Raw genomic sequence first — 288358 nt, forward strand, 5'->3', positions numbered from 1 at the left:
GGTCAAAATGTTTTGCAGTGCTGGTTTTCTGGCTGCAAATTCTTTTAGCTTTTGTTTATCGTGAAATATTTTAATTTCATTGTCAAATCTGAAGCTTAGTTTTGCTGGATACAGTATTCTTGGTTGGAATCCATTATTTTTCAGTGTTTGAAATACGTTGTTCCAGGATCTTCTCGCTTTCAAAGTCTGTGATGAAAAATCAGTCGTTAACCTAATTAGTTCACCCCTAAATGTAATCTGCTTCTTTTCTCTCGTAGCTTTTAGTATTCTCTCCTTGTCCTGTATGTTAGCTATCTTCATGATTATGTGTCTTGGGGTTGGTCTATTATGGTTTTGGATGTTTGGGGTCCTGTAAGCTTCCAGGATTTGGCAATCCATTCCATCTTTCATCTCTGGGAAGTTTTCTAGTATTATCTCCTTTAGTAAGCCATCCATTCCTTTGGACTGATTCTCTGTGCCTTCTTCTATCCCAATGACTCTCAAATTTGGTTTTTTGATAAGATCCCATATCTCTTGGATAGATTGCTCGTGAGATTTCAGCATCTTTTCTGTGTTAACTATATTCTTTTCAAGTTGATAAACTTTGTCTTCATTATCTGATGTTCTGATTTCTACTTGATCTAGTCTGTTTGTAATATTCTCATTAGCGCTTTTAATCTGATTTATGGATTCTTGCATTTCTATGATTAAAACTTGATTTTTTTTTAACACCTCTATCTCCTGATAAAGCTCATTCTTTACTGATTGAATTTGTGTGGTTAGTTCCTCTTCAAAATATACTTTCAATGCTTGGATTTGCTGTCTCATGTCTTCTCTAATATTCCGTTCCATCTGAATTAGGTATGCCTTGATTTCTTTCCCTGTCCATGTTTCTGTTTCTGCTATGTCCTCTTGTACATTTAGATTGTCCTGCATTGTTTGTAACCCTTTTTTCCCTTGTTTTTTCATATTGTTCACGTTGCTATCCAGCTCTGTTTGACTGCTTTGTAACTGCTTTCTCCTATACATTTGTTTTGGCTTTGTATATCTCTGTTGTCTCTCTTTTGTGTTGGGAGATTATGCCTAGAAATGTTGGGCTTTGTTGTGCTTTAAAGCAGATTCATTCAATTCATATAAGGCTTCTAGGTTCTGTATGCATATAATGTTTTGCTGTTTGTTCTTAGGTCTATACGTTTAGGTTAGGTGCTCTGGTGGTACGATGGTTAGTATGTCTTGGCTACTTTAGAAGATTGCTCCACTGAAGGTGGATACTACCGGGCAATTGGATCAGGGTGTTGTTAGTAGCCAGGTATTTGGGAGTCTTATAGACAGCCTCAAGATATTCACCTATTTGCATTTAGACAATTACACGCAATGGAAGATGTAATGCTTGGGATGAGAGTTGGGGGGTAAGGGGATGAAGGTGCTGTTAAAAAGATAAAAGGATGGAGGGAGAGATAGATTAGAGGGGAATGAAAAGAACAATAAAACTTGAAATGGGATAGAAAGAGAGAAAGAGTAGGGGGGAAAGGATCAGGGAGAGAATAAGGAGAGAGAAAAAAAATATATCGGCAGCATCAACCACAACAACAACAACAAAAAAATAAAAATAAAAATAATAAAAATATAAATAAAAAATAAAAAATAAAAAATAAATTAAAGTCTTGGAGATCCTCCTTCTTCTCTTCCAGTAGGTGGAGCTGTGCCTCCAAGCGGAGCGTCTGCTCTGTACCTGCCGAGAGCTATCTCTGTAGGGCGTCTCCTGGGAATCTCTCAGACTTGTCAGTCCCGAGCCATTTCACTTCTCCAGCTCTTAACCCCCTTCCTCCTGTCAGCCTGCCAGCCAGGTCCTGTTCCCCATAAGTGATTCTCCAGAGGTCTAGTTACACTTGCAGCCCCACCGTGTGTCCCTTTTAAGCCCCAGTGCTGTGGTAAACTGGCGGCTAAGACCCTGGCGGTCACCGCTGGTGATATGGGGGCCTTGGGGTCTGGGATCCCCTCTGCTTCCCTACGGACACGACCCCTGAGAAGTCAATGATGTTTCCTGGCTGCCTGTATCAGTATGGGAAGTCACGCACCTGCTAAAGTGGATTCTGCTGGGAAGGAATTCCGCCAGCCGAACTCTGATGACGTCACCTCTCAGCTATGGCGGGCCCCAGGCTCCTTGCTGTAGTGTCCGAGGGGAGGGGTGAAACTGGTCCGGCCCGGTTCGCCTCAGCTCCTGCGTCGTGGGGGCTTGGCTAAAGACTTCTTCCTGCCAAGCTGTGTCTCGGCATCTAGCAGGACCCAGTCACTTTTGCTGCGGGCGGGTGGACAGATCTGCAGCTGTGCCCGCGGTGCGCGGACTGTGGAAGGTGAATCTGGTACTCCGTGTCTAGCGGCAGGGTCCCGCTCGTCCGGGTCACATAGACGTTTTAAAAAAATCCTAGTAGCTCCCGGGCGGTCTCTCTTCAATGGAATTTTGCTAGGAGAATCTCCATTGGAAGGATCCAAGAGTTATCCTTGCAACTTTATGCCCCCATCACTGGGAGTACAGTGAAAGTGCAGCCTCTCTGCCCGCCGCCATGTTGGATCTCTCTGGTTTCTCTTCTTTGTCCCATTTTAAGGGCTGAGAGAGCCCATGGAAAATCTGCCTTTCATTCCTTTGAAGATAGGCATTTCCAAAGCCTTGGCTTGTAGAAGCATTGTCAGGATTTGTGGAACTTTTGGATCTAGTTGTGTTTGGATTTCTCACAAAGCACGTCTAGGTCTAGGTCGTAGGAAGTAGATGGTGAACATCATGGGGTTTGTGCATTTGAGCCATCTTTCTTGTAGGTTAGTAGTACTCATCACCCACCCTCAGGACTGAAAGGTCATCAGTAGTCTTTCTGACCCAGACATGCAGCTTGCTGTGAGGGCTTTGAAAACAAAAGAAGTGAACATGGCACGTCTGTCTTACAATTTTCACACATGAGGGTTCTATTATTTTATTCCCCAGAACTACAAAGATGTTTCTGTTCAAATTATCCATCTTAGGAGTACATAATCAAAGGGTTCTTTTCACTTTTTCCCCATTCTGCAAACTGCCCCAGACTATGAATAGCTAGTGACAGGCCTGGCTTTGGAGAAGTCTGTTTTTGCCTTTCAAAGATCTAGAATATTATCCCACTATTTTTGGAGAAATGAGTAAAGATGACTCCACAGGGACAGTAGAGAAGTGGAACAAGGGGGCACCTTCTAGGGAAAAGGACAGAATACAGAAGCCATTGACACTGACCTTCAGAAAAAAAGCATCATGACAGGTATAATGGCATTTGCCCCCAAACTCTGGGTTTAGTGAAATGGTAGCATTGTGTATGAGATTCTCAAAGGGATATAGAACTCTATAGAACTCTCTGTGTTACCTCTCCACATGCTGTGTTCAGCAAGAGATATCTCCTCATTATGCCCATATTTTCCTAGACATATCTTTAACACTGTGTGTGTGTGTGTGTGTGTGTGTATGTGTGTGTGTATTGCTTTCCCTTCAAGTTTGCTAGTCTATTTTGAAGATGAAGGCAGGAATAACAACAGGTTCACATATAAATCCAGCCCCCGCCCAAAACCCAGAACCTGATAGATTCTCCACATAGCCAACTAAAAGAATGAAATAATATATGAATGAATGAATTTATAGATGATTTAATGCATAAAAATGTGAAATTCATGCATAGACAAAATATATAATTTCCAGTAGCTTCAAGGACAACATTCCTGTAAAATCTTTCATGCCTTTTGCAAAGGAGTATTGGTTAGGAGCAATAGAGATAATATGCAATTTAGCATACTGAGTTGGGATCAGATCTTGGCTTCACTAACAAAATGAATTTAGGCAAATTATTAGCCCTTTATCCCTCAGTTTTATCCTCTGAAAATAGAGATACTATAATGACCTACTTATGCACTTATAGTCGTAATCAGAGATAAAGTATACTCTATGTCTGGTACATAGTAGGTACTCAGTAAGATTGTAGCTAATATCAGTATTTTCCAAATTATGCTACTGAATAACCTAACTCAAGATGAGGCACCCATTTGCAACGCCAGGAGAAATTAATCCTGTAAGTTATGTTACCTCTTTTTCAAATAAACTCTGCTTTATATACTTGCCTCGGCATGCTTCTCTAATGTTCAACATGGGAGGGAGCCAAACTTGTTGCTGATAACCAGTGGTATCAATATTAGGTATTACATATCATCTAGAGATGAATGAAACTATAAAATAAGCTACTTAGGTAATATGTAAATATTCTGCTATTTTATAAAAAAAACCTTAATCTTTGGTTTTTTTTGATGTTCTCCTAAGCCTTTATTTTAACATTTTATAGTTCTTTTTTAATTTTTTTTATTAGTTGTTGAAAACATTACAAAGTTCTTGACATATCATATTTCATACATTTGATTCAAGCAGATTATGAACTTCCCTTTTTACCCTATATACATAACACAGATTCACATCGGTTACACATCCACTTTTTTACCTACTGCCACACTAGTATATGTTGTATTCTGCTGCCTTTCCTAACCTCTACTATCCCCCCTCCCCTCCCCTTCCCTCCCCTCTGCTTCCCTCCCTCCCATCCCCTCCCTTCCCATCTTCTGTCCCTACCCCATCTACTGTAATTCATTTCTCTCTCTTGTTTTTTTCCCCCTTTCCCCTCACTTCCTCTTATATGTAATTTTGTGTAACAATGAGGGTCTCCTTCCTTTACTATGCAATTTCCCTTCTCTCTTTCCCTCCCCCCTCTCATCCATGTTTAGTTGTGATCTTCTCATGCTCTTCCTCTCTATTCTGTTCTTAGTTGCTCTCCTTATATCAAAGAAGACATTTGGCATTTATTTTTTAGGGATTGGCTAGCTTCACTTAGCATAATCTGCTCTAGTGCCATCCATTTCCCTGCAAATTCCATGATTTTGTCATTTTTTAGTGCAGAGTAACACTCCATTGTGTATAAATGCCACATTTTTTTTTTATCCATACATCTATTGAAGGGCATCTAGGTTGGTTCCACAGTCTAGCTATTGTGAATTGTGTTGCTATGAACATTGTTGTAGTTGTGTCCCTATAGCATGCTCTTTTAAGGTCTTTAGGGAATAGCCCAAGAAGGGGAATAGCTGGGTCAAATGGTGGTTCCATTCCCAGCTTTCCAACGAATCTCCATACTGCTTTCCAAATTGGCCGCACCGATTTGCAGTCCCACCAACAATGTACAAGTGTACCCTTTTCCCCACATTCTCACCAGCACTTGTTGTTTGACTTCATAATGGCTGTCAATCTTACTGGAGTGAGATGGTATCTTAGGGTGGTTTTGATTTGCATTTCTCTGACTGCTAGAAATGGTGAGCATTTTTTCATGTACTTGTTGATTAATTGTATGTCCTCCTCTGAGAAGTGTCTGTTCAGGTCCTTGGCCCATTTGTTGATTGGGTTATTTGTTATCTTATTGTTTAATTTTTTGAGTTCTTTGTATACTTTGGATATTAGGGCTCTATCTGAAGTGTGAGGAGTAAAAATTTGTTCCCATGATGTAGGCTCCCTATTTACCTCTCTTATTGTTTCTCTTGCTGAGAAAAACTTTTTAGTTTAAGTGAGTCCCATTTGTTGATTCTTGTTATTAACTCTTGTGCTATGGGTTTCCTATTAAGAAATTTGGAGCCCGACTCCACAGTCTGTAGGTCGGAGCCAACTTTTTCTCCTATCAGACACAGAGTCTCTGATTTGATATCAAGCTTCTTGATCCATTTTGAGTTAACTCTTGTGCATGGTGAGAGAAACCGATTCAGTTTTATTTTGTTGCATAAGGATTTCCAGTTTTCCCAGTACCATTTGTTGAAGATGCTTTTATTCCTCCATTGCATGCTTTTAGCCCCTTTATCAAATATAAGATAGTTGTAACTTTGTGGATTAGTCTCTGTGTCCTCTATTCTGTACCATTGGTCCACTCGCCTGTTTTGGTACCAATACCATGCTGTTTTTGTTAGTATTGCTCTGTAGTATAATTTGAAATCTGGTATCGCTATACCGCCTGATTCACATTTCCTGCTTAGAGTTGCTTTTGCTATTCTGGGTCTTTTATTTTTCCATATGAATTTCATGATTGCTTTATCTATTTCTACAAGAAATGTCATTGGGATTTTGATTGGCATTGCATTGAACCTACAGAGAACGTTTGGTAATATCGCCATTTTGATGATGTTAGTTCTGCCTATCCATGAACAGGGTATATTTTTCCATCTTCTAAGATCTTCTTCTATTTCTGTCTTTAGGGTTTTGTAGTTTTCATTGTATAAGTCTTTCACCTCTTTTGTTAGGTTGATTCCCGTGTATTTTATTTTTTTTTTTGAGGATATTGTGAATGGGGTGTTTTTCCTCATTTACATTTCAGAAGTTTTGTCGCTGATATACAAGAATGCCTTTGATTTATGCTTGTTGATTTTATATCCTGCCACTTTGCTGAAGTCATTTATTAATTCTAGTAGTTTCTTTGTAGGTCCTTTTGGGGTCTTCTAGGTATAGAATCATGTCATCTGCAAATAGTGATAATTTAAGTTCTTCTTTTCCTATTTTTATACCTTTAATTTCTTTCGTCTGTCTAATTGCTCTAACCAGTGTTTTGAGGACTATATTGAATAGAAGTGGTGATAGAGGGCATCCCTGTCTTGTTCCAGATTTTAGAGGGAATGCCTTCAATTTTTCTCCATTCAGAATGATGCTAGCCTGAGGCTTCGCGTAGATAGCTTTTACAATGTTGAGGTAAGTTCCTGTTATCACTAGTTTTTCTAGTGTTTTGAACATAAAGGGATGCTGTACTTTGTCAAATGCTTTTTCTGTGTCTATCAGGATGATCATATGGTTCTTATCTTTGAGTCTATTGATGTGGTGAATAATAGATTTTCAAATTTGTGGTGATTTTCAATATATGAAAATCAATAAATGAACCAATCTTGCATCCCAGGGATGAATCCTACTTGATCATGGTGCACAATTTTTTTGATGTGTTTTTGTATCCGATTTGCCAGAATTTTATTGAGGATTTTTGCATGTAGGTTCATTAGAGATATTGGTCTCTAGTTTTCCTTCTTTGAGGTGTCTTTGTCTGGTTTTGGAATCAGGGTGATGTTGGCCTCATGGAATGAATTTGGAAGGGCTCCCTCTTTTTCTCTTTCCTGAAATAACTTGAAAAGTATTGGTTTAAATTCTTCTTTAAAGGTTTTGTAAAACTCCACTGTATACCCATCCGGTTCTGGGATTTTCTTGGTTGGTAGTCCTTTGATTGCTTCTTCTATTTCATCCATTGATATTGGTCTGTTCAAATTGTGTGTATCCTCCTAATTCATTCTGGGCAAATCATATGACTTAAGAAATTTATCGATGTCTTCACTATCTTCTATTTTATTGGAATATAGGGTTTCAAAATAATTTCTAATTGTATTTCTGTAGCATCTGTTTTAATATTTCCTTTTTCATCTCGTATGTTAGTAATTTGAGTTCTCTCTCTTCTTCTCTTTGTTAGCATGGCTAAGGGTCTGTCGATCTTATTTATTTTTTTCAAAGAACCAACTTTTAGTTTTGTCAATTTTTTCAATAGTTTCTTTTGTTTCAATTTCGTTGATTTCTGCTCTAATTTTAATTATTTCTTGCCTTCTGCTATATTTGCTGTTGTTTTGTTCTTCCTTTTCTAGGGCTTTGAGATGAAGTGTGAGCTCACTTATTTGTTGGTTTTTTCTTTTTTTGAGGAATGACCTCCAGGCAATGAATTTCCCTCTTAAATCTGCTTTCATTGTGTCCCATAGATTACGATATGTTGTGTCTGTATTTTCATTTGTCTCTAAGAATTTTTTGATTTCCTCCTTTATGTCTTCTGTAACCCATTGATCATTCAGTAACATACTGTTCATTTCCCATGAGATGTATGATTTTTCCTTCCTTCTTTTATCATTGACTTCAAGTTTCATTACATTATAATCAGATCAAATGCATGGTATTATCTCCACCCCTTTATATTTACTGAGGGTTGCCTTATGGCATAATATATGGTCTATTTTTGAGAAGGATCCATGTGCTACTGAGAAAAAAGTGTATCCACTTGATGATGGTTGATATATTCTATATATGTCAGTTGAGTCTAGGTTATTGATTGTGATATCGAGTTCTATTGTTTCTTTATTCAACTTTTGTTTGGAGGATCTATCCAATGGTGAGAGAGAGGAGTGTTGAAGTCACCCATAATTATTGTGTTATGGTCTATTTGATTCTTGAACTTGAGGAGAGTTTGTTTTATGAATGTCGCAGCACCATTATTTGGTGCATAAATATTGATAATTGTTATGTCTTGTTGGTGAATGGTTCCTTTTAACAGTATATAATGTCCTTCCTTATCCCTTTTGATTAACTTAATCTTGAAGTCGATTTTATTCCATATGAGGATGGCCACCCCTGCTTGCTTACGAGGATCATGTGCATGGTATGTTTTTTAACAACCTTTCACCTTCAGCCTGTGTATGTCTTTTTCAATCAAATGTGTCTCTTGGACGCAGCATATTGTTGGATTTGTTTTTTTTTATCCATGTTATCAGCCTATGTTGCTTTATTGGTGAGTTTAAGCCATTTAGGTTTAGAGTTACTATTGATATATGATTTGTATTTCCAGCCATGTTTGATTATTTATCTTTTTTTTTTAATTTGGTTTGTTTCTCCATGATTAGCTTTTCCCCTGCTCTCTGTCTTACTGAGGTACTTCCCACTGTTGGTTTTGGTTACTGTTTTTCAATTCTTCCTCGTGTTGTGTTTTGCTCAAGATGCTTTGCAATGCTGGTTTTCTGGCTACAAATTCTTTTAACTTTTGTTTATCATGAAAGATTTTTATTTCGTTGTCGTACCTGAAGCTTAATTTTGCTGGGTACAAAATTCTTGGTTGGCATCCATTGTCTTTCAGAGTTTGAAATATGTTGTTCCAGGATCTTCTCGCTTTCATTGTCTGTGATGAAAAATCCATTGTCAACCTTATTGGTTTATGGCTGAATGTAATCTGCCTCCTTTCTCTTAAAGCTTTTAATATTTTCTCTTTGTTCTGTATATTGGATATCTTTATAACAATGTGTCTTGACGTTGGTCTAATGTGATTTTGTATGCTCGGTGTCCTGTATGCATCTACAATTTGTACATCCATATCCTATTTTATGTCTGGAAATTTTCTATAATTATTACATTTAACGGGTTGTCCATTCCCTTGGTTTGAACCTCTATGCCTTCCTCTATCCTGATGACTCTTAAGTTTGTTTTTTTTTATATTATCCCATATCTCTTGGATCTTTTTCTCGTGATTTTTTACCAGGCTTCCTGAGTTGGCTAGACTCTTTTCAAGATGATATATTTTGTCTTCATTATCTGATGTTCTGGCTTCTACGTGCTTCACTCTGTTGGTGATACTCTCAATTGAGTTTTTAATTTGGGTTATAGTTTCCTTCATTTCTAAAATTATTGTTTGATTTTTTTATAATCTCTATCTCCTGATAAAGATGCTTATTTGCTTCTTTTATTTGCTTGTGTATTTCATTTTCAATGAGTTTTTTAATTGTTTGAATTTGCTGTCTCATATCCTCTCTAAGATTCCATTCCATCTGTCTAAGGTATTCTTTGAGTTCTTTATTTGGTCATTTTTCTGATGCCTCTAGGTCCTCCTGTATATTTAGGCCGTCTTGCATTGTTTGTACTCCTTTTCTTCCTTGATTTTTCATGCTGCTTATGTTACTTCTTGCTCTGTTTGACTGCTAAGTTACTGTTTACTCCTATAAATTTATTTGGTTTTGTGTGTCTCTGGGGTCTCTCTTTTGTGATGGGAGAGTATGACTAGAGATGATGAGTTTTGTTGCACTTTAATGTAGATTCATTCGTTTCCTAAACTGTGTACAGATTCTGATGGCATATAGCGGTCTGCAGTTTGGTCTTGGGACTTATATTTAGATCGAATGATGTGATGGTATTGAGGTTAGTATCTCTTGGCAACCTTGGAAGGTTGCTCTACTGATGAGGGATATTAACAGGAGAATGGTCTGGAGTATTTGGGGGAAGTTAAGGTCTTGGTGGCACTATGTAATGCCTTGGAATATTGACCTATATATATTTAGTAAATTACACATAAACAGCGTCGTATTGCTTGGGAGGAAAGGTATTAGAAGGGAAGGGAAGAAGTCACTAAAGAGAATGAGAGTAAACAGATGGAATTCAAGGAAAGGGGAATAAGGAAATTGAAAAGTAATGAAAAGACAAAAGAAAAAAATAGAAAATAAAAAAAGAAGACATTTAAAAAAATTTTTTAAAAAGTGATAGTAAAAAATAAATAAATAATACGAAAATATTTTTAAAAATTAAAAAGAAAAAAAATTAAAATTAAGAATTAAAAAAAAAATAAAAAATGCAGTCTTAGAGTTTGATTACCTTCTCTTCCAGTAGGTGGAGCTGTGCCCACCGGCCAAGCTTCTTCTCTCAGTGCGTGGGAACCAATCACTGTGAAGCAGCTCCTCCTGCCCCACTGGGTGGGTCTCCACTCCTGAGTGTCTCGGGCCATTTCTTGTGTCTAGCCACTAGCCACTGGCCTCATTCACAGGTGACGCTCACCACAGTACTGGCTACATGCCTGGTCTGCTGCTCACGGGAGCCCTATCTTCTTGAACAACTGGGCACCCTATCCCTGCTTGCCAATCCCTCAGCCCCTAAGGTTGTGGAGAATGGGACTGAGAGCCCTTGGCGTATTTTGCTTGCCCTCAGGTAGCCATGCCCCCAGGAGCTGGTGCAAGAGACCTCAGTTGTCTGTGTTGGTGGGAGTGGTAGCCCCGGGGGTCCCATGCCATGGGTTCTGCACCACTCCTGAATTCGTCAGTCTGACTATCGCGCTCACAGGAGAGCTGGGAGGGGCTCTTGAGGTTTCCCCGCTGTGTGGAGGCGGGGGCTAGGGGATTACACACCTGTCGCCACTGGTATCAATGAGGTTATCTCCTCTGCCGCTTTCTGATGACGTCAGATCTCTGCCATGTTGGTATCCCATGCGTATGGCAGCATTTCGTTCCCATTGCCAGGTGACCAAAGCAACAAGTGGGTCCTGACCGGCCCTCTCAAGCCCCATCTCAATCCTGTTGCCACTGCCTATGAAGGCTCGGTTAGTATTTACCTCCACAGTATTCAGCAGGACCTGGACCGAGAAGCAGTTTCCGTGGGTTCTTTAGCCCTGAGCCAGAGCGGTTTTTCTGCGAGATGCAGGCGAACGGGAGCTGGATTTCGGCCGTTCCGGGCTCCGTGTATGTTCTGATAGGAGCAGGCTCCCAGAAGCAGTTTCCGTGGGTTCTTTAGCCCTGAGCCTGAGCAGTATGTCTGCGAGACGCAGGCGAACGGCAGCTTGAAATTACCTGTTCTATAGCTGAATGAGCTGGGATCAGTTGAAAACAGGCAATGGTGACGTCAGCTCTTCAAGATGGTGGCCGCTGGCTTCCTCGGTGGTCTGACTGGTGTGGAGAACTGATCTGGACCGCTTTCTTCCCCCGACTCAAACCCAGAATTCAGCACTGAGAACAGTGAGGGCACAGCCGGCAGGAGCCCGCAGAATCCACAGTGCCCTATCTTTGCGTTGCTAGCTCATCATTTCCCAGTGTGCGCCACAGTCTCTAGTGCCGCGTCCGGCTACGGGAGCCACGTCCAGCTATGGGAGCCGAGTCCCGGCGAGGGATGGCGAGGTTAAGAAATACACAGGACACCAAGGTTCTTCATCCAGGAGGAAGCATGCACTTTTTTTTATTGCCAAATTTGTTCCCCTTATATATCTTTTGAAACAGCTGGGGAAATGACTCAAAAGCGAGGAGGGAAGAGTAATAACTGCGTCCTTGGGTTACCATCATCGTCCCCTATCAGGAGGCTCTGAACAGGTCAAGATGTTCCCAAAGAGGCACATATGTCTGGGGCAGATAAACGGGAAACCGCAAACCTGCATCACGACCCTATGAGCTGGCCACTTTGACATGCAGAACAAGGAACTGGGGGCTGGCCCCGGGGGCCAGGGCGGGCCTGCTACCAGCAAGTCCCCCTTTATTGTTTTCTGCATGTCAAAGGGAATCAAGTAGCCCCTGTCTTAGGTCATCCACCACCCCTGCACTGCTTACCCATCTCTGGGGAGGCCCCATTCCCCTGGCTTAGGTTGCAGTGCAAGCGTGGAAGTTGCTTGCACTGCAACCTAAGCCAGGGTACTACAAGATCAGCTCTTGTCCTACGTAAACGGACACTTTTCAGTTAGGGTGTCATGGCCAGCAGGACACAACTGCGGATCCCAGTCATCATCTTTGCCAGTGGGATAGCTATGACCAGGGAACTTTCTGAACGTAAGGGTCTGGGATGATGGCACCAAGTCGGCAGGGTAATTAGGGACCCGGGCAAAAGCAGGCATACATAGGAGGGCTCAGGTATTGGCTCCTGTCCAGTTACATCTCATCTCCGGATGGGTCGTAAGTACACCTCGTGGGCGGAGTCGTCCATCTCCAGGCATTGGTAGTGAACCTGTATTGGCTTGGAGGTTAAAATGTTAATCTGGTCCTTAATGAATTGAGTTATCCTATTTGCAATACAAGGTCCCAAGGTTGCAATCAAAAGAAGACCCAGTAAGGGCCCCAGGAGGGGAAGAAGGTAGGGCAGGAACCCATTCATCCCAGTCCAAAGAGGGTTCTCGAATAACTCTTTTCTCCTTTTCTCTAGGTCTTCTTGAAGCTCCTTGATTTTAGTGCAAACTATGCCCGATTTATTGGCATAGAAGCAGCACCTTTCTCCTAAGGCTAAGCAGATTCCCCCCTGATTGGCAGTCAGTAAGTCTAGGCCTCGCCTATTTTGGAGGTCCACTTCTGCCAAAGAGTCAATTTGGTCTTGTAAGTCCCTAATAGTGCCAGATAGGGTCTGCACATCATCTATAAGCTGCTGAGATAGACGGCGATAAGAATGTATCGCTGTACCCAGTCCAGCTGTGCCTGTGCCCACAGCAGCCGTTATCCCCAGTGTGGCGAGTAACGGTAGAGCCTGTATAGCTCACCTGTGTCTTCTCAGTAGAGTGTCTAGGCTGGGGATGGGCAGGGGCTCATCCCCAGGGACAATGGTTATGTCAGAGAGGAGCAAGGCGAGAACACAGCCACCTGTCCAGTTGGCAGGGAGTCGGGGGAAGGCAGAGTTCCCACCACACATAAAAACAGTGCCATTAGGGGGACAGAGGGCTGGAGTGGGTGAGGAATATTTCTTGGCTGTTGAGATTGAACAGTTTCCAAAGGAAGTTAGTCCAACATCAACATTATAGGCGTTGTTTTGCATCATACCCAGGAGACATTCTGTAAAGTGCCCATAGGTTGGACCTTGAAAGGCAGTCCAGGCTGGCAGGTCTCATCATCAGATATGGTGACATTGATAGGAACCGCCACGGGCATGACCACCCCTGTTGTTATGCAGAGCCAGCAGTCACTAGCAAGCGTGGGATCAGAGTTGTTAAGTAAGATAAAGGTGGTTTTTAAGATATCCCACGTATTGGCATCCAGATCTGAGAGCTGAGACTTAGGCAGCACCAAGGGGTGGTAAATGAGGTCAGGGACCTGTGGTTTCAAAAGCCTGATGATTTGAAGATGTTTAACAGAATCAGTAGGTCCCCCCCCCCCACCCGTCAGATATTCCTGTAGGGGCTACAGTGGGCCAACAGGAGGACTTACCAACCTCACCCTGGCACCCAGCCAACTGGAGTTTAGATTCAACTCCCCCTTGGCCAAAAAGAGATGGAGTGAAGTGATAAGTTACTCCCACCCCCTCCCCCGACCGGGTCTCGGTCAATCTGGCCTCAAAATACTGTTGTCCCTTGTGTACACAAATCGAGGCCATCTCATAGCAGGAGACATGAAATGCTGAAGTATAAGTACAAGTTGTGGAACAGTTACTGAGGGTTTTTTCGGGACCAGGGGGTTAATCTTTGGTTTGTTCACTCATACCCACTCAGGGTGGTGAAATCCCCCAATTTGTTGATGAACTTCAGCCCGGAGGTAGGCTACCTTAGTAACACAATCGGCCATCTGAGTCCAACTACTGGGGGCCTGATTCCAAATCCTTCCCCTGCACTTGCAGGGGGTCCCAAAAAGATGCTGGTAGATATTACCTGGTGGGGGACCCATTCCTGCATCCACAGGCCTGCATACCAGGACTGTTATAAGGAAGATCCAACCCGCAAAACTCATTCTGTCACTCCTTTGGAGAAGCGAAAATGGCCGAACCTGAAGTCCCAGGGTCGTCGCTCCTTCCCGAGTCTGCGTCCACTGGTCTTGTGCAACGTTCTGAGACCCAAATGGGTTTTTCCGTCCCTGGAGGGAAGATTGTCAAGCTGCCCCATGAAACAGCTCCTCTCACTCTAGCCAAGAGTGGAGCAGGGGGTTTCCCCTTCTCTGTAGCCAGATCCTTCCATCTAATCTGTGCTTTTTGCATGGTGGGAGAGGAGAAGTGACCCTGTGCCGCTGTACGGCCTTCGGCGTCAGTGAGCAAAAAATTTAAAGTGAATAGAGTTATATTTAATAGTGCATGTGGTCCCTGACAACTCTGGTATATCTCCCCCTCTTTTGTTTTTTGCAAATAGGTTTTAAGATTTTGATGGGCCCGTTCAACAATGGCCTGTCCTTGGGGGTTATATGGGATTCCTGTTTTGTGTATAATATCCCACTGTGAGCAAAATTTTTGGAAGGTTTGACTAATATAAGCTGGGCCATTATCTGTTTTTATACACTGAGGGGTTCCCATAAAGGAAAAGGTTTTTACATAATGCTGTATCACATCCTTAGCCTTCTCTCCTGAATGTAAAGTAGCGGAGATAAAACCAGAGAACGTGTCTATACTGACATGTACAAAGGACAACTTCCCAAAACTAGGAATATGAGTTTCATCAGTTTGCCAGATGTCGTTTGGCTGAAGGCCCCTTGGGTTGACTCCCAGAGAAGGGGAATGGATAAAAGGTGCACAAGTAGGGCATAGGGAGACAATTTTTAAAGCTTGATCCCGGGAACATCCTGAGCGAAAGCGTAAGGATTGTGCGTTTAGGTGGAATTTATTATGAAGTTGTAGGGCCTTATCATACTCAGTTATTGTATATACAAGGTTAGTGGCATGTGTGGCAGCATCTGCCATGGCGTTGCCCACCGCCAGAGGACCTGGAAGCCCGGAATGACTTCTAATGTGACCTATGAAGAGGGGGTCTGCCCTGGCCCATATAAGAAGCTGTACTGTCTGTAGCTGGTCCATAATAGTGGATTGTTTTCCAATATAAGGTGCCGTCTCAATCGTGGAGGCAAGCCTGGCAATATAGAGACTGTCTGTGAAAACGTTAAGGGGCACCGAGCTATAGGTCTGTAAGGCCAATATCAAAGCTGCAACTTCCGCCTTTTGGGCGGAGCAATCAGCCACTCTGTTGCGGATGACTTGGGTCCCATCTGAAATGACAGCAAACCCATTTTTGGCCCCGTCAGTGAAGACGGTTTGTGCCCCTGGAATAGGGTCCTGTTTTAGGATCTTTGGGAAAATTATTGGACATGTCTTTAGATTTTCAAGGAACCTGCTTTTAGGGTAGTGATTGTCAAGCTGCCCCATGAAACTACAGAAGAAGAGACACCAGAGATTATGTTCCTGCCTTAATTTAGAAAGAATGTCTTGATTATATGGTAATATGAAAACATCAAAGGTTTTTTCAAACAAGACATCTCCTAGATATTTTGCTTTCCAAACTAATTGTATTACCAGATCATGGAAAGGTATCAAGACCCGAGAGGGAGATGCAGGTAAGTGAACCCAATAAATAGGACCAGTCTGCCAAAAGACTCCAGTCGGGGTGAGTTTTGATGGCAGAACAATGAATAACAAGGACTGGGAGTAGTCCACCTGCATCACCTGCATCTCTTGTAGGGCTGTTTCTATTAACCTGAGTGCTTTCAATGCCTCTGGAGTGGGTTCACGTGGGGAGGTGGGAGAAGGGTCCCCTTTCAAGAGGTCATACAGGGGTTTAAGTTCACCAGTAGGGACATGGAGGGAAGGCCGCAGCCATTGGATTTCCCCCAGAAATGTCTGCCATTGGTGCAGAGTTCTGAGCTGGTTTACCTGAAATTGAGGCCTCTGGGGAGTAATCCCTACCTTGTTAATAGTATATCCTAGGTAGTTATAAGGATATTGAATCTGCATCTTCTCTGGGGCTATAATCAGTCCGGCCCCCTTTAACAGGGACTGAAGGACTTCATAAGATCGAAAAAGTGCTTTCCTATCAGGGCCTGCCAACAGTATATCATCCACATAATGGACGAGATAAAAGTGTGGAAATTTCTGCCTAAAGGGCTGCAGAATTTTTGCTACAAAGTATTGGCACATAGTAGGACTATTAGCCATTCCCTGAGGTAAGACGGTCCATTCAAACCGCTGGTAGGGTTCCCTAACGTTTGTTGATGGTAAAGAGAAGGCAAAACGTTTGCGATCCTGGGGGGCCAGGGGAATAGAAAAGAAGCAATCTTTTAGGTCCAAAATAATAAGATGCCAATCTTTAGGGATAGCCGTGGGGAAGGGTAGTCCTGGCTGTAAAGGTCCCATGGGCTGCATGGTACTATTAATAGCCCGCAGGTCCTGGAGGAGCCTCCATTTTCCAGACCCCTTTCTTATGACAAAAATAGGAGTGTTCCAGGGGGAAGTGGAAGGCACCACATGTCCCATTCTAAGCTGTTCCTGAACCAGAAGGGTCGTGGCCTGCAATTTGTCCTTAGTTAGGGGTCACTGTTCTATCCACACAGGGTCATCTGATAACCAAGTAATAGATAGAGGACCTGGCCGCACTTCAGTGGCCCCTAGGAAAAATTTCCTAGCCCCCTCCGGTCCCCACCACTTTGGGTGATTTCCTCTGGAGGATCCACAGGCGTTGCCCTTCCCTCATGTCTTTTCCCCAGTCCTTTTCTGGGAAGCCATCCCATATCTAACATCATATCATTAACAAATTTATTACTCCCTTTTAGAGTCTAAGTGGTGAGGATAGCTCCCATTTGTTGAAGTAGGTCCCTTCCCCAAAGGTTTGTGGGGAGTCCAGCCACTACGTAAGGCTGAAAATAACCACTGTGTCCTTCCTCATCTCTTATTTTAGAAAGGAGGCACTTTTTTCTGGTCTCATCTGCCCGATCCCCTGTAATACAGCTGAGGGATCTTGGAGAGGCCAAGCAGATGGCCATTGTCTCTTAGAGATAATAGAGACATCAGCACCTGAATCTAATATCCCCTTGAAGATTTTATCCTGTATTTTAATGGTTAATTGTGGTCGGGAGTCCAAGCGTGCTACACAAAAGGTTTGGGGAGTGCCGGTAGAGCCAAAACTGTCATTACCCGGGGCTGCCTGTAGGGCGCGGCTGGGTAGGGGCGCCGCCGGCAGCAGCAATAATTGTGCTATGCATTCTCCGGGAGGAATGATAATGATCCCTTGGGTAGCTTCGGCAACAATTTTTAACTCCCCGTGGTAATCACCATCAACCACACTTGTAAGAATCTGAGCCCTTTGTGTAGAGTGCTGCCCCTTCCCAGTATCAGTCCCACAGTTCCCTCCGGCAAAGGGCCAAAGGCTCTAGTCGGCAGGGTCTGGGGACCCATCTGCAAAGTCAGTACTGCTCGGGAGGCGGAACTAAGGTCCAATCCTGCACTTCCTGGTGTTCCCCTGGGGAGCTCCCAGATAGAAAGGGGTTGGTCTGTGGGAGGTGACGAAGTCACCCACTCCCCAGGGCACCATTCCGTCCCTGGATTGCCCCGTACACCTTGGCTTCCAGGGTCCAGGGCGGGCCCCTGTTTCCATTTCCCGGATGCAGTGGGCGTCCCTGAGCATCAAACTTGGAACGACACTCGCTGTTCCAATGATTCCCCTTGCCACATCGGGGACAGGGGCCAGGTGTTCCCCTACGTTTCCCCTCGCCACCTTCGGGACAATCTCGTTTAATGTGTCCCTCTTTCCTGCATCGGAAGCAGCCTTTGGGTCGGGTCCCTTTACCATTAAACCCTGACAATCCCGTTTTGAGGGCAGCAGCCAAGACCTGTCCAGTAATGTGAGCTCCATCGATATTCTTACAAGCTCGAATCATATCATCAATACTCTTTGCTCTGGAAGATTTAATGGCATTTTGGCAATAGGAATTTGCATTTTCAAGAGCCAATTGTTTAATGACCGGCATGGCTTGTTCCAAATTAGGGAATATCTTTCCTGCTATCTGCATGAGTCGGGCTCTGAAGTCAGAATATGGCTCAGAGAGTCCTTGAGCAATTTTTGAAATTTTTGTTTCAGCATTTGAAACAGGTAGAGCCTTCCAGGCCTGAACGACTGCTGTGGCTATCTGAGCATAGACCCCAGGATCATAATTAATTTGCTGATTTATGACAGCATATTGTCCCGAGCCTGTTAACATTTCTATGTTATGCCGCGGGAAGCCGGCGTTCTGATTGACTTGGGCTAGCTCGGGACACCTCTCTTGATTTTCACTTTTCCACAGTAAAAAATTCCCTCCGGACAAGACAGCCCTGCATAGCTGTTGCCAATCAGTAGGTGTCAGTAGATTGGCAGAGAAAGACTCGAAAGAGTCAATGTAAAGGGGGCATGGGGTCCGTAATTAGTAACTGCCTCCTTTAGTTGTTTAATATCCTTAAAGGCTAAAGGAACATGCGCTCTGACCGGTTGTCCATCGGCATTCAGGCTTTCAATTACTGGAAAAGTTTGGACTGTCTTAGGCTGCCACTGAACACCCCCGCGCCTTCTGGGGTTGTCCTCATCCCAATCGGGATTATAGGGAGGGAACGGAACAGCGATCGGGGCCGTAGGCGCCTTTAATCTTGACTTCCTCAATCGACCCTCTAGTTCTTCTATCTCTCTTTCCAGTTCCTCCTCCTCAGAGAGAGAGAGAATTAAGATCCTCATCACCCTTTTCTGAAGCGGGGACCTGAAGGCACCTTTTTGCCTTACCATTTAGGTCTTCTGAGGGACCTTCATCCTTCAGAGACGCAGCCATCTGTTCCTCCTGAACCTCACTGAGTGCTTGCTCTCATTCGGCAAGTTGTTCCTTAATTTTTACTTTATCAGTTAGGAGAGTGTCCTTAACCAATCTCCATAGAGAGAAAGTAGCAATCGGGACTCTATCCGGACCCTGGTCTCTCAACAACTTCTGGAGATCCTGCTTCACTAAATCTCAATCACTGTTATTGTGAAAACCTCCTGTCAGAAACCAAGGACAAGCCTGGGCTATATTTTCAATAAATTCGGTTGCTGTTTTAGTCTTAATTCCTGTTCCTTGTTTGCTTAACAGTTCTTTAACTTCGTTGGCCAGACGAAGCTTCACTGTTGAGTTACCCATGGTATGTATCCTGTCTCTTTAAATTATCTTTAAACCAATCCTCCCCCTTCTCCCTTAGAAGGTGAGCCCCGTCCGCTTACCCCTGCTTTCCAGGTCTCAGTGAGGACCTCCACTTGCCGCGTCCAGCTACGGGAGCCGAGTCCTGGAGAGGGACGGCGAGGTTAAGAAATACACAGGACACCAAGGTTCTTCATCCAGGAGGAAGCGTGCGCTTTTTTTTTTATTGCCAAATTTGTTCCCCTTATATATCTTTTGAAACAGCTGGGGAAATGACTCAAAAGCGAGGAGGGAAGAGTAATAACTGCGTCCTTGGGTTACCATCATCGTCCCCTATCAGGAGGCTCTGAACAGGTCAAGATGTTCCCAAAGAGGCACATATGTCTGGGGCAGATAAACGGGAAACCACAAACCTGCATCACGACCCTGTGAGCTGGCCACTTTGACATGAAGAACAAGGAACTGGGGACTGGGCCCCGGGGCCCAGGGCGGGCCTGCTAGCAGCGGGGTGATTTGCTGAATAAGCAGCTTGACCCTCCATGTGGACAAATCGCTCGTGTTTGAGCCCCAGTAACTAATCCTCAGGCAATGGAAATCCTTCCTCTAGGTTTTGGAGCACCCCAATTTTGCTGGAAATTCCTAACAAGATAGCTTTTAGCCGTTCTAAGTCATCATTCTCCCGCACAGTGACGCGGTACACGGGGGTGATGCACTCCCTTCGCAGCCATCTGAGACTTAATCTTTGGTATTCATAAGGATCCTGGGGCCAGTCCTCTGTAGACACTGATGACTAGCTATAATTGATCAATATTGCCTGTGTTACACAAGTATAGTAAACCAGTAAAACATAAATGTGGATTCTTGCACAGGAGTGAAAAATGCTTCTTTACTCAATTTATAATTGAGTATAAAATACACAAAGAAACAGATTTCTTCTGGGAATCTTACATGCTAGGGATGACTGTGGTATTAGTAACAGCAACACCCTTTGGCTCTACCTGCCTTACAATGGACTCAGGATAGAACCTCATTTTCTGAGTCAAGATCTTTAGGGAGTTTATGAACACCTTTGTTTCAGAATCATTTCATAATTCTTTCCTGTAAGACCTACATAAAAATGGACTGAGGAACCATTTCTTGCAGGAATTTTAGTCAGCCTTTTCATCATTTGACCAAAAGAGCTAGCAAGAAACAGTAGAGGAGGAAAAGTTTATATGAGACTCATGATGTCAGAGGTATCCATCTATAGATGGCCAATTCCATTTTTGTGGGTCTGAAATAAAGGAGAACATTGTTGTGGAAGTTTGTAGAGGAGAAAAAGTAGCTCAGGACACGGTGATCAGGAAACAGAGAAAGAACTGCTCACCAGGGACAAAATATAAACCCAAAGGCAAGCTCCCAGTGACCCACCTTCTTCAGCCATGCCCCAACTGTGTTCAGTTACCACCCAGTTATTCCATTCAAGTGGATTAATCCATTAGGTTAAGATTTTTATGCCCCAATCATTTTACCTCTAAACCTACTTACATTGTCTCACACATGAAATGTCGGGGGACACATCATGTTTGAGTTGTAATTAACCCATCAACACTATATAATGGAACAGAAAGACACTCAGCTGAATGGGGAGGAACAGGCAGGGGTGTTGACAATAATTTCTGTACTGGATTCCAGAGTTAGATGGTACCTTTCTATTGGATGTCACAGGAAACAGACACACATGCCTTCAACAAATGGGGCTGAACATTTGACAAAAGCAGAGTATGACTTTTGTATGAGGCACAAAGAAAGCCATTTGCAGCTCTTTAAGGGGCCACAGGGACACAAATGGAATTGGAGTTTTATTTGAAAAGTAGAAAAACTTCAGGATGCAGGACTGGCACCAAGCACTCTTTTTCCTGCCCTGCAATTATTTCAGAAGGAATGGCTGAAAGGGAATAAGAGGGAAGGTCATTTTAATCTTTCATTTATTCACAGATACCGCCACTGACTTTTACTGATTTTTGCTGTCACTGAAATATCTCCATGATAATCGCACCGTGATATTAAAATGGAGCCTCTCTTTTACTGGGGTTTTATTTGGTAGCCTCTCATCAATTTCCATCTCACAACAGGCACATATTAACACTCTCTGCAAGCCCTACTACCCTGAACTCTGTGAGAAGTGACAAACCCCAGAGAAGGCCCAAAGTAGGCATAGAGATGTAAAGAATAATACTAAAGAAGAGACACAGACAAGGTGCAGGAGCAGGAAAGGTGGCAGAGTGGCTTTTTGTCCAAGCGGCCACGTTTATTTATACCAATGGGTGTCACTATTTTTTAGAGTATCAGTAAAGTTGCTTATGCTAGAGTTACACTTCACAGTTACAATATGCAATGTTAGGAGCTTTGTGCAGTTCTCAAGAAAGTCCATTGTCTAAAGTTATTATTAGGCAGGCAGCTCCAGGAACATGGTAGCTTAATGAAACATTGTAGTTATCTTTCAAACAAATTCTTCTATTCCCAGGAGTTATGTGCCTAAGATCAAGGTCAAAACCCTCCTGAAGAGCATTGCTACAGTGGTCAGGCATCCCATGTCTTTGACATGGGAGTTTCCCCATAATCAGGTGTTCTGTATCCTTACACAGAAACTTCCCAGCAGCCAAGAATTCTGTACCTTTTTCCAGAAACTTCCTAGTCTCTAAGCACGCCACAATCACGAAGAGTGTCAGAGACCCAAACACAAACACAGAACTCCTACACAGGCACATCTGTGCAAATTCTACACAAGCGTGCACTTATTTGTTTTTCACATTGGTCACCAGTTTTCAGCCAGGGCAATGATCACCCCCAGGGAAAATTTGTCCTGGCTAGAGGCACTTATTAAATTAATTATTATTATTATTTTTAGTTGTTGATAGTGCTTTATTTTTATTTATTTATATGTGGTGCTGAGAATCAAAACTTTGGTGCTTCACTTTTCCTAGTGCCTCACACATGCTAGGCAAGCACTCTACCACTCTACCCTGGCTAGAGGCATCTTGTTTGTCCAAATTTTCAGGGTGCCATGCTAGGACTTCTAGAAGTAGGAACCATGGGTATTATTAAACACATTATCATGCACAGGGAGCACCTCATCACAAAGAAGCATCTAGTCTCTTATGTTAATCCTGCTGAGGTTCAAGAACCCTGGTTTAGATTATAAATGCTATACAGGAAGGCACTTGGCCTTTTCTAGTTCACTTTTTGTCTCCAGTGTTTCCAACACAGTGATTAACTCATAGTAGGTATAGGAGGGAGAACATAAATAAATGAAAGGGGAAAGGGAGACACACAGTATATTTTCAGGACAAACTTCAAGCCTGAAAGCAGAGGAATTATTAATTTGGCTACTAGTGCTACAGTCTCTGTGTCAAAAAGATTTGCCTTTCTCCCAGAAATTTTCCAGTTTAAGTCCAGTTGTTGATGTTGAGTCAAAAGCCCCTCCTCGAATATCAGAAAAGACTCCTTCTAAGCAGTAACCCCCAAATGAGAAAGTAGTCTTTCCTCCTTCTGTATCCCCAGAATGCACAATGAATCATTGAGCGCTTGACCTGCATTCACATATGCATGTGTGCATGCACACGCACACACACACACACACATACATAAACTAACATGTAGGCCATCAGAATTCACTGCACCATTCTGGAGCTGGTGGCCTGGGAAGGTCTCAGGCCAACTTCAAGAAAACCCTGTTAGCTTCTGATCCCATGCATTCCACAGTGGTCTGTGTGGTACTTCACTTTCCATTCCAAGTTGCCATTAAAGAAAATACAAGCTTCGGTGAAACGTAATGCTCCACAAAGGCAGCCCACTGCCTTCTTCTCTCTACCTGAGAAGACTTTTTTTGTTCCTGCTTCAGGCAGACATCTCTTCATGACAGTTTGAAAATCAAAGGACAGACCATTGACAGACCTCTGCATTCTATGCTCTGCTGGCCAAGCTTTATACCACACTGGAGAATTCTACATTAAAACAAAGAGTGATGCTGCTCTGCAGTCACCCAGAGGTCTTTTAGTGTTCATGAAGCAGGCAAAGCAGAAGTCCATAAACACAGGCCCTGGCCTGGATGGATCAGAGAGCAGTCTTGCTAGGAGCACCTGCAGAGCTATACTTATCTTCTTTTCTTAGGATGAAAAGTGCTTGTGTTTACTGTTATTATTCTATTTCTTTGACATTGGGACTTTGGTGGACCTGAAGGACATGCACTCCTAAGCGCTCTCTCTCTCTCTCTCTCTCTCTCTCTCTCTCTCTCTCTCTCTCTGTTTGTGTATGTGTGTGTTTATGTTTGAGGGTGAGTATTGGTATTGACTTCAGGAGCACTCTCCAACTGATGTACAACTGAACCAGATTTCTAGGCCATTTCAAATTTTATTTCAAAACAGGGTCTCATTAAATTTCCCTGGCTGTCTTCAAATTTGCAATCCTCCTGTTTCAAGCCACTTGGATTGCAGGCATGTACCACTGCACCCATCGTATGCCCTTTTGGGACTAGCAATTTCTATAATAGTCAGCTATCTCCCCAGCATATTCACCTTCTTAAACTAACAGATCCAGTTCTCTCTCTCTCTCTAGTTCTCTCTCTCTCTCTCTCTCTCTCTCTCTCTCTCTCTCCCGTGAATTGAACTCTCAAGGACCCTCAACATTGAGCCATATTTCCAGTCCTATTATGTATTTTCTTTAGAGACAGGGAGTTGCTTAGCACCTCACTTTTGCTGAGGCTGGCTTTGAACTCACAATCCTTCTGCTTCAACCTGCTGAAACACTAGTATTATAGGCATGTGCCATTGTGCCCAGCAGATCCAGTTCTCATGCCACCAATTCCCTCCCTTTTGGGCTTCCACACTACTAGGCCACTCTCTGCCTGCCCAAATTATGCCAGGTTCAGATACCAGAGAACCAGGAAGTGTCTTTGCCCCTAGAGCCGACTGAAATTACTGAAAAATACTCATCGTAAACCTCAACTTTACTTTCTGCACAAATTCAATGAAGTCTCATTCCTGTTTTCACCCTCACCTTCCATACCCTCTGCTTTCTGACAAATATTTTAAGAAATTACAGAGGTCTTTTGCCTGTCAAATCTGTTTCTGAGTCTTACCATACCAGATTAAATCAAACCCAAGTTACCCTTGCAACAATGCCAAACATGCAAAACTTCTCAAGAGGGTCAGGGCAATCGCATCCATGACCTGCACCACTGGGCATGGGTCATGGGAGTGCACCCAGTCTTGTGCTTTCTATTAGGCACTCCCCATCTTCATGCGGGTGAACAGGACTGGCTGCCAGATGCAGGAGGGGAGAAAGGTTGCTGTCATTGGGAAGCAGATGCTGTGCAAACATGGTTCCTCTTGCACTAATGTGTTCCTAGTCCCTTCGTGGTCAGTGGTCACTTGGCTACCATGTCGCCAGGGAGGTAGAGACGAGGAGTCAACACACAAACTCTGGGAGCTGGTGAGAGAAATGGCTGGAGACCCACCTCAGGTCGTCATCCAGTAGCTCAGTTTATTTTTAAAATGCACACAACTGTTGTAGGGTTTGAGTGGGGTGTGCATTTCAATCATACATAAGCAAGACAATAGCCATAGGCCAATCATCTTCTGCCTAACATAACTGGACTGTGAGGAAACTCTAAATATTGCTGTCGTGGCAGAAAGCAATCTGGAAGGGTCTTTAGCCCTTACTGACTCAGGGGTTTCATGCCCTGAAGCCCCTGACTCTCGGTTTCCTGGCAGGGCAGTTTGGAAATACTAACCACAAGTGCTGAGGATGTGGTTTCACCCCATCCTGCAGGTGCTCCTGTCAGGCCTGAAGGAAGTTGGATTATTTCAGGCATTTCTGAGCTGCTAGTAGCTGCTAGCTGAGACTGAAAGTTATTCTAACATTGCACACACTCTCTTCTGCCATGGCTGCAAACTTGGATTACAGAAGAGGCACAGGAACAGACAAAAGCCCTTGATAGTAAGGAGTAGAGCCTGACTTGGACCTAAGATTTAAATGCTATTTCTCCTGCCTCCTCCTCACTTACCTTCACAGTGGACAATGCAAGGAGACTGGTCTTTTCTGGGCGTCTTTATAATCAGATTAGACTTTCTATGAGAAGAAAATAGCCTGTTGCCACCTTATGTGCTCTTATATTTCCAATTGGTATTAGGGTCAGTGACCAGAACTCTGTGAGCCTCCAGGACTCAGGGCTATGGGAAAATGGTCATGCTGCCCTGCACAGAAATGAGGACCTGTACAGTTGTAAAGAACTTTTCTGCTACAGTATCACAGCAATTTCTCTCTCTAGTCAATGCCCCTGGCTACATAGCACTTCATGGACACCGCAGTCCAATCGGCCTCAGCACACTGACACTTCAGGACTTTTGCAACACAGAGAACCCAGAGCCCATCTGTGAGGACAGAAAAATGAAGCCTCGCTACCTAGTGGTCATGAGGGGCAATGCCGGGGATCTGCTCATCAGAACCCAGGATCTTCCATAAAAGAAAAATCGTGGTCCCAAACTTGTGAACCACAGAGATCACAGCGCAGAGACTCTGTTTTCAGAACTTCTTAAACAACGTATTGGCTCTTGCTTCCACTTCCAGAAAAAAAACGATGGTTCTTTCAGAACATGCTTTTTGTTACAAGAAGAAAATTACCCACATCCCTGTCTGGTCTCAGTGGAGAGGCTATATCCCATTCATCAGCAAACTATCTGTTATCAGCAAGGAAAAAAAATAGGCCTGAGGGTAATATCAATAAGAGGAACCCAAGACCCAAGTTACCTCGAAGGGTGAGATTTTTGAGGTCCTTTCCACAGACCAGAACCTGAAACTCAGGAAGAGTTTCCTCTGAGTCATAAAATCTGTAAAAAATTATAGTTAAGAATTTAATGAAAACTGATCAGCATGGACCAAAGTGAGCTAGGCTTGTGATGGCAGTGGGATCTTGACAGTCTGAAATCATCCAGCTGTCAGACAAAAGTCAAGAGGTGGACCTGGTAGGACTCTCTGGGAAGAAATTGGGTATCCCCAATACAACTGGGATACAAGAGAGGCACACTGACTCTTGTCTGAGAGGTCCTACTCTGAGAGGTCCTACTCTCTCCCTTGAGAGTGTCCCCTTTCCCTTGTTTTATTCATTCAATAAACTCATGCCTGTTATTCTGAGCAACATGTCTGAAATCTTTCTGATTTGAATATAAAAATCTGGATTTGAAGGGGGATCTTTGTTCTGCCTCAGTTTCCCAGAAGCCACTAACCCTGTATCACTAAACTTTTAAAAAGTTCTCATGATCTGCACTGATCTTGCTCCAGTTACACTCTTAAGATTTCTGGAATCCCAGTTTCTATCTCTTTCTGGAAAAGCCAAAGAGAGAATGTGTAAGATAGAGATAACCAACAGGAATATTATTCTCTTTCTCACACTCTAGTGAGGGGGGGGCACCTCCCCTCCACCATGAGAAAAAGTTGGACCTGGTTTCTGAGCGGCAAAGCTCTTTGGTCCTCACTGTAGCATCCAAATTATCAATGAAGACAGGAAGGTAATTATCCACAGTCTGAGAGCCCACGTTATAGATGTCTCCACAAGATACATGCAGATTTCAGTTTCCACCAATTTTACAGAAATATTTGCATGAGGAGACCTTTGACCTTCCCCTTCTTTGTGTTTGTGTGTGTGTGTGGGGGGGGTGGAGGCAGGAATTACAGGGGACCAGAAATGATGGGAGTAAGTTATTCCATGTTGAATCTGTGGCAGAAATTTCATGTTTGTACCACTGGACATGGCTGGTAGGGTGGATATTTAAATGCTGAATACTATTTTGTTTCTTACTCAAATGTTTATCCATAGACCTTATTCTGTATCCCAGTGTTACCACTGTATGGAGGCCTATGTATATATTTATGTATACCTGATCTGGGTATAAGAATTTTAAATTGTGATTATCCTCTGTGGAGTCAGCCAGTATGACCAACATTAATTTTCCTCCTGCATATTAGACCGTCTCTTTGCAGAATTCCATGCAGATCATCATGGAGCTACTTGTTAATTCTGTCTCCTTGGGGAATGAGCAAGTACCGCACATAACCAACAAGAATATCATTGTTCTAAGGTTAGGTGAGACTTCTGGAGAAGGGCCTTCACAGGCAGGATTTGGAGATAGCCAAGACAGGTTCAGAAGAAATACCCAAGTGTGGGTACTCCCCTAAATCTTGTCCCAGGAATTTACCACTTGTACGACTCAACATTCCTATCCCGAAAGAAATCTAGACTGCATAATTTTTCCCTGGCAATATAATAGGTATAAAAATCCAGATTACATACTTCTAGAAGTTACAAACAAAATATTTTCACATCATTTTAAATGTTTATTGGGCACTGAATATTTCTTTTCTGTTGCTACTTTTTTTGTTTTAGCTCCCTGCCCCTGGTAGTCCATTTATCAGTCATTTCCACTGTACTTTTTGTTCTTTTACAAGTCTTAAAAACTAACACCTTTACCACCAGTAAATTATCGACACTGACAGGAGTAAAGGTTATGCAAACAAATGAGATAAAAGTAATTTACACTTTTTTTTTATTGTGCCATAACCCCCTCCTTCCCCCCACACCAATAACTATAGCCCTATCAGTTAAGGAGTGTGTCCTCACATGCCTTCATAATATTTAAGTAAGAAATATCATTTCTTGAAACACTTCAGTCTTTCAGTGCTGGTGGAATGTGATGTGACTCAAATATACCTTCATTCAGCCATGCTGCAGGGAAAATGTACATGTGTCCTAGTGGGTTGCATCAGTATCATTGGGTTGTCATGACAATGCCACAAATGGGGTTAAACAGAAATTCATTTTTGCTAATACCAGAGATGTATATCAAGGTGCTTGCTGGAATAATTTTCTTTGAGACCCAGTCTTTGATATGTAGATTGCCATCTTCTATTTCTATATTTGCACGGCATTTTTCTGTGCTTCTCTTTGTTCTTATTGCTGCTTTTTATAAGTAGAAAAAGTTAATTCGATTAGACTTTAAACCAATTAATCGTGTTAATATTAATCATGTCTTTAAGATCCATATATTAAAAAGAGTCACAATCTGAGGCATTAGGTATTCGAAACATCCATATAAGAGATTTGTTGAGAAGACACTTCAGCTGGTTACATAAACTAGTCTCCTTCTGAAGACATACTCCCAGGAAAGAAAATACTGAGTGAAGGGATATGCCCAGGTAACATTTTAATAGCTACAGTCAGATTACATCCCATCATAGAAGGGCTGCTGAAGTTACATTGCCACAAGAAATCTCTAGTTGTAGCTGCTTCTCTGCATCCAGGATTCTCTGAGTGTTAGCACTTTGGTTAGTCTCTTGTCTATTTGGAAAATTGAATCACACTGTTTCTTTTGTTAGTTTTCTTCTAATTTCTCAACTGACAACCTTAAGTTACCTTTCAGTTGATTATCAGCTATTTACTTTTTTTTTTCTTCCCTACATCATTCTCAGATTCTGGAAACTATACTGTGCTTTTCTGTACCCTGGGTCTCCAAGCAACTTGGTTTGATGTAGCTCTGTTACTGAAGACTTCCCTTAACATGCAAAAAGTATAAAAAAATAGTCTCTCAAGTCAAAAGAACCTCCTGGGATAGCTTCTCTAGGCTCTCTCTTTAAAATGGCAAAGAAATAATAGTATTTCTCTAAATGGACATCCCCTATACCAGGAAATCAAACTTTGAGAAGCTTAGAAGAAATTCCATAGGTTCTGTCCTGGGTGCTTCTCAGTTCTGACACATGCTGCTGATAAAGCGTTTGATATCTAGATGCCTGTGTTTTCTCATCTCTACAATTGGATGTTTTTAAAGGACTCAGTTGGTTTAATGAATTCTTCAGGACTATTGATAAGTAGGTACTGTTACTCCACACCTGACAAGACACCTTGAACTTACTGTGCAGACACTGCTTAACCATTATTTGAAACCATACCAATTTTCTTTTAGAAACTTATAACATTTTTATCATGGACACTTATGTCATCCATGTGCCAAAATAAAATATGTCAACTCTTCCTTGTTTGCAATCCAGAGTTCAATTCTCTGAGGTTTTATGGTAGTGACAATAATTATATGCCCTTCTTGGTCTGCTTTTGCTCTGTGCCCTCATTAAAAACAAACAAAGAAAAGAAAACAAACAAACAAAGAAACAAACTAAAAAACTGCTGCATGCCTCTATAACCCATGCCCCTCTTTGTTTTGAAAACATAGGATTTAGTGGTCCTTTACATCCTTCCAGATTAGCTTGTTCTATAATTGTTAAACCCTGAATAACTTACCACATACTCAATATCAACCTATATTCTGATATTTAAAGAGGTGCTGAGGTGAATTCTAGATGGTGTTTGCCCTTGATGTAACCTGAACCAGGATTCCCTGGATCCTGGAATGGGAACCTCAAGGTGACACAGATACATAAGAAAGTTCTGTTTGTGTTATGTTATGTAACATAACATAGGACTGGATTTTACATACATATATCACAAATCCTGCTTTTCTGAATAACTGTCACTTTCCAAGTCTGATGAAAATAAGGGATGTTGCAAGAATCTTTTGATCTGGTGGAGGGATTTTGGCTTTGCAATCAGACACAGTTCATCTTGAATCCCAGCCCAGCTCTTCATTAGTTTTGGGAGTTTGTCCATAGGAGGAAACAGATATTACATCCTGGTCATTAGTTCTAAGCCCCAATTGTGAGATAAATTTAAATTTAATGTATTTAAACAATAGAGTCAAGGCCATGGAAGATCATGGTGTATGTGACCCCAAGGTCTTCAGACCCCATCTCCTTGTGTTTGCTATCTGATATCTGCAATGGGAAAGAACCTGTGATAAGAATCAAGTGGCAAAGAATAATCTACTTTTGGACACTTCCTGGTTGGAGGTTCCTGTTCCCATGGAGGGCATTGTTCTCCTACTTTTTGGGCCTGAGGAGAAATATTAGGAGACCAGGCCCTTGACTCACTGATATCAGGGGATCCATAGCTCTGAAAACTTGCCTACTGTGAACTGAGATATGACAGAGAGATTCACACTTGATGGTGTAGTTCTCAAAATGTTACTGCTGTTTACATTTGCTTCCCCAAATGCTGAAGTATAACACCAGAGAAGCACGCGGAGGAGGCAAGTTTAGAGTGGAAAGTAGAAGCTTTATTAAGGACAGCAGAAAAGACTTCTCCCAGAGGAAAAAGGGGACCCATGAGGTGGAATCCATGTTAGGGGGAGGCCTTCTCTCTTTTATGGCTAAGGTCTTCTTTTCACTTTCCTGCTTTGTTCCTGGCCTTAATTCTGTTATCTTGGGATAATAGAATGTAGGTGGGAAGACCCAGAAGGTGAGGGGCAGATGGGCTGGAGGAGTAATCTGGGCAGGAAGGGTCTGGGGAGGCCTGGTTTGCTGGGAGCTGCCTCATTAACATTTCTTTAGAATGGGCTGTGGGCTTTGGGAACATTAACCTTTCAATTTCCCCAAGTGCTGCTCTGCTTTCCTGGGCTCCATTCTCAACATGGCCTTCATTTTCAATTTTACTCAATATTAGAACTGATTTACCTAACTACACTAATTACCTATCTTTAAATCTGGCTTCAAAAACACATACTTTATTAGTAGTATTTTATTAGTCACCTAAGTGTACTATGCTGGGTTATGTTATTAAAATCAATTTTAGCTGTTTCTTTTTCTATTGTTAATGTGAATACTAAAAATACCTAAATTACCCTTGTGCTGTTTTCATTGGACATTGTCGCTTTAGGAGGTTGCTTCCCAGTTCAATCTGCCTCCTAACAAGAGCAGAAAAGTAAAATGAAATTTTATAGCAATTGTCACTATATCACTTTCAACCATGAATAATATATAGGCAAATAATATATAGGCATATGTAATCCATAAACTGAAATTACATGCAAGGTTAAATGAAAATGTTATGCTGGTTGGAGGCTCTGGGGTGCAATTCTCAGACCTCGAAAGAAAACAAAACAAAACAAAAATTCCCAAACCAAAAAAGACCCCCACCCCCAAACAAAAACAAAAACGAAACAACAAAAAACACGGTGCAACCAAGAACCTGCCATTGTGGCCTTATTCATGCCTGGATTGGACATATACCTGTCACTCAAAAAGAAGGCTCACACTCGGGGGTGGGTGGGCACCCTCCGAAGCCCTGTCCAATCAGGAGCACTTCGTGACAACTGTCCAATCCTGTGTGCAGCCAGCGAGAAGGGGGCGGGCTTCCTCAATCTCGTTGGGTACTTTTCTTCCGTGTCCGCCATTCCTACTGTTCAGCTGCAGGATCGTCTGTCACATTTGGAGTACCCGGTTGCGGTGCTGAGCGGGTGCTGAAGATCCCTGGGTCGTAGGCTTGGCTCCTGAGCAGGAGGAAATGGTGAGTGTGGCGTGGCATCCCGAGCCTGAGAGGGAGGCGGGCGGCGGGCGGCAGGGGGAGTGGAAGCAGAGACTGTTGGAACCGTGGCTGTGGCCGAATGGGAGCCAGCGGACGCGACTCCAGGCAGTCTCGCTCTGCTCTGCAGGCTTGAGCCTTCCCAGGGGCCAGTACCTCCCCTCAGTCCCAGTACCCTCTCTCAGTCCCACTGGTCCTCCAGATGGCGAGTGTGCCCGGGGCAGAACCGCGAACAGCCTTCCCCACCCAAGGGCACTCTCAGCCCCCGGTTCTAACCCTATCTGGCCGCCCTGTGCCTGCAGCCAGTGTCTTGGTGGTGGTGGCTGACTGGGGGCAAGATTATCTTCATCCAGTCTCCACCTGCGGGTTTCCCGGGAGAGGAGGTGTAGGATATAGGGAACTCGCTTCTTCCTGAGCTAGCTCGTTTACATTTTTACTTTTTTTTTCCTTTACTTTCTTTTTGTAAGTATAGGTATAGTTTCATAATATGCATGGATGTCAAGTAAGGCGAAGTACTTCTTTTTCTCTAATCATTAAGTTTCTTGGCTAAATTCATATTTATTTTAAGTTTGTGGATGAATGTCAGAACTTTATTGTGAATGTCTAGAGCGTTTGGGTCCCTGGGTAAGGGTTGCGAAATAACCAGGACACAGGGGATGCAGAGCAAAGGCAGCAATTGCAACTGCATGCTGAGGTTTATTTGCAAGTTCCTTTTATATTCTTCTTCTAACAAAGCAAGCAATTCTTCAATAACACTTTACCCACATTGTCCAAATATCATGCCTCAGCGGATACACAGATCTAAATTCAGATCTTTCCTGTTTATTTGATAAGTACCCTCTTAAAGTTCTTTGTAGACATTATCTAATCCCCTGAGGATGCATTTGTTTCTTTAGAATGTACTGTTCCCAGAACAAGTATGCAGGAAGCTTCTTCCTCTTGGCCAAACCATGCAGAACTTGTGACTTGGATAAGGGGAAGAGAACTTTTCCTCCTCCTAACTGAGGTTTGCCTCAGCTGACCTAAATCACAGCCACAGCTCTTGCAAAATTGTCAGGCCTGAGGGAGCTAAACTCTGCACACTCAAACCCCAACAGTTTATGCATCTTTATTTATTTAAAATTTATTTATTTTTGCATTATGATACTTTTTATTTGTTTTGATTAGTTACACATGACAGAACAATGATCTTGACATATCATACATTTGAATCAGATGGGGTATAAATCTTCGTAATGATTTTCCTAACATAATTGTAAAAGCATTCTGTTTGGATTTGCATTTATTTCCCTGTTTGCTAAAGATGTTGAAAGTTTTTCACATAATTGTTGGCCATTTGGACTTTTTTTTGAGAGGTTTCTGTTTCCTTTATTTTCAAAAATAATGAATGGATAATTTGGTTTTCCTTTCATGTTGAGATTTTTAAAATTCCTCATATATTTAATATTAAACATTTGCCAGATTAAAAAATGACAAAGAATTTCTCTCATTCAGTGTTTTGTCTCTTAATGCTGTTAATTTTTTTTTCTTTGTCAAGCAGAAGCATTTTTATTTTGATGCCATTTGTTTGTTCTTGATATTATTTCTTGAGATATAGGAGTAGTTTTCAGGTTATCCTTAGGTCTTTTTTTTTAAAGAGAGAGAATTTTCAAATATTTATTTATTTATTTATTTATTTATTTTTAGTTTTCTGCAGACACAACATCTTTATTTATATGTGGTGCTGAGGATCAAACCCAGGCCACAAGCATGCTAGGCAAGCTTGCTACCACTTGAACCACATCCCCAGCCCCACCCTTAGGTTTTCTTATAGAAGTTTTTAAATAGTTAGGCTCATTTTCAAGCCTTAAATACATTTTGGGTTGATATTTACATATTGTGTAAAAAGGACTTCTCTCCAAAGCATATTTGGGGATTTTTATCATTAATTAGATGGTGAAACATTTCTAGGTCTCTGTAGCTCCTGTTTTGCTTAATTGTCTCTGTTTTTGTTCCAGAAACACACTGCTTTTGCTATTATGGCTCTGTGGCATAAATTGAAGTCAGATGTTTTGAGGTTTTCGGGTTTACAGTTTACAAATTGCTTGCTATTCTGGGTGTTTCATTATTCCATATGAGACTGAGGGTTTTTTGTTTTTTTTTCCTTCTAGTTATGAGAATAATATCATTGTTATTTTGATCAAGATTATATCAAATCTGTAGATGACTTTAAGTAATCTGATGGCTTTATTCAGTCTATAGATGACTTTAGTTTATTTAGTTCATTTAATGTACATGGCTTTAGTTTATATGTAGATGGTTTTAATGTTTTCAGTGTTTTGTAATTTTTCTGATGGAAATTTCTCCTTTCTTTTGTTAGACTTATTGCTAAGCATTTTTAAGTTATTTGCAATAAAATGAATTCTTTATTTCTCAACAGATTCATTATTGTAGGAAAATTATTGATCTTCCTACATTTCTTTATTCTGTAACTTTGATGCATTTGTTTATCACCAGTAGGAATGTTCTGGTGGAAACATTAGGATTTTCTAAGTTTAACCTTATGTCATCTGTAGACATATAATTTGACTTCTTTCTTTCCTATTTGTAACCCTTTAATTTTTGCCTCTTTCCAAAAGCTCCAGCTAAATTTGAGTATTTATTGTACAGGAGTGGTGGTGGTGGGTGTCCTTTCTATTTTTCATCATTTAAAGGCACCGCATTCAGCTCTTCCCTATTCAGTAGAAAGTTGGCATTAGATTTGTTATGTAGCCTTTGATGTTGAAACAAATTCCTTCTCTTCACAGTTTCTTCAGGTTGTATATTCGGATGTGATATTGAATTTATGTCAAAGGCTTTTTTTTTTTTTTTGCATCTATTGAGATGATCATGTGAATTTTGTATTTGGTTGTATTTATGTGGTGTATTATATGTATATTGATTTGAGTTTGTTGCAGTTCTGCAATAAAAACAACTTTATCGTGCGGTATGATCTTTGTGATGTGTATTAAATATGGTTTGGTTTGCTATCATATTGAGGGGGTTTTCATCTAAGTTCATTAGTTATATTGGTTTGACATTTTCTTCCCTCAAGAAGTGTTCTTATTTTGCTTTGGTTTTTGTTTGGTAGTACTGGGGATTAAACCCAGGACCATTCAACTCTGAGATACAATCCCAGTTCTTTTAATTTTATTTTGAGACTTGGTATTAAGGTTTTGATGTGAGGTGTTCCCCAAATGCTCATATGTGAGACAATGCAAGAAGGTTCAGAGAGGAACTGATTGGATTGTGAAAGCCTTAACCCTATCAGTGAATTAATTCTTGCATGGGATTAACTGAGTTGTCACTGGAGGGAATAGTGCATTGGGGTCAGGGATTTGGGGTATATATTTGTGTCTGGTAAGTGGAGTTTTTCTCTCTGCTTTCTCATCACCATATGAGCTGTTTTCCTCTGTCACACTCTTTCTTTCCACCATGATGCTCTGCTTCACCTTAAGCCCTGAGGAATGAAACTGGCCTTCTTTGGACGAAAACCTCTAAGACTGTGAGCCCTCAAATAAACTCTTCATCCTGTATAAATGTGCTCATTCTTTTAGTCACAGTGGTTAAATAGCTACTAACTAAAACACAAGGTCTTTCTAAATTACTGAGGCTGGCTTTGAACTTTTGATCTTCCTGGCTCAGCCTCCCCAATTTTTGGGATTATAGGTATGCAACACAGTTTGGGATTATAGGTATGCAACACAGCTGGTCTTCTGTCTGGTTTTTAAAATCATGATGATACTGGCTTCATAGAATGAATTGGGGAGTGTTCCTTATTTTTCTAGTTCAAGGAATAACTTGAGGAGCATTTTGTTAATTCCTCCTAATATTCTGGTAAAAGTTAGTATTGAAGTCATCTTGTCCAGGAGATTCTGTGTTGAAAGGCTTAGTATTATTGCTTTATCTGCATTACTTTTTTTTTGTGGGGTGGGGATGTACCGGGGTTTGAACTCGGGGGCACTCGACTACTGAGCCATATCCCTAGCCCTGTTTTGTATTTTATTAGAGATAGGGTCTCACTGAGTTGCTTATCGCCTTGCTAAATTGCTGAGGCTGGCTTTGAACTCATGATCTTCCTGCTTCTGCCTCCCTAGCTGCTGGGATTACAGGCATGTGCCATTGTGCCCAGCTGCATTGAATTTTATTGTTATTTTATGTTTTCAATATGCATTTGTTAAATTTTGGTAGGTCATGCATACCTTGAAATTTAATCATTTCTTCTAGATTTTCCAATATATTAGAATATGAGTTTTCTAAATAGTCCCTGATAATCCTTTCAGTTGCATTGCCCTCTGAAGTGATATTGCTTTGTTCATCTCTAATTTTATGAATTTCTCTTTCCTATGATTTGTTTGTCTAAGGTTTACTCATTTCGTTTATTTTTTCAAAGAACCAACTAGTTTCTTCATCAATCCTTTGTACTCTTTTTATTCTCTATTTCATCTCTTATCTTTATTCTTTCCTTATACTCAGTTGGAGAATAATTTGATTTTGTCTTTATAAGACTAACAGATGTATTACTAGGTTATTTTGTTTGTGTCTTTCTGGTATTTTATGTAGGAACTCATAATTGCATTTTCTTTTTTTAAAACTTCCTTCATGGTGTCCCAGAATTCTGGTATATACTATTTCTGTTGTTTGATTCTAAGATTTTAAAAATTTCTCTCCTCATTTGTTTTATAACATACACTCAAAAGTATTTTATTCAATCGCCATGTGATTGTATAGTGTCTTTAATTTTTCTTGCTTCTGATTTCAGGCAGTAATGACCTGATAAGATACAAAGCATTGGTTGCACATTTTTCTCTGTTAGGACTTCCTTTGTGGCCTTCAATATGACCTACTTTGGAGAGAGTTCCATGAGCAAGTTAAAATAAAGTGTGGTCACCTACTGTAAATCGAAATATTTTATAAGTACTTGTTAAGTCAATTTTGTATGTAGTATGCTTTAGCTGCAGGCCATATTTTTTCCTCAAAAATCAGGTCTGATTTTGTAATTGAAAGGTAAATTTTGTCATGTTTAATCAGTTTCATATGATTGTAGTGAACTTGGAATAAAAGCTGTGGCAAACCTGTGAGAGTTGGACTTTGAAAAAGTGGAGTTGGTAATAAAATTATAGATAGAAGGATGGCTATCTAAATTGGATTTTGTCATGAGCATGTATCTGCATGTTTGTAAGGACAATCTAAAAATAACTTGTCAGATATTTTTTTTTGTTCTCCACTTATTTGTCAGGGTTGTGTTTTCCTTTTATTGTTTGTCAATGTGGTTTATTTCTCATGGAGGTGACTTGTTCAATTGCTTCTGTATGAATATGGGAATGTCAGATGACAGCATTTTTTTGTTTGTTTATGTTGGCACAAGGTTTTGTGTAGGTGTGTGGTAGATACAAATGAAGGGCTTATGCTCTAGCTAGATTAGAGGTATTATCAACCCTAAGCTGGAGCCAATGCAAGAGTGAGGAGACTGTAAAGTCCAGAGGACTGAATATTTGGTGAGATTGTTGACATTGATCATTAGAGAAATAAGGTTTGATTTTGGATTAGATGCACAAGTGATTGTACAAGACATAAATGCAAAATAGTACAAAGTTTTGGCTGGACACATGGAATTCTTAACATGTTTCAAGAAAATAATGATGATAATGATGTTAATAATAGAATATTACTTAAGATATGAAAAAAGATTATTTTAATAATAAATGGCTTAAAACAATAAAACAATAAATATGAGAAAGAGTGACAAGAGATGATCTTCCAAAAATAAATAAAGATTAGAAACATACATTTATGTCGGGTTTGTGACTCAGTGGTATAGAGGTTTCCTTCCTTGTGAGGTAACCTTGGTGTAATTCCTACCACTACCAAAATAACAACAACAACAACAACTAAAAAAAGGAATTTTTCTAATTACAACATTATAGCTATACATATTAATTGTGTTTACTTTGCCAAAATCATACATGATTCAATTTGATTTTCTCCCTTTTAATCCTCATTATCTTCTTTTCCTTTCCATCTTTCCTCCTAATATTCTCCTTAGTCTAATTTACTAATCTTCCTTTCCTTCATTTATTTATTTTTCATTGGTATTTTATATATACATAAAATAAGTAATTTACATATATAACTTTTTATATGTAATTCATATATGCACATAACATTTTGTTCAATTCTGTCCACATTTTCCTCCATTCCTGTCCCTCCTTTTCTCAATCTCTTTCTAATCTCCCCTGTAAATTTATGATATCCAATCCCATTTTCCTAGTTTTGCTCTTGCTGACACATATGAGATAAAACATTTGACCCTTGATTTTTTTAAATCTAATTTGTTTTACTTAGCATAATATTCTCCATTTCCATCCATTTACTGCAAAATGCCATAATTTAAATTTTATGGCCATGTAAAACTCTGTGTGTGTGTGTGTGTGTGTGTGTTTGTGTGTGTGTGTGTGTGAGAGAGAGAGAGAGAGAGAGAGAGAGATATTGCCTAATGCATTCATCTGTTGATGGGCATCTGAACTGTTTCAATAATTTGGCTTTTGTGAATTGTGCTACTATGTATATAAATGTGAATATATGAAAATATAGTTTAAGTTATATTTACTTATGCATTTAGGGAACAATTGACATATATCTAATATTCATGACTATTCAGACATGTTTTTCTGATAAAAATATAAATGAGTCATAAGAAGAAACACTCACTAATGATCAAATATATATAGCCATGGCATATTAATGTAAATTTTTTTAGTATGAAAAAGAATTTTCATTTAGAAAATATCACTTGCATTTTTGTGTGTCTCTTTTCACAATTTCTTATTAGTTATACATGAAAGTAGAATTCTTTTTAGAATTGACACATTGTACAAAAATGGAGGACAGGTTTTCATTCCTCTTGCTGTACATGGTGCAGAGTCACAAAAGTAGGGTAATCATATATGTGTATAGGGTAATATGTCTGTCTAATTCCATCATCCTTCCCATACCCACACCATTTTTCCTCCCCTAACTCCTCTCTGCAAAATTCAAAATTTCTTCACCCCCCCTCCCACCCTTGATGGATCATCATTGGCTTATCAGAGAAAACATTTGGCTTTTGTTTTTGGGGGGTTTGGCTTATTTCACTTAACATGATTTCTCCAACTTCACTCATATATCTGTAAATGCCATAATTTCATTCTTCTTTAAGGCTGAATAATATTCCAGTGTGTATGTGCACCTTTTTTTTTTTTTTTTTTTTTTTTTTTTTTTTTTTTTTTTTTTTAACTATTCATCTGTTGAGGGTCATCTAGGTTGTTTCCATAGTTTACCTCTTGTGAATTGAGTTTCTCTAAACATTGATGTGGCTGTTTCACTGTAGTATCATGATTTAAAGTCCTTTGGGTGCAAACCAAGGAGTGGGATAGCTGGGTCAAATGGTGGTTCCATTCCAAGTTTTCTGAGAAATCTCCATTCTGCTTTCCATAGTGGTTGGCCAATTTGCAGTCCCACCAGCAATGTATAAGTGTACCCTTTCCTCCCCATCCTCACCAACACTTATTATTGCTTGTATTCTTCATAATTGCCATTCTGACTGGAGTACGAGGAGATCTTAGAATAGTTTTTATTTGCATTTCTCTAACTGCTACAGATGTTGAACCTTTTCCCCTATGTTTGTTGATTGATGATATTTCTTCTATGAAGTGTCTGTTCAGTTCCTTAGCCCATTTATTGATTTTTTTTTTTTTTGGTGTTAAGTTTTTTGAGTTCTTTATATATCCTGGAGATTAATTTCTTTTGCTGAGAAGCAGTTTTTAGTTTGAATGTATTCCATTTATTGATTGTTGGTTTTACTTCTTGCGCTTTAGGAGTCTTGTTAAGGAAGTCAATCCCTAAGCTGACCTGGTGAAGAGTTGAACCTCATTTTTCTTCTATTAGGTGCACGCATGGTCTCTGTTTTAGTGCCTAGGTCTTGGATACACTCTGAGTTGATCTTTGTGCAGAGTAGGACATAAAGGCAGAATTTCATTTTGCTACATATGGATTTCCAGTTTTCCTTTCACCATTTGTTGAGTAGCTGTGTTTGTCTAGTATGAGATGAGGTGTTTATGTGGGATTCTCTCTGTGTCTTCTATTCTCTACCATTGGTCTACATGTCTTATTTTGGTGCCAATACCATGTCATTTTTGTTACTATTGCTATGTAGTATAGTAAAGTTCTGGTATTGTGATGCCTTCTTCTTCACTCTCTTTGCTAAGTATTGTTGTAACTACTCTGGGCCTCTTAATTTTCAAAATGAATTTCATGATTGCTTTTTCTTGTTCTATGAAGAATGCCACTGGGATTTTAATAGGAAACAATTTTGGTAGTATTGTTTGCCCTTTTTTATTGGCAGTGGATTTGTACAAACTTATGTCTTCTACTTTCTGGTAAAATATGCATAAAATTAAATTTACCTTTATAACTCTTTCTAAGGGTAAAATTCAGTACCATTTAGTGTATTCACAGTGTTGGAAAACAATCAGAACTATCTAGTTCCACACACACACACACACACACACCAACCAGTGCCTTCCAACACCCATTTCCATTTTCTTCTTCCCTCATGGCCTGAAATGACTGACACACATTTTTTTTTTTCAATGCATTTGCTTTGTCATAAAATTTAAAATAATTTGACCTATGCAGTATGTGGCAAGTTTCTCTAATTTATTTCCCTTAACATGATACTTTCAAGGCTATTTTTGCTATATATTTTAGCATATTCTAATTAACGTATTAATGAATAAATTTATTTGTCGACATACTAAATTTTAGTTATCAGTTGTGGTTTTTATTGTGTTATTTGCAGTCCTTTGGATAAATCCAGGTGCACTCTACTACTATACTGACCAACATTTCCAGACTTTTTTTTTTTTTTTTTTTCCCATTTTGAGGCAGGGATTCCATAAACTTGCTTAAACTTGTGATTTCCACTTTTTACCCTCTACAGTTCCTGGGATTCTAGGTTGCACCACCATAAGTGACAGTTATCAGTGAATCTGCTATTAGATATTTGGGTTGTTTGAACCTTTGGTTATTATTATTACATTTTGTGTGTGAGTGTGTGTGTGTGTGTGTGTGTGTGTGTGTGTGTGTTAGCATGTGTGTGGTGCTAGGGATTGAACACAGGCCCTTGTGCATGTGAGTTAAGCACTCTAGCACCTGAACATGGCCCCAGCCCAGCACCTTTGGTTATTTTGAATAATTGAACTATAAATATACATATACAAATTGTTTTCTAACTATGTTTTGAGTTATTTTTGCACATATCTGAGGTGAATTCTGATTTATTTTGCAATTCATTTTTTATTGTTTTATAATTATTTACATATTTATTACTTATAATACATGAAGGTGCTTTCCACACTACTTGTACCACTTTGCATCCTCCCAAAGGTGTATGGAATTTTCAATTTTCCATAGCTTTGATTTTGTTTTGTTTTGTTTTGCTTATGCCCAGTTTTGGGTTTTGGTAAATTTTAATATTTTTTGTTTATAGCACAAAACAACAACATTTAGGCAGATAGAAGATCAAACAATCTGTTACATATGGCTCTGAAGAGAAATGTTGTGATACAAAGGAACACAGAGGGCTTATGCAGTCCATGATTATCAAAGACTAGTTCCCTAAGACACAGTTTGTACATTTCAGTTTATATCAGATCAACAAAAGTTTATGGAACCACATTGATTGAATAAGTGAAAAAATTTGGGTGACTTGAATGTGCAAGTTGTCCCTAACAGTATGGTCTCTGGCATTTGTGTTTATATGGAGGATGCATATGGGCACTGCAGTGTGAAAGCCTGAAACAGAAGTGTTGTGTGTGTGGCTCTAATCATATTTTCAAAAAGGGGAAATAACTGGCCTTCAGCTCAGGCTACAAATTTGTTGACACAACTTTTCAAAAACAAGAAAACAGTGTTAAAATTGTCTTTTTACTTCCCTGGTAATATAATATTATGCACAGGACTTTTATTTTAGTAGAGATTAAACATTTTTGTTGAATTAATTTTTGCAGCCAAAGGCTCTATTGCCAAATCAAAATTCATGAATATTTAATTTGGCTTTTGTATAAACTTTTATAGTTTTGGCATTAAAATTAGGTCTGTGGTTTCACTTTGCGATAATGATTGTACAACAATCTCACTTTTTGCTTGTAAATTAACATCCATCTTAACCTTATTTGTGGAAGAAACTGTTCTTCCCTGTCAAAAATAAATTGTCCTCAGGTGTATGGCTAATTTCTAGACTTCAAGATTTTTCACTTGCTCTATTTTTAAATTGTATTCTGTTAAACTCTTAACAAAGCTTCAAATAAATATCATGCTTAAGGTTATCAGATTCACTGTGATCACTAAGGGATATGATAAGTCCTGTTTTAAATGAATGATATTAGAAATTAATAAGAATTTTTAATGAGAATAATGCCAATAGAACCTTCACATTTTAAAGCACATAGTTTCTGTTACACGTGGCAAAAAGAGAAACTCATTGAATTTTTGTTTTTTCCATAAAGATGATATAGATTAAATTCCCCAGATATCGTTTAGAATGTCAGTACATTATCATGGTCTCACTGCAAACTGTTGCATTTATTTTTGTGTTTTTGGTAATCAAACAGGGTCTTTCACATACCAAACAAGTGCTCCACTATTTACCTACAACCATAGCCCCACAAATGTTGTTTTTTAAACTTTTTTATAAGTGAAAAGCTTATAGAATATTCTATATTAATGCACATATTATTCATATTACAAATAATTATACTCATAACTATTGTAGCCTGTATTCACTGAGTATAAAAGTTGTGGGTGTAATAAATGAAAATAGTGCATTGCCTAGCTCAATTTGAGTTCTTTTAAATATCCATTATGTATTTTCTCTTTGTTTTTTTGAAAACCTATAATTATTTGAAGCAAAGATGATAACACTGTATTGTGAAAATTATAATGCACAAATACAAAACATTTCTTGAAAAAAATAAAACAGTCCAAATTGTTCATATATTTCCCTTATTTTGATAGTGTAGTAGTTATGCAAATTGTAATATGTTAAGATGCATATTGTAATCCTTAGAACATCTAGTAAAAATCAAAATCTACCACATTTAAATCCTGAGTAAAGAAATTTAAAAGTTTACAACAGGTATTTGTTTGAGAATGTACGTAGGCCATGTAATCCTAATAGTGCAAAATGGGAAATAACTCAGATGTTTTTTCAATTCTGGTGTAGATGAACAAATTGCCATGCATTTACCCAATAAAACACTGCTGAGAAATACAAAGGAGGATATTACTGAAGCACACACTCTTGCTTAATGTCCCAAATATTGTGTCCTGAAACAGATGTACCAAAACTCATGTATTTTGAATGATTTTCTTGGAATATTGTAAATATTCTATGCTTAATAGCAATAAAATTTTTTTGGTGTACTTGTCAATACTATACAGTTAATATTTGTTAGATTAAATATGTGTCCATCTGAACATACTCAAAACTTAATAAAGTGGGGTTTGGATGGGAAGCAGGTAGGGACATAGAAAAAGTAAAAATAGCAGATAATTAGCAGATGTTGAAATCTAGATGCATATTGTACTATTCACTTTATTTTACATATTTTTAAAATTTTATGATATAAAACATTTGTATCAATGTAATTAGTTGATGTATACTAGTTCTTAAAATCTTGGTTGCTTATTGGATTATTATAGAAGGAACTGATTATTGGTGTATTCTGATCAAGACTGATTTTATTCCTTTGTTATGCAAAAGTGTTTACTGTGTGAACATTTATGAATTTTCACATGAATACTTAAGTCTGTGTGTATTTTTTGTGTGCACATCATATATCAATGCAAATGACAAATGTGATTGATTTGCCCAAAGTATCTTAGAATAACAGTAACAATTTGGTTTTTTCTTTAAAGTAGGACATGTTTACTCTTCTTATGGATTTTAATATTCTAAGGCATTTATATATGGCCTAACCCTGGTGGAGGAAGAAATGTTATCTATTCATTTCATTTTGGCCCCCATTTGGTAAGTGGCCTTGTTTTTATTTATTTAGTTTTCATTACAGGTATGAGCCCAAATATGCTTTTCCACTGAGTTGTATATGCAGTGCTTTTTGTTTTAATTGTGAGACAGATTTTCACTAAGTTGTCGACACTGGTGTCTAACCTGCATTTCTTCTGCCTCAACCTCCTGAGTTGCTGGGATTACAATATGCACCATCATACCTAGTTTGACTTTCTTTTGTATTGAAATATTTCCCAGTAAAACCTTTCCCACACTGATGCTCATCATGAGCAGAGTACAAACTACAGTGCCATGTCAATATTGTAATCTCAGAAAGTGTGAACTGAGTTCAATGAAAAAAATAATGTCCCTCAAAGATGACTGTGTGCAAAGGACAGAAATTAGGTAATGCAAGTGCTGTGGTTTGTATAGGTCTTCCACAAAGGTTAACACATTAAAAGCTTGGTTCCCAGTGTACTTGTCACTGTTAAAATCAAATGATGACTTCCACAATACTCAGGTGTTGGGTTATATTGTAGCTGGAGGAAATGTTTCCCCAGCAGATCTGTTTTGGGTACTTGCTTTCACTTTAAGAGGTTGTGTCAGGTACAGTGTTTTCTGTTAGTCTAGGTTAAAAATGATAAATAGCTTACAAATACCAAAAAGGAATTAAAATATTGCATATATATGAAGTGCAGTGAACACACTTTCCAGTTTAACCCAGATAAGAAATTTAAAAAAAACTTTAAATTTTATTTCTTAAGCTTTTATTTATTCACATTATTCCAGGGTTTAATGCAGCAGTCTGGCTGAGAACAATTCATGTGCCACTTATCAAGCAGAAACGAACTTTATTTTTAGAACACACGAGGCACCACACAAGCTCAGAGCCCAACTGCCACCAAAAGCTTCCCACAAGCCTCCCAACCCCCCCACTTCTCCTGCTCTTGAGGCCGATTGGCTGGGTTGCATGGGCGGAGCCAAAAGAGTCCCCCAGTGAGCAGCTCCATGGTCTGAAAGGGCGGGGAAACAGTCCAATGAGCATCACCGCAGAGGAGCCAATCAACTGGCAACTGGAAGTTTGCTGGAAGCTGGAAGTTTGTTGAGGCCCCTTCGGCTGTGGCTCTCAACAGTGTCCAAAACAGATAATGTGTTCTCTTGTAACATTCTAAAAATAAGTACACAGGATATATAATTCTAAAAGGAATCCTGGCTTTATTGCAGATATTTTGCTTCATTTCCTTGTTGTTCTAGAGTATCTGCAGGATTAGTGTGGTATAGAACAGGTCTTTGAATTTTAGAGTCTGGCAGTAGTGAGTATAAGTTTCATCCCAGACTAGACTTTTAGTAGATACAGTGTTTGAAAAATTTTCCTAATTTGAAAAGTCACAAAAACTTTATCTGTGTTGGGGTTGGGGGGAAGCAGAATGAAAGACTGCAAAAACAGCCCCAGTTCTTCATTCTCTCCAGCCCTTGGCACTGTGTTTTTTTGTATTGTTTTTGTTTTTTTCAGTTCCATTTGTAACCAGAATGTTCTTGCCAAGTATATAGGATGGTCTATATACTTTGCCAATAGAATGCAGTGAGCATGACAGTGTACCAGTCCCCCCCCCCCGGATTTTTATTATTATTATTATTATTATATTTGTATGTGACAGAGTGCATTACAATTCTCATTACCCATATAGATCACAATTTTTTCATGTCTCTGTATATAAAGTATGTTGACACCAATTCATGTCTTCATACATATACTTTGGATAATAATGTCCATCACATTCCACCATCATTTGTAACCCCACCCCCTCCCTTCCTTTTTCATCCTTCTGCCCTATCTAGAGTTTGTCTATTCCTCCCATGCTCCCTCTCCCTACCCCTCTATGAATCGGCCTCTTTATATCAGAGAAAATGTTCGGCATTTGGGTTCTTTTTGGATTGGCTAACTTCACTTAGCATTATCTTCTCTAGCTCCATCCATTTACCTGCAAATTCCATGATTTTATTTTCTTTTATTGCTGAGTAATATTCTATTGTGTATATATGCCACTTTTTTTCAATCCATTTATCTATTGAAGGGCATCTAGGTTGCTTCCACAGTTTAGCTATTGTGAATTGTGCTGCTATAAACATTGATGTGGCTGTGTCCCTGTAGTATGCTTTTTTTTTTTTTTAATTTTAGTATTTATTTCTTAGTTTTCGGCGGACACATCATCTTTGTTTGTATGTGGTGCTGAGGATCGAACCCGGGCCGCACGCATGCCAGGTGGGCTCACTACCGCTTGAGCCACATCCCCAGCCCCCTGTAGTATGCTTTTAAGTCCTTTGGGCATGACTATGGGGAGGGATAGCCGAGTTAAATGGTGGTTCCATTCCCAATTTTCCAAGAAATCTCCATACTGCTTTCCATATTGGCTGCACCCACTTGCAGTCCCACAGGCAGTGTATGAGTGTACCCTTTTCCCCACATCCTCACCAACACTTACTGTTGTTCGTCTTCGTAATAGCTGCCATTTTGACTCTCATTCTTATGAGTGAGATGAAATCTTAGAGTAGTGTTGATTTCTCTAATTGCTAATGATGATGAACATTTTTTCATATATTTGTTGATTTCTTATATATCATCTTCTGAGATGTGTCTGTTCAAGTCCTTGGCCCATGTTGATTGTGTTATTATTATTATTATTATTATTATTATTATTATTATTTTGGAATGTAGCTTTTTGAGCTCTTTATATATCCTAGAGATTAGAGCTCCATCAGATGTGTGAAGGGTAAAGATTTGCTCCCAAGATGCAGGCTCTCTATTCACTTACAGATTGTTTCTTTTGCTGCAAAGAAACTTTTATTTCTTTGTTTGTTTCAGTTCCATTCCATTTATTTATTCTTGATTTTAATTCTTGTGCCAAAGGAGTCTTATGAAGGAAGTTGGGGCCTAATCCCACATGGTGGAGTTTGTATGTGGTGCTGAGGATCGAACCCGGGCCACACGCATGCCAGGCGGGCACACTACCGCTTGAGCCACATCCCCCAAAATGCCTACTTTTTCTTCTATTAGACACAGAATCTCTGGAAAGACCTAGGCAGAGCATCTTGAGCCCACAACATTTTTAAGTGAAAGACATTTTTCTATGATGAATGTGAACAGGCCTACCAAATTATTTCAATCAGGTACAACTCTGTGCTTTAAGGGCCTGGAGGAACCAGCTGGGAGAGGTACAGTTTTTATACAGGACTTAAGGCAGAAAGCCACTGAGGACTTGCCACAGTTTATTGAAAGAGTAAAGAAGGTGGTAGAAGGAAAGGGGTCTCATGAAGGACCTAGGGAGGCCTTAGCAAAAGAACTGATCTGAGATTAAATAAGGAACATAGTGCAGCAGTGGTGCCAGTACAACCCTGCACACTGGATGACTGGACTTTGCCCCCCAGGACCCAGGGACACAAGAAGCTCAAGCCTCTCTGCTTGCCTCAGCCATGGCAGTTGCACAAAGGCAGAAGTAAAGAGGCTTGCAGACAGCTAGTCAGAGACTTCAAAAAGTGTGCACCCTTTTTTTTCCCATTGACCCTTTACAACCTGCTTTTTCTTTTAAGGAATTTACTCCATGCAATGAACTTTTCTCTTAGAACTGCTTTCATAGTGTCTCAGAGATTTCAATATGTTGTATCTGTGTTCTCATTCACCTCTAAAATTTATTAAATCTCCTCATTGATGTCTTCTGCAACCAAATGGTCATTCGGTGCCATTTTATTTAGTCTCCAGGTGTTGGAGTGGATTTTGTTTCTCATTTTATTATTGATTGCTAATTTCATTCCATTATGATCTGATAGAATGCAGGGTAATATCTCTACTTTTTTTATTTGCTAAGACTTGCTTTGTGGCATAGTATGTGGTCTATTTTAGAGAAGGATTCCTGTGCTGCTGAGAAGAAAGTGTATTCTCTCATTGAGGGATATATTTTATATATATATCAGTTAAGTCTAAGTTATTGATTATATTATTGAGTTCTGTAGTTTTTTTGTTCAGCTTTTGTGTGGAAGATCTATCTAGTGATGAAAGAGGTGTGCTTAAGTCACCCAAAATTATTGTGTTGTGGTCTATTTGACTCTCAAACTTGAGAAGAGTTTGTTTGATGAACATAGATTGTTTGGGGCATATATATTTATTGTTTGGCATATATATTTGTCTTGTTGGTGTATGGTTCCCTTGAGCAATAGGTAGTGTCCTTTTTATTCTTTTTGATTGATGCCTACTTTATTTGATACGAGAATGGAAATGCTGCTTGCTTTCGCAGTCCATGTGAGTGGTATGATTTTTCTCAATCTTTCACCTTTAGTCTGTGGATGTCTTTTTCTATGAGATATGAGTCTCTTGGAAGCAGCATATTGTTGGGCCTGGTTTTTTTTTTTTTTTAAATCCAATCTACTAATCTATGTCTTTTAATGGTGAGTTTAGGCCATTGACGTTAATGGATATTATTGAGAAGTGATTTGTATTCCCAGACATTTTTGTTTATTTTTGGCATTTAACGCACTTTATTCTCCTTTGATTAGATTTTCCTTTAGTGTAATACCTCCCTCTGCTGATTTTTATCATTATTTTTTATTTCCTCTTCTTGGAATATTTTGCTGAGGATGTTCTGTAGTGTAGATTTTCTAGTTGTAGATTCTTTTAACTTTTATTTATCATGGAAGGTTTTTATTTCATCATCAACTCTAAAGCTTAGTTTTGCTGGATTAGATTCTTGGTTGGCATCCATTTTCTTTCAGATCTTGGTTTATGTTGTTCCACAGTCTCTTGGCTTGGACGGCCTGGTTTGAAAAATCCGCTGACATACAAATTGATCTCCTCCTATATGTGATCTGATTTCTCTCTCTTGGGGCTTTTAAGATTCTATCCTTATTCTGTATGCTAGGCATTTTCATTATCATGTGCCTTGGTGTAGATCTCTTGTAATTTTGTAATTTGGTGTCCTGTAAGCCTCTTGTATTTGGTTTTCCAATTCATTCTTCATTCTTGGGAAATTTTCTGGTATCCCATTGAAGAGATTATGCATTCATTTGGTTTGAAACTCTGTGTCTTCCTCTATCCCAATAACTCTTCGATTTGTTCTTTTGATGCTGTCCCATAATTCTTGGATGTTCTGTTCATTGTTTCTTACCATCTTCACTGTGTGATCAACTTTATTTTCCAGATTTTATACTTTGTCTTCATTATCTGACATTGTTTTTTCCAAGTGATCTAGTCTCTTGGTTATGTTTTCTATTGAGTTATTTATTGGATTTATTGTATCCTTTATTTCAGGAATTTCTGAGTACTTTTTCCCCCCCTTGAAGTTGATGGCTGCAATAGCCGAGGTAACTTGAGGTAATAGTTAAGGTGCCCCAAGATGGAAGCAGTGTCTTTCAGAGATGGGGCTGAAAGGGTGGCCTCACACTCCCTTTGGGATGCCTGCTCTGAGATGCATCAGATTCTGGGCCCTGTCTGCTGTCAGAAAGTTAGGGACTACTGGGGTGGGAAGACTGTGGTGATGACTGCAGTGTCCCAAGATTGAAGTGGGTTAGGCTTAGGCTCTCAGGTAGAGGGCAGGCAGACTCAGACCTACTGTGGACCCGGGTCCTGCGCAAGTTGGTGTGGACAGATCTGGGCTGTGCCTGGGCTCCCGCGGTAGTCTGCTGGTTGGAAGAGGCGGTCGTGTGCCAGAGGCTGGCTCCTGTGGGTGTCTGCCCCTTGGGTGGAGGGGTGGACCCGGGCCTACTGTGAGCCTGGGTCGCACACAAGCTGGTGTGGTTGGATCTGGGCCATCAGGGCTTTAACTCCTGTGGTAATGTGCTGGTGGGAACAGTGTACCAGTTCTATGTTTAGGTCTTAAATGTTTTGAAAGCTTCTGCTTTTCCCTTTCAAACTCCCAACAACTCCATGAACAATAAGATCTCATGGGGTGGAGTAAAAAAGTGCCCCAGGGGACAGTCAACTCTCTCCAAAAAATACAAAATCAAGCAACAGAATATATTCCTGATGGAGCCTGGCAGACACTAGAGGAATAGCCTAGATAAACTGAGCCTAAATTGTCTTAATTATAGTCTAAAAACTTGGTGGTGGCTTGTTAGGCTTAGTAGCTGTGCAAGAAACACACATTGCAACCAGGATGCCAGTAATAATGGCATGCCGATTTCAAATTAACCGAAAGGCAGCAGACATGTAATAGGTACCATGTTCCTGTTCTTCTGATTTAATATTTACTCTCTTGTTAGATCATTTGATTACATAGAAATGCATAGAGACATGAAAACATGTTAACAATGCTTAGAGTCTCCAGGACTCCATATCAAAGGATGAAACAACCATAGCCTAAGGTTAGAGTTAAGGGTAAAATGCAAAATAAGAAGTTTGTCTTTAGTCTATTCCCTTCATATAAAAAAAAAAATGGTGTGTAAGGTGAGGACAGATCTAAAGTCCACATGGGATTCATTCTTTCTTAGACCACATCACCCATTGTTCACTGTCTGATGTCTGTAAGAGGAGGTGCCACTGATGAACAGCAGTTGGGAAACAGCATTCTACCTTTGGTGACTTACTTTTTTCAGGGCACCATCTCTTCCCCACTTGGGCCAAAAGAGATCTTGGAAGGAAAGTCATGTTTTCTCACCTCTGGTCAAAAGAAAAAAAAAAAAAAGAAATCAGGTTATTCACTATTCTGGTCTCCGGCATGAGAGTTCTCAGATCTGCATATGCAATATGGCAGCATCTTGTCACTGAGGGTGTGGCACACCTGAATGTGGCTGGCCAGTTTTGAAATGTTGAAATTTAACACACAGAGGGACTTGTGAAGGGTTAGTGCGGAAAATATGTACAATTAATTAATAATTTTAAATTGGCCATGTATTAAAATGAAAATGTTTCAGATTTTTTGGATTAAATAAATCATTATAAGTTTTTTCAGGGACTATGTGACCACTAAAATTTCAAGGTTACATACATAGCTCATATTTGGTTTTCATGGACAGTGATGTTGTACTGACCTTTCTCCTTTGGAGAGATCAAGCTGCCTCTTCAAATTATAAGAGGATGATCTGTGTGTAGTTGTTCATGCCTGTAATCAATGTCTGTCTGTCTGTCTGTCTTTCTCTCTCTCTCTCTCTCTCTCTCTCTCCCCACACACACACGCGTGCACACACACACGCACGCACACACACACACAAATATTCAACCAGAACATGAAAGTTATAAAACCTGAAAATTTAAAATTATACTCACTATTATTATTTATTATATGTTAAAGTAATTCTCACTATTTGTGAATATGCATTATTGATATTATTATTGGTAAATTGATATAAATTTACATTCCAGGTAAAATTCAAATATACCCTTTTCAAAGTCAGCTATTCAAGGTAGAAAACTCTTTGTGAAAAAAGTTGTAGCTAAGAACCTTTCAATCTTTTGCTCTGCAACCAGACTTTGAATTTCTTCTCTTGCCACTCAGGGCTAGAGGAATCTGAGCCTGGAGCCATTCCACTCCAGTTTTATAGGATGAGAACTTTCTTATGAGAGGCACAGATAGATAATAGAGGGTAGACTTCATGATCTAAAATATTTTTGTCTATGGCTTAAGCAAAGCTCTGAATTCATCTTCAGGTTCCTTGATATCTGGGTGGTTTTGTCATAGTCTCTGTCAATCTGTTGTTCATGTGATGGCTGATTTGTAGAGAGGTCGCAGAAGCCAGAAAATGGTAAGTCTGTGGGCTTAGGTATTCTGCAACAAGGGACAAGGGTTGGTTGGAAACAGCTAGAACAAGCTGTGGGGACCTGGGCTTTTCTAAGGTCAGGTACTCAACTGAATTTCATTTCAACACAGATATAGCTCAATATTTTTTCTTTTCTGGCCCACATGGTGAGAGTGGACTAGCAACTAGGGCCCTGCTTGTATTGTCCTTGCCTGATTGGCTCCGATTGTGTGATTTACAGTCCTCTTTGTGTAGCCCCTTGCCTGTACCTTACACTGACTCAGAACGGGTCATGAAAACAGGGAGGGTCATTACAGGAGAATCCTGATTCATGTAAGGGATTCATATTTGGAGTAGATATGGTTTGAAGCATGGCTTGTCACTCTTTTCTACCTAGAGATCACCCACCTGTTTTGTACTGTGTTTGCCATATTATGGAAAATGTAGTCTTTCTAAATGCTTTCTTCCTGCATCTATTTCACTATGTTATTAATGCTTACCCATGCTACATTTCAACTAACAGAATATTTTAATTCATTTTAATTCAAAATGCCTATTCATGGCATTTTGAAAAAGATCTTTTGTTGCTGTTTATGATCATTCTCATAACAGGAAAGCAGAGAATAGTTATTGAAAACTTATATGTAAAACACCTTTGTACCTCTTCATTTATCCTCCTGAGGCACAGATATCATATCACAATGTCTTTTTGTTGAGTTTTCCTTTTGGAAACATGATAGGGTGACATGTCCTCAGTCACTGCCATATTTTTACCTGGTCCTGCCTTTAAGACCTGCATGGTACCCACAGTTGCCATGTTTCTTAGAGTTCTTAGAGGATATCTGCCCCTGTGTAGCCAACTCCTCATGCAGAGCATCTTGAGGTTGGGGAATGGAGCCTCTTGTGCTAGCAACTGGTTACCCTGGGTAACACAGGAATGTTATATTGTAGGTTTCATCTAAGTTGATCCTAGATTAGACATTAAAATGATCTTTTCACAACTTTTTTTTTTTTTCTATTCCTTGCAGACCCATTGTTGGTCAGTCACTTTGATTCTAGTATTGAAGGAAAAGACAAAGATCATCCTTGTAACCGGGTGTTCAGATTTGTGAAAGCAGATGAAACTATTCCAAAGAACTAGAAAGATTATCCCAGTTAATTTTTACAGGTATTCCAAGGCAAAACTCACTTCATGCATATACAAGGGCACAACACAGTGCCTCTTAGTGGAGAAGGTCATCCAGTCCTTAAATGAGCCAAATGTCTTGAGAGAATTTCCCTTTTGATAGGATAACCTGATTTAGACATGTTTTTGTTGCAATCAGTGGTGTCCCTCTCTGGGCTTGTCAACTTAAACAGCAGATGTCCACTAATTTCAGCCTCAGTTTTTCATGAAATATATTGTATCAATAGTATTTGAAAGATATAAAAGTGTTTCTTAAGTGGCAAGATACAGCTGGATTGTATCTAAAAAAGCTATAAACTAAGGCCAAAGTGTGTGTGTGTGTGTGTGTGTGTGTGTGTGTGTGTGTGTATAGGGGGGGATATTGAGCACTGGAAAATTTGGGATCCAAAGGATCCAAAATTAGTGCTTCTAATTTTGATGAAATGAGGAGTTTGATGACTCACACAATTTCTAAAAATAGTGATGTCTTTCCATGGTTTGGTGAGGAAGAATTGCCTAATTTACATATTTGGGAGAGCCTTGGTAGAAAACGATTTAAAGATTGCCTTTCAGCTAAATTACCTATAGTGCAATAGATAATATTCAGAAAGTTTGGACTGCTTTAGAGATATGTCATTCCTCAGATTGAAAGGATGACCACTGGTCATCTGAGGACTTACTGGAAGGGCTGCAGAATGCAATTTCAGAGACTTGAACATGACAAGCAGCCTTGCTCTGCTCCAAGGAGAATTTCTCTGTGTGTGTCTGCACTAAGGGTGGAGTCAAATCATGCTGGTCTGGGTCTGTAGATCAAAACCTCAGACAGAGCCTCAGGGAAGACCTAAGGCTATTCCATTTACAGCAGATCTGGGGAGAGAGTGAGCCACTAGTGTATTACTGAAACTCATTGATGTGGTGTGTGCTGGAGAGGATGGTAGTAACCCAAGTGGAGATTCAGGAAGGGAAATCCGAGAGAACAAACCGCATGGGGGAATTCTAGAGGCTGAGCTATGGGATTCGGAAGTTTCCCAGTCAAGTGGAGAATGTGAGCTGGAAATGGGTTTTGTAATCTGCCATGGGGTTGTCCAGCTTCTGCCATTCGGATATGGCCGCTTCCCTCCAGGAGAAGGAGGTTTAGCTTTCTCGACATGGCTGTAGCCAAACTCTCCCCACTTCAACATGGTCTTAGGACTGAATTGGGGGAAGGAAAAGACATTACAAGTTTCTAGCTTTTTCCAATTTTTGAGATGATAGACAAACAAAACAAGTGTGTTTGAGTTCATTCTGTGGTTCCTTTTAAAACTAAGATAGAGCTTAAATATTCTTGCTTCAGTCATGTCTCAAATTCACCTTCTGTTCAGAGCCTAATTGAACCAATTTGTAGTGAGGCATTACTACCTATGACTGGGTCACACTAGCAAAAATGTGTCTGTCTGGAGGTGATTTTTTTTTTTTTTTTTTTTATTGTGGTGATCAAATTGGATGGGTTTTTGTAGTGAATAAGCCGAAAGAAATTTCACACATGGCATTGATGTTCCAGTAGAGATGTTAACCAGAATAGGGCCATTTGCTGATTTACAGCAACAGTTAAATTATGATTTATTGATTTATGATCAAGTTAGTTCATACGCCAGAAAAGCCTGGAGAGATTTACCAAAGGTGAAAAAAAATTTAGATTTTAGTCAGATCCGGCAGGAACCAGAGGAGAAATTTGTAGCATGGCCTTTTCAGGCAGCAAATAGGATGATTGGTGATTCAAATACTTCTGAGGTTCTGGTCAAACAATTAACCTTTGAAAAATGCTAACAAAGTCTGTCAAGAAATTATCTGACTGCATCGGTAAAGAGGAAGTGTTTTACATTTATTCACCTTTATTCCTGCTGTGGGTTTGATGCATTTGCAAGGTTTGACCATGGCTGCAGCTTTAAAACAGGCTGTATAGCCTCAGTCTAGGAGATGCTATTCTCAGAGCAATGTTTTAACTGTGGTAAGACTGAGCACATGGCTAGGGACTATGGATTGCCATGAAGCTGGGGAGATCCATCTGGTTTGCACCTACACCATTGGAGAGGTGAACACCTGGTGTGGGGAGGCCCCATCAGACATGGTGGAAATAACTAACAACAATTTGCCACTCCACATATGTCTTCACTGCCTCCATGAAACTGGGGGTGGGACTTGCCTACCCTTGCCAAACAGTAGGGGCGTTACACTTTAAACAGGAAGAGGAGCCAAGGGCTCACCGACAGACATCATCAAACTTAGCCCAGCTGGTCCAGCATTACTATCCTTTCAGGATGTTTCCACCCAGGGCTGAAAACAGGACTCTGACCAGCCATGGGACTAATTTTAACTCCTGAGATGGGCCCACTGCTTGTCCCTATAGGGATTCATGGGACACTGCCACCAGATAACATAGGATTAGTATTGGGACAAAGCGAATTTACTTAGAGAGGAATTCAAGTCTTGCCATGTGTGGGCTCTCTCTCGTACAGTCCGGAGGTCCATCGAACAGGGTAGAGGCGGGGTGGCTGTGGAGTCGCTAATAAAGACCTCCAGAGGCTAAGCAGGAAGCAGGTCTGATTTTATTGCGCAGTTACCATGTATATATACTCAGGCAGTAGCTAAGCGGGTTACAGGCAGCCACCAATGCAATTTCTGCTAATGTCCTTGCAGCAACCAGTCAAGGAGCGGGCCATGGAGCAAGCACAGGGGCTGTAACACATGGCCTCATGCCCAGGGCTGTGCCTATGGGTTAAATGGCCTGCCAGTCATGCGCCTAGCACGAGGGGAGTAGTTTGCCACTCAGAGGCCCTTAACCCATGCCACATATGCAGTACTCCATGCATTTGTCCCCACATCTCTGTTCTCTGACTGTGCTGCAAAGACTTCAGCCAGCATCGCTGTTTTTCATTCAGTGGCATTTACATGGTTACATGAGTGTCTCACAACAGAAGGAAAAAAAAATCATCACTATCTTAAATAATAGGGCCAGAATAATAGCAGTTTAAAGATTAGTTAACTTGGATATCAGGTTTTTCCAATGTTCAGTCAATCCCTGGAAGAAGGAAGAGGTCGTCAAGATTGATACCTTAGTCTCATTGATTTTGACAATTGCCTTAGGAAGATTATGTGTAGTAATAACATAGTTAGCATCCCAAGCACCCTTAATATACTGACAAAAATTGGAGAAGTGCAAGGTTACATCTTCAATAATAGAAAATTGGGTGACACAAATACTATGAAATTCACAAGTTGCAACATAGGGTCACAAGTGAGCCTTTGCAACATTAACAGAATATCTAGTTATTCCTGGTGGAGGTCTATTCTTGCTGAATGACTAAAATCGCGGTGTCATTTTGAACAGCAAAGGCTTCTGCCCTGGCAGTAGACAAATTGTTTATAGTCTGAGTTGTCTGTATACTCTGAATGAGCGAAGCAGCCACAGTGGCTGTGGTGGCGATGGCTACTACCAGGGCAATAATTCTAGCAATGATGAGGCCAATTGCACACCTTGTCTTCAAAGGATCTCATTCAGAAGATTCTTCATCTTCGGGTTCCATGGACTCCTCCACTCTCTGGACAGGTTCACTGGTTGCCAGATTGCTGGGGGCACTCTGAAGATAAATATACATTTAGCTTTCATATCAGGGGTTAGACAATTTATAAGCCAGTAGGATGTATTGATTGCACAAGGGATCTCTATAGGAATGATATTTATGCCATCAGTATCATTGATTATTAGCATGGCAAAGGGTAGCATAACACAAGCTTGTGTATATTAGGTATGGGTATAATTTGGCACAAAGCCAAATCCATGGTCAGGGACTGGACTCAATATCGATCCCTTCATCCAGCTGACTCGTGCCCATTTGATGGATCTAGCAGCTAGTAATATTGGAGTGATATCCATCATGCCATACTGATTTGCTGCATGACAGTTGGTAAGGGCTAGTCCCATTTAGCAGGTACAGTAGTAGCCCATGTGGTTTTTGGGCTCATCAGTTACATTCCAGGGAGCTGTGACCACCCAGGATCATAGATAATTGTTCTTTCCCAAAGAAATTCTGCTTATCAAGGACATAAGATATGGCAGGGTCCTATTGATTCCATTGGATGCTCTCATAATCTGAGGGCAGCTTTCCAAAAAGTGTTTGTGGGCATGTTGGCAGCAAAGGTTTCTTGCATTTGCCATGGGGGAGTGTATGGTAGCATTAAGTATAACTTTATTATTAACTATTAACTTCATTAATAGGTAGCATTAAGTATAACTCTAAGGTCAGTGAGAGACAGCCCAATGTATGGCTTATTATAGTTATCTACAATAGTTTCACTGGCAAGAGCAAAACAGAGGGGACTGTCTAGATTGTAGGTATTCTTATCCACTAAGTAGAAACATAGGCAGAGTTGGTATGGAAATGATAGTATTCCGGGGTATGATTACCTCTTGAATGGATATTTATAACCAAGATCAATAAGTTTGGAATTATTTGAGAAGAGCTTGGGTAATGTCCCTTCCCAATTAGCAATTGTTAAAGATGGTGGCCTAATGTCCAAACTGATGGGAGATTTCACTGTGAGCAGTGAGTGTTGAACACAATAGGACAATCACCACAGGCCCAGGGGTGGTATTGCCATCTGCCAAAGGGGCCAATCTGGTGGCTTGTTCAACAAGACCTTGAATATCACCCCAGGTTACTTTATGTGAGGTCTGTTTGCATTGTTGAGTCCTTTGTGTGTGGGGTTTCTTCTCCAGAATTAAGTCCTTGATCTTTTTGGGTGGTGATTCTTCAGGTCCAGGGCTTGACTTTCTGGCAGACACCCAGGTGGGGTGAGGCTCCTCTTAATATAAGCAAACTCTCAACCCATGTTTACAAGGGGCCCCAGAGCATCCCATGCATTTTCTGTGGGATCCTTTCATGAGACCAAAGGTAGATGGGAGGGCCCTGAGAGAGGGCCCTGATGATCATGGGCTGTTTTTTCTATAGAAGATTGTGACATTGAAAGAAAAATTAAAGCAAATAAGGTTTTGTTTAAGCCATTGAGTGGGGTCTTGGTATAGTTTCCCCTTCTGTTTTGTAGCAAATTCTTTAATTCCTTAGGTGCTTTTTGTAGTATGTCTTGAGCCTGAGGGTTATAGGGGATCCCAATTTAGTGTTGTATATGCCAATGATTGCAATCCACCTGAAATGTCCTGGTAGTATAGGCTTGCCCATTGTCAGTTTTAATAGACATGGGAACATCCATAATTCCAAAACATTTAAGTAGATGGGAGATGACCTTTTTTGTGCTTTCTCCTGTGGACTCTATGGTCATTAAACAGCCTGAATAGATATTGATGATTACACGAAAATATATATATAATAAATTTAAAGTAAATTATATATACATATATAATTTATTTTAAATTTTTTAGACATTGATGGACTTTCCTTTTATTCATATATTTGTATGTGGTGCTGAGAATCTAACCTAGTGCCTCACACATGCTAGGCAAGTGCTCTACCACTGAGCTACAACTCCAGCCCCACATGAATACATTTTAAATTTCCAAAAAGAACATATTGAGTGACATCCATTTGCCATAAAGCATTGGATTTTAACTCTTGGGGATTCACTCCAGCAGGTTGTAAAGGGCCAATGGGAAAAAAAAAGGGTGCACACTTTTTGAAGTCTCTGACTAGCTGTCTGCAAGCCTCTTTACTTCTGCCTTTGTGCAACTGCCATGGCTGAGGCAAGCAGAGAGGCTTGAGCTTCTTGTGTCCCTGGGTCCTGGGTGGCCAAAGTCCAGTCATCCAGTGTGCAGTATTGTACTGGCACCACTGCTGCACTATGTTCCTTATTTAATCTCAGATCAGTTCTTTTGCTAAGGCCTCCCTAGGTCCTTCATGAGACCCCTTTCCTTCTACCACCTTCTTTACTCTTTCAATAAACTGTGGCAAGTCCTCAGTGGCTTTCTGCCTTAAGTCCTGTATAAAAACTGTACCTCTCCCAGCTGGTTCCTCCAGGCCCTTAAAGCACAGAGTTGTACCTGATTGAAATAATTTGGTAGGCCTGTTCACATTCATCATAGAAAAATGTCTTTCACTTAAAAATGTTGTGGGCTCAAGATGCTCTGCCTAGGTCTTTCAAGTCTCAAGGACAATTAAGTTCAAGACTGAGCAATCCGAGCATCTTCTTTGTAAATGACCCCCAGGGCTCATCCTCTTTCACTGCCTTCTTTAGCTTTTTGGAGAACCCAATGTGTGTGGATACTAAGTGGCAGGGTACTATAGTGTGGGAGCCATGCTGACTGGGAAACCTTGTATGCCCTTACCCCATTTACCTTCTTTTATGCCACATTGATCTTCAATAGGATCTCTGGCCTCCTGCAGTGGGTTTCTGGGAGACCATGGCTTTGGCCTGTCTGATGGCCTGGTCATTTCTAAACTGTCATAGTCCCTTGCTGGCTTTGGCATTGCCTCATAAGGAGGCAGTTGCCCTTGACTTAGGGAAGGATGTAATCTTTGCCTGTCAGTAGAAGGCACACCTGCACCATTTGTGGTCACCTCTCCCTGCACCATGGAGGCTAGAGGTACCATTTCTTGCCTCTCTCCCTCCTGCAGCTGTTGTGGTTGCTTGCTTTGAGGTAGATTGTCATCCCTGCTCCCCCCCACCCCCCATCTTGTTTTCACAGCCTCATCTTCCCTCAGGGCCATCATTACATGACAAGGGTCTGTTGCAGGGCCCCCTAAACCTTGCTGAATGACTGTCGCAATAGGAAAAAAAAAAAAAGTTGGTAAAGTATACCCCTGTCTCACTTCAGCTTGCCACACATTTCCCATTATCTTGTCCCATATTGTAGGATCAAAAACATCAGCAACATTAATCCACGGGTTGGTTTTTATACCCCAGAACTTCTGCGCTTCTCTTTTATTCAGAGTTAAACCTCTAGTATCTAGGAGAGTGTGTAGCACTTGCATCTGGGAGTCTTTGGTGGAACTCTTTAGGTTCTCCATTTCTTCTTCCTCATTGCTCTGTGGAGGGGCCACACCCTGTCTTATAGGCTTACCTCAGGTCCCTGCTTGGGTGTCACATGCAGGGCGTCTCTCATCCAGCAAGGAAGTCTACAGAGCAGAGTAGAGGAGAGTGTGGTTGCAGAGTCTCAAATCAAGACCTCCGGAGACCAAGCAGGAAGTAGGTCTAATTTTTTTCACACAGTTACCATGTATATGTATTCAGGCAGTAGGTAAGCAGATTACAGTCAGCCACCAATACTAACTGTCCTTGCAGCAACCAGTTGAGGAGTGGGCCATGGAGCAAGCGCAGGGACTGTAACACATGGCCTCACGCCCACGGCTGTGCCTATGGGGTAAGTGATCTGCTGCTCACCTAGCATGAGATTAGTGGCCTGCCACTGAGATGCCTTTAATATATGCCATGTATGCAGTACTCACTCTATGCACCTGTCCCCACATTGCCAGATGTTATTGATGCCAGTTTGAAGGAGAGATTATGATTATAGTTCAAAGAAAATGTGTTATTCAGCTTTCTTCAAGGGATGCTATAGCACAAATAATATTCTCGCCTTTAAAAGGGCCAAGGCTCGTCATCGGAGATTAAAACGCACACACAGATAGCAGTGACAAAGAGGAAGCACCTTATTGCAAACTGGTGCTAGCTTATACAGAAAGTGATAGTTATCTTAAACCAGGAAGCTCCCAGGGCCAATCATAGTAAAGGTCAGGTCATCAACTATGGTGCATGCACGTTCGCCCTGCATAAGATTCATAGGGATCACAAACTGTTCACGAGTATGGAAGACTGGAGGGCCAATTAGAAGGTTTTCAAAACAACTTGTTATCTGCCCACTGGCAATTTGCCCACTGCCATATTGCATTAGGGGCTCCTTATCTGAAAGGCCCGGGGAGTTCTTAGCTGCCCACTGGCAATTTGCCTTCCGCCATGTCTGAAAGGCCCCGGGGAGTTCTCAGGGAGACCCCCAACATTCCCCCTTTTTTATTATGAGTCATTCTGGCTATTTCCTGCTGAGTGGGGGCGTCGCCGGGAAGGGGTTTGAAGGAGGGAAGTTAGGAGTCCCTACAAGAAAGCTGCAAAGATTGGTATAAGGTCAGATGTGACATCACAAAATGTTCCCTGTAGCCAAAGGTACATTATCACTTCAGTCCAGGCAGTATAATTCTCTATGGCGGGTACAAGCCAGGCATCATCAGGTATCGCTCTCAAGAAGGTATCCCAGGAATATTTGAAGGGTTTTTCAGCATTGTGAGGGATGTTCTCTAGAGAAGGCAGTTGATTCATCTGTGGCCAGATGCTGATAATTTCTAAGTAGAAGCTGGTTAAAAGTTTGGTTAGAGTTTTTACCTACTTGAGTTTGAATGAACTTTATAATATGTGATAAAAATAGATACATTATAAGATTACACACAGTGGTCCAAGGATAGGCCATACCCACACCAGAAAGGGAGTGGACATTAAGGAATAGAAAAGGTTTTGACTTGTTGGGGTCCTTAAGGTGGCTGCCAGATCAGTGAGCTTAACAACATGGTTTTATACAAGACCCGATTCATTGATATAATAACATCATTTTTCCCTAAGGAAAAGACAGGTTTTGCCCTTTTCAGCGGTGAGTAAATCTAGGGCCCTGTGATTCTGAAGGGTAACTTGTGTCAGTGAGGTGACCTAGTAAGGATGTTAGAGATTCTGCTGTGGACGTAAGTACTCCTTCAAGTTTTGAATTAATGTCCTTGACAGCCCATACGGAATGACCTGAAGCTCCTCCCAATAACCCTGCGCTTGCCACTGAGGCCATTAATGAAATGCCTCTTACTAATGGAAGGAATGCAGCCCATTTTCCTCATTTTAGAGGGTTAAGGATGGATTTTATTTCAGAGTTGCTATAGAGAGTGAGTTATGGAACTGTGGTGACCAACAAACATGGGCTAGACATGTTGGAGAGTATAATGGCAGTGAGAGTGCCATTGCACCAGAAGAAGAGACCCCGTGGGGGAATAAGTGGTGTGGTTAATGGTTAGGTTACGGTGGCAAAAACCTGCCAGAAGGGAATTGGGAGTCGTGGAACCCAGAAGGCAAACCTGAGGAATCATGGTGTGGTTATTTTCCTTGGATTCCCATAAAGGAACATTCTGCTGGGGTTTAATAGGATCCATTTTGTAGGATGAGTTGGGCAAGCTGGAAACATCTGTGCTGGAAGCTTTTATTGGAACTGTGGCAAGTAAGGGCCGTGCTAGGGAAGCGCACAGAAAGCAATTTGATGGACTTGCAGCGGGGAAAGTTTGGTTTAGGTAGGACAGTGTGTCAATGATGATCTGTAACCAGGTATAGATTGGTGAAGCCTGAGAGTCAGAAGTGCGTTGGCTTTCTAGGGATGCAAGCAGCCATTGTTCTGAGTGTTTTATGTTGGTTGAGACAAGAGAGACTGGGGACTCTATGGAAACATATTCCCGGGTAATCGATAAGGAACCACAGGGAATGGAAGCATACCTACCACAATAAAAGGAAGCTTTTACTCCTGCTGCCTAGCGTGGGTTCCCAGGGTCTGGGATGGTCAGCTTGTATTGGTGGGAGGCAGACTCAAGTTTAAATCTTCCTAGATTTAATTGCCCTAAATATTCATCATGAATTCTGCATGACCAATAGGGGTAGCCCCCGTAGGTTTCCTTCCACTGTTTGCAGTAATCCTTATTTTGGTCATATAAAAAACATAAGTAAGGGCGGCTGGCTTGCTTAATGAGCTCAGAGGAAGAAAGTACAATATAGATGACTGAGGAGCACCCTGTTAGAGGACAGTCAGAAGCGGGTGGTCCAGGTATTTTTTTTGTGTGTGTATGTTTCTCTCACCTTGAATCTCCAGACATATGATGGTGAAGGCATTACCCTTGGGGTGAGGATGAGGATGAGGATCAGAAAGTTAAGGTACATTTTTGGATATGTTCTCAGCTATGGGTGTAAGGGCAGAAACATGAGAGAGTCGAATTTTTAAAGGGTCAGTAGGGTGGGGAGAGCAAGAGTATTTAGGTGTGGATTCTTGTGAGTCCTCTGGTCCGATGTTGCCAGAATCAGTTTCCTGGATGCATGATTTAAGCCTGGAAATATGAATCCATAGAGTTAATTGATTATTTGTGAGTCTGAGTTTTGCTGCTGAGGAAGTGCACATGAAACTGAGGCGGGGCCCTCCCATTTGGGGTGCAGTTGGGGTCTTTCACCTGGGGGGCAGGAATATAGCTGTTGGCCTTGTGTTAAGGTGAGGGGGTTTTGAGTAATGGTTGGGTCAGGTAAAAGCCAGTCCTGGTGTTTCCAAAGTTCAGAGCGTAGATGGAAAAGGAGAGGTAGAGCGTAGGAATCAGGTATAGGTAATTGTTCAGTCTGTATTCCGGGGGTTAAGAATGGTCCATCGTACATAACCTCAAATGGGGAATGGTTGGATGGTTTCTTTGGTAAAGCCCTGAGATGCAACAGGGCCAAGGGGAGGATCTTAGTCCAGTCTAAGCTTAATTCCATGGTGAATTTGGTGAGGGTTTCTTTGAGAGATCGATTAGTTCTTTCAACTTTCCCAGAAGCTTGGGGATGGTAAGGGCAATGGAAATACCAAGGGAGTGATAGTGCACTTGCTAGCCCCTGAGTTATCTGCGAGGTAAATTCTGGGCCATTATATGATTGGATGGAAGTGGGCATCCCGAAACAAAGGATTATGTCAGATATCAACCGATCCACAACCGTGGATGCCCGCTTATTGGATGTGGGAAATGCCTCTATCCACCCTGAGAATGTGTTCACCAGTACTAAGAGATATTTGATGTTTTTTACCCTGGGCATGTTTGTGAAAACAAAATTGCGAATCAGCTCCCAGGGTGTGACCACAGAATTGATGAGAAGGATAGGTTCTAGATTTTAAGGGGGTGTTGGGTCCTCTGGCAGATCTGGCTTGTGGATGTAACCTGTTCAGAAAGGTCTGATCATCGGAGGAAAGAGGGAAAAAAAGATTGAAGTAAAGTTGATAAGCTCTGGAGGCTAGAATGGAACAGTGAATGGAGGAATCTAATGAGCTGGTGAGGGTCAGGAAGTCGTTCCCCAGAGGAAGGGTTAGGGTCAGGAGGTCGCTCTTCAGGGGAAAGATGGAGTAATGAGGAAGAGGATGGGGCCTGTAGGGTGGCTGACTGGGCGGGCTGTCTGGGTACCTTTAGAGTTGCCCACTGTGGTAGAAGAGTCGGTCTGATGGGCTTTACAGTGGACTCAGAAAGGCAGCGTGGAAGCTGTAGCAGATTAGAAATAAGGGTGGCATTTATAATAGCAGTTCCTGAAGTAAGACTGAGTCACCCAGTTGAAGAGGGTCCAATTCGGTTTGTGATTGTGCTGGAATTGAGTCAATGAAGGGCGCAGGAATGCACCGGTCTGCATGTTCCCTTAGGAGTTTGTGTAGAAGTGTGAGATAGGGCAGGTAGGACACAAGGGGGGGAGGAATGATTGAAAAGCTTTGGGTAGTTAAGAAAGGGCACCCATGGAGTTGCTCAAAGGGGCTAAGGCCTGAGGAGGTCCTTGGGGCTGCCTGAATTCAGGTGAGGACCAACAGCAGGAGATTGGGCCAGAAGAACCTAAGTTCAATAGTAAGTTTAGTGAGATGATCCTTGAGAATGCCGTTAGGCCTCTCAACCTTACCCAAGGATTGGGGTTGGTAGGAGATGTGGAGCCTCCAAGTGATGTTGAAGCCTTTGGAAACTATTGAACAACCTGAGAAGTGAAGGCCAGACTGTTGTCTGACTGGATGGAGGCAGAAAGTTTGAACCTGGGAATGATCTGCTCAATGAGGATGGAGGCAACAGTGTCAGCAGTTTCCCTGGATGTAGGGAAGGCTTGTATCCAACCTGAAAAAGTATCAACCAAAGTATGTAGGTCACTGCATATGAGTGAAGTTGATCTACCAGTCTTTGCCTGGCTAGTGGCTCCTCATCTGAGGTATGGGGAGTTTAGGTTTGATGCTTCCTTGTGGGGATACTGTAGAGCAGACAGAAAAAGCAGAATTGACTTGCTGGAGAGTAGTTCTCATTCCTAGGAAGTGAAAGAGGGGTTGTGAAAACTGGAAAAAGGGGTTAGAGAGGGTTTTAGATGGGCACAGAGTCTCTGGAGCCAGAGGAGTTGGTCATGAGTTGTAGGTCTCCATCTTGGGCACCAGGGCTGGTAGTCTTAAAGAAGTAGTTGATTGACTGACTGGTTGGTGAATTTGTGTGTCTGATCTTGCAGGAACTTCTGTAGGCAATTTAATAGACATTATTAGGAGAAATATAAAGAGGACTAACAGGGGTCCTGTGAGGGGGAGGAGCCAAGGCCATACTTGACTGAACATTCCCCATGGAGACTGTTGGCTAGTTTCTGTCTCCTCTTTTCTAGCTGTTCTTGTCTTTTATTACTCCTAGGAATGACTTTTTGGCTTAACTGTTTTGGGTGGGTGTTTAAGATCAAGCTGGTCAAAATTGACTTTGTTTCTATCTATTGTTAAGAGTCAGCCAAGTTCCCTTAGGGGTCACTCCTGGAGGAACTTGAGAGCAGCTTCTTAGTTCTGCTAGTGCCATTTGCACTAGGATGGGTCGAGGTCTTGCTTGACCATGTGGCTTCCCTTGGAAGCATCAGGGATGTCTCCCTTCTCCAGTGACTCTCCTATTCACAGCAAATGCACGGATTGGCTTTTCATTCTCCAATGGTCTCATTAATCTCCCTGATCAGGAGGTTATGTGGCCCAGAGTTGCAAAGCTCTTTAGAGAACTTCTCTGTTCTCTGGAATCAGATTGACTCAGAGGGCCAGAACCAAATATTGGTTTTCTTGGCCATTTTAATTTAACTTTAAATCTTGATCATAAACATCCAGCAAAGTCAGTTTCACTTTAAATTAAGAGTACTGGGCTTTACCTGAAGTCTGACCTACTTTGGAGTCATTCTGACTTGTAGTAAGACGGGAGGCATAGCCTTATCTCAGGTCAGACTCTTCATAAATCTTAAGTGCTGTAGTTCTGAAGCTGATCTTTGCTTTTTAAACATCATTTTATAAAGCTTACATAAATTGTTGCTCAAGTTCACATGAATATTAGCTAACCACAATATAATCTCACATCCAAAACATGAATTAAAGAAAGGCTAAAAGCTTTTAACCTTTTGTAGAAAAGTAGCAAAATATTTTTGTGTTTTGCAGTACACAATTAATCACATCTGTTGACTATCTCATGAAAACAAACAATGTTTAGGTATACAGAATTATACTGTTGTAGGGACGGACAAAGCAAGGCACCTAAGGTAGCACCGAAGATAGGGAAAGTCTTATTTGGTTGCAGCCGGATTCAGAGGGCACATCTTCTGCTGTAATCAATCAATCCCCTGAACCCTGACCTTTAGGTAGTTTCAGAATTTTGTACCCAACATGTAAGAGAAGGGGCTCAGAAGTTCACAGTCTGCAGAAGTTCACAAAAAGTAGTCTTTTTTTTTTTTTTTTTTTCCTGTTCTGGGCAAGCTAACTTTTCAAGGACACTTGGGAGGGGGAGAGCTTTTTCTTCCCTTTCTTTCCTCCCCCTGACTTCCTTATCTTAGAAATGTAACCATCTCTGTGAAGCCCAGCTCAAGGCCAAAGGACTTATTTACATATTTTGTGAAAAACTAGTAAGGGAGTGTCTAACTTTTGGAGTGCTGATTTTTCCAGCCAGTGACCAAGTAGAACAGGGCAACCGGAAAAGAGGAAGTTTATCTACACTGAACTCTTTTATAGGGATTCTTTTGCTGAAAGTCCTAAAATCAGCCATGGTGAAGATTTCTGGGGAAGGTCAGCTAAAACTTTTCTGTGGGCCTGGTAGGGAGGGGGAAGACAGGAAGGCGGGCCTGAGAGCATCTCTGGTGGATCTGAGAATGAGGAAGGAGAGATGTAAAAAAAAAATAATGGGAAAGGGGTTGGGGATTTTCCTAGCAACGAAAACTTGAGCAGTAGAACAGGTAGAGCAGAGGAGAAGACGAGAGTGAGTATCCCCAAAAGCCTGTAAGGGACTTTAAATTCTTAGTAACCTGTTTTCAGTGATGACAAAGCAAATTTAAAGGCCATTTTCACCAGATCTTGAATAGGGGTCTGAGGGATCTCCTCAGCTGGTTTGAGCTTTGGGTTAGCTGCTAAGAGGACCTGGTGGGACCTGGTGTGGGTACTGGCAAGAGAAGAGAGGAGTGAGTGGGTGGAGGGCTACCTCAGTACCTGCTACCTCAGCAAAGGGGCCATGTCTGAGAACCGGCAGAGGTTTGGGTTTTTGACCTAGTGATTGTAGGGGAGAAATCAGGTTGCTGAAGTGGGAGTGACAGCAGAGAGTCTGGGGCAGAAGGCTGAGGGTCAAGATCTATTGGAGAAGCATAGTTCAGGGTGGGAGCGAAGGAGGGAAGAGGCCTCCACATAGAGAGATCTCCTTCCACCCTTTTGAGCACTTGTAGAAGTTAAAAAGGTCACGAAGAATTTGAGGATCTAGAGACCTCTCTGGGGTCATCGGTTTTGGTTGTCTAATTGGTAATACGGCCAATTTTGTGAACTGAATTTGATGAGGAATTTTGGGTTTGATGTCAGGAGTGAGGGACAACCGGTTAAGATTAGCCAGGAGGCATTTGAGAGGGGAATCAGCGGGGAGGGAAGAAGAGGCTCCCATAATGACTCTTGGCAGGAAAAAGAGAGGTGAATGGCCTGGACTGGAACAGAATTTGGTTGAGTTTCCTACAGGTGTCCCTGAAAGGAGAAGTCAACCAAAGACACTCGGGAAAGTTGGGGCCCGGAGGGCAATGAGCCCAACCAGCGAGACCTTAAGGCCGGGAGTCACAGGCCACCTGACGTCAGGGTTTTTCCAGGAGAGGAGAAGGAAAGAGAGTCAGAGAGTGCCTATTCTTCTGTTCCTTATAGCTCATCAACCAACCATGAGATGGGCATCCAGATAGTCCACCATAACTGTGAAAGTTGTGGTGAGGTGCATTCTCTCCTCCAAACTAGGCATCAGAGGCCGTGCTGGATGTTCACAGCCAAAACCTTTGCATATAGCCCTTTGGAGATGGATTCCCAAAGAGGGGGAGGGGGACTTACCGATTGCTGATCAGAAGGAATTACCTGTTGGAGAGCCAATGTTGGGTGGAATATAACAGCACTCAAAAAGGTGAATGAGGACCTTGGGAGAGGGGGTCCTCAGAATGAGGAATTTCCCTTCCGGGGTTTTGTCACCAATGAAAGGCCAAGGCTCGTTGTCCGAGATTAAAACGCACACACAGATAGCAGTGACAAAGATGAAGCACCTTATTGCAAGCTGGTGCTAGCTTATAAAGAAAGTGAGAGTCAGTTATCTTAAACCAGGAAGCTCCTGGGGCCAATCATAGTAAAGATCAAGTCATCACCTACAGTGCATGCATGTCCGCCTTGCATAAGATTCATGGGGATCACGAACTGTTCATGAGTACGGAAGACTGGAGGGCTAACTAGAAGGTTTTCAAAACAACTTGTTATCCTCCCACTGGCAATTTGCCCGCTGCCATATTGCATTAGGGGCTCCTTATCTGAAAGGCTCGGGGAAGTTCTTAGCTGCCCACTGGAAATTTGTCCGCTGCCATGTCTGAAAGGCCCGGAGAGTTCTCAGGGAGACTCCCAACAGGCTTGTTACTCTGTGAATGGTCTGGGTGAAATCCAGACTTCTGCTTCCCCAGCTGGGGTATATTGGACTCTTTTGGTTAGACAGGAGTGCAATCTATTGGATCTTACAATCAACCTTAAAAACTTCAGAGGTGTTCCCAGCCGCGCCAGGCGCGACGCCGGCCCGCCGTCGCCTCCACTGCTAAAACCTTCAAACCCCGGTCCACGCCCTCCCTCCCCTCCCCCAGCTGTCCAGTAACCCCCGGTTTGTCCAATACAGTTACAGCGAGATTAGTTACCTTTAAATACCCGCGCAGAATTGAAAAGACCGTGGGCGCCGTTCTGTATTGTTTTACGTTTCCAATTTCCACGGTGCGTTTCGAAATAAAATATCGAAATCGCTGAAGCAGCTAAATATTTCTAGGTTATTTTGGCGGCGTTTCTTTGCCAAGGGGTAATTACAAATATATATATATATATATTTTTTTTTCTGGATTTTCAAAATAGACTTTATTAGCAACAATATACTAAAGTATAATGGTTGAAAATTCTTATTACCATGGAGGTTGGAATGTGTGTGTGTGTTTTGTTTCTATAATCTAGGATTATAGCAAGAATTGTAAAACTGGAAAACAATTCAGGAATATATGCCATCCTGTTAGATTACAGATCAAAAATAAAGCCATCTGGAAGCTCTGCTGAAAATAGAATCTACATTTTCTGACTGACTGAATACTATTATGTGACAGACCTGTAACATGACTGAGGAGTACTGAAATAAAGTACATGCTATGCATGTTAATAATTCTCAAAAAAAAAAAAAATTTCAGAGGTGTGCTTGATACAGGAGCAGACAAATTAGTTATTTCTAGAAGGTAATGAACAAGAAGTGGCCTTTACACATTGCACCTGCTAGCTTAGAAAGGATTGATCAAATTGTACAACCTACCCAGATAGCTCAATACGTTCAATGAGAGGATAAAGATGTTAATTCTGGAATTTTTAAACCATATATCTTAGACACTTTGACAATGAATTCATGGGCTTAAGATATTCTAAGCATCTTGTGTTGTTATTAATAACTCCAACCTCTATTGTGTCATCTCAGGAACTTAATCAAAAATTTATTTCTCCTAGTGAATTTGAAAGGAATCAGCAAGAAGGGTATTTACCTAAAGCCCAGTCTTCTCAGGAAAGACAAGTTAATTCACCCAGTCAAAATTCTTGGCAGGGGCACTGACTTCCTTCCTGGCCCAAATCATAGCAGAAAATATTAAGTGGCTTATAGAAGAGCCAATTTGGTCTGTTAGTGGCCCTTAACGGTGGAAAAACTAAGAGTAGCCAATATTTTGGTCCAGAAACAACTTCAGGCTAGTGATATAGAGTCTCTGGAATATACCAACTGCTGTGATTAAGAAGAAATGAAGTAAGTGGAGGTTGTTTTAAGATCTTGGGACAATTAATTACATTATCAGCCTCATGAGTGCCTTGCAAACAGAACTTCCTTCTCTTATAGCCATTTCTTTTGATTATCATCTAATGATGATAGATCTAAAAGATTACTTTTTCACTATACCCTTGCATCCAGATGATTGTAAATAAACAAAGAGACAACAACAAAAATTGCTCTTACTGTTTCAGCAATAAATTTTAAGAAACCAGTTAAGAGATATTACTGGAAGTTGTTACCTCAGGGTATGTGTAATAGTCTTTGTTAAAATTTTTGGCATAAGCTATCATAACTGTAAGAGAAAACTTCCCTGATGTATATATTATTCACTTTATGGATGACATAATTTTAGCTCATGATAGTCCACATGTACTTTAAAAAATTTTTGCTCATTAGAATATTTACTGAGTGCAATGGGTTTGTGCACAGCACCAGAAAAGGTGCAAAAGACATCTCCTTTTCAGTATCAAGGTAATATAAAAGAAGGATGCACATTTCATCCTCAGGGATTTTACCCAGGTGGGTATTAGCATAAATTCACATCCCCAGCACTTTCTGTTTTTTATTTTGAAACAGGGTCTTATTAAGTTGCACAGGGTCTCTATATAGCCAAGGTTGGCATTGACTGTACAGTCTTCCTGCCTAAGGCTTCCAAGCTGATGGGATTATGGGAATGTGCCACTGTACCTGGCTCACTAGTGTCTTTTTTTGAAAAACGTCTGACCCAAATTGATTTATGAGTTTAAAAAAACTTGACATTTTCATGTATATGCATTTGACCCATTTGATATTGTTTTGTTCTTAAAGTGTTTCCCTTACTCTTCTCACTAATTGTTTTAACATTCACAATTCCTTTTGCCTTTAGTGTTCCTTTTATTTTGAATTACAGCTCACATAAACTCATGTAAAACTTGAACTCTACCATTTCCTAGATGCTTCATAAAATGTCCTAAATTGTGAATATTATTACTGAAAGCAAAAGTAAGTAAAATGGTGACAGACCTTGATGGATCAGTGATGCTTTATTAAAAGACAGAGGGGCACAGTTTCAAGAAAGAAAATGGCAACAGGTTACATAAAAATAAAATCCCCAACAATAGAGAATAGCTCAACAACAGACCCTATATTAGTATATAGACACCACAGTGGAGGAAATGTCAGAGACGGAATTCAGAAAGTTCTTGGTAAAGCTTATCTATGAGGTAAGAGCACATAAAAACAACATTAGAAAGATAATACAGGAAATAAAATATTACCTCAATAATAATTCTTCTATCATGAAGAAGAATCAGTTGTAAATCCTTAAAATGAAGGCATCAATGAAACAAATTAAAAATTTGATGGAAAACATCACAAACAGACTAAACTATGGGAAAGAAACATACATTTCCAGGCCCTCAAGACAAAATATATAATCTTGAGGGTGGAGGGGGGAAAAGATGACTATGGAAAAAAATGTTAATGGACCATGCAGAAAACTTTTAAAATATACGGGATTCCATTAAAAAGCCAAACTTAAGATTCTTCAGGATAGATGAAGGCTTTGAAATATAGACTAATGTAATGCACAATATTTTCAGTCAAACAATATCAGAACATTTCCCATACCTTAAAAAAAACATGGAAAATTATACAGAATGCATACAGGACTCCAGATATTAAAAAAAATTACAACACACCTACTTTAAGACATCATTTTGAAAATCCCTGACATACAGAAAAATTATAAAATTTTAAAAGCAGCAAGAGGAAAACACTAGTCACATTTAGAGGCAAACCTATCCAAATCTCAGCTGATTTTTTTTTTTTTTAACCCAGACCCTAAAAACTAGGAGGTCTTAAAATAATATATACCAAATTCTAAAGGAAAATGGGTATGGACCTAGAAAGGTTTACATTTGAAGAGGAAATAAAAGCCTTTCATGGTAAATAAAAGTTAAAAAAATTCACACCTATAAAATCTATAAATCCTGCACTATAAAACTTACTCAATAAAATATTTCACAAATACATGGAGAATAAAAACCCAAGCCAGCAAAGGGAAAAACAACAATAGAAAATAAACAAAGGAGAATCTAATTCAACTTAAAAACTAGAAATAACTTAAAATGAAGAGAAATAAAAAGCATCTTTCGATAATAACACTCAGTGTGAGCACTCTTTAGATGATTCCATCTAAAACTGCTGAAATGCTGTTTGAGCTGCAATGGAAAGAATACTTTAACATTTCATCAAGATTTTTTTAAATTCTTTTTCTTTGTTTAATTGTGACCTTAGTGGTACATGAACATTTATATATATTCATATTTTAGTTTCTACCATTTTGGAAGGCAGCTATTTTTCATGGGTTAGTTTTTTGTAAAGTAGGATGTTTGATTAGTATATTTTAATTTTGTTTTATATTTTTAATTTTTTAAAACTTCATATATATATATATACATATTTTTTTTTCTCCTACCTGTTTCTCCTGATACTCTTTTCTTCTGCAAACTGCTCTTCTCTATTTTTTTCTCTTTTACTATTTTTAAAATTTTACTTATTCTTCTCTCCTCCTCCCTTATAGTCATCACATTGTATATGACTTCTTTCCTTTCCTTGTCCACCATTTGATGTTATAAAGCCTTTTGGAAACTTGGTATTTTTATAGTAGGCAATATCTGATCATATCATTTCTCTTTACTGTGATAATTAACTTTTTTGACAGCATAGTGGCAACTATTTGGTTTAATGCTGCATATTGTTGTTCTTATTATTTGTATTCCCCTAAACAATGGTATACTGGAAACCTCCTACTACAGTAAAGTCCACAAGGTTGAAACTCTCCTACTTGAGATCCATACTATTAGATGGGTAGACACACAGACATGAAAAATCAGGGGGAAAACAGTGCCCCAAACAAACCAAGATACTTCAATAACAGAATCCATCAATACCACGTGGAAGAAATGTTAGGGAAGGAGATTAGAATGTACATAGTTAAATTTCATTTGCAAAGTAAATGATGATATGAGAATTGAAATTCAAGAGAAAATACATGAAGTTAAAGATCACTTCAATAAAGAGGCAAAGATTTTGAAAACAACAATAATAGCAGCAATGACAACAACAACAACACAAGCATGAATTCTCAAAATAAAGGAAATAATAAATGGGATTAAAAATTCAATAGAATCAATTATCAGCAGACCAGGCCCCTTAGAAGACAGAATATCAATCAATGAAGACAAAATATATAATCTTTAAAATAGAGTTGACCATGGAGAGGATGTTCAGAAACCATGAACAGACCTTCCAACAACTATGGGATAACATAAAACAGCCAAATTCCTGATTTATCAGGATAGATGAAGGTGCAGAGATACAAACCAATAAAGTGCACATTCTTTCCTACAAAATAATATCAGAAAAATTTTCAGACCGTATGATTAAAATGGAAAATCAAATACAAGAGGCTCACAGGACCCCAAATGTACAAAATTGCAACAGACCCAAGGCACATTATAATGCCTAACATACAGAATAAGGACAGAATTTTAAATGCTGTGAGAGAAAAAAACCAATATCAGATTACATATAGGGGATACAAATTCCGATCTCCACTGATTTCTCAACCCAGACCCTCAAAGCTAGGAGATCCTGGAATAACATGCATCATGCTCTGAAAGTAAATGGGTGTCAACCAAGAATCCTATACCCAGTAAAACTGAGCTTCAGATTTGAAGATAAAATAAAAACAAAAGTTAAAAAATTTGCAACTAGAAAGCCTGCACTAAAGAACATTGTCAACAAAATATTCTATGAAGATGAAATGGAAAAAAAAAAAATCAAACCCAGCAAAAGTAGGAACTACAAAAAAGAATATAGGAAATCAAAGGAGAAACTAAGGGATCATGGGAGGAATAGATGAACTCTAGATAGAGAAAAGGGGAGGGAGAGAAAGGGAGGAAGGGAGGTGCATGGGGGTAAGAAAGACAGTGGAATGAGATGGACATTATTATCCTAAGTACCTGCAGGAAGACGAGAATCGTGTGACTCTACTTTTTGTACAAACAGAGATAGGAAAAAATGTGCCATCTATATGTACTATAAATTGTAATGAATTCTGCTGTCATATAAAACAAATTAGAAAAAAAGGATAAACTAATTTAAATTAAAAACTAGAAATAAACCCAAATGTCTGTAAATACAAAGCACATCTCAATAATAACCTTGGATGTAAGTAGATTAAAATCATCAATCAAAAGACACAGACTGGGTGACTCACCTCATAGACTCACCTCATAGGCAAAGACATCTAAAGGCTGAAGGTGAAAAATGGAAAATATCATTTCATTCACATGGATCATGTAAGTAAGCAGGGATTTCTATGCTCATGTGAGATAAAGTCCACTTTATCTGAGAAGGGACAAAATTAATGAGAAGGGACAAAGGTTTCTATCCTCATGTCAGATAAAGTGGACTTTATCTGATATGAGAAGGGGCAAAATTAATGAGAAGGGATAAGAAAAGCCATTTCATATGTATTAAGGGAATCAAACATCAACAAAACAATCATAAATATTTATACTCCAAACAATGGATTATCTATGTACAGCTAACAAATACTTCTCAATGGAACCAACCTAGGTGTCCCTCAATAGATGAATGGATAAAGAAAATGTAGCATATATACTCAATGGAATATTACTCAGCTTTAAAGAAGAGAGAAGTTATGGCATTTGCCAGTAAATGATGGGAGTTGGAGAATGTCACACTAAATGAAACAAGCCAGTCCCACAAAACCCAACGCCAAATGTTTTCTCTAATATGTGGATGATAATTCACAATAAGGTGTGTGACTGTGAGAGGGGACACTAAGGCAAAATAGTGTTACCTTAGATTAGGTAGAGGAAGTGATAGGGAAGGAGGGGAGGAGATGTGGGAATAGGAAAGATAGTAGGATGAAACAGACATTATTACTACATGTATATATGTGACTACATGATCAATAGGATTCTGCAATATGTACACTCAGAAAAATGAGAAATTATATTCCGTCTGTGTAAGATATATCAAAGTGTATAAATTCATTCTACTGTCATGTATAACTAATTACAACAAATTAAAAAATAACATAAGTTTATGCTAACTTAAAGAAGAAGAAATAAAAAGAAATAAAAAGAAATAAACCACAATTCAATAACACTTGGCACTTTTAACATGCCTATGTCATCACTGGATAGATCTTCAAACAATAACTAAATAAAAAATTTATAGAAGTAAAACATACAATTGATAATTTAGACTTAAGACATATATGTATGTATGTATACATATAATATTTCATCCATCAGTGACTGAATACACTTTCTTAGCAGCACATGAATCCTTCTAATATAGAGTCGTTATGTAAGCTGTCACATATGTTGGCATACAATTGTAATATTACTGTAACATATTTTTTGCATCTGTAAAGTTATGTTTTTCTATTCTTTCTTCCTGATTAGACTTGTTTATTTTAGTCAAATTTTAGCTGTATTCTTTTTAATTTTATATATTTTGGCACCTACTTATTTTTTCTCCTACTACATATTTAAAAAATAATTTGTTATTCTAGCTTCTTTGTGATACTAATAATTTAAGTTATAATTATTCTTCCCAGTACTGTTACATTCGAGATATTTTGATATTTTAAGCTGTTTTTAGTACTTAATTCAAAGCCCTTTTTATTTACTTATCTTGTATTTTCTTTCTTGACCTCTCAGATATTTATGAGTATTCCATTGAATTTTGAAGTATTTGACTGGTGAGAGTAGGTGAATAATTTCTAATACAATAGTAATGCACAAACAGTCTGCATGACTTAAAAAATACAACAAAACCACTGAATGTAAATGGTCTAAACTCTGATAAAAATAATAATTAATTAAAAAAGGCAGATTGCATAAAAAATTAAGACCCAACAATTAGTTGTCTCCAAATGACTTACTCAAAAAGAAAGAGATCTGCAGTATCAAGGTAAAAATTTTGGGGAAAATCATTCACATGGTCCTCATAAACAAGCAGGAGATTCCTATCCTCCTATAAGATAACATGGACTTCAAACCAAAGTTAATCAGAAAAGACAAAGAAGGCCATTTCATACTGATGAAATGAAAGGAGAAGAAATAAGGAGTGAAATAAAAAACACTTAGCAGTAAATGAGAACAGCATTACAACATATCAGAACCTCTGGGACACTATGAAGGTGGCTCTAGGAGGTAAGTTCATAGTATTGAGCTCATTTAATGAACAGAAAGACACCAAACAAATAATCTAACATTACATTTCAAGACTCTAGATAAAGAACAACAAATCAGTATGAGTGCCAGTACTAGATGGGAAATAAAATCAGAGCCCAATACATTGAAATTGACATTAACAACAACAACAACAAAAATAAATAAAAAATAAAAAAAATCAATCAAAAAGTTGGTTCTTTGATAGAATATGAAATTCATAAATTTTTAGTCCAGCTAAATAAAAATGCAAATTGTACAACCCATAAAGACAATGAAAATATCACCAGAAACACTACAGAAATATAAATGAGTACTTTGAAAATTTATGCTTCAGTGAACCAAAAAATCTTGGTGATATTGACACATTCCTAGTGACATATGATCTGATCAAATTGAACCAGAGGGATATAGAATATTTAAGCATAAATTTCTAATAATAAAATTTAATAAGTCATCAAAAACCTACCAAAAATGAAAAGTATAGGACTCTATGGATTCTCCATTTTAAAGACTAACATCAATCCTCCTTGAACTATTTTACAAAATAGAAAAGGATATGAAAACCAGACAAAGACACATGAAGGAATGAAAACTTCACACCAATATCCTCAATGAACATAGATGTAAAACGTTCTTAATAAAATACTGGCAAATTGCATACAAAAACAAATTACAAAAATAGTTCACAATAGCGAAGTGGGTTTTATCCCAGAGATGCAAGGTTGGTTCAACATATGGAAATCAATAAATGTGACACATCACATAAATAGTTTTAAAGACAAAAAACACATAATTATCTCAAGTTGCAGACAATGTATTTGCCAAAATAGAGCCTCCACTCCTGTATAGAATACTGGAAAAACTAGGGATAGATGGAAATTTCCTCAACATTGTAAAAGGTATATATGACAAATTAAAGGCCAGCATCATTCTAAATGGAAAAACTGAAATAATTCCCATTAAAAAGAGGGGCTTGACAAGGATATCCCATTTTACCACTTACATTAAACAAGGCATTTAGAAATAGAAAAAGCAGCCAGCAAAATTCATTTGGAAAAGTAAGAGGCTTAGAATAGCTAACAATTCTTAGGGAGAAGTATGAAGCAGGATGTATTACAAAACTAGGCCCTAAATTGTACTACTGAGCTCTAGTAACAAAAACAACATGATATTGGCACCAAAATAGGCAAAAATGCCAATGGAACAGAATAAAAAACAGGAAAATTCACATAAAAAGTTACCTTGGAACTGGGGTTGTAGCTCAGCAATAGAGCACTTGCCTCTCATATGTAAGGCCCTGGGTTTGATCCTCAGCACCACATACAAATAAATAAATAAAAGGTATTGTGTCCAACTACAACGAAAAACAAACAAACAAATACATGCATACATACATACATACAAGTTACCTCATATTAGACAAAGTACTGAAAATGCACACTGGAGAGAAGATAGCCTCTTCAGCAAATGGTCTTGGGAAAAGTGGGAATCTATATGTAATAGAATTCAAGTTAATTCCTGTTTCTCACCCAGCACAAAAATCAACTCTTAGTGGATCAAAGACTTAGAAATTATACTAGAAGACTTGTAACTACTAGAAGAAAAGGTAGGTCCAGTGCTTCAACACCTTGGCAGAGGAACTGACTTCCTGAACAAGACTCTATAATAAAAAAAATGAATAAATAGGGGCTGGGGTTGTGACTCAGAGCACCTGCCTGACACATGTGAGGCACTGGGTTCGATCCTCAGCACCACATAAAAATAAACAAACAAAATCAAGATATTGTGTCCATGTATAACAAAAATATTAAAAAATGAATAAATGAGGTGGCATCAAACTAAATATCTTCTTCACAGCAAAAGAAACAATAACACTGAGATTAGCTCAGTGGCAAAGCAATTGTCTTGCATTTGTCAAGTCCTGGGTTTTACACTGAGTTCCAAAAAAAAAAAAAAAAAAAAAGAGCATGAAGAAATAATCTACAGAATGGGAGAAAATATTTGCCACCTGCACATGTTGTTAATTTCTAGGATATACAAAGAATTCAAAAAGCTTAACACTCCCCTCAAGGAGGGGCAGGAATTATGTTTCATACTTAAACTTAACCATGACTTCTCCACCAATGGTGCCAAAGGTGTTTACACAAATAGGAACAAGATGCACATCTGAAGGAAAGCAGATGTGTGCAGTCGAGGGTCTTACACAAAGTGAAGGAGATTATCAAGTGGCTAGTTGTCATGACTTTACTGCATTCATTTTCCTTTTCTCCAAAGTAAACCAATGGTGGAGCAATTCATACCATATATGTGGAGAAGACAGAAATTCCCTGAAGCAAAAGGAGCCTTGGTAGTTTCTGGGAAGGTATCTTTCTTTTTCCCCTTTACTTAGAGGAAAAGCACCTCCAGTTCAATTTGAGGCAATCTTACCCCATCTCCTAATTTTCCAGTGATTAGGCTTCAACAGGCTTATCAACCAACCACTTTGTATCCTCTATAATGGAAGCAAAATTACACAGAGTTCCAGGCCTGCTTATGAAGGCTGAAGCAGGTGCACTGTCAGGTCCCCTGGTAGACACTAAATTTGATACAGATGCTGTGGTCCTTGTTCCAATACATCAGTAATGTGTACAAAGTTTAGAGAAAAAGGAAAATCGAGGTTTTATTGCTTTGCTACCAAAGGAGAAATTCAGGGGATTTCTGTTTTAGAATCTGTGTTTTTAACTTTTAGGGGAAAAGGGGACCAGGCGATTTCAATGGGTACACTCCAGGTGGCCCTTTCAGAATACATAATTTACTTGTAGTCCTGAGAGAGTGGGTATCATTCTTTAGATCTTTTTTTTTTTTTTTTTTTTAGCTTTATTTGTTATTTTGGTTATACATGACAGTAACTTTTGACATTTATACCAATTTGGAGTACATGGATTTCTTCATTTCTGTGGTACAGGCTCTGAAGGATGGAGAGCTTGGCTAATGACTGGAAGGTCCATCTCATTTTCTTTATGGCTATAAAAACATTGTGGAAATAGAGAAAAAGGGGAAAAAAGTTAGTTTTAAAGTAAGCCACAGTGATAGAACAGCAAGTGTTATGATCAAAGCATGAAGTGGACTTATTTCCCCCCACCCCATAGGAAGGAGCAAATAAAACAAAAGGAAGTTCAGAATTGGAGGCATTGATGAAAATTGGAGAATTTAGATCGAGCTAGGCATAGTGGCCCATGCCATTAATGCTGAGTACTTGAAGTAGGGCAAGAAAGTCACAAGTTCAAGAAAAGCTACATACTTAAGACAGGGCATAAAAAGAGTACATTTTGGCTTAGGCTGAAGCAGGTCAATTTTAATGGGATAGAAGGAGGGAGGGAAATTAAAGCCAAGTTTTGTTAAAAATATCTTGTTCTTGCCACTGGGTAAAATGCTGTCTAGTAAACTATTTATGAAAGAGTAATTGGGAATATGCAAAATCAGTGCCTTGGTTGTTACAGATAAAATTGGGAGCACCACATATGTGATAATAGGGGGTTACTCTTTGCAGTAAACTTCTGTAGAACTTATTCACCCATTGCACTGCTTATGGAGTTTGAATTGTTTGATGTTTTTTCTTTTGATTATATGGACAGTGTTATTTTTTTTTGTCTCCAAATAATGTTTCATAAATATTTTACACTTTACATGAAACAGTGTATTGTATAAAATAGATTGACACAAATTGACTGGTAAATATTAGTGAAACATATCAGCCATGGTGCCATGCATGCATGTGTGTTTATTCCTTAAGAACATTTACCCTTACCTTTCATGTGAATATATATTACTTTTTATTGATAACCTACAGCACTGAGTAAACCTACAACATTGAGCACTTTCCTATGATTAATCATTTTGTATGTTTATTACTTTTATCCTTTTTTTACATATTTTACTGATAATTCATTTCTATTGATACTCTTTTCATATACATATTTTCTCTCAGGTAGCACTATCTCTTTTCACTTCCTCTTACCTTTTCATGGACTTTTAAATTTCAGTGGAGTTTAATTTATCAGTTTCTTCTTGGGGCTTGCTTAATTTTCTCAAAAAAAAAAAAAAAAATCTTAAGGGACCAGAGGGGATATTAAGCTCTGAGAATTAAAGCATATTATTCCCCTGCCTCATCTCCAGAGAATGGCTTTTTCTGGAGCTACTCTTTATCAATTAGAATCTGGAATGTGTAAATGTATATTCTTCTATGAGTAGGTTTTCTTTTTGAAATGTGTTTCAAACAGACTCCTTATCCTAGTGAGTTAATAAGTTATTTCATTTAATTTAAAAAAGTGCTTCTGTCCAACTCCCATTTTATGTGTTTAAAAATTGTTTTCCTTTTGTGAAATCTTTGGTTTTCTTTGATGAAAATAGACTGAGAGAACAATTGTTAGAAGTCTTGATTGTACAGCCACCAGCCTCTACTACCTCCTTCTTTGTATGGTAGTCTGTTCTTTCTTGTGTAGTTCTGTCCAGAGTCCAGATTTTTCTTGTTTGAATATCATCTCTGTAATATGACATAGAGACAATGGTTATTCCATGTCCGAAAGGAAAATAAGGGAGTAGCCCACTAAAGGAACGGTAAGAAAACTCCCAGTTCTGGAAAGCCAAGGTAAAGCTCTGATAAAATGCAAAGCTCCCTTGAAAAGAAGAAACAGGTTTAAAAGAGCTTCAGCTAAGGATGTATTATTCTGCCATCATTCAGGCAGGGTTTGAATTGCATCTACTGTTATTCTATGTCTGTGTGGGGCCTGGAACTCTCTCTAGTAATGAATTCTTGGTGTGAACTGTTCAACTGGGTCAGGAGTCATAAATGAGGGGTCGTCCTTCTACAGCCTCACAGCACTTTGTCTATCATGCCTCTGGAACTCTGGAGTCTTCTCTGCTTGTGAGGTCCATGTAACTCTGTAGAGGCCTCTTCTGAAGTGCAGGTCATGCAGAACTCTAGAAAGCATGCTGAAATACCTAGAATGCCAGATAGTTAAGAATATGATTAGCTGGGTATACTGAAATGATGAGGGTAGCTCATTGAAGAAAGGGTGAATCAGCTGTGGAGAGACTGTGTCCTGCCTAAAATTATTTTTACATTCATCTGATCAAGGACGACCACTGCTTTGACCTCATGACCCTATGACCCTTCTGGGACATGCTGTGGCAGATGAGCCAGCAGCTAAAACTTCTGGACAGTGTCTGCCAGGAGCTATTACTGGATATTCTGTGTCTCCACAGTTTGTGCTGAGTACACAAAAAGTCAGAGAGTAGCATTGTTGACTGAGGACATTAGTTCTTCCTTTTTCCTCAGGGTTCATTCATTTTTTCTGATTCTTTCACTATATGAAAAGCAGGATTTCAAATTGAAGACCCCCATTCCCTCATTCTGACTGCTCACTGAGCTGACATTGAAGCCTTCAATTTTGAACTCCTTCCACAAGTCCTCAAATATCTTTTATCCTTTCCCTGCACTATTTGAAACTGGCATAGTGTTTTACTTGTTATTTCCCCATGAATAATGGATGATCCTTTCAAAAATAATTGGTTTAAAGAGGATGTTTCTCATGGTAAGAAAGGAGAGAACATTCACTGGATTCTGCCTTTCCCACTTTTGACTTTCTTGGGCGCAGTCACTTTATCAGAATATCTTTGACAACTGTTATGCATTTATCTAAGATTTCTCCCAAATCACACATGTTGTAATCATGGTCCCCAGTTGCAGGAAGGTTAAAAGATAGACTTTACATTGTTTCATGAGTGCTCTATATGTTCAGTATATTAGCCTAACTGGACTTGTGGAAAGACAGAACTGATTGGAGGAAGTAGGTCACAAGTATAGCCCTGAATCTGATTACCTTCTCTCAGTAATTTGGTCTTTCTTCACTGCCTGATTCCCTAAAGCTGAACACCTTTTCTCCATGTCCTTCTTCCATGATGTTTATGCCATGATAGGAATGAGCCTACCACAAACTGCATTCTCTAAAACTATGACGTAAAATAAATGTTTTCACCTCTAAGTTATTAGTTTTAGTTGTTTAGGTCATAGGAACTGAAAAGCTTACTGAAAGAGAAACTTTACTAAGTGGAATGCCCTGATCCACTGTCCTATTTTTGTACCTGGTCATGGATTTGAGAACTGCTTGCTGAATAGCCTTGGTACCCACAGGGGCCATTCACTTGAATTGTCAACAGAGCACAAATGAGAAACTTTGTTATAAAATCTTCCTAGAAGACATCCCCAGGGTTGCAGGGGAGACATAGGAAAAATTAGTTGTCCTGTGGCTTAGAAGCATCTCCCATTATTCAATTAATCTACTTATGTAACTGATCCATATGTATTTTTTCCTTAGCCTCAATTCACTGCAGATAGAATGTATTCTCCTGTCTTAATTTTCTCTGAGTTGTGAATGCAAGAAGATTATCCCAAAGTTCCAACAAAACCCACACACAGTTGTGCATATAAAAGTTCCACAATGTATTTCAGGAGTAAAAAAAAGGGATGGGAGAATGTCTTAGATGCCAGGATTTTCTTATACCCTTGGATCCTGCGTGTGTTTTTTATTCAGCACTGTTTCCCTTGGCTTGTCACCTTAAGACAAAACAAAATACAAAGGAAGACAAAGACAAAGAGACAAAAACAAACAAGGGACCAAAACAACAACAACAACAAAAACTTGTTTCATGTTTAGCTTTTCTCTAACTATAAAGTATATTTTGTTTCTGTAGCTTCAAATGTAACAGATATATCCAAAACAACTGGATATAACTTGAGTTTTAGAAAATATGTTGCCCTTACATTATATAAGAATATTATTTGACCTTCTTCTACCCAAAAGTGTTTTTAGTGGTTTCTCATGTGTGCTCTATTTGGTAGTTTATTTTAGATAAAATTCCATGGCTTATCTGTAAGTAGAAAAAAATCTCTCTTCCATTTTGGCTGAAGAAAAACAAATTCGATTCTTTGAAATTGTGTTGTAATTAAATCGGTGAATTCCAGATATATTAAATAATCTGTTCCTTTTCTTTGAACCCTTGTAAGAGTCAAGCATATATATTATTATCTGGACATTTTAAGCTAACATTAAATCATGTGAAATATGGCTTGGCAAATCCTAGAATTATTCACATATGATTTATATTAATGATTTGTTATTGTGGAGATAGCACCAAAATTATATATGTTCTGGGAAAATGGGTGCTTTTGTTTATTTATGTTTTGAAATATAAAATCAGCCCTGACAAGTTATGCAGTCCCTGTTTTAAACAAATAAATAAATGAAAAATAAATAATATTTCAGAGGATATTTTTCGGTGGTAAATCTGTAAATTTACACTAGTTTCAACCCCTAATAGAAAACAAAACAAAAAACTCACTAAATGCGAATATTTTTATGTATTTACTCATTTAAAGAGGTCTTTTCTCCTTTAAAAGTATATGAATAAAATTTAGAATCAGGGAGGTCTGAGCTAAATGACTTCTAGTTAAATTAATCTTGAACCTACAAATAAGGTCTTTGAAGACCCACATGTTTTGTTTCTTTAGAAGCCTATTTTCAAGATGTGGATTTGAATTGTGGGCAGTCACTCCTGAGAAAGAAGCCTAGGGAAGGACAAAGGAAGAAGACATGCTTGGTCTCCAGTTGTGTGGTCCAGGTCAGGGGCTGCATTAAATTTACCTCCTAAAGTACTTCATGTTTAGAACTTGACTCCTGAGAAAGAAGCCTAGGGAAGGACAAAGGAAGAAGACATGCTTGGTCTCCAGTTGTGTGGTCCAGGTCAGGGGCTGCATTAAATTTACCTCCTAAAGTACTTCATGTTTAGAACTTGAAGTCTTCCTTTTTTATCTTTCGCATCTGCGTTTAGCATATTTACCTACTTTACTTCCTTTGCTTCTCACAATAGTCAAATTTAACTCTACATTATATATACCCATATATATCCCCTATATTGAGAGCCTTCCTTCCATTCTTACACTTTTGTAAATTCATGCCATGACTACATGACCTGCAAGATTGAAAAAGTTTTCTTTTTGAAAAAGGAGCATAAAAAATCTTGGTATTCTAGACTTCTGTTGGGGATGTTTTGGGTTCACTGAACATTGCTGAAGAAATGAAATATGCTTTGTTTACTTTATGTTTAGATGTTCCATTGTCTTTAAGTACTTGAGAAATGCACATCCATTGTCCCTAAAAACTTAGCTAGCCCTGAAAGAATGCAGTAATTAGGACAGAATCATTCTGTAGAATACTAAAGAAAGCCTACTGACATATTCTATTAGAGCATAAGAGAGGTGTAAAGCTAAAAAATTGCATAAAACTAATGTATTTTTATGAGTAGACTGACATCAGTCTTTACATTTTATTATATTTTGACTTGTCCACTGGTATCACGGCAGTGATATGTCCTTCTATGTCAATTGAGACTTCATACCAATCTGCTCTTGCACAGATTTAGCCTTATTTGCTTGGCCCAAATCCTCTCAGATTTTCTCTTTAAAGATAAATATTTTCTTGTTTTCATTAAGAATATTGTCAAGAGTTTTCTAAATAACCTTTGGAAACCATCATATTTGATACAGAATCTCTTCTTTATAACTTTTATTTTGTGCTTCTCTTTGGACAATGAATGTTCTGCCTGTTGTTTACCAGAGGTGTTTGCTTTATTATTGGAGGTCATGAAGCCGACCACAACCTGTAGGCTTTCTTTTTATTTTGCTTCCAGTTCCCAGACACAAACCACAAAAGTTCCATGCATTTTCAGTTAAGGAAACAACAATCATATGATTGAAATGTCTGAAAATTATGAAATAGATCTCAAAGCAAATTATAAATAATAAGGGAAATTGAAGAATGTTCAAGACTCACAAATATAATTCTTGTTTATTTTTTATGTTTAAATGTGATTATCTCTATAGTGTCTTTTAAAAAAGGCTCAATCCCCATAGATTTATAACTTTTTTAAAAACCAAATTTGCTATTTTACATGAAAATCCATTTTTATGTATACAAAGTGAAAATTTTATGTATGTGCCCATAAAATAAATATCATTTCCTTGACTTGATTATGTCTTCTTAACATGTGTCTATGACTCTTCTTATTTATAATAGCTCTTGCTCTGAAAATTGTTTCGATTTATTTTGAACTCAATGTTTACCCCCTCCTCCCGAATTACAGGACAAATAAATTTTGGTAAATATCAGGTTGTACCATTTAGTGTATATTTCAGAAAATGTCATAAAATATAAATACTATTATTGCTATCAGATTATTGCTATTAGATTATTTTGGTTGTTATGAATCAATATGTGAAAAACTCTTAGGGTAATATGTGTAAATTTGAAATGGTTAAAAAGGATTGTCATTGCTGCTTGTTATTTTATAACATTTATAAATCCCATAATATATTTTAAACTCACATTCATCAATGAATGTTCCCCTTAGTTCTACCTAAAAGTTTCTTATATCATTGTTATTGAAACAAACTGTCAGATACAAATATGAGCACAATGCAGGAGAGGCTACACACCATGCAATGGATTCTGTCATCAATGTTGGCATAACTGCCTATAATATTGACAACATTGGTATCAAAACAGTGGTAAAGAAAACTGCAAAACAAATAGGGGGGAAAAAACTCCTTGAGAACTATCAGATAACTGATTCTTCTTTGAGAGAAAAGGGAGTAGCAAATGCAAGTATAGGAAGAGAGAAGGATAAATAGAAGAGGAAGTAGAAAATAAAGAAGCAAAAAGGGAAAAAAATAAATGATTGAAATAGTAGGAGTCACCTATACGAAAACCTTACCAGATGGAGAAAATTTTGTTAAATATGCCTATGTGGAATTCCCTGCAGATTAATCAGTATTTTTAAAATGTACTGATCCCTACAAAGTGACTGTCATACATTGTATGACAAGTATTTCACTTCCAAGGAAAATAATCAGTATTCTTGCCCCCTTTAGAAATATGATGTTATATTTTCAGTAAATTTATATTTTCCCCAAAATGCTGCCAAAATGTTTTTTTAAGAGAGAGAGAGAGAGAGAGAGAGAGAGAGAATTTTTAAATATTTATTTATTTATTATTTGTTTTAGTTTTCGGCGGACACAACACCTTTGTTTGTATGTGGTGCTGAGGATTGAACTCGGGCCACATGCATGCCAGGCGAGCGCTCTACCACTTGAGCCACATCCCCAGACCCCAAAACATTTTTGTAGGAAAAATCAAGCTTACAATACATATGCCTCTCATTAAACTTTTCAGAAAGAAGGTTACTTATCTACATAAAATTTGGTGTTTACTAACCTTAGTTCTATTTATAGTGTGAAAGAATGACTTAATGTACTGCCTCCTTTTTGTGCACCAATTGTCGATATTTTTAGACCCTTCTCATATTTTCAGTGTGTAAGCTAAACTAAAACTATAATTCTAAACTAAAAGAATAGTCAGATAATATTTTAAGTGTTTCAGAAAACAAGAATGAAGTTGATCATGGAAATGAGGTTCTATAAAAAATATTTTGTACCTTATGTGTTGGTTCTGAAATGAGATTTTTTAAAAATTTGAAAGAAATACAAATACATCCTCAAATCTTTTGCACTGAAAATGGTATTTATCAATTAAAGTCCTAGGCATTGTTTTTCAGTATGATTGTTACTGCATTAAAATTTGAAGTGACTATTTTCAGCTTAGTTGGATGAAAAGTACCCTAGGAAATAATTTTACCCTATGTTCTTATGTTTTTCTGAAAGGCTAACACTTTGTAAAAAAATTAAAAAAAGAGAGAGAGACATTGAATTTACTGATAACTAATATACTTTTAATTTTGGCTTTAGCCATTGCAATTTATTAAAAAGCCAATAAATTCTTAAAAGGGAAGGTACTATTTGTGATCAAGGCAAATAATATGAAAAATTTAGGCACAGCCCAGGGTGTGTAGACACGATAGTTTCCACTTTGGTAGAAGCTAAGCTTAAGGTAAATATACATGTAAGTAACTAATACCTAATGGCATTTTGTTTTTGCTTACTGATTTTTAAAAACTCGTATTTTTTTATAGATATAGTCTATTGTAATCCTTTCTGAACCTTCATTGGCTAGTTTATTGGACTTTACAAAAAAAATATCTAAAGAACGCGCTTTGTGTATGAATTGGCCTTGAATGTTTTCACTGGGCTTGTTGTTTAGGATTGTAGATTTGTGGAGATTTTCATAAGGCCAAAAGTAATGCACTAGTTGATAAAATAGAAATAAAACTGAATAGGTCAATTAACAAAAACTATGAATAATCATATGGTCAGTGTGTTCTTTACTTTCCTTATTTATTAATTAGTCTCCTTATTTATTGTTTATCTTATTTCAGGAACTAGTGACATTCAGGGATGTGACCATTGATTTCTCTGAAGAGGAATGGGAATGCCTGGAACCTGCTCAGAAGAATTTATACAGAGATGTGATGTTAGAGAACTATAGAAACCTGGTCTTCCTGGGTGAGGATAACTTTCTTCGGGATTTCTAAATAAGTATTAATATTTAATTTTCTTTACTTGAAGAATACTTTTTTACATCTAAAACCTAGTTTTATTTATTTGTTCTTTTTTAAACTTAAATTTTCTTCTAATTAGTTTTATATGAGAGTAAAACACATTTTGACACATCATACATAAATAGAGTATAACTTCTCTTTCTTCTGTTGGTACCTGATGTAGAAATACAGCAGTCATGTAATCATATATTCACCTAGGATAAAACTGATTCATTCTACTATGCTTTCTACACCTTTACCCTCTCCTCTTTCTTCACTCTCCTCCATCTAATCTAAAGTACCTCTGTTTTTCCCTAGCTACCCCCTTAATGTGAATTAAGTAGCATTTGCATTCTAGAGAAAATATTTGGCCTTTGGTTCTTTGGGATTGGCTTATTTCACTTAGCATAATGTTTCTCAGTTGTATCCTTTTACCAGCAAAGCCATATATCACTCTTGTTTTTGGCTGAGTAATATTTCACTGTGTAAATGTACCATTTTTTTATCCATTCATCTGTTGAAGAGCACCTAGGTTGGTTCCATAATTGAGCTGTTGTAAATTGAGCTCCTATATACATTGATGTGGCTATGTCACTATAGAATGCTGATTTTAAGTTCTTTGGGTATAAACTGAGGAGTGGGATATCTGGGTCAAATTGTGTTTTCATTACAAGTTTTATTTTAAGGAATCTCCACACAGCATTCCAGAATGGTTGCATCAATTTGCAGTCCTATTCCCCACATATTTGCCACATTAATGTTGCTTGTATTCTTAATAGTTTTTATTCTGACAAGTGAGAGGAAGTCTAAGTGTAGTTTTGATTTGCATTTCTCTAATTGCTGGAGATGTTGAACATGTTTTCAAATATTTGTTGATCAATTGCAATTCTTCTGTGAACTTTCTTAGTTCCATTTATTGATTGGGTTATTTGTTCTTTTGGTGTTAAGTATTTGATTCTTTATATTTCCTGAAGATAATGCTCATCCTGAAGTACACGTGGCAAAGATTGCTCCCAATTTGTAGTCTGTCTATTCATGTTCTCATTGTTTTTTTTTTTTTTTTTTTTTTTTTTTCCTGTAAGGAAGCTTATTAGTTTGGTGCCATCCTATTTATTGATTCTTGATTTTACTTCTTGCAGTTTAGGAGTCCTGTTAAGGAAATCAGGTCCTAAGCTGACATGGTGAAGATTTGGTGCTATTTTTTCTTCTATTAGGTGATGGATCTCAATTCTATTGCCTAAGTCTTTGATCCACTTTGAGTTGATTTTTGTGCAGGATGAGAGATAGGGGTTTAATCTCATTTTGCTACATATGGATTTCCAGTTTTTCCAGCACAGTTGTTGAAGAGGCTATCTTTTCTCCAATGAATACTTTCAGTCCTTTCTTTCTAATCTGAGATAATTGTAATTCTGTGAGTTTATGTGTCCATTTTTCTACATGTTTGTTTTGGTGTAATAGCATTCTGTTGTTTTTTTTTTTTTTTTTACTATATCTCTGTAATATCATTTAAGTTCTGGTATTGTGAAGTCTCCTGCTTCACTTATCTTTCTAAAGGCTGCTTTGGCTATTCTGAGCCTCTTATTAATTTTCCAAATAAATTTTATGATTGCTTTTTCTGTTTCTATGACGACTGTCATTGGTATTTTAGTAGGAATTTTGTTTAATCTTTATAATGATTTTAATGGTATGGCCATTTTGACAGTGTGAATTCTGCCTTTCCAAGAGCATGGGAGAATGGGAGATCTTTCCATCTTTCATGGTCTTCTTCAATTTCTTTCTTTAGTATTGTGTAGTTTTAATTGTAGGGGTCTTTCACCTCTTTTGTTAGATTGATTCCCAAATATATACACACACTTATTATTTTTTTTAAATTTGAGGGTTCTTGTGAATGTGGTTGTTTTTCTAGTTTCTCTTTCATGTGATTCATCAGTGATGTCAAGAACATGTTTGATTTGTGGGTGTTGATTCTGTATCCTGCTGCTTTGCTGAATTCATTTATTAGTTCTAAATTTTCCAGTGATAATTTTTGGGTCTTTTGAAAATAGAAATGTATTGTTAGGAAATAGTGATAGTTTGAGTTATTTTTCTGTTAGTTTCCATTTAATTTATTTCTTTTGTCTTAAGTTCTCTGGAAGTGTTTTCAAGGATGATGTTAAATAAAAGTGGTGAAAGAGGGCATCCTTGTCTTGTTCCAGTTTTTAAGAGAATTCGTTCATTTTTTTTCACCATTTAGAATGATGTTGTCCTTGAGTATAGCATATGTAGCATTTATAATGTTGAAGTATATAACTACTATTCATAGCTTTTTTTTGAACATATGTTGATGCTATATTTTGTGAAATGCTTTTTTTATGCATCAATTGAGATAATTACGATTCTCGTCTTTAATTTTATTGTTGTGATGAATTATGCTTATTGATTTCTTATGTTGAACGATCCTTGCACCCCTGGAGTGAACTCCACTTATTTTAAATATGTTTTTGTTTGTGATTTGCCATGATTTTATTGAGAAGTTTTTCATCTATGTTCATCAAGAATATTGGTCTGCAGTTTTCTTTCCTTTATGTGTCTTTGTCTGCTGTTTGTTATCAGGATGAGCTTCATGAGATGAGTTTGGACGGTTCTCTTGTTTTATTTTCATGAAATGATTTGAGGACTGTTGGTGTAAATTCTTTGAATTTCTGCTAGAATTTGGCTTAGAATTCACTTGGTTTGTAGAAGTTGGCTGATAATCCATTTGGTCCTTGGCTTTTTTTTTTTTTTTTTTTTTTTTTTAAATAGCTCCTTCTATCTTTTTGGTTGAAATTGATGTGTTTAAATTGTATGTGTCCTCCTGATTCAATTTGGTTCCGTCATATGTCTCCAAAAATTTGCCGACCTCTTCAAGATTTTCTATTTTATTGAAGTATAAATTTTTGAAGTAGTTTCTGATTATCATCTGTGTTTCAGTAGTGTCCATCATGATATTTCCTTTTTCATCACAAATTTTAGTAATTTGACTTGTTCTCTTTCTCTTAATTAGTGTGGCTGTGTTTATCTATTTTATTTATTTTTTCAAAACATTTTTTTGTTTTAATTTATTATATGACAGCAGAATGCATTACAATTCTATAACATGTATAGAGCTCAAAATTTCATATCTCTGGTTGTACACAAAGGAGAGTCACATCATTCATGTCTTCATACATGTACTCAGGGTAATGATGTCTATCTCATTTCACTGTTTTTCCTACCCCTACGCCCCTCCCTTTCCTTCCCTCCTCTTTGCCCTATCTAGACTTCATCTAATCCTCTCCTCTACCACAGCATTATGAATTAGCCTCCTTAAATTAGAGCAAACATTTGGCATTTGCTTTTTAGGATTGGCTAACTTCACTTAGCATTATATTCTCCAACTCCATTCATTTATCTGCAAATGCTGTGATTTTATTCTGTCTTATTGCTGAGTAATATTTTATTGGGTACATATACTACATTTTCTTTATCCTTTCATCAACCGAGAGACATCTAGGTTATTTCCACACTTTAGCTATTGTGAATCTTGCTGCTATAAACATTGATATGGATGTGTCCCTGTAGTATGCTGGTTTTAAGTCCTTTGGATATAGACCAAGGAGTAGGAAACCTTGGGCAAATGTTGGTTCTATTCCCAGTTTTCCAAGGAGTCTCCATACTGCATTCCATATTGGCTGCACCAATTTGCAGTCCCACCAGCAATGCATGAGTGTACCTTTTTCCCCACATCATCATCAACTTGTTTTTTGCCCTTGATTTCTTCTGCTATGCGTTGGTTGCATTGGTTGTTCAATGTTAGATTAGCTTCTGTTTTTTATTGTTGTTGTTGTTGTTTGTTTGTTTGTTTTACTTTATCATTGATTTCTAATTGTTTTTTCCATTATGATCTGTTAGAATGCAGGGTATATTCTCTATTTTTTAAAAATTTTCATAGAATTTTTTTTGTGGCCTATTATATCTTCTATTTGGCGTTGGGGTTGTTGTTCAGTGGTAGATTGCTTTTTTAGCATGTGTGAGGCACTGGCTTAAAATGTTAAGCACCACTTATAAATAAAATGGATAATCTAAAAATTGAAAAAAAATCTACACAGTCTATTTTAGAGATGCAACCATGTGCTGCTAAGAAGAAAGTGTAATCACTTGTTAATGAATGAAATACTCAATATATTTCTTTTAAATCTAAATTGTTGATTATAGTTTTTAGTTTTTTATATTATTCTTTGGAGGATATATCCTCTGGTGAGAGAGGTCTGCTAAAGTTACCCAGTATTATTATGCTATGGTCTATTTGATTCTTGAAATTGAGAAGGGTTTGTCTGGTGTGTGTAGATGGTCCATAAATATTAACAAGTGTTATGTCTTCTTGATGTATTATTTGTTTATACAGTATGAGATGTATTTCTTAGTCTCTCCTGATTAATTTTGGCTTGAAGGTAACTTTATCTGTTATGAGGACAGAAACTCCTGCCTGTGTAGGAAATCCATGTGAGTGATATATTCTTTTTCATCCCTTTGTTTTTATTCTGTGGATGTGTTTGCTTATGAGGGGAATCTCTTGGAGACAGCATATCGTTTGATCTTCATTTTTAATCCATTCTGCCAGTGTATGTCTTTTAATTGATGACTTTAGTCTGCTTACATTCAAGGTTATGATTTAGATATGATATGTATTCTCAGCCACTTGGGTTTATTTCTGGTTTTTAAGTTGAAATAATTTCTCCTTTGATTGATTTCTCCTGTAGCATAATTCCTCCCATTGCTGATTTTTGCTTTGTTTTTCATTTTATCTTCATGGAATATTTTGTTGAGAATGTTGTGTAGTGCAGGCTTTTGAGTTGTGAAATTTTTGTAACTTTTGTTTATCATGGAAGTTTTTTATTTTATCATCTGATCTGAAGCTTAATTTTTCTGGATATAGTATTCTTCATTGAAATCCATTTTTTCCCCTAAGACTGTGGTATTAATATCCTAGGACCTTTTATCTTTGAATGTCTGGCTTGAAGTCAGCTGAGATCCCAATTTCCCCCCACTCCATATGTAATCTGATATTTTTTTCTCCCAGTCCTTAAAATTCTATCCTTATTCTGTAAGTCATTTTCATTATAATGTCTTGGTGTGCGCCTATTCTAATTATGTTCATTTAGTGTCCTGTAAACCTCTTCTATATGATCTTCCATTTCATTCTGTAGGGTTGGGAAATTTTCTGATATTATTTTATTTAAAAAATTGTGCATTCTTTTGGTTTATATCTCTGCTCTTTTATTTATTTCAATAAATCTCCAAACTTCCGCTTTTCATGTCATCCCATATGTTTTGGATGTTCTGGTCATGGTTTCTTAACATCTTCTCTGCATAGTTAGCTTCATTTACAAGATTATGTATTTTGTCTCATTGCCTGAGTTTATGTCTTCCAAGTGGTCTAGTCTTTTGCTGATTCTTCTATTGAGTTTTTATTTGATTTATTGATTTCTTCACTTTGAGGATTTCTACTGTTTTTTTATTATTATTTTTCTTTCAGTATCTCTGCCTTTTGAAGTGATCTGGAGGGTTGTCTTGAGCATAATGCTCCAACCTCTGGATTTCTGGAATGCAAGAGGTAATATAATTGTCAGAATTCCTGGAGGCAGTGTTTAGGATGAAGTAGGCTCCAGCCTCTTCACTGAACCCTATTGATTTGGAGATTTCAAATCAGCACACTTCCGGGGTCCAAGACTTACTGGTTTAGGCTGAAAGACTATACCCCAAGGATTTCACTTGGATTCCCTTTTTGTGGTGGGGAGCCAACTGTTTGTCCCATACCTCACATGAAGACCCTACAGTTCCTGGTCTTGGATTCAGACTCCAATTTCTTCCCCCTTGTTCTTCCAAATTCCTTACCAGAAGCATCTCTCTCACTAGTATTGTAAGGAGCCAGATTGGAGAGGGAGGTGTCTGGAGGCTGAACACGACTAGTAGTCTGTTAAGAGACTACCTCTCTCCATGTTTGATTTTCTCCTGGTCATGTAAGAACACTATATGTCAGTGTGCATTTATTTATTGGGCCTGTATTTCAGGCCAAACTTGGATTTACTAGGCATTGGTTCTGTCTGCTGCTAGCCTCTTTGCTGTGGCTGCAGAATGTTTCCTTATGATGTCCTCTGCATGCTTCTTGGAGGGATGGTAGCTACTCTTCTTCAGCAGGATATTGGATACTACATCTTTCACATTTGTTGGACAATGTCGTTGATATCTAAATGCTGTTTCCAGATATGCTTTGGATCTCCCAAGAATCCATACAGGCTTCTTTAATTCCCTTATCCCTCCATTGTGCTCATGGGGGAACAACTCTGGCTGGTGTTTCAAGCCTGGCTGTGGCAGCAGCTATGTTGCCTGGGATTTTTTTTTTTTTTTTTTAATTTTTTAAAATATCCAACCCCCGACTCTCCAAGTCACTCCTCACTTTTTTTTAAACCCATCTTGGAAAAACTGCATGTCTGCTTTTTTGTTTTCCCACCACAGAGCAGCCAGGAAGGCAACCTCTCTATTCTGCCATCTTGAAAACCTCCCCCACAATAATTCTTTTTATTTGTTATTTTTAGTTATGCATAAAAGTAAAAACCATTTGATCCTTTATACAAGCATGGAATACATCTTATTCTAATTGGGAAACCAATCTTGTGGATGTACACAATGTTGAAATTCACCATGTTATATTTATATATGTATATATGAATGTAATCAGATTCATTCTCCTTTATTTCTATCCTACTTGTGTGTGTGTGTGTGTGTGTGTGTGTGTGTGTGTGTGTTTGTATGTGTGTGCATGCAGGATAAGGATTGAACTCAGGGCCTTGTGTATGCAAGAAAAGCACTCTACTAACTGAGCTGTATCCCCAGCCCTCTGTCTTCCTTTCTTCATTCTTTGTCTAATCCAATAAACTTCTATTTTTCCCCTCCCCACCCTCCCTTCTTATGGGTTAGCATGCACATATCAGAGAACATTCAATCTTTATTTTTTTTAATTGGCTCTTTAATGTAGATGTTGGTCTCCAGATGCATCCACGTACAAGCAAATGTCACAAAATTATTCTTCTTTATGGCCAAGTTATATTTCATTGTTTATATATATATTACAGTTTCTTCATTTATTCATCTTTCATTGGACATCTAGGTTGGCTTTGTAGCTTAGCTATTTTGAATTGTGTTGCTATAAATATTGGTGTGTCTGTGTCAATGTGATAGCTGATTTTTAACTCCTTTGTATATATACCACATAGTGATACAACAAGGTTAAATTCCATTCCAAGTTTTTTTTTTTTTCAGAATCTCTATACTACTTTCTAGAGTGGTTGTACCAATGTGCGAACAAAATTGGAACAAAACTGCAAAATTTTGAAAGCTACCTTTAAAATGCTTTATGCTACACATTAGAACAAATTCATCAATATATAGATAATAAAAATTCATGTAATTCCATCTACTTGGAATTCTGATGCAGGAGGATTGCAAATTAAAGGCTATCCTTAATAACAGGTTTCAATTCTTGCTTTTTAGGAAAAAAATGGCATTTTTTTTGTACAGACAAGAAAATGTTTTATCTTTTGTATAGTGTTTGAAATTTTAATTATAATCAAAACCACAAATAAATCTTGCTATTTCCAACATATCAAATATACTTAGTTCAAATTGTTATATGTCTTTAGAAATTTTATATCTCAAAAAAAATGAAATCTCATAAAAACAAGGTTTATTTATATTCCCCCATCTCAAACACCATTCTCCATTTTTTTAAGTTTAGCTATCTTATTTATACTAGTAGAACAGTTCAGTGTTTTTCTTTTAAAAAGTTATTTATTTACTTTTAGTTTTAAGTGGACACAATATCTTTATTTCATTTTTATGTGGTGCTGAAGACCGGACCCTGTGCCTGGTGCATGCTTGGTGAGCACTCTATCACTGAGCCACAACCCCAGATCCACGTCAGTAGCTTCTAGTGACTTATTATTTTTATCAAAATCTGCTTTATGTTTTTCCTTATTATAGCTCTTACAAAATTTCCTACCTTTTTGGACTTGAAAAATATTCTGTAGTTTATATATTTTAAATTTTCTTATTTACTTATTTCAAGGAATATTTTGTTTGCTTTGACATGATGTCTCTTTTGAATAATATTTTAACAATTGCAAGTGTCTTAATTTGCCATAAACTTTGGGTTTACTAACATACTCACTTAGAATTCTATATGCCTAGTGGTTTTATTGCCAGTATTAACTATTGAATATTGTAGATTTTTAAGTCTGAACATTGTTCCAATTTGGTTGTGTTTTGAATATTTTTGAGTTATTCATAACAATTTGTAGAATATCTTTTTTCTCTTTTTGGGAAAAATAACATTTGGAGTTTAATAGATATTGCATAAACTTCCAGATAACTTTGAGGAGTAGAAATATCTTTTAATTTTGCCCTTCAATTCATGAAAAAGACCAAATCAACTAATTGTGAAATATTTATGCATTTTCTAACATCACTTTCACTTTTTTTAAAATATTTTTTTAGTTTTAGTTGGACACAATATTTATTTCTATGTCGTGCTGAGGATCTAACCCAGTGCCTCACAGGTGCAAGGTGGGTGCTCTACCACTGAGCTACAACCCCAGTCCCTCTTTCACTTTTGATTTTATTCCATAATATGTAGGAAATGTTAATATTTTCATATATATTAACTTTTTATAACCTGAGTTGTTCTATCCAGTATAATATTTCATTTGCTATTCAGAACATTACTTTTGTAAATGTAATTTGTTCAAAATAGTTTTTCTGAGTCTTTCGTTTTTTTTTCTGTTTGGTGATTGCCGTTTTGTTTGACTTTACAAGAAGCTAGATATTGTATCTCCTAGTACTACAATGTTATTTCATACTCCAGTGTTATTTCCTATTTTGTTATCCAATTTTTTCAATATTTGCTATCTATATTTGGGAAGTACGATGTGAATTACAAGTGTTCATACTGTTATTGTAGTAATGGAGGGGGAAAAAAGTTTTCATTTTTAAGTTTAATTAATGTACTTTGGTAATGGGGATTGAGGCCAAGGGTGCTGAACCACTGCTCCAAATCTCTGGTCCTTTTCATATTTTATTTTGAGACATGATTTCCCTAACTTGCTTGGGGCCTTTCTAAGTTGGTGAGGCTGGTTTGAGCTTCCTTAAGCAGCTTCCTTAGCTGCTGGGTTTTCACGTGTGTGCTAGAGCACCTAGCTACTTTCATCATCATCATAATTTTCTAGTCTACCTGTCACAGTTTCTTTATTAAAAATCTGTTTTGCCCCATGTAACTGTTATTTCAAACTATGTTTTGCATATTGTAATTTTCTTATTCCACTTTTCTTTTGGTTAATGTTGTATGCAATATTTTCATATTCTTTTGCATTTTATTTGTGTTCTTACACTTAAAGCATTTTATACACTACATACAATAGTATTTTTTAGATTAAATTCTATTAGTCAAGTTTTGTGATTTGATTGGTGTTTTATAATACTGCAGGTACAATCTAACAAATTTCTAAAAGTGAAGAATTACTCCTTTCAGAGTTTCTTTATTTCTTATAATTGTTTATTCTACTTTTCTTAATCAGTTAATTTGTGGTTCATTGATTTTCAGTCTGACATGCTTTGATTTCTTTCCCATATCCCTTTGCATATTGTATGGCTATTTGTTTTGTAACTCACATGAGATTTTATAAAGATTACATTATGGGGCTGGGGTTATGGCTCAATGGTAGAGTGCTTGCCTCACATGTGTGAGGCACTGGGTTCAATTCTCAGCACTGCATATAAAAAAATGAATAAAATATAGTCTGTTAACACTAAAAAATGTTTAAAAAAAGATTACATTAAATTTACAATTTGTAAATTTAATGTAATCTTTTTTTAGTAATAAATTCAATTTGATTTATTATAAAATTTTGTTTTATTCTAATATACTTTCACAATTTTGATAATTTTACAGTTATTTTAATATTGCATATACATTAACAAGTTCATATTGATTTTTATGCTTCTATCTTTCAAATTGTATTGCCAGATTAAGTGTTTTGTCTTTGGAAGTGATGTTTTTTTCCCCAAGAGAACTTTAAAATTTCATGTAATTTGTGTTGCTGTGCAGATTTATTTTTCATTATAGTGGATTATTTTAGTATTTTTGGAGGCCAGAACTAGTGCTGATGCTCTTTGTAGGCATTTATATATGTTAAAAGTTTTTATTTTTTCTTGCTTTTTACAGATCAAATATTGTCAAAGGGATAAAAGAAAAAAAAAATGCCAACCAAGAACATATATTCAGAAATCCCTTCTGTATTGTAAATCTTCCTAAGGAATTGCATAATAATTATATAGAAATACCTTTCTAGGATTTACATGTTTTTTGTTTGTTTGTTTGTGTGTTTTTGTGACCTCAAGTATTTCTCTTTTTGAATTTTATGGAGGTACTAGAGATTGAACCCTGGAGTACTTAACCACTGAGCAACATATACAAACCTTTTTGTGCCCCCCCCCACTAATTGGAGATAATTGGACTTCTTAGGTTTTGATTTTGGTTTTATACCTCATATTTATAAATTCTGATTTTTTTTAAAGGTATTGGGGATGGAATTTTTTGGGTATTTTACAACTAAATTGTGTTCTCAGCTCCTGTCTTTAAAAAAACAAAAGAAAACAAAAACTTTTTAAATTTTTTTTTTTTGTCCTGATGTCATGAACTTGGGGTTGCCTCAAACTTAAGAAGCTCCTGGCTCAGTCTCCCACATTGCTGGGATTATAGCTGTGCACATTAACCCTTGATCTTTAAATATAAAATTCTTCAAATATAAAATTTCTTCAAATATAAAATTTTATATTTTCAAATATAAAATTTCTGCTTGTATCAACATTTTTTCTCTGATTTTTGTTCAGTTTTCTGTATTCTGTTTTAGCTCATTAAAAAACTTATTTTAAATTTTTATTTTCTATACTTCAGGTAATCCATAACTCTCAGTTTTTTAATGTTCAATTCCTGCTGCTTTAGTTTGTTACATTGGTTAAGCCTTGTTTTCATTTTTTTTTTTTTTTTTGGTGTGTGTGGTGTATTATTTTTAATTGGTTTGTCCATTTGAAAATCAGCCAGTAATGGATTTGATAGTCATTTTGGTAAATAGTTTGGATGTTATTAAAAAATAGACAAAGTGATGCATACTGTCAATCCCAGCTAATTTAGAAGCCATACTAGTGTTTCAAGTTTGGGACAAGTCACAAAACAATGTGGTGACAACATGTTTAAAAATAAACAACTTTAAAAGGGCTTGTGTCATAACTCAGTGGTACAGTATCTTTGGGCTTAATCTCAAGAATCATATATAATAAAAGTTAAAAATAGACGTTTTAGTGAACTCGAAATGCAAATCTTAATTATGTGTCCACAGGAGATTTGATCAAGATGTTCAAGCGATATCTCCACTGTTTGTTGCATGCATCATTTACAATAGTAAAGTTATGGACTCAACCTATATTCGCATTAATGACTGAATGAGAAAAATATGGAATTGTTCTTATTAGTTGTAAAAAATCTTGTCATTTATTGTGAAATAAAGCAGATCAAAAAAATTCGGTTGTAGGAGCATCTGAGTTTGGAACCAACTCAGATGAGTAAATTGATGTTCCCAGGCACTGTGTTTGGTGTAGTGTTGTTCTACATGTGCAGTATTTTATTTTAATGGGCTTAAGAAGGTTGAGAGTTGTGTTGGACCACATGAGTGTAGGGAGTGTATTGTGCTGTATTCCTAATAAATGCTAATAGAATGAACAAGTGTTTTCTAAGCACAAAACTGATTATTATAAGAAATAATACAGGTTTTCATTCACTTGGTGTATATATATATAAAATTATATATATTTTTTTTTTCAAAAATACCATGATATATCTAGTAATGTATAAAGTTTAATTTGTCAATGAAATAAATCAGTACATAACAAAAATTTAAAAAATCCAAAGCAAGTCATTTACCTTGATCATCATGTGTGGGGTGTCATCTGTGTAATACAGATATAGGCTATGCCATGTTTTTAATTGTCTCTCAAACTTGTTTTTATTGTGAATCTTCTCAAGACATGTATTTTTGCAATTAAAATTGTTTTCCTTATATAGTTTTAAAGAGTCCATAGACCTCTGTTGAATATGTTTTATTGTCACCTAAATATCTATTTTCTCCAGGACCCTTGTCATGAAAGATAGAAATCAGTTTTTAGAGAGTCTTCAAGAAAGTCACATATGTTTGCATATATTTTGCATTTCTCTTTTTTTCACTGAGAGAAGAGAGTAGGTAGATTTTTTCGTAGTTGTACAGTGGTATATTACAAAGAAGGAAAGACTATGTTTGACAAGTAACACAGTATCCCTCCCTAGGCAGGGAAATTATATTACACTCCTTAGTAATGGACTCATCTTGTTTACCATTTTTGGGAAGCCATCCATGGACTGTGCTTGAATTAAAACATTGTTGAAGCCATTAGGCCACAAAGTCTGGGGGTGGGGTGTGGTATGGTGTAAAATTTCTCTTGTTTCAACAGGGCCTTAGAGCCACCAAAGCAGTGTGCGAAAATTTAATGGGATTCAAATTATACCCTATTTTTGGGCAGTTAGATCCACGTAATCCAAACCAAAATATGTGAATTCATATTTCTTTAATTTTTAAACATTAAAAGGGTTAAAATCCGATTGCTTCATGCATGGCCTAAACTCACCTTTTGTTCAAAACATGGTAGAATCAGTGTGTACTGAGGCCCTGCCCTCTACTGATTGGGTTACCCTGGTGAAAGCTTGTCTTTCAGGATGTGGATATTTGTTGTGGAAGTCTAATTGGATGGAATTTTGTTCTGAGCAGGCAGAGATAAACAGAATGCATGGAGTATATATCACTTTAGAACTGTTGACTGGGCAGGATCATTTGTGATTTGGAGCAACAATTAAATTATGATTCACAAACTAATACTCAGATAAGTGTGTGTGCAAGAAGGGCACAAAGGTAATTACCTACTAAGGCAGGAAAAAAAAATTGGATTTTAGCCAGATCTGGCTATCTCACTCTCCTCAAAAGTTCTTGACTGCATTACATATTTTGTGATTTTCAATTACTCATTAAAGGTAGAACATGAGTCTTATATTTGGTTGGATCAGCCTCTTCTATTGTTGTAACCTCTTTTTCTATCCAATAGCATAGTTGGCTCTGGCAGTCTTCCAATACTTTGAAAATAGCTTTTGCTTATTTTCCTAGTTAAGTAGGAAGTCTTCATTCTCATGATAATGTTGTTCAGTTTGTTCTAGTAACTTCATTTATTTTTTGAACAAATTGTATGTGCTCAGCCGGTAGCCACAGCAATGGTAGTATTTACTGATTGCTCAAGTTCAGGAAAAGCAGATTTCTGGAGCCGTGCTCATACTGAGATAATACAGACAATATAAACTACTCAACAATGAGCAGAACTTCAAATTCTCATTTGCTTTACTTCATTTTACTAATGAGCCAGTTAGTGTTTTATAGTGATAGTATATATATTGTGGGAGTTCCTAAACATTTTGAAACAGCTATTGTTGTAGATACACCACCAAAAGCATCATTTCATTTATTCTATACTTTACAGAAGACAATTCAAATGCATCAAAAATCTTCATTGGCCATATCAGAGCACATTCTATAGAAGTTTCCAGATCCTTTGGCATCAGTTAATGATAATATTGAAAAGCTTATTGCTGTTTGTCAACAAATATCTTTATTTGATTTTGTAGAAGCCTCACACATTTTACATCATCAGAATGCTTCTAGTTTACATTTAAAAAAATCCGTAGGGAAGAAGCTTATCAACTTGTTTGCCAGTATTCATAATGTGTTATACATATTCTGTCTTCACCAACAGGGGATAATCCCTATTCTTTATTGCCAAATCAGCTATGTCAAATGTATGTAACTCACATGCTTCAGTTTGGCAAAAATTATTATGTTCATATTATTGTGAATACTTGTTCTTAATTTATCTTTGCCTCTGCCTGTGAAAAATAGACTATTCAACATCTTATTTCTCATTGCCTATGGGCTTTTGCAACATTACGCTGTCATTCACAGATTAAAACTGATAATGCTTTACCTTATACTAGTTCTTTCAAGTTTTGTGACCAATTTCATGTTAATTATAAAACGGGCATTCCTTATAATCCTCTAGATCCAGCCATTGTAGAGTGGGCTCACTTATTTATTAACCTACAATTACACAAAAAGGGGCAGATAAGGCCCCAATAAATAACCTTAATCATGATTTTTTTGGTTCTAAATTTTTAAATTTGTGATTCTGAAGGTCACAGTGCTGCTGAGACAAGTCTTCCAGTGTAACAGGTCTGTTGGTCCTCGTTTGGTGCAAAGATTTACAAACAGAACGGTTCAAAGACCAGATTCAGTGATAATGGGGGGTAGAGATCATGCTTGTATTTTCCCAGAAGATTCATTTTGTCCTATTTGGGTACTGAAACGTGCCATCAAACATGGACCTAGAGCCAACGTTCAAATGACTAAAATTTAGACCAGAGATGTCAATCCTCACCCCAGCAGGAATAGGAAGCTAATATGGAGGAAAAGGATGAGCATGGATGGCCCTGCCACGCAAACACTCAAACTGCCAGTGTGTAAGCAACTAAAGAATCTTATCCAAAAGACTGAGCAGATGTTTCAACAAAAAGGAGATATTAAATCTCCAACCACAATGTTTGTGGTCATGATAACTCTATTGAACTGTGAAGGTGTGTGGGGTCCATGTAGAAATTCATTGGACCTATTTTGCATATCCATCTGTAGTACACATGGTGGTGTGGACTGGAGAATCCATCCCAATATTTACTAATGATCCTGATATGATGGGATGTTTTACAGATATTCACATTACACCCATCCATGTAACTGGATTTCATTATATTGGCTACAATGAGCAATTACCTATATGCTGGTTCCATGATAAACCTGCTGGCTGTTTAAAAGTATCTTTTGAGGGAAAGAGAGTATATGGGGGACCTAGACCAGCCAATCATGCTGGCCCATGGGACTTAAGATTATGTGTCAGGACAGTTATTAAAATAGTACATTCTCATAACAAGCCAGTCATTTCCATGGAACATTTACCAATACCTTACTGCTCCAATTGTTCTGCAATAGAATTTTGTACCTTTCTTAAATGGATGAAATGTGCAAATGTCATGCCAGTACAACATAAAGTTTCTAGAAATAGTGGTTATATTTTGGATTGGTCTCCAAGAATTGGTAAAGGACAAACCTGTAAGGATGCCATGACTCCTGGCAGTTTTATTGGTAATTTTCTAACTTCCAGTGGAGTTGGTATTTTAAAAGATCTCTGGTGTTTAATTGCAGCCTGAGATTTTCTACATTATATAAATGGCCCTCTGCCTGACTTTGTAGGCTAGAACTGCAAATAGCTTTTCTGCTATGGCTGTTGAGCCTGTATTCAATCTCCTTATGCTTTAAATCTCGAAATACGTTGAAACATTATGCATGGTATATTATTGGAATGATGTGTTTGCTACTACTTCTTTTTTGTATCATGATAATAGGTTGTTGTGCCCTCAGAACAAGGATATAGGAACCTGAGATAACTGCCCATTGTTTGCATTTAAAAAATGTATAAGGGGGATATGCAGAAAACCACCTGTGAGCTTTGTGGGAACTAAAACAATATTGAAGCCAATAGGCAGGAAAGTCTGGTGTCTGGAAATCCCAGCAGATATCCTGCTGGTTTGAGAATGTGTGGCTTATGTGGTTTCTTACCTAGCTCCTTTACAGTACAGAACAGCATCAGTGATAGGCATGACCCATTAAGAATGAAACAAACTGCCTACCCTCACCCATAACCTATTATTTTGTGAAGAAGAAAGTACAGAGACAAGAATCCCTTTGATCTATACTGCTATAACTACAGCAAGTGCAGGCTCTATCTTTGTTGGATGCCACCCCCTTCTCATTGGCTTAACATGTCATTGCACCAACTTTGTGAAACATTTCTTTTCTTTTGTGTGTATTTCATGGTTTTAGTTTCATAGGTTTTATTTCGCAGCCCACCCATCCTTCCAACAGAAATGCCCATGTGGGATGTTTGCAAGAACATGTACTCTAATATGGTTTTGGTAGTTCTCACAATGTAATTTTGTTTGTACATTTTTACTTAGTTTATGTATTTTTGGAGTAATGATGGCATTGCATTTATTAAACTGTTCTCCTGCTGATGTCCTGACAGTGTTATAATTTCATATGGTACATTTGCAAAATATATTCACCTCAATCTATTAAGTAATACCAATTTTATTTATATTTATTTCAGCCATGACTTCTCATCATACTTAAGAATTTTCATCAGAGCAGGGCATAACATATTTATTACAAAAAGTAATAAAGGGAAGATATGGGAAGTGCGACCTTGACTATTTACCATCAAGAAAATTAGGGGAAATTATAAGTGAGAGTGAAGTTCAGAAATCATATTATAAGGGACAAAACCAATTATCAGTGACTGTTCATAATGAAAATTTTACTGGTAACAGATATCAAGAACAATTAATATCTCAGAAAATACTTCCATTTATGCTTATTACTTTTGAAGAACTCTGTATGTTGTTAAGAATAAATGCACAGCAATTTTGGAAGCACATATTTTCTCTGAAAGGAAATATGAAAAATCTGAGAAGAGATCTAGTCCCTGTCAAGCATCAGAGCATCCATGCCCAAGAGAAGCCCTGTAATTGTAAAGAAAGTCTCAAGTTTAACAATTTCTCAACCGTTTCTCAATCCCTGAGATGTCATAGCAGTGACAAATTTTGCAAATGTAAAGAATGTGGCCAAGCTTTTAATCAAAGCTCAGTTGTTCTATCCCAGAAAATTGATGTTAATGAGATCTCTGAGAAATGTAAAGAAAGTTCCAAAGCCTTACAACAAAATTCAACCCTTACACAAAACCAAAGGTATCATTCTGGAGAGAAGACTTACAAATGTGAAGTATGTGGAAAAGCTTTTAATCGAAGATCTCTTTGTTTTTCAATACCAGAAAATTTGTACTGGAAAGAAACCACACGGATGTAAAGAAATTGAAAGATTACTGCTAACTGAACATCACAGAATACATACTGGAGGGAAGTCCTACAAATGTAAAGAATGTAACAATGCTTTTAATTGAAAATCAGACCTTACTAAACACCAGAAAATTCATACTGAAAAGAAACCCTACAAATGTAAATAATGTAGCAAAAGTTTTAATAGAAAACCAGACCTTAATGAACACCAGAAAGTTCATACTGGAGAGAAGCCCTACAAATGTAAAGAATGTGGCAAAGGTTTTATTCAAAGATCAATACTTACTTATCACCTGAGAGTTCATACTGGAGAGAAGCCCTACACATGTAAAGAATGTGGCAAAACTTTCAGCCACTCTTCAAGCTTTATCAAACACCGGAGGATTCATACTGGAGAGAAGTCCTACAAATGTGAACAGTGCGGCAAAACATTTAATCTAAAACATAATCTTGTTCAACACCAGATAATCCATACTGGAGAGAAACCATATGAATGTAAAGAATGTGGCAAAGTTTTTAATTATAGAACAGTTCTTGTTGAACACTATAGAATTCATACTGGAGAGAATCCCTACAAATGTAAAGAATGTGGCAAAGCTTTTAGCCATCATGCTGGCATTATCAAACACCTGAGAAGTCATAGTGGAAAGAAGCCCTACAAATGTGAACAATGTGGCAAATGTTTTAGTCAGAAATCAAATCTGATCCAACACCAGAGAATTCATAATGGCGAGAAACCCTACAAATGTGAAGAATGTGCCAAAGTTTTTAGTCAAATATCACTACTTAACGATCACCATATAATTCATAGTGGAGAAAAATCCCTACAAATGTAAAGACTGTGGCAAGGCTTTTAGGCAATATTCATGCATTTTCCAACACCAGAAAATTCATACTGGAGAGAAGCCCTGCAAATGTAAAGAATGTGGCAAAGCTTTTAAGCAAAATTCAGCATTAACTAAGCACCAGAGAATCCACACTGGAGAGAAGCCGTACAAATGTAAAGAATGTGGCAAGGCTTTTGCCCAAAGATCAGCACTTACTGGACACCACAGGGTTCATCATCAATTACTATTCACCAGAGAATACACACTGGAGAGAAGTCCTACAAATGTAAAGAATGTGGCAAGGTTTTTACCCAAAGATCAGCACTTACTGGACACCACAGAGTTCATACTGCAGAGAAGCCCTACAAATGTACAGAATGTGGCAAAGCTTTTAGGCATCACGCAAGCATTTTCAAACATCACAGAATGCATACTGGAGAGAAGCCCTACAAATGTGAGCAATGTGGCAAAACATTTCATGAGAAATCAAACGTTGTTCAACACCTGAAAATTCATACTGGAGAGAAGCCATACAAATGTAAAGAATGTGGCAAATCTTTCAGTCAAAGATCAGTGCTTGTGGAACATCATAGAATTCATACTGCAGAGAATCCCTACAAATGTAAAGAATGTGGTAAAGCTTTTAGGCATCATTGTTCAAGCTTTATCATACACCAGGGAATTCATACTGGAGAGAAGCCACACAAATGTCAACTTTTTAAATGAAAGGTTCTTGCTTACTGACCATAGGAGAGTTTATACTGGACAGAAGATCTATGAATGAAAACAATTTGGATGAACTTTTAACAAAATATTAGACTTTCAATATCTCTAATGAACATAGATGCAAAAATTTTCAATAAAATTCTTCGAAATCGAAAACAAAAACATCAAAAAGGTTGTGCACCATGATCAAGTGGGATTCATTCCAGGGATGCAAGGTTGGTTCAACATATGGAATCAATAAGTGTAATTCATCATATCAATAGAGATAAAGATAAGAATCATATGAACATCTCTATAGATGCAGAAAAATATTTGACAAAATACAACACCCCTTTAGGTTCAAACACGTTTGTAAAGGCTATCTATGCTAAGCCTCAGGCCAACGTCATTCTAACGGAGAATATTTGAAGGCATTCCCTCTAAAATCTGGAAGAAGACAGGGTTGCCCTCTCTCACCACTTCTATTCAACATAGTTCTTGAAACACTGACCAGAGCAATTAGACAAAAGAAATTAAAGGAATAACTAAAGAAAAAGAACTTAAACCAGCACTATTTGCTGATGACATGATTATATACCTTGAAGAGCCCAAAAACTCCACCAGAAAACTTCTAGAACTAGCAAGTGAATTCAGAAAAGTATCAGGATATAAAATCAACACCCATAAATCAAAGGCATTCCTGTATATCGGAGACAAATCCTTTGAGAAGGACATGAGGGAAACTACCCCATTCACAATGGCCTGAAATAAAATAAGATACTTGGGAATAAAAAAAAACGAGGTGAAAGATCTATACAATGAAAACTACAGAACCCTAAACAGAGAAATAGAAGAAGACCTTAGATGGAAAGATCTTCCTTGCTCATGGATAGGCAGAATTAATGTTATCATAATGACCATTCTAACACAAGCACTATACAGGTTCAATACAATTCTGATCAAAATCCCAATGGCATTCCTCATAGAAATAGAAAACACAATCCTGAAATTCAGAATAAGCAGGTGGTATCGCTATACCAGACCTTAAATTAAACTACAGAGCAATAGTAACAAAAATAGCTTAGTACTGGCTCCAAAACAGGCAGGTAGACCGATGGTACAGAATAGAGGACACAGAGACTAACCCACAAAATTACAATTATCTTATATTAGACAAAGGTGCCAAAAATGCACTGTGCAAAAGATAGCATCTTCAACAAATGGTGCTGGGAAAACTTGAAATCCATATGCAACAAAATGAAATTGAATCCCTGTCTCTCACTATGCACAAAACTTAACTCATAGTGGAATAAGGACCTAGGAATTAAACCAGAGAGTCTGCATCTAATAGAAGAAAAAGTAGATCCTAATCTTCATCACATGGGATTAGGCCCCATCTTTCTTAATGAGACTTCTATAGCAAAAGAATGAAAATTAAGAATCAATAAATGGGATGGATTCAAACTAAAAAGGTTTTTCTCAGCAAAAGAAACAATCTGTGAGGTGAACAGAGAGTCCATATTCTTGGAAAAAAATTTTACCCCTCACACATCAGATAGAGCATTAATCTCTAGGGTATAATAAAGAATTCAGGAAGATAAGAAACAAAACAAAACAAACAAAACAAAAACCCATCGATAAATTGGCCAAGGAACTGAACAGACACTTCTCAGAAGAGTATATGCAGTCAATCAACAAATATATGAAAAGATGCTCATCATCACTAGCAATCAGAGAAATACAAATCAAACTAAAAACAAAAAAAAGTGAAATGTCATCTCACCTCAGTCAGAATCGCACCTATCATGAAGACAACAAAAAGTGTTGGTGAGGATTAGGGAAAAAGGTACACTCATACACTGCTGGTGGGACTGCAAATTGATGCAGCCAATTTGGAAAGCAGTATGGAGATTCTTTGGAAATCTGGGAATGGAACCACCATTTGATCCAGCTATTCCTCTTCTTGGACTATACCCAAATGGCTTAAAAATTGCGTACTACAGGGACACAGCCACTTCAATGTTTATAGCAGAAGAATTCACAATAGCTAAACTGTGGAGCCAACCTAGATGTCCTTCAGTGGATGAATGGTTAAAAAAATGTGGCATTTATTTACAATGGAAAATTACTCAGCATTAAAAAAGAATAAAATCATGGCATTTGCAGGTAAATGGATGGCATTGGAGAAGATAATGCTAAGTGAAGTCAGGCAGTCCCCTCCCCAGGAAAAACAAATGCTAAATGTTTTCTCTGCTATAAGGGGGGTGGCTCATAGTGGAGTAGTGAGGGAGAACATGGGAGGATTAGATTAATTCTAGATAGGGAAGAGGGGTGGAAGGGATTAGCAAGGATGGTGGAATGTGATTGTCATCATTATACAAAGTACATGTATGAAGACTTGAATTGGGTATCAACATACCTTTTATACAAATGGAGATATGAAAAATTTTGGTATATATATGTTTATTAAGAATTATAATGCAAGTTAAAAGTACATGTATATTGGCATAAATTGGCGAGAATATATGTTGTATAGAGATATGAAAAATTTTGCTATATATGTCATAAGGAGCATAATGCAAAAAAAATCAGTTTTTATTAATCTCTGGAGAATTCATACTGGAGAAAAGCCCTACAAATGTAAAGAACATGGCAAAGCTTTTAGAAGTTGTTCAAACATTATCAAACTCCTGAAACTTCATACTTCAGAGAAGCACTACATATGTTGCAAAAATTGAAAGATCACTTATTAAACATCAAAGAATTTGTAGGGGAGATAAGCTCTATAAATGAGAATATTGTTCAAATACATTTTGGATGGTTCAACCATATACCACATCAGAGGAATCAGCAGAGAAATTTTACCTTTACTAATTAAAAAATAAATACAAATAAGAAAGACAAAAATCTTTAACAATTGTTCATATCTTACTCAGCCCCTGAGAATTCATACTGGTGAGAGTTGGTACAAGTGGAAAGAATGAAACAAATATTTCTCCATTTCCAAAACTTTACTAAACACGAGGGACTTCTTAGTGCATAGAAACTCTAAAAAAAATTTTTTTAAATATCCAACCCCATATTTAAATTGAAACTTTCTTCATCTAAAACCTCATTCTTTATCAAATTTGGAAGACCTTTTTTCCAAAAATATATGCCTATATATAGATAACAGCAAAATATTCACCATAAATACTAAAACCTTGAGAAATGTTAAAAGTAAAATCTTATCTAGTCCTTATATTCTGATTTCCTTAAGAATTCGTAAGAGAAAGCATTTAAGCATAGAAAATGGAAAATTGAATTTAAATTTTGCTGAAAATTTATAAATAGCATTAGCTAATGTGGTGGAAATAATGAAATCCTCACAGGTTTCATACTATACTGCAGATATTTAATTTCTGATTGAGAATAAATTAATTATAAATTAAAGATGATTAAGTGTCTTCACTTCTGGAAATTGAAGTAAACCTATTTTTTATGCTCTATTACATCAGAGGAAGACCTATCCTTATAATTTTTAACCTGTAATTTTTTTTTTTGAGATTTTATAATGTTAATTTTTTTTCTTTTTTGTAATGTGGACAGAACTCACAGTAGTTTAGCCATTAAGTGATGTCCCCAGTCTTTAAATTTTTTTTTTTTTTTGAGACACATTTCCTTATGGCCTTGGTAAGTTGCTGAGGCTGCTCTTGACACCTCGACTATCTTTCCTGAAGCCTCCTTGATCACTGCGTAATAGGCCTCCGCCATCATACCCTGGTATTTATAAATTTTTTGTATATCCATGTTATTATGGAATTTGTTACTAAATAAAAGTGAATGTTAGCTTGCTAATCCCTGTCATGTATTGAATCATGTTACTATCAAGGCATTCCATTTTACCAAAGATTCTATATAACAGTAATGCATACTAAATAGTGATATAACATCTCTACTAATTATTCTTGAAAACTTAAAACTCACTTATTTGGGGAATACAATTTGTATAAGTCAGATTTTTATGCATTTCTACTCCTTGTAATTATGGAGAAATTAAGGATATAGAGGCCACTGCATGTCTGGAGAGTCACAATTCTTCTGGGATTATGAAAACCCCAGAAACTAGGAGTCACCAATTCATATTCTGTGGAAAGGAGGATCACTGATGCTTTCACTGGTATCCATGTACTCTGTAGTGCACTAGCCCATTCTGGCAATAGGAATGTCTGGTAACAAAAAATACTGAATAAAGCGTGCAGTTTTTCATGAAGTCTTAAGAATAAACTCAGAAGATTGACTAGATTGACTTTAGAACAAGAGCCCAAGATGATACTACCTGTTTGGTCTTGGACAGGCACAAGGGAAGGAACTCTAACCAATAACATGTAAAATAATGGTTGTAACACAAGAGTCTCATATGCATAGAGTAATTGAAACTCCTACATAATTCATTTCACTAGATATTTTTTGATATTTAGATACCTTTTATTCTACTTATAATTTGTAATGCTTATTTTGTTTTTTAGAGTATAAGATACATGGCATGACATGAGCTCACAAAGCTATACAATTTAATCCTAATAGGTCTGGATTATTATTGTTCTTACTTTCAGATTTTAGAGGCAAAGGAAAACATTCTACTACACAAAAACAAAATTCTTATTCAAATAATCCACCAGACTATGTATGAGTCTTGTTCAAAAAGTAAAAACACTAAAATTTATCCTATGTTTTCTCCATGTGTTAATCCTTTGGTCAATAAAACCCTCAGGAATATTATTTAAATTTCAATTGATTGAGAAATAAAAATAATGCAAAAAATATTGAGAACCTTTGAAACAGAAATAGTGTTTGTGATTCTTGATTATTATTTTCAGCTACATAATTGTCACAGCTATGCTTCTCTTCCTTTTTTGTTAATCTCCACTCCTGTCATCCTGGACAGGAAACTTTAAAAAATAATTTACATGTACGAAGCCAAGCAATAAAGAAGCCAATCCCAAGAAACCAAAGGCTAAATGTTCTCTGTGATAAGTGGATGCTGATCTGTATTGAGGGTTGGCTGGTGAGAATGAGAGAACTTTGGGTAAAGGGGAGGGAGAAATGGAGAGGAGAATGGAGACAGGAAAGATGGTGGAATGAGATGATCATCATTACCCTAGGTATATGTATGACTGCATATTTGGTTCGACTCTACATTGTGTAACAAAGAAATGAAAATTTGTGCTCTATTTGTGTACAATGAATTTTGTACAGATTTGAAACAGATTTTGCTACCATGTGTAACTAATTAGAACAAATAAAGAATCAAAACAGATATAATCTAAATATGATAAGTGTGTGATTTCAGAGAGAGTTAGTATAACTTCCAGAAACCATAATAAGATGTTTAGTTTGAAGGAACATCTGCATTATATTGCCTTGATTTATTAGAGGCATTTTCCCAGGATATGAAGAAAAAGCAAAAAACATCTTTATCATTATCAGTTTAAAAAGTATCTCATTCTATTTAGTTAATGACCACCTTAATTTAAAAAAAAAATTAAAAAAAACCCATAGTTTCCAAGAAAAAATAAAAATAGAGAAAAGAAAACATGAAAGATTTTCGTAGTCCATGTGCCTGCCAAGACCTTTGCACATCCTTGATGAAACATCTTAATAATGCTGTGAAGTGTACTTGAGGGGATCACTAGATTACACAGGTTTTTAGAATAGAGTTCTCTAAATTTTATCTTTTATTTAAGTATCCTTATTGGGAAGATTACAAAGTCATGGCCATCGAGAGGATGATGGCTGGCAATTCCCAGTTAGGGCTCTGAAAATCTAGCTTGATGGTTAGCAGCTAGTTGACTTCAGTTGTTGATGTTTCCCTGATTTGTAAGTGTATTTTCTTCTCTTGTATGCCTATCAATTTCACCTTTTTTTCTTGATTCCATATTATCACTAAATTAAATTGTATCTCATGTTAAGGTAGTGTGTTTAAGTTTCTCTTGCATCTGATCTTCCAAATTGAGCATGTCCACATGTATGTAATTACATACACATGCTTGTATTATACAATTAAAGCAGTATTTTTAGCATGTCTGTCACCTCAAATATTTCTTATTTGTATGAGGGAAAAATTGAGAATGCTTTCTTTCCTTTGAATGCGTAATACATTATCAATAGCTATAGACACCCTACTATATATTTACCCCTCTCTCACCTCTGGTTTCATGTCTTTCCATATGATTTTCTTCTCCTTTCCATATTACCAACATGATTCCATACACTATGGTATGATATGTAGCAAAGTTTGTAGTCACATCAGACTGATGGCACCCATTGATTTTGGACTTTCAGCCTCCAAAATTCTGAGTAAATTATTATTTTTTTCACTATAAATTATGCACTCTTGGGTATTTCTTATAGCAATAGAAAATGGATATGTACAATGTCATTCAACATCATAAGAATTGTTTTATACTTATTTGTAAGATTAGACTGTATATTTACCTGCCTAGCTGTATATGGGTTAAGATACTCTATTTAATCATTTTATTTAAGCTTGATGGCTCTATTAGCATTTCATAAGGGTTTTTTTTTTTTTTTTTTTTTTTTTTACTTACCCTAAACTTCTCAATGTAGAAATATGAAGCAAATTTTTCCAGGTACAAAATTATTGGTTGATAGATTTTGTTTAAAAAGTTTAATCATGTCTCTTTTGAGATTTAAGGAATACTCTTTCATGTTTGGGCCTATTTTATAAAAAAAAAAAAAAAAAAAGTTCCATACTTCTAAAATATGATGATACAGGACACGCATTCCTATTTCAAAATGAAGAAATAAAGAAGTGAAAGAAAGGAGCCAGTCTCAAGTAAGAAAGAAATTCAGAGTGGTAGAAATTAAATCCCAAATCCCTATGACCACTGTTGAGTGTATATTCTGGTGAGGTGCAAATCCCCATGACCACTGTTGAGTGTATATTCTGGTGAGGTGTACTCTCCCAAGGCCTAGGAGAACTCAAGTCCTGGAACTTTGCTAGTTTCAGTGGCTGAAATCGAGGGCCTTATGCTAATATCAGTGATTTTCAAACATGGTGCAGAAAATTGATACCCAGGCATTGTTTTTCTGGTAACTTCACTACAGCCTCTTTAGGAATTTTCCCATGTGGGGTTCCTGAAGGAGTTCAGACACTGGTACAAATGTTTGTTCTTTACTCCCATGCTTTCCTTTGTAATTCAAACAGAAGCTGCCATGCCTTGTAACTCTTGAATTCTGTGCACCTCCAAACCCAACTCTATCTGAGCAGCATGATCCAACACTTGCACATGATTCATCTGGATCTACTTCAACCCTAGTTTCAGCTATATCAGTGAGCAGAAAAATCCTTCCAGAGGTGATTCCAAGTGAAGGGGTTTATGGAAGGTCCCTCTGGAACTTACCATGAAAAGAATTCTTCCCTGATACATTTCTGGTCATATGATGGGGTAGGATGCAGGGAAAACTTTCTGAAACATCTGAAGGCCTGTGTTTCATTGTCTTTTCAAATTGCATGTTTCCTTCCATCTACTTTGATCTCTACATTCTCATACAAAAGTCAACTTTATAATTGTAAACTTTCATTACAGAAACATCCTTACACTTAGAGATATATTTAAATTTCTCTCCTACTCATTGTTTCTCATTTCTTTATTATTATTATTATTTCTATTTATTTATTTTTGGTACCAGGGATTGAACTCAGGGGCACTTAACCACTAATACACATCCCCAGCCTTATTATTTTGTTTTTGTATTTTCTATTTTATTCATAGACCAGGTCTCACTGAGTTGCTAGTGCCTTGCCAACTGCTGAGACCATGATGCCTGGCTGTTTAATATTTTTTTCATCCACATTATGAAAAGCTAAACTGTTTATTATTTTTGTCCATAAGTCATGAGTTAATCTCTTTAATAAATGTTTTACCATAACACCTATAATTTTATTATATATTTAGTATGTGAAATTATATATGCCTTAAGAAATTTTGATTTATCAACTCTATGGTAAAAACCTATAAAATTAGCAATATTTAAAGTATTTGACTTATACCAACAATTGAAGAATACATATTATATGAATCAGAGAAATATATGCTTTCTTAGGTCAATTTTTTTTTTTTAAATGTGAAAGAGAGCATGTATGCTGGGGAAATCACATTCAGCAAGGGCACAAGCACAACTGAGATGGTAGGAAAACTCAGGATTATTTCATCAGAAGACCCAGATGAGCTCTGAAATTCTGGGTCCCAAGCTGAGGTTGCACAGGGCTTTTATAGAAAAAATTGACATCCTTTCTTAACCATTACAACACTGATGGGTTTAAATTCATGACCAAAAACTATGAGTGCAAGTTCTTGCAATAAACAGTTTACAGCAGCAGAACAAAAGCAGAGAAAAATCTGCAAGTGATAACTGGAAGTGGTCATTACCACATGGAGCAATTTCTCAAGATATCTGCAAGCTTACATTCCTAGAAGCCATATTTCAAACAAATCCATGCCTAAAAAGTTATAGTTCAAATAGCAGTGAAGTGACATATTAACCTATATTCACACTAGCAATTAAGTGACACAGCTACAATCCTACAAAGATCAGAAATTTATAAGGTGCCATTTCATTCTGTATTGTAATAATAAAATATATTTTTATAAAATTTTTAAAAAGTCAATATTAGGTGATTTTATCCTCATTTTTAACAATTAAAACTCAGTATTTTAACTCAGAAATAACTTATATAAGTTTCAATTACTTGTTGTAACACAAGGGTAAGTTAATTATGTAACTTGTGAACATTTATATTCACCTAATTTAATTCTTACAATGTACCTAGATTACTTAAAAACTATGACCTTGTTTTAGTTAGATTTTTCACTACTGTGACTAAAAAACCCATCCCAGTCCAATCATGGAAGAGGCAAGTTTATTTCAGGGTTCATGGTTTCTGAGGTTTTAGTCCATAGAAGTCTGGCTCCATTCCATGGGGCTTGAGGTGAGGCTAAACATCATGGTGGGAGAGTGTGGTAGAGCAAAGCAGCTTACATCATGATGATCAAAAAGCAGATAGAAAAATCTATATACCCAAAGCCATTCCCCAATTTCTACCTCCTCCAGTTGTACGATACCAGTTCAGGTACCACTCAGTTAATCCCTATCAGAGGATTAAATCACTGAGCTAAGATTCTTAAAACCAAATCATTTCATTTCTGAACCTTCTTGTATTGTTTCACATGTGAGCTTTTGGGGGACACATCACATCCAAACCAAAGCATTCCACTCCTGGCCCCCAAGAGCTCAAAATCATGTCATAATGCAAAATACATTTTATCCCTTTCCACAAGTCTCCACAATCTCAACAGTTCCATGATTCTCAGAGTTCAAATCCAAAGTCTTCTCTGAGGCTCAAGAAATTCTTGCATTGAGAGCTCCTACAAAAGTAATAGCAATCTACAAGTATCTAATATATAATGGTATAAACATTTTCATTCACAAAATTAGGGGCCTAGAAAGAAGGGCTAAGACCAAAGCAAGACCAAAATCCAGAAGGGCAAGCAAGTCCTATAACTCCACATCCAGAACCTTGGGTTCATGACTTGTTAATGTTCTCTTCAAAGGGCATATGCACCTCCAACCCTCTGGCCTTGTTAGTTGCAGCCCAAGTGGCCTTTTTTTTGGCTTGTCTCTGCTCAATTCTTGTAGCTTTCCTAGAACAATGTCTCACATTCCTGACATTTCTAAATCTCCTGGGTCTTGACTGCAACTTTACCTTCCTCTTTATGTCTTTAAACTTTGACCTCTCAAGGGGAAGCCCACAGTGACTCTGTACCCTGTTGCACTTTGTCTGGCCTTCTAGGCCTTCTTTTAAAATCTTGGTTGAAACATCCATGATCCCTAACTTCAGCATTCTGCATATCTGCAGAACAAGCACCTTGTGATTGAGGCCAAGGTTTGCCACCATCTTGAGCATTAGCAAAGGCTTCAGAGTCCCTGGCTGCAGCAGCCTCTGAGCATCTGGGTGGCTGAGCATATTGAAAAAGCCTCCTAGGCCTAGTTTTACACAGGGCTTTCTAATTCAATTTTTCCAAGTATTTGCTCTGCTTTCTGCTCAGATTATCACAATAAATTTGGCTAAAGATAACTAGCAATATCCATGCCACCTTGTGATTGCTATGCTGCCTAGACATTTCTTGCACCAGAATAAGAAGTTCATTGCTTCTAATATAAGCCTCAGAAAGTCTCTGGACATGGGCAAAAAAAAATCAACTTCTCACAAGGAGCATAACACAAATGACCTCTACTCCAAATTCTACTACAGCCCTCCTTTCCTGAACCCTCTTGAGCCCTGTCTTCACTGACTGTGATCTTATTGTTATTCTGGTCTTATGACCTCCCACCAGAATTTGCCTTTAAGCTCCACTTAAGCAATTGCAACATTCATTGCTAAGCTTCTCAAAATTCCTCCCACCAATTCCAGGAGCTCAAAAATCTTCTGAACCACATAGTCAGGTTAAGCACAGCAATGACCCCACTTCTCGGTGCCAATTTCTGTTTTAGTCAGCTTTTCCCCTACTGTGACTAAAAAGCCCCACCAGAACAATTGTAGAGGAGGAACATTTATTTGAGAGCTCATAGTTTAAGAGGTCTTAGTCCATAAAAGGCCAGCTTTATTCCACAGGGCTTGAGGTGAGGCTGAACATTATGGCAGAATAGTATAGCAGAGGGAATCAGCTCACATCATGGTGATCAGGAAGTAGGCAGACCCCATTAGCCGGATAGGATATATACCTAAAGTCATGCCCTAATTCCCATCTCCTCCAGCCACACCATACCACTTTAGTTACCATTCAGTTAATCCCTATCAGAGAATTAAATCACTAATCCTTAACCCAAGATTAAATCACTGGGTTAAGACTCTTACAACCCAATCATTTTGCTCCTGAACCTTCTTTCATTGTTTCACATATGAACTTCTGTGGGACTCATCACATCCAAACCACCATAACAGACCTTAAAATAAGAAAGTCATCATTTCAAGTTACTTCCTTATTGAGTATTTTCATAGCATGTCAGTGTTAAGACTTTGTCTTTGGAGACCATTTTAATAATGCTATCATAATATGCCAAACATATATTACAACACATTACTTTTAGTGGTGCTATAGAGTGCTTACACGATACGTTATTATAAATGCTTCATGTACCTTAATTCTCAAAGAAATCCTGTAGGATTGGTGCAACATTATCCACATTTCACAGAAGTTTAAACTCTTCCCAGGCTCACATTGAGGCAAGTGATAGATTCAAAATTCCAACATAGTCTGTCTGGAAGTTCAGTGTTTTTCAAGATCCAGAGATCATTTTAAAATGAATTTGCTTTTTGTTATATTCACACTTATACCCTAGATGCTTCCCAGTTTTATGTTTCCATTGTTCAACTTAGATGGCTACTTTTCAACTAACAATATTACTCTCTTCCTTTATTCTTCTTTTTAAATTACTGAGTAACTATTTGTTATTTGAAGAAACACCTCATTTTAATCTGTTCTTGATTTAAGGGCATTGAATTTTCAAATCTGAGACTTATTAGTTTACCAGTTTCTTATGTCAATGTGATGACTATTATTTCAGTAGTTAGTAACCTATAAAAGTAGATACCATATCCAATTTTGTGATCAAGCAGCAATACTAGGGAAAGCCCACAAACATCCAGTGTTTTTTCATGGGAAGAACCTGTTGAGTTAGATTTTTCACATGCATTATGATAGGTTGATGCCGAATGCTCCTTCCCTCTATACTCATCAGTGCCAGCACCATAGATTGAAACCTCATCAGAAAGTGAACAAACAGCTGCAGAGGAAGCTGCACACAGGAGACAGACAAATACACCATCTTGCCTGCACAATAGCCTGTTACACAACTGAATGTAACTAGGGGATTACTTTAATTCTCCCCAAGTTATGTGTCTACTTGCTTTCTGCAACTTTATAAGTAACTATGCCTGGTCATCTCCCAGGATTGTACAATGGTTCTATGTATATGGTGACCAATACAAATCATAATGGATTACCAGACTAAATGCAGTTACCATAAATCTACAGCCTAACTCTTAGTAATCAGGCCTCAATGTGAATGGTTAAGGTACCCTGTTTTTAAGACCTTAATGGTGGATGAGTGCCATGCACGGCACCGTTTATAAACCATTTCTCTCTATGTAACAAGAATGTTTATGTGTGTGAAGAGATGACAACACATGGTATAACTCATAAGTTTGTGATGACATGAGCCAAAGGCCATCAACAACTGTTGGTTCTGAAAATATGACTCATACTTCTGCTTGTGTTATAAATGGTTTTAATAATTTCTCACTGAGCCCACTGATTATAGAAAATAATACCCTAAGTTACTGAGACAAACTCATGACAACCATCACTTGACAGATGGGCTGGACATATTCACTGTTGAGCATAGGTGATCACTGTAAGTTCTCCAGAGCCACTAAGGGTAGCTGAGAGAACAAACTGTTAGCAAGGGGGTAAGACTATATAGTATCATTAAAGCAAGTTTCTAAAAATTGGTTTGGGATAATTAATTGGGCTTACTGGAAGAAAGATGAATCATTTTATATTACAGATTGATAAGTTTTAAAAACTACACTATGAAACTATTTAATACAAAATACTATAACATCAATTGCACACAGTTTAAGTACATTTACGTATATTATCATATAAACTACTTATTTACAATGTAGTTTCATACCAACTACTATGTCTCCTATGTACTTTTCACAATGTTGTGTGCACATATATACACTATGTGTACTAGCTAATAATGTAGGATATATTATACCAATATATACAAAATTTTTGAGCATCAAGACAAAAAGCATCAAAATATTAGAAAATTGAATATAAAAGCCTCTTATTCCGTGATAAGAGATTTGGTCAATATAACACACATGTTCAGTTCCAGCATTCATTATTCACTTCTAAATAGATACAGTAAAAATAAAGGCATCCCCACTTTCCATGCCTTAGTAGTGTTTTTCTCAAGACTGAATTATTTTTTTTGTTTTAAAATGAATATGGTAAAACATTACCACACTCTTGACATATGCATGACTTTTCTCACATTTGAATAATTCCATGTATTTTAAAAAAGTAAAATGGAAAATTGGAAGCATGATCAGATTTATTAAGGTTATCAGTTTTTTTCTCTAATAAAAATCATTTAGCATTTTTGAATAAAATTGGAGAAGTTGAATTCTATTCCACACTGTTTACACAGAGACTTCTTGCATGAGTTTTTTTTTTTTTTTATGTAGATAAAGAGGTATAGGTTGAATCTAAAGTGTCCCCCAAAGGCTCAGGTGCTGGAAATTTGACCCACAGCCAATGGTTCTGTTCAAGGAGACAGCAGCTTTAGGAGGAAAGGTCTAAATTGATGAAATTTACAGATTCCTGTTTGAATTAAGATGAACTTTTTTTTTCTGCTGTGAGAAAAAAATCTAAAGGGCTACAATCCTCTAACTGATAGGTAACAGAAAGGATAATAGTGGAAATCACCCACTCCTCGGGTGTCTGTACATATGAACATTTCTTTTGTTTTATTTGACTTTGTTGTCCCTGCCTTCTCTACTAAGCAGAAAAGGTGGGTAATTGAGATATAACCTTGGAAGGTGTATTCTTTAACACACTGCTTACACTCATAAGGCTTTCCTCTATGATAAATTTATAGATTTTTTTGTTGTTGTTTTGTTGTTGGTACCAGAGTTTGAACCCAGGGATGCTGAACCACTGAGCCACATCTCCAAACCTATTTTCCCTATTTTATTTAGGGACAGGGCCTCACTAAATAGCTTAAGCTGTCTTTGAAATTGTGATCCTCCTTTCTTAGCCTCACAAACATCTGGGAGTATAGGAATGCATCACTGCACTTGGCTTGGTCATGGTTTTGAGTGGAATTTTAATAAGCCAAGGCTTTACCACGTTGTTTCCATTCATAGTGCTTCTTTCAAATATGAATTTTTAGCTAGAATAACTAAAAGCTTTTCCATATTCTTTACTTTATCAGGATTGTCTTTAGTATAAGATTTTTATGAATATAAATAAAACTGTAATAAGTGAAGGCTTTACCACATTGATTATATCCATAAAGATTCTCTCCAGTGAGATCAAGAGATCATGTTTTTGAAAGTCCTTGAAAAATTGAACTCTTCCCTATGTAGCATTCATTTTTAAATGAATTACCATTGTGCCTTACCTTGTCTATGATCACGTGAGAGAAGTTCTTGTGACTTCTATCCACACTCTTATCTTTCATATGGCTTCTTGCCAGAGTAAGTTACAATGTGCCTATTGAGTAATAAATGGCAAGAAGTCGTTTCCATAAATACTGTATTCACATGTATTTTTCTTTTTAAGTTTCAGGTTTAAACACTATATATATATATACACACATACATACACACACACACACACACATACATATGTGTGTGTGTGTGTGTGTGTGTGTGTGTGTGTGTGTGTACTGGAGACTGAACCTAATGCCTTGTTAATGTGAGTCAAGCACTCTACCAAATGAGCTATATCCCCGGTCCAACACATTATCATTTTTATTTTAAAAGTGCCTCAATCATGATTTCTGAGAAAATGACAGTTTTATTGTTTTTTTTTAATGTTTTTGTATTAATAGAATTTTACTTACATTATTACCAATATAAGGGGAAGTGTGTATGTCATTTCTAAATTGTTTGAAAGGAAATGCACTGATTAGTTGACTGACTGCTTCCCAATAGTTACAAAAAAAGTAGTATCCATTAATACACTTTCTTAGTAGTGTTTGCGAATCTACTGTATTTAAAACACTAAACATCCATATTACATTGAAGTATATCTTTCTGGTTATATATTAAAAAAAACTTCTAGGAATAAATATTTCAAATTGTGCTTATTTGGTTTGTTAGCTCATTTCTAATATTACCTGGTGTGCTAAGATTTTCTCAAGGAAAACTGCCTCTTGCAAGTACAAATTACTTTAGACTTTTCACAAGATATTGTTCAGATCATTAATGTTCGGATCTTCTGATTTCCTACACTGAAAAACCAAGAGAATCATTATGAATTATTAAAAATTATGAAACATATGGGATTTGATGCACTAGACAATGACATCAAGCTGGATGTATTTCCTAAAGTATTTGATTTTGTAAATAAATGTTATTCTAGACTGGGGATACAGATCAATTTGTCGAATGTTTGCCTCACATGCCCAAGGCCCTGGGTTCAATCCCTAGTGCTCACACACGCATGCATAAATGCATGCACTAACACACACACACACACACACACACACACACACAAATGCTAATCTTACCTAGGTTTCTGAAGATTTCCTGCATCACATCTCTGCATAGATTTTACTGGGCAGGATCCAGCAAAGTCTAATCCTCCAGAATGAAGTTAATAGACATTTCCTTTTTGGTCTCTGAATTTTAAAACATTACACAAATGTGTAGTAGAGACTGTGTAAGTTTGATACAAGTAGAATATATACTCAATGTCCAAGATATATATATATATATATAAAATCTCTAAGTTTCTCTCTCTCTCTCTCTCTCTCTCTCTCTCTCTCTCTATATATATATATATATATATATATATATATATATATATATACAATATATCTGTGTGTGTGTATATATACATACACACACATATATATATATACATATACATATATGTGTGTGTGTGCATTCTATAATTTGGTCATCAAAACTTATAAGTAGAATATATATTCAAAATGTCCAAGATATATAATATATATATAATCTCTAAGTCTCTCTCTCTCTCTCTCTCTCTTATATATATATATATATATATATATATATATATATATATATGTGTGTGTGTGTGTGTGTATTCTATAATTTGGTCATCAAAACTTATAGTGTATGCAGTTTGTCATACTCCAGCATCCCAATACTAGAAGTAAACTACTCAGAAAAGCAACAGCAGAGCACACCATTCTTATTTGTAAGTACAGGGAGTAAGATGTACTCCTTGGTCACTCCTAACTTTTTTTGATATGTTCTAACAAAGCTGTACTACTTCTTGTGAAGAAGAAAGATAATATTAGGCTTCCCCATAATACCTATCCTTAGAAAGGCCTATTGAAAAATTTGTCCCTTTGCTCAGAATTTTAGAACAGTCTCAACAACCAAAGCAATAAGAGACTCATGGTGCCTAAGTAGTTTTATGTATTTTCTGAACTGCTTTTCTTGTGAACATCTATATTTTGTTCAACTCTTATGGCAGAACATAGAGGATTAGCTGTCATCCTTCCCCAGAAAGAAACCTTTGCACATGTATTTCATAAACACCCCTCACACAAAATTTTTCACTTAGATTGTCACAATGTGTTAGTTGGAGATTGAGCTCATCCTACACGAGTAGATCAAGAGAACAATTGGAAGTTTGCAAGTGGTTTACTCCAGACCAGATTAAGCCAAATGATAAGCAAGAACAATAATTAATAAACATATGATTGATAATGCATATTGTTTAATGTCAAACCAGAATTTTGAATGGTATTTTTATCAAATTTCAAAAATCTACAAGACTTTATAGTAGTCAGCAGAAACTGCTTTCCCAAGGCTAATGTTGAATGTATAAAAATTTTCTTAACAACAAACTATTAGATTATCTGGTATATTTTGTTAAATAACAGGATACACTTACATCAGCTCATCTGCTCTAAACAGATGGGTAAACTGTTATATATTCATGTATATGTCAGGTTATATAGTATCCTGAACTGAGTTCTGTGCATTCTTGCCAATCCACAATATTAAAGATGTTCCTTACATGTCTGTTATTTGTTATATTAACTTCCCTAAATGTACTGAGGGACAGAAAACTTCTTGCTGAAGTGTGGCAGAGAATACATATATCAGATTGATTCTGTGTGTTTTTAAGAAATTGACAGAAATTATGAGCAAGGAATATTCCACTCACCAAGGAACTTAATTGTCTAACATGAAACTTTTTTGGTGAGTATAAATTAGCAAAAGTAGCTATGTATGTTGAATACACCCCCAGGAAAATTATACATTTTGATAGGAACAAGACCATCAAGGGTTCTGAGGCAAGAGAAGGACTTTGACATTGACAGTCATAAGTATGTCGTTTGGAATACTCTGTAATTATTTTTCTTACTCCATTTCAGGAACTTCACATGGAAGCAATACATCTGTGCATTTTCCTTTTATCTAAGTCTGATTATAATTTATACCAAATGTTTCTGGCCTTGCAGCTCAAGTTTTTCCAGTATAAGAATATTTTTTTTAATTTTATTGATTTTATTTTTTTTAAATCCATGACAGCAGAATGCATTAGAATTCTTATTACACATATAGAGCATAAGTTTTCATATCTTTGTATGTAAAGTATGTTCACACCAATTCATGCCTTTATACACGTACTTTTTTGCATTATAATTCTTATTACACATATAAACCACAAATATTCATATATCTGTTTTTATATAAAGTATATTGACACCCAATTTAAATCTTCATACATGTACTTTGTATAATGATGTCCATCACATTTTACCATCCTTGCTAATCTCCTGCCCCCTCCTTTTCCCTCCCACCCATCTTCCCTATCTAGAATTCATCTAATAACAATAATTCTTGATGTCACAATGATTCAGCTAAAGGTGGAAACCCTGAATTTGGGGAATGGTCAAATCATCCAGGGCATGAATATAATTTAATGGGTTTGTGTGGGTATTGAATCTCAAAATTTTCTTAATCTATTCATCTGTTGAAGAACACCTCAATTAGTTGAGCTGCTGTATACATTGATGTGGTTCTGTCATTGTTAATGCTGGTTTTAAGTTCTTTGAGTACATACCAAGAAGGGCAATAATTGGGTAAAATGATGGTTCCATTCCAAGTTTTTTTGAGGAATCTCCATATAACTTTCCAAAGTTTGCATTGCACCAGCAGTGTATGAGTGTACCTTTTACCGCACATCTTTGCCAAAATTTATTGGTGCTTGTATTCCTAAATTTGCCATTCTGACTGGGGTGAGATGAAATCTCAGTGTATTTTTGATTTGCATTTCTTTAATTGCTAAAGATATTGTACATATATTTATATATTTGTTAATTAGTTGTATTTCTTCTTCTGTGAAGTGTCTTGTTCAGCTCCTTAGTCCTTTTAATGACTGGATTATTTAGTTTCTTGGTGTTAAGTTTTTTGAGTTCTTTATGTATCCTGGAGATTAGTGCTTTACCAGAGTTTCAGGTGGAAATATTTTCTCCCATTCTGTCATTGTTCTGTTCATGTTCTTTTCTCCTTTGCTATGAAAAAAATATTTTTAGTTTGATTCCATCTCATTTACTGATTCTTGATAATATTTCTTGTGCTTTAGGAGTCTTGATAAGAAGTTAGTTCCTAAGCTGACATCATGTAGATCTGGGACTACTTTTTTTTTTCCTATGTGGCACTGTGTTCTAGTGCCTATGTCTTTGATCCACTTTGAGTTGATTTTTCTGCAGGGTGAGAGATAGAAGTTAAATTCATTTTGCTACATATGGATTTTCAGTTTTCCCAGTACCATTTGTTGAAGAGGTTATCTTTTTTCCAATGTATGTTTCTGATACCTTTGTCTAGTATATGATAACTGTATTTATGTGGATTTTTCTCTGTGTCTTCTCTTCTTTGTATGTATCTGTTTTGCTGCCAATGCCATTCTGGTGTTTGTTACTATGGCCCTGTAGTATAATTTTAAGGTCTGGTTTTGTGATGCATTCTGCTTCACTTTTTTCTTTTCTTTTTTTAAAAAATATATTTTTTTAGTTACTTTAAGTGGTCACAATATCTTTATTTTATTTTTTTTATGTGGTGCTGAGGATAGAACCCAGTGCCTGATGCATGCCAGGTGAGCACCACTTGAGCCACATCTCCAGCCCTTGCTTCACTTTTCTTGCTAAAGATTGTTTTCACTATTCTAGGTCTCTGATTTTTCCAAATAAAAAAATTAATGAAGTAACTTTTTTATAGCTTTATTTAATTCATTTGTATTTACTGAGGATTGAACAGAGGGCCTCACGTGTGCTAGGCAAGCACTCTACCATTAAGCCACATCTCCAGGCTCCAAATGAATTTTATAGTTGCTGTTTCTATGAAGAATGCCATTAAGATTTTAACAGGAAATTCATTAATTATGTTATAATATTTTTAGTAGTATGGCCATTTTGACAATGCCAATTCTGCCTGTGCAAAAGCATGGGAAGTCTTCCCATCTTTGAAGTTCTTCTTCAATTTCACTCTTAATTGTGTAGTTTCATTGTAAAGATCTTTCACCTCTTTTGTTAAATTGTGCATCTTGTTTCTTACCTCAGGGATAAGTTGTACTACACAGACCTAAATAAATATAAATATAAATATATTTATAAATATAAATATTCATGATTCTTTCAAGACCCATGGTAACCCAAGATGAATCCTCTAAATCTATGCCAGTGCACAATTTAAAATAGATTTATTGCATGACGATTATCTGCCAGACTGTGTTTCTTTTATATACTGATGGGAAAAAAAAATGTTCTTCATGAAGAGCTGCCAAGCAGCACATAAATTCAACCAGGTAATTTTGTGTACTTTTTGGAAAATGAGAGTAATTCTGGGTAAGATACATTCAGTCAGCCAGGAACTGGTTGATTATCATAATAGAAATGTCCTTAGGAGAATAAATAAGTCAGAGTAGATAATTACAATTAAAAATCCACATGGAAGCATGTATGTTGTGACACACAGAAACTCACTGTGTATAATGTGGCAGAAAGAATACCTTGACATAAACAGTGTTATGATTTAGATGTGAGGTGTTCCCCAAAAACTCATGCATGACAAAATGCAAGTAAGTTTATGTGTGAAATGATTGGGATATGAGATTCTTAACATAATCAGTGCACTAATATTCTAATAGGGATTAACTGGGTAATTGTAGGCATTTTAAAATGTGGCTAGAGAAGGGGGGTCATTGAGGGCATGATTTTGGAATTTATATTTTGTCTGTGGTAAGAAATGCTCTCTCCTCCCCTCTTCCTTGTGGTTATGTCCTGAGGCAATTTCTTGTACCACATCTATTTATTATGATCTTCTGACATACTTTGGGCAAAGAGTAATAAAATGAGCTGTCTATGGACTGAGGCCTCTGAAACGATAAGCACCAAATAAACTTCCTTCTCTGGAAATCCCCATCAAAATACAATGAAAAGCTTCAAAGAATTAGGAAAAAAAGGTCCTACACTTTGTTTGGAAGAATAAATGATCCATAATAGCCAAATCAATTCTGAGCACGAAAGTGATTCAGGAGGCTTCACAGTATCTTTTGCAAATTATGCTGCAGAGCTATATTAGCCACAACATCATGGTACTAGCATCAAAGTAGACATAAAGGCCAATGAAATAGAATAGAATAGAATAGAATAGAATAGAATAGAATAGAATAGAATAAAATATAGTGTCAAAGCTGAACTCTTACAGCCATCTGATTCTTGAGTTGGAGAACATAGAGACTTTATATTAAAGACATTGTGAAAAAATGGATATGTATATGTAGAGGAATCAATTTATATTCCTATCTTTCATCCTGCACAAAACTCATATCAAAATGGATCAAATATTTAGAAATAAGGTAAGAAACCTTGAAACTTCTAGAAGAGAAAGGGTTAACACTGCATCACAAAGTTGCAGGCACTGACTTCCTCAACATCCAACCCCAAAGTCCACAATGTAAAACCAAAAATCAATAAGATGGATGTCACCAAATTAAAAAGCCTTTGCACAGTAAAGGAAATGATTAAAGGGGGGAGGTTATGGAATGGGAGAAAATCTTTGCCAGCTACTCCTTTGACAAAGGACTAATATGCATAATATATAAAGTCAAAAATCTCAATGCCAAACAGAAAATAAATAGTCCAATCAATAAATGGTTAAAAGAAATAAACATAAATATCACAAAACAAGAAACACAAATGGCCTAAAAATATATGAAATGTTCAGCATCTCTAGCAATTAGGGAAGTGCAAATCAAAATTACAGAAAAAATTCATCTCACCCCATTCAGAATGTCAACTAATAAAGAACATAAATAATAATAAATGCCAGCAAGTACATGGGGAAAAAGATACATTCTTACATTGGTGATGGGACTGAAAATTAGAAAACTGGAAATCAATATGTAGATTCCTGAAAAAACTAGGAATTTGTTCCAGAGAGGTGTTTATCCAAAAGATCTAAAATGAGCAAACTATAACTTTACCGCCACTATAATGTTTGCAGGACCACATTCAAACAGCCAAATTGTAGAATCAACCCAGATCCCATCAACAGACAAATGGATTAAGAAAATGTGGTGTATATATTCACAATGAAGTTGGACTCAGCTATAAAGAAAGAAATAATGGCCTTTGCCAGTAAGTGGGTGGAAATGGAGAAAATCGTGCTAACTCAGAAAACAGGCAGACATATGTTTTTTCTCACATGCAGAAGCTGGAGCAAAATAATTGAAAGACGGTGGTGGGAAAGAGGATTGGATATCATCATGATATATGAAATATTTTTGTAGTAGATGTAGGAAAATGACAGGGAAGAAGGGAAAGAGAAACATAAAAAGATGAATTTAACAAAGTCATGTTATATACACATATAAAGATACTAAGGGAATTTCTTATGCACATGTAGAAGAAAGGGAAATTTAACAGAGTTGAGGAGAAAGAATTGGGGGAGAAAGAAAAAAAAAGAACAGATGGAACTTGAAATCAATTTCCTTTCATGTAGGCTTTTGTCAAAATAAACCTAATTAATATGTATAATTATGATGCCTTCATAAACAATTTTTTAAAAAAGAATATCCCTTCCTGTCTTTTATCTATCAGACTAGTTTCCTTTAATGTAGTGAGCAAAAACCGTATTCTTTCTGCTTGTCATCAAAGTAAGGCATCAATTCATCCCAGTTATTCTATATGTTTTATGGATACTCAGAAACTTTAACTAGTAAACATTTTAATCTCCAAGTAACATGTCAATTATCATATTAGAAAACCCTTTTGGTGAGTAGAAGAGAAGCAGTGTAGCTGAGTACAATAAATACACCTTCTGGAAATTTATATATATGATACATGCAAGCCTACTAATACTACCAAGGTAGGAAAAAAAATTTGGTTTTTTCAACTATCGGTATGTCCTAAGAAATATTTCCAGAATATTTTCCCCCAATCACTTACAGTGTCCTTATCTTGAGCAAATATATCTAGGCAATTCCCTTTTACCTGACTTTTTTCTGGGAACATTTACCACAATTTTTTTCTTTGATATAATAGCCACTTTTACTTGTGCCACAAAAACGTGTCTTGATTTCATAAAAAGTTTGCTGTAGGCAGGTTCTTGGTGTGGGGCTTGGCAAAAATAATGGGCCAAACTTTATGCCAGCTGTGAAACAGTTTATCTTCAAAGTTTCTCTGTGAATACCTTGGGAGAGAAATTTAGGTCTTGCTCTAAAAATGATGAACTTGGAAGAGTGAATAATACTGAGTTTCAGGCAGAGTAGATCATAGATGGATGGCTCCATACTGCTAAGTGCCACTTTTGTCAGAACTAAGGTGCACTGTATGAAGTCTGCTGTGTTTGTTAATTTTTTAATGCTGTGGCTTACAGCCTAATTAACAATTTAGAGAAATGAAAGTTTCTTTGGGCTCACGGATTCAAAACTTCAGCCTATAATGGGCTGGCTCTATTTCTCTGGACCTAGAGTGAATCAGAATATCTGGGTGGAAGTGCATTGTGGGGAAAATCTGCTTACCTAATGACAGCCAGGAAGCACAGGGTGAGCAGGCAAAGGCAGGAACAAAATATATGATTCCTAGAGTATGCCCCTAGTGACACGCTTACTTTAATCAGGCTCCATGTATCTACGGTTACCATCCAGTACAATAGTACTTTCAAATTATCAAACCATCAACTGCATTAATGCACTGATTAGGTTATAGTTTTTATAATCTAACAATTTTATCTCTTAGTATTTCTGTATTAACAGAGGATTCTTTGGAGCACAAACTATATCTAAACCATAATACTCCTTTTCTAACCCTCCTAATGCTAATTTGCATCATAACAAGGCAAAACATTTTGCCCACCTTCAAGATTCCCCACAGTAAGAATACTTCCAGGATTGCCCAAAGTTTAAGTTCAAAGCATACTTGGAGACTGGAGGTGAATTCTTGGCAATGAGGCCTTTTAAAAATCAAAAGCAAAATATACACATCCAATATATAATGTCACAGTGTACAAAATCCCACTCCAAAAGACAGGGATATAGACATTGAAAAAAGGAATGTGATCAAAATAAGACCTAAATCCAGTGGGGGAAAACATTAGGTCTAGTAGCACCAAATCTAGCATCTGGGGTATATTGGCAATGAAATGTGCTCTCGAAAGGACTCAGGTACCCCACCCCTGTGACTTTGTTGCAGCTTACATGCCTCTCCCTTAGGCTGGCTTTGTCCGCAGCCCATAGTTTTCATTGGTACATATTCCATGTGCCACGCTAAATCTGGAACAACTCCACTGCAGCACTGCCTCCCTTCTCACACTTTCATCTTTCATACTTGCAAGATTTTCACCCTGGTATATTTTTCCTGACCTTCAAGGGTTTCTTTGGAAATCTTGATGGAAGCTCTAGGGTCCTTTAACTTCAGCATCCTGCATTCCTTCAGAAAATGAAGCCTATCGGTGAGGCCAAGGTCTGTTTTCCAGCTTGTGCAGCAGTAGCTATGTGTTCTAGTACCACAGCTGCAAAGGACTTTTGAATGCCTGGGCAGCTGAGCATGTTGAAATGAATCCTGAGATTCGTTTCAGCATCCCTATGCAGTACAGTGCTCCAAAGGTCTTTTTTATTTTTATTTTTTCTCATTTGCGAAGTAGTCAGTATATTTATTTTTAGAACAATTCCCATGTTTAAAGGTATTTCCACATAAAATTACAGTATATGTTTTCAGCTTACACAAACTATGAAACACATATACAACACATAGATTGATATAGAAAATGTGGCACATATACACAATGGAGTATTACTGGGCTCTTAAGATGAATTTATGATATTTGCCAGTAAATGGATGAATGTGGAAATCATCATGCTAAGAGAAATAAGACAGTCCCACAAAACCAAAGTCAAATATATTTGCTGACAGGTGGAATATAATCCGCAATAAGTAGGGGATAGAAATTCAGTAGATTAGAAAAAGAGAAGTTAAGGGAAGGGAGGAGGGTTAGGAAAAAGAAAGTGGAATGAATCTGGCAATTTTTTTTTTAGAGAGAGAGAATTTTAATATTTTTATTTTTTAGTTTTCGGCAGACACAACGTCTTTGTTTGTATGTGGTGCTGAGGATCGAACCTGGGCTGCACGCCTGCCAGGGAGCACGCTACCACTTGAGTCACATCCCCAGCCCCCTGGCAAAATCTTTTAATGTACACATATAAATATATAGTGAATCCCACTATCATGTAGACCCAGAAGAATGAAGTCGTAATTAGAGTAAGATATATTCCATGCTTGTATAATTATATCCCATGGTCTCTTAAAGGTGTTTTCACTTCTACAATCTTTGTCCTTCAGTGGGTGTGGCCTTGCTGATTGCTGAGATGTCCTCAAAGCACATTTTCTAGGTTCTCTGAGCAAGATATTAGCCTCCTTTTTTTAAACAACACTAATCTCTTCAGAAATAAAACTTCACTTTACATATATTTTTATGGCCATATTGCAAAACTTAAAAAAATTTCTGCTCTGCTTTCTGCTTCTGATTCTCAAATAAACCTTATTAAAATCTTTCAGAAACACCTAGGCCACCTATTGAATATTGTGCTGCCTTGAAATATCCTCCACCAGGATAATTAGTCCATCAACATTAAAGTTATCCTCAAAGAGAGTCTCAAGATATGGGCAAAGTGTCAAAGAATTCTTTGCCAGAATGCAAGACAAATGCTCTTGTCCAAGACTTATGTTGTAGGTCAGTGATATAGAATTTTGGGGCTTAATCCCAAGTACCACACATAAAAAAATTTAAAGTTGGATGACCTAAAGATCCAGATATGCCAGCACTAAATGAACAACTAAATGAACCAATTGAAGAGATACCTCTGCTTTTGTGTTTAGTGCAATCATTGTTCTTAATATTCAAGACAGGGACTCAATATATGTGCCCATTAATGATTAAATGAGTATAAATATTGTACTTATATACTATTATTATTTAGTTATATAAAATATTTTGTCTCTTAAAGTGTTATAAGATATATATGCAGGACTTTGCATTAAGTAAAATATGGCAGGCACAGAGTCAGTTGGATTCACATGTGGAAGTCAAAAATTTAATGAGTAAAGTTTTGCTCACCAGGTACTGTGTTTTGTGTAGGGCTGACATTGTTAGTCAAAGTCTCCATATTTTTATTTTAGTGGGCATAAGAGGGTCAAGAGTTTTGTTTACCACGTGGTGAGTGTAGTGTATTATGTTCTTCATAAATACCAATAGAAGGAATACAATACCTTGTAAGTACAAAGCTGATAATTATATAAAATAATGCATGTGTTGAATCATTTTAGTCATTTTACCTTGTATAAATAGTATAAGATACCATAATATATGTAGTAAATACATAAAGTTGTGTTTTCATTAAAAGAAATCATCATATCACACAAATTTAAAACTATAAAAATCAATTTATTATTCTTGATTGCCATATTTTGATTTCATCCAAGTATTATGGCCATAGGCTATGCAAGGTTTTTATAGTCTTTTAAATAGGTTTTTTAGGGAAAATTTTATAGACATATATGTGTATATTTCTTAGTAAAATTTTTGTTCATATTTCTATTTAAGAGTCCATAACCACTTTACCTTTGTTGAATATTTATGGTATTATCACCCAAAATCTATCAGTTATTTTTCTGTCTCTATATCATGGTAGATAAAAACCAGTTTTCAGACACTCTTTAAAGAAGCCACAGATGTTTATATATGTTTTACATTTTCTTTATTCTACTGAGAGTGAAGGTAACTGGTAGATATTTACTAAATACAGAATGCTACCTTATGGAGGACAAAAGTCTGTGGATGATAAAAGTAACATACTTTCCTTCTCTCTATTGTATCACTCTACTTTGTGATGTACTACTCTTGGATACTGTGGTCTCTTCAAAAATTTGGGTAATATTCCCAAGGTAATTTTGTCTATACATTTTTATTGAACTGATATATTTCTGGATTAATGATAACTTTGGATTTACTAATCTGCTACACTCCTGATGTACTTATTTTACCTTAACTTCATGTTGTGTATGCAAATATATTTATCCCAGTCTAGTATGTAATTTTTAAAAAATTTTTTGTTTACTTCAGCTATGACTCCTCATCACAACGAAGAATATTCACCAGAAAACGGCATAAAATATATATTTCACAAAGTGATAAGTGGGAAATATAGAAATTTTTATCTTGACTATTTACAACAAAAGAAAATATGGAAAACTATAAGTGAGAGTAAACATCAGGAATTGTATCAAAAATCAGGCCTTATTCACCTCCAAAGAATTTATACTGGAGAGAAGCCCTACAAACATAAACAATGTGGCAAAGCTTTTAGTAAAAAAAATAGTCTTATTTACCACAGAAGAACCCATGCTGGAGAGATGTCCTACCAATGGGCAGAATGTGATAAAGTTTTTAAAGAAAAATCAATCTTTATTAAGCAAAGCAGAATTCACACTGAAAAGAAGACCTACAAATGTAAAGTATGTGGTAAAGCTTTTACTCAAATATCAACCCTTATATGCCATAGAAGAACTCATACTGGAGAGAATCCCTACAAAGAAAGTGAAGAATGTGGCAAAGCTTTTAGTCAAAAAATAGACCTAATTCACCACAGCAGAACTCACACTAGACAGAAGGCTCACAAATGCAAAGTATGTGACAAAGTTTTTACTCAAATATCAGCCCTTATTTGCCACAACAGAACTCACACTGGAGAGAAGCCCTACAAATGTAAAGAATGTGGAAAAGCTTTTAGTCAAAAAACAGGCCTTAGTCGCCACAGGAGAACTCACACTGGAGAGAAGCCCTACAAATGTAAAGAATGTGGAAAAGCTTTTAGTCAAAAAACACACCTTATTTGCCACAACAGAACTCACACTGGAGAGAAGCCCTACAAATGTAAAGAATGTGGAAAAGCTTTTAGTCAAAAAACACACCTTATTTGCCACAACAGAACTCACACTGGAGAGAAGCCCTACCAATGTAAAGAATGTGGAAAAGCTTTTAATAAAAAAGCAGGCCTTATCTGCCACAACAGAACTCATACTGGAGTGAAGCCCTACAAATGTAAAGTATGTGGAAAAGGTTTTAGTCAAACAGCCGGCCTTATTTGCCACAATGGAACTCACACTAGAGAGAAGGCCTACAAATGTAAAGAGTGTGGCAAAGCTTTTAGTCAAAAAACAAGCCTTATTCGTCACAAAAGAACTCACACTGAAGAGAAGGCCTACAAATGCAAAGTATGTGACAAAGTTTTTACTCAAATATCACACCTTATTTGCCACAGAAAAACTCACACAGGAGAAAAGCCCTACAAATGTAATGAATGTGGCAAAGCTTTTACTCAAAAAACACACCTTATTCACCACAACAGAACTCACACTGGAGAGAAGCCCTACAAATGTAAAGAATGTGGAAAAGCTTTTAGTCAAAAAACAGGCCTTATTCGCCACAGGAGAACTCACACTGGAGAGAAGCCCTACAAATGTAAGGAATGTGGAAAAGCTTTTAGTCAAAAAACAGGCCTTATTTACCACAATAGAACTCACACTGGAGAGAAGCTCTACAAATGTAAAGAGTGTGGCAAAGCTTTTAATCAAAAATCTGGCCTTATTTGCCACAACGGAACTCATACTAGAGAGACGGCCTACAAATATAAAGAATTTGGAAAAACTTTTAGTCAAAAAACAAGTCTTATTTGTCACAACAGAACTCACACTGAAGACAAGGCCTACAAATGCAAAGTATGTGACAAAGTTTTTATTCAAATATCAAATCTTATTTGTCACAGCAGAACTCACACAGGAGACAAGCCCTACAAATGTAATGAATGTGGCAAATCTTTTACTCAAAAAATTCACCTTGTTTACCACAGCAGAACTCACACTGGAGAGAAGCCCTACAAATGTAAAGAATGTGGGAAAGCTTTCAGTCAAAAAATACACCTTATTCACCACAGCAGAACTCACACTTGAGAGAAGCCCTACAAATGTAAAGAATGTGGAAAAAGCTTTTAGCCAAAAAGCAGGCCTTATTTGCAACAATAGAAGTCACACTGGAGAGAAGCCCTACAAATGTAAAAAGTGTGGCAAAGCTTTTAATCAAAAATCTGGCCTTATTTGCCACAACGGAACTCAAACTAGAGAGAAGTCTACAAATGTAAAGAATGTGGCAAAGCCTTTCGTCAAAAAACAAACCTTCCTTGCCACAGCAGAACTTTCACTGGAGAGTAGCCCTCCAAATGTAAATAATGTGGGTAAGCTTTTAATCATAAATGAAACTTTATTTACCACAGCAGACGACACTGTAGTGAGAAAACTTAAAAATATGAATAAAGTGATAATGCTTTTAAAGAAAAATCAAACCTTATTAACCACAAAATTTATACACAAAAGAACCCCTACAAGTAGAAACAATGTAGGAAAGCTTTTAATAAGAAATCAAAACTTTTTCACCACTACTAGGCTATTCATTCTGCAAAGAAGACTACAAATGTAGAGAATGTAGCAACATTTTTAATTATATATCACACATTACTAGACATTCAAGAAAACTCACTGGAGAGAATCTCTAAAAATAAAACCTTTGTACCATTTCTTTAAGGATGGGTCAACATTTAATCCTCTCCACAATCATCACAGCAGAGAGAAATTTTTGAAATGTGAAAATTGACAATGTGACAATGCCTCCATAATTGATTCACCAATACGTAGCACCTGAGGATACATACGGGTTAGAGAGAATACAAATGGGATAAAAAAATGTTTCAAAGCCACACGTTTCTTAAACACTATTGATTTTTGGAGAATTCATTGTGCCCAGAAATCCTAAAAAGTTAAATAATATTTCCAAAACTTGTTGAAATTTTCAATTCATTGAACATTTTAAAACTCATACCAGAGTGAACATTGAACATATTTTGTCCAAAATGAATGCCTTATATAACAACAAAACATTTACAATAAACACCTTGTCAAATGTGAGAGTATAGTAAAGTCATTACCTATACATTGCACCTTGATGTATATGAGGATCAGTGAAAGACAACTATTTTTAACTTTTGCTTATAATCCCAGCAGCTTGGGGGCCTGGTGCACAAGAACTTTAAGTTCAAAACCAGCCTGAGCAACTTAATAAGGCCCTAAGCAACTTAGTGAGACCATGTCTCTAAATAAAATATAAAAATGTCTGGGGAATATGGCTTAGTGATTAAGCACCCCTGTGTTCAATCCCAGGTACAAAAAAAAAAATGGGGAGTGGGGAGGGGGTATGAAGAAAGCCAAAGTAAAAGTTTAAAAAAAGCAAGTAAACAAACAAAAAACTTGCATGTTTACAACATCTAAGAAATTTAGAAAAATTCAGCAATGCAGACAGCAAACTCCATATTGATTTATCAAGTATACTTTGAAATAAAATGGACCTATTTACTAGTGTGGGTTTAACTGACTACAAAATTGGTAATTTAGGAGAAGTCACTTAACTTCTCTGAATATAAATTGTTTACATAATGAGAAAAATAATACCCTGAATAGTTTTAAAGTTTAGTGTGTTTAAACTAATTCCTAACATACCATAAGATCCTAAGTTTACTTGTAATAAGACCATTCATGTTAATTATAAAGTTTTGCCAAATTTGGATGTAACCCTGCCTGTGACTTATTAATGCCATGGCATAATTTAGATGTGAGGGTATAGATAAATAAAAATAAAGCATTTACTATTCTCTGTTGACTAAATTCTCATTGTGCAAATGCATTTGTTAAAATACTGTTTCTTAATTTTTGATCAATAACAAAGAGGAGTAAAAGATAATTAAGAGACCCTTTTCTTTTGGCTGGATATTATCTGCCTTGGTACTTATTGTGGAAAACAAATGAATCCTATTAGGTATTCCTAAAATACATTCCAAATATATAATTTGGATATATATGTATTTATTTATTGTGTACCCAGATATAGTTCTTGTTCTCTTATTGGAACAATGATAATAACCTTGTATTAATAATAACTCTATATTTCTTTTTGACCACTTTCCAACTTGAGGAACATTGAATAACTTCAGTAAATATTATTATCTAACTTGAGTAAATGTTTCAAGATATGAATTATAACACTTTCCAATGAAAACACTGTAAAATAAAATCCAAGTTTCTTATGATAGCCATTGTGGTTTCAAGCTTTTTTTGATCCCTGATTCTTGATATTTTATCCTCCGTGAATCCTTCTATGTTGTGCCATGTTTGGTTTGTCTGGCCAAGAGCATACATCAGAAATGGTGGTACATTGCTTCAAAAAGCTCTTTCACTTTGAAGAAGGTGACCTACTAAGTTATGAGCAGAAGTGTGCAGAGGCTCACGTGGAAGGAAGTAAAGTCTTGGACCAATAGCCAGTAAGGAGCTGAGGCTGCCAGCACCCTTATTTGTAAGCTTAGAATACATCCACCTGTTGATTCTTGAGATGACTGCAAATTTCTCTTGGTATTTGAGCCAGAACCACCCAGCTAGACATTTCTAGATTCTGACTCAGAGAAAGTACATGAGATGGTTAGTTATAAAATGTTATGTTTGGGGACAATTTGATATACAATTCTTCTTCTCGGATCCTGAGTGGTAAATTGCTTGCAACAAATAATAATTTTCCCCCTGGATATCTCTAAACAACCTCTGTCTTTTATTTTACATGTTACCCTCTTTTATCCAAAGAAAGTCAAATAATCTAATTTCCCCACATTCATGTAAAATATAATATCATGTTAAAATTTAACACCTAAAAGAATAGGGACCAGATCATCACATTCTTCACTGTATCTCCTATATTTACTCAGGGTTTGACAAAAAAAAAAAAAAAAGACCTCCTAAATAAAAATGTGTTGATTACATGAAAATTTGATTCATTTTTTGGAAAAACAAGCAAACAAACAAACATAGCTCACTTTACGTATTAACTCTAGTGATGGAGGCCACGCATTTTTACTGTGAGCATTGTGTACAAAGGATATCTTTGTTAGTGGAGATATAATCTAGTAAGTTTACTGCATACTATGTTCTATTTAATGATAAATAGAAGATAGTATGCAGTATACTTACTAGATTTTGGCCACAATAAGACAATCATTGTAGAGAAAGAGATGCCCTTTCACCCTCTGCAGGCCTCTTTTGTGTTTTACCCATCCAGCAATCCAGTAGAGCCCTCCTGGAGCACACAAATGATGACAACAATTCACATGTATTGTCATAGCAGAAGGAATTTCCCCATAACAGAAAAATCCCTCATATCGATTAGTCACATCAAGAATTATCGGACAAAGTTTTTATAAAATTATACCTTAGAATTGGTAAGAAAGTAGTCTATAATATTTCTAATTCAACAGCATTGTGTCATGAATTGATCATCTGGCCAATTTGACCCACAGTCATTTTTCATACTTCATCATAAACATTTTGAAATATAAAACTTGAATTAGTTTTGTAATAAATTACATGACATGTTTGGTTTTCAAACAATGTGTTCTGAGGTAATTTGTTTTACAGTACTTCTAAGTATCTGAATGGTTAACTCCTTTGCATCCTACTCTACTACATATGCCCTCTGTCTTTTAGTATAAATCTTTTAGTATAAATCTTCTAAAATTAACATTTTATAGGCATCCAAGAATCTGGTCTTCAATTGATTAACTTCTTTAATTTTTGACATTTTAGTGTGAACTGCAAAAAAACAGTTCATTATTCCTTAAATACTACAACATGACTATCACTAGCTACAATTCAATTTTCTTCACTTGCTATAAAAACTTACATAAAGAAACCACAAATATACAGATCTAAAGTATACATTTACCAAGATTTGGCAGATTTATTTATTTGTATACTCTAAACTCCTATCAAAATATACATAATTATTATCAATCCCCAAAGTTCTCTTTTTCTCCTTGTCATTAATTATTTAAACTAGCAAGAATGGTCTCCATGTGCTTGCTCCTGGATTAAATATTCACTACAGACATAAAATCATTGGGTAAAAAGTTCATGAATGGGAGATTCAAATTTATTTACCACTAATTATATTAAAAATATAAATCCAAGCAGTAAAAATTTAACCACTCACATCTCACCTACTTTGGAAACCTAGCATCTGATGTACAATTAAAAGAAAATGTGGTTACTAAATCCCAAGGTGCCATTACCCTTCGGATATCTATAACCCCTGCCATACTAAGAGCTATATCACCTGGAAAAATAATTCCAATAGATAACTTCTCTGACTCTCTTCTTCCTCATGAGTTCCCTCAAACTTCTTTTTGAATAATCCTCTGGACAATTTCAAACTGTGAGGGGTGTCATTTCTTTTCTATTATTTTTTTATTTTTATTTAATTTAATATATTTATTTATTTTTAGTACTAATGATTGAACCCAAGGGCATGCTTAACCACTAAGCCACATCCCCAGCTCTTTTATTCTATCTACCTATCTATCTATCTAGCTAGCTAGCTATATTTTGATACAGGGTTTCTTTAGGTTGCTTATAACTTTCCTAAGTTGCTGAGTCTGGTGTCAAAAATGTGGTCCTTTTTCCTCATTCACCCAAGCTGCTAGAATTACAGGCATGTACCACTACATCCTGTCGAACATAATTTCTTATGAAACCCTGTCCCATGATTGTATCTTCATGACTGATAAGCATCCAAATCCCCCAATTCTTTATATCAGTCAATTTCAACCCCATCACTCCAGAAGCAATCAGTATTTTAGTATTTTCTTAACTGATGACTTGCCTGTGCTAGAATTTTAGGTAAAACATATCAGGGTTTATGCACTTTTATATAAGATACACTTTAGTTATCCTGTTTGGTTATTCATTCATGGTACATTCATCAGTAATGCACTAAAGGACTTTACTGAATACTACTCAGTGTATAAGTAAAATTGCCAGAGTGTATTTATTTTCCTATCTATAGACTCCAAACTAGAGTTGTTAGTTATTATGAATAAAATATTACTAAATGCTACTTTTGTGACCTATGTTTTCATTTCTCTTGTGTAAAACCTCAGAGTGGAATTTTGGGGGCTCAGATTTGGTGTCTATGTTTAATTTCAGAAACAAAAATTAAAAAATGCCAGTGTATTGGTACCATTTTTTATTCTCAGAAATTCCACATGGGATTCCCAGTTGCTGCACAATCCTGCCCATTTGAGAGGTTTTTAACATTTTGAATTTTAGCAAATCTAATAGATGTGTAACAGTATATTACTAAGATATTAATTTTAATATCTCTGATGACTGGTTTATTTCTCCTTACTGGTATTTTGTACATCTTTATTTGTGAACTGTTTTCAAATATTTTGTCCACCTCTAGAAAATGGGATATGTTTTTATCATTAAGTTGTTTTTTTTCAGGTTTCTTTTTTTATCATTTTTTTTTATCTTTTTATATCATTAAGTTTTAAAAAAAATTTTCATACATTGTTTACCAGAGTTTGTCAAATATTTGTTTTGGAAAATATTATCATTAGGTGAGTCAAATAAAGTATGACTGTGGACTCTATATTTCAACTTCAAAATTCAATTTGCATCTGACTTTCATATATATATAGTTTTATCATACAAAACCTCACTTATTTTAGAAAAACCAAAGCAATTATATTAAAAAGAAACTGCAGTCTTAGATAGATCTGCCTTAACATATCACAAGTGTTTCATGCAAACCTCTGCTAGAAAATCTAGTCTAATCTTAACATTCACCATTTGAAGAAATAAAATTTAACATACTTTCTATTTCAAACAGAAGCAAATATAAGCCTTAACATTAAAACTAGATGTAATATATACAACAAATATTGGTAACGTGAACTGTCTGTCCTAAAGGACTTTTAACAGTAAAAAGAAGTAAATTTTGTATTTAGTATTGCATAGGAAATTATTTTCCAATTATTAATGTTTTCACCTGGTGCTATCAAATATATTTATATTGGTATAAATACCTCAATGACATAATATAAAACATAACTTAAAAGGCCTGGAATTTTAAAACAATCTTTTTACTCTGTACAGTATTAACCACTCTTTCATTTCACAGTCAACAAAACCAAGAACAAAACAGAATTCTTCTAACTAAACCAGAAACATATTAATGGCCATTCTTTACTGAAAGCACTGTATTTGATATAAAAATGATAGAAACTTCTCAGAAGAGGTTATACAATCAACAAATATATGAAAAATGCTTATCATTTCTAGCAATTAGAGAAATGTAAATCAAAACTACTCTAAGATATCATCTCACTCCAGTCAGAAGGGTAGCTATTATGAAGACAAACAACAATAAGTGTTGGAGAGGATGTGGGGAAAAAGGTACACTCAAACATTGCTGCTGGGACTGCAAATTGGTGCAGTCCATATGGAAAGCAATATGGAGATTCCTTGGAAATTTGGGAATGGAACCACCATTTGACCCAGCTATCCGTCTTCTCAAACTATACCCAAAGGATTTAAAAACAGCATACTACAGGGACACAGCCACTTCAATGTTTATAGCACCACAAGTCACAATAGTTAAACTGTGGAGCCAACCTAGATGCCCTTCAGTAGATGAATAGATAAAAAAAAAAAAATGTGGCATATATACACAATGGAATTTTACTCAGCATTAAAAGACAATAAAATCATGGCATTTGCAGGTAAATGGATGGCACTGGAGAAGATAATGTTAAATGAAATTAGCCAATCCCAAAAGAACAAATGCAGAATGTTTTCTCTGATATGAGAAGGCTGACTCATAGTGGGGTAGGGAGGGGGTAGGAATAGATGAATTCTAAAAAAGGCAGAGGGGTGGGAGGGAAATGGAGGGGGCAGGGGATTAGCAAGGATAGTGGTATGTGATAGACATCATCATCCAAACTACATGCATGAAGACACGAATTGGTGTCAACATACTTTATATACAACCAGAGATATGAAAAATTGTTCTATATACATGTAATAAGAATTGTAATGCATTCTGCTGTCATTCATTTTTTTAAAAAAACTCAATTAAAAAAATAAAAATAAATGAATGAATGAATGAATGAAGTTAAAAAAAAGAACCTCGGTTGACACAGACTTGTTACTAAAAATTTCCTTAATGTGAAAAAAGAATAAATAATAGTCTCTCAAGTCAAAGGGAACTACTGTGATGTCTTCACTAGGATCTCTCTTTAAAATAGAGAAGAAACGATAATTCTCTAGACAGACAACCCCTAAGTAAGAAGCAAACCAAATTTTCAGAATGCTAGCAGAGATTTCATAAAGTTCTATCATGGGCATTTCTTTGATCTTACACATGCTGCTGAGATATTTGATATCTAGAAGCCTATATTTTTCTCATCTATAAAATTGGCAGTTGGATAATGGCTTAATGGGGGATATTCATATAAGTAGGTGCTGTGCTTCCACATCTGACAAACACCTTGAAGATAATGCTTAACTATTATCTGAAACACTATCAATTTTCTTTCAGAAGCTTATAACCTTCTCATCATGGGCACTTCTTATGCTCAAATTCGGGACCCCCAAAAGACCACCAGAAACCAAGATCAATGTAAAGAGCAAAGAGGTGTTTATTACAAGCTAGCTCGGTCCTCCACACACACACACAGCAACTGGTGATGCTGAGAGGCCCCAAGCCCAGGGTTTGCAGCAGTTTTATACATTCTTTGGAGAGGGCAGGGACTTCACATACATCATAGCAAATCATCACACACCTCGGGAAAATCAAATAACTCTAAAACATGATCAGCACATTCACTGGCGGGAACAAGTTGGGTAGGGGTGATTGGTCAGTACAAAAGGGGTATTCATTTGAACTGATTGGTTTAAGCCAAGAGGGGTGTATGTGCTGAACTACATGGATTCACCTAACCTTAATACTAGAAACTCCAGGAAATTCCCTATTCACATTCCTATCACCCCCTGTGAGGATGGCAAAGGCTTGGACCTAAACATCTGCATTTACAAACTCCAGTTTGAAACCTGTAGTCTCACTAGGCACACCCACAGAGCCCTACAGTAAGGCCTCTAAACAAGTTACTTCCCCTTACCCTGATAAACAGAGTTTAGCCCCCGGCAGGCTGTCCTTGCCTGATTAGAGGGAAAGGTGAGAAGAAGACCAGATGTTTCTGACCCAAGTGTAAATGATGTCATGGAGAAATTCAGTGGTAGCTGATAAGGATTGAAAGTGGGTCAAAAGCCCCCAAATTTAGTATAAATAATGGAACCAAGAGGAATTCAACCAGCTGAAACAAGGATGTGTTATGCTCGAATTTTGGACCCCCAAAAGACCACCAGAGACCAAGATCGATATAAGCAGCAAAGAGGCGTTTATTGTGAGCTAGTTCGGTCCTCCACACACACACAGCAACTGGTGATGCTGAGAGGCCCCGAACCCAGGGTTTGCAGCAGTTTTATACACTCTTTAGGGGAAGGCAGGGACTTCACATACATCATAGTGTCTCTTTGCAAATCATCACACATTGAGGGAAAATCAAACAACAACTCTTAACATTGATTAGCACATTCACTGGTGGGAACAAGTTGGATAAGTGTGATTGGTTAGTATAAGAGGGGGATTCATTTGAACTGATTGAACTACATGGTTCAATCTGAACTGCGCTGAACTACATGGTTTCCTAAGATGTTAGCAACCACCATAAACTACTGGGAGGGTCATCTGGCATCCCAGGTATTTTCCCTGTCTCATGCTGATTGGTGGTTGCTAGAGGTTTGCTATGGATCCTCACCTAGCCTAACTGAATCAGGGACACCTGGATCCATACATCTCTCTTGTTATTTGTAGATAAACAACAGGGTGGGTATGTGCTTAGGAGTGCTCTGTGGGTCACAGAGTACAAGGTCACACCCCCTTCCTTGGACAGGCTTTGCTCTGGGGTAGAGGCTGGTTTTTCAGATGCACTTGAGCTGGAGAGCCTGATGAGGACCTGACATCCCATCACTTGTCATTATTTCCTGATCCTCTGTGCCATCCTCACCAGTCTCAAACTCTACCACCTTGTCTGGACCCTGGTGAGAGCTGCAACTTCACCCTATGACCCTCTCCTCAACCTGTCATCCACTCCACACTAGGAAAGGCTTGCCTTGGTTTTGGACCTGGTCACTGTGGTCTAAGTGAGTGTGCATCTGCTGGACAAAAAGCCATGACTTTGCTATTCAGACTTTTGAACATACAGAGGGAATGACTGTCATCCTGTCATGACTAAGTGTGTTTTCAGTGCTTAGAATTAATCTAGAATTGTTTGCTGTGAATTGATTGTTTATTATGTTGCCTAGGATTAAGAATTGGCATTTTCTTGGTTAAGAATCTACAGAGTGAAAATGTATCAAGTAATTTGGGTGAATAAAGCATTGAAAGGGAAGAAAAGCATGGATATTCTTTATTTCTCCACTCTACTGCATTTGTCACAATTTTGACTCCCCTGACATCCCCTAATGGGTTAGTTGACCCAAATAAAATGAACCCTAGGAATTGTTTTCTCCTCCAACACTAAATGTTGCCTATATAATCCAGACACTTGAATCAACACACCACCATTTTTTGCCCCCAAAATTAGCATCACCAGGGTTCCACCAATTGACTCCACTGCTAAATTCTGAATAATAATAATAAATAATTTTTTTTAAAAAAATGCCTTGGTAATCTGAAGTAAACTTCCTATCTTCTGCCTTCGTCATGTGTGAATCATTTGTCCTAAAAAAGTGAACAAGAATTTTCCAAATACTTAAATGTGAGCTGCAAGATGACACAGAGATATGCTAATGTTCTGTTTGTGTTTTACTACGTAATTCATAGGACTGAATTTATATACATACATATATCACAAATTCTGCTTCTCTGAGAAATTGTCACTTCCCAAGTCTGAGAAATATAAGAAATGTTGCAAGAGTCTTGTAATTTGGTGGAGGTGTTTTGGCTCTGGAATCAAGCACAGCTTATTCTGAGTCCCAGCCAACTTGCTTATTCATTGTGGAAAGTTTTTCCAAAGGAGGAAACATATATTACAGCCTGACCATTACATCTAAGCCAAAACTGCCATATAAATTTGCATTTCACATATTTAACCTATAGCATCAAGGCCGAAAAAGATTGCAGGCTATGTTTCCCTAACACCCTCAAACCCCATATTTCTTTCTTTCTTTCTTTTTTTTTTTTTTTTTTTTTTTTTTTTTTTTGCTGTCTAATATCTACAATGTTTAAAAAAAAAAGAAAAGAAAAGCTGTGATCACTGTGAAGTAGAAAACAAGATCTGTTTTTGGACACTTTCTGATTGGAAATTCCTTCTCCCACTCATGACATTGTTTCTCCTTCTTTTGGGGCCTGAGGAAAAATATTGTTAGAGAATGGTATCCATCATCTCTGGCATATAAAGAGATGGACCAGGCCCTTTAAGTCCCTGATATCAGGTGATCTATAGCTCTCAAATTGTAATGTGGGAATCGTGAACTCAGATATGATGGAAAGGCTCAAACATGAGGTTATGACATTATATTAGTCACATAAAGGTAGTATTCTGGATATGCTGGGTTAAACACAACCCAGCATTAATGTCAATTTCAACTCTTTCTTTTTATGCTATTAATGTATATACTGGAAATATTTAAAATTCCCTTGTGTCTTATGTGTTGTTTTCATTGGGCATTGTTGCTTTAGGGAGTTGCTTCCCAGTTCAAAGTTTAATCTGTCACCTAAAAAGAACAGAGATTAGAAAAAGTTAAATAAAATTTTATAATGATTTTCATTATTATTTTTTATGCCTGAATAATATACAAACATATATAATCCATAAATTTAAATTACCTTATATATGTAAGTTTAAATGAGAATATTCTGCTGGTTGGGCTAGATCCCACTTCTGGAAGGAAACCTAGCCTTAAAATAGCAGTCTGAGTCTCTGGGCTCTGGGGTACATTTGGAAAAATAAAATAGCTGCACCCAAGAACCTGTCATTCTAACAGTATTCATGCCTGGATTGGATAATATTTCCTGTCACTCAGAAAGAAGGCTCACTGGTCTCAGATTCACAGGGCATGGTCTGAAGCCTTGTCCAATCAAGAGTACTTAGTGAGAACTATCCAATCCTGAGTGTCAGCAGGGAGGAAGTGGTGGGCTTCCTGATCACTCCTTTTCTCCTGGGTCCTCCATTTCTGCCATTTGTCTGGACTTGGGTCTCATGCTTCAGAGTACCAGGTTGCTCTGCTGTGCAGGTGCTGAAGATCCCCAGGGATCAGGCCTGACTCCTGAGCATCAGGAAATGGTTAGTGTGCAGTGGCCTGGGAAGGAAGGCTGGGGAAGAAAGACATTTGGAACCATGAGACTGGCTTTGGCGGGAACAGAAGCTAGAAGATTTGAACTCTAGGCAGTCTCTGGAGTCTGCAGGCCTAAGCCCTCCTCTGGGGCAGTATGCCCTCAATTATATTGGCCATTCCACGTGGGGAGTATGTCAGTGGCAGAGGCTCTTTGCTACCTACCTTATCCTCAAAGTACATCCTAAGCCCCTGCCTAAAATACTGTGTGGTAAAGTCTTCCCAGATGCTGGTGATTGATAGGTGGAATGATTCTCATAATCAAATATCTTTAGGCCATTTTCCTGCAGGAGAGCAAATGTTGTCTGTAGAGACATCATATCTTCCTGAGCTAAGCTAATTTTCATTTTCACTTTCTTTCATCCTTACCTTGTTTTTATTATTATTATAATTATAATTATTATTATTATTATTAATAATGCTAGTTGAACTGAGGGATACATTACTACTGAGCTATATCCTCAGTATATTTATATTTATTTTGAGACAGGTTCTAGCTAAGTTGCTGAGATTGTCCTTGTTATGTTTTGATTTATCTAAAATTTGCTATTGAAATTTAGTATACAATTTTACATACATTTGATTTATGTATTGATATAGCTTATATTATGGTTCTTTGATGATTATTCTAATATTATAATTTCACAATATATATGAGTGTCAGGTCATGATAAGTACTTGCTTTGTTTTTATAATTGAAAAGTTTCTTTGATAAAGTTACAGAGACTTGCTGTCAACAAATGTTAGAACTTTATGCTTTGGTTCCTTATTTCATTTAAAGTAAAGCATGTTGAATTTTTCTATTCTTGAATTATTGTTATATTTAATATTTAGGTTTATTTTGACATAACCATAGAAGCACAGAATATAATTTTCTCCTCTTCAGTATCGAGTAGTTCTCCTTTTTCTATCCTCCTACCTTCCCCTATCCTCAATTTATTTATAATTTTTTAATCACTGCTTTATAAAATACACATAAAAGTAAACTTCAATGTGATATATTCATATGTGTACACAATATTTTTTGTTGGGATATATTGTAAGTTAATTTGGGGAAACATTCTCACCTTTATAATGATGAGTTTTATCATCTACACATGGGATGTGTAATTAAGTCTTTTATGTGCTTCTGATGATTTTATTTTCTCATAAGTTCTACATATTTTGTTTCTAAATATGTACACATGTGAAATACTACATGCATATGGTACCTATATAAAAGTTGAACATGGTCTTTTAAGCTATTTTTTAAACTGGATATACTATGACCAAAAGTGTGACTGGCCCTGACCATTTTTCCCACAAATTATTATTTATCTCTTCTAAAATGTACATTGTATTGAGCCATCCCCTTGGGTTTCAAGTGCTTGGATGAGTACAATTGTGTTACATGCTATCATGGTCACATATGCTCTAATTACAGTAAGTCTCTGTGATGCGGAGTATCATGTATCTTCAACAGCAGAATAGTTTCCACAAATAGATAATAATACAAACTCTTCTTGAGTTTATGAGTATTCATTAATTTATATTTTCACCAATACTACTTAATTTTGCCTTTGATGGCTTTTCATTTTAGATTTCTCTAATTTCTAAAGATGTTGAAATTTTTATGATTGATGAACACTTACAGATATCCTGTATAAACTGGCATTTCAAGCTCCTGGTCTTCATTTCTTTTGTGATTTGGGGTTTAAAATAGGAGAAAATAGATTTGAAATGAGGGTAGTTTGATTTCAAGAAAAAGAAAAGGTTTTACTTTTAATTATTTTTTTAAATGCCTTTCTTATTTCCTTCATTATGTATTATAAGTTTCTTGTGTGATTATTAGTAAGGTTATTTTGAGTGGAATTCTAAGGCTTAGTGTTAAAAATTACTACAGAAAAAATAAATAAAGAATATCTCTCTGCACTATGGCTGCAGAAAAATGAATACATTTACTGAAAGTCATATGGTAATTAAATTTTTGAATGACATATTTATTAAATATCCTCTATACTTTCTTGAGGTTTGGAGTTTGAAATAAAATTATATGGGGTAATATTTGGCAAATCCTAGAAATAGCTATATATAATTTATTGTTTACTTAATGACATGTTGTGGCAATAGAAACTAAATGACATATTGATTTTTAGAAATAGTTACCTGATTTTTCTTTTTAATTTCTAATAAGCTTTTTAGATTTATTTCTTTACTGAGTCATTCAGACCTCTGATGTGTTTTTTGCACCCTATAATTTCCAAGCCTGTACCCTCCTAAGGAATCTGGCTCGAAAGCTCTATTTCTGAAGAGTTCTTTAACATGAAAGAATAAAACACATTTGTGTTTTTTTCTTGGAATGTCTTCTCTATGCACTCTCTTCAAAATGGAGAGAAAATAATATTTCTCCAGACTGACATCCCTGTGTCAGGAGCAAATCAGCCTTTGAGGGGCCCTCAAGGGATTTTATTCAGTTCTGTCTCTGGTTAGTTCTCCGTGTGCTGCTGAATTGCCATTTAGTGTTCAGAAACTCACGTTTTCTCATCTCTACAATGAGAATAATTTTAGAGGACAGAGATGAATAATGCTCTTCAAAGAGGCAATTAATACCTGCAGGTGCTATAGAACACAGCTGACAAAGCACCTGGAAGACACTTGCTGATACTAATTGTTTAGCCATTATCTACCACTCTAATAAATTTTCTCCTAAAAGCTTGTAATAATCTTTTCACTATAGACATCCATGTTATTCACATTTGCAAATGTAAAATGTTGAATCTTCCTTTTCTGAATTCCAGATTCTAGTTCTCTTGGGATTCAAGGTGGTGCAAATAATTGTGTTTCTCTTTGTCCTCCTTTTACACTGTGTTCCCAATAAAATAATTCTCTGCTTTATGCCTCTATTTCCCTTGTTTAGATATGTTTAGAAAATGACATAGAAATGTATTATTTTCTGATTTGTAAAGAAGGGTTGAGAATCCTATTGACTGATACCTCTTCTTGATAGAAACTAAAATATAAAAACTAATGTGTATTATATTTATTTTCATACTCATTCCTCAAATATATCTTTTTCTCATCCTTTAAGGCATTTACTTTAAAAGTGTAGAGGAAATGAGTTTGTTTGCTGCTTCTTTTACTTACCTTAACCACATTTGGCATTCCTTATAGTCCTTACCATGTTTACTTGAATTACTTCTATAATTGTATAGTTACTGTGTTCTAACATAATTTCCCCCCACAATCTTGGAAATGTTCTACATTTGTAAATCCTCAAGTCAAATACCTTGACCATAGCAAATGTTTCTGCACACTTGCCTCAGGCTCCCATCATCCATGGGGTTGGAGTGCATTGGATCCAGGTGTAGAGAAGGACCTATATTTCATCTCAGAGCCTGTGTCATAAAAATAGGTGAAGATAAACCTTGTGAAAAAGACTTTTATATACTTATTCCAGCTGAGTGGCCAGATACTCATAGAATCAACATCAATAATTTTAAAAAATAGAAAAAAAAAAGCAATCAGGCATTTTGTAAAAAAATGGGTCATATGTTTCAAAACAAACAATGTTGTAGACTTATGAAGTAAAGCATTACTTAAAGAGTCTGAAAACTTATACTGTGTGCAGTGTGTCATACTCCAGCATCCCAATACTAGAACTGAACTACTCAGAAAAGCAACAGCAGAGCACACCATTCTCATTGGTAAACAAGGAGTAAGATGTACTCCTTGGTCATCCCTAACTTCTTTGTATATGTTCTAACAAAGCTGTACTACTTCCTGTGAAGAAGAGAGATAATATTAGCCTTCCTCATAATACCTATACTTAGAAAGGCCTATTGAAAAATTTGACCCTTTGCTCAGAATTTAGGACAGTCTCAACAACCAAAGGAATAAGAGGCTCATGGTGCCAAAGTAGTTTTATGTAAACAATGCTGTGTTTTCTGAACTGCTTTTCTTATGAACATCTATATTTTGTTCAACTCTTATGGCAGAACACAGAGGATTAGCTGTCATCCTTCCTCAGAATGAAACCTTTGCACATGTATGTAATAAACTCCCCTCACATGAAATATTTCACTTGGATTGTCACAATGTGTTAGTTGGAGATTGGGTTCATCTTGCATGAGTAGATCAAGAGAACAGATTGAATTTGCAAGTGGTTTACTCCAGACCAGATTAAACTAACTGATAAGAAAAAAATAATAATTAATAAACATATGATTTGATAATGCATGTGTTTAATATCAAACCAGAAGTTTGAATGGTATTCTTATCAAATTTAAAAAATCTGAACATGGCGTCAGATGCGGAGAGATCAATTCTCTGACCTCTTCAGCTGCACGGGCAAAGGGAGTCTTAAACCATCTGAATGCTGTTTGCTCAGGATCACTAGGCAATGCTGAGCTGACGTGGACCTGGAGCGAACAGTCTGCACCCCTCAGAACACACACCGAGCCCAGAGCGGTTGAATTCAGGCTCCTGTAAGCCTGTCTCACACCCAAACTGCTGTGACTCAGCACTACAAATGCTCCTGCTGAATAGAGAAACAACTCATCAGCTCCTCCGTGAACCTTTTGAGATTAATACTAACCGAGCCTTCATAGGCACTGGTCACACAATTGAGACAAGCCTTGGGAGAGAAGGTCCAGACCCATCATAGGCACTGGTCACACAATTGAGACAAGCCTTGGGAGAGAAGGTCCAGACCCACCCGTTGCATCGGATGCCCGGCAAAGGGAAGGAACGGCCACCATTTGCATGGGACATCACCATGGCAGAGAACTGACGTCACCAGAATGCAGCGGAGAAGATAACTTCATTGAAACTGGCAGCTGCATGTGTGTAACCACCTAGCCCTTCCTAAACACACAGCAGGGAAACCTCAAGGGCCCCTCCCAGTTCTCCTGTGAGAGCAATAGTCAGACCAAGGGAATCAGGAGTGGCATGGGACCCATGGCGCGGGACCCCAGGCTACCACTCCCATCAGCGCTGACAACTGAGGTCTCTTGCACCAGCTCCCGAGGGCGTGGCTACCGGAGGGCAGGCAAAATACACTGACAGTTCTCAGCCCCACGCTCCACAGCCTTAGGGTCTGGGGGAATAGAAAGCAGGGAGAGTGTGCCCAGTTGTTCAAGAAAATAGGGCTCCCGGGAGCAGCAGACCTGGTGTGTAGCCAGTATTGTGGTGAGCATCACTGGTGAGCAGGGCGTGGCTGAAGGAAAAGTGGGGAAGTGACTAGCACAAGAAAAGGCCCTAGACACGCAGGATTGGAGAGCCGCCCAGTGGGGGAGGAGGAGACGCTTCACAATGATTTGTTCCTGTGTATTGAGAGGAGAAGCTTGGCCTGGTGGGCACAGCTCCACCTACTGGAAGAGAAGTTAATCAAACTCTAAGACTGCATTTTTAATTTTTTTTTTTAAAGAGAGAGTGTGTGTGTGTGAGAGAGAGAGAGAGAGAGACAGAGAGAATTTTTTAATATTTATTTTTTGTTTTCGGCGGACACAACATCTTTGTATGTGGTGCTGAGGATCGAACCCAGTCCGCACGCATGCCAGGCGAGCATGCTACCTCTTGAGCCACATCCCCAGCCCAATTTTTTTAAATATTATTTTTTTAAAAATCTTTATTATTATTATTTTAAAATTTATATTTTTTATTTTTTATTTTTTTATTTTGTCTTTTCATTTCTTTTCAATTTCCTTATTCCCCCTTCCTTGAATTCTACCTCTCATTCTCTTTAGCAACTTCTTCCCTCCCCTTCTAATACCTTTCCTCCCAAGCATCACAATGCTGTTTATGTGTAATTTACTAAATGTGTATAGGTAAATGTTCCAACGTGATATATAGTGCTACCAATTCCCTACATACCCCCCAAATACTCCAGACCATTCTCTTGTTAATATCCCTTGTCAGTAGAGCAATCTTCCAATGTTGCCAAGATATACCAACCTCAATACCATCACATCACTGGACCTAAACATAAGTCCCAAGACCTAACTGCAGACCACTATATGCCATCAGAATCCGTACACAGTTTAGGAAACGAATGAATCTGCATTAAAGTGCAACAAAACTCATCATCTCTAGTCATAGTCTCCCATCACAAAACAGAGACTCTGGAGATACACAAAACCAAATAAATTAATAGGAGTAAACAGTAACTCAGTAGTGAAACAGAACTGGAAGTAACATGAGCAGCATGAAAAAGCAAGGAAGAAAAGGAGTACAAACAGTGCAGGACAGCCTAAATATACAGGAGAACCTAGAGGCATCAGAAAAAATGGTCAAATGAAGAACTCAAGGAATACCTTAGACAGATGGAATGGAATATTAAAGAGGATATGAGACAGAAAATTCAAACAATGAAAGAACACATTGAAAATTAATGACATAAACAGATAAAAGAAGCAAATAAGCAACTTTACCAGGAGATGGAGATTATTTTTAAAAAATCAAACAGTAATCCTAGAAATTAAGGAAACTATAAACCAAATTAAAAACTCAAATGAGAGTATCACTGACAGAGTGGAGCAAGTAGAAGCCAGAACGTCAGACAATGAAGACAAAATATATCATCTTGAAAAGAGATTAGCCAGAATATGGCGGAGGAGCCTGAGTCGGTGTTGCAACTCCCTTCAACTGCTGCTGCTGGCGGTGAAGGACTTACGGATGTCTCCCCAGAAACAGCAACTCCAGAGCCCCCCTCTGCTGCAGTCTCGCCGGGGACAGAGGAGCCTTCAGGCGACACCAAGGAAAAAATTGACATCCTACTGAAGGCTGTGGGAGACACCCCTATAATGAAAACAAAGAAGTGGGCTGTAGAGCGAACCCGAACCATCCAAGGACTCATTGACTTCATCAAGAAGTTCCTTAAACTTGTGGCCTCGGAACAGTTGTTTATTTATGTGAATCAGTCCTTTGCTCCTTCCCCAGACCAGGAAGTCGGAACCCTCTATGAGTGTTTTGGCAGTGATGGTAAACTGGTCCTACATTACTGCAAATCTCAGGCCTGGGGATGAGCCACAGAGAAAAACAGCTTGCTACTCAAGATGATGTTTTCACAGAGGAAACGGCTCCATAAAATTCTTATGCTGTGACGAGACTTAACAGATATCAACTACTCAGCATGTGTCTACTGTAACTCATTTATACATAAGAAAACATCTGTAGAGTGAATAGACTAACAAAAATATGATTTGTGTTAATACACAAGTCTTCATAAAAGATTGACATCACAGTATGCCTGTTACTCCTGCCTATTACTACCATTGTTTCAGATCTGCCTCCAAGATTGAAGAGATTGAAACTACATGAACTTTCATTACCAGTTTTCAAAATGATTGAAATTGTTTATTTATAGAATTGGCACTCTGCTGATTTCTTTCATGGTAAAAATTAATTTACTAATAGGTTTTTCTATTTCTTTTTAACTCATTCAGGAAACATCAGTTAGGGGTATAAGAGGTTTATATTTTTTCTGTTGAATTACCTTGTCAAACCAAGTCGCATTGACCTCTTAGCTGAATACCTTACATAGTCCATTAGAGGGCAGTCCAGCTGATAAAAAGGGTTTGGTTAATCCGGTTCTACATCTTTGCCAGGTGAAAGGAAATAAGACTTTTCTTGTTAATTTCTGGCCAATATGTAGCCAAGAAAGCAAGTATGTTGACAAACTGGAAGACTTTGAGAAAATAATCACAATTTAATTATGCTGGGAAAAAAACAATTTTACAAATTCTAGACAAATGAGTTTTACAGGGTTTTTTTTTTGGGGGGGTACTATCATTTAAGATTGAGTCCCAGTGTTGTGCTGCTTTATCACTTATTTAAACAGTGTCCAAAGAACTTGCTGAGTAAACCTAAAATCATTGTGTACTTCATATTATATTCAGATTGAAAGCATTCAAAGAATAATTGTAAAATAGCCTCAAATTTTATGTGTATGTCATGCCATGACTAAAAGAGTACCATTTTTACTGATGTGGTTAGACTGCTCATTGCTTGAAGTGAGATTTAACTTTTTTTTTCTTCTGTACTTTATTTATCATGCATAATATTTAAAGCCATTCCATAAATGGAATAGAATGTTCAAACAGGTTTTGTGACATGTACTATAATTTCAAGTGTTTGTTTTCAAAGATAATATGATAGGAAGGATGTGATTTTTATGAAAGTACTTGAGCTACACTTACATCCTTTAAATCCCAGAGTGCACTTTATGGCTAGGGTTCAGCCACATATTAGAATGAGGATATGCTAAATAACAGTTCACTTTACAGTGAAGAAATTGCTATTCAGTTCTCATTTTCTGCCTAAGAATGTGAATTCTTGATTTCCCTTATACCAATGACCCTTTACAATAAATGAATATGGCTAATAGCAGTGGAAAATTATTGACAGGTTAAATTGTACAAAATTATAAGAAATGTGTATATATGTTGAAAGATGGAAATAAATTTTCAAGTCAATTGGGTTAGATATAAAAAAAAAAAAGAAAAGAGATTAGCCAACTCAGAAAGGCTGGTACTAAACCACGAGAAAAAATCCAAGAGATATGGGATAACATAAAAAAAAAAACAAACTTAAGAGTCATTGGGATAGAAGAAGGTATAGAGGTCCAAACCAAGGGAATGAGCAATCTGTTGAATGAAATAATTTTAGAAAACTTTCCAGATATTAAAAAAGGAAATGGATGTACAAATGTTAGATGCATACTGGACACCGAGCATACAAAATCACAGTAGACCTACGCCAAGACACATTATTATGAAGATATCCAATATACAGAACAAAGAGAAAATATTAAAAGCTACAAGAGAAAGGAGGCAGATTACATTCAGGAGTAAACCAATAAGGTTAATAGTGGATTTTTCATCACAGACGCTGAAAGCGAGAAGATCCTGGAACAATGTATTTCAAACACTAAAAGACAATGGATGCCAACCAAGAATTTTGTATCCAGCAAAATTAAGCTTCAGGTACGACAATAAAATAAAAATCTTTCATGATAAACAAAAGTTAAAAGAATTTGCAGCCAGAAAATCAGCATTGCAAAGCATCTTGAGCAAAACACTACACGAGGAAGAAATGAAAAACAATAACCAAAACCAACCGTGGGAAGTACCTCACTAAAGTGAGAGAGGTTGAAAAAAAGCTAATCATGGATAAACAAACCAATTTTTTTAAAAAAGGATAAATAATCAAACATGGCTGGAAGTACAAACCATATATCTATAGTAACCCTAAACGATAATGGCTTAAACTCACCAATAAAGTGACATAGGCTGGTAACATGGAATAAAAAAACAAATCCAACAATATGCTGCCTCCAGGAGACACATCTGATTGGAAAAAACATACACAGGCTGAAGGTGAAAGGTTGGGAAAAATCATACCACGCACACGGTCCTTGGAAGCAAGCAGGGGTGGCCATCCTCATATCGAATAAAATCGACTTCAAGACTAAGTTAATTAGAAGGAATAAGGAAGGACATTATATACTGTTAAAAGGAACCATTCACCAACAAGACATAACAATTATCAATATTTATGCATCAAATAATGGTGCTGCGACGTTCATTAAAAAAAAAAAAAAAAAAACTCTCCTCAAGTTCAAGAATCAAATAGACCACAACACAATAATTATGGGTGACTTCAACACACCTCTCTCACCATTGGAGAAGTCCTCCAAACAAAAGTTGAATAAAGAAACTATAGAACTCAATAACACAATCAATAACCTAGACTTGACTGACATATATAGAATATATCAACCATCATCAAGTGGATATACTTTTTTCTCAGCTGCACATGGATCCTTCTCAAAAATAGACCATATATTATACCATAGGACAACCCTTAGTAAATATGATGGTGTGGAGATAATACCATGCATTTTATCTGATCATAATGGAATGAAATTGGAAATCAATTATAAAGAAAGGAAGGAAAAATTCTACATCACTTGGAAAATGAACAATATGTTACTGAATGATCAATGGGTTACTGAAGACATAAAAAAGAAAATCAAAAAATTCTTAGAGATAAATGAAAATACAGACACAACAAATCGGAATCTATGGGACACAATGAAAGCGGTTTTAAGAGGGAAATTCATTGCCTAGAGGTCATTCCTCAAAAAAAGAAAAAACCAACAAATAAATGAGCTCACACTTCATCTCAAACCCTAGAAAAGCAAGAGCAAAACAAGAACAACTGTAGCAGAAGGCAGGAAATAATTAAAATCAGAGTGGAAACCAACGAAATTGAAACATAAGAAACTATTGAAAAAATTGACAAAACTAAAAGTTGTTTCTTCGAAAAAATAAATAAGATAGACAAACCCTTAGCCATGCTAATGAAGAGAAGAAGAGAGAGAAATCAAATTACTAACATATGGGATGAAAAAGGTAATATCACAACAGATGCTACAGAAATGCAGAAGACAATTAGAAATTATTTTGAAAACCTATACTCCAATAAAATAGAAGACAATGGAGACATCGATAAATTTCTTAGGTCATATGATTTGCCCAGACTGAGTCAGACCAACTTGAACAGACCAATATCAATGGATGAAATAGAAGAAGCAATCAAAAGACTACCAACCAAGAAAAGCCCAGGACCGGATGGGTATACAGCGGAGTTTTACAAAACCTTTAAAGAAGAATTTCAACCAATACTTTTCAAGTTATTTCAGGAAATAGAAAAAGAGGGAGCTCTTCCAAATTCATCACCCTGATTCTGAAACCAGACAAAGACACCTCAAAGAAGGAAAACTACAGACCAATATCTCTAATGAACCTAGATGCAAAAATCCTCAATAAAATTCTGACGAATCGGATACAAAAGCACATCAAAAAAATTGTGCACCATGATCAAGTAGGATTCGTCCCTGGGATGCAAGGCTGGTTCAATATACGGAAATCAATAAATGTTATTCACCACATCAATAGACTTAAAGATAAGAACCATATGATCATCTCGATAGACGCAGAAAAAGCATTTGACAAAGTACAGCACCCCTTTATGTTCAAAACACTAGAAAAATTAGTGATAACAGGAACTTACCTCAACATTGTAAAAGCTATCTATGCTAAGCCTCAGGCTAGTATCATTCTGAATGGAGAAAAATTGAAGGCATTCCCTCTAAAATCTGGAACAAGACAAGGAATGCCCTCTATCACCACTTCTATTCAATATAGTTCTCAAAATACTGGCCAGAGCAATTAGACAGACGAAAGAAATTAAAGGCATAAAGACAGGAAAAGAAAAACTTAAATTATCACTATTTGCAGGTGACATGTCTTATACCTAGAAGACCCAAAAGGGTCTACAAAGAAACTACTAGAGCTAATAAATGAATTCAGCAACGTGGCAGGATATAAAATCAACACGCATAAATCAAAGGCATTCCTGTATATCAGCAACAAATCTTCTGAAATGTAAATGAGAAAAACCACCCCATTCACAATATCCTGAAAAAAAATAAAATACTTGGGAATCAACCTAACAAAAGAGGTGAAAGATTTTTACAATGAAAACTACAGAACCCTAAAGAGAGAAATAGAGGAATATCTTAGAAGATGGAAAACTATACCCTGTTCATGGATAGGCAGTACTAACATCATCAAAATGACGATTTTACCAAAAGTTCTCTATAGGTTTAATGCAATGCCAATCAAAATCCCAACGGTATTTCTTGTAGAAATAGATAAAGCAATCATGAAATTCATATGGAAAAATAAAAGATCCAGAATAGCAAAAGCAATTCTAAGCAGGAAGAGTGAATCATGCGGTATAGCCATACCAGACGTCAAACTATACTACAGAGCAATAGTAACAAAAACAGCATGGTACTGGTACCAAAACAGGTGGGTAGACCAATGGTACAGAATAGAGGACACAGAGACCAAGCCAAAAAATTCCTATTATCTTATATTTGACAAAGGGGCGAAAAGCATCCAATGGAGAAAGGATAGCATCTTCAACAAATGGTGCTGGGAAAACTGGAAATCCATATGCAACAAAATGAATCTGAATCCCTTTCTTTCACCATGCACAAAAGTTAACTCAAAATGGTTAAAGGAGCTTGATATCAAAACAGAGACTCTGCGTCTGATAGAAGAAGAAGTTGGCTCCAATCTACATATTGTGGGGTTGGGCTCCAAATTCCTTAATAGGACACCCAAAGCACAAGAGTTAAAAACAAGAATCAACAAATGGGTCTTACTCAAACTAAAAGTTTTTTCTCTGCAAGAGAAACAATAAGAGAGGTAAATAGGGAGCCTACATCCTGGGAACAAATTTTTACTCCTCACACTTCAGATAGAGCCCTAATATCCAGAGTATACAAAGAACCCAAAAAATTAAACAATAAGAAAACAAATAACAAAATCAACAAATGGGCCAAGGACCTGAACAGACACTTCTCAGAGGAGGACATACAATCAATCAACAAGTACATGAAAAAATGCTCACCATCTCTAGCAGTCAGAGAAATGCAAATCAAAACCACCCTAAGATACCATCTCACTCCAGTAAGATTGGCAGCCATTATGAAGTCAAACAACAACAAGTGCTGATGAGGATGTGGGGAAAAGTGTAACCTTGTACATTGCTGGTGGGACTGCAAATTGGTGCGGCCAATTTGGAAAGCAGTATGGAGATTCCTGGGAAAACTGGGAATGGAACAACCATTTGACCCAGCTATTCCCCTATTCAGACTCTTCCCTGAAGACCTTAAAGGAGCATACTATAGGGATACTGCTACATCGATGCTCATAGCAGCACAATTCACAATAGCTAGACTGTGGAACCAACCTAGATATCCTTCAATAGATGAATGGATAAAAAAAAAATGTGGCATTTATGCACAATGGAGTATTACTCAGCACTAAAAAATGACAGAATCATGGCATTTGCAGGGAAATGGATGGCATTAGAGCAGATTATGCTAAGTGAATCTAGCCAATCCCTAAAGAACAAATGCCAAATGTCTTCTTTGATATAAGGAGGGCAACTAATAACAGAGCATGGGAAGAAGATCACCATTAAACAGGGATGAGATGTGGGAGGGAAAAGGAGAGAGAAGGGAAATTGCATTGTAAAGGAAGGAGACTCGCTTTGTTATACAAAATCACATATAAGAGGAAGTGAGGGGAAAGGGGAAAAAAACAAGAGAGAGAAATAAACTATAGTAGATGGGGTAGAGAGAGAAGATGGGAAGGGAGGGGAGGGGAGGGGGGATAGTAGAGGATAGGAAAGGCAGCATAATACAACATACACTAGTATGGCACTATGTAAAAAAAGTGGATGTGTAACCGATTTGATTCTGCAATCTATATACGGGGTAAAAATGGGAGTTCATAATCCACTTGAATCAAAAGTATGAAATATGATATGTCAAGATCTTTGTAATGTTTTGAAAAACTAATAATAAAAAAATTTCAAAAGCCTACAAGACATTATAGTAGTCAGCAGAAAATACTTTCCCAAGCCTAATGTTGAATGTATAAAAATTTTATGAACAACAGATTATTAGCTTATCTGATATACACTTATGTGCCACACAATAAAGCTTTACTTAAAGATATTTTGTTCAATAACAGGACACACATACATCAGTTAATCTGCTGTAAACAGATGGGTAAACTCTTATATATTTATGTATATGTCAGGTTATATAGTATCCTGAACTGAGTCCTCTGAATTCTTGCCAATCCACAATATTAAATATGTTCCTTACGTGTCTGTTATTTGTTATATTAATTTTCTTAAATGTAATGAAGGACAGCAAAATTATTGCTGAAGTGTGCAGAGAATTGATTTACCAGATTAATTCTGTGTGTTTTTAAGAAATTAACAGAAATTATGAGCAAGAAATGTTTCACTCACCAAGGAAATTAATGACTAACATGAAACTTTTTTTGGTGAGTATAAACTAGCAAAAGTAGCTATGTATATTGAATACACCCCCAGGAAAATTATACATTGTGATAGGATCAAGACCACCCGGGTTCTGAGGCAGGAGTGGGACTTTGACATTGACAGTCATAATTATGTCCTTTGGAATATTCCGTAATTATTTTTCTTACTCCATTTCAGGAACTTCACATGGAAGAAATACATCTGTGCATTTTCCATTTATCTTAGTCTGATTACCCATATGTTTCTGGCCTTGCAGCTCAAGTTTTTCCAGTATGTTATAAGAATATTTTTTTAGTTTTATTGATTTTATTTTTTTAAATACATGACAGCGGAATGCATTACAATTTTTATAACACATATTAGCACAATTTTTCATATCTTTATATATATGTTCACACCAATTCATGCCTTTATACATGTGCTTTATGGGGGCTTTTTGCATTACAATTCTTATTACACATATATACCACAATTTTTCATATATCTGTTTATAGATAAAGTATGTTGACACCCAATTCGAGTCTTCATTCATGTACTTTGGATAATGATGTCCATCACATTTCACCACCCTTGCTAATCTCCTTCCCTTTCCTTTTCCCTCCCACACATCTTCCCTATCTAGAATTCACCTAATAACAATAATTCTTGATGTCACAATGTTAGCTGAAGGTGGAAACCCTGGATTTGAGGAATGGACAGATCATCTAGGGCATGACTGTAGTTTAAAAAGGTTTGTGTGAGTATTAAATCTCATATTTTTTTATCTATTCATCTGTTAAAGAACACCTAAATTGGTTGAGCTGCTCTATACATTGATGTGGTTCTGTCATTGTTGATGCTGATTTTAAGTTCTTTGATTATATACCGAGAAGGGCAATAATTGGGTAAAATGATGTGGTGAAGGTGATCCCCCACTCACTGTCTTGACAGGGTCACAGTGAGAAAAAGTGTTGGCAAAGCCACTCTCCCACTGTCTTGACAGGGTCACAGTGAGGATAAATGCTGGCAAAGCCACGCTGGTTGGTGGGAAACTGAAACCATAAGACCCTTTTTCATGTAATTGGGACTTTTCATTTTCATGCTTATGTTTCTGACAGGAGACATGAGTATGTTAAATGCCAAACAAATTAAATTTCAGATGGCTAGAACATAACAGGTAGTTCATGCCTTGGAGGCTGTTCTACTACCCCTCAGCATATCAAGGACAAAGTAGAAGGCTGTTCTTCTATCTCAGTACATTGTGGACAAACCTGATAATGGACAACAATCATCCTTTGAAAGGTCATGAGAATTTTAGGTACCACATTGATTATATCAACTAGAACCCAAGCCCATATTTCCGGCCTCTTAGAAAACCTAATCAGTATGCTTATTTTACAAAGTTCCCCCAAATAATTTATGAAAAGATTGTTCAAGAGGGAATTGAAAGGACAAGACACATAAGAAAAAGATAGGAGCTAACAGATTATTTTTGAAGAACGAAAACAAAATCCTAACCAAAGAAAGTACTTCTTTTGATAGCAAAGAAATGTTTGTAACTAATGAGAATTCAGGCATTTTTAAGGAGCTTTATGTCTACTTTGATGCCAGTACCATGATGTTGTGGCTAATATAGCTCTGCAGTGTAATTTGCAATAAGATATTGTGATGCCTCCTGAATCACTTTTCTTGCTCAGAATTGATTTGGCTATTATGGATCATTTATTCTTCCAAACAAAATGTAGGACCTTTTTTCCCCCTAATTCTTTGAAGCTTTTCATTGTATTTTGATGGGGATTGCATTGAATGTGTATATTGCTTTGGTAGTATGGCTATTTTGACATTATTAATTCTGCCTAAGAACATGGAGGTCTTTTAATTTTCTGAGGCCTTTTTTAATCTCTTTATTCAGTGTTCAGTGATTTTTGTTGTATAGTTTTTTTTTTTTTTTTTTTTTTTTTTTACTTCCTTGGATAAAAAGTCCCAGGTATTTTATTTTTTTCTTGACTTTTTTTTTTTTTTTTTTTTTTTTTTTTACAAATGATGGTTTTCATGATTTCTTCTCTGCTGAATTGCTGTTTATAAAGAAACTATTAATTTAGTGAGCCTTTTTTCTCGTACCCTGCTATTTCTTAAATTCTTTAATCATCTCTAGAAGTCTTTTGGTGGAATTTTGGGGGTTTTCTATATATAAGATTCTGTTACCAGCAAACAATGATAGTTTAGTGACTACTTCTCTGATTTTTCTCCATTTAATTTTCTTCTCTAGCCTGATAGCTCTGGCTAGAGCTTCAGAAAGTATATTGAATAAAAGTGGTGAGGGTCAATATTCTTCTTTTGTTTCTAATTTTAGAGGAATAGCTTTCAATATTCCTTCATTTAATATGATGTTGGCTATGAGTTTTTCATATATTTCCTTTATAATGTTGAGGTAACTCCTTTATATCCCTACTTTCTCCAGTGTTCATTTATTTTTATATTTTTATTAGTTGTTGATGGACCTTTATTTTATTTATTTATATGTAGTGCTGAGAAGCAAACCCAGTTAGGATTTTGTTTTCGTTCTTCAAAAATAATCTGTTAGCTCCTACCTTTTTCTTATGTGTCTTGTCCTTTCAATTCCCTCTTGAACAATATTTTCATAAATTATTTGGGGGAGATCAAAAATCATGAAGAGATTCCCCCTACCCCTAGTAGATGTGGGAAAGTATGAAGACTTGGAGCCCAAGAGGCAATAGGAGAGTATCTTAGCAGAGAGAGTCAGCTTGCTTCAGAGCCCATCCAGAAAAGGTGTGTAGAAACAGGGGTACCAGTGGGGAGTGAGAAGGGGAGGGAAAATAGAAGAATTGGGAAATAAGGTTGACCAGATTATGCTGTATGCATGTATGAAGACATCACAAGGCATTCTAATTTTATATGTAAATATAATGCACCATCTAAAACATGAATGAATAGATGTGTAAAAGTGTTCTTTTTTCTCCACATTCTCTCTAGCCTTTATTATTATTTGTATTATTGATGATTCTCATTATAACTAGAGTAGGATGAAATATCAATATAGTTTTGATTTGCATTCACCTAATTGCTAAGGATGTTGAATATTTTTTTCATATATTTACTTATTGAACTTCTTCTTTAGAGAAATGTCTGTTTAGCTTTTTTTGGCTATTTATTATGTTGCTTTTTTGGTGTTAAGTTTTTTGAGTTCTTTATATATTCTGAATATTAATTTATATATATATAACTTCTTATTTTTAATTAATTTTTAATTAAAATATATATTTTAGAGGATTAGCTGACAAAATTCTCCCTACCCTCATTTTTTAGACTTTCCCCTTCACTCTTGTTTCCTTTGCTATGCAGAAGATTTTCAATTTGATGTTATACAATAAGTAATTCTTGATTTTATTTCTTGAGCTTAGAGGTCTAGTTAAGAAAGTCAGGGCCTGCACCAATATATTGAAGTGTTGAGCCTGTTTTCATGTAGCAGTTGCAAAGTTTCTGATATAATCACTAGGCCTTTGATCCACTTCTGTGTGGAATGAAAGATAAGGATGTAAATTCATACATCTACATAGGCAGAACCAGTTTCATCACCATTTATTAAAAAGGTTCTTTTCTCCATTTTTTTTTTGTACTTTTGTTGAATATCAGATGAATGTATCTATGTAGGTTTGTCTCTCTGTCTTCTGTTGTGTTCCATGGGTCTTCATGTCTGTTTTGATGCCAGTGGCATGCTGTTTTTGTTACTATAGCTCAGTGGTACAATTTGACTTGAAGTAATGTGATGATTGCTTTGGCTGTTGTGGGTCTTTCATTCTTTGAAATTAATTTTAGGACTGTTTTTTATAGTTCCATGAAAAATGTCATTGGTACTTTGGTGGGGATTGCATTTGAATCTGTGTAACACTTTTGGTATAGTGTGGCCATTTTGACAATATTAATTCTTCCTATGCAAGAATATGGAAAGTCTTTCCATCTTCTGATGTTCTCTTAAATTTTTTTCTTCAGTTTTCCGTAGTTTTTATTGTAGATGTCTTTCACCACCTTGAATAGATTTATTCTCAAGTATTTTATTTTGAGATTATGTGAAAAGGACTCTTTCTTTCTCAGGAGATTCATTATTGGAATATAGAAAAGCTATGGACTTATGTATGTTGATCTTGCATCTTGATACATTGTTAAATTTGTTTATGAGCTCTAGAAATTTTCCTGTGGAGTCTTTTTTTTTGGGGGGGGAGTCTTCTAAATATAGAATTATGTTATCAATAAACAGAGATAATATGACTTCTTTTCCTATTTGTATCCTTTTAGTTTCCTTTTCTTGCCAAATTGCTCTAGCAAGCATTTCAAGAACCATGTTGAATGGGAGTGGTTGGGGGTAGACGTCCTGTCTTCTTTCTGAATTTAGAGGAAATGCTTTCTGTTTTTCTCCATTCAGTATGATATTGGCTTTAGATATGCTGGTTTATAGCTTTTATAATGTTGAGGTAAATTTCTCCTGTCTCTAGTTTCTGCAGTGTTTTTTTTTTAACATGAATGGGTGCTGTATTTTGTTGAAAATTTTTCTGTATTTATTGAGATGATTGCGTGATTCTTTTCCTTAATTCTATTTTTATGGTGAATTATATTTATTGATTTGTGTATGTTGAACTAAGCATTATCCTTGAGATGAAGCCCATTTGATCATGGCATACTATTTTTTAAATGTGTTTTCGAATGTGGTTTGCCAGTACTTTATTAAGGAATTTTATGTCTATGTCCATTATGGTTGGTAGTTTTCTTTCCTGGATGTGTCTTCTTCTGTTTTTGGTATCAGGGTGATATAGAATGAATTTTGGGCTGTTCCTTTCTGTTTCCTGAAATAATTTGAGGAGGGTTGGCATTAGTTCTTCTTTGAAGCCTGGTAGAAATCAGCTGAGAAAGCCATCTGATTCTGGGCTTTTCTTTGTTGGAAGGCTTTTAATTGATGTTTCAATCTCATTGCTTGATATAAGTCTGTTTATATTTTCTGTATCTTCATGGTTCAATTTTGACATGTCACCTGAGGAGCATACCAGGAGCTGGTTCTCTAAATGGACATGTGCACAACTCATTGGTTCATATTAATTTTTTTCTGGTGCTTTGACTGCTGTGAGATCTGCCATGGTTGGGCAATTCTTCTCAGGTGATGGCTATAGCACCTATGGGGAGAGAAGACTTCAAGTAGCATGTAGAGTAGGTTGCAAATCTGCTAAGTAGATATTATGCCCACTTTCTATGACTTCTTTCTTTCAAGATGCATAGCTGAAGATATGTAGAAATTTGCTTTCATCAAGCCATAGAGCAAGCTGGATGGTGGGTAAATAGTTCTTTCCATCTCACATTCAGCTCCCTGGGACCTTGGCATCTTCAGTTAAGATCTGAATGTCAGCAATAATCTGGGTGGTGAATTAATTTGCATGAGTGGGTGGGTTCACTACAGTTAATTCTAAGCAGCCCTGACTACCAAAAAGAAGTCACCAAAAATTTGTTACATCATTGGCAAAGGGAAAGAAAATGTAAAAGAGAAAGATTTGATACCATTAGTGTATTCTGGAGAAAGAGAGAAGACTGTTTCCTGAGATTTTCTTATCTTCCTAGCAAATTGTACTTATTCTCAGTGGATCATGAATAAAATGAAGACACCATAATTCATGCTGTACTCCCTCAGATTTCAGTTCAGAGTATATTGTGTGTTATCAAGTGAAAAGAAGTCTTGGTTTTCTTCCCCCTCTGAATGACACTTATAAAAGTTTTTCAGACATTTTGTCATATTTAGGGGAGACACAAATACCTCAATGCTTCCTCACTGTTAGTGAATCTCATTAATTTGTATATTTGATAATGCATTGATAATTATGATAAAAGAGTTATTGGGATTAATGCAAGACATTTATTTTCCTTCACGCAATAAAATTTGAATATATCATGTAAGTGTCTAATATAATGCATGTTTATTCATCGGACAAACTATCCAACTTTTGTAATGAGTATGCTAATGAATGAATGGCTAATGATTTTTAAAGACTAGTTTATTTCTTAAGGGTAGTCAATGTTTGTGAGGCATTTATGGGGTAGGAGGGAGGGAAATGGTAGCTTGAGGCTCCAACATTCAGCAATATGTGGTTTTAAAAACCACATAGCCTTTCAAAGATTAAGCAATTAAGCTAGAGTAAATAAAGAAAAGAGAGAAGGGAAGGCTAATATTACAAAAAGAAACAATTACATACAAGTTAATAGATAAGCACAAGAAATTCTAGTATAGAGTAGAGGAAGGAGAATGGGAGATGGGAGGGAGGACAGGAGGGAAAGGGAAGGAAAAAGGGAGTCTTCAGGAACCAAAATCAGTACCTAGGCATATATGAGATTTGTGGATGAAAATGTTTTCTTATAACTATAAAGCTCTAATAATAATTTTAAAAATTCAAAAAAAGATTAAACAATTATATAATAGATGTCTGGGGCTGGGGTGGTGGCTCAGTGGCAGAGAGTTTGCCTAGCACATGTGAGGCACTGGGTTCATGCCTCAGCACCACATAAAAATAAATGTGTCCATCTACAACTAAAAGAAAAAAAATTAAAAAGAGTTCTATGTGAACACTCTACCTACCACCCCAACATGTTTCTAATCATATCTCCTACACGATAGAGAGCATGATTCATGCTAACAGGGAAAGATAAACACAAGAACTTTCACTTCAACATATCTCACTTCCCACATTCTTTTCACTGATCATGCTGTTCTTTATCCTCACATATCTAAATTCTACTCTTCCTGCACTGTGCACAATAGCTGCTTCCCCAAACAATGCAAGGAGGGAAAGCTTTGATATCATTAGTGTATTCTGGAGAAAGAGAGAAGAATGTTTCTGAGATTTTCTTATCTTGCTAACAAATTGTACTTATTCTCAGTGGATCATGAATAAAATGAAGATACCATAATTCATGCTGTACTCCCTCAAATTTCAGTTCAGAGAATACATTAAACCAATGCACTCTTACACATAATCAGTACAAACCTTTTTACCTACAGGATTAAAAATGTCAATGAGCATCACAGAGCTTATTGGAACAAATGGGGGAGACACATACCAACATCAGGAGAGTAATTGTGTCAGTGGTCACCTTGAACAGGTGAACCCAAGCAAGAGCAGAGGCTCTATAGAATAAGAAATTTCTTTCTTCCCTATCATGTCCAAGAGTAAGTCAGATTCTCTCTGAATGACCAAGTTTCATTGTTGAAACCTTTCACCTTCAACTTGGAGGTGCAATGGCACACAAATACATAGACTTTTTATAAGGCACGCTTTTTTTTTCAAGTTTAGAGGGACAAAATAGATTATTTTCATTCGACTTCACCTAAGCTAACCCAAAATTCCTACTTTTTTCAAACCACTATTTATCCATAACATAGTTGCTGATATCCATATTCAGTGGAATCCCTAGGTGACCAAGCATGCAAAGATATGGAAGTAAAAGATCATATTCTTTTCAGCTATATCATAAAGCTGGCATTTTGGGGAGAAGTAGAGCCAGTAGTTTTGAGTCAAGGACCAACTAACTTCTTTCATTCTCCGTTTTTACCTTTTCCTGCCAGTAACACATCTGAAGCTGCCTCCCTCCAGCTCATGTTGGTAAATATGCACCTAGGAGACTGGACCTGGGAGCATTCATGCTGACCCAGAATTTCCCAGCATGTGCTTAAAGCTCTCATTTCTCAATTTGACCAGGCAAAAAGCTGCCCAAACTTTAAGGAAGGTCGTTGCTTTCCCTCATCTTAAGCTCCACAATTTACACATACATTTTCAGTTAGAGATGGGCGTCTGTTCACCAGTAAAACATAGGCATTCTGTGTTCTGCATCATATCTAGAAATCGCTGAGTTTATGCATCTGAAATTTTATTAATTGGGGCCTATGTTATAAGCCACTCAGTTAAGTAAATGACTATGCTTCTCCTCAACATGAAATTTACCTTCCCTGTGATCCTTTGCCAGCGCAAAAAGGTTGATTACATCTCTCACAGTCCCGGACTCACGGGGGAAATGCACATGCTACTGTCCTTCTTGGGTCATGTCTATGAATTCCTTCCCCTTTTCTTCCTTCTTTAGCCAGCTAACTCTGAATACTACCCATTCAAACATCCTTTCCTTTAGGAAGCCTCACCTACTTTCCATGCTCTTCAACTTTCTTCCTCTCCAGGCTGGATTCAGTGCCCCTCTTCCATACTCACCTCCAGTATTCACAAAATATCAGGAATGAGGAATTTCTCTACCACTTGGCAGGTCGAGTTACTTAAAGTGGCTGAGTAAATATTTGTGAAGGAATCTCCAACTAGCATTATACTCATCTTCCTAGCTCTGAAATTATGTCATCAATGTAATATGCACAATAAAGATATTTATTTAACACATCCTTGTATCTATATACATAGGCATTTCCTTCCATCCCAGAACCAAAGTATTAAATACTTAGATGCATTCAAGTTTTATATTAATAGAAAATATGTGGATAGTAAACAGACCTCTAACGTTGGTCCTGTGAATTTTAAAGATAGGAGACATTCATCCCAAACACATCAGTCCACATTTTCTACCTAGAACAGAAGACTTTGACATGAGGCAGGAGAGGGGCAGCGAGGTCACTTTATTGATTGAGATCTGGATAAAACTCCTTCTCATTCAGTAGCATCAGGGAGCTTAACATGAGTCAAAGGGCCTTCTTTCTTGCAAGAAAGAAGGATGCATATGTCCTAATGTATTCAACACTGGATGGTTTTATTTCTCTTTCATATTTGAGGTAGAATTAGGTCTTCTTATGCAGTTAAGGATTTAGAGGATGGCAGATAAATTATTTCACAAGAAGTGCTAAAAACTGCTGGTCAGGTGGGGACTCAGATCCTGGGAAATATTCAGGATCCTGGCAGGCAGAAGAAGGTGCAAGATGCAGTTGAGATAGTAGAGTATTCTTTGTTCAGAGGTGGTGGAAGCCTCTAGTCAGCCCCCTGGTTTCAGCTTCAGCCCCCAGCCTGTCCCATTTAGTGCCTTGAGCCATTTCCATAGGATTTTTTAATTATGCAGGCAAGACTTAGAAGGCACATTGCCAATAGGTTACATCAGTGGGTGCAGCTCCCAGGCAAATGTTTATGACCTTGAATTCATACACTGAATCAGGTGTTCATGACCTTGGCTGCATATTAAAAACATAGACTGCTGGAAGTCTCTGTGAGGGAGTCTACTTATACTTAGTCATTTTGGGGCCTACCCAACACCGTTACATGAAGTAGTTGGTTGTCTCATCTCTCCCAGAGTGACCAACAACTAAAGGATATAAAACAGACCCAGGGAAACCAGACAGAGCTGTGGATGAGGCACAATCTGACGCATCATCTCTGCCACTCATTGGCTCTGAGACTTCACACACTACTTAATCTTCAGAATTTCTTTCTTAATTGGTTAAATGGATATTTGTGGCTAATGAGAAAAGAAATCCTATAGAGAGTGTTTGGCTAGTATTTGGTTACCTGTTGATATTTAAGGTCCTTGTCATCAAACCTGACCAAGTAATTTATAATCCTCTGTTCTCTCTGGTGAACATAATGTAGAACTACTTAAGTCAATCCTTACTTCCTCACATCCTCCTCAGAACCATCTCCTCCCAAACATGAAAGAAGACAAAGAGTGAGAGAGGGAGAAGAACCCCAGGAAATATAGTTCAATCTCTGTAATCTCTGCATCCAAGGAGATCTAGGTCAACCTTTAAATTTCATCTCAACAGTTATTTTGGCCATGATGGTTCTGAATACCATGAAGGTACTTTATGTGTCTTGATTTGAATGTGAGGCACAGAAAGCCACAACAGTTTTCACATTGTCCTCTGTAAAGTATCCTCTAGGTTTGGTGGGCCATATACATGCAGCATTATGTGCTTGTACTACGGTTCCCACCTGTGGCTATTTGCATCAAGCCATCTGGACCACCTTGTGACCCATTTTGCAGGGGTTACTAGACTATAGGTTCTTTTGAGCTCCACATAATATGCATGGTGTGCCCCCTGACCTCCCCACATCCTTTGGATTTATTCCCTCCTCATCTGTCTACCTGTGTGGCCTCACAGGGGCCACATGATTTCTAGCTCAATATTGGTTGGACTTTTCTGACTGGCAGGAAGCAATACTCTCTTCATATAAAATTGACAAACCTCTCAGTTCCCAGTGCCACCAGTCCTGGCTTATGTCACAAAGAGAGGCTGGAGTCACACTATCAGACTCCCCAGTGTGGAAGGGCTTCTTCTGTAGGACATACGCTGCCTACATTTGGTTTCACCCAGTGCTCCATATGTGCTGCTGGTGCTCTTAGTGGAGACATGGCCACAGTGACTTATTGAGGTACTGTGCTTAGGTGGTGGTTCTTATTTCCAGGCCCAATGTGGGGCCAGCAGACATAGTGGCTGCATGCTCCCTGGCCACTGGTATTCCTCAGGCCACTGATTTTCTGAGACAGACAACCAAGTAAAAGTAGGAAGGCAAGGCTTGCTACCACTCTGCCTCCTTGGGTGGACAGAGACCAGGTCTGAACTTTGTGGAGTGGGAAGGGCTGCGGCTATTAGTGGGATGTGCTGAGGGCAGAGGCTTCATGGTGGTGTCTCAGCCCTCCACCCTAGACTTCTTATCACCTGGATTCAGGGACTTGAATGGCAAGGGCTTTATCCATCACTGTAACAAATAACTGGAATAACCAATTTATGAAGACAAAAGGATTGTTTTGCATTATAATTTTGGATATCCCATTTCATGGTTGACTGGCCCTGTCACTTTTGTACCAGTGGGGAGGCAGTTCATCATAGCAGAGCACAGGAAAGAGGAAAGCTTCTCACTTCATGGGAGCGAGAGAGAGAGAGAAAGAGAGAGAGAGAGAGAGAGAGAGAGAGAGAGAGAGAGAGAGAGAGAGAGAGACTGAGATCCCTTAATCCCTTTGAGTTAAACACTAATCAGAGCCTAGGGAAGCTGGATTTGAATGTACAATATATTGTTCCAGGCACTGAGATAAGAAGAACTCTAAAGGATGTGGTAAGGAAGGAAATGGAGATCCAGAGTTCACTAGTTCCAATGACCCAGAAGTTGAGGTGGAATATGAAGCTCTAATAGAAGCTAGGCCAGTAATGGTCCAAAAGATCAAGGACTTTTATCCTGAGAAGGAGCCTGAGGAACCAGATCTGCTGCCTAGTCCAGGGAGACTACAAAGGAGGCAAAGATAAGCCTCTCCTGACAGAAGATGTAATGAACACAAAACCTCTTTGATAATTAGGAGGAGGTCAAGGTTCAAGGATCCAAGCCATGTCTCTGGACCAAAGGCCAGATAGGAAATGGACTGTACATTGTTGTTTTAATCAGCTTTTTTTTCTCTCTGTGACCAAATGACCTGATAAGAACAATTTCAGAGAAAGACAAGTTTATTTGCCACTCATGGTTTCAGGGGTCTCAGTCCACTGGTGGTTGACCCCATTCCTCATGGCAAATCAGTGCAGGACTTGAGACGGAACAGAGTTTGCCTGTACTAGAAACAGTACTCAAGAGAGCCACATGATCCTAGAGATTTTGGACTTGAGTGTTGGCATCTAGAGAAAAGAGACCCTTTGTGAACATTCCAGGGAGGCTGAGAATCCTGAGCGGGATCAGTGTTAACTCTGATCTCAAGGGGTCAGATTGAATGCTGAACAGGTTTCCTGTGGTGCCTCTAACCCAGCCCCACAGATCTGAGTATTAGTGACATAGGTGGCAGGTTCTCCTGGGTTTAGATTTTCATGGAGCCTGGGACTAAAAACAAAAAGGAGGACAAAGGAAATTCAATTCATATGTTTTCCTTCACTTAGGAAAAATCAATCAATCAAACAAACAAAAAAAACCCTCTACGTAAAAAAGTGAGATTATCCTTTTACTTGGAAAAGTTGATAGCTCAGTGGTGAGCTGTCTGGACTGTCATGTCTACTCAATCAACCATGCCATCATACTCCAGGACCCTTCTTGTCTTCCATTCTGCCATCCTTCTCAAGACAGCTGCCAGGATATAGAGAAGAAGGAACCAAAAATCTAGAGGTTTCGTGGCTTCCACCTTCATCTTGTGATCATCACTCACTGCTAAGGATACTGGGAAATGTAGTTTATTCTATTTCTTTTTATATTTTAGTTATTGTTTCTCCATTTAGAAGCTGAAAAGTTACATAGGAGGATAAATTAGACAATCTTCTGTAAGTCCACAGTTCTGGCAAGGGATTTCTGAGAGAGAAAGTAGTAATGTTCATCAAATTTTACTTTTAGGGGTCATAGTTCAATTTATATTTTTTTATGTTGCTGGGTATCAATCATAAGGCCTTGTGCATGTGAAGCAAGCACTCTACTGACTGAGCTATATCTCCACTCCTAGATTTTTATTTATTTATTGTTTTTAGATATACATGAAGGTGAGGTGTTTTTTGACATTATACTTACAAGAAGTGCAACCCATTCCAATTTGAATACCATACTTTTTGGTTGTACATGATGGAGAGTTCCACTATTCATGTATTCACGTATGAGCATAGGAAAGTTATTTGACTCACTATACTAACTTTCCTATTCCTATCCCCTTCCTACCTCTTCATTCCCTTTTGGGTAATCCAATGAACTTCTGTACTTCCCCTCTCTACCCTCCCTTGCAATGGGTTAGCATTCAAATATCAGAAAGCACATTCAATCTTAGGTTTTGGGGACTGTCTTATTTCACTTAGCTTGATAGTTTTCAGTTCCATCCATTTACCACAAATGCTATCATTTTATTCTTCTTTATGACTAATATTCCATTGTGTATATATACCACATATTCTTTATCCATTTATCTCTTGCAGGGCACTTAGGTTGGCTCTATAGCTTAGCTATTGTGAATTGAGCTGCTATCAACATTGAATTGACTGTGTCACAGGCAGGTGCTGATTTTAAATCTTTTGGATATATGCTAAGGAGTGGGATAGCTGGGTCAAATGGTGATTTTCTTCCACGTTTTCATGGGAATCTCCATACTGCTTTACAGATAATTGAACCAATTTGCAGTCTCACAATGTATGAGAGTTCCTATTTTCCCACATCCTGAACAACATTTATTGTTACTTATATTCTTGATAATTGCCATTCTGACTGGAGTGAGATGGAACCTCAATGTAGTTTTAATTTGCATTTGTCTAATTTCTAGAGATGTTAATCATTTTCTCATATATTTGTTGACCATTTGTATTTCTTCTGTTCAGTTCCTTTGCCCTACTATTAATTGGGTTGTTTGGGTTTTTGTTGTTGTTTTTTGTTGTTTCTATATCTTTTTTTTTCAATTTTAAAAATATTTATTATAATTCAGTGAGTCAAACTGAAATGTCCAAAACATTGAATATTAGTACATGTCCCAGCACCCAGTGACCCAAAATGTGTTCACTTGAATATATGTTATATATTATGGTATCCAAGACAGTACAAGGAAGCCTCCTTAACACACACACACGCACATACAAAAAATAAGTTCTTGTGTTCTTTTACATATTAGAGTGTACATATAGTTAACAACAAAGTATTATGTATTTCAGATAGAGAGTATTTTGAATATTCTCAACCTCCCCAAAATGAAAACTGTTTAAGGTGTTGAATATACTATGATTTGATCATTATACAAAGTATACATGTATCAAAACATCACATTATATCCCATAAATACAATTTTATCATCAAAAATAAGATATAACTAAAGAAAATAAAATTTACCAAAAAGAAAAAAAATTAAAAATTGCCTTATAAAAAAGTTTCTTTACAAATAGGTTTTGAAACTTGAACCACAGTGGCCTTCAAATAGTGTTAGAGTGTGAGATCTTAGGTGAGGCCCAGAGGAGCTATGGAATTCAAGTGCACCAGGAATATACTACCATACTTAGCCACTGCTAGAATAATGTTTCTAAAGACAGTATGCTCAGAGTTTTACCCTGGCATGTCAGGTGCCCACCTTCCTCTTCAGATGAGGCAGAGACTTCCCTTCCTCTGCCAGCTCAGCCTCAAGCTATTGGTGAGGGGCTGCTGAGCAGTCACAGGATCCATGGGCTCAGATTTCATGGGAGCTTGAGTTTGCTGCCGGGGGTGCTCTTCAGGGCCCCACCATGGTGTCCTTCCCTCTTACTGTCTTTTCCCATTGCAAGTACTAATGCTGAATGAGAGGCACAGCACTGGCTGAGATAGCAATACAGTCCAGGAAAAGGGGATCCTCATCTCCTTGCACTCTTTCTTTGCCCCTTGCCCATTGTCCTGCCTACGTTTTTCATGCCTTCTCTGAACTAAAGGAGGCTTGTCATTGAACAGACTCTTGTACTATACTTAGACCAGATACTTTTGATCCATCCTATCACTCTTTGGACTGTAATTAGCTCCCTGCAGGTTTACTTTCTACCAGCTTGTTTTTCTTAGCCTTGATTGCCAGATCAGTGAGAAGCTGATTTCATCAGTTTCAACCTGCTGCTCTTGGGCCTATCCAAATGAGAGCAGCTGACCCATGCTTCAATCCAACACTGGAATATGTTTGTCTTCTTCAACTTTTTTTTTTAATTGATTGTTCAAAACATTACAGAGCTCATGATATATCATCTTTCATACATTTGACTCGATTGGGTTATGAATTCCCATTTTTTCCCCAAATACAAATTGCAGAATCACATCGGTTACACACTCACATTTTTACATAATGGCATATTAGTGACTGTTGTGTTCTGCTACCATTCCTACCCCCTACTATCCCCCCTCCCCTCCCCTCCCCTCCCCTCTCCTCCCCTCCCATCTTCCCTCTCTACCTCCTCTGCTGTTGTTTGATTCTTTCCCTTTTTTCCCTCCTCCTTTCCCCTCACAACCTCTTATAATTTTGTGTAACATTGAAGGTCTCCTACCTTTTCCATATGCCTTCCCTTCTCTCTCCCTTTCTCTTCCCCCTCTCGTCTTTGTTTAATGTTAGTCTTTTCCTCATGCTCATCCTTCCTGTTCTGTACTTAGTTGCTCTCTTTATATCAAAGAAGACATTTGGCATTTGTTTTTTAAGGATTGGCTAGCTTCGCTTAGCATAATCTGCTCTAATGCCATCCATTTCCCTGCAAATTCTATGATTTTGTCATTTTTTACTTTCATTCCATTATGATCTGATAGAATACAAGTTATTATCTCTCATTTGATTTTTTTGTACTTTATAAGAGTTGGTTTGTGACCTAAGATATGGTCTATTTTAGAGAAGGATTTATGTGGTGCTGAGAAGAAAGTGTCTTCTGTCACTGAAGGATGAAATATTCCATACATGTTTGTTGAATTGAAATTATTAATTGTATTTTTCATTTCTTCTGGAAATATGAACTGAACACAAGAGTAGTGGCTGTGGGCTGTCAGACCATTTCTCTTTGTGTATGGCTCACCAGGTTGCCAATGAAGTTAAAAAATTCTGAGCTTCCTTTCTCAATGGTGTGAGGTGGGGTGGGTTGGGAAGTAATGTCAGCTGGTGTTTTGTCTGCACAGACCAAATCAATGCATGCCCAGGGTGGAATTGCACCAGAGTTCTGTGAGGGGGGTTCTGTAGGTACAGTTCCTGAAGGCAGGTCTTAGAGCTAGTCAGGCCCCAGGTGCTTCTCTGAAGATGTTAAATTGATGCACCTCTACAGCCTGGAAGCTGCTGATATATTCTGAGAGACTTCACCCCAGGAACCTCCCCAGGGTTTCCCTCATGAGGTGGAGCAGCCAATTTTTTGCCCCTTCTCTTTCCTGGCCTCCTGAGCAGACACTCAAATTTCTGACCCACCCAGGTTGTCCTGTGCATTGCCACACTCAACAATGGGGTAGGGAGCTAGTCTCTCCCCAGCCTCTTTGATCTGTATTCCCCTGGGTAGAATACTCCCTGAGCCTGTTTTTCTCTTGGTTTGTTAGGCACAGGCTGTCATGTGGCAGGTCTGTATGTTGGGCCTAGCTCAGATTTTCCAGATCTTGGTTCCTGTATCTGCTGACACAATATGGTCACCTCAAGAAGGCTCCTGCCATGGCTTTCCATGGACAATTGGAAAACATGAAGCATCATTCATGCATGAATCAGCATATTGTGCAGTACAGCCTCTGGATCAGCCTAGGGCAGGCTACAGCTCTGATCTGAGGATTTTCTACACTAGGACTGTTGTATTTGTCAGTGGATTCCCTCTCGCTGTGCTAATACCACTACTACTGCTAGCAGCTTAGCTCCAGTATTGTCCCCTTTTCTTGTTTAATGAAATTCTGAGTCTCTAAGGAGCTCTGACTGTCCAACATTGGGTTTAATGAAATCCCTCTTTCACCCACTCTGCAGAGAAGCAGTATTCCTGCTGCTTGAATATTGAGTCCAGGGGTGACAACAAATATAACCTCCCTTTAATCTGCCATCTTGGGGTTCACCAAGAGGGTATATTCTTAATTATAAATTTGTCATATTGAGAGCTCAAAATATGCAAATGTTGGGTTCAAGTTCATCTGAAAAGAAGACAGTTTAGAAATTCTCACTCCTAGGCTTGAGTACTCTTTTCTGGAGACCTTTCTGATGAAACAGACACAGCACTGGCACAGAGCCCCATTTCAGTACTGGAGAAATCAAGACACAGAGAACAGCAAAGTCCTTCCTTTCCCTTCTCTGGTTCCTCTGGTCTCTGTCTGCCAATTCCCCTTTTGTATGAGAGCTGTATCATAGCCTCAACTGTTCCCACATGTAGGGGGTTCTCCTTGGATGAAGGGGGCTAAATGGAAAGCAAAGGAAATTAAATGCTGTTCTTCCCCTCTCCTCCTCCCCAAACTCCTCCCCCTGTTCCAACCTCTTGCTAAGGTAACCTGCCCAAGGAATTTTTCCTCCCTGCAGGGAGGAAGTTGTTAATTGATGCCTTCTGGGCTGCTACCTACCTGAATCACTCTATTTGGCCCTTACCCCTTCCCCATTTTCTTCCCACTTTTTGGCTCACACTGCCTGGTCACTTACACTGGATGGAGCAAGATAGGTGGGGCAGAGTAACAAAGAATGTATATAATGTATAAAAGGGGCAGGACATTCCCACTTCTTGGAATACCAGGACACCACTATCGCCCACTTTTCCCTCCTGGGATAAATTTCTGTGTTACTACTTTTTAAAATAAAACTTGCTTTTTTAGCACTTCTCTGGTGTTTAACCTTCATGTCTGGAAAGCAGAACTCACTGTTAACCAGTGGTATCAGAGACAGATATTCAGAGGCTGCCCATGCTCTTGCTTCTACCCCTGGTCTGTGTGACCTATTTTATGTCTTTTCTCCAAGGCACTTACTGAGCATTCAGTTCCATGGGAAGTGAAAGGAAAAAGCACATGAATTTCAGGATCTTCTGTCTTCAGCAGAGAAAGCCCATCAGGGAAAGAGGTAAAAATTAAGAAGTAGAAATTGGGAAATAGTTCTAAAGTGGGGCCTCAGTTAAGTTGGGGTTGATGAACTAAATAAATAAGGGTTGGCTGGAATGATGAGTTGGAAGAGGTTATATGGAGCAAGAGTCCAGCTGAACCAGAGAAGCAGGGTGAAGCCAGAATTAAGCATTCAGTGCAGATTGGCATGCATCAGATGGAGAGAAGGAGGCCAATTTGGATCTGGGATGTTGGAGAGGGATTGAAATGTTTATGCCTTCAGAGCCCTTTCTCCACCCTTATCAAGATAGCCTGGCCCTGCTGCAATCTGTTGCTAAGGTAACCATAGGGCATGTCACATCAGAGAAATAGAAACCTATGATGGAAAAAAGGAAACTTAACTTGCAGACTGATGCTCACTTCCTGGTCTTGGGGCCACACATGGCTAAGATGGTGCCTGGCGATCATCCAGAAGGTGTTACCATGCATTGTGATGAAAAATCGGACCACCTCTAGGATAGGTTCAGAACCCTTCTGCCCTCATGGACAGCTCGTGCCTCCCCTTATTGCCTGTAGAATATGTGTACATGTGAACTCTCCTCACCCTGCTGACCTTTATCCTGATTGGCTCCTGTGCTTTATATTAGCTGTGTGTGCTTCTTCAATAAAGGAGCTCCGGCCTTGACTGGTCTCCCTGATGTGTCTGATTGTCCTCCATCAAGGGAGGGCTGGGTGTGGGCGGTCAGTCAGCCCTCTCCTTTCTTGGCTCATCCTGGCTGGGGCATGTTCTCCCTATCTCTCCTGCAGGTCCGTAGGGAACGAGGACTAAAAACCTCGGCATCTGGCTCCCGAATAGGGACACAAAGAAGTCAGTTCACCAAAAGTGAAAGTATTGGTGAGTCAAGCCTAGCGAGTTCCAAGGTAAGGGTCTCCCTGAAGAGTGGGGCAATTTCACACTAAGCATGATGATGTGGCTCTTAAAGCACTGAGATTCATGTTCAAAAGCTGAGGTTTAGAGATCTCAGATGCCCAGGCCGAAAAGGTCTGGGAAACCTTGACATGCACTGCACCCTGGTTGCCAGTCTTTTTGATTGAGCCTGCGATCATGCAGAACAATTGGTGAGGAAGAGGAAGATTAACCTGGGAGAGGACCCCACTCTGGGGGTCTGCATGACCCTATCTGCCCTCAAAGAACATCTAGGGGCAGCAAAGACCCTTTTAAGACACCTACTCCTCCTACCTCAAAGGGCCACGCAGCTTGGGAAACCCTTGTTGAGGAGCGACTTGGGTCACAGTGAGTCTGTCCTCTCACTGCCCAGGAGGAAAAAGCTTAAAGCCTCACTTTGACAATGGTCTCCTAGACCTTTTTGATCCTTGGCCTTTCCTCTGAGTTCCGCATCAAGTGTTCCTGTCCCGGAACACATGGTAGACAGTCGGGATGGGGAGCGGCCTCTGCCATACTGTCACCCCTCCCCCCACAGAAATTCCCCACCCTCTTGTGCAAACCCGGAAAATCCAGTTAAGCTGCCATCTTGTAAGACCAGTAATGACTTATTCCCATCGTGTATGGCTTTCCCAGTAAATGCTAACCCTGCAGGCAATAGACTGGTCTTTTGGTATCCCTGAGAGGCCCAAGATTTGAAAGAACTCAAAAAGGCCATCTCCGAGGATGGACCTAATTCGCCCTGGGCTGAAACCTTCCTCCAGGGTCTTCTTCTTCAGAGCCCTTTCTCTGTAACCATAGGCTACAAACAGTGTACCACCCAAGACTGGAAAAACTTAACCAAGGCTGTGCTTCCTGGTCCCCTGTACCTGAAATGGTGTGCTTTTTTTTTTTTTTTTTTAATGAGGAGTGCCATGCTCAGTTGAGAGGAATCAGGCTGTTGATCCCCTGGTTCCTGTGACAGCTTATGGGATGCCGTCGGGGTCCAGTAATCAATTTTCCACAGGCCTTCAGCAGGCTGCTATTCCTGCCCCCTACCAGGAGCAGGTATGGGCTTTAGGACTGGTGGCATGGAACAAGTTGGAGGAAGGCTCCTCAGAGCCCCCAGTAGCAGAAATTACTTAGAGGGCTACCAAGGATCTTGCCATCTTCGTCAAGAGGGTGGAAAAGAACCTCCAAAGGAAATTCCCCCCACGGCCCCTTCGGGACCAGTTTGTCAAGATGCTGGTCTGGGAGGGGATGACCACAGACCACAAACTAGCCTGTGCGGGGATGAAGGACAGATCTATGGGGAGGTAGATAGTGGCCACTAAAGATGTCGGTACTCAGGCCCACCAATCACAGTCATTGGTCGTGGCCTTGCAGGCCCAAATGCCTTCACTTGCTGAGGCCCTTACTACTGCCCTTGCCTCTTCTAGTGGTTCCAGGAAAGGGGTTTGTTATGGGTATGGTCAACAGGGCCACTTCAAGAGAGAGTGCCCTACCTGCCGAATAAGACCCGGTGCCCTGCAGGGACAGCCTCAGGCCCGGCAAACTCCACCTAAGACACATTGCTTCTGGTGTAGAAAGGGATTTCATTGGTGGAGGGATTGTAAATCCAAATTTGAAATTGAGGGGAAATCTTTAAACTAATAATGGGGTGCCCTGCAGCCCCATCAACCAAAGGAGGCACGTCGCCTAGTGACCCACCTAGGGCCCACTGGACAGTTCCAATAATCCTGGAAATTAAGCCAAAAATGGATATCTTCATAGCAGGGAAAAATTTCCACTGCTTGATTGACACCAGAGCGGATTGGACACTATTAAGGAAAGAGGAGGTTCCCCCACAATGGAAGCTGACTCCCAGACCTCAGATATTGGGAGTGGTGGGTGAAACAAGGTCTGACGAAACCAAGGATTGGCTTACTTGGAAGGATGTAGATGATAGTCAGGGAGAGGAATGCCCTCTGGTGGCATCTGAATTGCCAGCTAATCTGCTGGGACAGGTTATTTTGGGGGGAAGCTGAGGTGTTCATCACCACAGATCACAAAGGGAGTGAGGAGTACCAGCAACAGTTTGGCCTATCAGGTCCCCTTTGCTATTACCAGGGGGATCCACTTTTTGAGACATCGAGGCAGAGCACTCCTGCAACCAATGTGAGGCCTCACCCCCAATCCTAGAGGCCACTGTTCCTACCTCCCCGCCATTCAATAGCTTCCAGGCCCTCCAGTGTGGGGGAAACAGTGGCCACTTCCCCTAGATAAACTACAAAAGTTAAAAGAGATGATATCAGAACAACTGACCTTAGGGCATATTAGGCCCTCTCTGAGCCCTTGGAATCGTCCTGTATTTGTCATACAAAAGGACACAGGGAAATGGATAATGTTACAGGACCTAAGAAAGATTAATGAGCAGATGATTCCCATTGGTACCCCCTTGCGAGGGCTACCCTGGATCCCATCCATCCCACGAGATTTGACTCTCGTTGTGATTGATATTGATGATTGCTTCTTTTCTATTCCCCTTGATTCCCAGGACTGTAAGAAGTTTGCCTTCTCCATTCCCTCTGTTAAGTTCCAGGGGCCAGACCAATGATATGAGTGGGTAGTGTTACCCCAGGGCATGGCTAACAGTCCAGCTTTTTGTAATCATTATGTTTCACAAGTCTTGCAGCCCGTTCAGAGGCGATCAGACATAATACCATATGTTTACATGGATGACATCATTATTGGGGCAGTGGATGCCACCGCCTATAAGGAACTCCAGACTCTCTTACAGAAGGGAGGATTACATATATGTAATGACAAGGTCTAGACCTTATGTTTGTTGAGGGAGACACGCTTTGGGGAGCCACGCTTTGATGCCATACTTCATATCCTTGGCTCCCCCTGTAGGCAGTGTGTCACTAAGGCCCTTCTCAATAGTCGTTGCTATGGGACCAAATATAATTGTGGAAATGGCTTATGGGGGGCATATGTAATCCACGATCTTGAAGTCTGTGAAGCTGGCTCAAGTCGCCTCACTACTCTTGGCTACAGCATCTGCTGGCCCAAACCAGCAGTTCTTGCTTCTAACCCCCAAGGCCCCCCACATGCCCATGCATGAAATTTGAGTCAGGCATGGTCCACACTGCTTGTTATAAATCAGCATCTAAATATACTCACAGGGGTGTAACTTACTGGATGGGCCACTCTGAGGGGTCCCATTCTGAGTACCAGTGTCCTGGAAGCGGTGGTAAGCCAATTTGTTGGTCCCTAAACGCCCCCCCTGGGGTACAAAGTGCATGTGATCTTTTAAATGTAACAAGCCCTAAGATTGCTCAAGACTGCTGGCTGTGCTTAAATAATGGACCATTAAAACCTACTGCCATTCCCATTTGGTGGAATATAACCTCGCCTCTTTCTAGTAGATGCCCTCTACTCCAACCCCACTCAGAAGTCTCTTTGCCTTTGGTGACCATGCCTAACGTCACCTGTTTCACTAGAAATGGCACTCAAGATGTGGGGATGTTGAATACCTTCTGGTGTGAAGGCAGTAGGTTTTTTGACGGATCAGTAGGTGGTATGCTCTGTCCTCCTAATGGTACTGCCTTCTTCTATGGGAATATGGCGTACAGAGTCCTACTGGGTAATTGGAGTGGAATCTGCATTGTGATTCTCCTCCTCCCTGACATTGGGATTCTCCCTAATAACCAGTCCCTGCCCATACCTGCTGTTGATTATTCCCTTTCCAGGCCCTGAAGAGACATTCATGCTGTTCCTTTGCTATTGGGTCTGGGGGTGGCCATGGGGATGGGACCTGGACTTGCTGTCCTCGGTACTTCTTTACAGATGTACAATAAGCTTTCTCAGCAGATGAAAGAAGATATGCACCATGTTGCCAGCACTATCTTGGACCTGAAATCTCAACTCGATTCCTTGGCTGCAGTAGTCCTCCAAAACTACCAGAGAGGGAGGATTGCCTGTTCCTACAGAAGGAGTGCTGCTTCTATGCCAATCGCTCTGGTATTGTTCAAGATAAGATTAAAAGGTTACTGGTGGACCTTGACAACCATCGGAATGAGCTGCAATCAAGCTTTCTATAGACTGGGCTAAATGGGTGGCTCCCTTACCTGCTCCCCTTTGTAGGATCCTTGGTTACTATAATTCTTGTATTTACATTTGGACCTTGTGTAATCAAAAGGCCCCTCCATTCTCTGAAGGACTGAGCCAAAGCTGTTCAATTGATGGTGGTCTGGCAGCTATATGCTGTCTTACAAGATACTGACTGGGAACCCTATGAGGTTGGCCATGGCCCCTACCAAGATGTGCAGGTGTAAGACAGAGACAAGAGGGTTTTTCTTCATAGGCCTAAGTCACCTCCCTTCCTTGAGGTTTCCCATTGGGTCTGCCGACCCTGCGGGTGAACTGCCTGAAGAGCCAGAGTGGTAGTCAATGATGGGTAAGATCCCCAAAGGGGCACAACCTAAGACAGGCACACTTTTGAGTAAGGCAGACACCTGCCAATAAAACAAAAAGGGGGAGATGTAGGGCACATCACATCAGAGAAATAGAAACCTATGATGGAGAAAAGGAAACCTAACTTGCAGACTGATGCTCACTTCCTGGTCTTGGGGCTGCCATGGATAATATGGCCCCTGGTGATCAGCCAGAAGGCATTACTGTGGGTTGTGATGAAAAATTGGACCATCTCTAGGATAGGCTCAGAACCCTTCCGCACTCATGGAAAGCTCATGTCTCCCTCTACTGCCTGTAGAATGTTTGTACATGTGAACTCTCCTCACCCTGCTGACCTTTATCCTGATTGGTCCTGTGCCTTATGTTAGCTGTGTGTTATTCCTCAATAAACGAGATCCTGCCTTGACTGGTCTCCCTGATTCATCTGATTTTTCTCCAGCGAGGGAGGGCTGGGGCAGGTGGTCAGTCGGCCCTCTCCTTTCTTGGCTTGTCCTGGCCAGGGTGTGTTCTCCCTATCTCTCCTGCAGGTCAGGAGGGAATGAAGACTAAAATCCCAGACAGGTAACCTGTCCCAGGGATGGTCCCACCATACAGGGAGTTATAAAAATTGTTAATTAATGTATCTAGTGCCCCCTTTCTGCCTGGATCACTCCAGCTTGGCCCCTTGTAAGGAGCATCTGCCTGGGACATGCTGGGACATGCTGGGACACACTAAGTGCTGACCATAAAGAACAACAGCCATCTAATTTCTTAGTCATGTGTGCTTGCAATTGATAACGACCTGTAAGGGGCACTAGCCATAGGCATACTTAACAATGACTGGTTATAATTGATAGGGAGATAGAGAAAGTTTTGAAGTCATTCTTCTGTGTTGTAGCCAAGGGAAAAGTTAAATTGACAGTATTCTTTCTTTTTTTCCCCTTAGGCCATTTATGAAGCCTGCTGAGACTGTCCTTTGTATTTCAATATTAGCTTCAGTGTGGCCTTGGCCAGGGAGATTTCTGCCTAGGGCTTTACAATGTAGGAGAGTTCTGATTCCTTTGTCTAAAAGTAGAGTCTCTGGAGGAATCCAGAGCTTTAGTGGCCAGTAGAATTTCAAGCAGCTACCATAAACTATTTTTTATTTCCAGGTCCAATTCCATTCATCCATATAGGGCAAAACAAAGTGAACATAAAAATAAAAGTATCCTAGGCTGGAGTTGTACTTCAGTGGAAGAAGACTTGCCTAGCATGTGTGAGACACTGGGTTTGATCCTCAGCACCACATTAATATAAATAAATCAAATAAAGGTATCATGTCCATAAACAACTTAAAAATATGTTTTTTAAAAAATAAAAGTGGGGTTGTGGCTCAGTGGGGTTTGGGGTTGTGGCTCAGTGGTAGAGCACTTGCCTCAAATATGCAAGGCCCTGGGTTTGATCCTCAGCACCACATAAAAATAAATAAATAAAAATAAAGATATTGTGTCCACCTACAACTAAATAAAGAAAAAAATAAAAATAAATAAAATAAATAAAAGTGCCCCTGCAAGTGAACCATTGAGCGTAGGAGAAACAATTTGTGAAGCAGTGTGGGACTGATGAAAAGATAAATTCTTCCCTGTTTCAAAGCAATCCATATGAAAATCTTAGGGAGAAATTTCAGTAAATTGGTAATGTTCTGCTATCAGCTAAAGTGCCCACAAAATAAGATGTTCCTGCATTTGGGCTGAAAACTACTTCTGCTTAGGGCTACTTCAACTAGAAACAAAGCAGAGTATGCTAAGAACTGGCTGAGTTTGTGAAATTTCAAGGAACTAGAGAAAATATTTTTGATGTCCAGGTCTAACTCCATTTATTCATCCCTACTGGGAAAAACACAGTGAAATCAAAAAATAAAAAGTGTTCTTGCAAGAAACTCTTGAAACTGTATAACCCAATTTGGTAAACAATGTGGGACTGCTGAAAGGGATCAATTCTGTCCAGTTTGAATGAAATACACCTGAAAATGTTGGGGAGAAATTCCAGTAAATTTGTAATGTCCTCTTAGCAGCTAAAGCGCTCCCAAAAGATGGTGTTCATGCATGTGGCCTGAGAACTATTTCTGCTTAGGGCTCCTTCAATGAGAAAAAAAGCAGAGTGTGCTTCCTAGGTACTGATTGAGCTGTGAAATTCAAAGATTCTAGCACAAATCGTTTTTTATTTCCAGGTTGAAATACATTCATTCATTCCTATAGGGCAAAACACAGTGAAACCTAAAAATGAAAAGTGTTTCTGCAAGTGAATAATTAAACCTAGAAGAACCAAATTGGGGAGCAAGATGGGACTGGAAAAGGATTGATGCTACCGAGTATCAAACAAATTTGATGAAAAAAAATTTAGAGCTATTTTTCTGCTGGCTCCTACAGTGATCACACACACAAAAAGGTGTTTCTGCTTACTACTGCTTAGGACTACCTCAACAAGGAACACATTCCAGCACCCTCATTGACAACTAATTGAATGTGTGAAATTTCAAGCAGCTAGCACAAACCATGTCTGATTTCCAGGTCCAATTCCATTCATCTCTATATGGGAAAATGAAGTGAAACCGGGAAATTCAAAATGTTCCTTCAAGTAAACAGTGGAAACTAGGGGAAACAAACTTGGGGAGCCAAGTGTAGCTGGTGAAAGTCTCCATCCTGCCCACTATCAAAGAAATCCAATAAGAAATCTTTCAGAGTAATTTCAGTAAATAGGAATTTCCCTGCTAGGTCAAAGAAAAAGATGTTCCAGTGTCCTTCTGCTTAGTGCTATTTCAACTAGGAACAAACCACGATGGCCTCATTGAGAACTAATGGAGTGTGAAATTTCAAGCAGGTAGAACAAACCGTGTTTCATTAGCAAGTCCAATTCCATTCATCGCTATAGGACAAAACGAAGTGAAACTTGAAAATTCACACTGCTCCTGCTAGCGAATCGTTGAACCTAGGAGAACCAAAATTGGAGAACTAAGTGAGGTTGGTGGAAGGATAATTTCTGCTCAGGGTCAAAGAAATGTGATGAAAAATTTTGGGGAGCTATATCAGTACATGGATATTCTCCTGCTAACTCCAAAATCACTCCCAGACAAAGCTGTCTCTGAGTGCTTCTGCTTGGGGCAACTTCAATAGGCTACAAATTACAGAGCATGCACTGAGAACTTGACTGATGGTGTCAAATTTCAAGCAGCTGAAACAAACTGTGTTTGATTTTCAGCTCCATTTCCATTCACCCCTATAGGACAAAAAGAAGTAAAACCTGAAAATTCAAACTGTTTCAGCTAAGACAATTAAACTTGGGGAGCAAAGTAGGGCTAGTGAATGGATGAATTCTGCCCAGTATCAAAGAAATCTGATGAAAAATTGGGGGGAACTATTTCAGTAAGTGGGTATTCCCCTGCTAGCTCCCAAAGCTATCCCAAAAGAAGCACTCCCTTCTTTCTTCTGCCTAGGACTACTTCAACATGAAGTAAACCAGAGAGTGAACTCTGAGAACTGAGGAGTCTCTGAAGTTTTAGGCAGCTAGCAAAAACCAGGTTTTATTTCCAGCTCCATTTTCATTTACTTCTATAGGGCAAAATGAAGTGAAACCTGAAAATTCAAACTGATCCTGCCAGCGAACTGCTGAACCTAGGACAACGAAACTTGGGGCACCTAGTAAGGCAAGGTAAAGGATGAATTCTGCCAAGTATCAAAGAAATGAGGTGAAAAATTTGGGGGAGCTATTTCAGTACATGGGTATCTCCTGCTAGTTCCTAAAGCACTCCCAGAAAAAGATATTCCTGCGTATTGCTGCATTGGGATACTTTAATAAGCAAGAAACTACACAGTGCACACTGAGAACTGATTTGAATGTGTGAAATTTCAAGCAGCTAGCAGAATCAAGGTTTGATTTTCAGCTCCACTTTCATTCATCCCTATAGGGCAAAATGAAGTGAAACCTGAAATTTCAAACTGCTCCTGCCAGTGAACCATTGCACATAGAAAAATCCAGTAAGGCTACATAAAGGATAAATTCTACCCAGTATCAAAGTAATCCTACCAAACTTGACCCTAACCATAACGCTAAACATAACCTTGACCCTAACCCTAAACCTAACCCTAACTTCTTAGCGAACCTTTGAACCTAGAAGATTCAAACTTGGGGAGCATAGTGGAGCTCAGAAAAAATGAGTCTTGCCCAGTATTAAAGATCTCTGACCAAAAAAATTTTGGAGCTATTTCAGTCCATGGGTATTTCCCTGTTTTCTCCTATAATGCTCTGAGATAAGTTGTTCCTGCCTGTTTCAGCTTATGGCTACTTCAATAAGGAACAAACCAGAGTTTGACTGAGAACTGATTGAGTGTGCAAAGTTTCAAGCAGCTAGCACAAATCATGTTTGATTTCCAGCTACATTTCCATTCATCCCCATAGGGGAAAATGAAGTAAAAAATGAAAATTCAAGCTGTTCCTGCAAACGAACCATTGAACCTAGAATACCCAGACTTGGGGAGCATAGTGGGGCTAGGTGAATGATGAACCCTGACCAGTATCAAACAAATCAAACAAAAAAACTTTGGAACTATTTCAGTACGTGGTTATTCTCCTGCTTACTCTTAATTCACTCACACATAAAGCTGTTTCTCTTTACTTAGCTTAGGCTGAATTTAACATGGTAGAAAACAGAGACTGCATACTGAGAACTGATTGAGTGTGTGAGATTTCAAGGGGCTACAACAAACCCTGTTTGATTTCCAGCTCCATTTCCTTTCATCCTTATAGGGCAATATGAAGTGAAACATGAAAATGAAGTGAAACATGAAAATTCAAACTGTTTCTGCCAGCAAACCATTGAACCTAGAAGACCCAAAACTGGGGAGTGTAGTAGGACTAGGTAAAGGATGAATTCTGCCAAGTATCAAACAAATCTAACAAAAAAATTTTGGAGCTATTTCAGTACATGGGTATTCTGCTTGCTCCTAATGTACTCACAGATAAGGCTGTTTCTCTGTACGTTAGCTTAGGCCTACTTAATCAAGAAACAAACCAGAGAGTGCACACTAAGAACTGATACGGTGTGTGTGAAGTTTCAAGGATCTAGTGCAAACCCTGTTTAATTTCCAGCTTCGTTTCCTTTCATTCCTATAGGGCAGTATAAAGTGAAACATGTAAATTCAAACTGCACCTTCCATCACACCATTGCACCTAGAAGACTCAAACATGGTGAATCTAGTAAGGCTATGTAATGGATGGATCCTGCCTAGTATAAAAGTAATCTGACCAAATTTAAACCTAACCCTAATGCTTAACCCCAACCCTAACCCTGAACCTAATCCTAACCTTTTAGCGAAATGTTGAATCTTGAAGACCCAAACTTGATGAGGATAGTGGAACAATATAAAAGATGAATCCTGCCCAGTATCAAAGAAATCTTATGAAAAAAAAAATTGCAGCTCTTTCACTACATGGGTATTTCCCTGTTTTCTCCTAAAGCGCTCCAAATAAGTTATTCCTGTTTGTTTCAGCATACAGATACTTCAAAAAGGAATAAACCAGAGAGTTCACACTGAGAACTGATTGAGTATGTGAAGTATCCAGCAGCTAGCAAAAACCGTGTTTGATTTCTAGCTCCATTTCCACTCATCCCTAGAGGGGAAATTGAAATGAAATATGAAAATTCAAATTGCTCCAGCCAGAGAACCATTGCACCTAGAAGACTCAAATTTGGGGAATGTAGTAAGGCTATGTAGTGGATGAATCCTGCCCAGTATCAAAGTAATCTGACCAAATTTAAACCTTACTGTAATGCTAAATCTAACCCTAACCTTCAACCTAACACTAATCCTAACCCTAAACCTACCCCTAATTTCTTAGCGAACCTTTTAACCTAGAAGACCCAAACTTGGGGACCATTGGGGATAGGTAAAAGATGAATCCTGCCCAGTCTCAAAGAAATCTGATGAAAAGAATTTTGGAGCTCTTTTACTACATGCATATTGCTCTGTTTTTTGCTAAAGCACTCCAAGATAAATTGTTCCTGTCTGTTACAGCTTAGGGTTACCTGAAAAAGGAACAAACCGCAGTCTTGCTGGGCACAATTCAGGAGCCACTTATCAAAAGAAACTAACTTTATTTTTAGAACCACACACGACAAACAAAACAGCTCCTCAGGAAAAAACCCTCAGAGCCCAACTGCCACCACCGGCTTCCCACAAGCCACTCCCTACACCACCAGCCTCTCTACCTCCCACAATCCTCCTGCTCTTGAGGCCGATTGGCTGGGTCACATGGGCGGAGCCAAAAAAGTCCCCCAATGAGCAGCTCCGTGGCCTGAAAGGGCAGGGAAACAGTCCAATAAGCATCACCACAGAGGAGCCAATCAGCTAGATGTTGCTGGGGCCGCTGTGAGCCAATCATCAGCTGGTAGTCTGAAAGGGCAGGGAAACAGCTCAATGAGCATCTCCAATGAGCATCACCGCAGCACTAAGCCCTGATGAATCCAAATTTTAAAAAGTTTAGAGTAAAAAGGGTTATTTTAAGTTTATCTTTGGGGAATATATACACCTTCCCAATTCCCTCTTTTTGCTTTAATAAGTACATTTTAATAGTTTGATGAACTCTTTCAACTATGCCTTGTCCCTGTGGATTGTATGGGATTCCTGTTATATGAATAATGCCAAATGATGAGCAAAATTGTTTAAAAGGGGTAGAAGTATAACCAGGGGCATTATCTGTTTAAACTGTTTTGGAACGCCCACAGTGGCAAAATTTTGTAAGCAATGAGCTATAACATCTTTAGTTTTTTCTCCAGCATGAAGGGAGCCCATCAAAAATCCAGAAGAAGTATCAACTGTAACATGCAAATATTTCAATTTTCCAAATTCTGGCAAGTGTGTGACGTCCATCTGCCAAATATAGTTAGGTATCAATCCTCTAGGATTGATTCCAAGATTAACTTGTGATAAAAAGGTCACACAATTTTGACATTGTTTATTATTTGTCTAGCTTGTTCCTTAGTTATTTTAAAACACTTTTATAAAGTATTAGCATTGACATGAAATTTTTAATGAAAATTTATAGCTTCTTCTAGTGTAGAGAAAATATGTATGTCATGTGTAGTTTTATCTGCTAAATCATTGCCCAAACTAAGGGCTCCAGGCAATCCTGTATGTGCCCTGATATGTCCTATAAAGAATGGATCTTTTCTGTCCCAGATTAGACTTTGTATAGTGGAATGCAAAGAGAAAACAGTAGAGGAAGGTGAAATCCTACCAGCATCTTCAAGGGATACTATAGCATTAACTATATACTGACTATCGGAAAATAAATTAAATACAGAATCTTTAAACATCACAAAAGCCTGTAATACTGCCTTAAGCTCTACCTTTTGAGCTGATTGTTTGGGTACTAAAAATGCAAGAGTTTGATCAGGTGTAACTATTGCTGCTGTACCATTATTTGATCCATCAGTGAATATATTTGGAGCATTCCCAATAGGTGTTTTTCTTGTCATTTTTGGAAAAATTACAGGATGCGATGACCAAAAAGACAATAAAGGATTAGATGGTAAGTGGTTATCAAATGAAACATTAGATTTGCACATGATTATTGCCCAAGTATTTAACTCATTAGCTAACTCATCAATTTGATTCATAGTATATGGAGTAATAATTTCATTGGGAGAAATTCCAAACACTCCCTTTGCTGCTTTTATTCCTTTGAGTATTAATTGTCCTACAGTCTCAGGATACCTAGTAAGAATAGTGTTAGGAGAATAAGATAAATGTATCCATAATAATGGACCTTCTTGCCAAAATACTCCTGTAGGAATATTTTTTGTTGGTAGTACAATAAATAATAAAGGCAAACTTATATCAATTCTATCCAAATGCATATTTTCCATATATGTTTCAATGATTTTTAATGCCTTTCTTGCTTCAGGCGTTAACATTCGGGGTGAATTTGGATCTGATGGACCTTTTAGGATATCAAATAAAGGTCCCAACTCTCCTGTTGGTATACCTAGATAAGGCCTTATCCAATTTATGTCTCCTAATAACTTTTGAAAGTCATTAAGTGATTTGAGTTGATCTACTCGTATTTGAATTTTTGGTGGATGGACCATGGTTGAGGATAATAGAACTCCTAAATAATTAATTGGAAAATTTAATTGTACTTTATCTATTGCTATCGCTAGATTATAATTTTTTAATAAGTTTGTAAGTGTGGCATAACATTCTAGCAATGTGTTTTTAGCTTTGTGTGCTAATAGTACATCATCCATATAGTGAAATATTTGTAGTTCAGGATTTTAATTTCTAAGTGGCTGGATTGCTTTGTTAACATAAATTTGACACATAGTTGGGCTGTTAGCCATCCCTTGAGGGAGTACTTTCCATTCATATCTCTGATCAGGACCTTCATGATTCAGTGCAGGGATAGTAAATGCAAAATGTGGACTATCCTTAGGATGAATTGGAATTGAAAAAAAAAACAATCTTTAATATCTATAACTAAAACATACCAAGTTTTTGGCAGACAATTGAGGAATCCCCAATTGAGCAGGTCCCATAATAATCATCTCATTATTAATGGCTCTTAAATCTTGCAATAATCTCCATTTACCAGATTTCTTTTTGATGACAAAAATGGGAGTATTATGGGGAGATACAGAAGGTTGTATATGTCCTTCCGCTAATTGTTGTTTGACCAGATCATGGGCTGCTTGTATCTTTTCTTTAGTCAGGGGCCACTAAGGAACCCATACTGGTCTTTCTGATTTCCAAGTAATTTTTATTGTCTCAGTGGCCCTTTCTGAAAATCCAACCCATGTCTGTCTGTTCCTTGATCTATTTGTATTGGTGCTGCTATACCTTGTTCTTGTTTTCCTAATCTTTTTCCTTTCCTAAAACCTTGTCTAGTCATAATAGTGGGTGCATTTTGGTTGATATTATTTGTTAATGTCAAACCTAATTGATCTAGGACATCTCGTCCCCATAAATTTATAGGTTGATGATCCAATACATATGGCTGTATAGTTCCTTCACATCCTTTAGGATCCTTCCAATCTAATACCATTGCACTTCTATGGGGATTAGTCGCCACTCCTAGGCCTCGAAGCGTTTGAATGGCTTGTTGTAAGAGAGATGATGCTAAGGTCTGCACCTGTATCCAGTAGCCCATTAAATTCATGTCCTTGAATATTTAGTTTTAGCATGGGGCAAGAATCTAAATTTAAAGACAGCATAGCCCAATCTACACCTGTGGAGCATAATCCCTTGGAACCTCTTTCTACAGCATGACTGGAAAATTTATCATGTAGGCTTGGTATTATTAGTAACTGTGCTATTCTATCTCCTGGTGAAATTACAGATATACCGTTTGGAGAACTGGCTATAATTTTTATTTCACCTTCATAATCGGGATCAATTACCCCAGGACTTATCATAAGTCCTTTTAGAGTAGAAGAGCTGCGTCCCAATAATAAGCCTACTGTTCCTTTGGGAAGAGGTCCTTTTACCCCTGTGGGAATGATTTGAACTCCCATCTCTGGAGTTAGTACTGCTCTGGAGGAGGCACAGATGTCCAACCCTGCGCTCCCTCTGGTTTGTCTGATGAGGGATCTGATGAACAATGTGTCCTGGGCACTACCCTGATGGGGTTGCTGGGTTCCTCCAGTGCTCCGTATATTTGTGGTTTTGGGCCCCGGAGCATTGGGCCCCCTTGTCCATTTTTTGGCAATGGAGCCCGATGCCTTTCTCCACGATATCGTGGATAAACACTTGGTCCTTGTTCGTTTTTTGATAATGGAGTACCCTCTATGGTGGTTTGAGAACAGCATTCATTAGCCCAATGTCTCCCTCTGTGGCATCGTGGGCAAATAGCCGGTATTCTACTCCTTTGATACCTAGTTTTGTTAAACCCTCCTCCTATGGGGCAATTCCTTTTAAAATGTCCTATTTGTTCACAATTGTAGCATGTTCTTGGCTTGACATCTAAAGCCTGTTTTACTGAAGCTGCCACAATTTGCCCTAGTTCATTAATGTCTCTGGCATCTAAAGCCTGTTTTACTGCAGTTGCCATGACTTGCTCTTGTTCATTAATGTCTCTACATAATTTAATGTATGTGTTTAAATCTTCATGTTTCCATGGTCTAATGATATCTCTGCACCAACGATTCGCTTGGTCATAAGCCAGTTGTTTTACTAATGGCATTGCTTGTTCTGTATTCCCAAAAACTCTGGTAGCTGTTTGAATAAGCCTATCTACAAATTCAGCGTAAGATTCATTAGCTCCTTGTATTATCTTAGATAATTGACCTTGTAAACCTCCATGTCCTTGTAAAGTCTTCCATACCTTAACTGCATCTACAGCAATTTGTAAATATACACCAGGATCATATGCAATTTGTTGCTGCTGATCCTCATAAGGTCCCTTTCCTAACAACATATCTAGATTTTTCTGAGGATAACCAGCTGCTGCATTTTGCCTAGCCGTCTCCTTGCAACATTCCTCATTGGCAACCTTCCATAACAGGTATTGTCCTCCATTTAACACAGCTTTACACATATTAGCCCAATCTGCTGGTATCATGTTCAAGTTGGTAAAGGATTCGACCAAGCTTACAGTGAAGGGTGCTTGAGGACCATAGGTTGTTACAGCCTCTTTTAGCTGCTTCACTGTTTTGAAATTTAAAGCATGGTAAATTCGCTGCCCTCCTACCTCAAATACAGGGCATGTTAATACTTGAGATCCTGTCTCAGGATCCGAACTATCAACTGCGGGGGTTGGGGGCCTCTCAGCATATGGAGGTGGCCTTGTCAGTTGGACACTTACTTCCTCTGGTGATAGAAAGGTGTTAATAGCACTCTCCTGTAGAGGTGGTGCTGTTGGTTGGACACTTAAGCCCTCTGGTGATAGAAAGGTGTTAGTAGCAGTCTCCTTTTGTAACTTTCCCCCTGATGGCTTTTTCTGCTCTAAACTTTCTCTGTCTGATTAGCTCGAAAGACCTTCTCTTTTACTTGAATCTTTTCCTCTTTCTGAGTAACTTGAGAGACCTTCTCTTTTACTTGAATCAATATGTCTTCTCCTTCCTCTACCTTTGTCTGAATTGAAGGCTTTGGACTAAGCAAACCAGATACCAATGCCCACAATGTCAATGTGCCAACTGGCAGAGTTCCTGGGCTGTTCTTTTCTATTCTTTTTAAATCTTCACCATAATGGTTCCATTGTGATATATTTAACAACTCCTCCTTAAAAAGCCATGGGCTACATTTTTGTATTGTATCAACGTATGCCTTGACTGTTCTTGATTTTACTGAGATGCCTCCTTCCTCTAACAATTTACTTAACACTCTTTCAGTTTGTTTTTTACTAGTTTCTGATCCCGTATTTCTACTATAATACAACCCAACAAGATGACGCCAAACAAAACCGAGATAGAATGAAATAAAAATGGAACAACAAAAATTCATTATAGCCTTTCTATCCTCCTGACATGTGCATCCGTCCTTTCTCCCTATCTGTTCCTCAGACGTAAATAGTTTTTCCTCAGATGTGAGCGGTTTTTCTTCCGTCTCACTCATCTCCAGGGACAGGCAACTTAAAACAAAAATGAAGCAAAACAAAAGAGGAATCTTAAAATGGCTCCCCATCCTCTCACCCTGCCCTCAGGGGCGAGTGGTTTACTTACCCTCAGTCGCTCCCCGTGCGAGCCACCAAATGCCGCAGTCTGGCTGGGCACAATTCAGGAGCCACTTGTCAAAAGAAACTAACTTTATTTTTAGAACCACACAAGATAAACAAAACAGCTCCTCAGGAAAAAAACCCTCAGAGCCCAACTGCCACCACCGGCTTCCCACAAGCCACACTCTCCCACCACCAGCCTCCACACCTCCCACAATCCTCTTCCTCTGAGGCCGATTGGCTGGGTCGCATGGGTGGAGCCAAAAAGTCCCCCAATGAGCAGCTCCATGGCCTGAAAGGGCAGGGAAACAGCCCAATGAGCTTCACCGCAGAGGAGCCAATCAGCTAGATATTGCTGGGGCTGCTGTGAGCCAATCATCAGCTGGCAGTCTAAAAGTGTGCTGGGGCCCCTTCAGCTCATCAGCTGGCAGTCTGAAAGTTTGCTGGGGCCCCTTCGGCTGTGGCTCTCAACAGACTTTGAAAGCGAGAAGAGCATGGAACAACAATGTATTTCAAACACTGAAAAATAATGGCCTCCAACTAAGAATACTGTATCCAGCAAAATTAATCTTCAGATTTGACAATGAAATTAAAATCTTTCATGATAAACAAAAGCTAAAAGAATTCGCAGCAAGAAAACCAGCACTGCAAAGCATTTTGAGCAAAATACTACAAGATGAGGAATTGAAAAATTGTTCCCAAAACTAACAGCGGGAGGTATCTCAGTAAAGGGGGAGGAAAAAAAAACAAAAAGTAAAACTAGCCAAACTAAAATAAATAAATAAATAAATAAACATGACTGGAAGTACAAATCATATTTCAATTGTAACCTTAAATGTTAATGGCCTAAACTCACCAATCAAGAGACATAGGCTAGTAACCTGGATCAAAGAAACAAATCCAACAATATGCTGCCTTCAGCAGACTCATATGATAGGAAAAGACATACACAGGCTGAAGGTAAAAGGTTGGGAAAAATCATACCACTCACATGGCCCTCGGAAGCAAGCAGGAGTGGCCATACTCATATTGAATAAAATCAACTTCAAACCTAAGTTAATCAAAAGGGATAAGGAAGGACACTATATACTGTTAATAGGAACCATCCACCAACAAGACATAACAATTATCAATTTGTATGCACCAAACAATGGAGCTGCAACGTTCATAAAACAAACTCTCCTCAAGTTCAAGAGTCAAATAGACTACAACACAATAATTATGGGTGACTTCAACACACCGCTCTCCCCATTAGACAGATCCTCTAGACAAAAACTGAATAAAGAAACTATAGAACTCAACAGCACAATCAATAACCTAGACTTAACCGACATATATAGAATATATCAACCATCATCAAGTGGATACACGTTCTTCTCAGCAGCACATGGATCCTACTCAAAGATAGACCATATATTATGCCATAGGGCAACTCTTAGTAAATATAAATGCGTGGAGAGAATACCATGCATCATATCTGATCATAATGGAATGAAATTGGAAATCAATGATAAAAGAAGGAAGGAAAAATCCTACATCACATGGAAAATGAACAATATGTTACTGAACGATCAATGGGTTACAGAAGACATAAAGGAGGAGATAAAAAAATTCTTAGAGACAAATGATAATACAGACACAACATACTGGAATCTATGGGACACAATGAAAGCAGTTTTAAGAGGGCAATTCATTTCTTGGAGTTCTTTCCTCAAAAAAAAGAAAAACCAACAAATAAATGAACTCACACTACACCTCAAAAACCTAGAAAAGGAAGAGCAAAACAACAGCAAATGTAGTAGAAGACAAGAAATAATTAAAATTAGAGCAGAAATCAATGAAATTGAAACAAAAAAAAAACATTGAAAAAATCGATAAAACTAAAAGTTGGTTCTTTGAAAAAATAAATAAGATAGACAGGCCCAAGATAGACAGGCCCTTAGCCATGCTAACAAAGAGAAGAAGAGAGAGAACTCAAATTACTAACATACGGGATGAAAAAGGCAACATCACAACAGACACTACAGAAATACAGAAGATAATCAGAAACTATTTTGAAACCCTATATTCCAATAAAATAGAAGATAGTGAAGATATCGATAAATTTCTTAAGTCATATGATCTGCCCAGATTGAGTCAGGAAGACATACACAATTTAAACAGACCAATATCAAAGGAAGAAATAGAAGAAGCCATCAAAAGACTACCAACCAAGAAAAGCCCTGGACCGGATGGGTATACAGCGGAGTTCTACAAAACCTTCAAAGAAGAATTAATATCAATACTTTTCAAGCTATTTCAAGAAATAGAAAAAGAAGGAGCTCTTCCAAATTCATTCTATGAGGCCAACATCACCCTGATCTCGAAACCAGACAAAGACACTTCAAAGAAAGAAAACTACAGACCAATATCTCTAATGAACTTGGATGCAAAAATTCTCAATAAAATTCTGGTGAATCGAATACAAAAGCATATGAAAAAACTTGTGCACCATGATCAAGTAGGATTCATCCCTGGGATGCAGGGCTGGTTCAATATACGGAAATCAATAAATGCTATTCACCACATCAATAGACTTAAAGAGAAGAACCATATGATCATCTCGATAGATGCAGAAAAAGCATTTGACAAAGTACAGCATCCCTTTATGTTCAAAACACTAGAAAAACTAGGGATAACAGGAACTTACCTCAACATGGTAACAGCTATATATGCTAAAACTCAGGCTAGCATCATCCTAAACGGAGAAAAACTGAAGGCATTCCCTCTAAAATCTGGAACAAGACAGGGATGCCCTCTATCACCACTTCTTTTTTTTAATATTTATTATTTTTTAGTTTTTGGCGGACACAACATCTTTGTTTGTATGTGGTGTTGAGGATCGAACCCGGGCCGCACGCATGCCAGGCGAGCGCGCTACCGCTTGAGCCACATCCCCAGCCCTATCACCACTTCTAAACAATTTAGTTCTTGAAGTAATAGCCAGAGCAATTAGACAGACAAAAGAAATTAAAGGCATAAAAATAGAAAAAGAAGAACTTAAATTATCGCTATTTGCGGATGACATGATAATATATTTAACAGACCCAAAAGGGTCTACAAAGAAACTGCTAGAGTTAATAAATGAATTCAGAAAAGTGGCAGGATATAAAATCAACACGCATAAATCAAAGGCATTCCTGTATATCAGCAACAAAACTTCTGAAATGGAAATGAGGAAAACCACTCCATTCACAATATCCTCAAAGAAAATAAGATACTTGGGAATCAACCTAACAAAAGAGGTGAAAGATTTATACAATGAAAACTACAGAACCCTAAAGAGAGAAATAGAAGAAGATCTCAGAAGATGGAAAAATGTACCCTGTTCATGGATAGGCAGAACTAACATCATCAAAATGGCGATATTACCCAAAGTTCTCTACAGGTTTAATGCGATGCCAATCAAAATCCCAATGGCATTTCTTGTAGAAATAGATAAAGCAAGCATGAAATTCATATGGAAAAACAAAAGACCCAGAATAGCAAAAGCAATTCTAAGCAGGAAGTGTGAATCTGGAGGTATAGCGATACCAGAGTTCAAACTGTACTACAAAGCAATAGTAACAAAAACAGCGTGGTACTGGTACCAAAACAAACAGGTGGACCAATGGTACAGAATAGAGGACACAAAGACTAATCCACAAAGTTACAACTATCTTATATTTGATAAAGGGGCTAAAAACATGCAATGGAGGAAGGATAGCATCTTCAACAAATGGTGCTGGGAAAACTGGAAATCCATATGCAACAAAATAAAACTGAGTCCCTTTCTCTCGCCATGCACAAAAGTTAACACAAAATGGATCAAGGAGCTAGATATCAAATCAGAGACACTGCGTCTGATAGAAGAAAAAGTTGGCTATGATCTACATACTGTGGGGTCGGGCTCCAAATTCCTTAATAGGAAGCCCATAGCCCAAGAGTTAATAACAAGAATAAACAAATGGGACTTACTTACTTCAAGAGATGAATGGATAAAAAAAAAATGTGGCATCTATACACAATGGAGTATTATGCAGCACTAAAAAATGACAAAATCATAGAATTTGCAGGGAAATGGATGGCATTAGAGCAGATTATGCTAAGCGAAGCTAGCCAATCCTTAAAAAACAAATGCCAAATGTCTTCTTTGATATAAAGAGAGCAACTAAGAACAGAACAGGAAGGAAGAGCATGAGGAAAAGACTAACATTAAACAAAGATGAGAGGGGGGAGAGAAAGGGAGAGAGAAGGGAAAGCATATGGAAAAGGTAGGAGACCTTCAATGTTACACAAAATTATAAGAGGTTGTGAGGGGAAAGGAGGAGGGAAAAAAGGGAGAGAATCAAACAACAGCAGAGTAGGTAGAGAGGGAAGATGGGAGGAGAGGGGAGGGGAGGGGGGATAGTAGGGGGTAGGAATGGTAGCAGAACACAACAGTCACTAATATGCCATTATGTAAAAATGTGAGTGTATAACCGATGTGATTCTGCAAGTTGTATTTGGGGTAAAAATGGGAGTTCATAACCTAATCGAGTCAAATGTATGAAAGATGATATATCATGAGCTCTGTAATGTTTTGAATAATCAATAAAAAATAAAAAATAAAAAGTTATGGGATAGGAAAAAATAAAATAAAATAAAATCAGACTGTTTTCAGAGTGACTGAACCATTTTACTTTTTTGCAAATAGTATATGAGGGCACCTGTTTCTTACATCCTCACCAATTCTTGGTATGGTCACTCTTCTGTTTTATTTTTTATTGGTTCTTTTTAGTTACACATGACAGTAGAACTTATGATATAATTGTACATGCATTGAATATATCTTTTTTTCTTGGTGGCAGAATTTCTCTTTGCTTTCTGTAGACTTTACCTCACTGACTGGCTATTGGTGAGCAAGCAAATTATGACACGGAATGATCAGACCACAATGCAGGTGAGGGTGCATTTACGAGATGCCTAAGATCAAAAGCTGGCTTTAAAGATTAGTGAATCTAACCTAGTAGCAGAAGTCTATTTAAATTTCGAATTCAGATTTGGTTCAATTAAGAATTCTACAGATATGTAAATGCTGTAGGTAAAGCAAAAATATTATGGAATAACATACATGCATTTGAGAAAACTGGACACGCATAATTTTCCCTTATTTCAGTCAACCTGTCCCATTCATCATTTCTTGAACAACAAAAATTTTATGAGTACTTACCATGAAAAGATCACGAATTTTATCAAATGCCCTTGTATTCTGACATATATTCAAAGACCACTGCATTATAGAAATACTCTACAAGAGCATTTGAATGATCCTGTTAATATGTATTTAAACTTTGTTAGTAATGTTTATAGATTTTACCAGCATTTTTTAAAATATTGATTTCCTAACTCCTCCTCCTCCTCCCCCTCCCCCTCCCCCTCCCCTCCCCCCTCCTCCTCCTCCTCCTCATTTTGTACCATCTTTGTTGGACTTTGTTATTAAGGTACAATATAACTCATATAAAATAAATTGGGAATTATTTGCTTCTCTTTAATTTTTGGAGAAGTCAAGAAATTTTTAGAGTTAGTTTATACAATAATATTTATGTGTTTACCCCATTGATACCCTGTGGTATTGGGAATTTGGGCTGTATTCCTTGGGGACTCAACTTACTGGGGGGGATAAAAGATCATCATCTGGAAATAATGCAAAGGCAAGTGAGAATATTTATATAAACACACACTAACAGAGATGATCATACACCTGCATCACCAAAGTGTAAAAAAGTTAATTCAAACTCATACAACAAAGAGCAGGAAAAAGAAAAAAGATACAGCATCTGCTTCTCTAATCTCCCTATGTGATAGCTTCATGGACTAGCTCTACAAAAGAGCAACATCCACGCAACTGGCTTCAGTGAAGGAGGATTTTAGACAATCTCAAACCAGAAAGATAATTTGGTTTTGGTGGCGGGGATGGGAGATTTACCCGGAATTCAACTCAGGAGCACTACACCCCTTGCCACATCCCCAGCCCTATTTTGTATTTCATTTAGAGACAGGGTCTCACTGAGTTGCTTAGCACCTTATGTTTTTTGCTGAGGCTGACTTTGAACTGGAGATCCTCCTGCCTCAGCCTTCCGACTCACTAGGATTTTAGGCATATGTCACCATGCCCAGCTAAAAAGATACTTAGCAAAATGAAATTAAACCTTTATCTCTAACTCTACACAAAAATCAACTCAGAGTGAATCAAAGACTTAAGCACTAGAACAGAGATCCTGCACCTAAGAGAAGAAAAAGTAGGCCCAAATCTTCACCATGTTGGTCTAGAATCTGACTTCCTTAATAATACCCCTAAAGTGTAAGAAGTAAAATCAAGAATCAATATATGGGATGGATTCAAATTTAAAAGCTTCTTCTCAGCAAAAGAAACAATTAGCATCATGATTACAGAGCCTATGGATTAGGAGAAAATCTTAACCACATGCATCTCTGATAAAGCATTAATCTCTACGATTATAAAAACCTCAAAAAATTTAATGCCAAAACACCAAATAACCCAATCAATAAATGGAACAAGGAACTAAACAGACACTTCACAGAAAAAGAAATACAATTGATCAACAAATACATAAAAAAGTGTTCAACAACTCTAGCAATTAGAGAAATGCAAATCAAAACTACTATAAGATTTCACCTCACTCTTGTCAGAATGGAAATCATCAAGAATACAGGCAACAATAAATTTTGGCAAGGATGTGGGGAGAAAGGTACACTCATACATTGCTGGTGGGACTGCAAATTAGTGCAACCACTGTGGGAAGCAGTTTGGATATTCCTCAGAAAACTGGGAATGGAACCACCATTTGACCCATCTAATCCACTCCGTAGTTTATACCTAAAGGACTTAAAATCAGCATACTGTAGTGACACAGCCATATCAATGTTTATAGCAGCTCAATTCACAATAGCTAGACTATGGAACCTACCTAGGTGTTGCTCAATAGATGAATGAATAAAGAAAATGTGGTATATATAACTCAATGGAATATTACTCAGCTTTAAAGGAGAGTAAAATTATGGCATTTGCCAGTAAATGGATGAAGTTGGAAAATATCATGCTAAACAAAATAAGCCAGTCCCACAAAACCAAAGGCTGAATGTTTTCTCTAATATGCAGATGCTAATTCACAATAAGGTGTGGGGGGCACTAGGAAAGAATAATTTACCATAGATTAAGTAAAGGGAAACTATGTGAAAGGAGGGGAGGGGATGTAGGGATAGGAAAGATAGTAGAATGAAACAGACATTATTACTGTACAAATCTATGTGATTACATGATCAATATGATTCAATAACATGTACACTCAGAAAAATGAGAAATTATATCCCATCTAGGTATGATATATTAGAGTGCATAAATGCATTCTACTGTCATGTATAAGTAATTAAAACAAATAAAAAGTTTAAAAAATAAAAAGAAAGGTACTTAAATACTAACATACAACATTGTTTGAATGTTCTCAAATCTATTTATAAGAAACTAAGTATGTTAAGAGGGAATTATCCCCAAATATGAGCTATCATGAATAAGAAAGAAGAAAACACAATGTGTGGGTTGAACTTAATATTTTACTTTGAAGAAACACATTAAGAGAGAACAATCATACATAGTGAGTATAAGTAAAGATAGGAAAAACGTAACTGATTAGAAGGGCTCATTGAATTGATGATCACGGTGCCTCAAGTAACATCAGTAAGAAAAATCATACCAGTCACAAAGCTGGTCAGTGCTGGTGCTGGGAACTGAGTTCCAACTTTCTCCTTCCACAGGCCACTTTTGGTCCTACCCTCAGGGGGCCCTGAGGCAGTCTGCCTCTGGGGGTTTAGGCCATCAGCTGTCCCTGGGACTGACACTGAGCTTACTATGGCTGGCTGGGGTGGGAGCTAAGCAGAGAGACCAGTTAGCAGCAGCAGGACAGCAGAGCCACCAGAGTCTGCCAAGATCACATATCACCCCCTGACCAACCTGCACCTGCCCCGCACCTGGAGTCCTGGTTCCCCAGCCATCACCCCACCAAAGGGTGTGGGCTGACCGGGGAGCGGTGGCCACAGGCTCGCACAGCTGCCAGCCAGGAAGACCTTCTCCACCCACCTGGGCTTCACACACCTCCACGCTGGCCCTCACCCACTCTCACTGAGCCACTCAGTGGAAACAGACCTCAAATTCCTCCTCCCACTCCAGATCGTCTCACTGGGAACAGCTGCGTCTCTTGAAGAGCTCTGATTTCCCAGGGTAAGGAAAAGAGGCAGCAAGCCCACAGGGCCTGCACTGAGAATGACGTGGGGACCCTGGGAGAGGAAGGGGGAAGGGGCTGGTGTCCTGGACTTCCCTCCTTAAGGGGAACCTCCTTCCCTCAATCTCACCCCAGCCCCAAGCTCTTCTCGGAGTCCCTGCCACAGAGTTGTACTTATTTCTAGTCCCCTACACACACCACCCACTGGGATGTTTTCATTCTTTTTGTGTGTACAAAACCTTCCTAATAAAGCCCCAGGCATAGAGCATTCCTAGTCTCCCCCCTATTGTGGCACCCAATTTACTTTCTTCATTTTATTAAAGTTGATAAGATTTCCATGGAGGGAACCCAACCAAAGTCCATCATGAAGATTATACACCCCACACCCTGACCCTCTGTCATGAACTAATTCCAGTGCCCACCAGGGTCAGGAGATGTCCCTGATAAAGCACTGCAGCAGCTCAGCCTTTGGCTCTGGAGGAAAGGCACATTGGAAGTGAGCTCTGGGGCTCTAATTCCCAACTCTCTCTGAAGACAGGGAAACAGGCCACACACAGGACGGGGGTAGGGACCACAGACGTATTTCCTACACTCAGAGGGTCTCAACTTCACTCTGTTCTCATGGTACCACCTGAAAGAGACTATCGTCAGCTCTGCTAAACTCCAATGCATCTCAGCTGTCAGCCAGCCTCACCCCGTGGAGAACAGCCTCCCTCACTCCTGGGGAAGATGGACGTGACGGCTCCAGCACACAGAGGCCTCTGTGAGACTCTCCTGAGAGCAGGTTGTCCAAGTGCTGAGGTCTCTCGGCCAAGTGCAGGGCACTCTCCTCCAACCCTTGGGATGCTGGTTGCCAAGGACCAGAATCACTCACACCCACGTGGTCCTTCATTGCAGTGTACACCGTCACCAGATCAGTGAGGAAGGTGCCAAGAAAGGGAACGGTTCCGTGTGCCATCAGAGTCGTTCTGAAGGTGAGGACACAGTCCCAGGGGCACATAGAAGGCCTGAAATTCCATTACCTGAATCCTGGACCCTCTGCTCAGGCATGCCAACTGGAGCCGCTGGGTGCCTCCCTCCCATCCTCTCTCTTTTCCCCTGGGCTGGCTTCAAGGGAGACCAAACACCGCTCTATGCCTCTATGGAGACATTTCCACAAGTCAAAAATGTGTGTTCTGTCCCCACCTCTAGCCCCAAACCCACCCTGAATGCAGCCTCTTCCAGGATCTCGCTCTGGGCCCTCTGCTGCAGGTATCTCAAACAACAAGGTAAACAAGTGCTTTACTAGGACATCCCAGCTCTCTGGATTTGGACATCTCCAGCTGGAAAGGAGGATCCTGGTCTCCTGACTCTCTGGAAAGTCCCTCCCTACCACAGGCAATCACCTTCTGCTGCGGCCACTAACTCCTCCGGGCTCTCAGGAATGGCCATTTGGACATCACCTTGAGCACGTGCAGCTTCCTCATGTGGGAAGTGTCATGTGACGTACACCCACCTCACAGGTCTCCAGAGGAGGCAGTTGACACAATTATCTCTACTGTGGTCATCCTCCCTCTGAGGAAGGCCTGAGCAAGGCACCCACAATTATCTTTCCTCCCATGAACCTCATAGCCACACTGTTGATGCCTGCATGAAGGATTCATCTTTCCTGTTTTGAGATGAGGAATCGGGGACAAAGAATGTCAATCAGTATCCCACAGTGACACAAGGGAAGCCAGGTCCTCCTGCAAGCTAACCAGCCAGAGACAGTTTCAGCCGCCTTCACCTCACATTCCAGCACCACCCGTGACCAGTGTCCCTTCCTCTGAGCTCTTGATGTGTATCCAGGTACCAGCCACACCCAGCCATAGTGGAAGAGGGGCAGGGGTCTCCAGCAGCAGGTCTGAGAACTTCCTGACTACTCAACCCCACTAGAATCTCTGTGCCAGCTGCCAAATTTGAGGCCATGCGCACCATGTCACTTCTGCCAGTGACTCCACCAAGAAATATCTTGCATACAACTCTCTGCCCATATACTTAGAAACGATTTCCAAGGTGCCATCTCTGACAAGGAAAGGACTTCCCTGGGGAGTATGCAATCCATTTTCCTCCTTTACACATAAAGTTAGGAGATGTGATCAGAAAGGATCCACTGGGAATCCATGAGTCCCCTAGGTCCCTGTGAAAATCTATATGGAAGTTTTGTCACTGCCAGGCAAGCACAAGAGTAATGATCTTCAGACTAGTTTAGTAGTTGGAGCAATGGAAAAGTGAGGATTTACAGCAAACACACACACACACACACACACACACACACACACAAATCACTCCAAAGTGTAACTATTAGGATGTGAGCTGAGTTGACCTGGACCAGATTTCTCTGATGTCCCCACTCTATTATAGGTAAGAGATCTTCTGTTGTCAGTGGTATAGTGAAGACTGAAGAGGAAAAGGCTTTAACTTCCTAAACAATTTTGTCTTTTAGTTTGCTAGATCCGGAGGCCTCACGTACCACATACACAGCAGCACTATGGAAACCACAAACCAGCAGGATCTACCAGCAATGAAGCCAGGGAAGTGCTCACACTGCCAGCTCATGAATAGCCCAGCTGAAAACACTAGAGCCAATCGTAGGGACTGTTGCCTTTCCAGAACAAACCTCCAACCTTCAAACAGTCCTTCCCAGCTCACTCCTTTTTCTGATTCGAAACACACTCACCCCATAGTGAAAAATGCAGTTTCCATAAGCAAACCATAATGCTTATTACATTATCATGGTAGGTTTCCTTAATGCTTACTACATTGTCTTTGGCACAGGAATATGACACATTTGGGGAGCATTTTCCCTAAAAAGATGGGGCAAAGGAAAGACGAATTTAAGAAGGTTGCGAGCTCAGATTCCTTTCATGCGAGAACCTGAAGGATAGGATTAACTAAGGGATCCAAGGGACTAGGGGAGGGAGCGTCAATATGGATCAGCTGAGCTCCATCCCCATTTCAGCTCCACTGCTGTTTTGACAGTTTAGATTTCAGTTGGGCTAAGAGTTCCGTTGCTCTGCAGGGCACACCTGAAAGTCAATCTGGCCAACCATGTGTGCCTGACAGTTAACTGATTCCCAAGGGAGAATCCAGACCTGGGACACCAGGGAGGAGCAGGACCTCCTACAAGGTGAATCCTACAAAGTCAGGGTCCCTAACTTTGCATGCCTTCAAGAGGGTCTTTAATGAGGCAATGGCCTGATTAAAGGTACCTGGTGTGGGCGGCTGTTCTTCTGGAGAAAGCAAAGCCACCTGGATACATCTCCCCGTGTCTTCTTCAGATAACATGTGGATGTGATCTGCAGGGCAGGGAGGAGGATGGCCTGCCGTGAGAAGTTCCCTGGTATTAAGCACTCCGAGGGTGGGAAGGGAAAAACCAGATGGGGTGAGCTGCACCTCAGCCCCTCAAGATTCATGTGCCTCAGCTGATTTATCCTTCCTGAATGAGACAAATGTCCAGGAAGACACAGAAGAGCACAAGAGAGGGACCCAGTGAGCAATACTCACAAGAAGAGGGATGATGTTTAAACCCAAAGGGGCCAAAATCAAATGAGAGCATCCAACACACAACTAGACATTGGTCCTATGTCTGCGACCTGATGGGAGGGTTTAGGAATTGTGCATGGTCTTGAGAACACAAATCTCTAGAGAAAACTTCTGGGCCTTTGTATAGCTAACACTGGCCACCTTGATGCAGTGCTTGACCACCCTGTCCCTGTCCCCAGGTTTCATGCTGACATCCCCAAGGTGGGTAGTGATGACACAGTTGGTCACATTGTTGAAATGTCCAACGCTGGTATGATCAGAAAATCTTAGGGGGTACTTGCCCTGCTTGTGCTATGGGCACCACACAGAGAACAGGCAGCCACAGGGCAATACCTTCTTGAAGAGCTCCTAGGGAGGAAGAGAGCATCGCATGGGCCCAGCCTGCCCCAGCTACAGCCTGCAGATGCACACTCTCCCAGGAAAGTGACTGTGCTCTGAGCTGGACCTCAGGAAGCCTTAGATGTAAATGGAGACTTCTGCAGACAGCTGGGTTTTCTTCTCTACCCCAGGGATGGTTCCCCCAATATGATGACCTGGGACCTAGCACTCTTGTGAAAGAGACATCTCCCCCCAGGCCATCCTCACTCACTTCCAGATCCAGAAGCCTTCTCGGTCTTGCTAATTCCCAAGTGACATCTTCTGTCCAACCTCATCAGTCCTCTGTTCCTTCTTCCACTGAGATGCACATTCCCTGTGGCAGCTCTAAGTAGGGGTTCGTATGATGGCTAGCAGATGTATGGATCTGCCTGCCCTTTAATACTCTCCCCACTGAATGAGCCAAGTAAAGCTCTATTTCCTATCCATGCTATCTCAGATGAAGCTGGTACTCTTAGTGTCCTGTCTCTAATACCTGCATATGGGCAGGAAAAGAGTGGGATTAAGAATCTAGTCCAGGTCACAGGAGCAGCTGGGATTGGTGCATAACATTATAACCTGGTCAGGAAATGGCTGGTCTAAGAAGAGTATTGGTGCCAAAGGAATGGCCTCAACCCCCCTCCCCGCCTACCATAAAGAGCTCAGCAGCTTACTACATTCATTAGAATGAAGTGCTCTGACAGCAAATTTGGACTGGATCTTTTCCATCACAGAAAAGGTGTAAAGGGTTTTGGAGACAGTGTTCCCTATAATATGGTCATGAGAAGTGGCTCTTTCTCTGATGCTGGCACAGGTTCCAGATCTGACCCTGGTGCTGACTCTACCTGGGATGGTACACCTTGTACTACTGGTGATCTGGCTGCAGAGCAGACGCTGGCTTTGCCAGTCTTCCTGGAGTTAGCTCTAGACCAATACTGCAAGGGCCTGTTGCTCATGGAGCTCAAAGAATAGAAAGGTTCACCCATGTTCCTCACTTTCTAATGACCTTTTGAAACACCAGATAAATGTCAGTGCACCGGAAGGAATTCCCGCCTCAAAGCAAAATCCCAGTTTCAGACATGGTGCACCTTGGCATCTGTTTGTCTGCGTGGACTTTGTATGGTATTTTTGAGCCAGAAGAATGTGGAACGGAAGCTCCAGGGCTGCTCCAGTCAGGGTGACCTGACACAGGACAACTTAAGTTTAAGCAAAGGAATGTATTGAGGATGAAACAGACCAGCAGCAGTGCACCACCACGGCAAAGTGTCAAGATGAAAGACAGACTGCTGGGGAGAGAAGAGTGGGCAGCAGTGGCAGAGGCCTGGCCTTTTCTTTCAAACTGTCTTTGCAAGAATCCATTGTGTGGATCTGAGTCCCTGATCCTGACACTCCAGTGTATAGGACAAGTCTTCTGTGTTTATCTGGCCATGGCAGACCTGGTCAAGACAGTCATGGGCCTCAGCTTCCTATTGACTTTCTGTTTCCAACGAAAAAGGGATAAAACTATATGCACCTGCACACTAGTCCCCAGAGAGATCTGACAACAAGTTGTTCATCCTTACTCCAGTTTGGGGTCCCCTGGTGCTGTGGTTGGGATGAACAGTGTGGATGAAGGAGGACAGGCAGAGTTGGGAATGTGAGGATGTGTTTGCCTCTTGTTCTCTCTGCAAGACATCTCAGACCCAATGCACAGGACTATTTGGATTTTTCTTGCTTTATGGGCAACCTCAATACTTCAGCTCCTTCATAGGAATCATAATATGTAGTGTTTTTTTCTCTGTCCCTCCCTTGCCACACAGCCTATCGATTTTTCATGCTGGGCAACTTCTCTGAACCCCAAGGTCCACAGAATTTTTAGCTGGTCTCGGGATCCATCAATCTGGTCCTAAAGTGAGAGAATTCTTTTACACTTCCAGCGCATCAAAAAGGCCTCATAGCTAATATTCTGACCTGCTCATGAGGACTGGGAATATTTGACCCACAAAAAGAATTAATCCCAGGGACTGTTTTCTGCTTTTTTTCAGTGAATGACATTAAGTGTCCAGAAAAGTAACTGAGCAAAACCAGTTACATGCTTGTAGGTGTGTGCTGATAAATGTCCCCAAAACAACACTTAGAGTGGACCTGTGTATCCCCTGCCATAACCCCGGGACTCCTATACAGGTTATATTAAGGAATATAGAAGAATTCATTCTACAGCACTTAGAAGAATCCCCAAAACTAATGAAAAAAGACATAATGTCTGCTTTTTATGTTTTCCTGAACACTATGGGGCACGAGTTGAAATCACGAGAGAATTTCTTTAGTGGAGGCATAGAGAAGAATCACAATAATAATATGAACAACTACAAGCCCTTTCTGCACAGCCAGGTATTAGGTACCCACTTGCCACATCTTACATCCTTTTGTCCTACCTAATATAAAAACCCATTGATGATACACGGCAGAGGTACTACTATGACTTTGAGGGGACAAGCACTCACCCAGCAAAGAGTTGATCCATAAAATATGAGATGATATTAAAATCCCAATAGGAACACAGGACGCTGGTGAAAATAGGAACTGCCCTATTTAGGAAGGATAGTTCCAGGTACCACACCAACTATTCCCTTGTCTGCCGGAGAGTCTGCTGCAACATTCCTTTAGTCTCAGGGTCAACTCACTGTCACACTAGAAAGGACAAGAGGGGACATACAGTCAGTGGCAGCACATGAACCACCAGAGGGTTGCATTTAGCATGTTTAGACAAGGAAGACTCGACCCTTCCAATTTGTAAATATGGTAGATGTCTAGTGGTCCACAGGAAAAAGCATTTCTAAAGTTCTGAAATAACATTTGATGAGGGCGGGGGCGGGGTGGGGGGGGCGGAAAGTGATTAAGTCCTTAGGAAATGTGACTCCCCAACCAGACTCCAAGGAAATGGGTGAGATTCCTGTGTGTCCCTCACTCTGGTGCAGTGGGGCCTGTGAAGGCAGGCACTTGGTTGGAGCATCACCATGATAGAGGGGTTTGCCTCTTGTTCTTCCTGTATGGCCGGTGGCACAGACCTTCACACCCAGCCATGAATCTTGTACATAAACACCAAGAGAGACTAAGACTTCCTTTCTAGATCACTTGATACTTTGCATTTGATTGATGACCACAGTAAGACCTAAGTTGTCCTGAAGAAGACAATCATAGACCCTCTGTCACACAGTTCTCTGAAGCTAATTCTGGTTGTGTTTGGCAGTAGTGTCAGGTGGGGACTCCAAAAAAAGCATCCCTGAGGTGGCAGTTTCCAAGTGGAGAGTTCACTGGGAGTGCTCTCAAAATCTGCTTGCATGCACGCCTGTAAGGCAGGACTGGTAGTGGGGACGGGGGACAGGGGACAGGGGAACTCCACCGTGTAGGTAGAACTGAGCCCCAGGCAGGCACTCCATGGGAATCTCCAGAGCTTAGGTGGCCTTCTGTGTTGTCCCAAATGAATATCCCAGTTTCAGGTCTTTATATCCCATATCTAACAGCCACGCACTTCTAAAATAGCCCCACAAATAGTCATATCCCAGGCCAGCGCTATTGTCCCTAATATGGGCATCTCCTATATGGCATCACAAAGTAGTGCAGAGCCGGTGATCAACATTCCGGTCCCTTGGGAAGGAAAAACTGGTCCCAAACAGTAATCTAGGTTGAGGTCTCAACATCCATTGATCTTTCTGCTCCCTGCTGCCCCCTATTCATAACCTCACAACCCAGAACTTCCCTGGGATCTGCCTCAAACCCTCATGAAAAACACATACTTGGCTTCCCCACAGTTCTGTCTGATGTACAAGTGGCCCTGAGCAAGATCCAAGCATTTCTGCCAGGTGAAGACCCACTTAGCTGTGGGGCCGGGCAGAGCTCCAGAAGCATGCAGACCTCAGCGGAAGATGCTGACATGGTTTCTGCAACCACAGGGGGTCACCTATACCGTGGCAGCTATCATGGGGGAGAAACCTTAGTCTCCCCAGGCAGCCAAGGCCGAGCTCCACAGGGTGGATGTTCAGTGTGAAAGGCTCCTGTAGACATGGAAGCCCAAGGAGAGTCTGCAGAGTGGCTGAGAACCACTGCTCATCTCCATCTAAAGCACCTAAGCAGAGGGTGCAGCATTAGGGAGAAGGGTCACATCACACCATTCAGGGTAACTGCTCAGCACGACACTGGTTAATAGTGAGGATTAGCCCAAATCAGAACGAGTTTTGGATTTCCCACTATCTACTGGGAAATATTTCCATAGTCGTCCTACCCATCCCGTTCTTCCTTCTTCTTAATAGGAAATCACTGCTTTAGAGTCTCCCCTCCCATTCACTGTTACACAGACCCACAGTTATGGTCTCCCTCAGCAGCACCACTATCAGGTTTGCTGACCCTTTCCTCTCACTACTTTTGGGTTTCTTCATTTTCCCTCTCAACCTTTAGGAAAAGTGTGATACAAAGAAGAACTTCATCTGCAATTAAAATAACTGTTTTCTTGATTTTTATCACTTGACTCTTAGCTCAATCATCATGAGTTGAACCCATAAAAATGTTTTGCCTGTGATTTTATCATTACAGGTCACCGAATGTTTTGTAAGTTGAATTTTGCTTCTATTTGATAGGAACAAATTTTCCAAAATTCAAAGACAAAAAGTCACTCTTCATTTTATGCTTTTATTTTCATCCACTTTCTTATCTCACATTTTCACATGCTAAAGGAATGGCAGAAGAAAAAGACACTAATGTATCCTATTGTAAAAAGGGACATTATGGGGTTTCAGTAGCTAGTTGTTCTCTCCTGCAGTAGGCCATTCCTTCCCCCGTTGTCTTTTATAATTATTTTTCCATTTGCATATCAAAAAAGGATATCAAAAATGTGAAGATGCTCACTGGCTTATATGCACCAAAGTTTGCCACACACAAGTGCAGAGTGAAACTGCTGGGTTGTCAGTGTGGAATTATGGAAAATAAGAAGCTCCCCAAATTTCACATTCAAGAATCAGAATTTTACAGTTGGGTTATATATAGATAATTTCCTGTTTGTGTTTTAAACCCAGGGCTCTCTACCACAGAGCTGCATCCCCAGATGTATTTTTTTTTTTTTTTTGAGACCAGGTCTCGCAAAGTTGCTGAGGCTGGTCACAGACTCAGGATCCTCGTGCCTCAGCCTCCCAACTCACTGAGCTTACAGGTGTGTGCCATGACGCCTAGCTAGTGATGATCTATTTTAACCCAAGTAACATAAAAGATTCTTTTTTAGCTCCTAAATAGCATTTCCTAGGATTTTATGAGACAGAGATGATGCAATTTCATAATGCTGTATCAATTCATGACCCGATAAAATCATCACATTAATCAGAAGTGTGCCTTTGGCAAAGTAACAATGTCTTAGTGGGGGTTGGCAAGTCTCATCTACTTTAAAGAATACCTGAGAGCCTTTAAAACTCAAGAGTCTTTAAAACTTGATATGCCTTAGAACTCAGCTCTCTTTCTTTGGAGCCAAATTCCAGATTGGGGGCAGAGGGTTTATGCTACTTGTTTATGCTACTTATGCAATAAAATCATACATGGCAACACTTACTAAACTTTATAAAACTGTGTGATAGAAGCATTGATTTAACAAAAACATTTAAGCATGGTGATAATATAATACTTGTAAGTATATACACTCATTGCCAAAATTATTCAAAGTAGACATGTTGGAATTTTAAGGTCAAAGCTTTGGACTGAAGCCAACAAACTTGTACACAATGAGCGCACAGTAGAAATATTAATGTGGAGAAATATTTGTTGCAACTCTCAAACTTACCTACATTTTTAAACATTTTTTTTTTAAGAATCGGTGCACTGTGCACAAGCACAGTGGTACAGGCCTGTTATCCAAGCTGCTAGGGAGGCTGAGGCAGGAGGATCACATGTTCAAAGCCAGCCTCAGCAAAAGCAAGGCCCTAAGGATCTCAGTGAGACTCTGTCACTAAATAAAATACAAAATAGGGCTGGGGATATGTTTCAGTGGTTGAGTGCCCCTGAATTGAATCCCTGGTACCAAAACACCAAAAAAAAAAAAAAAAAAATGGTGCATTGTGGAGATTCATCCAAGTGGCCTCATTGTGACATATTCACACAGGCACATGGCGTGGTTTGGCAACCTTCATCTGCTCTTCCCGTACTCTCCCACCTCTCCTTCCTCCCCCTCCTCCCCCTCCTCTGCTCCACTGTCGTCTCCTGCTATCATGAGATTCCTTTCATTTTTTACTTCTCTCTCACTTCCACATATGAGAGAGAACGTCAGACTCTTGACTTTCTAGTCTGGCTTCTTTCACTCAGCATGATGACCTTGAGTTCCATTTATCCCCAAGTGACATAATTTTGTTCTTCTTGATGGCTGAGTAAAACTCTATCTAGTCTAGATACACACACACACACACACACACACACACACACACACACATATATACATATATAAAATTTTTGTGTGTGTGATGCTGGGATGGAAATTGGGGTCTGGTCCATGCTAGGTAAGCATCCTACCACTGAGCTAGAGCTCCACACCTGGCCTCCCCTACTTGGAAGACTGGGAAGACTTTGGGATGATTAAGGAACAAGGATTATGAGAAAGATTTTCTGAACTGCTATTATTTAGAGTAGAAGCAATCTTATCTCTAGACAAAATTTTATATTTACTAACCCCATTTTATACAGGTTGTCTCTGCTCAATTCCTGCTGCTTTCCTAGGATGATGTCCCATGTTACTGGCATTTCTTAACTCTTGGGGGATCTCCACCGCAACGTTGGCTTCCTCTTCACCTCTCCACGCTTTAACTTCTCAGGGGGTGCCTGCAGGGACTCTGACCCTGCTGCCGTTTTCTAGCCTCCCAGGTCTTCCTTTGAAATCTTGGTGGAAGCCTCCGTGACCCCCTAACTCTAGCTTCCTACATTCTTGCAGAACCAGCACCATATGGATGACACCAAGGTCTCACACCATCTCCAGCAGTAGCCAAGTTCCAGAGGCGGTGCCTGCAGCAGCCTCCGAGTGCCTGGGTAGCTGAGCATGTTGAAAAAACTTCCTAGGCCCCCTTGAACAAGAAGGGTGCCCATTTTTTTTACTTTTACTTACATGAGTCTGAGATGGATATGGTCTTGCCAACTCCTGAGATGCCTGCAAGCTATCATTCTTATTATTTCTGGGTATCTTTAGCATTTCTTTACTGACGGTAATATCTTGAACAACTGCAATTTTCCTCAGCCCCGGTTTGACTCTGCTCTTTCAAGTCCACATTTTTCCGATCTTTCTACTCTGCATTCTGCTCCTGATTATCACAATAAATTTTGGCCAAGAGCTGCCAACAATATCCATGCCGCCAACTGAATGTTATGTTGTCTAGAAATTTCTTCCACCAGATTAAGAGGTCCATTGTTTTTAAAATCATCCTGAGACATCCAGAAAGTCTCAGGACACAGGCAAAATGCAGACAATTTTCCAGCCAGAGCATAACACAAATGGCTTCCACTCCAGTTTCCAATAGTGTCTCCTTTTCCTCTAAACCCTCTGGAACCCTGTCTTAGAGTCCTAGTGCCATTCAGATCTGCTGGGCTCCCACCAGAATCAGTCATTAAGCTTTGCTTACTATAATCAAAAAAGTATTTTCAGGTTGTGCTGCTATACATCTTGAAATTGCTCCCCCCAAATTCCAAAAAAACTCCAAAAGTTTCTGAATCACATGGTCAGGTTAGTCACAGTAACAATCCCACTCTCTTACCAATTTCTGTTTAGTCTGCGTTTTTCACTACTGTGACTAAAAGACCTGACCAGAATAATTGTAGAGGAGGAAGTTTATCTGGGGGCTCACGGTTTCAGAGGTCTCAGTCCATAGAAGGCTGGCTCCATTCCCTGGGGGCTCGAGGTGGGGCTGAACATAATGGCAGAAGAGTTATGGCAAGGGAAGTGGCTCCCATTATGATCAGGTATCAGAGAGAGATTCCACTTGGCAGATTCATAATATATACTGCAAAGGCACACCCCCAGTGCCCACCTCCTCCAGCCACACCCTACCTGCCTCCAGTTACCACTCAGTTAATCTGCTAGGGGAATTAATTCTTTGACTGGGTGAAGACTACAACCCAATCATTTTTGCTCTGAACCTCCTTGCATTGTCTCACACCAGCTTTTGGGGGACACCTCACATCCAAACCATAACAGTAACCAAAGGGCATGGGCAAAGAAAAATCAGAACACAGTTAAAATTTAACTGAACACTTCTTAAAATGGGTGGGCTCTCTCTCTCATCCAGCAAGGAGGTCCACGGAACAGGGTAGAGGAGAATGTGGCTGCAGAGTTGCTGATCAAGACCTCCGGAGGCCAATCAGGAAGCAGGTCTGATTTTATTGCGCAGTTACCATGTATATATACTCAGGCAGTAGCTAGCACGTTACAGACAGCCACCAATGCAATTTCTGCTAACTGTCCTTGCAGCAACCAGTCAAGGAGTGGGCCACGGAGCAAGCGCAGGGGCTACAACACATGGCCTCACGCCCAGGGCTGTGCCTATGGGTAAGCGTCCTGCAGCTCACACATCCAGCACAAGAGGAGTGGCCTGCCACTCAGACGTCCTTAACATATGCCAGTATGCAGTACTCCATGCACTTGTCCCCACAAAAATATGTTTAACTACTCCCAAATCACTTAAGTGTAACTCAGAAGTGAAAATTTACTCCAACCCAAAATAGAATAAAACAGGAATTAGAAATGTCACTGTTAGGACTAAACTTAATTCACTATGTGTTAAATCCATCAAAACTGAATTAGAAGGTTTTTAACAGCACAATGCCTTTCTCACATAAACATATTTTTACATCCTCATGCCTTAGTGAGCCCTTTTGTTAAATATCAATAACTAGAGATGAGGCATTAGTAAGATTCAAAGTCCATAAACACCAACCAGAAAGAACAAATTCCCAAATTTTAATTCAATTTATACGCCAGTGGCAACATATAAGATGATGATAGTGTTAGGCACCTATATGGACCATGTGCATTAAATGCAGTTCTAATATATTCTAATGTTCCACTAAAGACACAATTTTAATAACATTTACCAATTTCCTATATTGAAGTGAAGTAAGTTAGAAAGTATTGTTCATACCCTAACATGAAAGGTGCTGTTTTGGAGGGTATGATTTTAATAGGCAGTTGGGTTGATTTTATGACCCGATTCTCTCCCAAACATAGACACTGAAGTCAACTAAGACCACAAAGGCAGAGTTAAGTCTGGTGGGGGGCGGGGGACTGGGGGACTGAACCCAGGGCCTTGCACATGGTAGGCTAGCACTCCACAGCGGAGTTATATTCCTATCCCTTTTTTATTTTGAGTCAGGATCTCACTAAATTGCCCAAGCTGGCCTCAAACTTAAGATCCTCCTTTCTCAGCCTCCCAAGTAGTTGGGATTATAGGCATTCACCACTAGAATTAAATCTTTAACTTTGGCATTAGTAACCTGTAATATCAAACTTTGAGCCAATTGGAATCATCACCCTTCAACATGGATCCAACTCAGAGACCACCACTGCTATGTCGTTCATGATTTCAACTGTTTTCCATCTTTGGAAACTTTTTTTGCTATGATACCCAGGGTAACGTTTAGCTATAAGTCACAATAGATGCTAAGAATGTTGTAGGTTTTATGATGTCTTTAAAATGACATTTTAAATATTAGAACCTTCTGATTCTAAAAGGTTCATCTGAAAGGTGATTTCATTTGGCCTATACTACAATATTAAAGCAAACAATAAAAAACCAGAAATTCATACAACCCGGGGAACTCCACATCATGTACAACCACACAAGTGGGGACCTAATAGAATAAGTTATAATTTATATGTGTATATTCTGCCAGAATACACTCTATTGTCATGTGTGACTAGAATTAAAAAAAAAAACAAATTTAGATTTTCACATATCCACGGCTGGTTATTTTCAATGCCATCAGACTCTTTCTGACCTCCCTCTGATGTCATTTCTTCTGAGTGTGGTTCTGTTTACCGTCAATGAAAAGAAACGACTTAGACAAAAGCAGTAGTCATTATAAATATAGAAGGGATTTATTAAGATTTATTAACCATAATAATTTATCTTTACTTTCCCCATAAAGAATTTAAATTTACCTCAATCTTTAACTGAATATTCACTTCTTTAGGAAATATTTCTAATTATCCAAAAACTTCAACAAGTCACGGGGAGGGGGTAGCGCACCATATATCCTAAGGTGCAAGGCATACAAAGATCTGGGATATTCATCCACTTAAAAGGGGAAAAAACCCTCAGAACAAGATTAAAATACCACAGAAACATAAATCCACATTGTACACTACCGTCTACCTCATAACACTAACTTCGAAACAATCAGGTATGCTACATTTTCACCCACTGTTCTGACACACGTCCTGTGAGCCTCAGTAGGCTATGCGAAGTCCTCCTTGAAGATGACTTTGTTTCCCTACATAAACTCTTGTCCCTTTCCCTGTGGATGTCTTTAGGACTTAATTGATTTTTTTTCACTGTATCTTGACCACTTTAATTGTAAAACATTCCTTTACATGTCTCTTCCTTTTTTGCTTCTGTGTCAGAGGGGACAATCTTTTAAGCCAACTTTGTATAAACAGTATTTATTTTTTCTTTCCATACTTATTGAGCTCCTGATAAGTATTAATGACCTGGGTTTAAAGAGGATCAAAAAAGAGGTGTCATGACTGGCTTTTCTAGATGCAGTGTCTGAGCTGAGACCCCAAGAGTGAGGTTATTCAAAGAGAGGGCAGGATAGAGCGAGAGGCAGGAAAGGTGGTAGCCAGAGAGGACAAGCAGTATTACACGGGGCTAGGCACTTGTCTAACAGTATTGGGGTTGGCGAGGGCAGCAGAGCACTTTGGTAAGACCAGAGGAAAAGGACCACAACTCTTTGACCAATTAGCCCACTCCTCGGTATATACCCAAAGGTCTTAAAATCAGCATACTACAGTGATACAGTCACATCAATGTTCATAGCAGCACAATTCACAATAGCTAAGCTATGGCACCAACCTAGGTGCCCTGAAATAGATGAATGAATAAAGAAAATGTGGTGTATATACACAATGGAATATTAGTTGGCCATAAAGAAGGGGCTGGGGTTGTGGCTCAGTGGAAGAGCACTTACCTCTCACATGTGAGGCACTGTGTTCGATCCTCAGCACCACATAAAAATAAACAAACAAAATATATTGTGTCCATCTATAACTAAAAAAATTTTTTAAATAAAAATGAAATTATGGTAAATGGATGGAAATGGAGGCTATCACGCTAAGTGAAATAAGCCAATGCCACAAAACCAAAGGCCAAATGTTCTCTCCGATGCTGATTCCCCATAGGTGAGGGGCAGGGGGGCAGAGTTCACAGACTGGACAGGGGAAAATGGGGGCAACTGAGGGGGGGAATGGGAATGACATCTGAGTAAATCAAACATAACTTTCCTATGTTCATATACGAATACGCGGTCAGTGAAACTCCATCCAAATAATGTACAGCCACAAGGATGTGGTCCTGTATACCATGTATGTATGGTACGTCCAAGTACGTTCTACTGTCATGTATAACTAAAAAAAAAAAAAAAAATTAATTTAAAAAATAAAAATAAAAAGGCATACAGAGGGAAAAGCTGAAGACGGAGAATTAGTTAGGCTGAAGTCAGATTACAAAAGCGAAGCAAGAATTAATGACAGTGAATATCAATAATAAATCAATTGGGAAGTTGAGGGCTGGTTGGAAAGAAAACCAAATGCTGCCCTTTCCCCCCCTTTACAAGCCCTTCCCCCTGCTCCAGCTCCAACCAGTGGCTAAGGTAACCTGTCCCAGGAGTGAGTTTTTCCGCCCGGCAGGGAGTTGGAAAAGGTGCTAATTAATGCCTAGCCCAACTGCTGCTTCTCACCTTTTGGCCACTCCCAGGATGGGGAGAGATAAAGGGGTGGGGAGAGGGATGGAGAACAAAGAAAATATAAAATGTACAAAAGGGGCAGGATGCTTCCTTCCACTTCTTGGGATAGCAGGATACCAGCTAAGGCTCCCTTCCTTCCTGGAAGAAGTCAGAGTTACTATTATTTAAATTAAAAAGCCTCCTACTCAACTTGAAGGTGCTTGGAAATCAATGTTTGCAAAAGTAGCTTGTGGTCAAATATTTGCATTGGAGACACAGCCCTCTAAATTCTGCAGGGAGAATGAAGGCAGGGCGGGTGATTGTGAAGAAATGGAGAGAGATCAGTTGGTAGGAGGCCACAGTGCAAAATAAAGATGACATAAAGTAAAGATGGACATAAAGATGTCCAGAAATATCGAGGCTATCAACTCACCAGTGCTCAATATAGAAAGAGTCCTTATTTAAGTAAGTAAGTGCACAAAGCCGGATCCCTTAAGAGTTAGAGGGCATTCATTACTTGACAAAAAGGTATCAAGTGGTACGTGAAATGCTCATGTACACAAACTGTTTAAATTGCTTGGATTTACTTTATCGTTTTCCCATTTCACATCTTCCTATTTTGAACGGGACTCTTTTAGGTGGTTTGTTTTAAATTTTAAATGCCCAGCATCTTAGGTCTGTCAAGCTGGTAAGAAATGAAATCAGGCCAGACATGGTGACACTCGCCTATAATCCCAGCAGCTCAGGAGACTGAGGCAGGAGGATCTCGAGTTCAAAGCCAGCCTCATAGAAAGGAGGAATAGGACCCCGAAGCAAGACCAAAATCCAGCTGGGCAAACAGGTCCTGCAGTCAGTTCTGTGCCCGGCATCTGGAGCACGTGGCATGATAACGTTCTGTCCAGAGGGCTTGTGCAGATCCGCCCCTGTGGCCTTATTGGCGGCAGCCCCAGTGGCCTGCTGGCTTGACTCTACAAATCCCTGCATCTTTCCTAGGACGATGTCCCATGTTACTGGCGTTTCTTACTCTTGTGGGTCTTCCCTGAAAGCTTCAGCTTCCTTCTCACATCCCCACACTTTACCTTCTCGGGGGGTGCCTGCAGGGACTCTGACCGTGCTGCACTTTGCCTGGCCTCCCAGGCCTTCCTTTGAAATCTTGGTGGAAGCTTCAGAGAAACCCTAAGTGCAGCATAATGCATTCCTGCAGAACCAGCACCACAGGGCTGACACCAAGGTCTACTGCCATCTCCAGCAGTAGCCAAGCCTCCAGAGACCCTGGCTGCAGCAGCCTCTGTGTCTAGGTGGCTGAGCATGTTGAAAAATGAAATTTCTTAGACTCCCGCTCCCTTGTGCAAGAAGGGTGACCCCCTGGTCTCTTCTCAAGAGAATTTTCACCTTTACTCTCTTGAGCTAGAGATGGGTATGGTCTTGCTAGCTCCTGAGATGTCCTCAAGCCATCTTTCTTATTGTCTCCAGTCAAAGTCTTTAGCATTTCCCTAGTGGTGGTGATAAGGTCTTCAACAACTGCAACTTCCTTAGCCCTCGCTTGACTTCAGACTTTCAAGTCTGCAAATCTTTCTGCTCCTGATTATCACAATAAATTTGGCTAAAAGCCACCAGCAATATCCATGCCACCCCCTGAATGCTATGCTGCCAGGACTTTTCTGCCACCAGATTTAAGAAGTCCATCACTTTTAAAATCAGCCTCACAGAAAGTCCCAGGACACAGGCAGAAATGCAGACAACTTCTAGGCCAGAACGTAACACGACTACTAATTCTACTCCAAATTCCAATAGCCCTCCTTTTCTGAACCCTCTTGAGCCTGGTCTCCCCTGACCATAGTCCTATTGCCATACTGGTCCTCTGAGCTCCCACCAGAATCAGCCATTAATCTCTGCTTACAACGATCTAAATAAAGCATTCCCAGCTTTCTCTGCTACACATCTCAAAATTCCTCACACTCATTCCAAACAGCTTCAAATGCTTCTGAACCACACGGTCAGCTCAGTCACAGCAACAACCCTACTTCTTGGTACCAATTTCTGTTTAAGTCCGCTTTTTCACTGCTGTGACTAAAAGATCTGACCCAGAACAATTGTAGAGGAGAAAAAGTTTATGCTGGGGCTCAGGGTTTAAGGGGTCTTACGTCCACAGAAGGTCAGCTCCGTTTTTCAGGGATGGGGTGAGGCAGAACGTCACGGTGCAAGAGTGTGGCAGAGAAAAACAGCTCACATCATGATCAGAGAGCAGAGAGGTTTCCACTTGCCAGAGAGAAATACATACTCCTCCTCCAGCCACAGCCTACCACATCATTTACCACTCAAAGTTAATCCCTGCCAGGGAGTTAATTCACTGATTGGGTTAGGTCTCTCACAACCCAGTCATTTCTCCCCTGAACCTCTTGCATTGTCTCACATGTGAACTTTTGGGGGGACGCCTCATATCCAAATCATAACATTCACTCGGTACAACAACAAATTTTTATTATGTCTATCAAATCACAGGCATTATCATGGGAGAAACTGAAAATAGAAGAGACACTCTGTTCTGTACTCAAGACACAGAGAGAGGAAAACGAGTAAGAACAAAAAAGTGCAATGCACTAGCTCTACAACTGAAATGAACACAGGAAAAGGCATCAAGAAAAGAAGTCCATTCACCTGGGGCGCTCAGGAAATGCTGCAAACAGAGGGGTCAGATCTTAAAAGAAAGGGCCACGGAGGGTAAGAAGGGTGTCCTAGCCAGGGCAGTACAAGCAAAGGAGGAGGTATGACATCGTAACAAACGAGTTCCAAAGTCACCCGGGATAGAGTCACTGGGAACAGAGGAAGCAGCAGGAAGATCAGAACATGTGTTCTGCTGGAGGGTGAAATTTCCCCTTCATGTAGTGCAGGTCCACCGGGTAAGCAGCTGAGTTCCAGAATCACCAATACACTTTAGAAGAACGGCAGCTCTGGCAGCAGGTGAACCCAACAGGAGGAGGGAAGGACTGAAATAGAGTATTTCAAAACGCCGGGTGCAAAAGTGAATCCCTGTGGTAAGATGAAAATTGATAAAACAGGTGGAACATACAGGCTCTGGGGAGTGCCTAGATTGGTGATCCAAGGGACAGTGGGAGTCTGGGGCTTCCCCCAGCTTCAGTGTTTTAATTCTGTTTACAAAGATGGGGAAAATGGGGTGACAGAGTAGATTAAAACAGGAAAGAGGAAGGGGTCAAGGTCAATGTCTTAGGTTTGGGACGTATTGAATTTGAGGTACCCAGAGAAGATGACAGATCTGGATAAACACATTAGGAGTAGGAGTGATGATCCCACTGAGGAAAAACATCTTGGTTTAAGAAGACAAATATTGCTAAGATTTCCTAAACTGGTAGAATGGAATAATATACCAACCTGCACAGAATTGGAAAGCTCTGGAAATGAAAACAATGTCAACATTTGTTTCAAATATACTAAATACATAATCTTTGATTAATGTATACCAATATTTATTTTGGTTGCATTATAGTCATTTGAATTTAACAAAAAGATTTAATTCTAAAATACCAATTCAGGAAGCTTATAAGAAGACTCCTTCTGAAAAAATAAATCTGGAAAGTTCTAAATTCTAAGCCAGACATGGTGCCATGTACTTGGGAGACTAAGGCTGAAAGATCACTTAAGGCCATGAGTTTTAGGCCAGCCTGGGTATTACACAGTGAGATCCCACCTTAAAAATTAAAAAAAAAAATAGCCAAGCACAATGGCACACACCTATAATCCCAGAAGTTGATGAGGCTGGAACAGGATCACAAGTTCAAGACCAGCTTCAGCAATTTAATGAGGTCCTGTCTCAAAATAAAAAACAAGAAGGGCTTGGGGTGTGGCCCAGTGGTAAAGTACTCTGGGTTAAATCTTAAGAACCAAAAGAAAGAAAAAGAATAAAACAATTGTGGAAGAGAAATGCTTATGTGATTATAGGTTTAGTTATTTTTAAATACAAGTGTGACATAAAAAAATACTTTTAAAATCCACATATTTTGCCTATTCCCCTACAAACAGCATAGGAATAATTATTTTCCTATTTATACTCTATGGGATGATAGTAAAAAATCAGAGAGGGGATGGGGATGTGGCTCAAACGGTAGCGCGCTCACCTGGCATGCGCAGGGCACTGGGTTTGATCCTCAGCACCACATAAAAATAAATAAAGATGTTGTGTCCACCAAAAACTAAAACAAAATAAATATTAAAAAATTCTCCCTCCCCACCCCTCTTCAAAAAAAAAAATCAGAGAAAGAATCTAGCATAAAATATAAGACTACCATTATTCAAGTTGAAGATTTAAAGTCTTCTAAATGCTGCTCAAATTATTGCGTCAATCAGGGCCCCATATTCACACGAGAAGAGAAGAGATGAACAAATCTAATCAACAGGACTGAGTTTTCACGATGAAAGAATTTATGTATGAGGTTTATTGTAATTATACAGACTGGAGCTTGGAATGTGAATCATTTGCCTAGCATGCACTGGAGCCTGGGCTCAACCCCTAGTGCTACAAAAAATAATAATAATAATAACAAAAACAGCTATGAAAACTTTTGAAACCTTATTAATGTGTTTCCTGAGAGCAGTCTGAAACGCCCCCATTGCTGGAGATAGTTTCAAAAGTAAAAAACCGCCAGGCATAGTGGTGCACGTCTATGATCCCAGCAGCTGGTGAGGCCAAGGCAGGAGGATCGTGAGTTCAAAGCTGGCTTCAGCAACTTAGTGAGGCCCTAAGCAACTCAGTCAGACCCTGTCTCAAAACAAAATATAAAAAGGGCAGGGGTTCCTGGCACCAAAAAAAAAAAAAAAAGGTCAGCTTCCACCGATAATTTTGTATCCTTTCCTCCTTTATGATCCTATGATAATAAGTTTAATTTAAAGAAAATCACAAACTATGGTTTCATTCATTTGATGTGTACATGCACATGTCCATTACATGAAGACAGTGTTAGACAAAAGTAAATCAGAATCGCTATAGGTGAAAATAATTTCTACATTTATTCCACTTAAGAATTGTGCAGGGGGCTGGAGTTGTAGCTCAGTGGTAGAGTGCTTGCCTAGCATGTGTGAGGCCCTGGGTTCAAGTCTCAGCACCGCATATAAATAAAGGTCCATCAACAGCTAAAAAAAAAAAAAAAAAGAGTTGTGCAGGAGCCAGGCATGGTGGCACACGCCTGTAATCCCTGCAGCTCAGGAAGCTGAGACAGGAGGATTGAAAGTTCAAAGCCAGCCTCAGCAAAAAAGAGGCACTAAGCAACTCACTGAGACCCTGTCTCTAAATAAAAAAATACAAAATGGGTTGGGGATGTGGCTCAGTGGTTGTGTCCTGAGTTCAATCTCTGGTATCCTCCCTGCCAAAAAAATAAAGAATGCTGCAGTTGGTAGAGTGCTTGCCTTGCATGCACAAGACCCTGGGTTGAATCCCCAACACCACACACACACACACACACACACACACACACACACACTGCTGCAGGTTAAAATCATTTTTTCATTTAATGGATGCAGATCAAGAACCTTAGCCAGGTATGTAATCCAAGCTTTCTGGAAAGCTGAGGCAGAAGGATGGCAAGTTGGAGGCCAGCCTCAGCAACTTAAAGAGACTCTGTCTCAAAATAAAAAGTTTGGGGACATGGCTTAGTCGTAGAGTACCACTGAATTCCACCCCTACCACCAAAAGATAAAAAACAAAGAATCTTGTTTAGGGATGGAGGTGTAGAATAGTGGTAAAAATACTTCTTGCCTAGCATGCAGGAGTCCCTAGGTTGGATTCCCAGTACCATAAAGGGACCAAAAAAAAAAAAAAAAAAAAAAAATGAAATGAACCTTATTTATGTAACAGAAATTTTAATTAATGAAAGAGATTAAATAAAATGCTTATTTACTTATTTTCTCTGACTTCTCAAAAAAGATCTAAAATAATATCAAACAGTAAGATAAATTAGTTAAGTAAGTTAAGAATATGCTAAGCACTAAGTTAGAAACCATAAGAAACAAGAGTCAAAAATGAATAATTCACAGTAAGTCTGAGAAGGCCCAACAGATTTCATTTTGTATTATCTATGAACACTGTTTTTTCTAGATTAAATATAAGACATCAAAACTAAATTTAAAAGTGAGCATTATATTTTGTTTAATTTCTATCATCTCTCTCTCTCTCTCTTCTTTTTTTTTTTTTTTTTCCTTTTTTACAGTACTAGGGATTAACCCAGAATCTCCCACATTTTAGGTAAGTACTCTACCACTGAGCTACATCACCCAGCCCTTTTTTAAAATTATATTTTTAGACAGGGACTCACTAAGTTGCTCAAGCCAGCCTGGAACTTGAGATCCTCCTGCCTCAGCCTCCCAAGTAACTGGTATTACAGATGTAAGCCGCCATGCCTGCTTAACTTCTATTATACATTATAATAGAATTCCTATTGTCATTATTTCTATTGTGTCTTTATGTCTTTCATCTTGACTCTTATTCAATCTTAATATTTACCTTGAGCTTCTTAATCTAGTAAGTCCCAACTTTTCCTTTCTATGAATATGTCAACAAAACTGACACAGCTGCATTCAAATAATTTGGAAATAATATTCAAGAGCTTATATATCCTTTATATATATATCTTCATATACATATGAAATATATATTTTTTCAAATGTTCTAATCATTCACTTATTTTCTCAAAAATGTAAAACGCTATTTTTTAAAAAAAAATCTTTACTTTGAAGTTACTGTAAGTGGCATATCTGTTGCTTAATTTTTTAAGGGTGTCCCACATCTAGGACCATGGGACTTAAAGGGTTAAATGAATTCTCCCATTCCTCTCCTCCTCAGATTCCTATTTATCTACCTGTTCTTTTGGTTGCTTTCTAAATTTTTCCTTCCACAACACCATTCCTAAGAATCATGTACTCCCACCAACTTTTACACATCTCAATCGTGTATATATCTTGCTCCTGTTATATACGCCTGTTATATACTCTTATATAATATATATATATATATATATAATATATATATATTCTTAGCTAATTTATCTTACTCTTTGATATTATTTTAGATCTTTTTTGAGAAGACAAAGAAAATAAGTAAATAAGCATTTTATTTAACCTCTTTCATTAGTTAAAATTTCTGTTACATAAATAAGAGTTTTGTAACTCTCTATTTATTTCTAGAATGTTTGTCATCATTATGTAGACTAGGAAATAGTTTGTGAAAAAAAAAAAAGAAAGAAAAAGACACCTACCTTGGATCCGGTGATGGAAAGGATAAAGAGAAGATCCTGGGCTTTGATGTTTTAGGAAGATTTTCAACCACACCTTTACTGATTATCAGAATTACAAACACCATATACAAGGTTGTTTTAGTCAGCTTTGCATCACTGTGACCAAAAGACCTAATGAGAACAATACAGAGGAGCAAAAGTTTATTTTGGCTCATAGTTTCAGAGGTTCAGTTCGTAGACTTCTGACTCCATAGCTCTAGGCTAAATGTGAGGCAGAGCATCATGTGAAAGGGCCACATCTGACTTGTCTACATTTACCATGGAGTTACTCCACATCAGTGAATTGATTCACTGAATATGTCACAGCTCTGAACATCCTCGAGTTGCCTCACACATGAGCTTTTGGGGGACACCTCATTTTTAAACCAAAGCAAAGGTTCTATTTCCTGGTTTTCCTGTGTCATATTTTGCATCTGCAACAATGAAAACAAAGTAAAGAGTACATGAAAATATGTGTAATCTCAAATGAATAGCAACAAGAGTAGCTTCAAAGAGCTTACCATTCTTCCTGGTTTATTCAACAGCTTTCCATAGCTCTCTTAATTTACTTTTGGGGAATTCTGGAAAATGGATAATAATTTTGGGCCATTCTGGAAAATGAATAATAGTTTTAGGGATAACAAGTATCAAATTTGATAAAATAATGAAGATATTCACCATATCCACTTGATCAAACAAAGAATAGAGGTTTTATTATCATTCAGAAGTAGATCCAAATCCCAATTCTGCCCTTTACTAACCTATACCTTCTCTGTGGTGAGGAAATGGTAAAGATACCCCCAAAATATCACTCCTCTGACCTCTAACTGGTTATTATACAAATACCAGGATATCCATCAGACTACTTTCTTGTCCAAAATAACCTAAAACAAAAACTTACCCCTGTGTAGTTTAGAATATATTTATACACGTTTGAAAAATATTCTTTCATATAAAACATGATTCTAGTTGTCTAGGAAACACACAAATACATTTCCTAATGTCCAATAGCTCATAGTGTTGCAGGAGCTTTAAAACGAACATTTAAAAAACTAAACTCACACAAAAAAATAACTTTTAATAATGTGAAATATTAGGATGTGATACAAGGACTCTGAACATTTTTCAAAGACTTATGATGCAGCTGGGCTCAACTGCCCAGGCTGAAATGAAATGCCTGCGAAGACAAGCTGAGGCATCCGGAACAAAGCTCAAGAGCAGCCTGGGCAGTTTAGACCCTGTCTCAAAATAACACACACAAAAAGGCTGCGGATGTAGCTCAAACTACAATGCAAAATACTTCTGAAATTAAAATTTTACCATATGGTTATTGAGAGTCTCTGCTTCTGGAACCATTTACTATTTGGGGCAAAACATGTATTCTTCAATTAAATTAAGAGTGTATAGGATATAATGTCAATGGAATGACTCTGAAAACAGTGTGCAATCCCACAATGGTGGGGCTCGAACCTGGTGTTAGCCTTAGGCGGGCTCTGGACCTGGGTCACACAATCAGGGCTTTTACATACTTTTACATAAACAGGGCACAAGAAAAAGGCCACCACCTGTAATTAAAAAAAAAAAAAAAAAAAAAAAAAAACACAAACCTCCGCACCCCTCAGAGGTCAGGGTAGCAGGTTGCAGACAAACATGGGGCACGAAAAGCAAACCAGAATCCTACGGTTTCCTTTTCGTGCCCCATCCTCGCAAGCCCCGCGCTTTCTGGGGCTACCTAGTTCCTAGTGCCAAAATGGAAACCAGATCCACTGCTCGGGGGGCTGCTTGGGCTCTGGGCACCCACACGGCCACCCGACCCATCACCCCGCACGTGTCCCGCTCTACCTAAAAGCCGCTCAGCCCTGCGGCCGCAGGGACCACCCTAGCCTGGGAACAGAAAAAAAGCCTTGCTGGGCGCCTTCATCATCCCGGGTACCTGCTGCCACCGAGGCTCACCGTAGCAGAACAGCAGCAGCAGCCCCACGGTGCTGGAGATCGCCCTCCCTCGCAGGCGGACAGGAGCCTCGACCGTGGAGTTCCGCTCCCCGCAGAGCAGTCAGAGTGCCGGAGAGGCTGTGCGCGCACTGGACCATGGCACTGGACCGCTGCACTGGACCGCGGCGGAAGAAAGAGGGACAGGATGGGCGCACTGGACTGCGACCCTCCTCCCGCGACTTGGTCTGGACTTTAGCAAACCCGCAGGAGCGAGGCTGAGGGATTGCCGGGCGGCGGAAGAAGGAGGGACGGGATGGGCGGGGCTGGGGGTACCACCCAGGCTGTGCTCTGCGCTTAGCCTGGATCAGTGGCGGTGCCTGCCAGAAGCGCATGCGCACCTCTGCAAGACTCCTATTTTTTTCTCACCCTGCGAGCATTTAGTGGTCCTGCGTTTCTCTTTCTGGCCGCCGGTACTCCTCCTGCGCCTGGGAGATCTGACCAACAGACTTGGGGAGCCCCCTACTGGCTCTGGCGTGGAGCTCGTCCTCTTCAATTTCATAGGTATTGGGCTGCGCGGTGAGAGCATGGCCTGTTCAGAGACTGGAGGCCAAAGGAGAGAAAGAGCCCCATTAGGAGAGGCGGGCAAAGGAGCCTTCTGCCCTCTCCAGTGGTGAGCAGGGTTGGCGCTCACGGTATCCTTGGAGGCGCAAGGCGCGTAGATGGTGGGGGTTCTGTAGGGAGTTTGTGATTCCCCCTCCCTACAGATTGGACCACTGATGAGAATGGGTAACTCCGCATATCTTTCAAAACACATTCACCCTAAAAAGAAGACGCCTCTGTGCTGGTGGGATTGGGTCTGCTGGGGGGGAAAACTCACTGTTCGCTACCTCCAGCTGTCTTTTGGCCCACTCTTCTGACATACCTTCCCAGCGACCACACCATCCAGGCATTGCTGACACTAGTAGTTTAGATGTCCACTGCTCTCTGTTTACCCATCTCCTGGTCCCATCTGAGACTTTGCTTCCACCTAGCCTCCCTCAGGTCCAGCCTTTACCCACCCCCACCCTTAGGGGTCCTGAGAGGGCTCGTGATGCTATGGTGTGGACACTGCCCTCTCTTTGGAACAGGGTTTAGAGGGCCTCTCTTGTTTACCCCTGCACGTACCTACATATACCTGTGTTCCCATACGTGGACACACATGCGCTCGGGTACATGCCTTCCCTCATAGGCACATGAGGGGACTTGACCAACAGCATCCAACAGACAGCAGAAGGGGACCTCTAGGCCTGTTGGCCTTGGAAAGTGCAGGGGGCTGGGAGTGACTCAGCCCTGCCTGAGTCCAGGGCATTGTTTCAGGACCCAAAGCTTGGAGCACCACAAGGGTAGTTGCTTAAGTGGAAGAGAGGACGTGGACACCACCACACTGGGAGATCCAAGGCTGAGCGGAGGTAAAATCCAAAGGTGCCAGCCTGCCATTCTCCAGGGGGGCCTTCCCCTTGCTTGTCTCTGAGGAGGCTCTGGCTCCCTTTCATGACTCACCTTAGTCATCTCTCTCAGAGGCCTCACTTTCCCCAGCTAGATACATCTCCTCTCAGAAGGGGGAGGGGGTGAAGATAAAAAGAGGGATTATGCTATAGTTTGGATCTTGATTGACCCCCCCCCCCCACAGGCCTGGTCACTAGGTGATTGAATCCCTAAGAGATGGAGCCTACTTTAGGTCATCGGGAACATGCCCTGGAAGGGGATTGTAGGACCCCAGGCCCCTCATTGTTTTTTTGTTTTTTGTTTTTTCTTCCTGGCCATGTGGGGAGTGCTGCATCTGTAACCTCCAGTCACAATGTGCCACCTTGCCACAGGCCCAAAACAAACAAACAAAAAAAGGCCATTTTTTCTTTATAAGTGATCTTGGTATTTCATTATAGAGACAGAACACTAACTGACTCAAACCCTTGGGGTTTGGCCCTAAAGGATGAAAAATCAAATAGTCCTGTGCATGGGGTCTCAGATTTCTTGCAAAGGAGAGGGGAGCATGGGGCTCAGAGGTGGCACCTGAAATTCTCACCTTCAGCAAAATAAGTCCCCAGCTCTACCTCTCCTCCTTCATCCACACCATTCATCCCAACCACAGCACCAGGGGACCCCAAACTGGAGTCATGAACGACTTGTTCTCAGATCTCTCTGGAGACTAGCACATAGTGCTCAGGTGCACATAACTGTATGCCCTCTTCGTTGGAGAGTCAATAGGAAGCTGAGGCCCATGACTGTCTGAATCAACCCTGCTGCCCAGGTCTGCCATGGCCAGACAAACACCGAAGGCTTGGCCTATAGCCATGGAGTGTCAGGACCAGGGCCTTGGATTCACGCAATGGATTCTTGCAAAGAGAGTTTGGAAAACAAGGCCAGGCCTGTGTCTCTGCTGTTCACTCATGTCTCTCCAGCAGTCTGTCTTTCATTTTGGCACCTTGACATGGTGGTGCACTGCTGGCCATTGTCATCTTCATTACGTTCCTTTGTTCCAACTTAAGTTGGCCTATGACAGGTCTCCTTGAGTAGAGCAGCCCTGGAGCTCGTTCAACATTCTTCTGGTTCAAAAGTACCATACACTGAGACAGACACAGATGCCAAGGTGCACCATAATCTGAAAGGCTGTGGTTTTTGTTTTAGGGCTGGAATTCTGTCCAATGTACTGAGATTTATTCCATGTTTGAAAAGTTCATTGGAAACTAATTTTAGTGGCACCTGCTATTCTTGCAGCTCCTACTCCTTGTTCAGTGCAACAGGCCTTTACAGTATTGGTCTAGAGCCAGCTCCAGGAAGACTGGCAAAGCCAGCATCTGCTCTGCAGCAAGATCACCTGCAGTGTAAGAGGTACCATCCCAGGTAGAGTCAGCACCAGGGTCAGATCTGTAACCTGTGCCACTATCAGAGAATCATTTCTCATGACCCTACTATTGGGAATACCATCTCCAGAACATTTGCTCCTTTTCTATGGCTGAAAAGATCCAGTCTCTGCTGTCAGAGCACTTCATTCTGATGAGTGTGGTGAGTAGCTGAGCTCTTCAGGGAAAGCAAGGGCCAGGCCATTCCCCTGGCATCTGTAGTCATAGATCAGCCATTTCCTGGCCAGGTTATAATGTTATGCACAAATCCCAGCTGCTCCTGTGACCGGGACTAGATTCTTAATCCCACTCTTTTCCTGCCCATATGCAGATATTAGAGACAGGACACTAAAAGTACCAGCTTCATCTGAGATAGCATGGATAGGAAATAGAGCATTTACTTGGCTCATTCAGTGGGGAGAGTATTAAAGGGCAGGCAGATCCATACATCTGCTAGCCATCATATGAGCCCCTACTTAGAGCTGCCACAGGGAATGTGCATCTCAGTGGAAGAAGGAACAGAGGACTGATGAGGTTGGGCAGAAGATGTCACTTGGGAATTAGCAAGACCGAGAAGGCTTCTGGATCTGGAAGTGAGTGAGGATGGCCTGGGGGGAGATGTCTCTTTCACAAGAGTGCTAGGTCCCAGGTCATCATATTGGGGGAACCATCCCTGGGTAGAGAAGAAAACCCAGCTGTCTGCAGAAGTCTCCATCTACATCTAAGGCTTCCTGAGGTCCAGCTCAGAGCACAGTCACTTTCCTGGGAGAGTGTGCATCTGCAGGCTGTAGCTGGGGCAGGCTGGGCCCATGCGATGCTCTCTTCCTCCCTAGGAGCTCTTCAAGAAGGTATTGCCCTGTGGCTGCCTGTTCTCTGTGTGGTGCCCATAGCACAAGCAGGGCAAGTACCCCCTAAGATTTTCTGATCATACCAGCGTTGGACATTTCAACAATGTGGCCAACTGTGTCATCACTACCCGCCTTGAGGATGTCAGCATGAAACCTGGGGACGGTGACAGGGTGGTCGAGCACTGCATCAAGGTGGCCAGTGTTAGCTGTACAAAGGCCCAGAAACTTTTCTCTAGAGATCAGTGTTCTTCATCTCCTTTGATCAGCTCTTAGCATTGCAGGCTGTGGTCTAAAACCCTGCGCAATTCCTAAACCCTCCCATCAGGTCGCAGACATAGGATAGGGTCAATGTCAAGTTGTGTGTTGGATGCTCTCATTTGATTTCAGCTCCTTGGATTTAATTGCCATCCCTCTTCTTGTGAGTATTGCTCACTGGGTCCCTCTCTTGTGCCCTTCTGTGCCTTCCTGGACACCTGTCTCATTCAGGAAGGATAAATCAGCTGAGGCACATGAATCTTGAGGGGCTGAGCAGCCTACCCCACCTGGTTCATCCCTTCCTAGGCTCAGGTGCTTAATACCAAGGAACTCCTCACGGCAGGCCATCGTCCCTGCTCTGCAGATCACATCAACACATTGTCTGAAGAAGACACGGGGAGATGTATCCAGGTCGCTGTGCCTTCTCCAAGTCAGACAAAGTGACCACAGTGGGTCAAGCCATTGCCTCATTAAAGGCCCTCTTGAAGGCATGAGAAGTCATGGACCCTCAGAGTAGGATTCACCTTGCAGGAGACATCCCTGATCTGGATTCTCACTTGGGAATCAGTTAACTGTCAGGCACACATGGTTGGCCAGATTGACTTTCAGGTGTGCCCTGCAGAGCAACGGAACTCTTAGCCCAACTGAAATCTAAACTGTCAAAACAGCTGTGGAGCTGAAATGGGGATGGAGCTCAGCTGATTCAAATAGGAGTTCCTTCCCCAGTCCCTTAAATCCTGTAGGATTCAGAGGAAACCAATGAGAAACTGTCATCCAGCTGTTAGTGGGTGTCCTTTGGCTACTCACATGAAAGGAATCTGAGCTCACACTTTTCTCTCTTAAATGTCTCCTTCCTTTGCCTCATGTCAACAAAGTGCTCTCCAGATATCCAAGAGTCAGTGTGCCAAAGACCATGAGCTGAGCAGACCTTTGCTAAGGGTAAATTTCAGTTTTTATTATCGGGCAAATATGTCTGGAAGACAGAGCAAGGAGAGAGTTTGCTTGCCTTCCTGGCCACATGAGTTTGTTTTTTTTTTCCTCACTGAAAGTTGAGAAATCATTAGTGTCTTTTCTGGAATAGAAGGAAGATGCATCCATTTGCCTTTTGTTTATATTGGACACTTGGGTGACCAGGAGTTTCTGATAATGGGTGCAGTGATGTCAGCAGGGCTATGCAGGAAGGGTTGAAGAGCTGGCAGAACTAGCCATTCTCTGGCTTCCATGTTGGCCGTTCATGTTGGGTATGTGGCATGTAAGTCTTTCTGGTTTTAGCAAACTAGCAACACAGTTCTTTAGGATGTGAGAACCTGTTCCTCTTTAGTCTTTGCCACATCCCTGACAATAGGGGACAACTTGCCTGTAACAGAAACATGTGCTTCAGAGAAATCCTGGGTGACAGGTGATCTAGAGAGCTGCTCAGCTCACATCCTAGTGGTTATACTTGGACTAGATTTTTGTTGTTGTTCGCTGTAGTCCCCACTCTGCCCCTTGACACACACTGCTAATTGGAATCAGGATTATTACTCTGGGGTCCCCTTAGCAGTGACCTAACCTGCAGATGATTTTCAGAAGGCTGTCGGGGACTTCATGGATTCCTAGTGGATCCTTCCTTATTAGATCAGAACTTTCTAGGTCAAACAGGAAAGTCGGCATTGCTGCCTGCCTATTACTCAGGGAAGTCCCTGCCCTGTCAGCCAGAGTTGGCATCTTGGAAACCATTTCTAAGTAAATGGGCAGAGAGCTGTGGCCAAGCATTTTTTCCTTGAAGGAGTCACTGGCGGAAGTGAGGTCTCGGGCAAGGCCTCCAGTCTAGCTCAGGGGGCCAAGATTCCAACGGGGCTGGGTGGTCAGGAGGTTCTCAGACCTGCGGCTGCAGGCACCCTGCCCCTCTTCCACTCTGGCGGGGTCTTGCTGGGTACCTGGACACAAATCATGAGCACAGAGGAAGGAACACTGGCCAGTGACAGTGCTGGGATGTGTGGTGCAGGCAGCTGAAATTGCCTCCATCTTGCCAGAGACACTGTCTTCTCTTGTGGTGGTGTTGTGACTCCATGACTGCACTGCTTTGCCCTCTAATTCCTCCTCTGCAGATAGGAAAGACAAACCCCCATGGAGTCATCATAGAGAGCAATGAGATTCATAGGAGAAAAGGCGTTTTGGAAGGATCTTGAGTAGATCTTCCTCAGAGGGGTGAGGACAGGAATGATCATAACTATGTGAAACAGTACCCCGGAGAACCCATGGGGGCGGGTGTTCTTCACATCAAACTTATCCCTTTGGAAAATACACACGCTCAAGGTGACCTGCCGGTTGACTGTTGGACCTGCGATTGAATCTTCAATCCGTACCCACTGAAGGTGGCAGGAACATTGTATCAGCTTTCTCGAGACATTGATACAGGGGCAGAGGCCAGAAGGACCTTATTGTAACTGGATTAGGGGAGAAAGATCTCGCTAACCATTCTGTTGACCCTGAAAGTGGAGATATCCAGGATGGCCATTCCTGAGGTGACCCTTCAGAGAGCTCGGAGGAGGCAGTGGCAGCAGCAGAAGGCACCTGTGTCTGTGGTAGGGAGGGACTCCAGGGAATTGGTGGACAGTGGGAGCCTCCCCTCCAGCTAAAGATCTCCATAACCAGAGAGCAGGGTTCTGTCCTACTACAGCCCTTTTCTCTTTTTGCCCTGTGGTTCAGTGTGTCTCCACTTGAGACGCAAGTGCAAGAGCCTGAAAAATCTGCATTCAGAGTGGATTGGGGTAGAGGTGGGGACATGGGCCACATAATATTTGAGACATGTAGAAATATCAATGTGGAGATAACCATGGATCCTTGCAAACCAACCTTGGGGGAAAGAGTGACAGAACTAGAGGGAGGCACCCCATAAGTGTCCATGTGGGATGCATAGGCAGGGAAGGTCCAGGAAACAGATTTATGGGATTTCAGGGGAGAGGGAGCCTTAAAGTCTTTGAAGGGGCAACTGGGACTGGGTATTATCATTCCCACTATGAAGACACAGAGAATCACCCCTTTCCTTGACACATTCTAACTGACCTACCCGTGCAAGACACTGCAATGAAGGATTAAATAGATGTGATTGACCCCGGGGATGTTAGTATATTAACACAAGGATTATGCGAATTATGAGGGAGGCTATGGATGTGAGTTACCCTGGGAATAGAATGGATACTTTTAAAAATCCATGTGGCCCTTACAGGAAATCTCCATGCTAGTAGGAAACGCACTGTGCGACAGCTGTGTTGTGACCAGAATCAGGGGGGTTCATCTGCAAATGTGCATCTCCTACAAGGTGATGTGGGCAGCCTCGCTGTCTTGGACATGATGGGAGAATATCTTTTAAATGACAGGAAAGGTGTAGATGATTCCAGAAAAGTGAGCTACTTCTACAGGAGGTTGAGCACATGCTGTACTCTTTCCCTAGAAGTCTTGTCATTTTCACACCACAAGGATAGAATCCCTGGCTGCAGACACCTTCCAAGATAATTTACCCTTCCTTCCCATTAGGTGTATCCAAAAGAGACCTGAATAGGGCTGACCTGATGCAGATGCTTTGAGCCTTTAAAACCATCAGGTAAAGACCTTCTCCTTTTCTCTAGTTTGCTTGCCTTGTGCATTCATTATAGTAATGAAAGACAGTCTAATAGAGTGATATCAATTTTGTGAACAAAAGTGGAAACATTTAGTGTTTCTCCCTACAGGATCCCTCTATAATTTGAAAACTGTTCTTCATAATTATCTGTATTTTCTATTTTTTTGTTTATTTACATAAGTGCAATAAGTATCTGTTTCTCCTTAGAGCATGATGCAATTGAAATACTGGCTACCTTTCCAAGGTTTCCATGTGATGTCATATTTAACTAGTTTGTAGAGGCTAAGGGAAAAGCCTGATTTCTGCCTTGTTGTAACTGTCTTGCCACTGGAACCTTAAAAATTCAAACTTTCAGTGATTACTATAGGATCAGTAACTGTTTACCTGTACTTATGTGAATTCGTTAAAGTAATTTTTGCAAACAAATCAATACGACTGATGATCTTTGTTTTAATATTGAGAAGATTGTGAGGTAAACAACATTTCTTAAAAAATCATGCTATGGTTTTTTAGATGCTAGTTGTTTTCTTTGTTTTTAAAATCTGCGTAGATTGGACTGTGAGCTAAATTTTTCTGGTTTCCTCTAAAATGTGGCTTTGGTGATTTCTTCTGTCTCTCATGGTCTTCCCATTCTTCCTTTCTCTTTGTACTGGAATTGAGACCAGGGGCTAGCACAAACTAGGCAAGTGCTCTGTCACATAACTACATTCTCGTTGTCACATTGCAGAAGGTATATTTGTCAAGATGTTTTCTGGAATGGTTAGTCTAAGGTCTCCCTGAGATCTTCTGACATTTGTAGCTTTGAGGGCTTGGTGGTTGCTAGAGCTTGTTTCTCCAAACTCCCCTTAACATGAGCTAACAAAACATTTGTGCTGCTTAAGTAAAAAAGGGTCCCCCAAGGGTGTCTGGTCCTGTGCAATGATGTCAGATTGAGGAGGAAAGGTTTAGCCCCAGATCTTTGTGACCTAGGTTCAGGAGCAGACCAAGTCTCAGGTAGCTGAGTAGGAATGTCACCAGGTCTAGCTGTGGGTGGTCCTCAGGTCTGACATGTGTGCTAAGCAGCCACTTTGTCCTCCTGAAGCCCAGGTTTTCCCATTTCTATGATGGGGAGGACTTTGAGGATATAGTGGGACACTACTGTCTTACAGACTGTTAACATACATGGATGCTAAGGCTCTGGAGCTGAAAAAAACACCCTGAAAGCTATCTTGAAGGCACGGTTTGCTCCTTTTCGATCCCCTTCATCAAATGTAATTTCAGAACCTTGGAACACTTTTCTCATGGATACGCACGTCCTCCACATGCACAAATAGGAAGGGCTCAGTCTTCCTTGCAGTCTTCCAGCTGCAACCCTCTGATGGCTCATGGCGCTGCAACTGACTGTATGTCCCCACCTGTCCTGTCTACTGTGACAGTGAGTCGACTCTGAAGCCAGAGGAGGTCCACTTGGTGTGGACCATCCAGCAAGCACAAAAGAGAAGTGGAGGGAGTCCCTAGAACCATCCTTCCAGGATTGAATCAGCTCCTGTTTCACCAGCTTCCTGGGATATCAACAACCATCCCACATTTCCTGGCCCAGCCCTTCACTGGGTGAGTGTCTGTCACCTCCGAGGCACATAAGTGCCTCTGCCACATACTATGACTTGGAAGTGCCATTGCAGCTTTCTGAGTCTCACTGTGCTTCTCTGAAAAGGGTGGTGCTAAAGGACAAGCTCCTGGGGACTCTGAAGTAATAAAAGGGTATAATAAGTGGGAATTTGGTACTGAGGACCTGTATCTTCAGAAAGGGCTCCTGCTGTATATATTATTTATTTATGTTTATTTTTCCCTGCACCCTCACTGTAGAAGTACTCTGCTTGATGCTTCTAACTCACGTCCATCTATGTTTGGAAAAAAAAAAAAAAACAGAGAAAGCAGACACAATTGCCCAGTTGTTAGGAAGGAAATGGTATACCAGGAATCCTTGCATATTCCTAGATAGAGACTGAACCCGAAGTCCCTGGGTCATGGAAGGGAGTGCCCAAGTACTCCCTACCTATGGAATGGTTTCTCTGTGTGTGGGTCACTCATTCAGCACAGGCATGTGCACATACATATATATTTTGTTCAATACCTTTGCTTAGTCATTTTTCTAGACAGCATAATTTAGTGACCAAAGCAGAAAACAGTACCTGAGGTTCAATTCTATTTGAGGAGTCAGACATTCACAGTAGACCTTAAAAACAAGTCACCCAGGTCCACTCAGATATATGGAAGGTGTTTATGTAGATCATTTATGCAACATGCATGTGCACACGCAAACACACACACACACAGAGAGACAGACACACTACTAATTTACTCTTAAATTTTCTGGATTTGGTGTCATTCACTGAACAAAGCAGAAAACAGTATGTGTGGGATTTAATTCTGTTTGTGGGCCAGATATTCTCAGACCTCATAAGCAGGTCAAGTCTACACCATGTTAGCTCTGAAGCCTTCCTGATTTCCCAAAAGTAGAAAGGCCTCAACCAGATTGATGGACCCCAGGACTGGCTAAACAGCATGTGGACCTTGGGTTCAGAGGAAGAATCCAAATGACAAAGATTTGGTGGACTCTGGCTGAGAAGAGACTGAGAGAAACCAGAATCTTCTACATATTATGATGGCTGTGAAGGAGCTGAACCCTTGGGGTTTGGCCCTAAAGGATGAAAAATCAAATAGTCCTGTGCATTGGGTCTCAGATTTCTTGCAAAGGAGAGGGGAGCATGGGGCTCAGAGGTGGCACCTGAAATTCTCACCTTCAGCAAAATAAGTCCCCAGCTCTACCTCTCCTCCTTCATCCACACCATTCATCCCAACCACAGCACCAGGGGACCCCAAACTGGAGTCATGAACGACTTGTTCTCAGATCTCTCTGGAGACTAGCACATAGTGCTCAGGTGCACATAACTGTATGCCCTCTTCGTTAGAGAGTCAATAGGAAGCTGAGGCCCATGACTGTCTGAATCAACCCTGCTGCCCAGGTCTGCCATGGCCAGACAAACACCGAAGGCTTGGCCTATAGCCATGGAGTGTCAGGACCCGGGCCTTGGATTCACGCAATGGATTCTTGCAAAGAGAGTTTGGAAAGCAAGGCCAGGCCTGTGTCTCTGCTGTTCACTCATCTCTCCCCAGGAGTCTGTCTTTCATTTTGGCACCTTGACATGGTGGTGCACTGCAAATCACTGTTTTCCACCATACATTGCTTTGTTAAAACTTAAAGTTGGCCTGTGTCAGGTCACCCTGACTGGAGCAGCACCGGAGCTTTCGTTCCACAGTCTTCTGGCTCAAAAGTACCATACAAAGTCAGCTGAGACAGAAACGGATGGCGGGTACACCATACTCTGTCTGTCTGTTTTGTTTGTTGATGGAATTCCCATCCATGCAGGGATATGTTTTCTGTGATTAAATGGTCTTTGGAAAGTGACATTGGTGAACAACATGTCTGCTTTTTTGGGTCCTGCTCCATGAGCACCGGCCTTTGCAGTGTTGGTCTAAAGCCAGTTCCAGAACCCCTGGCAAAGCTAGGTTCTGCTCTGCAGCCAGATCACCTTCAGTACATGGTGTACCACCCCAGGTAGAAAGAGCTCCCGCGTCAGATCTGGAATCTATGCCAGCAGCGGAGAAAGAACCACCTCTCGTGACCCTATTATAGAAACCCCTATAATAGAGCTCTAGAGCTCTCTGCCTCTGTTCTGTGAATGAAAAGATCCAGTGCATGAAGAAGATGAGTAACGTGGCATTTTTGCCAAAGCTGCTGTCAGAGCCGATAACTCTGATGAACGTGGTAAATGGAGGAGCTCTGCAGAGAAGGCAGGAGCAGGCCGTTTCCTTGGCAGCAATAATCTTAGACCCATAATTTCCTGAAAGTATTACAATGGTATGGAACAAACCCCAACTCCTCCTGTGTAACCTGGACTAGTTTCTTTACCCCAAGCTTTCCCTGTTCATAGTAGAGCTGGGACCCTGAGAGTACCAGCTTCATCTGAAATGGAATAGTTAGGAAACAGGGTGGAACTGGCCCATATGATAGTGAAGGGTATTCACCCAGGTGCAGATGGAGTCATGTGTCACCTAGCCACCCCCGATGACCTGGCCATTCTTATCTCTTAGAATTCTACAGCAGACTCCCAAGTAGCACCACTATTTATAACATCCCAGGGAATGTACATCTGAATAGGTAGAAGGACCAGAAGCCTGGTGAGGTTAGGCAGAAAATACCATCTCATCAGAATTATCAAGACTGAGGATTCTGGATCTGGAAATAAGTGAGGCTAGCCGAGAAGAAAATGCATTTCTCTTTTTTCACAAGAGTGCTAGGTCATCGTGAATTGGGCACTCTCTGCGTGTAGAGAAGAAATCCCATCTATCTGTAGAAGTCTCCTTCCACATCTAAGACTTGCTGATCTCATTCTCTGGGAGTGTGTGCACCTGCAGGCTCTAGATAGGGTGGATTTGTGCCCATGCGACGCTCTCTCCCTCCCTAAAAACTCTTCAAGAAGGTATTGCCCAGTGACTGCAAGGTCTCCATGTAGTCTCAGTGACACCGGAAGGACAAAGAGCAGCTGGCACTGACTCTCTATCTATGCCGCCATCATTCAGTTCTACAGTGTGGCCTCCTGTGTCATCACTACCTGCCTTAGGGATCCCAGCATGAAACCTGGGATAGGACCTGGTAGTGGCGCATTGAATCAAGGTGGCCAGGGTAAGCTACAAAGGGCTCAGGAAATTTTCTCTGTGGGTCTGTGGGCTGCATCTTTTCCTAAGTCAGCTTTTAGGAATCTAGACTGTGTCTAAAAACAGACCTGCATAAAATATAGTCCCTTTTCATGGGGTCACACATAGACTCAAAAGATGTTGTGTGTCACATTCTCTCATTTGATTTGGGCTCTTTTGGATTCAAATGAAATCTTCCTTCCTGCATTGTTCATTGTGTCCAAGTTGTGCCCTGGTATGGCTTCCTGGTCAACTACTCTCCTCTGTCTCATTCAGGAAGGGATATATCAGCTAAGGCAGATAAATCTTCAACAGGCAGAGCTCCAGCTCACCCTGCCTTACCCAAACAGTTTATTTCTTCTTTCTCTAGGAGCACTTAAAACTCGGGGACTTCCCTTAACCACAAGCCATTCTCTCTGCTTTGCAGCACAGTTCAATAGATCTTCTGCAGAAAATGTGGGGAGAAGTATCCAGGCTGAGATGTTTTCTTTGTCACAATGGGAAGTGGATGAAGTCCCTACTACTGCCCCTTTCATGAGCCTTGGGGGTGTCTGGGAAGTCAGGGAGACAGAGGACAGGAACAGCCTTAACTAGAGGCCTTAACAAGGATTTCTGAGCACTAAGTTTATTTCAACTGACAGGCACAAGTCATTTGTCAAAATTGACTTTCAAAGATGCAGATCAATAGAACTCTGTCCAACTGAAATCTAACTGTCAAAACAGCTGCGGAGTTGAAATGGGGAGTGATATAAACGGTATCTCCCTTGGCCAATTCTTTGGATCTTTTAGGATTCAGAGGAAACCAATGAGAATCTCTCATCCAGGCTGTTAATTTGGGTCCTTTGGGTTCTCAAAAGGAATTTGGACTCACATTTCTTCTTTTTCTTAAACTTCTCCTTTCCACCTTCCTACCAGAATATGCTCCAAGAAATTCCAGCAGTCATATATGCAAAGATATAATGTGCATCAAGGAAACCAAGAGGCTGTGGTATTGATTGAAAGTGTTTGGAAAACTCAGGTTGGGTTGTAAGAGCAGGAGTCCCTGAGAATGGGTACAGTGATGTCAGCTGTTCAGGAAGTGGTGATGAGCTGGCAGAGTTAGCAGTTCTCTGACTTCACCGCTGGTCCATCTGGCTAACATGTTTTCCAACAAGCTGCTGTGTATGTGGCAAGTAAGGCCTCCGGTTTTAACAAACTAGAGACAAAATTCTTTAGGCAGTCACCCGCTGTTCCTCTTCAGTCTTTACCACTGACAACAGAAGATCTCTTACCTATCATAGAGTGGGGTCATCAGAGAAATCTCTGTGACAGTGAGTCCAGGTCAGCTCAGCTCGGATCCTAATGGTTATACTTGCGAACGATTTTTGTGTTTGCTCTAACTCCCGCTCTACCCATTGCTCACACTACTAACTGGTCTTAGGATCATTACTCTGGTGCCCACCTGGCAGTCCAAAAACTTCCAGATAGATTTTTCAGAAGGATCTATGTGACTCATGGATTCCTAATCAGTTGATTCCTGATCAGATCTCCTAAATTCCTACATAAAACAAAAAAAGAGCATTGCCACAAATTACGCACAAAAGTCTTCACTCTTGTCAGTCGGAGTTGGCACCTTGGGAGACCTTTTCTGAATCAGTGAGCAGAGAATTACCTCCAAGAAATTCTCTTGTGGATTGATTTGTTGGCAAAAGTGACCCCTGAGGCATTGCCTCTAAGACCTTATGGGATTGGGAAGCAAGGAGGTTCTCAGACCTGCTGCCAGAGACACCCTGCCCCTCTTCCACTATGGCTGGGTGTGGCTGGTACCTGGATACACATCAAGAGCTCAGAGGAAGGGACACTGGTCACGGGTGGTGCTGGAATGTGAGGTGAAGGCGGCTGAAACTGTCTCTGGCTGGTTAGCTTGCAGGAGGACCTGGCTTCCCTTGTGTTGCTGTGGGATACTGATTGACATTCTTTGTCCCCGATTCCTCATCTCAAAACAGGAAAGATGAATCCTTCATGCAGGCATCAACAGTGTGGCTATGAGGTTCATGGGAGGAAAGATAATTGTGGGTGCCTTGCTCAGGCCTTCCTCAGAGGGAGGATGACCACAGTAGAGATAATTGTGTCAACTGCCTCCTCTGGAGACCTGTGAGGTGGGTGTACGTCACATGACACTTCCCACATGAGGAAGCTGCACGTGCTCAAGGTGATGTCCAAATGGCCATTCCTGAGAGCCCGGAGGAGTTAGTGGCCGCAGCAGAAGGTGATTGCCTGTGGTAGGGAGGGACTTTCCAGAGAGTCAGGAGACCAGGATCCTCCTTTCCAGCTGGAGATGTCCAAATCCAGAGAGCTGGGATGTCCTAGTAAAGCACTTGTTTACCTTGTTGTTTGAGATACCTGCAGCAGAGGGCCCAGAGCGAGATCCTGGAAGAGGCTGCATTCAGGGTGGGTTTGGGGCTAGAGGTGGGGACAGAACACACATTTTTGACTTGTGGAAATGTCACCATAGAGGCATAGAGCAGTGTTTGGTCTCCCTTGAAGCCAGCCCAGGGAAAAAGAGAGAGGATGGGAGGGAGGCACCCAGCGGCTCCAGTTGGCATGCCTGAGCAGAGGGTCCAGGATTCAGTTAATGGAATTTCAGGCCTTCTATGTGCCCCTGGGACTGTGTCCTCACCTTCAGAACGACTCCGATGACACACGGAGCCGTTCCCTTTCTTGGCACCTTCCTCACTGATCTGGTGACGGTGTACACTGCAATGAAGGATCACGTGGGTGTGAGTGATTCTGGTCCTTGGCAACCAGCATCCCGAGGGTTGGAGGAGAGTGCCCTGCACTTGGCCGAGAGACCCCAGCACTTGGACAACCTGCTCTCAGGAGAGTCTCACAGAGGCCTCTGTGTGCTGGAGCCGTCACGTCCATCTTACCCAGGAGTGAGGGAGGCTGCACAGAAGCCCGTGACCCTGTTCTCCACGGGGTGAGGCTGGCTGACAGCTGAGCTGCATTGGAGTTTAGCAGAGCTGACGATAGTCTCTTTCAGGTGGTACCATGAGAACAGAGTGAAGTTGAGACCCTCTGAGTGTAGGAAATACGTCTGTGGTCCCTACCCCCGTCCTGTGTGTGGCCTGTTTCCCTGTCTTCAGAGAGAGTTGGGAATTAGAGCCCCAGAGCTCACTTCCAATGTGCCTTTCCTCCAGAGCCAAAGGCTGAGCTGCTGCAGTGCTTTATCAGGGACATCTCCTGACCCTGGTGGGCACTGGAATTAGTTCATGACAGAGGGTCAGGGTGTGGGGTGTATAATCTTCATGATGGACTTTGGTTGGGTTCCCTCCATGGAAATCTTATCAACTTTAATAAATGAAGAAAGTAAATTGGGTGCCACAATAGGGGGGAGACTAGGAATGCTCTATGCCTGGGGCTTTATTAGGAAGGTTTTGTACACACAAAAAGAATGAAAACATCCTAGTGGGTGGTGTGTGTAGGGGACTAGAAATAAGTACAACTCTGTGGCAGGGACTCCGAGAAGAGCTTGGGGTTGGGGTGAGATTGAGGGAAGGAGGTTCCCCTTAAGGAGGGAAGTCCAGGACACCAGCCCCTTCCCCCTTCCTCTCCCAGGGTCCCCACGTCATTCTCAGTGCAGGCCCTGTGGGCTTGCTGCCTCTTTTCCTTACCCTGGGAAATCAAAGCTCTTCAAGAGATGCAGCTGTTCCCAGTGAGACGATCTGGAGTGGGAGGAGGAATTTGAGGTCTGTTTCCACTGAGTGGCTCAGTGAGAGTGGGTGAGGACCAGCGTGGAGGTGTGTGAAGCCCAGGTGGGTGGAGAAGGTCTTCCTGGCTGGCAGCTGTGCGAGCCTGTGGCCACCGCTCCCCGGTCAGCCCACACCCTTTGGTGGGGTGATGGCTGGGGAACCAGGACTCCAGGTGCGGGGCAGGTGCAGGTTGGTCAGGGGGTGATATGTGATCTTGGCAGACTCTGATGGCTCTGCTGTCCTGCTGCTGCTAACTGGTCTCTCTGCTTAGCTCCCACCCCAGCCAGCCATAGTAAGCTCAGTGTCAGTCCCAGGGACAGCTGATGGCCTAAACCCCCAGAGGCAGACTGCCTCAGGGCCCCCTGAGGGTAGGACCAAAAGTGGCCTGTGGAAGGAGAAAGTTGGAACTCAGTTTCCAGCACCAGCACTGACCAGCTTTGTGACTGGTATGATTTTTCTTACTGATGTTACTTGAGGCACCGTGATCATCAATTTAATGAGCCCTTCTAATCAGTTACGTTTTTCCTATCTTTACTTATACTCACTATGTATGATTGTTCTCTCTTAATGTGTTTCTTCATATTAACAGGTGTGTTATCACTGTATTTTGTGTTTTTTTTTATTCATGATGGTTCATGTTTGGAGGTTACTGCTGTTAATGTACTTTGATTACTTTCTTGTAAATAAATATGAGATTGTGTCTAGCCATGATTTATGCTAGTCATGAAATATCTTTCTGGTGTGAGAGTTTTACCAATCCTTCTGTGCCGAAGCCAATTACATGGATTGCATTTCTCTTTTGTAGAGCTAATCCCTGAAGATATCCCATAAGGGAGATTTAGTGAATCAAATGCTATGTCTATGTTACTCTCTATCCTGCACTTTGATGTATGAGTTTGAATTTAGTTTTTGCTCTCTGGTGATACAGGTGTATTATGTATCATCATCTCTATCAGTATGTGTGTATATAAAAATATACTCCCCTTCCTTTGCAGTATTTCCATATGATCTGTCCCCATCAATTAGTTAAGTCCTCAAGGAATAAAGCCCAAATTCCTAACCCACAGGATATTAACTGAGTAAATGCATAAAGTATTATTGTGCAAACTAATTCTAAAAATTCCTCAAAGTCTTCAAAACCAAAGAGAAGAAAATACTTACAAATTTATTTTATGAGTTATACAGTACCCTGAAAGCCAAACCTGGCAAAATCAATCATTTTCTAGAGAATAACTTTGAAAAACACATATAAAATTCTAAAAATTACTAACATACAAAATTTAAGTGAAAAATAACAGGATCATTCAAGTAACCATGTTTATCTCTATGATGCAAACATTTAAAGATGTTTAAATATATGCTAATCAATTGATGTTATATAACACATTAACAGAAATGTTAATGAACTGAAAATTATTTTTTGAATAGATGTGGTCAGAGCAGATGATTAAATTCACAACCATTCATGGTAAGTACTCTAAAAATCTTGGTATACAAGAAATGTAACTCAGCACAATAAAGGCCAGATAACAGAAGCCCACCACTGACATCGTATTCTCAGTGAAAAAGCTGAAATCTTTTTAAGACAAGAGAACAATGCCCACTCTTAACTGTGATCTTCACCATTGTAATATATATATATATATACATATCTATAAAAGACTAAAGAAAATATAGGAGAAAGCATCACAAAACTGATCTTAGACATGGTTCTCCTTTTTATTGTAGCTTGATCCCAAAAGCAACTAAAGCAAAAGTGGATACATTATATTCATGGAGTGAAAACCTTATGTACTAAAAGACAATTATTAGAATGAGAGGCAAAATATAGAACTGGAGAAAAACCATACATCTGCTAGGGTGTCATACCAAAAGTATAGAGGAACTTGTACTAATCAATAGTGAGAACACTTGTAACTTGGTTTTAAATGGCCAAGGGATATTATCAGTTGGCATATCTCAAAGAAGGATATTCAGCAGGCCAACAAGTGCATGAAAAAAAAAGTAAACATCACTCATCATCATAAAATTGTAGATTAAAACCACAGACAAATACTTTCTCAACAGGACTTTTACAGCTCAGGAAATAATACCAATAATTATCAAACATATGGTATCAAATAAAAAACTTCTGAACAGCAAAGGAGATGAGTATGAAGAGAGAGCCTACAGAATGCTTGGAAATAACCAGGGCAGTGGAGTATACCTGGAATCCCAGCAACCCAGGAGGCTGAAGCAGGAGGATGGCAAGTTCAAGACCAGCCTCAGCAAGTTAACGAGGCCCTCAACAACTTAGTGAGACTCTGTCTCAAAATAAAAACTAAAAGGGGCTGGGCATGTGGCTCAGTAGTAAGGTGCCTTTGGGTTCAATCACCAGTACCAAAAATAAATAAATAAATAAATCTTTGCCAGCTACTCTTATGAGGACTAATATTTAGAATGTTAGAAGACCTCAAAAAACTTTATGCTAAAAAAGCCCAAACAACCCGATCAATAAATGTGCAAATGAATTGAGTAGACATTTCTCAAAAGAAGAAATTCATATGGTCAACAAGTATATGAAAAAAATGTTTAACACTTTTAGCAAGCAGGAAAAAGTAAATTAAAACTACACTGAAATTTCTCATCACTCCAGTTAGAGTAGCAACTGTGAAGAATACAAGTAATAATAAATGCTGGTGAAGCTAATGGGGAAAGGAGACACTTATACACTGTTGGTAGGATTTTAAATTAGTACAATTAGTATGGAGGTTCTTCAAAGGTCTAGCAATGAAAATGTGTTATGACCCACCTGTGCCATCCATTGTTATTTTTCTCAAAGAATTTAAGTTAGCATACCATAATGACACATGCATACCTAATGTCTATAGCATCATAATTCATGGTATCCCAATGTGAAACCAGCCTAGGAGTGTGTCAACAGATGAATGGATAAGTAAAATGTATTATATTTAAATGATGGAATTTTATTCAGTTATAAAGAATGAAATTATGTCATTGGCTGGCAAGTGGATGGAAGTAGAGAACATCTGTTGAATGAAATAAGCCAGACACAGAGAGTATAAGGACATATGCTTTCTCTCACCTGTAGAAGCTAGAAAGGAAAAATGTTTTTAAAAAGGATCTTATGTGGAGACTCAAGGTGACAGATGAGAGGAAGTCTACATTCCTACTTGTTCACACACCAGAGAGTGGAAGATAAATTTCTCCCAGAAGATGCATAAAAACCCAACACAGGAATACAAGAAATATGAATAACTAAGGTAACATGACACCTCCTAAAAATTCATAATTTGTCAGCAATGTCGCTCAAAGATATTGTAGTGGGTGAAATACCAGATAAATTTTCAAAAGAATCATTACAAGAATGATCAATGAGTTCCCAGGATACACAGCAAAAAAAAAAAAAAAAAAAAAAAGAATGAATTAAGGAAGTCAGTACAAGTTATGAATGAGAAATTCAATAAGAAGATAGAAATATTGAACTCAAAAAACTTAATACCAAAAAAAAAAAAAACCCAAACAACTCAAGCAATAAAAGGGTTAAGGAGCTGAACAGATGCTTCTCAGAAGAAGATATTCATTCGGTCAACAAATATAAAAAAAAAAATGTTCAACTCTAGTAATTAGAGGAATGCAAATCGAAACTACTCTTAATATTTCATCTCATGCCTATCAGAATGGCAGTTATCAAGAATACAGGCAACAATAAATGTTGGTGAGAATGTGGGGGAAAAGGCACACTCCTACATTACTTGTGTAATTGCAAATTGGTGCAACAAATATGGAAAGCAGTATGAAGATCCCTTACAAAACTTGGAATGGAACCACCATTTGACCCAGCTATACCAAAAGGACTCAAAATCAGCATACTGTAGTAATGCAGTCACATCAATGTTCATAGCAGGTCAATTCACAATAGCTAAACTATGAAAGCAACCTAGATGCCCTTCAATAGATAAATGGATAAAGAAACTGTGGTATATATAAACAAAAGAATGTTGCTCAGAATTAAAAGAGAATAAAATCATGGCATTTGCAGGTAAATGGATGGAGTTGGAGAATGTCATGCTAAGTGAAGAAAGCCAATCCGCCAAAACCAAAGGCCGAATGTGTTCTCTGATAAGTGTATGCTGATCCAAAATGGGGAGGGGGCCAGCATGGGAAAAATGAAGGAACTTTGATTGGGCAAAGAAAGGGGAGGGAGAGGAGAGTGGGTACAGGGGGGCAGGAAAGATGATAGAATGAGATGGACATCATTACCCTAGGTACATGTAAGACTGCACATAGGGTGTGATGCTGCATCATGTCTAACCATGTGCTACAATTGTGTACAATGAATCAAAATGCATTTTGCTGTCATATACACCTAATTTAAATAAATAAATAAATAAAAGGAGCCTGTGTCAAAGACACCAGCTTTATTATTTGAAATAATCAATAATATGGATTTTAAGCAACCCTACCAGATCTGGACAGCTTTGGATACCCCACTTTTTGTGTGTACAAACTACTTAAAGATCTGGATTACTGCCACAGCAAGGAAATCATGCACACGATGTTTCAAATCACCTCACAATGACAAATCACCAACTAAAAACAGCTGCCACTGGTGGACTGGGTCCTGGTGAAGTTCCGTCACCTTGATCAGGACTACAATGTTCCTGTAGCCTCAAGGTACTTCAAGGGACCAGAGCTTCTTGTGGACTGTCAGATACATAATTACAGCTGGGACATGTGGAGTTTGAGCTGTATGTTGGCAAGTGTGGTATTTCAGAAGGAACCCTTCTTCCACAGACAGGACAGCTGTGTCCAGCTTGTTCGCATCGCCAAGGTTCTGGGTACAGATGAGCTGTGTGGGTATCTGAAGAAGTATCATATAGACCTAGATCCACGTCTCAAAGATATCCTGGGACATCATTCACAGAAACGCTGGGAAAACTTTATGCATACTGAGAACAGGCACCTTGTTAGCCCTGAAGCCAGAGATCTTTGGGATAAACTCCCACAATATGACCATCAACAGACACTGACTGCCAAAGAAGCCATGAAGCTCCCGTATTCTACCCAACGATAAAGGGGCAGTCCCAGCGTTGGGCAGAGAATGCTGTGCTTTCCAGTGGTCTCATGGCAGCCCGAGGAAGACTGGAGACTGACAGGTAATGCAGCCTTGAGACTTGCCAATAAAACCAGCCACCAAACACAAACCTTGAAGGAAACTACAGTGTGATAAAAAGAGAGTATAATCATTCCTTCTAAAAGCAAAGAATCAAGACTTAAAAGTCGATCAAAAAGAAAGAGACTCCCCAGTATGAGACTACAGGGAGTCTCCAGGGTAGGGTAAGGATGCACACAGGTCAGGATCTGAGGGACTCTCCCTTCAGAATGCATGGGAGATGAGAAACCCAGAGTTGTTGTACATTTACCTTCACTTTACAGGACACCACTATTGAATTAACCTGTTGGGTCAACAAGCTCTGGAATATCTGACTTCCTATCTATTCCATTGTGGTCTGGTTTCCTTTCATCAGAATTCAGTCTCAAGTTTTAGCAAAAAACATTGCAGTCTATACTGACACACAAGCCTCATTTATGAAAAAGAGATATTAAAACAATGACAGTATTTTTTAAGCTCTTCTAAAAATTCATGTTTTATGTGTTTTTTATGACATGAGCTCTCCAGGAAATGTCTCTCATCTTTGCAGTTTTCCTCTAAGTGTATTCATTTGGGAGCAAACTGCAGTCAATTTCAGAGCCCTCTGACGTCAGGAGATATCACTTTAAATGAGATTCCATCAGCAGGTCCATTGGTTTCATCAGAAGTTCCATGCTCAATGGTAACTTGGAACTCACGAAACCTTTGTTGATCTGCCTAACCACAGACTCTCATTGCTGATTTTGTTTACCACCATCCCCACCCACCACTACAACCTTTTGCAGCCCTATAAGGAAAACTTCATCGTCTCCCAGCACATCCCTGTGTCTGCATCTATTTTTAATGCACCTCTCTGAAACAAGGACTTTTTTTTTTAAACAACCATAACTTAAGTTGGAAAGTCAGTTTTCAGGCAGGTTGAGAAGGCAGAAAATGTTCTATAAGGATTTATTCAGGAAAGACTTATTAAAAAAAAAAAACTGTATTCCCATCCTTTTTCCCTCTTTATCCCCATGACAACACCAACTGTAATCAGGGTAACGTTCATTTTAATCTGTGATATGTGAATGTGATGGCAAAGATAAGTCTCCAATGCAGGTAGTGACATTGTGTGAGGGGGGGGGGCATCCTGTAACTGAGAGGAGAGGAATGTGCGGGATTGGGGGGGGCGGTTGGTTCCTGGAGTTTTCGATTCACTGTCCATGACAACAACAAAAGCTACATTTTTTTTTTTTAAATAGGGCTGATTTCATTTTGGGGACTTGTCACCAACAAGGTTTCCTGGTGTTCCCCTGCCCGCCATCTGCAGAGTCATGCCACAGCTCTGGGGACCTAGCATGTCTAGAATAGAGCTGGAGGTATCTACCACCACATCCCACTTAGGACTTCTTTACTAACTATTTAATAATGCATACATTTTTATAAGGTTAGATTATTTGAAACATTTGTTTCTGTTCCATATTAAAAAGATCATATTAATATTGGTAGCATTTCCTATCTCTTAAAAAATATCTCCTTTTTATTTCTTTTCTTTCTCTCTCTTGTGCTGAAAGGTTTATGGGTATTTATATATACATATTTGTTTCTTTTTTCTCATTTGTAATGTGTGTGTGTGTGTGTGTGTGTGTGTGTGTGTGTGTGTGGTGCAGGGGATTGAACCCTGGTCTTTTTTCATGCAAGGCAAGCATTCTACCAACTGAGCTATATCCATAGCCCTCAATTGTAGCATTTTTTTTGAAGGTTGTTATTTCTCTTTGCCTTGTCTATTGAGGGTTATGTTTGGCTTTTGTTTTGTATTGTTTTTCACTTGTCTGTTTCCCTTGTTTCTATTTCTTTTGCTAACAGCCAATTTGTATTTTTTTCTCCACTTTTTCTTTAATTTTTTTACTTCTATTTTTTCTCCTCCTCCAATCCTACATCTCTTCTACATTTTCCCTTTTCTCCTTTTGAAATTGTACACTCTTTTCTACCCACCTAATCTTCTTTCCTCTTAATTAATTCTACTCTTGGCACTAATTGTTTTACATAATGCCTGCCCCCACCCATAATGCTGGTGTAGTCATCACTGTTGTGGCAGCCATGTATGACACCTGGTATTTGCTGTAATGCCAGATACAATACATGATTACTCACTGCTTTATTGATGGCAATTGCCGATTTTACCATCTCTGTTGATTGTGCTAATTAACATTGTTGATGTCACAGTAGGAACTAAGTATTTAGCTTAATACTGCATATTGTTTGCATTGGTGGTTGTTATTACTTGTCTCCCCCTAATCTGTGAGGTACTGGAAACCTACAGGGACATTATAGGTTTATAGGCTAGAAACTTAGCTCCTTCGGACTCATATTATAGAGGGATAGACACACAAACAATATGAAAAAGCAAGGGTACAAACCATTTCAAACAAACCAAAATGTCTCCACCACAGTCTCTATTGACATCACAGTGGAGGAGACGTCAGTTGAACTGATAGATAAGATAAAAGATGATGTAGGAGTGAAATCAGAAACAAAACTCAAGAAGTGAAAGATCAACAAGGAGATTAAAATTCTGGGGAAAAAAAATAATTGGAAATCCTCAAAATGAAAGAATCAATAGACCAAATTAAAAATTCAATGGAAAGCATCACCAATAGATCTCAGCACTTGAAAGACAGACTTTCAGGCAACAGAGACAAAGTATATAATCTTGATAACAAAGTTATCCATGGAGAAGATATGTTGAGAGACAGCCTCAGGTTTAAGAAATATGGGATAGCCTTAAAAGGCAAAATTTAAGATTCACTGAGATAAATATTTTCAATGAAATAATATCAGACATTTTTCTAAACCTTAAGAAAGCAATGGAAATTCAAATATAAGAGGCTTGCAGGACTTCAAATATATGAAATTACAACAGATCCACTCAATGCCACATTATTATAAAAATATTATTATTATGAAAATAACATTCAGAATATGGATAGAATTTGAAAAGCTGCTAGAGAAAAACTACAGGTCACATTTAGAGGTAAAATAATCCAGATTTCAGCTGATTTCTGAAACCAGCCCTAAAAGCTAGGAAGTCTTAGAATAATATATATGAAGCTTTAGAAGAAAGTGAGTGCCCACCAAGAATACTATACCAGCAAAATTCAGCTTCTAATTGGGGGGGGGGGGGTGAAATAAAAGCCTTTCATGATAAACAAAAGTAAAAGAATTTACAACTAAAAAGCCTTCACTACAAAACATAATAAAGTATTTTAAGAAGTATAAATGAAAACAAAAAAAAATGAAAGGTTGCAGAAGGAGGAATTATACTAGAAGGGAGAATCCAACTTTAAAACTAAAATAAATCAAAAGGACAGGGAATAAAAATCATCTTTCAGTAGGAATATTGAACATAAATGGACTCAACTTATCAATCAAAAGAAATAGACTGTCAGATTAGGTTAAAAAAAAAAAAAAAAAGATCCAACAATATTCTGTCCCCAAGAGACTGACCCCATAGGCAAAGACTCAACAGATTATCATCCACGTGGACCACATAAACAAGCCGGCGTTTCCATCTTCATATCAGATAAAGTGGACTTCAAGCCAAAGTTAATCAGAAGAAACAAAGAAATTCATTTCTTACTGCTTAAGGGAATCATACAACAACAGGAAACAACAATTGTGAATATTTATGTCCCAAACAATGGAGCATCTATGCACATCAAATAAAACCTTCTCAATATCAAGAATCAAACAGACCACAACACGATAATACTGGGTGTCTGTAATGTGTCTCTTCTATTATTGGATAGATCTTCCAAACAAAATCTACTACAGAACTAAAAAGTACAATTAATAATTTAGACTTAACTAATCTATATAGACTATTTCATTCCTTAGTGACTGAATATACTTTTTTCTCATTAGCATATGGAACACTTTTTAAAGTAGAAATTTTAGCCCACAAAAACTCATCAAATACCAAAAAAAAAAAAAATAGTGTTAATACCTTTTATCTTGTAAGATCATAGTGGAATAAAATTAGCAATCAATGATAAAATAGTAACTAACACCTGGGACTAAATAATTATACTGTTGAATGATGAGTGGATAGCAGAAGAAATCAGGAGTGAAATACAAAAACACCTAGAAGTAAATGAGAATACTGACACAACATATCAAAAAACTCTGGTACAATATGAAGGCAGTTGTAAGAGGAAATTTCATAGCACTGAGCTCATACATTAAAAGATAGAAAAACACCAAATAAATAAAATTCTAACATTACATTTTAAGTCCCTAGAAATTGAATAATAAATCAACACCAAAAATTAGAATTAAATCAAAAATGATTTCATTTTTGAAATTGAGGTCAAAAAACCAATTCAAAAATCAATGATACTAAAAGTTGATTCTTTGAAAAAAAATAAACAAAATTTAGTTAACTAAAAGAAAGGGGAGGGGAAATTCAGGTTATTAAAATATATGATTAAAACATAAAACATCCCCATAGAAGTTTTATCAGAAATTATTTTGAAAATGTGTACTCCAATAAGGTAGAAGATCTAGAAAACATTTGCGCATTCCCAGAAACATGTGACCTACCCCAAATAAATTAGGAGAATATACAAAATTTAAACAGATCATTTTAAAGTAATCAAAGCTGAAGAAGCAATCCAAAGCCCACCAACAAAGAAAAGCCCAGGACCAGATGGATTCTCAGCCAAGTTCTACCAGACCTTTAAAGAAGAATTAATACAAATGCTTCTCAAATTATTCCATGAAACAGGAAAGCAGGGAACTCTTTCAAACTCATTCTATGGAGTGAGCATCACCCTGACACCAAAACCATACAAAGACACATCAAGGAAAGAAACTTCAGACCAATATCCTTGATGAACATCTATGCAAAAATTCTTAATAAGATACTGGCAATTCACATACAAAAACACATTATTAAAAAGATAGTGCACCTTGGGGCTGGGGATGTGGCTCAAGCGGTTGCACGCTCGCTTGGCATGCGTGCCGCCCGGGTTCGATCCTCAGCACCACATACAAAAAAAAAAAAAAAAAAAGATGTTGTGTCCACCAATAACTAAAAGATAAACATTAAAATTCTCTCTCTCTCTCTCTCTCTAAAAAAAAAAAAAAAAAAAAAAAAAGATTGTGCACCTTGATCAAGTGGGCTTCATCCTAGGAATGGCTGGAACAACATATCAAAATCAATAAGTATAATTTACTATATAAATAGACTTAAAGACAGAAATCACCTGATTATTTCAATAGAAACAGGAAAAGCACGTGACAATATATAGCATCCATTTGTATTCAAAACACTAGAAAAACTGGGGATATAAGAAGCATACCTCAACATTTTAAAAGCTATATGCAGCCACCCTAAGGCCAGCATCATTCTAAATGGAGAAAAATTGAAAGCATTCCCTCTAAAAACAGGGACAAGACAAGGATGCCCTCTTTTACCACTTTTAATCAACATAGTCCCTGAACTGAAATGTTGGGGCATTGGTTTCTGGTCTAATTCCTAGGTCTTTGATCTACTTTGGGTTGAATTTTGTGTAGGGTAAGAACTCTAACCAGAGCAATTAGACAAATGGAAGAAATTAAATCTATACAAATAGGCAAAGAAGAACTCAAACTTTCTCTCTTTGTTGATGACATAATCCTGTGTTTAGGAGAAGACCTAAAAAACTCCACCAGAAAACTTCTAGAACTCATAAATGAATTCACCAAAGCAAAGGATACAAAATTAACACCCTACTTAGATCAACTGCATTCCTAGACACCAATGATGAAGAAGCTGAAAGAGAAATTAAGAAAAGTATTCCATTCACAAAAGCCTCAAAAAAAAATACTTAGGAATCAATTTAACAAAAGAGGTGAAGAACCTCTACAATGAAAACTACAGAACACAAAGAAAAATTGAAGAAGACCTTAGGAGATAGAAAGATCTCCTATGTTCTTGGATAGGCAGAATTAATAATGTCAAAATGTTTGTACTACCAAAAATGCTATGCAGATTCAATGCAATTCCCATTAAAATTCCAATGATGTTCTTCATAGATATAGAAAAAGCAGTCATGAGATTCATTAGATAAAATAAGAGGCCCGAAATAGCCAAAGCAATCCTTATTGAGAAAAGCAAAGCAGGAGGCATCACAATACCAGATGTTAAATTATACTACAGAGCCACATAGTAACAAAAAAATGGCATGGTATTGGCACCAAAACAGACAAATTGAAGATCAATGGAACAGAAAACACAGAGGCAAACCCTCATAAGTACAGTTATTGCATACTAGACCAACAGTTGCATAAACATGCATTGGAGAAAAGACAGCCTCTTCAACAAATGGTGCTGGGAAAACTGGAAATCCATATGCAGAAGAATGAAATTTACCACAAATTTCATTTCTTTTTTTTTTTAAGAGAGAGAGAGAGAGAGAGAGAGAATTTTAATATTTATTTATTTATTTATTTATTTATTTATTTATTTATTTATTTATTTTGGCGAACACGATATCTTTGTTTGTTTGTGGTGCTGAGGATCGAACCCGGGCCACACGCACGCCAGGCGAGCACGCTACTGCTTGAGCCACATCCCCAGCCCACAAATTTCATTTCTCACCCTACACAAAATTCAACTCAAAGTCGATCAAAAGACCTAGGTAATAATTAGACCAGAAACCAACGCCCCAACATTTCTGTTCAGGGACTAACTTTGTTCACGAGACTCTTAAAGCGCAAGAAGTAGGATCAAAAATCAATAAATGGGATGGCATCCCACTAAAAGGCTTTTTCACAGCAAAGGAAACAATCAAGAGCATGAAAACAGAGCCTACAGAATGGAAGAAAATCTTTGCCAAACTGCACCTCAGAGAGGGCATTAATTTCCAGTATATGCAAAGAACTCAAAAAACTTTACACCAAAGAAAATCCCCAAATATCTAAATCAATAAGTGGGAAAAGAAAGTGAACAGACACTTCACAGAAAAAGAAATATGTTCAGTCAGCAAATATATTTAAAAAGTTCAATATTTCTAGCAGTTAGATAAATGCAAATTAAGACCCACCCTGAGATGCCATCTCACTGTAGTCAGAATGGCAATTATCAAGAATATAAGTAACAATAAATGTTGGCGAGGATGTGGGGGAAAGTATACACTCACACATTGCTGGTGGAACTCTACACTGATGCAACTACTCTGGAAAGCAGAATGGAGATTTCTGAAAAGAACTTAATGGAACCACCATTTAACCCAGTTATCCCACTCCTTAGTATATATCCAAAGGATTTAAAATGAGCCTACTACAATGACACAGCCACATGGATGCTTAGAGCAGCACAATTCACAATAGCTAAGCTTATGGAAGCAACCTAGGTGCCCTTTAACAGATGGATAGATAAAGAAAATGTGGTATATTTACTCAATGGAGTATTACTCAGCCATAAGGAAGAATGAAATAATGGCATTTGCCAGTAAATTGATGGAACTGGCAGCTATAATGCCAAGCAAAATAAGCCAGTCTCAAAAAAAAAAAAAAAAAAAAAAAAACCCAAAGGCAATGATCTCTCTGATACATGGACGCTCATGCACACAAAGGGAGGGGGCAGTGGGGAAAAATAGAAGTTCATTCGATTAGACAAACGGGAATGAAGGTAAAGAGTTGGAATGGGAATAGGAAAGACAGTGGAGTGAATTCGACATAACTTTCCTGTGTTCATATATGAATACATGACCAGTGAAACTCCACATCATGTACAGCCACAAGAATGACATCTTAAGTTATACTCCATGTATGCATAATATGTAAAATATACTCTGCTGTCATGTATATCTAAACAGAGCAAGTATATTTTTAAAAAAGAAATTAAGAAAGTAATTGCATTCACAAAGGCAAAAATATATAAGGCAAAAATGTATAAAATGTGTTGAAATAAACCTAACCATGGAAGTGAAAGATCTGTACCATAAAAATTGTATAAAACACTGATGAATGAAATGGTAGAGAAGACAAAAAATAAAAACCTATCCCATGTTCATATATCAAAATAATTTAATATTGCTAAGATTACCATATTACCAAAATAAATCTATGAGTTTCCTTCAAGAAATATGCACAATCATCCAAAAACGCATGAAACCACAAAAAGACCCTTAATAGCCAAAGTGATTCTGAATGGGGGGAATAACCTGGATGCATCACATACCTGACTTCAAAACATACTACAAATTTCCAGTATTGGGGATTGCGTGGTACTGCCATCAGAACAGACACAGGCAGAGACCGAAGGAACAGATTGGAGGACCTAGAAAATCAATCCATGCTCGTACAGCCAACTGACTTTTCTCAGAAGCATCCAGAACGGACAGTGTCCAAAAGACAGCCTCTTCCAAAAACAGTGCCAACCCAATTAGGCAAGTTAAGAATGAAACTAGATGCCTTTCCCCTCGCCATACACAAACACCAAATCAAAATGCATCAGAGACCTAAAGGTAGACCCTGAAACTGTGCAATTACTACAAGAAAACACAGGGGAAGCACTTCAAGACCTTGGTGTAGATGATGATGTCTGAGATCGGGCCTCAAAGGCAGACGCAACACAAGTCAAAATAGTCAAGATGGGATCATACCACTAAGAAGCTTCTGTTCGGCAAAGGAAATAATCAAGTGTTAAAGTGACAACCTACAGAATGCAAGAACAAGTTTGCAAATTATTCATAAAATGATCCGACATCCAGAATATACAAAAAGCAGCTGAAAAAGTTGACCACCAAAAAAAATTATCCAATTTAAAAATGGCTGGAAGAACTAGAGACACTTCTCAAAAGAAGATATATAAATGGCCAATAAGGATATGAAAGAATGCTGGAAATGGAAATCAAAAACAATAATGAGAGGCTGGGGCTGGGGCTCAGCGGTAGAGCGCTTGACTCGTATGTGCAAGGCCCTGGGTTCGATCCTCAGCACTACATAAAAATAAAATAAATAAATAAAATAAAATAAAGGTTAAAAAAAAAACAATAATGAGATACCATCTCACCCTGTTAGAACAGTTATCATCAAATAGACCAAAAAAAAAAAAAAAAAATGGGAGCAAGGATGCAGAGCAAAGGGGCTTATACACTATCAGTGGAAATGAAACTAGTATAATCATCATGGAAAACAGTATTGAGATTGCTCCCAAACTAAAACTAGAACTACTGTAGGATCTAATAACTCCACTAGTACCACAGCATAATCATTACATGAAGAAGACACCCATTTTCCCATCTTTACCGCCGCCCGAACCACAGTAGTTAAAACATGCAGTCATCCCAGATGTCCAACAGCAGATGAATGGATAAAGAAAATGTGGTATATATACAAGATGGAATATTATTCAGCCATAAATAATAATGAAATCCTGTCATTTGCGTCAACATAGATAGAATTGGAGGGCATGTTAAGTGAAATTAACAGATACAGAAAGACAAGTATATGTTCTCACACATTTGTGAAATCCATAAGTGTATCTATCTCCTTAGAAAATCCACTGGAGAGGGAAATAGTTTTCACTAGAGACTGGGAATGGCAGGGGACAGTGGGAATTGAAACAAAGCTCAGTAGGGGCATAGAGACAAAGAGGAGGAATGACTTCTGGTTTTTCCATAACACACTATGGTAAATACTTGTTGAAACAACCCACATATTTCAGAATGACTGGAAGAGTATGAAATTCTCAACACATAAAAAGGAGTAATGTTTGAAGAGATGTAAACGCTTATTACCTGATTGGATCACTACACGTTGTATCCATGTCTACCATAATCCACCCCATCAGGATGTACAAATACTACATTTGAATAAAAAAGAATTGTAACTCTGGGAGGGAATGGGTTGTGTGAAAAATCTGAATACCATATTCGCCTTTTGTGCTGTTTCTAATATTATGCTGTCATAATATTTATAAGGATAATATCATACTTTTAAAAATGGAAATGAACACCAGAATTTTATACTGTAATATTCTTTAGTGGTCCGAACTTATGCTTTCCTGGTTTTAAAGCTAACGTGTTGAATTAAAGGTTTGAATTCATGTTCTATTCCCTCTCCTCCTAGGTAGCTTCATTTTAAAGTTTATAGATAGCCTAGATTTCTCACAAGAGTTCAGATGTTTTGAAAGGGGATGGGTAATTCCTTTTTCTTATCCTTTCATTGGCATCTGCTGATCTTTTCAAACTGTTTCTTGGTCGTAGATTCTTAAAACTTTTGTAATGGAGTTAGATTTTCTTTGCTCTTGTACGGGCCTAATGTTAGATGTTCTTTTATACAAAGTTCCATTCATTTGGACCCTCATACACAGGGTGATATTTTTTGTTAAGTCTTCAAATGGTTTATCTAGGTTTTATCTTCATAAGAAGGTGCCACCAAAATGCTCTCCGACCACCCCGCAGTGTTTCCTTGTGCTTGTTGTGACATCCCTGGTTCACTCTAAAGTTCAAGTGCTGCAAAAGATCTCTGGTCCTGGTGACTCACGTTCGAAAATTGCACTTTTCTCTGGTCTCAGAGAATTAAATCATCTATCGTTGGCTAGCCAGTTACATAGATCAAAGTTAATACATTTAACCACAAAGGAATACATCTGTGTACTTTGATCAGCTCAGAGAGTATATCCCATTTGCCACAATTAATCATTGTAAAGACAGCCATTGGCCCTGCTAACAGAAGTTCTCGTAGCACCGGTCGGTAGCTTCACTCTTGAAGGCAATTAAGAGACTCCTCTGGATGTCTCTGGATACAAAGAGTTTCCTATGGGAGGAATATCAGGAGGCCAAGCAAAGCAGGGATGAGTGACTTCCGGAATCCGAATGTTTTCTCTAATGGTGCAATGGGTCTGATGGACAAAAAATTCACAGCTTAGATTTTAATCACATTTCAGGGTTCTATTAAAAGCACCTTGATTCACTGGTACTTAATGTGCTACCTGGAATCTTCTCATCAGTGAACACTGGATAATCTCCCATGGACATTTCAGTCTCCCTTCTCATTCCCTTGAGGCATTACAAAGCCCATGCACCCAGCCCATAGAACTCATTTATTAAATTATTGTTGAATGAAACTAAATTTTGTTGCATTCCAATTGACCATCTGGAAAACCGTTGTGGTTGTTCTTCTTTAATAATCTTTAGTTGTCCCTTTGGTGAAAGACTGTTTAGTAGCTGCAACACTGGGAATAAGAATAAGTTATATCCATGTATGTATTCTTTACTATCACGGATATCTAAAAAGAACAAATTTTTTTAAAAAAGAAAAAAAAATTATCTGGGTTTTAGTTTCCTCCACTGTAAAGTGGGGATAGTAACATTACTACCTTCATAGTTTTACTTTGGTAATTGAGAGTAAATTATGCTTGCACACAGATGTTCGATGTCACTCATTATTTTTTTCAATGTGGAGTGCTTCATAGATATGCATGTCATCTTTGCACAAGGGCCAGGCTAATCTCTGTATCATTCCAATGTTTGGATATATGCTGCCAATGTGAACACTATTATCAGTTCTGATCACATAATAACCCCAAAACAGATACCCTCTCTATTTTACACCTGAGGAAACTGAGGCTTAAATTAGATCACAAGTTCAAGACCAGAAGACCAGTAGAAGAAGAGCTGGGGTGTGAATTAGATCGGTTTGCAAGGTATCTGAGCTCCCTTCCTGCGCTACACACTGCCCCCTGTGCAGCTACTGCAACCTTTCCTACCCAGTAATGAGTTCATTATTTAGAAGAAAGTAGAATATTCATGAGATAATTTAAATTATGAAAACACAAAGGCAATGAGTGTTGAAATACATGGAGAATAAAAGGTGCAGTCATTATGATTAGAAAAGCTCCAAGATTTAACATTAAGGGAATTTCATTCCCCTTACTGAGGTTTGTTGCTATATAGAAGAACACTAATTATGTCAGAACCATTAAAAGAGTTAGTGGTACTTATGCAGATTTTTCTTTTGCTATGATTAAAAAATATAATTCTCCCAAATACATTGAGCTTGGTACCATTTTTCTAGCCAAAAGTGATAATGCTTTATTACTTATGGACATTAAAAGATATCTGTTTTAGGGCTGGGCCTGGGGCTGAGCGATAGCACACTTGCCTGGCATGTGTGAGGCACTGGGTTCCATTCTCGGCACCACATATAAATACATAAAATAAAGGTCTATCAACAACAGTTACTGCTCAGTTAATCCTTATCAGGGGACTAATTCACTGAGAGGGTTAAGACTCTCATAACCCAATCATTTCACCTCTGAAGGTTCTTGTGTTGTCTCGCAAATTAGCTTTTGGGGGACACCTCATACCCAAACCATAACATTTCTGCAGAGATAACATTATGACCGGAAATCCTCTGATTAGCATATTTCATCATTAGCTATGACCCTCATAGCTCTAGAATGTAGGAAATGAGACTATATGTAGAGCAGAGAAAGCAAAGAAACACAAATGTGATTGCTGATGGTCCCACAGTCCAGGGCAGGCTTAAATTTAGGCAGTCTGACCTCAAAGTCCACATTTATCAATATTTTGCCTGCAAACCAGTAATAAAATGCCAAACTAGGGAAAGCTGAAAGTATATACAATGGCATGTGGCTGTCCTGTTGATACTCTTTCCTTGAGGGTTTTGTTTGGACTTTTCTACAATCCGCCTCACATGAATTCACCCCCAAACAGGAGCACTCTTGCTCTGTACTCAGGATTTTATCAGGTTGCTGCACATACAAAGACGAGCCATTATCCATGAAAAACCAAAAAGCAAGATTAAAAAGGGAATGCCGGACTTGAGCATTGCAGCAGGAAAGGGTGCACTAAAATGTATCCACGTGTTTGAAGGTAGCAGAGGTGGAGGTTGAGCTCCACAGGGTCGGTAACAATTGGGGTGAAGAGAGTATATCTTCCTTTTATGCTCAGACATTTACTGTATACTTCTTTTTGCCCCCCCCCACACACAAACAAATGAAAACAACAAATTTACATTTTTATTGCTGTAAGAAATACCTTTAAAAAAAAAAAAAGACTGATCCACATCATGAGCAACAGCACAGCTCCAAGGGTATCAGGCCTCCTGCGATGCTTCTCAGGATAGCACTTACTTATTTTGGCATTCTTAGAATAAAAACTCACTACAGACTCTGTTGAAATGAATTTTGTGAGCTCTAATCCTGTGGTTTTCCCGGGTAACCAAGTATAGTGGAGTTACTTTGAAAGGTCAATCATGGAGTCTTCCTTGAGGAAAGTGTTGATTTTCCCCCACTAGTATTTTAACCTGCTTGAAAGATAAGAGAATAAAGGCTAATCCTGTGGTAAAGTACTTTACCAAAAACCACCTGTTTTGCATGCACACATTTCATTCATTAGGACTTCTGACCAAAATCATAGATGGGGAGCCAGGTGTGGTGGCACACCCCGCTCTAATCTCAGCAGGGGGCCTTAGCCATCGTGAGCCCTTGAGCAACTTAGCAAGACTCTGTCTCAAAATCAAAATTGAAAAGGGCTGGGGATGTGGCTCAGTGGTTAAGCACCCTGGGTTCAATCCCTCAAAAAAAAAAAAAAAAAAAAAAAATGGGAGCCGGAAAGGAAGGAAGGAAAGAAAGAAAGTATCATAGATGAGGTTCCTCAACTCATTTGACATTTTGAGCTGGGTACTTTGTTGTAAGGATATTGTCGGATGCTTTGCAGCATCTCTGGTGTTCACCCACCAAATACCAGTTGCACAGCTCCCACCTGGCCAGTTGTGAAAACCAAAATTATCTCCAGGCACTGTCAAAAGTCTCCTAGGAACAACATTATTCCCAGGTGGGAGCCACCGATGCACGGTTTGAAAAAAAAAAAAAAAAACCCAATCATATAACAATAGAAAGTAAATTAGAGGGTGCCTGGGGCTCAAGGAATCCAGGGAAATTGAAAGTGAGTGCCAGTGGGTCAAGGGGGTTGGTTATTATAGACGGATGACAGTGTTTTAAAATTGCAAGAGTGTTCCTTTCAGCTCATTGCTGGTCAGGCACAGAGTTGCTGAGACCACTCATCAGCCTGCCAGCAGCTCCGGGTGGAGCCAGGATCTTCTGGTCCTTGAAAAGCAAAGGGAAGGAAGACCACACGGGCCATGAAAGTAGCACCAGGTGAGGTTTTTCATATGTGTGTATGTGTGTGTGTGTGTATGTGTGTGTATGTGTATGTGTATGTGTGTGTGTATGTGTGTGTATGTGTGTGTGTGTATGTGTGTGTGTATGTGTATGTGTGTGTATGTGTGTGTATGTGTGTGTGTATGTGTGTGTGTATGTGTGTGTGTATGTGTGTGTATGTGTGTGTGTATGTGTGTGTGTGTATGTGTGTGTGTGTGTGTGTGTGTGTGTGTGTGTGGTGTTGTTTTGTTTCAGGTGATGTTGTTAAGAAGGGGACCATGTCCAGATGTCTCAGGGGTTTGATGACAGCACTGCCTCCCAGTAGAAGCTCTTTGTTGTAAGTCCCTAAAACAAAGCAAAAGGAAAATCAGTGAAGGATGGTTTAGTGTCCAGTGTGCCCCTCACACCCTGTCAGTGGATGTCCCCTATTGGAAAGGGAGGATGGCTTTGGGTTTTGAAAAACAAAAACGGGGGACTCAAAATGAACTCCAGCTCAGCAAGAGAGGAGCATGAAGCAGAAGAAAGACAACCAATTTGGTCAGATGATTAACTACCTGCTTCCCCTGGTCCTATTCCTTCAGTGTCTTGATTAATTTTTCCCGGAACATCCGATTAGAGCTTAAATGAATTGCCTGCTTCCTGCCTGTGATCTGACCGCCTAATGATTGCGCCGCCCTCTCTGTCCTAAACAACCCTGTCCCTAACAGTTTTCCTTTTCACCCCCTCCCCGCTCCCCCACCCCAAATTAGATCTGATGCATTCAGTGGGCACAGAGGGGCTCCTGTCCATCTTTGTGGGAAGGGACCTAACTTTTCTCGACAAAGAGGATCCCAGAATTATATCGACTGTTTTCCTCCCTTCCTATGCACTGGAGAAAGCCTCTTTAAAACAGGGAAGAATGCCTTGTACATCTACATGATAAAGGGGCAGAGCCAGAGACGGAGGGGAGAAGGGAGAGAGAACTGCGGGATACCAGAGGGGGAGGGGGCGGGGCTGAAGCCTGCAAAGCAAAAAGAGAAAGAAGGGGAAGGGGGGTGCTATTACAGAGCACCCCTCCCCATCCCTGGGCTTTGAAGGATTCAATCAAAGGATTTAAACTCCACACCATTTTGCATCTGCTATGTCTTCGCCTGACATACCACCCTGAGTGAGACTGACCATGTCCTGGGCCAGGCAAAAACATGCACCTTTAGATTCTCCCTGGAAGTGTCCATTCAGAGGACCCTGAGATGGGTTTGCAAAAGCAAATGGATGGACTATAATGTTGGGTGGTCACTATGAGCAGGTGGTGGGGGTATGGCTAGGGGAGGGTGGGCCATTGTGGGTGTGTGGCCTTGGGGATTGAACCTGAGATGCAGTGAGATGTATCAGGGATCTGAAGAATGAGACCTATGGACAATGGAGGGTATGGTAGAGTAACAGAATTTATTTCTGAAACAGGAAAGAGCCACCACAAGGAAGGGGTCCCCAGAGAGTGGTCACTGAGGTGTGGCTGTCCAGGGGTTTATATGGTGTTGCTGGAGGTAACTTTTAAATCTACTGGCTAAAGACTTTTAGGGAGGGGAATTGCTACACCCGGAGTGAGCTCCTTGATGAGCATGCACCTGCCTCAGTCCAGGCAGGATGTTGATCGTGGGCTGCTCATGTGCTCCATGGTTGGCTGGCTCAGAGACTTTGCACACAGAATCGCTGCTATGGAAATCTGCTCTGGAGATCTCTGCCCTGTCTGCCTATCATATTTTTGGCTCCTCCTCTCAGTACCTTATCCCCCTGCTTTCTTTCTCTCTCTCTCTCTCCTGCCCCCCACTTGCACTTCCTGCCAGGAGCAGAGCTGCTTTCCTCCACCAGCTCTTCCACTGGGATGTTCTGCCTCCCTCAAGGCCCAAAGGAACGGAGTCAGCTCACCATGGACTGAGTCTCTGCGACCTTGAGCCCCAAATAAACTTTTCCTCCTCTTGAGTGTTTGTAGTCATGAATTTGGGTCCCAGGGGTGAAAAGCCGACTAACACAGACTACAAGCAGAGTTGTTTCAGGATCCCGGAAATGAAATTCGAGCATTCAGTTAAGCAAAGAGTGCCCCATAGAGACATCCCACTCTGCCTAAAGGGAAACGTGCTTTCTTGTCGTTGAAGAGGAACCTGATTTTCTGAATAAGGAAGGTTGGGCAGGGATAGTAACAGTTTGCTTTATAAGGTTCTCACTGAAATCGATGGAGTTTTTAGGATGGTAGTAGAATATGTGAAAGAAATTATTTTGTTGGAGAAAAGCTTCAGATTTCTCATGACATAAAAATTCTAAAATCCCTTCTTGGAATGAAGAAGAAGGGAGGGGGAAAGGCATGAGGAGATACTGGAGAGTGAAATCCACTAAATTACGCTGTGTCCATATACGAATATACCAAAGTGAATCCCACTTTTATATATAATACACTAATTTAAATATAATAGAGGGGAGACATATAGAGAAAAGGAGTTGGGAGAGGAGAGGAAGGAAAAGAAAGGTACTGAGGAATGAGACTGATCAAATTATAAGCATGTATGATTATGTCACAAGGAATCCCACTATTGTGTATAATCATAATGTACCAAAAAAATCATAAAGAAATTATATAAACTTAAAATTTGGGTGGGTGGGTACCGGGGATTGAACTCAAAGACTCTCAACCACTGAGCCCCATTCCAGCCCTATTTTATATTTTATTTAGAGACAGGGTCTCACTGAGTTGCTTAGGGCCTCACTTATACTGAGGCTGGCTTTGAACTCGAGATCCTCCTGCCTCAGCCTCCTGAGCTGCTGGGATTACAGGCATGCATACACTATGCCTGGCTAAACTTAAAAAAATATATATTGTAAAGCCCTTCCGTTCCATTTTCGGTTAAGAAAATGGAGAAAAGAGTTCATAATTTGAGGAGAGAGATGGTCTGAGCACAAATCCTTGACCCACTTCTTAGCTGGGAGCTAATAATGGAGAGAAAAGGAAAATTTTATAGGCCTCTACCATAGAATTGCCACTATATTCCTTTATCATATGTTTTTACATATTATTTATACATAATAGGGAATGTATTTGCTATTCATATATAGTGTACAGTGACAGCTACTGAGTGCTTCTGTGTAAAACCCACAGTTATCTTCATTTTATAGATACACAAGCTGGATCTCAGAAAACTCACCCAAGTCCAAATACCTAGGAAGTGGGGCAGGGATAGGGTTCAAACCCACGCTGTCCGCTTTCAAAGTCTCTTTCTTCCTGTGACCAGTGTCCCTTTTATGAAGCAGCAAAAGGGTTTACCTGACACAGTGTGAGTTAGTTCTCCAAACTTCTACTTGATGGTATCTCCTTTGTCTGATGCAAGTTTTGTGTTATCATTGGTAGCATTGTCTCTTTAAATAAAAGCATTTGTTCCAGAGCTGCTTTTGCAATCCTGATTTTTTAATAGCTAGGTTTCAGCAGCGTCCTGAACCTCTCAATGCTCCACACCATCCGTCACCCTGATGGAAATTCCAGGGGAGCTTTGCCCACCTCACCACATCTCATAGTCACCCTCCTCTTTTGTACTTGAAGATACACTCAGCCAATAAATTACTTTGTCCACTCACTTGGGTTTGCAGGATGACTGCAGAATTATAAGATATTCACACAAACTATTTTGAAAATGTCTTTGTTCCTCCTTCGTTGGTACTTGCCAGAAAGAAAGACAAACAAGCTTCTGGAAAGGAATACAGTAGTGTATTTGGCCCTTAGTAACTATTTTCCTTCTTAGGCCCTCATGAGAGTGGGATCCAAAATAGTTCAGGAGATAAAACTCCTGATAACAAAGGTTGATGCTTATAGCATGAATTGCTAAACTCATGTCTATGAGTAGGTTGTCTTCAGGTAACACAGGCAAATTTGGGTTCCTTCCACTACAAACTTAAGCTTCCATTAAAAAAAAAAAAGACATACTTGAATTAACACAGACATAAGATTTAAAATAAGAAAAAGGAAGGAGTTGGAGAGATCTTAGAAAGCACAAGGGATGTATCAATCATTTCTGTCGGGCAACTCTTGCCCAAACTGCCCTGAGAGCCAAAGATGAAATAGAAATTTCTTTATCCAACAGGAATACAAAGGGAATGGTTTAAAAAAAAAAAACATAAAAAAGTGTTCAGCGTCTCTAGAAACTAGAGAAATGCAAATTAAAACTATACTGAGATTCCATCTCACTCCAGTCAGAATGGCAGATGATGTGAGGATGTGGGGAAAATGGTACCATATATTGCTGGTGGGATTGCAAATTGGAACAACCACTCTGGAGATTCCGCAGACAATTTGGAATGGAACCACCACTTGACCTAGTTATCCCACTCCTCAGCATTTTCCCAAAGGATTTTAAAACAACATACTTTAGTGAAACAGTCACATCAATATTTACAGTAGTTCAACTCACAGTAACCAAACTAAGTGCCCTTTATCAGATTAACAGATAAAGAAAATGTGGAATATATACACAATATGAAATATTATTCAGCCATAAAGAAGAATAAAATAATGGCATTTGCAGGTAAATGAATGGAACTGGAGACTATCATGCTAAATGAAATAAGCCAGATCCAAAAAAAAAAAAAAAAAAAGGCCCAGTATTCTGATTTGTGGTTGGGGAAGGGAATAATAGAAATTCATTGGATTAGACAAAGGGAAATGAAGGGAAGAGTTGGGGGAAGGGAATAGGAAAGACAGTAGAATTAAACGGACATAACTTTCCTATCCTTGTATTTGAATACATGACCAGGGTAACTCTGCATTATGTACAACCATGAGAGTGGGATCCAAAATAGAGTAAGTTATACTTTATGTATGTATACTTGTACCTACTAGAAGAAGATGTAAGCCCAACTCTCCATCATGTCAGCTTAGGAAACAAATTACTCAACAAGACAAGTGCTTCACAATGACTCAACAAGAGCAAGAAATAAAATCAAGAATCAATAAATGTGATGGATTAGAACTAAAAAGTTTCTTCACAGCAACAGAAACTATCAAGAACATGAAGAGTTGGCCTATAGAATGGGAGAAAATCTGTGCCACATGTACCTCAGATAGAGAGCATTGATCTCCAGTATATATAAAGAACTCAAAAAACCTAACACCAAAAAACCCCCAAGTAACCCAATCATTAAATGGACAAAGGAACTAAACAGGCACTTCACAGAAGAAATATGAATAGTTTACATATATATTTTAAAAGTTCAACATTTCTATCAGTTATAGAAATGCAAATTAAAACCACCCTGAGATTCCATCTCACTCCAGTCAGAATGGCAATTATCAAGAGTACAAGTAACAATAAATGTTGGTGAGGATGTGAGGGAAAAGGTTCATGGAGATTCCTCAGAAAACTAGGAATGGAACCATCATTTGACCCAGTTATCCCACACCATGGTATATACTGAAAGGACTTAAAGTCAGCATACTGCAGAGACACAGCCACATAATGTTTATAGCAGCTCAATTCACAATAGCCAAGCTATGGAATCAACCTAGGTGCCCTTGAATAGATAGTGGATAAAGAAAATGTGGTATATATACACAATGGAAGATTATTCAACCATAAAGAAGAATGAAATTATGACATTTGCCAGTAAATGGATGGAACTAGAGACTATCATGCTAAGTGAAAAAAAGCTAATCCCCAAAACCAAACTCTGAATGTTCTCTCTGATATGCAGATGCTAACTCACAATAAGGGTGGAAGAGGGAAGAATAGAAGGTCACTGGATTAGACAAAGGGGAATGAAGGGGGGAGGGGGATGGGAACAGGAAAGACAGTGGAGTGAATGGGACAGAACTTTCCTATGTTCATATGTGAACACACGACCAGGGAAACTCCACATCATGTCCAACCACAAGAATGGGAAGCTATAATCCATGTGTGTATAATATGTCACACATATCTAAAAAGAATAAATAAAAAAGAAGTATTCAGTGAATGGCAGTGAAATCGTTTTTCAGTTTCATGAATGGGTCCATATAAATTTTCCACAAAAATCCCTTCATCCTTAGCTCACAATCTTCTGAGTCATGCTTTTAAATACTTGCATTTATTTGTATGTATTCCATCAGTCCTATCCAAAGCAGTCTTGCCATTGCTTGTTGGTCCCCATTCCTGGTAGCGTGTACCAGAGTCTCACCTCAGCAAATACAAATGGCTGTGCATGGCCAACAATTTTATGTCTTATGAGGTGACCTCTCTGTGAGATGACTGATCCCCCATGCCAGTTGTTCATGAGAGACTGGACTATCTCAAGGCTGATACCATCTTTTGTAATAAGAGCCAAAATAGCCAGCTTTTGATTATTGGTTTATTTCTGCCAGGAACTTTCATATGCAAAACTCTTTTCCTTTAACTTTTTTTTCCTCCCTTTAACTCTTTCCAAAACATGTGACTACTTAAAGATAATCTTTTCATGTATATAATTGTTTTCTTCAAATAGCCTTGGGCTTTTTATTTTTTTTTTCTTGGTCTATGCCTACTAAATCTAAAAATGTCCAAAAGGCTACCAGGAGGCTGAGGCAGAAGAACCACAAGTGATAAGAATCTTTCTCAAAATAAAATTTTCAGAGGGCCAAGGATGCAGCTCAGTGGCAGAGCACTTTCCTAGCATGTGCAAGACCCTAGGTTCAATTCTCAGGACAGCAAAAGAAAAAAAAATCATAAAGGAAGAAAGAAGGGAAATGGAATCTGGAATTATTGTTAGAGATCTTGGCCAGCAGCTCTCCATGAAAAAATTTATTTCACTACTTATCCTTGGAAGCTTGTCAGCCCAGTGGTTTGAAAGTAACCAATCCATAATTTAGGGACCCACATTTGCCCTACAAAGACCAAGATGTGGCCATGATACAGGAATAGGGAAGATGCTTGGATATGCTTCTTGATTTTAAGTCAGGAAGGTGAAAAAGACTTTGCTCTTGCAACAATCCTGGCCTTTCATTGATGTGCTTTTCAGTGCACATTGAAAACACTGCAAAATAAGAGCTCTTACAGGTGTCCTAAATATCCTTAAAATCATCGGGTCACTGATGAACACCTACAAAACTAGAACTGATCACACCTGAAAATGGTGTAGAAACACCCATTTCTGCAGTGGCTGATTACTCTGGCCTCAGAGATCATCTTCTATTAAATATAGTTCTAAAACAATCATTCTAAACAAAACATCAACCACTCCCACATCCCTCAGTGTGATAGAACTAGGAGGAAAGTGAAGTGAATTGGACACCATGGATACATCAGTACATTTGGCCTGACATGTCTTTGGACTTGGATCTCAAGTTCAAAGCCAACCTGGGCAACTTAGTGAGACCAAGTCTTAAACAAGAGAGAGAGAGAGAGAGAGAGAGAGAGAGAGAGTGAGTGCTGGGGGGTGTACTGATGGTTTATTAGTTGGCCAGAGAATGGAGGATTGGGAGTCTAAGCTCACAAATGAGCTTCTCAATCTGTTGGGATTGGGGAAATCACACATACAAAGTAAAACAAATGAGGGAGAGGGAGAGGGTAATAAAGGAAAGGGATATTCATGTTTTTTTCCTGGAATAGGAGATTTCCCAGAACTTGGGCACTACCCCTTTTCACTCTTCTTAGGGTCTGTCTGGTGCTTCCATGGGGACTGGTAGGTATGAAAGTAGAGGTTTTCTGGAGGCCACTCTTAAAACCATCTTAGGTCCAACTTATTTTGGCTGGCCCACCTAAAGAGGAGCTCTGGGCTTCAGGCATCCTGTCCTCAAAGATAAATCAAGATCAGGGTAAAGTAGGATTCTACTAGGTCTATTTACTCTCCAGGATGCTGGGATTTCTTCACACCCAGGTTATTTAAAAATGGAGGCCCAAAATGACATGTTATGTTAACATAGTTATGCACGTGTCCCTATTTTAGTCCCAAGCCAGTGAGTTGGCCAAGCACATGCATTTACATGCTCAAAAAGAGATGTGATTCACAAATATCAGATCTTTCTCTGACAGAGCAGGACCTCTTCATATTGGATTCAGAAAGGAATCCGTTGTGAGTAGAGAAGGCTTACCAACCGGTCTGGTGAGGGGATGCACACCTGTAATCCCAGCAGCTCAGGAGGCTGAAGCAGGAGGATCCCAAGTCCAAAGCAGCCTCAGCAACTTAGCAAGGCCCTAAGCAAGTGGGCAAGACCCTGTGTCAAAATAAAAAATAAAGGGCTGGGGATGTGGCTCAGTGGTTAAGCAACCCTGGGTTCAGTCCCTGGTTGAAAGTAAGAGAGAGGGGAGGAGAGGGAGAGAGAGGTGGGTGGGAAGCAAGCAAGCAAGCTAGCTCACAGTAATGATTGACCAGAAACTAATCAATTTCTAATGATTTTATAGCAGGGGAATTTGCCAAAGGGTTCCACATGCCAACCCAACTGCCCCGCCATGGGCATCTGGTTTTCAGCAGACATAACCACAGACAGCAAGATTTTCAACACCCTAGTGTTCAATAGTTGGCAAATGATTAGTTTCTGTGACTGTGTTTCTAATAAAATCAACAAGTATCTGGAAAAAAATGTATGAATTGGCTAACTTCACTTAGCATAATCTGCTCTAATGCTATGCATTTCCCCGCAAATGCCATGATCTTATTCTTTTTATTGCTGAGTAACATTCCATTGTGTATATATGCCACATTTTTTTTTATCCATTCATCCACTGAAGGACATCTAGGTTGGCTCCACAGTTTAGCTATTGTGAATTGTGCTGCCATAAACATTGAAGTGGCTGTGTCCCTGTAGTATGCTGTTTTTAGGTCCTTTGGGTATAACCCGAGAAGAGGAATAGCTGAAATATGTCATATGACAAAATATATTTCTCTCTTTGAAAGATGCTAAATCCCCCAAGAGTGACAATATGGCATTTGCGGGGAAATGGATAGCATTAGAGCAGATTATGCTAAGTGAAGTTAGCCAATCCCCCCAAAAAACAAATGCTGAATGTCTTCTCTGATATAAGGGGAGTGACTCAAAATGGGGTTGAGAGGGAGAGCAAGGGAGGAAGATTACCTCTAGATAGGGAATAGGGGTGGGAGGGAAAGGGAGGGAGACGGGGAATAGCATGGATGGTGAAAGGAGACCCTCATCATTATACAAAATACATGTATGAAGATGTGAATTTGGTGTCAACATATCTTATATATAATCAGAGATATGATAAATTATTGTATAATGGTGTATTAAGAATTGTAATGCAAAAAAATAAAGAAAGAAACATATATATGTACAACTATTCATGACTTTTTAAGTAAAAAAAAAAGAAAAGCTAAAAAAAATAATAGCCAGCATTTTTTAAAATGGGGTAGAAACTAAGCTAGAACAACTTTGAGGGGAAAGAAGGAATAAAATTAAGCTGAGTGAAATAAACCAATCTCAAAAAAAAAAAAAAAAAGGCCAAATGTTGTCTCTGACATGCAGATGCTAACACACAATGGGGGAGGGGAGAATAGAAGTTCATAGAAGTTCATTGTATTAGACAGGAATGAAGGAAAGGGGGATGAAGGAAAGAAAGGAGAATGAAGGAGAAGAAATGGGATAGCCTCTTCCACAAATGGTGCTGGGAAAACTGGAAATCCATATGCAGCAAAATGGAATTAAGCCCCTATCTCTCACCCTGCACAAAACAACTCAAAGTGGATCAAGGACCTAGGAATTAAACCAGAGACATTGTCTATTAGACATTATCTGTCTATTAGAAGACACTGTCTATTAGAAGAAAAAGTAGGCCCAAATCTCCATCATGTCACATTAGGCCCCAATTTCCTTAATAAGACTCCTATAGCACAAGAATTAAAACCAAGAATCAACAAATGGGATGGATTCAAACTAAAAAGCTTCTTCTCAGCAAAAGAAACAATCAGTGAGGTGAATAGAGAGCCTACAGAATGGGAGCAAATTTTTACCACATGCATATCAGATAGAGAACTAATCTCTAGGATATATAAAGAACTCAAAAATATTAACACCCATAAAACAAATAACCTGATCAATAAGTGAGCCAAGGAACTGAACAGACACTTCTCAGAAGATGATATACAACCAGTCAAACAATATATGAAAAAATACTCAAAATCTCTAACAATTAGGGAAATGCAAATTAAAACTACTAGTCAGAATGGCAGTTATTAAGAATACAAACAACAATAAGCGTTGGTGAGGATGTAGGGAGAAAGGCACACTCATACATTGCTGGTGGAACTGCAAATTGGTGCAACCAATATGGAAAGCAGTCTGGAGATTCCTTGGAAAACTTGGAATGGAACCACCATTTGACCCAGCTATCCCACTCTTGGTGTATACCCAAAGGACTTAAAAACAGCATACTACAGGGACACAGCCACATCAATGTTTATAGCAGCACAATTCACAATAGGTAAATTATAGAACCAACCTAGACGCCCTTCAATAGATGAATGAATAAAGAAGCTGTGATATACATATACACACACACACACACACACACACACACACGCACAATGGTATTACTCAGCATTGAGGGAGAATAAAATCAGGGCATTTGCAGGTAAATGGATGGAGTTAGAGGATATCATGCTAAGTTAAGTTAGTCAATCCCTAAAAAATCAAATGTCGAATGTTTTCTCTGATATGAGGATGCTGATCCATAATGGGAAAGGGGGTGGAGGCTTGGGAGGAATGGAGGAACTTTAGATAGGGCAAAGGGGAGGGAGCAGAAGGGAGGAACCGGGGTGGGGGTAGGAAAGACAGTGGAATGAGACGGACACCATTACCCCAAGTACATGTATGAATGTCACGACTCTACACTGTGTACAACCAGAGACATGAAAAATTGTGCTCTATCTGTGTATATGAATTGAAATGCATTCTGCTGTCATATATAACAAGTAGAATAAATATTTTTTTAAAAGAACCAATAAAAAAATAACAGAAAGAAAGAAAAAAAGAGGTAGCATTCACAATACAAAAAGAAAAATAAATTAGATCCACTGGAATATGACAAATACCTGAATATCCAGAAAGAGGTATTCATCACTGCACATGGATAACTTTCATTGATTGCAAAAATATGGAAATTTCTGATATAGGAACCTGAATAATATGTTTCCAAATTGGGAACTTTTGTGCAATCATTAACAAGGGCCAGTTGAGATTTGCCCCAGCTTCTAACACAGAAAGACGTTGAAAATGCAGTGCCACTGATGCCTTCTTTTTAAAATAAAAAAAACAGCAAGGAAGGAAGAGATCAGATTCACTCAGTGGTGCTCAGAGAGAGGTGACGGGCACCACCTGAGGTGTGTGGTGTGCAACCATGAGGACCAAGTGGCAAGAAGCCCTGGTTACCTTTTCCTGACTTCTGATCCAGGATTTACTACTGCCCTCTACCTACAGGGCTCATCACTGAAGGCTGAAGAAATGCAGCTGCTGGAGTTCTGCAGAACAGGAGCACCTGTATTCAGGGGCCATGCGTCTCTTGATACCTTGAAACTAACCCACACACATGAAGACACAGAGCCATGTTTGTAAGCCTGGAGGGCTTTTCCCTCCTCCACGCCCGGCAACCCCCACTCTCTCCAGGCTACTAGGACCCCACCACCCTCTTGTCTTCCTACTGGGTTATTTTTCAAATGGCCTTGGCTGTTTATTTGTTCATTGTGTGCTTTCCTTTCGGTTTCTACTCTTTTTTCCCCTTGAGTAAACCTAAGTGTGTTCAATTTACTCTACGTCACATTACAATTTTATGAGACGTCCTCACAGTCCCAATCCTTCTGTTTTTGTTGTTGTTGTTGTTGTTGTTTTGCCTGTCTACAGATCTTACTCCAGGCAGAGCATGCTCCCTTGTGTTCTGTTATATATGGCCATGTTTTCCTTTTAATTCAAACTGGTAAATCCCAGCTTGAATAACCTGGGTAACTGAATGTTCTGGTTGGGATGTGAGGTGTCCTCCAAAGGCTCACGGGTGAGACACTGCAGGAGGATTCAGAGGAGAGATGACTCGGTTGTGAGAGCCTCAACCCAACCAGTGAGTGAACCCCTGATGGGATTAACTGGGTGGTGACGGGAGGCAGGTGGGTGTGGCTGGAGGAGGGGGCATTGGGGGCGTGGCTTTGGGTCTATATTTTGTGTTAGCAAGTGGGAGTCTCTCTCTGCTTCCTGATCACCATGTGAACTTTCTCTCCCTGCCACACTCTTCCACCAGGACATTCAGCCTCACCTCGAGCCCCAAGAAATGAACTCGGACCTCTGAAACTGTGAGCCCCCAAATAAACATAGCCTCCTCTAAAATTGTTCCCTCAGGTCTTTTGGTCACAGCAGTGAAAAGGCTGACACTGAAGCACTCCTCTTAGTGGGATCTGTGTCCCCCCCACACCCCCAGGCAATCCAGAGGTACTGCTGTGCCATACCCATTTCTGTTCCTTTCTCAGCTGGGGCAGGAGGTGGAAGGCCTCTTCCACTTGAGTAGAGTACCATTTGACTGTAAATCTGCAAATGGTACAGGTTTACAGCTTTAATTTAGCCAAGGAAATTGTAATTTAACTTTTTACACACAAAAACCCAAAGCCAGTGCACACAAATAAAATCCCTTTTCACTTCCATGGATGGTGAGGGGAGATTCTCTGTCCTTTTTGCATTTCAAAAGCTGTGCTTTTATGTGAGATGTCAGTTTCATGAAAGTTTTTTTTTTTTTTTTTAAAGAAAGAGAAAGGTAGAGAGAGAGAGAGAGAGAGAGAGAGAATTTTAATATTTATTTTTTAGTTATCGGCAGACACAACATCTTTGTTTGTATGTGGTGCTGAGGATCGAACCCTGGTCGCACGCATGCCAAGCGAGCGCGCTACCGCTTGAGCCACATCCCCAGCTCCATCATGAAAGTTTTTATTCTCTTTCCCCACCTTATCAGGTTTTTGGATCTCTGGTTCAATCCTCAGTAGCCTCCCCACACACCAAAAAAAAAAAAAAAAAAAAAGAAATTCACAATGAGATCATCTTCATACTCACAAGGATATTTAAAATAAAAAAGACAATGACGAATGTTGATAATGATGTGGAGAAATTAGAAACTTTTGGCAGCAACATAACATGGTGCTATCACTTTGAAAAGAGTGTGGCAGTGTATTAAAAATTTAAACATAAACAATCTCGGTGTCCATCAGCTGAAGAATGGATAAAGAAGATGTAGTTGACATATGCAATGAAATACTATTCAGCCATTTAAAAAAAATGAAATTCAATCACTTGTGATAACATGGATGGAGCTGGAAGTCATTGTGCTATGTGAAATAAGGCAGGCTCAGGAAGACAAGCATTGCATAACCACTTTTTATATGGAATCTAGCATAGTTGATCTCATAGAAGTTGAAAGTAGAATGTTAGTTACCAGTGGCTGGGAAAGGGAGGGGAGAAGGAAGGATGGAGAAAGGTTAATTAACAGATGGTAAGATGAGAGAAAAAAGTGCTGCTATTCTACTGCACAGTAGGGTGACTTTAGATAACAGTTATGTCATATATATTCTTTCTTCTATCATATATATATATATATATATATATATATATATATATATATATATATTTCTTCTATCATATGATAGAAGAAATAATTTGGAATGCTTTCACCATAAATAACTGATAATTGAGGAGATAAATATATTTACCTTAATTTAAATATTATACGATCTATACATGTATCTAATCATCCCATAGAATCTATTTTAGTCAGATTTTGTAACCAAAATGCCTGACAAGATCAACTTAGAGGAAGAGAAGTTTAATTGGGGGCTTAGGATTTCAGAGATCTCATCCCATAGATGGCCAATTGCATTGCTCTGGGCCCAAGGTGAGGGTGGACATGATGGTGGCCCAGCAGAGCAAAGCTGCTCAGCTCATGGCAGGGTCAGAAAGCAGAGAGAGCAGGAAGGGGCCACAGGGACGATGAGCCCTTCTATGGCACACCTCCAGTGACCCACCTCATACAGCCACACCCCAGCTGCTTATGGTTACCACTGGTCAGTCCATTCGAACTAGATGGACTGGTTAGGTTACACCTCTCCCAGTCTAATCATTGCATCTCTGAATAGTCATTAACCTGGGAGCCTTGGGAAGACACCTTACAACCACAGTACAACAGAACCCCATAAATAGGTACAATTGTATGTATCCGTTAAAAAAATTTAATCCTAAAAAGTGTTTTAGAAAGTTTAAGTTCATCATAGTTTTCTCATGAGAGCAAGACTAGGTCTGGACCTGTGATGAAGGAGGCAGTCACCCGTAGCTGAGTGTCTATAGCAGTGTTACCCATGATAAACAACAGTGGAGACAACCCAAATGTCCACTGGCTGATAAATGGGTAAACACAACGTGGTTCACGCGTACCATTGAACATCATTGGACTATAGAGAGCATTAAGTACTGATATGTGCCGCAACATGGGTGACCTTTGAGAGCCTTGTGCTAAACACAGAAGGCCACATGGTGTGTTTCCTTTTGGGCGGCATCTCCAGAATGAGCACATGCATACAGAATGAAAGTAGTTTGGTTCTCACCGTGAGATAAAGGGAGAACAAAGCAGGGAGTGACTGCTTTCCCGGACCATGCAAGTGTTCTGAAATCACATAATGGTGATGTTGGATGCCTCTGTGAGTATGCAAAAACCTGCGAACTGTGAACTTTAAAAAAGTGAATTACATCCCTAGAAAACATGTGAATTACGTCTCTAGAAAGCTGTTTCTTAGAAACACGTAAGACCTGAAGATGAGGCTAAAAACGGCCAATGAGCTCACGATTTTGAAACCCTCTTGGGAACAATTCTATGTGTTTCTTTCTTGTATTTTATTATATGTGTTGTTATGGTTTGAAAATAAGGAGTCCCCCCAAAGCTCTTGTGTTAAGGCAGGAGGCAAAATGATTAGATTACAAGAGCCATAACCTGATCGGTGGATTCATCCATTTGATAGATTAAAAAATTTGAATGGATTACTGGGTGGTGACCGTAGGCAGGTGAGGTGCGGCTGGTGGAAGTGGGTCACTGGGGACATGGCTGGCTTGGGGATGACGTATTTTGTCCCTGGCTCCTCCTCCGACTCTTTGGTTTCTAGCCATCATAAGGCGAATTGCTTTCTTCTGCCAGGCCCTTCCACCATGAAGTTCTGTTTCACCTTGGGCCCAGAACAGTGGAGTCACTAATCATGGGCTGAACCTCTGAAACCATGAGCCCAAACAAAGTTTTCTTCTTTTAAGTGATTTTTTGTTGGGTATTTTGATCCTACTGATAAAAAAGCAGACAGATAAATAGAGGTACTTTGGATTAGGCAGAGGGGACTGAGGGAGGGGCAGGGATGGCGGGGGTAAGAAAGAGAGTGGAATCGATGGGACATAGGTACATATATGATTACATGACCAGTGTGACTCTACCTCGTGTACAACCAGAAGAAAGAGGAATTATACTTCATTTATGTATTCTGTCCTGTATAACTAATTAGAACAAATAAAAGAAAGATAATCTCATTTAGACCATGCTGTTACTTATACATTATAATGAAAGTGTCAATGACTCTATTTACACACTTATTGAGCATGCAATTTACTTTGGATTGAATGGAGTTCCCCTGTATCTCACATCTACTTCCCCTTATTAACAATATCTTACATTATTCCTATGGCATATTTTTTAATTGTTATTTTTTTAGTTGCAGATGGACACAATACCTTTATTTACTTTATTTATTTTTATGTGGTGCTGAGGATCGAACCCAGAGCCTCACACGTATGAGGCAAGCGCTCTACCACTGAGCTACAGCCCCAGCCCTCTATGGGATATTTTTATAATTGAAAAACAAATACTGACCAAAAAATCTGACAGACATGTGAGGATATTTTATTATTTATGAGGAGTGTACACATTTAACTTTTTCTCTTATTTTCTTTTCATTTGACATTAGTCCTAAGCTTTTTTCCTTTTCTTCAGTTTCTTTACTAGTCTTAAAAACAATCCTCAAGAGGACCCTTAATTTAGCCATAATGGGTGTCTTTGTGCACATGGTTTTTCTTGGTGTGTGGATTATTTCCTTAAAGTAGGTTTTAAGCACAGAGTGTTAATGCTGTGTTCAAAGGTTAGGAACATTTCCTGATGCTTGATGAATATTGCCTAACTTCCTTCCAAGAGAGTTTCTGTTTTATCCTTTAAGATGAAACACATTCCGTAACTATTGCTACAGCAGAGCCACTCTCCATTACCATTAAGGTCACTCCCAGAGGATTTTCTACAAGCTCCAAGTGTGTAGATTCCCTCCAAGCCTTCTAAAAATTGGCTGTGTTCATGGAGAGGGTGAGAATCAGTGTGAAATTGCTTACGAACAGATAAATTTCTGATCATCTAAGCCTCTGTCTCTTCTTTAATGAATCACAGGCTCTTTCAAGAATCCCATTGCAGAGGAGCCCACCACCTGACCCAGCAAGGAAGGTGCGTGGTACCGGGATCCAGGAACCAGGAAAGGATGGAGAATACGGATGAGCCAACTCAACAGGTCAGACCACTATTGTGCAGCAGGAGATTGCTCCCAAGGGAAATTCACTTCATGGCAATACTCGACATTGCTTCTTGTCTAAGCACTTAAATTATTAGAGTACAAGTTTACTTCCTGAGGCTTATTATTTCAAGGAACTCTCTTTGCTGAGGGAACCAGGTTTCTCTATCCCAGATCACTGTAGGTGACTTTGGAAGGCACATTTAGAAAACACCCATCCACCTAGCCAAGGGCTTCCTACAAGCTTGCATAAAGGAGTGTTGTGGTTGATCTAAAAGTGTTCCATCTGACCACACATATCATATGGCAGACTGTAGATTTTTTTTTGAGGCTAAGAACACAGCTGTTTTCTTAGTTATTTCAGTGCAGAACTGAGCCCAAGACCCAATTCTAGGTGGTCTGCCAAAAACAAGTGGTGGAGGTGTCAAGTTGAACGAGTGGCATCTTTTGCAATGTGAACTCTCTGGGGGAGAAGCTTAAGGCATGACATCCTAATTTCTGACAGGTGCATAAATCACAATATTTCACAATTACACACCCACGTCCTCTCTTTACTCCTGCGTACATAACTGATGTGCTTAGTTCATAGTTCACATTAGTGAATCTCTCCAGGGTGGATTCAGTTAGAATTTTGATTGACAGTTTTCTCAAGTGATCATAATCTCATATCTTTCAGACTCAGCCCAAGAATATTTTGTATTTCTACCATAAATATGAAGATAATTGCCTTGTGTCAAGTCCTCTTTTTTCATTACAGTTGTTTTCATTTCCTCTTTTTCATTATAGTTGAAATGTCTACAGTTGTTTATTTTTTTTCTTACCATCAGGGTTTTCAGGAAAAGGTCTTATAATTTATCCATTAATTGCTTTTGAATATACACTGTCTTGTCTATCAAGAATCTACATTGATACTGAATGTTTTAGTTATATGACAGTCTTCTTTATTCTGCAAACTTTTTCATATTTGTCTGCAAACATAGAATCTGGGAATTGATGGTGTACATCTGTAATCCCAGCAAGCTGGGAGGCTGAGGCGGGACAATCCCAAGTTCAAAGCCAGCCTGGGCAACTTAGTGAGACCCTGTTTCAAAATAAAAAGAGTTGGGGATGTGACTCAGTGGTAGCATTCCCCTGGATTCAATCCCCAGTACTGAAAAAGAAAAAATATATATATTTAAAAAACACCCTACATAACCATAGAATCATTTCCAGCCTCTAACATTAAAACAGTAAATCGCTGTAGAAATGCTATGTAAATCGCTGTAGAAATGTTATTTTATGATGCCTCAACTTATTTTCCACTAGTTCATTCAACAATATTTTTGTTTTTATTTTGTGCCTATTTTGTTCCCCGCACTTTACTGAGCCAGTGGTGAGCAAAAAAAAACTATGTAACATAGTCTAGCAGAAGAACTGGAAAAAGCAAAATCGGAACTGCCTACCAGCTCTGAAGGAGAGGTGGTGCTGGGGGTGAGGGTACAGGACATGACCTGGTCAGGGAAGGCTTTTCTAAGTGACACTGCAAGGGAACAATAAATAAGGGCCACTCATGTGAGTGGGGAAAGAGAACCAAGAAGGTTTCAGGCTGAAGGAATAGCAGGTGCACATTCTGTCGTAGGAGCAGCAAGTGTTGAAAACTGAGCAAGCTGGGTGTGGTGGAGCCCCTGGGATCCTGGGGTCTCCAGAGGCTGAGGCAGGAAGATGGCGAGTTCAAAGCCAGCCTCAGGAAGTTAGAGGCCCTAAGCAACTCAGTGAGACCCTGTCTCTAAATAAAATACAAAAAAGAGCTGAGGATGGGGCTCAGTGGTTAAGCACTCCTGGGTTCAATCCCTGGTACCAAAAGAAAAAGAAAACTCTGAACCAGGCCAGTGGAGGAAGGCCCACAGGGAAAGGCATAAATATGGTAAACTGAGTAAAGAAATCAGTGGCCATATTCATATTTGTCTTTATTCTAGAAATTGTTATATTAATTTCAATCACCATCTTAGAGCCACAAATGTCGATAATATGTAACCCTTTAGAATCATTATTGAAGCTGGGTATGGAGGCTAAGGTAGGAGGATCGTGAGTTCAAAGCCAGCCTCAGCAAATTAGGAAGGCTCTAAGCAACTCAGTGAGACCCTGTCTCTAAATAAAACATAAAAAGGGCTGGGGATGTGGCTCAGTGGTTAAGCGCCCTGGGTTAAAAAAAAAAAAAATCTAAGCCATTTTGATTTTGCAATATTCAACAATAAGTTAGATTAAAAAAAAAACAAACTCAAGTGGCCTAAAGCAGTTACAGGTATAATACTTGCTGCTTACAGGTGATTTTTTTCTTGCATTTAATATTGAAAATATTATTTTAAAGTACCCAAGAATGTTTTTGCCTTCTGCATCTGCTTGACTTCAATCTGTATCTGCTTGATAATTTGCTTGAGGTAAGATTTCAAGCTCCCTTGGAGAGTTTGGACTTAAATAGTCTACCCCATTGGTGCCGCAGTTCTTCATACCCGGCTGGTGTTCAGTCAACACAGAATGGTAAGATAAAGAATGGGTTTGAGGCTGCTACATGTAAAAGTCATTAAGAGAGCTACACTCTGTTATTTATCCACAAGTTTGTTTATGATGGAATGAGCTACACTCTGTTATTTATCCACAAGTTTATTTATGATGGAACAATAGAAAAAGGATGGGACTATGAACACTGTTTTGAATTAAAATATATGTCCTTCCGTGACTCCTTACAGACTTCTTCTGTGGACTCCTGCACTCTGCAATGACACCTCCTCTGTTCACATTAATAGCACGGCAGCATTTGGTGTTGACTGATGTAATCCAAGTAGACAGGACACCCATCTGTGTCAAAGATGTTTCTTGCCACAGGAATGTGAGAGTGTGAAACATCAATAGCGCTGCAATAGATCTCCTTCCTACTGGAGAGAATTTCTCCCCCAGAGTGATGGGAGGCTATATAATCACTTGGCTGAAACCTGTGGATCTAGTTAGGCTCATTTCAGGTCTGCAAACTTTTTTACGGAATGGTTTTCCTGTGAGCTGAGAGATACAGAGATGAATGTGCCGTAACTTCAGCCCTTCTGAGGAACTCCCAATTCCATGCACAAATATAACTCTAATTCAAAGCAGATGTGGAATTTGCTGTTAAAAATTAGACACAGGGAGAACTTGGGGAAATGTATGTGAAAGAAATCTGGTTGTAAGGAAGCTTCATAGCCGGTGTTTTAGACACAAACCTACTTCTATTTTGACCAAATTTGTTTAGACCTCTGCATTCATTGATGGAGTCATAAGTTTGGTGCTTGAGACTGAAAATCATAAGATGGGACATTTCTTGCCCTAGAGGATTTCATACCTACCCAGGAAAATGCATAAATGGATCCCTGTGATAAAATGCAACAACTCTGTTATCAGAGAAGGGTAGATTATTCTCCAAAATCTTGGAAGAAGCAGCCTGGAGCACTAGGTGGAGCCGAGAGCCACTTCTCAGTGGAATCAGAGCTTGCCATATTTGGAGAATAAGTAGCTGTTCTGGTGTCCAGAAGTATAGTGTGTGTGAAGGAAGCTGGAGATGCTAGACAATTTGTTTTGAAGATTTCAAGCTCCCTTGGAGAGTTTTTGGTCATTACCTTGGAAAACAGCTGTGAATCATAAAAAAAGAAGAAAAAAAGCTGTGGTCAGTGACATCATCTAATCCACATTTTAGAGGATTGGTGGAAGATGGGGCTGGAGTAACAAGACAGAGACAGAAGCCAAGGCCCTGGCCACACAAGAGGAGGGAGGGAGGGAAGAGCTGGAGTCACAGGGTCAGTATTGCTACTCACCTGTCTGACTGCCTCCTGAAGGCGTGAGAGGAAATGGGTTCTGCTGTTTCTCTTTTTTTCTGGATTGGCTGCCGTAATATACACAAATAGAAAGGCAGTGTGTGTTAGATTCCCTAGCGATTGAGTCAGTGTAGCTAAGTGAGACCGAGTCGATTTTCTAAAGGAACCAGGAACAAAACTCAGTTAATCATGAACGCAGAGAAGATTTCAGTTCCCAGATGCAGAATGAGGTCTTCTCCATAAGGCTGGTGTCACGGTTAAATGAGATGGTGGCTGTCAAGCACTTGACACTGTGTAAGTGGACACATAATAATAAAAGTTGGTGGTTATTTTTTTATTCAGTGGATAGCTAATAAGCATCTAATCTAGTCCCAGTCCTCAGATAGCTAGCCCAACAATAGGAATAAAGTCCTGAAGGGAACAGAAACTGCCCTCCTCAGCCTTTGAGTTCTTTGGGAGAAAACAATATCTGAAGAAATGATTAACTGAATGGGACTTCAAACGCTTCCCTGCATTCAGTAGATGGAAGGCAGACTAGCAGCGGGAGGGGATGCGGGGAGGGAGGCGGGGAGAGAAAGAGGAAGTACTGGGGATCTAAATGGAGCAAATTATGCTATCTGCATTTGCACATATGCCAAAATGAGCCCCACTATTTTTGTAACTATAATGCACTAATAAAAACATAGAAATGAAATACATTTTAAAATTAAAAAAAAAAAAGTTAATTCTGCTGGGCATGGTGGCACACACCTGGAATCCCAGAGAGTTTGGGAGACTGAGACAGGAGGATCCCGAGTTCAAAGCCCAGCCTCAGCAACTTAGCAAGTCCCTGTCTCAGAATAAAAAAATAAAGTAAAAAAGAGTTGGGGTTGGGGCTCAGTGGTTTAGTGCTCCTGAGTTCAATCCCCAATACCCCCTACCAAAATAGTTAATTACAAAAAAGTAAAAAGTGGGGGGATGAAGAATGGGTCAGGTACAAATAAAAAGTATGAAAAAAGATATATAAACAGATATACCCCTGACTAGAGGGACAAGGTTCTAGGGTTTGGAGCAAAGAGCCATTTGAGAAGGATGTTCCAACTAGCTGCCTAGAGCCTTCCTGCATCACCCGGGAAACTGTAAACAATGAAGAATCTCCTGGTCCACACAGACTACAGCAAAGTCCCCAGGTGTCTTGTGTGCATAATAAAGCTTAGAAACAGAAACAACGAGGTAAATGTGAAAATTAGCACGATAAATACAGAGAGTGTATTTATTTGCGGAATCTAAATGATTTATTTTAAAAACTCAAAACACAGAAGATGAGAAATTGGTATTTTCCCCTTCCATAATTGCAATTATTGAAACAAATGACACTTTAAAAAGATCTTTATGACTAAATAACCAGTGATTTGAAGAAATTACAAAACTGGAAAATAATTTGAAGTGAATGAAAATGAAACAACACAAAAATCTTTTTAAAGAAATGAAATAAAAATATCACACAAATAGAATGCAGTTGGAGCAGTTTTCTTTTTTATATTTTAACATACTTATTAAAAATTTCTTTTTATATATACACAGCAGTAGGGTATATTTTGCCATATTACACATACATGGAGTCTAACTTATTCTAATAAGTCTGATTTTTCTAATAAGTCTAACTTATTCTAATTGGGATCCCAATCTGTGGTTGTTCATGATGTGGAGTTTCCCTGGTTGTGTGTTCTGTCCCATTCACTCCACTGTCTTTAGAAGAAAATTATAGCTGTAAATGCCTATATAAAGAGAGGAGAAAGAACTTCCATATTAGGGAACTGGAAAAAGAAGTAATTAAACCTAGGGCAAGAAGGAAGGAAATGGTAATAAAGATTAGAACAGATATTAATGAAATGGAAAATAGAAAACAACACCCCTCAAAAATCCATGAAACTAAAAGTTGGGGAGTTTCATTGTTGTTTAAGGGTCAAAAAAACTTGACAAAGTTTTAGGTAGACTGTCCAGGGAAAAAGAGGGAAAACTCAAATTACTAAAATCAGAATGATCAACAAAATTCAGGGAATATAGGAGTTCCTCAATTAAAAAATGTGTTGAATAAACAAACAAGAATAAGTTGAGCTGTCATGAAAAATAATATTATTATATTAATTACTCTTAGAATGTTAAAATTTGAAAATGGATGGATATGAAAAAAATCTGAACTAATTGAAAAATAGGAAAAAATAAAACATAGAATAGGACTGCTGGAGAAGGTTCCAATGGATATATTCCAGGATGCAAAACCATGTACATGGATCAGTAGACTTATTATGGCTAAGATAATTATAATCACAAATTGATCTTCCAATACCATAAAATCCTTATATGGTGGCACACATCTGTAATCCTGGAGACTCAGGAAGCTGAAGCAGAAGGATTGCAAGTTTGAGATCAACCTTCACAACTTAGAAGACCTGTCTCAAAATAAAAAAATCAATAGGGTGAGGATATAGCTCAGTGGTAGGGTGCCCCTGGGTTAAAATTCCAGTGCCAAAGAAAAAAACTCTCAGTTGAATTTTTGTTTAAAAACGAAAATTAGTGAACTGGTTCTAAATTTATATGGAGACAAAAGGGATCCAGAATAGTGGAAACAATCTTGAAAAAGAATGATACGGCCATAGAACTCACATTTCTCCATTTTCAGACTGTCTATAAAGCCATCAAAATAGTTACAGGTGCACACCTGTAATCCCAGCAGCTCAGGAGGCTCAGGCAGGAGGATCCTGAGTTCAAAGCCAGCCTCAGCAAAAGCAAGGCACTATGCAAATCTGTGAGCCCCTGTCTCTAAATAAGACACACATACACACACAAAATAGGGCTAGGGATGTGGCTCAGTGGTCAAGTATCCCTGATTTCAATCCCCAGTACCAAAAAGAAGGAGGAGGAGGAGGAGGAGAACAAAAAGAAGAAAGAAAAGAAAGGTTTTATCAAAATAAACAGTTTGCAAACTGTAGAAACAAAGCCTTTGGTACAAAATGGATTGAGTACCTCAGAATATGGAAAGACTCTGGCTTATATAGAGGAATTTCCTGCCCAGATTTCCACGCAGTTCCACTTAGGCAAATGAGTGAGGCAGCTTGCCCAATCCTGATTGGTGGATTTGACCTAAATAAGGGGTGTAACCATGCCCATTCCTGATTGGTTGCTATTTAAAGATGACTATAGGCCTCAGGTCATTGGTCCAGATAGCAAATTGAGCCCTCAGGGGACTTTACCTTGGCAATTAACAGGAACATACCGGGCAAGGTATCCAAAGTTCAGTTTGTGGTCCTTGCAGGGACAGAGTTTGTGTATGACCCCCACAATCAGCAAATGTCTCTCAGTCTGCATTCTGAATCTTGGGACCCTTCCTGGAGATTCAGCTTGTCTTAAAGTTCATAGAAGGTTTTAGCTGCATATGGTTCTTCAAGTTAAATTAAATTAAAAATTCTGTTCCTCTTTGGCACCTGCCATAGTTCAAACACTTGATAGCTCACGTGTGGCCAGTGGCCACCATGTTGGATAAGGCAGACATGAGCATTCGATCATGGAAGGTCTTCTCAGCACTGTCCAGAACATACATGGGCAGGCTTTCACCAGACCCATGAAAAACCTGAGCATATTTGCACTCTCTTTTCTGGGAAGAGATGCTTAGCTCTTGTAATACCCTCACACCACATTTTCTAAAATAGCAAAGTAAAGCGTCACTAATCTTGTACTCAATAGAAATTTTACTTTGTTGTAAGTTCCTGATTTTACTACCTATCAAAGAATGTGGGGACCTGATTTTTGTTAGTGACGCACTGCTTTTACCTGAGAAGCCAAAAATTCTGTAGAACTCTCATTAAACTATTTTTGTCTTGGTTAAGTCACAACATACAAAGTCTCATTTGGTATTAACAATCATACCAGCACTTATGAGGCTCAGAAGGACATTCACCCCCTGAGGAAAGTAAAAGCGAATGTCACACTGAATGTGAATTGACATAAAGATGGGCAATTGATAAATAACAACCTGTCCCAGTCACAATGGAGGAGTGACTAGAACAGTTTGGAAAGTTCAGGAATAGCTACAGGATCTCGGATGGCATTCAGGAGGCGTAAGGGCCTCAGCTAGTATTCTGTGGAGCTCTCTGTCTCTGAATGCAGGTCCATTCCAGAGGGAGTCCCCTGGAGAAAGGTCATTTTACAAACCCTACACTATTGTAGAAATGCAAAGACTGACTGTCTGACACTCTAATTCATCTGGCACAGTGACTTATCACCAGTGAGGCTGAAAACAAACTGCAATCTACCACCACAGCTGTTCCTATTGCTGTTTCTTTCTAAAGTATCAACACCTGGCACCACACAGTTGAGCTCTCAAAACAAGGAATTATGGCTTTGACTAAAAGGATAAAGTGTGGTCACAGCAAACACATGTGACCATGCCTGACAAATGGTTTGTGTCACGTTCTCTGGAGATGGATGTGGAATCCCTCCTGAGGCGCCTGCACAGATGGATCCTATTATGGGTGTTGTCTCTGGACAAAGCCAATGGCGGCTGCTGTCCAAGGAGGTCTTTGCTTAGGTCACAGAAACTCCCGCATTTTCCTCTCCATGATGAGCAGCCAGGCTGAATAATGACACCCGCACCCGTCCCTCGGTAAAGCATACCAGGGAGACCTCAGACCCTCAGGTCAAATGCACAACTGTGAGCTGTGCTGGTGGCTCATGGTCAACTCATCAGATGTCATGCATGCACACAGAGCAGATTAGTCGTTCCTAACAGTACCATCAGAAAGGGGGCAGATGCCTTTTCCCTTGGCATAATGTTTAGTCAATTAATCAATGTTTTCA

General features: G+C 39.1%; 2 protein-coding genes, 1 long non-coding RNA gene, 1 other non-coding gene and 2 pseudogenes across 4 annotated transcripts; 5 read left to right on the forward strand and 1 right to left on the reverse strand.

Annotated features, from left to right (window-relative positions):
- Positions 1-31733: 31733 nt before the first annotated feature.
- Positions 31734-111499, forward strand: LOC143412062 (uncharacterized). Its single transcript, XM_077109086.1, is given in 7 exon segments — positions 31734-31822; positions 87509-87635; positions 93309-93313; positions 104957-105574; positions 105660-105833; positions 105866-106292; positions 108935-111499. Coding segments are annotated over 7 exon segments (1500 nt in total). The 5' UTR covers positions 31734-31819; the 3' UTR covers positions 109081-111499.
- LOC143641540 (uncharacterized) lies at positions 31760-139736 on the forward strand. Its single transcript, XM_077109083.1, has 2 exons — positions 31760-31822; positions 132819-139736. The coding sequence occupies exon 2, from the start codon at positions 132821-132823 to the stop codon at positions 134702-134704; it is 1884 nt and encodes a 627-aa protein (XP_076965198.1). The 5' UTR covers positions 31760-31822; positions 132819-132820; the 3' UTR covers positions 134705-139736.
- Positions 139737-152661: 12925 nt separating this feature from the next.
- LOC143408237 (ubiquitin-like protein ATG12 pseudogene) lies at positions 152662-154290 on the forward strand (annotated as a pseudogene).
- A 23045-nt stretch (positions 154291-177335) lies between these two features.
- Positions 177336-183191, forward strand: LOC143641542 (uncharacterized). The gene is made up of 2 exons (XR_013155370.1): positions 177336-177427; positions 178213-183191. It is a non-coding gene; the product is annotated as an uncharacterized LOC143641542 (long non-coding RNA).
- A 59617-nt stretch (positions 183192-242808) lies between these two features.
- Positions 242809-248941, forward strand: LOC143642091 (casein kinase II subunit alpha'-like; annotated as a pseudogene).
- An 11502-nt stretch (positions 248942-260443) lies between these two features.
- Positions 260444-260547, reverse strand: LOC143638415 (U6 spliceosomal RNA). Its single transcript, XR_013154608.1, has one exon. It is a non-coding gene; the product is annotated as a U6 spliceosomal RNA (small nuclear RNA).
- Positions 260548-288358: the final 27811 nt, after the last annotated feature.

The sequence above is a fragment of the Callospermophilus lateralis genome, chromosome 1 (genome assembly GCF_048772815.1).
Source record: "Callospermophilus lateralis isolate mCalLat2 chromosome 1, mCalLat2.hap1, whole genome shotgun sequence".
Classification (NCBI taxonomy): Eukaryota; Metazoa; Chordata; class Mammalia; order Rodentia; family Sciuridae; genus Callospermophilus; species Callospermophilus lateralis.

Coding starts and splice junctions, on each gene's coding strand:
- LOC143641540 (XM_077109083.1), top strand. CDS start 132,821: ATGACTCCTCATCACAACGAAGAATATTCACCAGAAAACGGCATAAAA.